A 266,813-nucleotide genomic window follows, 5' to 3' on the forward strand; every position below is an offset into this window, starting at 1 on the left:
AATAACAAAAGGATGTTACAGATGTAGGGGGAGCTCAAATTCTAGATGGTCAGGGAAAAATGGGACACCCTGACATACATACACACACATACATACACTTATATTTGGGTCTCCAGCGCAGCCGATGTAAATTCACCCGGATAGTTTGACAAGTATGTATGTTAGAAACAAGAAATGCGAAGAATTTCATATCATCGTTGACGCTTCAAAAACTTGTATCACAATTGAACTCTATATGTAACTGCAAAATCAGATGATATAGGCAGGCGGATCATATTATTGGCACTTTTGATTCACTTCGGCAGTGGGTTTTTTCGGAGGCTAGTTAGCTTATAGGTATTTGACCACAATATGCATCGTATTTCAGTGTTTCTGATTGCAAAGCTTCAGATAATTCGGCCGAGAAAAACCCTCCATGTCAAAGTGAATCATGGATGTGCCCAAGTAGCTCTGCACCCTATGCTTCCAAATCCTTTAAATCCAAATCGCCCTTATGCGAAATGTCTCACTTCGTCCTTGTATATTTATTTGCTGCATTTGCATCAGGCCTAGTGTAAATAATCAATACTGAGATATGTGCGCGCATTCGATAAGTTCATTTCTCAGCATTCGAAGCGCACTCGAATTCAATCTCAGGCCGTTTGTCTCCATTGGCTATCGCTCCTTTTGATCCTACCCTTTGAAATTCTCACGCCGCATTTGAATGCGCAAATCAACCGACAAAACCACTAAGTATCTGCAGTGCACTTAATGCTTGGAAGTTTATCCTACAGAGGTTGCACTTGCACCCTTGCGCCTGCACCAGATCGCTGATAAATCCAAAAACAGAATAACTCAACGAAACCGTTCGAGGTCGACTTGCGCAGGGCTGGGCTCATTGGGCAACCTTATGTCTTACGCACGCGAGTTCTAAGGAGTTTAGGCCGAGAACGACTATCACTAACCTACCAGAATAGTAGTTAGGATAATCTAAGCAACCTTTCGCTTCAAACGTCTCTCGCCCCGGTCTAGAAACCTACCTTCGTTAGGAATACCCAGTTGCCAATGGTAACGGTACCCTGCGCTCAAAGGTCCATTACCCGCGAGCTGCCCCCTCACGATTGACATTTTGCAAAGTTAACGCCTTCATTAGCATAGTTGTTAGATAATTTTAGCCAATTAATCATGCGAATTTTGAATTTTCAATCGACTCCCGGCGCGTTGTCGAACTCAGTCAGCCGTTTTGTTAGACAACCGCCCGGTCGATGATCAGCTGATGGCGTAAGTGCAAGACGAAAGGGCCTCATGTTGTCTGCTGGCAGAAAGGAATCCAGGTCACCTACCAGGGTTCTGAAGTCACTGCCACTGTCAGGTCTCGACATTCGCTTTCGCTTGCGTGCTGCTGGGCGGTGATAAAAAAAAAGCACACTGACTGCAGATGCATTTGCAACTTGTGCAGCGATAGGAGTAGGCCGGGACACGCCCTGCAAGAGCGCCAAACGCACCCCTGTTGCTGCTGCTGTTGCTCTGTGTTTTGCCTGCAAAATGCAATACGGAGTAGGCTTTGGTCGCAGCCTCTCACCTTGCACTTTTCAGTGAGTTATTAATCGGAAAAATGACAAAAGCCGCACGTGAAACAAAATCAAAGCAAATCTCAGGGCGCTTGGTTCGGCGGGAGACCCGGATGAAAATATTATTAAAATACAATAGATTTTATTGTAACAGAATCATGTTTTCCTACAGGTTTACCATATATTGAAACTTATTTTTTCATTATCAATCTGGCTTTATTCTTTTGTACCATTGAATTAATCGTAAATTGCGTTTGGGTCTTTAAAGATGAGCAAACCTTAAAATATTCGTGAAACGGTAGAAACATTCTAGAAATTGTCCAAACACTAAACAACAATTATGAACTTACAGTAAGCATAGTAAATGTTTCAACCTTGCTGAAACATTAAACAGTAAATAAATTACAAACTCTATTGTACAACATAGGATTTGTGTTGTTTGAATAGGTGTTAAACTATCAAACTGAATGTATTTTTTTTTCGGGGAAACACACTGATCCGGAGTGCAGTGGCCCTTTGCTGCTCCAACGAAACAAACTGCGATGCAAAACCACGCGCCGCACCGGTGCTGGAAATGTTTGTTGCATAACAACGGATCTGTCGTTTCAGATAACTTCGGGTGGACGAGAAAAAAAAACGAAAACGGCAACAAAATAAAGTGCAGAATCGAGTTGGGAGCACTCCGCAGGGAAAATATCGCATACTAGACACAGCTTTTGCGGTGCGGTGCGCTTGGACACGCGTTTCCATCTGTCAAGCGTAGACTTGACAGGGTGCAGTGTCTGTGGCGCTTAAGGCCACTAGTGGTGTGGCATTCATGTGCACATGAACATCCTTTTGCTAGGCAGGATATATTGTCACCTATGCCGGGTTATGCGGGACACATTTTATGTGGTCAATTTTTGGCCAACATACTGTCAAACATTCACAACTCGATATCTGAAGGGACCATCGACTCATGGATATATCGAGTAAAATGCGTTGATCACAATCATAGTAACCACACAATTTTATTTTAGTATGGTTCCATGAGTCGATATCGAGTCATGGAACATCGACTCATATAGGTTTCACTGTGGTTTTTGACTCAATGATTCTGCCACTTTAGCTTAAACGACCAAAATCGCAATCTGGAATCCCTGTCCCAGGTAGACCTGTGCGCTGCCGCGCCACGCCGCCGCCGCCGATCAATTTTACGTCACGCCGACGCCGATCAGCACTTCGCCGCCGATTTTGTGTTTTCACGCCGAAAAATTCGGCTCGTAAAATTTGATAACTTTATTTTGAAAAAATGCTCTACAAAATAATTCATTGTTGCTTAAGAAATTTCTATAAGGATTCTTACAGGAATTAGTCCAAGAATTCCTCTATGTATTTCTTTGGGAACTTCAGGAATTTATCTATCAACTCCATCTTGAAACCTTCCAGAGATTCTTCAGTGATTTATCCTGGAATACATACACGGATTTCTGCTTGAACTCCTTCAGAGTTTCCTGTATGAATTCTTTCAGATAATACCGTCGATGGGGGGATAATGGGTCTAGGGGGTTGTAGTAGATAAAAGGCCCATGGGAAATATAAAATAAAATAAAATGTAATGCAAACTTGTCTTTGTAGTTCTTAGCGTGTTTGACTTCCAACCGATCATTATAAGTTCCCCGGAAGAAAGAAAAAAAGCTATAGGAAAGGGGAAATGACAAACGGGAGAAATCTGGTTGGGCTAAATTGATCGTTCTTCTCGATGTCACAAAGAGCGTGCCTGGCCGAGTGAGAGAGAGCCGTACTCGGGTCGAGAACGAACGACGAGGTTGCGCTAGATGAATGCTTCGGATCGATCGGTTGCCTGGAGTGAGAGTGTGTGATGGGAAAACGAACGATGAGTCGATGCCGAACTGAGGGTTCGGTTCACCAAATGAAAAAGTTGAATGCGAAAGAGAGCGGGGAGATATTTCGGGGCGTTTGGCTTCGGGTAGCTAGCAGCGGGTGTGATAATGGGTGATGGAAAACGAACGATGGGTCGAGGCCGGACGGAGGGTTCGGCTCGACGAATGGAAAGGTTGAAGGCGAAAGAGATGGGGGATAGTTCGGGACGTTTGGCTTCGTGAGAGCGTAGGTAAGAATGAAAAAAAAAAGTCTTTCGATGAAAAGTCTCTCGGGAGAAGCAAAGAAGCGAACCGACCCGAAGCGGCTTCTGATTGATCTGAGTTCAGGTTCGCCGTTGCTGCGGCGGAACGGGTTCTTCATTCTGTTGACAGATGTATGTGCGATTGGACGCGTTTTGATAGTACAAAAACCTTGCTTCGGAGTCCCGAATTGTAGTTTGTTAATTTAACCGGAGATCTATAAGTGATTCGGAATAAAAAAAATGGCGAAACGTTACGACAGTGGCGCAGTGGACGCTCCCGTCCGGTAAGTAGTTGTTCTTTGGGGTAAGAGAAGAAATATCGAAAAACAAAGCGATTAGTGAAATCACGTTTGTCAAACAAAATGGCGGAACAGTCTTCCACCACGTGGAGTGGAATTGAAACTTTTTTTTTTTCAATTGTTGCCGGCTGGGGAACGGAGAAAAGTTTATCGAATTGAGGGAAGGAGTGAGAAAATTAAATTAATTACCAGGTATCAGAGCGGCTTGCAGCTTAGTTTTATTTTATTCAGTGGTTAAAAATGCAAAAAGGGAATGTGATATACGGACGGACAAGTGATAGAAAGGAAGACGATTGCTTTACATTTCCGAATGTTTCACGGTTAAGTTTCCATAAGTTTAAAATCATTGTAGCGAAAGAAACTGAAAAAAAAGTGAGATAAACAGTGTAAAATTAAAGCCAAAAATGGCTTATCGGATCTGTTAGTTTTGGTTTTTTAAACACGTGGTAAAGAAAGAAATAATGGAAGAAGCGAGAGGACTTCTTACCAAAGTAATGGAGCGAGAGGACTCCAACTGAAAAAAAAAGAGCGAGAGGTCTCTTGAAGTGGAAACAGAAATTATCGGACAAAGAAAAGGAGCCAAAAATGGCGTATCGGATCTGTTAGTTTCAATTTTTTAAACACGTGGTAAAGAAAGAAGTAATGGAAGAAGCGAGAGGACTTCTTACCAAAGTAATGGAGCGAGAGGACTCCAACTGAAAAAAAAAGAGCGAGAGGTCTCTTGAAGTGGAAACAGAAATTATCGGACAAAGAAAAGGAGCGAGAGGACTCCTAATGGAAATATGAAAGAGAGAAAACAAAAGTTCGTATGATAATAATAAGAATCAAAATAAGAAGCGCAGAAAACTCAAAAAAAAAACGTAATTTAAAAAAAAAATGAAGAAGAGGCGCAATGAACCAATGGTAAAGAATTTTTTTTCTGATTTTTTACAGGAAAATGAAAAAGAAGGAAGCGAAAATCGACATGATAATGAAAGAGTTGGCAGAAGAAAAGTCTGCTAGGGTGGAGTTGAGCAAACAGTTGGAGAAAGCAAATGAAACGATCATGGCATTGCAGACGAGTTTGAGAACCCCTCGGAGTGAAAGTGTCGATACCGTAGTGTTCTCAGGAAATGCGGGTCCTTCTAGCACTCAGCACAATGGAAATGAGTCTGGAGTTGAAATGTCACGATTCATGACGTCAGTGAATCAAATGTCTATTTCCTCCATTAACGTGCCTGAGTGCAAACCTTCTGTCGTGGGTGAGCAGATTGGACGGCGAGATTACGAAGCATGGATTGATCTACTGAAGGATTCGATGAAGTTGGCAGGAGTTGAGGACGAGCCGACTAAATTTATCATCCTTAAGGTGAAGTCTGGTCCAATGCTTTTGGACATCTTCAAGTCTACGAAGTCAACCCCGGAAGGACCCGACGAAGTGGAATTCCCGTATTCAAACGCTTTGTTCAGACTAAAGACATATTTCGGGTCAGCGTCGGATGTTATGCTGCAACGGCGTAAGCTAGCGCTGATGATCCAGGCACCGGAAGAATCGGACCTTGCGTTCATTATGAGAGCCGGCTCGATTGCCCGTCTCTGTGATTTCAGAGAAGGCAAAGAGTTCGAAGAAATCGTTAGCGCAGTAGCCACCCATGCGAGGAACAAAGATGTGCGGGTTGTCGCTTTAAAGATGTTGAACAAGCAAGGATCATTTACGGAACTGGTCGACGCGGTGCGCGAAATCGAGGCAGTGGCGATGAACGAACAATTCTACTGTTTGCGTCATAACAAGCCGGAAGAAGCAACGGTGGCAGCGGTTACTGCAGTCTTTCCCAAGGAAGGATCATCGCGTCGCAATTTGAACTATCGTACGACATCGCGTGGAAGATTTGGGCAGCATTCAGCGGGCCACTCCCGATTCCAAAATCGATCACTGGACACAAGAGGATATGGCAATTTTCGTGACAAGGCGGCTTACCGTTGTTTCAGATGTGACAGCGTGTACCACAAAGCTGAGACCTGTTTCGCAATCGATAAAGTTTGCCTGAAGTGTGGCCGTAAAGGCCATATTCAAAGAGCTTGTCGGGCGTCGTTCAAAACGGAAAATCATCGTCACCTGGTGAAAGAGGAGCCTACCGCAAAGCCTGCTGAGGTGGCAGCAATTGAGGTTGAAGCAACAGCGAAAGCAGAAGAGCAAATGGAAGAGAAAAACGTAGGTGTTGATGGTTTTCATTAAAGTAATTACGTTGATAACGATGATTTACGTTGGAAATCTTGAATTTTTCGTTTGTCAATAAAGTTGAATTCGATTGACATTTATCTAACTTGAATTTTGGCTTTTTTTCCATCAAGAATGCCCTAGTACATCAATGCTTTTAGCTTTGGAAGGAGTCTACTCATAAAATTTAATGAATGCTTGTCACATTCATTGATGTTTGAGTGGATACTGTTCCAAAGAGTATGGATTTAAAATTACGCAGAGAAATGGGCGCTAGCCACATCCATTTATCTTTGCATAGATTTTTCTATTGAATTTCTGCTAAATAAAATATGACAATGATTTTTGATGTAATTTTATATGGAATGGATTGTAGTTGTATTTAGATTGAATTTTCCTTGCATTTTAATTGGATTTAAATTGTAATGGGAACAAATTTGAATTTGATTTGGACTGATTGTGATGATTCAAGCATGCCCTAGTACATCAATGTTAAAAGCGATATATCTAATAAGATTTCCTTTCAATAATTTTTATAAATATTTTGTTACAGTTGCATATTGCAACGTTTACGGCAGCAAGAGCATCAATAGACGAAGGTATCGTAAAAGCAACAGTGGCAGGATTAGAATGTGAGTTCCTTATTGATTCCGGGGCACAAGTGAACACGATAACGGAGCATCAATTTGTCAAATTATGCACTGACGATAGATACAGGAAAGGTCTATTCAATAGGCAAACGAGTATCGATCGTCCTTTGAAGGCATATGCGACTGCTGGGGAGATACCTGTTCTATCCACATTTGAAGCCTTTTTGCATATTTCCGACAATCGACCAACTCTTCTCGAAAAATTTTATGTGGTCAAGGAGTGCAGATCATTGTTAGGCAGAGCCACAGCGACAAGATACAATGTTTTGTTGCTAGGATTACAAGTTCCGGTGAGCTCAGGAAAATATGTAGCGCACTCCTGGTATGAATCTAATGACATTTCGGCAGTGATGGTAGACGAAATCTTTCCAAAATTCAATATCCCTCCTGTACTCATTAGTTATGACAGGACGCGGCCTCCATGTCGCAACATATTCATGAACATTCCAATAGCTGTTAAGCCGATTGTCGAGAAAAGACTCCAGCAACTTCTCGCAGCGGGAATTATTGAGTATGTAACAGATGATATGGACAACTCGTTTTGCTCGTCAATTCTAGCAATCCCTAAAGGAAAGAACGATATAAGGCTAGTTATAGATCTTAGAGGTCCGAACAGTTATATTCAAAGATCTCCTTTTGCTATGCCTAGCTTGGAAAAAATATTAGCTGAGATAGACGGCGCACAGTGGTTCTCGACCATAGACCTGACTAACGCGTACTTCCACATCGAGCTTGATGAGAAATGTCGCCATCTCACTAACTTCTGTACCGAATTTGGGATGTTTCGCTGCGTCAGGCTACCCTTCGGTCTGTGTAACGCGCCGGATATTTTCCAGGACGTCCTGCAGAGGAAAATTCTCGGTGGCTGTCGCGGCGTCAAGAATTATTTAGACGATATCTTCGTTTTCGGAAAAACCCCCGAGGAACATGATGAAAATCTTAAAGAAGTGATGGCCCGCCTTCGAGATCACAATGTTAAAATTAATGAATCCAAATGTGTGTTCAAGAGCCAATCAGTTAAGTTTATTGGATTTAAGATCACTCCACAAGGGTGGCAAATTGAGGAGGAAAAGATGCGAGCTATTGAGGAATTCAGAACACCAGAAACTGTCGCAGAGGTTAAGAGTTTTTTGGGTTTGGTGACATTTGTTGACAAATTCGTACCACATCGAGCAACACGAACCGAAAAACTACGAGCTTTAGCAAATGCAGAAACCTTTTATTGGTCCGAGCTAGAAGAGCAAGAGTTCAGTGCATTCAAGAAGGAGGCTGTTAAAATGATTAAGACACTGGGATACTTTAACGCATTGGATAGGACGGAGATATTTGTCGACGCTTCAGCAGTTGGTCTCGGAGCTGTCTTAGTACAGTTCAATGACAAGGGAACACCAAGGATCATTGCCTGTGCGTCCAAAGCTTTGACAGCAACAGAGCAACGATACCCACAAACACACCGTGAAGCTCTGGCTGTAGTATGGGGTGTCGAGAGCTTTGCTTATTATTGGTCGAGCAAATCGTTCGTTATTAGAACTGATGCCGAAGCGAACCAGTTTATATTCGGGGGAAAGCACCGAATCGGTAAGCGAGCTATATCCCGCGCCGAAGCGTGGGCTCTGCGGTTACAGCCGTTTGATTTTTCTATTCAGCGGGTCCCAGGTGAATTGCTGGCTATTTCCAAATTTAATCATAAGGTTATAATGTATCTATATTCTATTCAGGGAAGCATAATGTGGCAGATGTACTCTCCAGGCTATTTAAGATGTCTAAGGAGGCTGAACCGTTTGAAGACAGTTGTGAGGACCATGTACTATTTGCTTTAGATACCGGAAGTATGGACATATCGCTGGGAGAGATAGAGAAGGCTGCTGAAACGGACGAAGAATTGAAACAAGTGGTAGAAGCTCTGGCGCTTGACTTGTGGCCTGCACATTTAAGGAAATACGAAGCTCAGAAGAAATATTTGCATAACATTGGGTTGTTGATTTGCAAAGATGATAAAATTGTTCTTCCTAGTTCCTTGCGCAGAAGAGCTATGAAATCGGCGCACGGGGGACACGTAGGAGAGGTTTCCATGAAAAGAATCATGCGTGAGTTCTTTTGGTGGCCGCGCATGGCTTCCGAAACGGAACAGTTTGTCAAAGATTGTCAAACGTGCTGTATGCTGTCTAGGAAAAATGCCCCCCTGCCAATATCTTCTCGTGACCTTCCCGAAGGCCCTTGGGAGATAGTTCAAACGGACTTCCTTTCAATTCCGGGTTATGGGTCAGGGGATTTCTTGACGGTAGTAGACACTTATTCTCGCTACCTCTCAGTGATTGAGATGAAGCGGAAAACGGCGGATGCAACTAATGCAGCACTTTGTGAGATCTTTAAGGTCTGGGGATGTCCACGCATTTTGCAGAGCGACAACGGCCCGCCATTCAACAGTACGACATTTTGTTCCTACTGGGAAAATAAAGGAGTGAAAGTCCGGAAGTCGATTCCTTTGAGCCCACAATCGAATGGGCTCATAGAACGTCAGAACCAGTCTTTAATCAAAGCTGTTTCTGCTTCAACGATAGATGGATCAAATTGGCGTAATAGTTTGGAAACATTTGTTCACAATCACAATACGCTGATTCCGCATGCGAGGTTGAGGGTCACGCCATTTGAGCTCCTAGTCGGATTCAAGTATCGTGGTCAATTCCCGAGTCTTTGGAATGAATTTCACCCTAAAGAATTAGATCGAGAAAACGTTCGGGAACTAGATGCGGAAGCTAAACTATACAGCAAACAATACGCAGATGCAGTACGGGGTGCAAAGGAGAGCAGTATTAAGGTCGGAGACGTTGTGCTTGTAAGCCAGCAGAAGAAATGTAAAAGCGACCCGACGTTTTCCTCGGAACGATTCACTGTAGTCACTCGAACTGGGGCTAAGATAGTTATTATGAGCAGTAATGGAGTACAATACGCTAGGAACGTCCAGGACGTAAAATTGGCTCCACCGGAAGAAAGTTTGAACTTGTCGGCCCACGAGTTGATCTCAGACGAAGATACTAGTAGAATAGTGCACAATTCAGGAAATCGACAGCAAGAGCTTCAGATATGTCTTCCTTCTGACAGTAACCAGGAATCGGAGAGGATCACACTTCGTGAGCGCGCCAAGTTAAAAAGACCGGTGCGACTAAATGATAACTTTGTGTATCGAATTTACCAGTAATACATTCTATAAGCAATTCCTACAAATACATATAAAAAGATGATTAGTAGAGTTTAAGGAATAAAGGATAACTTTGGAACAAATCAAACAAGATAGAGTAAGCTTGGAGTACAGCAGAGGGATATTGTAGTAGATAAAAGGCCCATGGGAAATATAAAATAAAATAAAATGTAATGCAAACTTGTCTTTGTAGTTCTTAGCGTGTTTGACTTCCAACCGATCATTATAAGGGCGATGACATATTGCAGGAGTAGAGAAGGGATAAAAGGAGAGAAGAGAAAAGAGTCAAAGCTCTCTCAATGCAAACTATATGGAAAACGCGCTTACCTGGTATACTGAAGGCGAAGTGAAGAGGTTCAAAGAGATCTGTGGAAATCATTTGCTGCTTCGACGCGCAAGAACGCTAGTGAACGCTAGAGGAATATGATATGACTGCGCTCGTTCTTGGCGTAAATGGAGCACGGATCAGAACGTTTGCTAGTAAATTAAATCCACAAATAGGGAATTTTATAATTAAATGAATTAACTTTTGTAACTTATCATAATTACAACTGATTTATTGATAAACTGTTACCGTGATGAATCAAAATCCGGACACTCTGGTGAAATTCAATCATTTCAATGTTAAATATCCTTCCTAGTGTGAGAATATTATTCCTACTATTAATGTCAACTATTGTTGACCATTGTAACATGAATCGACATCAAGTTAGTCTTGTAAATCATTAACAAAGACAAAATCAAAAGTCGGTTCCGCTCAGAAGAGCGTTTGCTTTCAAAATTAACGATAACCAAAGAAATTCTACTCAATGCGCCATCGCGTTTCGGCGATTCATCACGCGTTTGTTACGTGCTTATCATATGTGATTCATGTTCTGTAGTGATTTGTTTGTATTTTGTTTTGTTGTTTTGTCAATAGTTTCGAAGAAATTAATGAAATGCATGTAATTCTGTGCTAGAAAAAGACTGTCCGGATACTTATATGTGTGGTTTCGAATCCTGACACAGTGTGTTAGCATACAATTTTTCAAAGTTCAAAAAGAAATACAACATCATAATTGTTCGAAAACCTGGAAAACTCGTTGAATGTTGTACCGTTGTGATTTTAAATAGTATTAACTGAAAATGTTTGTAAATTATGTGTAATTATTGGGGGAACGATGCACATATCACAAGTATCTTTTGAAGACTTCAAAACCTACGTTCTATGATGTTTTTGTATAATCCAACAGAGGAACAACATTATTTTTACAAATCCATGAATATTTGTATCGTGACATCAAGGTATGTTTAATGGTTTTTATTTTTTTTTAAGAACAACTGCGATTTTTTGAATGTCCGGATTTTGATTCATGTGTGCGGATTTATGGACACGACATGATGCAGAATTAACTCAATTTTCATTAAATTCATTGTAAATTTAGTGAAAATTATCAAGTTCTAACCTAAAAGCTATCATCCCAAAGTAATGCATAATAAAATAACGATTAACCAATCGTATGCAAGCATTTGAATATGTGTATCATCTTAGGTGTTCGGGTTTTGATGCATCACAGTAATCAGTATTTTTGTTTTCTATATTATTTTATTGCTTTCTCCAGTTGATAACTACTTCAGAACATCTTTTATCATTAAATGTGGTGGAAGAATCCCTACTTGGTATTGTTGGTGAAAATGAAAAACTGTTTTCGATCGAAATGGCATTTGAATATAAACAAGAACAGGGGTGAATAATATTTTGCTTGTTCAGCACTAATCTCTCTTTTAATTATCTATATTTTTCAACATTTTTATTACAATCATGAATAATTATAATTCGTCAATCATATATTCCTTATTTCTATTTGTCTTGTTTCCTGTATACATTTTCCTCATGAATCGAGATAAAAAGATGTCGAAGAATGTGATCAATTGATCATGTAAGCTCAGGCTTTGATTTAAACTTTCATCAGTTTGAATATTCACTCTTGTATAATTTTCAGAGTACTCTTGGCTTTATGTGACTCCATTTTGCTGATTTGAAGAGCTGTTAGATGATTTGACAGCAAATAAACAGAAATACAGAATGATAATACTGACATCTAAATTAAAAAAAAAAAAAATCAGATGGATTTTCCATCGAAAATTGAAATTCAAGGTAAAAGCAATATTCTCCGTCCCAACCTCACCTATCTAAAATAATCTATCCAGCCCAATGTGAAACAAAACCAAAACAACGCCATTATGGGTTCCGGGCAATTCGATCGGATAAACCTTAAGTAACTGTTTGTAAAACGCCTCTAAAAACAGGAAATCTTCCTAGAGTTCTTGATTACGATTCAATATCAAGCACCAGTTCAATAAAATTTTGTGAAATATTGTGTGCAACACTATCATCCAAAGAATTGCTGTTCCATGACTCGATATTTCCATGAGTCGATGGTCCCTTCAATATCGACTCATGGAGGTTTCACTGTATCTAGATATTTTGTGCAACACTATGGCTTACGTAAAACAAACTTGCTCCTGGTGGATCACTTGTCAATGCGGTATATAAAAAATCGACAAGGCATGTTTGATAAAATCTCAAACTATATTACTTAGTACAGACAGAAAGCGAGGATGTGAAAGAGGAGCGTACGCGTTGAAGGTCTCTCCATGCATGTTGTATGAAAATCGCGCTTACCTGGCATACTGAAGCGATGCGAAGAGGGATGGAAAGTGTGGTCAAGCGTGAAAGCAGTTCGTGTGGTGCTTTGACGCGCGAAAACGCTTGAAGATAATTTGAACTATTATTGGCAGCACTAATATTGCGCGTGAATTTCGAACTGATGAAAACAGTTGGGAGTAAACTAAATTAACAAACACAAAAAAAAGTTCTTTTTTATATTTGAAAAAAAAAAAATGTGTGCTTTGTACCACTGAACTGATCTTATACAATAAAATTACCCAACTCAAAATTATCACTCGGCCATTCCGTAGAAAAAAAAAGAAAACCATGGTTTTCTGGTTGTGCACAATGTTCCTTGACTTATAAATAAGAGAGTCGATTTGTTATCAATCATTAAAACCATAGCTTTTACTTTAATAAAGCGGGAAATTGCTCTCAAATTTGATCGATTATTACCCGTTCGGAAAATCAATATTTACTTAAAAATTAACTGCAATTGGAACCATTCGTGATCTTGTTTATAATATCGATGATTCAAGTTTAGAAAAGATTCCCATAAACCATTTAAAGTACTCGTAGAAAAGGTATGCAATTAACATACTATTTCATTCCATAGATACAAACATGATATTATATCTATAACTAGTGTATTGTTTAAACTTCCAGTCGTCGCGCGGTTCACCACCGTCAAAACCACCACACTGCTGTTGTGGACGAAAAGCGAGTTTTTTTTTTCAAAAGTATTGTACAAAATACAACAGCGCGACGACTGAAGTGTTAAGTGAATTTTTCGTTCATAACAGTAGAAGTTTAATAATTTAATTTTGATTGGAAGAAGGCATTCAATTTCAAAATTCTCCAAAATTATAACTTTTTTTGAAAAAATATTCGGTAGGCTTGATAGATATCATTTTTTTAATTTCTTTATTAGTATCATTTCAAACATTACATTCATTTCTTCTGTGTGTTCTGTGTTATTAGACAACACTATCATCCTAATTCGGTAAAACAAATTTAAGATTTTATTAACAACATATTACATTTCATTTGCTGTAGCAGTTCAGATTTTTTACAGGTGAGTTGATTTCACCTGCTTATAAGAGAAAAAACACGTTTTCAATTTACTTAACTTAACTTAACCTAAAAATATAACGCATTAATCGATAGAAAAACAATAGAAGATTGTAACGTTTTTGCCTGAAATTATCAATTATTTTATTTGACATTTGTTCCAATATTTCAACATTGGATATTTTATGTAACACATTAGTACTATACAAGGGAGGAAGCCTCAGAATCATTTTCAAAATTTTATTTTGAATTCTCTGAAGAGCTTTTTTTCCTGGTTACAATCACAACAGCTAGTCCATATTGGTACAGCATACAACATGGTTGGCCTGAAAATTTGTTTGCATATCAAAAGCTTGTTCTTAAGACAAAGTTTTGATTTTCTATTAATAATGAGATAGAGACATTTTACATATTTGTTACATTTGACTTGAACGACCTCAATGTGATTTTTGAAAGTTAAATTCTTATCTTGCATGAGCCCTAGATACTAACCTTCATCTGACCAATTTATTGGAACCCCTCTCATCGTGACAACATGTCTACTTGAAGGTTTCAAATAAAGAGCTTTTGGTTTATGTGGGAATATTATTAGTTGAGTTTTGGAAGCATATGGAGAAATCTTCCATTTTTGCAAGTATGAAGAAAAAATATCCAAACTTTTTTGCAATCGACTACAGATGACACGCAGGCTTCGTCTTTTGACGGAGAGGCCTGTGTCATCCGCAAACAAAGATTTTTGACATTCCTGACTCTGGTAAGTCAGATGTAAAAATATTGTATAATATTGGTCCCAAAATGCTGCTTTGGGGAACACCAGCTCTTACAGGAAGTCTTTCAGACCTGAAGTTATGATAATTAACTTTAAATGTACGGTTTGACAGATAACTTTGAATTATTCTAACAATGTATGTTGGAAAATTAAAGTTTTTTAATTTTACGATCAAGCCTTCAGTGCCAAACACTGTCGAATGCTTTTTCTATATCTAGATAAGCAAGACCAGTAGAATAGCCTTCAGATTTGTTGGAACGAATCAAATTTGTTGCACGTAAAAGTTGATAAGTGGTCGAATGTCCATGGCGGAATCAGAACTGTTTATTGGCAAAAAATGAATGTTCGTTGATGTGGGCCATCATTCTGTTCAAAATGACTTTTTCAAAAAGTTTACTGATGGAGGAAAGCAAACTGATTGGACGATAGCTAGAAGCTTCTGCAGGATTTGTGTCTGGTTTCAAAATTGGTACAACCCTAGCATTTTTTCATTTGTCAGGAAAATATGCTAATTGGGTCCTAAAATTTTTAATAAAATCTTGTTTTTATTTAAAAAACCGAAAGAGCATGTAAATTCAACTATTTTAGCATTTTTTCCCGCTCAAATAACGGCTATAACATATTTAAACTTTAATTTAAAAATTGGGTCCATAAATGCACCTTGACACTTGAGATCATGTTTGACGTTCGCTTAGTCGACAAAAACACCACAGGGGTTTTAGTTCGACCACTAGGGTTGTTCCTATCTGACATTTCGGAAGGGACACGGAAAACAAAATACACCCAAAATTTGAGTTTAAGCCTAGGGGAGTAGCAAAATCTAAAAAAATGTTTTTTCGACTTAAACCAACGGAAAACATTAGAAAATTGAGTAAACATGTGTTTTTGGCCTAAACTTAAGCGTTTGGCACTAAAATCGGAACAGGGCTTTAGGACCCTATTGAAAACATTTGTTAAAAATATCAACTAAGAATGATAAGCTACTTTCGGGAAGTTTCTTGATGAGGATGTAAAAAATTCCATCATCGCCAGGAGCTTTCATATTTTTGAATTTTTTAATAATAGTTCTCATTTCTTCCAAATCAGTATCCCAGGAATTTTCGAAAACGTTCTCTTGATTGAGAATATTTTCGAAGTCCTGAGTAACTTGATTTTCTATTGGACTAGTAAGACCTTAATTAAAATTGTGCGCGCTTTCAAACTGCATAGCAGTTTTCTTCTTCCAATGCCGGTATTGGCTTCTGAGGTTTTTTTTTTAATTTTAGATAATTTCCAAAAATGCTTAGAGCCAAGGTACAATTGAGAAATTTTATTTTCAAAATTTTTGTTTCTTAATTGAGAAAAACTTTATAGATTTCTTATTTATTCTGTTATATTTTTCTCCAATTTTTATGTTGTTCCTCCCACGCATTTACGGATCACCCGCAGTGACGGATCACTTTGGCGTTCAACATCGAATAACTTGCCCAAAACATAAACGTTTACGTAAAACATATTTTTCCCATGTTATACTATTTGTCTTCTACCATTTGTAATGTTCAACCGCTAAATAACGGTGTATTTGACAAATGTTTATTTGGTACCACCCAGCTATCATTATATGGTTGTTTTCTGCAAGAAGTGCCGTCAGCATTCATAAGCTCCCACAGGTGGTAAAATTCAAATGTTATAGCATAAAACATGCTCGTTCGCTTCGATTCAGTATGAATTCGTCATTGGAAAACATTTTTCTTGATTGTTGATTCTAAATACCAAATATTAGCACTTCTAAATAGTGATCCATAATATGGACCAGGAAATGATTGTTTACTACGGTTATGGATCACATCCAAAGAATGTAGATTTCTTCGCACGCCATCGAGAAGCAGTCTTCCTGCTTGATGAGAAATGATTTTAACAAACTTGATACATTCTACAGAGTCGCCTTTACAGGCCTCTGTTGATGCGAATGGGACATGGGAAAGGAGAAGAAACCGAATAGAGCAGCCATGCGCTCTCTCTCTGGTTGCAGGCAGCATGCTGTTGCTGAAGCACAGAATCAATGAAAACAAGGAGCGCATTGAAACTCTTTCGAAACCTCTCCCAGTATGCCATACCATTTTTACCTCTTCTCTTCTCTTTTCGCCAACACTTCACTTCACTTCTCTTCTCTTTCAATATGTCATCGCCCTATGTCATCGCCCTAAGTTCCCCGGAAGAAAGAAAAAAAAGCTATAGGAAAGGGGAAATGACAAACGGGAGAAATCTGGTTGGGCTAAATTGATCGTTCTTCTCGATGTCACAAAGAGCGTGCCTGGCCGAGTGAGAGAGAGCCGTACTCGGGTCGAGAACGAACGACGAGGTTGCGCTAGATGAATGCTTCGGATCGATCGGTTGCCTGGAGTGAGAGTGTGTGATGGGAAAACGAACGATGAGTCGATGCCGAACTGAGGGTTCGGTTCACCAAATGAAAAAGTTGAATGCGAAAGAGAGCGGGGAGATATTTCGGGGCGTTTGGCTTCGGGTAGCTAGCAGCGGGTGTGATAATGGGTGATGGAAAACGAACGATGGGTCGAGGCCGGACGGAGGGTTCGGCTCGACGAATGGAAAGGTTGAAGGCGAAAGAGATGGGGGATAGTTCGGGACGTTTGGCTTCGTGAGAGCGTAGGTAAGAATGAAAAAAAAAAATCAGTGGGGGTTGTGTACAAGACACGACCGCATGACGTTAACTACGCCATGTAATTTGCTGCATTTGTATTATAGTCAAATGTCATAATTGCAATCTTCCTTTAGTTATAATCCAGAATGTAATGGTTTGTGAATTTAGAAAAGACATATGTTTGTAGTTTTGTTTCATTGTCTAATGCAATTTATCAATGCTTAATAACTCTTTTTGAAAAATTCGGTGGCCCTGAAAAGGGCCGTTTGAATGATTAACACTGTAGCACCGAAAGAATCGGTCGATGAAAGAAGAAACAAGAATAATAACTCTTGTTTTCCACCCGAATGTTGCGCGTGAAGGTCATGTCGACACAAGAACCGCTGAGATTGGTTGGCTTAGAGGGATCCGAAGCTAGTTTGAGTTTCAGGTACTTCTCCAAGAAATCCACAAACTCGATATTTTCCTGGTTGGTAAGATCGATGTTTAAATTTCCTGTCACGATCATTGGTCTGTCCTCCTTCTGATACTCGAATAAATTCCGCGTCATGAAGAACTTCTTTTGCTTCGTTGTGGTATTCGGCTCAATAAACACGCAAAACAGAATCGTTCGCTGGCCCATTATAGTTATCTCTACAGCGCAGATATCACCATAATGGTCTGAACGGCCCAGCTCCACATCATGACTGGTACAAACTTGGCGGATCGTGTGAGGTATGGCCAAGGTAGACGCAGAGTTGTTTTGATGTATTGCTACACCGGCAGCTCTAGCGTAATAACGCTTGGCCTTGGCGGCGCAGGTAAATCCTTTTACCTCTGAGGGGCTGCCAGTTTCGGACAAGGCCAAGATATCAGCCATCTTCATGATGGGATCAGCTGCTATGTCGGATGCATGCACCAAGAGGCTTCGAACGTTTAAGCTCATCACGCAGCAAGCGGATTTACTTTGCTCGATGGCTCCAACCACCTCCAACAAATCGATGACCTCTTGCGTGCTCGGTTCGTCTTCCATGATAATCACAACTTTACAATATACACACGGTATGAAAGATAAGTTCGGAATCTTTCGACTGCTTGGTATGTTGTTTTGATGTCTGTGTTTGGGAATGCATTACTACCTGAAATTAATCCAAAAGCAAGAATTGTGTACTGAGTGCACACAACATCTGGAAAGCATGAGCGTACAAAACATACGCATGTTAACGTTTCTGTTATACTTTAGTTTGGGTACTGGGACCGATTTTTGATTTTACCAAAAATCGTTAAAAGTGGTAATTGTGATATATTTAATAAGAAATATTACTCAAAACAACTCTTTAGTAAACACTTGGTGGCCCTGAAAAGGGCCGATTTTCTTGTTGTGGTGTTGATGGCTTGATGAAGATCGCTGATTACAATTAGGTATCATTTTCAAACGAAGCTGTTTATATTCAGACAAAGTAATGTCCAGCATCTTAGAGATTTTGGACCGATATGTTTGATGGATACCATAGATTGAACAATGCTCGAATGTTGTATCTGAAAGAGAAGAACAAAACAAAGTATAAGATATTTTTCAATATTTCGATCGAATCATATCTACCAAACCTCAAACTAAATTTTTGTGGTGATGATGGTGATCATGACTGCAAGGTTTTAACAGAAGCAGGCGGAGGATAATGATTGAGATTGGCACCATATTGTGCGTGCGCTAAAATGGTTGCGTTGAAATCGGAATTAATTATAAGAATTCGTCGTGTAAAGTAAGTTGTTGATGTTGTTCCATTTTTAAACCGGTGCGAAGCAGAATTCTCCCAGAGGAAGAAACAGTTTCAACGGTGTGTGCAATCCCTTGTCAATGTAGGCGCTAGAAGTGTAAAACGAAAGTCAGGCATTTTTCTATGGTTTGGTCGGATTATAATTACCTCACAGATGAGCCATGAATCACAGTCCGAGATATTGGGTGGCAAACTATCCCAGCATTTGGATGGAAGCATTGTTGGTTGTTGGCAAGAACAAGGCAGAGCTCTACCGGAGTAAGGCCGAGACCCATACTCAAACGGCAGAGATGCCCCGACTGCAGGAAAAATGATGGAGCTTTCGATGATGAGAGAACGTATCCAACAATCGCTGACTAACGATTGAGTCCGATCTACGTGCCGGGCTGCCAGCGTTGATATCGGAGCAAAGCAGAATTCTCCCAGAGGAAGAAACAGTTTCAACGGTGTGTGGAATCCTTTGTGGATGTAGGCGCTAGAAGTGTAAAACGAAATGAAGTCAGGCATTTTTTCATGGTTTGGTCAAATTATAATTACCTCACAGATGAGCCAGGAATCACAGTCCGAGATATCGGGTGGCAAACTATCCCAGCACTTGGATGGAAGCATTGTTGGTTGTTGGCAAGAACAAGGCAGAGCTCTACCGGAGTAAAGCCGAGACCCATACTCAAACGGCAGAGATGCCCCGACTGCAGGAAAAATGATGAAGCTACGATCTACGCGCCGGGCTGCCACGTTGATATCAGAGCAATGCAGATATCTCCCAGGAAAACTATCCCAACACTTGGATGGAAGCAGTTTGAACGAAAGCATTGTTGGTTGTTGGCAAGAACAAAGCAGAGCTCTACCGGAGCAAGGCCGAGACCCAAACTCAAATCGGTAGAGTTGCCCCGACTGCAGGAAAAATGATGAGAGAACAACACTGACTACCGCTGGATTGTCAGGCCAAGGACGAGAAATGCCGGTATCCTCTATCAGCAGCGATGTCCAGATCTCATGATCGTTGAATTACTCGTGTTGTGTGGACTCTTGAGGTTCTGAAATAAGTCAATTTCTTTGTTAGAGACTATATTGTCGGTCATTTAATACTATTGCAAAACTTACCACTAGGCAACGCAAGTACTGACAGTACAGGCCGGTGGTACGAGAAGTACGCACAGTAGCGTTTACTTTCCGCACTAATGTTGCGTGTGAATGTCAAGTCCAGGCAAGTTCCTCCGAGAGTTGTGGCTTCTGAGGGGTCCGTAGCTAACTCTAGGTGAAGATACTGTTTCATGAAGGCGATGAATTCAGTATTTTCTTCCTTCGACACATCTATGTTGAAATCACCGGTGACGACGATGGGCATGCACGATGTCGTGTACGTGAAGAGATTCCGCACGATGAAGAATTTCTTCTGTTTCGTGGTGGTGCTCGGTGAAATATACAACGAAATCAAGAGCGTTTGGGTACCCATAACCTGAATCTCCACGGCACAAACGTCTCCATACTCGTCTGCCAAACCAAGTTGTTCGTCATGGCTCGCACATAGTTTGTGAATAGCATGAGGAACTTCAATTGAAGACGATTCATTCCGTTTGTAGATTGCTACGCCTGCGGCTCTCGTGCTGGTCCGTTTTGATTGAGAGATGCAAGTAAACCCCTCTATTTCCGCCGAAGTTTCGTCATCCATCCATGTCTCACTCAGGGCAAGGTAATCGCCGGTCATCAGGACATGATCTGTGGCTACATCTCGAGAATGGGCGATCAAACTTTGAACGTTCGCAGACACCAACACAACTCCAGAGCCTCGGTTTGCAACGAATTCCAGCACTTTGTCACTGAGAGTTGTGAGGCGATGATTGGACAAGCGCTCCATTTCCGTTCGAAGTTCCTTCATCTTCGGCGAATCGCTTCCCTTGGCATGGTGGAACTTGAATTCGTTCTTGGGATTAGTCAAGTACAAACCATCCAAGGAAGACACTCTGGAGAGTCCAACATAAACCAGCTGCTGTTCTTGGCCTTTCTCGTACTGGAACACGATTTGTGGAAAGGTCCCTCCCTGCGATTTGTGCACAGTAAGAGCACATGCACTAACCACTGGAAATTGGACCCTCTTACACTTCATGTTTCCGAGAGCAATGTTTGCTGAGCGCCTTGCGATCGGTGTCCAATTTGGCTGCAATACACCTGGTCTGGAGTACACTAGAGGCCTAGATTTGATCCGCAACATCGCTCCGATTGCCTCGTTCTCAAACTTTAACCACAACCGGGTTGTTTGATGCTGCGGATCGTCTTCATTACTCTCCACGTACATGAGCTCCCCAATGGCGCCATTGACAATGCCGTCATCTACTTCGACGTTTGTGGTGATCATATACGGCATTCCAACAGTGAGACGCAGCAGATATGGCAAGCCACCAGCTTCCACAACGCTCATTTTGTGGAGCTTGTTCCTTGCACTTGCAAGCTGCTCGTCACTCCGGTAGCCACTAAATGCATCCTCAGCTAAACAATCCAGTCCATCGGTTCCCCTAAGTACCTCGTTATTGTACTGGTCTACGTCGACGTTGCGGTGGAAGAGACGTATGGCGTTGGGCACATTTTCTTTACACCATTCTGCCGTTCGAAAGCGACTTTCTATCAGCTGCGTTTCCTCATCTGAAATTCAAATAATGAATGAGGCAACATTTGTGTGAATGAAATATTTTGATATTACCTGACAACCGAGTACCATTTCCAATCCTTGTCAAAACAGTGGAAAACTGCTCGTCACTTTGCCTCATGACTCTGACAAGGGGGTAAAACTGGAGCGATTGCCAGAGAACTGCACCATGCATGGAATTTGCTGGCGGTTTCCAAGCAAACCTAGCATTTACTGGCGGAAGCTGACGGAAGTCTCCAACAAGGATGATGTCAATGCCACCGAACGCATCGTCAAATTCACCTCGAATGCCTTGCAGCCGTGCATGAATGGAATCCAGCACATTGGCACCGATCATGCTGCCCTCATCGACGATTATTGCCCGGACGTGAGCAAATGCATTGCGATACAGCTGAAGGGTCTCAAAACTCAGCTTGGCGTTGTTTCTGCGCGACATGGTCAAGCGGAAAGCAGAATGGACCGTTGTTCCACCAATCGCTACTGCTGCCTTCCCAGTCGAAGCACAAGCAACATATGCATTATTTTGTGCATTATGCGATTGACTGAACCGGTTGTATGTCTCCATCAGAACACGCAAAGTGAAGGTTTTGCCACTACCAGCCGGGCCAGTGAAGAAGATCTGCAACGGTTTGCGATTGCCATCGATACTGTGGATCGTGTGTATGACGTGCAGAATCAAAGCTCGCTGTTCAGGGTTCGTGGCGCGGACCATTTCGCAGTAAGCTTGCTTCCTCATGACATTGGTCCGCTGTTTGACAACAGCAGCTAATGCATGAGTTGGCAAATTCTGGATGTCATCGTCGTTGGGCTCCATGGTGATGGATCGGACACATTCGGCATTTTTCTCTGTAGCAGCATCTTGTTCTTGGTCAGCATTTGCACCATGCAATCGTAGATATTCCTCGACCGTATGCTCTAGGTTGAACTCACAGTCGTATTCTTTCCGCTTCTGCAGCAAATCGCCTTCGTGCTCATCATACAACTGCAGGAATTTGTTGCAATCGAGCACATCTAGCATCTCGCTGCGAAACGGAAGAAACAATAGAACCATCTCGCGTTTGTAGTCCTGAAGCTCGGTCATCGGGTACGCACGCCAACGCAGGATTCTTGCAGTAGTTCGACGATGATATGTATTTGCAGTTTTCTGCACTTTCGTGTAGTAAGCGGCAAAATCAGCCAGGCATACATCATCCAGTTCCTCACGTACTTCATATTTTTGAATGACATTCGATGTCCATATGTCAATCGAATCGTCGGTGATGCCTTCTTCATCCATCTGTTTAGTACGCTTCCGTGTCTTGGTTCGTTCGTGTGGCCACATAGTAGGGATGAATTCCACTTTTCTGCTGGCTTCTGACATTGGCTGGCGAAGAAGATACCAGGCAGCCTCTTGTGCAGACATCTCTACCGAATTCAGCATCTTGATGCTGACTTTCTTCAGCAGAGACTTGTGCTCTTGATCGGGAAACTCCTCTGCAAGCTTCACAAGATCACGGTGCAGACTGCTTATGCCACGGTTGGTTTTGTTTACGTACTCGACGACGTACGCAGCGCAAGAGAATTCCTCGAGAATGAACTGGAGATCCATATTCGACCGGAGGATGTTGGCGATCCACGGGTTGAATGGATTGGTCCACAACTCCATCATTGACCGTTTCGCCAGAACGGTAGGACGGGTTATTGACGCACGAATAATGTCCAGGTAGTAATCGTATGTGCAACTACATTCCTCGAGGTACTGCTCTAGTGTATCGAAGGCCTTCGTCTCCAGAACAGCATGAATCTCGATTGCTCGCTATCTCAGCTGTCCACAACGTCCGTCATCACCGGAGAGTGGCAACAAAATCCTGGTTTGATCCATGGGCCAATAAGGGATGTTGAATCGGCAGCTTTTGTCACCACGTTTGTAACACGTGAACGTGTGCTTGTGCACCTGGTTTGCATAGCAATCTGGTAAGTCCTCTGCGGCTACGGAACAGAGGCTATCAATCAAGCGAATCGTGGCAGGCATGTTCTCGGAAACCGCCTCACCTGGATCGCAATCCAGCCAAAGGAGAATATGAGCATGAGGACTGCCACGATGTTGGAACTCGATACGTTTAAAATACTCCACTACACGGTACTTTCCGAAAGGGCTATACCGAGATGACTGCAGTAATTGCATAATTACGTCAACAAGCTTGTTGAAGTAAATGCAGCATGTCACCGGATCCTCGTTCACCAAAGTCGCTCGCTGTAGTGCCGAAAGCTGCTGCATGACATCAGCCGGTTCACCTTGGACGTTTCCACCTGACAACTTCTGCAGTGTTTGCAGAAGAAGGGGCCATTTGGTTTCACTGGCGCTTAAAGTGAGAAACATCGTCGGTTTACCAAGCTGGCGAATCATTGCAAACAGGTCTCGTTTGCGCTGCTGCCAGTATTGCACCGAATTAGGAATCGACTTGAGGAAAGATAAATTCCTTTCGATGCACTGTTCCAGAAACTCTCTGTCGTTCAACATGGCGCGTGTAATGTTGGCCGTTGCCATACACTTGAACGTACACTGAAGTCCCTCTGAAACACGCAGCCGGAGTATTTTCATGGCCACGTACAGGACATGTTTCGGCGTCGATCACTGCGCCGCAGTTCGCTGGTGGCCATCATGAACGGTGTTACACGTACTTCAGGGTTGAACACTCTTGGGTGGCCCAAATAAATATCTGGAAACGACAGCTCCTCAGCGTGCTCATCATAAATGATCGATAATGGCACCCTGTTCTGCGCCGGGGCTATTTCCAGACATTTATCCTCGTTCCACAGAAGCGTCTGCTGTTGCCCAATCAGCATTTCAAGGTCGTTTTCGCCGTCCATGGTTTCGATGGCGTCATCATCGCGAATTTCGTTACCAATGGCTTGCAGGTTGTCCTCGCTGTATGTAATTCCGTATCGGTTATACAGCGGAGTCGTCCCCAGGTACTGCAGCCAGGCCTTAATGGTGTCCTTCTTAACGAATCCAGACAGATAACTGGATTTGTGGATCAGGTGTTTCTTGATTGAAACGTTAAAGGACCTGTCGTCATCCAACTGTCGCGGTAGTTCCTTCACCATCTTATCCACATCCACTGGAACATTGATCACCTGTCCGATGATGCCATAATTTCCTGAAACACACTTAAGGTTTGACAACAACTCTAAATAGAATAAGATACTATATTTACCTGCCGCAAAACGCAAGCGGCGAATCTGCATAAAAGGCAGTCGCGGAGAAATCAATCGCTCGGCAATCGGATCCAGTGGTGGAAGAGATGGGTTAGTTGGATAATTAGGATAACGAAATCCGTTAGAGACTGCCAGCGTTGGCACCTTTCCCTGTTTCAGGCTTGTGTGACATGTTAAACATGCCTGCAATCCTTCAGTGAAGGTGACCAACACACTGGCTTCAGCGGTGGTAACTGGCTTCAGATCGTTCTTAAACCACAACCTGTCACACACACCACACGGATGTCCAAAACGATTCTCCAAGAATCTTTTCCGAAACTCCCTTGTAGCTCCTTCCAGGTTCGGTTGGGCACCATTCGACTATTATCGGCAACCAAATTTCAAACGCCTAATACACAGTATTAATCTATCAACACACACCAATGAAAATATTCAGATGATTCTTTACCCTGTCAGCTTCCCGCTGACGAGATTTGCGAGACGGAACAAACAATTTTGCCAGAGATGTCATCAATTGAAATGAACACGCCTCAAAATGCAACTGATTTTGAGCTGCCGAACAGATTCGCCTGTAGCGCTTATGGGAAAGTTACCGAAGAGATTGAGGCTGCCGACAATAGTCACACTGACAAGAGATGTTCGCAGCGTTGTAAAAACGTTTCCAGAAATATTTTAACAAGTCTGTCGGTGTGAATCGATAGAGTATTGAGCAACGCATGAATGTAAACACATAATTTGGCTGTTGATGTCCGAGAAAATTACAAAAGAAGCGCGACATCGGCTTAGACCGCCGAGAATACGTAAGTTCCCCTACTCTGTCCTGGGAATCAGAGGAAATTTCCATTTCGAAAAGATCCTCAATCGGCAGAATTATCACTACGGATATATCGGTTCCAACGCAAAATTATATAACATCATATAATAAAATCAAGAAGCATGAACTACATTTTATCAAACTCGTACTCGTTTAAAGAAAATATTACAATAATATTTATATATATACATATATGCCAAGGTCGTATTTTCAGTTAACACAATCAGCAAGACTTCGGAAAAATAATTGCGTTTTTATATTATTGATAGTGACTGACATATCTGTAGAGAAAATGTTAAACTGTAGATAGAAATTGTGCCATAGAAAGCGCACAGTAACTCTAATAGAATTTCACAAGGTAGCTGATAATCTGGGAATTCATCAGTTTCACAAAATTTAATTTGTATGTTGGGAGCCAAAATTAAAGTAAAACTGCAATACTATACTATCAATGTTACGTGTGGAATTGTGTAAAATTAAAAATCCCAAATTTTAAACATAGTCTATACTTTTGTAATAGTATGTCATATGTTGTTTCTGACTGAACAGGGACTATACAGTCAATTCTCCCCTACTAGATGTTCCGTACCACGATATCGAGAGAACCATAGTAAAAGTTGGCTTTTATGGCTACCTCAATGGTCCCTTGGACTGAGTTGCACTGATTTTGTGTTCTGTAACTCGATGGTCCCTTCAATATCGACTGCAGATAGAGAAGACTTTTGTGTTATTTCAGAGAATTTGGTTTAGAATTTATGAATTATCATAATTTCAAATTAAGATTCCACTTAATAGATGTTTTGTACATCATAAGCTGATAATCGGGGTATTCAATAATTCCACTAAACTCAAATTGTTTGGTGGAAGAAGGTAAAATTACCGCTTATATAATTTCGCAATACATTTAGCGTTTGAAAACTATTGCAAGAATTAACTTCCCCAAATTTAAAAGATAAACAAAATCACGTACCTCGCGTTGAAGGCCCTTCGCCAGCGTCCCAACCACTGGTTGTAGACGCTTTACCTTTGGCCGCCTTCATTCTCTCCCGATAGCTCCGAGCCCGCTCTGCGTCGGTCCTTGGCTGCTTCGGTTGAGTTCCCGGCTGCTCATTCCCAGTACGCTTCCGGTAATTCTTCAGATACAGGGTGGCCAAATGCTGCGACATTTCTCAGATTCACTATTTCAAACTTGTTTTTGTAAAAATCTCCGGGAAACTCCAAAACAGAACAAACTCCAAATTGGAAATTAAAGAGGAATATTATCTTTATCAACACTTTGAAACATGAATGTGATGTCTGTGATAGGGAATTCTCCGAAAAGCACGATCAAATTTATTCGACTCCCTTGTAACGCATTTTGTATGAATATTTTTCGAATTTTGTATGAGCATTAACATCTTAAGGACACCCACCCACCGACCCCCCCTCAGCCTTATGTAATTTGTGACTCAGGCCTTATTTGGCATGCGTTGTACGCAAGGGCATTGGAACGAATGTATTAATAATCTATTTTTATCCAACTGATCGGGTTTTGCTATTAATTCTATCAGTGAGATAAATATTATTAAAATAGAGGTTATATCTACCCCATTGCTTCCTAAGTTGGTTTTGTATATACAGGGTATATGGGTATATGGGATGAATTTTTCATTATTTCTGTGCATAATAATTAGAAATTTGAGATTGCGATGTTGTATTGCGATATATTGATGAATTCGAAATTTTCTTTCTTCACAATGTGGCCATATTGACAACAATCAAAAATCCAAAATGCGCTTCATGTTTCCACATGCATGTTGTTCTTATCATGACTACCAAATTATAAATAAATATATTATCAGCAGTCACTACAGAGCCACTTCGAAGCTCTCTTATAGGGAAAGTGTACCAGTTATGGCCATAGTGGTTCCATATGTTTGACCACATGTGACATTTCGAAATATTTCTCATTTTCAATTTCTTTGAATGTTTTAACATCAAGATATATCTTGAATCTATCTGCTATAACACACTAAACTTTTCAAAATCAGAAGACATTACCCTATAAGTGGTTTACCAAATTGATTATTATTAGAATTAAGGAATACTGTTCGAAACAACTCTTTAATAGTAATGTAGGCCCTGAAAAGGGCCGTTTTTTTCTTGTCACGTTGTTAGACTTTTCCGTACGTGATAGTAACGAGGATGTTACTACCCCGTCGGAAAACCCTCCTGTCGATACTTACAAACTTCGTTTGCAAGAATTTCCTCCTCCTGCGTTGGCGTGCCTTCTTCTTGATCGTAGAAAGATTTCTACGATCAAAGGTCACGCGTTTCTTCGTGGCGACACCTCCTGGTTTCGTCATCTCGAGCGCTTCAAATGAGAATGATGGCAGACAGATGATGTCTGCATCTTTTATACTCCCAGAATATAGACTTAGGCTCCTCCCATTCTAGAATTTATCATAGACATTATGAAACAAGATTATTTTTTTTCGCTGCTGTGAAGAAGAAGAATTTGCATCTTGTGAGGGAAATTTTTATCTTGGCTTTGGCAATGATGGTGCATCACAACGGAAATTGGAAAACATGCGTTCAAATATTACGTAACGCAACAGGGGGAGGAAGAGGGTCTTTCGTAGTGTTAACATAAAAATTTAAAATCTTTCATTACATGGGGAAAGAAAGGGAACCAAAGCTAGAAAATTTTGCGTTACGTAATATTTGAATCATTCCTTAACAATAGAAAATATATTGCATCCCAACGGCACAGCAGCAGCGTCCTCGGAAACATCCTCAAATTGCCGTATTGTCAATTATTCGTAATAAATCAATTGTTGTATGCTGCTATGAGATGAATTATGAAATTAAAGCAAGTATGTGATAAAGACATTAGGGAATATTACACAATTAACTCTTTAAAACACATTTGTTGGCTCTGGAAAGGGCCGATTGAAATGTTGAATTTGCGTAACACGGACACATTTTGACGGCGCACTGGTTGCGTCCTCCTCGCCCGATGAAATTTACGGTGCGGATGACGATGTGCGCTTCAACAAGCGGCTTTGGTCGATTTTCTTCTGCCATCTCGAACAATCAGCTTGCCTCTGGTAGCGAGGAGCTGAGCAGGTTTGGAGGAGCTCTTACCAGCTCGAAAGCGAAAACAGAATGAAACCGAATTCAACGAAGAAGGGATGCTTTATACCCTTAGAATAGCAGGTGATGCTCCTCCTTTCAAATTCTTCGTTTTCTTATCTGGGAAATAGGCTATATGAAACTGATGTCTGGGTAAGGGAATTACAAGATTAGCATCATGCTGTTATTGCATCCCGACGGCACTGCAGCAGCGTCTTCGGAAACATCCTCAAATTGCCGTATTGTCAATTATTCGTAATAAATCAATTATTGTATGCTGCTATGAGATGAATTAAGAAATTATAGCAAGTATGTGGTAAACACATTAGGGAATATTACACAATTAACTCTTTAAAACACATTTGTTGGCTCCGGAAAGGGCCGATTGAATTGTTGAATTTGCGTAACACGGACACATTTTGGCGGCTTTGGTCGATTTTCTTCAGCCATCTCGAACAAATTAAGGAATATTACACAATCAACTCTTTAAAACACATTTGTTGGCTCTGGAAAGGGCCGATTGAAATGTTGAATTTGCGTAACACTGACACATTTTGACGGCGCACTGGTACAAATCCTCCTCGCCCGATGAGCTTTGCGGTGGCGATGACGATGTGCGCTTCAACAAGCGGCTTCAGTCGTGGCGGCGTGTTGTTGTTCCATTCGCGTTCCATTGAAAACTGAGCTGAGAATGCGAAAGGCACTCGAGACTTGCTCGCTGACCATGTTCACAGTCTGACGGCAAAAAGAAGAATGAGCGAAGAAGCAGGAATTGGTCTGCTTTTATAGTGCGAAGCGGAACGCAAAAGAAGCGTGGAAAACTGCTTGCACGTGATTGGTTGCGTAAGAAAGGGGTCGACATTTTCCAAATTTTCAATAGTTTATTGTTGATATTCAATAGTTTTCTCCATTCGAGAAAATTGCTGTATACATTTCCGACCGATTGGTGGGAAAATTTTTAAAATCTATAGATAAATGACTGAGTTATTAGCGTTCAAAATCTTTCAAAATTTCGTGACGGTCGCAAAATTTTAGATTTTCAATTGACACCCAGTATATTGCCGTAAGACGTAGTTAACGTCAAAAGTTATTTTTGGAGCAACAATTTTACAGATATGATAAAATCATTTTCTCCCAATATTTTTAAAGAAAAATGTTTTAAGTTTGATGGGAACTGATATGAGTAGGGAAAGTGTACCAGTTATGGACATAGTGGTTCCCTATTTGGACATTTGCGAAATTCGGATAGCTTTCACATTTTTAACTTTGTGAATGTTTCAACATCAAGATATATCTTCTATCTTACTGCTTAAACACAAAAAAACTTTTCAAAATGTTGATACATTCAAATTATCCCGTATGGCGAAATAGGGAACCACTATGGCCATAACTGGTACACCTACCCTAGTTTTTTTTTTTGGATTAAAGTACGTCCTGACGGAAGTTCTAATATAGTATTATAATTGAAAATAAATCACGCCATCATAGAGTAACTTAATTAGTCCTCAAGTCACATTTAACACACAATAGAAAAAACAATAGGGTCCTAAAGCCCTGTCCCAATTTTGGTGCCAAACGCTTAAGTTTAGTTCAAAAACATATGTTTACTCAATTTTCTAATGTTTTCCGATGGTTTAAGTCCAAAAAACATTTTTTTATTTTTTTTTTAATTTTGTCACACCCCTTGGTTTAAACTCAAATTTTGGGTGTATTTTGTTTTCCGTGTCCCTTCCGAAATGTCAGAAAGGAACAACCCCGGTGTTAAAAAGTTGAACCCCTGTGGCATTTTTGTCGACTAAGCGAACGTCAAACATGATCTCAAATGTCAAGGTTCATTTATGGATCCAATTTTTGAATTAAAGTTTTAATATGATATATCCGTTATTTGAGCGGGAAAAAATGCTAAAGCAGTTGCAGTAACATGCTCTTTCGTGATATTAAATGAAAACAAGATTTCATTAAACATTTTAGGACCCTATTGCTTTATTTTTAGAAGACCTTTCAAAGCACAATGACAATCATCGAAATTGGCAACACTACTGTAAAAAAAATCGATTATATTTTCCACATATTATTTTCATAATATGTTATTCTGAGATTACCAATTGAAATATTCGGAGAAAAACGTTTACAATTTGCTGTAGATCGATGAATATGCGTACATGATTTTAAAAGTATGAGACTTTTTAGTAAAATGACCATAAAGAGTAAAATTTATACTTAAGACTGCGTTTAAAACTCACGGATTTGCTCTCGTTTAAACAAATATAGTTTTTTTTAGTAATCTAAACTAGTTTTGAAAACGCTTTTTAGTTTTCTCTTTTGCTGGGAGTGAAAGGATGGTATATCAACAAATTTGGGCATAAATGGATAAATCACTAATGTTACCTAATGTCAGTGAATGGTGGAATATACCCAAGCAACACACATGTTATAATTGTGTATTATCAACTGATATATGACCAAAACAAGTCATATATGAGTTCATAATACTCAATTATAACATGTGTGTTACTAGGGATAGTTCCTTTTTTAAAGCTACACATTTAGTAGAATAGTAAAGGATACAATTTGTTCATAAAAATGAGGATTTTTGTTTTGCGAAAAATAGTGCTACGTGCTAAACTTTGACAGTCGGCTTTTCTAAAAAGTTTTTGGTAAAATTATTTAGCTCTTCAACCAAAAGCATTTTCTATAAGATCTTATATTTTCATAGCATTGTAGAATAATAGTTGAACGATGCACAGAAAACCGATTACAATTTTATCAATAAATAAAAAAGATATAGCATAAACAAAGTGTCCACTTTATAACATGAACAGTCCTTACCACTGATGTGTAGCGATGTCAGAAAAAAATAACATACAAATAAAATCTATGCAAATTACGAGATTTGTGAAAATCGTGATATTGCGACAGAAATTACTTCTGTAAAACTATTGTTCTACAAATAATAATTTATGCGGAAGAAATCGTAAAGAAATTTTCACAGTGAGCTCCATTTGAATTGATATTTTTTTTTAACTGCGTACTCCGACCAAAGAAAAAGACATATCTTGAGCATTGTTTGCAATAAATAGGCGATTACTTTTCTTTTCAGGTCCCTATTACTTGAATGATTCTATTTTGTTCTCTTACGAAAATTTTTGTTTGTTCGCCCTTTTTCCCCTTTTTTTTTAAACAAAACATGGCAGAAATGCTCTTCCGGATATTTCAATTTCCAAGCTTGTCATTGAAAAGCATTTATTTTTTACTCAAGTATGCTATAAATATAAAATTAAAGAGAATACAATGAAAAATAGTGAGGTGATATTTAAGATTTGTTCGCCACTGTATGCGTTTTTGACCCATTTTCAACCCAACAACGGTTTCTCATTGACAACAAAAAATTGTATCAGAAAAAATAAAACCTTTAAATATTGAAAGCTTGCATCTAATAATGCATTGAAATGCCCCTCGTCCGCTCCAAGCCGGAACGAGTTTCCTGTCATTTTCACACCACCACCCACCACCCATCGTAGATGGCTATGCGCTTCTGCTTTTCCACACCTCCTCGGGAAGCGTGTGAGAGAACGAGTGAACGACTCTCCTTTTGTTTACATAAACACGCTAGGAAAATTTATCGCTGAGCGTGTGGTTGTTTTATATCTAACAAGATTAGATTAAAATCTAAATGATGATTGAATCAACCGTATGAGGACTGGGTCATTAACAAAAAAAGGGATTTAGCGATGATTGGATGTCATTTCCTCAAGACTGTCAATTGAAATGCCATGCAATCAGCCTTAGACATAATTTTCTCTACCCACAATTAAGACATGCACCCCATAATCACATGCGCCGCCGATAGCGGAGAGCGTGCTTCCGAGAGAAAACTCGATAAAAAAAAGCACACGCACACCTAGGACAGGACGTGACAGCTCAACTAAGACTGCCCCGTTGTGTTTCAGTCGATAACCTTGACGATACAAAAGCCAGTGTTACCAGTATCATTTTTAAGCAAATCTTGTGAACAAATTCAAATATAAAGGCTCATAATTTGGTTGTTTCTTGTACGATTCTTTCATTTAGTGCAATGGAGGACGCTCTATTTAAAAACAAGTCAGGTTTTGATTCAAGACCGACGATATTTTAGAGAGAATTGACACAATTCCCATTATATTGGTCTCAATTAGGCATTTTTTATGTATTTTAACATTGTAGGAGTACATGCTTTGAACTTTACATCGAATATAAATAGATTGGCAATAAAAAGATTTTATTGAAAATTTCTAAATTTTAGATGAAAACTCTAACCGATGAACTAGCAACACGGCCGGACTAGCAAAAAAGTGCCCTGTTGCAATCAAACTCAACGATGTGAAAGTAGGCCTTTGCCAAAATGACCAATGAGAAGTGGTCTTTTTTGACAGGCAATTGGTTTCATTTTTGTACTTCGACCTGTCCGGTCTTGTCTTAGACGCACACCACCGCACGCCTCCGTATGATTTCGCGTGTATTTTTGACAGAATCAGCCGTCGTCGTCACAACAAAAACAACAAAGGAGCTCACGCAAAGGCCGCAGAAATTTTCCTTTCCACATTTTGTGGCTCGGAAAAAGTGAATTTAATCGGTTGTGTGTTCTTGAAACAGCGAAGTGAGTGGTTCTTGTATCGATTGCCGCGAGTGTGAAAAGTGTTATAGCCCGTTTGTATGGGAAGGGTCGGATAGAATATCCAGTTTCGCGTTAGAATAGTTCCCGGTAAGAAAACGGACCGTGTTTGTGTTCTTTCCGCCGTGGTTTCGTCGGTTCCGTCGAAACGTTTCGTGTTCGGTCGGGATCCCTCTTGCACTGTTCATCTTCATTCATCAGGCACCAGCTAGGACCGGTTCTGAGCCGGTCACCTTTCGTTGCTTCATCGTGGGAAAATCTCCCTCTTCCTCAATTCGGTAAGTAATTAGATGATTCCTAGAAAAAAAAAAACTGAAAATCATGGGCGGGTGGGAAATTCGTGTCACGGTCATTGGTCATGTCCAACTCCTAGCTAGCACCGCGGTCATCGATCTGAACTTGAAAGCCTCAACACGGCGACACCTTTTTTTTTTTGTGCGAACGTCAATTTCCCTAATTATTTCTCACGTCGCACTATGGGGCATTTTCTGAATCAACCTGGCCAAAAGTATTTCGATATGTGTTTTTGCAATTTTTATATGTAGTTAGTTGCGGAACAGGTTATGAACGAAATTTTGATGAATCCTATCTGACTTAAGGCGGCATCCATTTATTACGTAAAGTTTAGTATGCTGTTTCGCTCAAGAAAAGTAAAGACATTTCTTGACTGAATGGGTCAAGAAATTTCCCGCAGAAATGACATCTCTTCTCAGTTGCGTACTTCTATCAGAAAAATGTGATTTTCTGGGCCATTTCTGGGAATAATTTTCCACGCATCGAAATAGGCGATTCCTTTTCTTGTCAGTAGCAAACCAGGCTTAACGCTAAAATTTAAAAAAATGACCCACTCCCCCATCTTTCCCCGTAACGCTTATTGTATGAAAAATTGTTTTGTATGAGCCGTAACGCTTGAACCTACTCCCCCTCCTCCTAGAGCGTTACTTAATTTGTGGACAGCGCCTAAGACATTAAGGGTCCAAGTAAAAATGGAGCAAATGTCAAAAATGGAAAAGCAGTTTTTGTTTCGAGAAATAGAGAAATCAAAAAAAATAACAAACAGCCTTTTTGTTTTGCAAATGAAACAGCTGTGTGTTTTTATTTTTTCGATCTGTCGATTTCAACGGCAAAAACTGCTTTTTCAATTTTGACATTTGCTCAATTTTTACTTGGGCCTTAAGGCTGATCCATTGATGTAGGCAGCGAAAAATAAGGCAAAATTCATAACAGATAATATTATGTTCAAGGAATATAAACTTGATTAAGTTTTCTTCAGATGGATGTCAGAAATTTAACCTGGTGTGAATAAGTACAACAAAACCGAAAAGAAACAGGTATAAATGCTTTCCTTTATGTTGCTTAATTTTTTAAGAAATTTCGCATCGCACTTATTGCTTAAATTCTAAACAAAATGTTTCCAAGAAAACTTATTATGTTTTAAAAAAGAATTTAAGATGTTTTAAACAAGAAATTTCAAATAATATTTTAATTATTTCCAACTGATTTGTAACAAAATGTTTGTCACCCTTTGATATTTCTTGAAGAATTTTAGTATAATCAAATTCCTCAAGGAATGGCAATCGGTGGCTTCAGAACCTTTACTTTAAATATCTTGGATATTAGCCAAATAATATTGTGGAATTTCTTCACACTTTCAACGTGAATTCATCCATTAATGGATTCGGGAATATATGTTCCCTGATCCAACTGAAACAAAAAAAAGCTTTCAAAAGTTCAGTCTTCTCTCGCATTTTGTCCAAAAAATCATTAATTCTGTAAAATCTTGTATTTCGTCAAAAGCTCTACTAGGTATTCCTCTGTAAATTCCTTGAAATAGTTTACCCAACAAATTTTCAGGGATACTTTATTAACCTCCCTAAACTGGAATTGTAAAACATACTTTTTTTAACTGTAACTTTTTTATTAGATTAATTTTAGTAGTAGATATTTGGCTGGTGTTAGTATTTAATGTAGGGAGATGCGATGATTTCTCCAGTGGATACGAGTAACAGATCCTGAAAAAAGGTACAAGTGGTAGTCGAAACACGCGTATCTGCCAAAGATTAGCAATTGGGGTGGAATTAGTAGGTACAAGGTACTCAAATCTACTTTTTTGATACTCTATTGACATTCTGCTTAAAGGGTTAGAATACATTTAAAAGCAACTTTTTTGTTTTTCGATATTTTTTTACCAAATTTTGATAAACGAAGCAGGAACCCCATGGTTCCTGAGTTATTACGGAATCAAAATGGCTGTTTCAAAACAACCAATTGAAAAAAGTGGATTTGCAATGTAAAGTCAGCTACGTTTTAACAATTATTAGCTCTGTAACGATGGGGGACGGGTGTATAGAAGTCTGTCATAATCACTTAATGGTGCGGATCACAATTTACAGATGTTCCGGAGAGTCGGTACCGGGGCCATTTTTTTGTAAGCGATAAAACACTATCATGCGACACATCGAACTTCATAATTTTTCAAATGATTGCATTCCATGACTGAGTAGACTGGCCCTTAAACAAAAAAGTTGTAAAACTCAATGGGGCACCCCCTAGATATGAGCCTTAGGGTAAGAAAAACGCTCTCTCAAAATTTCAACTCAATTGGTTGCTGTGGAGTTTCGATTATTGATAGAAAAGGAATCACCCTCCACGCAATGCACGCACAACTTACCCAGGCAAGTGCCAGTTCACAAGTGCAGAATGAATGCAAGTGTGCAAGTGACAATTGCTCTTCACACAGGAAACCGACTGCTGTGATCAATTCTATTGCCATACTTCAACGCAATGGATTCTATATCTCACAGTTGTTTCACCAGCTGGCGCATTCGATTTGAAGTTTGTATGGGATATTCGTCTCAAATATATTGAAAATTGATCCTATGTCACTGTTTCGTTCCGTATACTAATTGTTCGCGTTCAAATAAGCCCAGAATGACAAATACACTAGTTGATACCCTAATGAACATAATTGCAAAAGTTTGTATCTGGATTTAATCTCATTTTCATTACTCTTTCAGTTGTTGAAAGTTAGGCTTAGATCAGCACTCCCGTACAGTCACGGTCATAGGTGGCTATGATGCGCTTAGTGGCTACCTCCAAGCTATGTTGAAGAAATACAAGCAGTGTTGCATGATATACTTCAGATAGTTAAAACACCAACTTTATTAATTTTGATCATGGTACAATCTTCTACAATATTCTTCGCTATTACATCAAGTAGCGTTTTTGACATTCTGGGTTCAATTGAACGCGATCATCAATTTTCCTGAACTAAACAGTACATGATGTGCTGTTGCTCATATGTTTGAGCTGAAAATCCCATATTAACTTCAATCCAAATGCGCCAGCTTATGGAACGACCAAATGAGCTGAATTTTTCAGAAAGGCTTCGTCTAACCCCAAGAAATAATCCTGGGGGGTGCCCAGTGGAATCATACTACTTTATTTTTCTCCCATACTGAGCTGGGCCAGTCTAATGACTGAGCTGCACAGTACAAAGCCCATTTGAAACCGGTTCCGGGATCAATAATTGAAAATCAGTAAACATTGTCATGTGACACATCAAGCTTTGTAATTTTTAGAGATCTTTAATTCTATAGGTGAACATTTTTTGACAATGTAGAACTCATTTGGCCACTATGTAATCATAATGGGATTTCGAAAGAACCTATTCTGGGACATAGCGTGTAAATACTTTCATACGACACATCAAATCACAGCGGCAATTCTGTTGTTCATTTGCGCAATACTGTAGACAAAAAGAAGATTGTTGAATGTAGGTTTCTATAAGGAAAAATTACTTAAGTTCGTTCATTTCGTTCTCTACAAGGCTGGAGTATGGAAGTTATCATGGTTTTTAAGTATCGATTTGTTAGATTTTGCTGTACCCTTCGTTAACGTACCGAAAGTAATTTGTGTGAAAAGGTGAATTTAGTGAAGTGTTTAAATCGATTTTTGTGTCTTTTGTGTGTTTCCAGTAAATTGCACGTCCTTCTGGTCGTTTTGACCGCGAATCTTCTACCGTTGTGATTATTCGTACAAAAAAGTAATTTTTAGACTTGCAATTTGTTTTCTTGACAATATGTTAATTTACGTCATTCGCGTTGGACTTTTCCAGCGCTTAGGCGCTTTTGTATCGTACGGTTGCAAGAATTTCGTCTAGTGGAGTTATTTGGGGTTTCCCACGGCGTCTCTGGGGCCATCAGCACAATTGATTTTGAACTCGGGCATCCACTAAAACCCGCCTTTAAGGTAGCTAAACGGAGGGATGTGAAGTTCGTCAACCCTTCGAACGAAGTACTCCGATGGTCACCAAAAACCGTCGTAAATTCGCCTTACCCTACGGAATCTCGAGCGCGATCCCCGTACGTAGCCAATAGTCGTACGCCGGATCTGACCTGATCTGAAGTAAGGGGACTTCATTTCATCGCATGCAGTCAGAGCCCCCAAAACAAAGCCGTACGACGGTACGTTGGCCTCGACCCTGAGAAGACGGTCATAACCCGGGAAGCCCGACAAACCGTCGATGCAGCTCTCGTAGAAGACCAAAATCGGAAGCCTTCCGTCCAGCCTCCGCAACGATAAATCGGCCATACTCCCCGAGCTCAATCCCTTCATCGCTGCCTCCATCACAGCAGCGTCAGCGGAGAAGCTACGTTCCCACCATTGCTCCGAGGAGCGAGCAGAAGCAACATCATCGAGTCATCGTCATCCAAAAATCCTGCGCAAGTGCGTGGAAACCTTTGTTCATGCCAATGATAGTTTCCCTTATCACCCGTTACCGTAATTGAGTCCAACTCGAATGAATTAAAAATTTCCGTAAATAAAGTGTAGTTGAAGTTTTGAAAGCTATTTGATTTATTTTTTGTTTCGGACAATTCTGAAAAAAATCACCCTTTGACGTACGTTTTGTTTTTTTTTTTTCGTTTTCTGGTAAGTTCGCCTTCAAGACTTCCAAACTCCATTTAGGTTCAGATCGGGTTAAACGGGTTTAAGGTGTTGAGGACAAAATATTTGTTTGTTGCAGGTAAATTTTTGGCGTGAGGGTAGAAGGTTCGTCAAGGTGAGTAGGAAGTTTATTAAAGCCGTTCACGAGTCCTCTGAGGTAAAGGATCTCTGGAACAGTCGGGCAAAGTTCAAAAACGACCGGTGGTCTCTCGGTTATTGGGAGTGGCGCTTAAGCCACCGAGTTTTTGCAGAAAAAATATTTTTGGGGAACTTTTAGATGAAAATGTTACCAGTATTACTGCAAGATAACTGGAAAAACATCCAAAGGATGCTCTTTGAAATACCTGGATGAATCGATTCTGAGAATTAGAAAACAAATTTGTACACGAAGTTAACTAAAAATTTATAAACGAATTGCTTCAGGAATCTCTTGAGGAACTCCAACAAATTATTTAAAAAAAAGTTATCCGTGTATTTGTTCAAGTATGACAGCAAGCAATATACTGGTTCGCGACTAAAAATGGGTGAACCAACGTGCAAAGTTCGATTTTTGACCAACTTCGCCGCGTCGCGAGTCATTTCGCTATAGTGCGCATCTATGCCCTCCGCCGTGTGCATTATGCGCACTGTTGAGAATCGAGTTGCGACGCGGCGAAGTTAGTCAAAAAATAAACTTCGCAAGTTGGTTCACCCATTTTTAGTCGCGGAGCAGTATACTTTTAAAAAGAGAAAGAGAAATTTCATCGCAAAAGATTTTGCTAAAAGTATTTCTGAAGGGGTTTTTTGTAATACAGTTAACTCTCCCTTACTCGATATTCCGTACCTCGATATCGAGATTGAGAACCATAGCAACAGTTGGGTTTCAAGGCTAACTCGATGGTCCCTTGGATCGCAGTTGCACTGGTTTTGTGTTCTGTAACTCGATGGTCCATTCAATATCGAGTTAGGGAGAGTTGACTGTAGTTATCCCAAACAAAGTCATGATGAGATTTATCAGCAGAAATCTCAATCAGAGCTGGGAAAAGTTCTGAAATTCACACTACAGTAGGCAAGCGTAGCAAATCACAGTCAGCGGAGCCAGTGAAACTCACGCGTATCGCTGCTGTAGGCAAAATGTCTTGAAAAATGTTCTATTTTCCGCATTTACAGCCTTCAATGACACTACTGATTTCGAAAATTCACGTACCCAACATAGGCGACTTGATGAGATTCACAATTTTGAACTACTGTGTTAGAAGAACCACGAGATTTTCGCAAAAACTCAAGCCTACTACTATTACCATTCCCTACCATAGCCTACTACTATTACCATTTCTCGATATCGAGTCATGGAACATCGACTCATGGAGGTATCATTGTACTAAAGTCAGTACTTGAAATCAGTGTTTCCAAACTTGATGGATGCAAAGATAGATCGTGCTTTCAATACACTTTTGACGTCGAATTAGTCAAGAGCGTGGAACTCTTTTTAGAACGTAGTAAACCACCTTTGGGGGAACATCAGAAGTCCATATTACGAGGACATGATTAAAGAATTGTTTGAAAATCATGCCAAAATAGGTAAACATTCTAAATACAAAATTTACTTCAGCTTTTGCTAATTACTATTTTTCATGCAATGCAGGTGGGAACATGTCTTTGAAGATTCAGTTTATACACTCGCACCTGGATTTTTTCCCGGAGAATCTTGGTGATGATAGTGACTAGCACGAAGAACTTTTTCACCAACAGATGAAAACCATGGAACGGCGTTATCGTTGCTGGCTTCTTTATCGCGAAATATAAAGTGAGCATCATAGACGTAGTGGTTCGAATCTCGATCATTTTAAAAGCATTTTATTTCAATAGAAACTGATGAAAATCTAAATACTAGCTACTATTTATAAACGTGAAATTATGTATACTTAACTGAAAATTCAAGATTGTTAAATTAAAGCGTAGCTTTCTTAAACAATTCTGTTTTTACATTATATATTCCATTTAGGGGTATTCGGGCGGTTTGACCAATGGGGTGAAATGAGCACTCCTTGAAAGCTGCATAAATTCTTCAAAAATAGTTATTTCACATGAGATAACATGCAATTCCAAAACTGACAAGGAAATGAAGCAATAAGCATGCTATAAATAAGTGTTCTAAACTCACACAAAAAGTAATAAATGAAGTTCGTAAAAACTTCCCATATTGCTAGAAATGGCTGTCATCATTGATGATGTTTGACTGTTAGAATTTTCTTTAAATTTTAATCTTTTTACACCGAATGTTTAAAAATACTAATAGCTTTCAAGTGTAGCGAAAAAAATAGTTCACCTTTTTAAATTAGATTATAACAGATATTTTCACAACCAAAATAGGGTGCTCACATCTCCCCATCGGTAAAAAATTCCGTCATAGCAAAGTTCTATTTAGTTTAAACCGCCTTTAACACAAAATGCGTTTTTAAAGATACAAACTCAAGAAAATGTACAATTTTGGTACTCATACAAGAATAACCATAACTTCTACAGTTTTCATCCGATTTTAACCGTCGATAAATCATTTTCTTTCATTTCCCACGGCGTCTCTGGGGCCATCAGCACAATTGATTTTGAACTCGGGCATCCACTAAAACCCGCCTTTAAGGTAGCTAAACGGAGGGATGTGAAGTTCGTCAACCCTTCGAACGAAGTACTCCGATGGTCACCAAAAACCGTCGTAAATTCGCCTTACCCTACGGAATCTCGAGCGCGATCCCCGTACGTAGCCAATAGTCGTACGCCGGATCTGACCTGATCTGAAGTAAGGGGACTTCATTTCATCGCATGCAGTCAGAGCCCCCAAAACAAAGCCGTACGACGGTACGTTGGCCTCGACCCTGAGAAGACGGTCATAACCCGGGAAGCCCGACAAACCGTCGATGCAGCTCTCGTAGAAGACCAAAATCGGAAGCCTTCCGTCCAGCCTCCGCAACGATAAATCGGCCATACTCCCCGAGCTCAATCCCTTCATCGCTGCCTCCATCACAGCAGCGTCAGCGGAGAAGCTACGTTCCCACCATTGCTCCGAGGAGCGAGCAGAAGCAACATCATCGAGTCATCGTCATCCAAAAATCCTGCGCAAGTGCGTGGAAACCTTTGTTCATGCCAATGATAGTTTCCCTTATCACCCGTTACCGTAATTGAGTCCAACTCGAATGAATTAAAAATTTCCGTAAATAAAGTGTAGTTGAAGTTTTGAAAGCTATTTGATTTATTTTTTGTTTCGGACAATTCTGAAAAAAATCACCCTTTGACGTACGTTTTGTTTTTTTTTTTCGTTTTCTGGTAAGTTCGCCTTCAAGACTTCCAAACTCCATTTAGGTTCAGATCGGGTTAAACGGGTTTAAGGTGTTGAGGACAAAATATTTGTTTGTTGCAGGTAAATTTTTGGCGTGAGGGTAGAAGGTTCGTCAAGGTGAGTAGGAAGTTTATTAAAGCCGTTCACGAGTCCTCTGAGGTAAAGGATCTCTGGAACAGTCGGGCAAAGTTCAAAAACGACCGGTGGTCTCTCGGTTATTGGGAGTGGCGCTTAAGCCACCGAGTTTTTGCAGAAAAAATATTTTTGGGGAACTTTTAGATGAAAATGTTACCAGTATTACTGCAAGATAACTGGAAAAACATCCAAAGGATGCTCTTTGAAATACCTGGATGAATCGATTCTGAGAATTAGAAAACAAATTTGTACACGAAGTTAACTAAAAATTTATAAACGAATTGCTTCAGGAATCTCTTGAGGAACTCCAACAAATTATTTAAAAAAAAGTTATCCGTGTATTTGTTCAAGTATGACAGCAAGCAATATACTGGTTCGCGACTAAAAATGGGTGAACCAACGTGCAAAGTTCGATTTTTGACCAACTTCGCCGCGTCGCGAGTCATTTCGCTATAGTGCGCATCTATGCCCTCCGCCGTGTGCATTATGCGCACTGTTGAGAATCGAGTTGCGACGCGGCGAAGTTAGTCAAAAAATAAACTTCGCAAGTTGGTTCACCCATTTTTAGTCGCGGAGCAGTATACTTTTAAAAAGAGAAAGAGAAATTTCATCGCAAAAGATTTTGCTAAAAGTATTTCTGAAGGGGTTTTTTGTAATACAGTTAACTCTCCCTTACTCGATATTCCGTACCTCGATATCGAGATTGAGAACCATAGCAACAGTTGGGTTTCAAGGCTAACTCGATGGTCCCTTGGATCGCAGTTGCACTGGTTTTGTGTTCTGTAACTCGATGGTCCATTCAATATCGAGTTAGGGAGAGTTGACTGTAGTTATCCCAAACAAAGTCATGATGAGATTTATCAGCAGAAATCTCAATCAGAGCTGGGAAAAGTTCTGAAATTCACACTACAGTAGGCAAGCGTAGCAAATCACAGTCAGCGGAGCCAGTGAAACTCACGCGTATCGCTGCTGTAGGCAAAATGTCTTGAAAAATGTTCTATTTTCCGCATTTACAGCCTTCAATGACACTACTGATTTCGAAAATTCACGTACCCAACATAGGCGACTTGATGAGATTCACAATTTTGAACTACTGTGTTAGAAGAACCACGAGATTTTCGCAAAAACTCAAGCCTACTACTATTACCATTCCCTACCATAGCCTACTACTATTACCATTTCTCGATATCGAGTCATGGAACATCGACTCATGGAGGTATCATTGTACTAAAGTCAGTACTTGAAATCAGTGTTTCCAAACTTGATGGATGCAAAGATAGATCGTGCTTTCAATACACTTTTGACGTCGAATTAGTCAAGAGCGTGGAACTCTTTTTAGAACGTAGTAAACCACCTTTGGGGGAACATCAGAAGTCCATATTACGAGGACATGATTAAAGAATTGTTTGAAAATCATGCCAAAATAGGTAAACATTCTAAATACAAAATTTACTTCAGCTTTTGCTAATTACTATTTTTCATGCAATGCAGGTGGGAACATGTCTTTGAAGATTCAGTTTATACACTCGCACCTGGATTTTTTCCCGGAGAATCTTGGTGATGATAGTGACTAGCACGAAGAACTTTTTCACCAACAGATGAAAACCATGGAACGGCGTTATCGTTGCTGGCTTCTTTATCGCGAAATATAAAGTGAGCATCATAGACGTAGTGGTTCGAATCTCGATCATTTTAAAAGCATTTTATTTCAATAGAAACTGATGAAAATCTAAATACTAGCTACTATTTATAAACGTGAAATTATGTATACTTAACTGAAAATTCAAGATTGTTAAATTAAAGCGTAGCTTTCTTAAACAATTCTGTTTTTACATTATATATTCCATTTAGGGGTATTCGGGCGGTTTGACCAATGGGGTGAAATGAGCACTCCTTGAAAGCTGCATAAATTCTTCAAAAATAGTTATTTCACATGAGATAACATGCAATTCCAAAACTGACAAGGAAATGAAGCAATAAGCATGCTATAAATAAGTGTTCTAAACTCACACAAAAAGTAATAAATGAAGTTCGTAAAAACTTCCCATATTGCTAGAAATGGCTGTCATCATTGATGATGTTTGACTGTTAGAATTTTCTTTAAATTTTAATCTTTTTACACCGAATGTTTAAAAATACTAATAGCTTTCAAGTGTAGCGAAAAAAATAGTTCACCTTTTTAAATTAGATTATAACAGATATTTTCACAACCAAAATAGGGTGCTCACATCTCCCCATCGGTAAAAAATTCCGTCATAGCAAAGTTCTATTTAGTTTAAACCGCCTTTAACACAAAATGCGTTTTTAAAGATACAAACTCAAGAAAATGTACAATTTTGGTACTCATACAAGAATAACCATAACTTCTACAGTTTTCATCCGATTTTAACCGTCGATAAATCATTTTCTTTCATTTCCCATATACTTTTGATGTAGCTTAAGTCAAAATTTTTAAATTTTTTTTTGCCTTAAATTGAAATTGACTTAAATTTTCTTACAGAAAAGCTTAAAAAATGATAAAATTGTCAACTATTATAATACTGCAAGTTTAACAGAAATTTAATAACTACCGAAAGCTAAACATTACATATATTTTGCAATTGGATTAAATGGACAAATTGATGTGAAGTTTTGCGAAAAAGTTACACGTCTTCTCAGTGAGAATCGAACTCACGACTCCCTGATCTCTAGTTAGGGCGCGTTACCCCTACGCCATAAGAAAACTCATGAACGCAGAAGTTAACCTTAATTCGATTTCAGCTCAATTATCACGTGGTCCTTATTCGCAAAGTGCACCTCTTTCGGAAGAATTAGATGCCCATCCATTCGGTAGTTGTTAAACTTCCACTCGGCTGGTTAGCCGTAAACCACGAATCATAATTAAAAACAAGTATTTATCGAGCAACGGACTCATGTTCCGTAACCGGTCGTTTGAGAACGTCGCGACCCATTGGAAGCCCACACAATTGAAACCTCAGCCAGCGCAGTTGCTGGCTAGTGTAGTGTGCTATTTCCATACCTAAAAAATAATGCGCTCTGGGGCTAGCCATTGGATGTATAGAGAAAGCGTTGTGTTTGGATGGGCATCTAATTCTTCCGAAAGAGATGCACTTTGCGAAAAAGGACCACGTGATTATTGAGCTGAAATCGGATTCAGGTTAACTTCTGCGTTCATGAGTTTTCTTATGGCGTAGTGGTAACGCGCCCTAACTAGAGATCAGGGAGTCGTGAGTTCGATTCTCACTGAGAAGACGTGTAACCTTTTCGAAAAACTTCACATCAATTTGTCCATTTAATCCAATTGCAAAATATATGTAATGTTTAGCTTTCGGTAGTTGCTAAACCACGATACATAATTAAAAACAAGTAGAAATTTAGTGTTCCGATGATCGTTTGTCGAATTAGCTTTCATTTCATGCTGAAAGGTTCAAAATTGGAGCCATGCATTTAAAAATATCAGCATTTTAGTAATAAAGGTTTTTATCAAAACTTAATATTACAAAATACGAGCGAATCTTGAAAACGGTTCCTCTTATAAAATAGACCTCATTTTTGTAATCAGCGTACAATTTTACATCAATAATGGAGGTCGAATGGGTAAAGTTCATTAAATTGTTACCGTTGAGATACGCTAACTTTGTTTATTATTTGCTAAGAATAGGTTTGTTAATTGGTTAGTATTTGTTAGTAGAGGTTATATTATATTGTGTAAATTGTTATCTTTCTGTTTGTTAAATGTTAGTAAAGTATTAGAAAATTAGGATATATAGGAACAAAATTTGTTAACACACTATCACCATACACTGAAGAAGTCTAAGACAACACACATAATATTGAGCCAAAAAGGGGAAAACGGGTTGCCACAGTTAAACCCACATCAAAAAGGGAAAATAAAGGATGAAAGGGATAGAGGGAAAAGGGACAGGCATCTGGGTCGAACTGAGCCAAGAGCAAAGCCTATTCAATTTAGAACTTCTAGACAACCAGTTCGCAGATTCAACCGTATACCCAGTGTTCGACGACTATACCCGAATCAGAACCCATTACTATAGGCTGATTTCGCCTGGTATTGACCACCCCCGGATCGTCGGCTTCCGAGTGGTATACTACAAGCCATCCAGAGTATTCAAGCGGCTTCAGGAGTCGTCTCAGAGACCCAGACCGTCGTGGAGAGCCCTCTGACACCCAGGACGTTTGGTGGACGCCCAAAGATACCAATATCCCCTCCGCAGCCATCGCCCAGCCGCCTTTCGTGGGCATCCGTGAGCTCGAAGAGCGTTCCGCTCGCCCCAGAAACCCGTTAGCCATCAAGCCCACCCCGAATTCAGCCCAGCAACCCCCAGGACAACCCTTACGTGCTCCATTTCCGGCCGGCCGCAACGTTCCACACGCCACACCCAGACACTACACACACCAGTAAGTTGAAAAAAATATAAAGTTAAAAGCCAAAGAAGGTGAGTTTTACTTGGGTTCTTGACCGACCCTAAGAGTCTCACCCCTAAGGTAGGTCCTTCCGACCCGCCAGCTAATAAAATCTGTTTTATTTTGTAAACTAGCGTCTTCAAGTCGAGCACTTGACACTGCAGAAGTATGTGAGACGTAGATGTAATAGGCCTATCTGTTAAGATAAGCAACATATTAGAGTTTAAGGCTCAAGAATCCATCATTGATGACTGAAGCAATCATCCAAAAAATTAAAAACCAATTTTTTCGTTCAAATTTATAACAATGCTTATGAAAATCTATCATCGCATTTCAAATAGTAAGTGTAATGCAATGATAGGTTTACTTGATCATTGCTTCGAGTTTGAGCAAAAAAAAAAACTGGGTTTGAAAATTTGTAAACCATCATCGTTTTTTTTTTTCCTCTTAAAGGTACCGTGATGAATCAAAATCCGGACGGTATCATTATCCGGACACTCGTATAATATTGATTAAATAATGGAAAAATATGTGTTAATTTGAATAATTTTATGCAGCACTTTAACCTTTAACATTGTTTATCATTTTACTAAAACTTGTGATCTAGTAACCATTGCCAAACAATTGAGAAAAATAAAAACAGAAAAGTTGCTCCAGTCAGACATTATTTCTTCGTGGTGCAAGTTAAGCGTCGGTTAAGCGTCGATAGAAGCTCCATCCAGTTCGAGTCGATAATATTGTGGTTGATTTAAATTATTTCAAAAGTGTTTTCATTATAAGTGCAAACGGGACTATTAATAAATTTGGGTTAAATGCTATTATTTAAGTGTTTAAATAGACTGTCCGGGATTAAAGACGAGTGGCTCGAAATCCGGACGAGATAAAATATTGCTGAATTTGGCATATGTGAATGAAAATTATGTAAGCATCTTGAAGAGAAAACTTGCAGCAAATATAGTTAAAGTGTGATGTGACCCCTCACTTCATTTTTCTCATAAAATAATATACTATTTATGTGATGCCGCAGTTCCAAACACAAGCGTCCAACAGGATACCTATGACTTCAATTGAGGTAATGAAAACACTAATTTACTTATATTTCACATATTTTTGAGCAACGTAGAGTGAATGAGTACATCTAAAACGTAACAATGCAAAGTAAAATTGGATTAAGCAACACTTATTACCTATTTTACGAAAATATTTCATGAAGTTTTTAATCTGTCCGGATTTTGATTCACAAGTGTCCGGATTTCAAGACAAGGCTTGTTCCAGATGTCCGGATTAAAGGACAATACAAGAGTTATTGATTTGACTATTTAAAAGATAAAATCTTCATTTTCAATCAAAAACTCCTTATCGTCACTTAGATATAATATGAATCTATATGTTGCAGCAAAGAACATTACTTAATTCTAGAGATAATCGATTAAAAATAGAGTTTGAACATTGTTCCCTGCTCAAGCGTCCGGGTATTGATGCAGCACGGTATTTGCTTTTTAAGAATTTTATTTTTTCTTCTGCAAAACTGAAGAGAAGTGTTAAAGTACATTTTGTGTTTTTCTTAAACATACTCTAATAATATATAAACATAATGTAGTGATCTACCCGGGGGGACGTAATGCCAGAGAGAAGAAGAAGAAGAAGGTTGACCATTTTGAATGCAACATCGAAAAAGTTGCAAATGTTTTGTTCAATACCGTTGATAGAATCTTGAATGCGCAATTTCTCCAAGCCATGATCTTAAGATAACTTTTCAAAATGACTTTTGACCATTCACCAAAAAACCCTTAGTGCGACGCCGGTGGGATGATGGCAATGGCCATCAAACGATCAAACCGCAACTCGGATAAGTCAAACTGGGGGCTATTTTTAGCTTCCCTTGTCCGGTCCGGTTGTTGTTTACTCTGCTATGTTGTTTGGGTTCGGTTCGGGAGAACCACGAACAAAAAAAGAAAAATGTTTCCCCACAGCTGCGAAGGTGCTTACGCACGTTCTGGCTGTCGTTTATCCGGTTCGATCGTTGCTTTCTGGTAATCGATAATGCGGTGACAGTTTTTTGAGTGATCCGTCGAGAAAGCGAAGCCACTGTCGTATCGATAACGTGTCGTCTAGTCTACGGATTTGTGCCATTCCAGAATGGGGGTTTTACACACAAAGCTGTAATATGTAGAATTTGCTAATTTAAACGATGGTTCGTAAATCAGAGAAAATCTCTCGTTGTCGCGTGTTATCTTATCTGACATCATGCCTTGGACGATGTTAGAAATTTGCTCCAGTATGTGCTGGTATTACAGGTTGAGTAATTGGTTGGATTTACCAATTGGAACAATGTACCTAGATGAGAACGTTTAAACAATGATATTTTTTTTTTTCATAATAAGTATTCTGCGGTCTCCCAAGAAGTAGCTGAAGCATTTTTGGATCCTTGAGCTTTGAAAAGGCTCTTCGCAATCATGATCATGAGCCTCTTCAAAAGCATTGTGAACCCTTTGAAGATTTGTCGATTGTCACTGGGATCTTACCTTATAATCATTCTGAAGTCTTCAAACAATCGATCTAGAGCACTGTTTCTCAACCTTGGTAACAGCGAAAAAACGACTCGCTGTGAGGTGTTTGTTTCAGCGTGCTTTTAACTTGGTCGGGCCAGAAGGACCAAAGTGGTCATTCATCAATAATTGAACTAGCAAAGTCACAGGTATTCAAAATCATGAAGATTGAGCCGTCGCATGCCTACTTTTGGTGCAGAAACTGGTCCCATATTACGGGTTTCCCTGTGGCCATTCCGGTGTTCCAAAAGGGCCAGAATAACCATCCATTCATTTTTTTGGCAAAATACATCCAAACATAAAAAAAATTTGTAGAGAATTGGACACAATTTATTTGGATTTGGGGTTCAAATCTGAGTAATTTCATCGAATTGTCCAGATTGGCCACCTCCCGGGACTACAGGAACCGGTTCCGCGTGGACCATACTTGACCGAATTTTTCAGGGAATGTGCGCCCGTAATTGGTTCTTTATTACAGAAAAAAATTATGCCAAAATATCCATGAACCGAATAGTGCCGATGTGAATTACAAATACAGAACTGCGATGGAAACTTACTTTTTGGATGTTCCGGGTTTCCGAAACCGGGTATGGATAACTAAGTGATTTGAGAATCTTTACTCACAGTCCACGTGAATACCTGTTCAACAATATGAGGACGGTTCAGATTACTTGTTTAGTTACGAAACTACAGGTCGTCAAAGTAAGGGTCTCTAAAGGGACTTTTTTCAGATGTAGCAGGTTCCCGGTGGCCACAGTGACCAAATCCGGATCTCCGGGAGGGTTTCCGAAACTAGACATGTGTGCCCTTCATTTAAGCCCAACAGAACTAAATTCGGTCAACATAGAGCTCATTCATTTATTTCATAACGCTGAAATTGGCCTTTTTGGACACCCACCCACCCCCTTGTAACGCTTTTTGTATGAATATTATTCAATTTTTGTATGGGCCGTAACATCGTAAGGACACCCACCCACCCCCTCTAGCGTTATGAAATTTGTGAATGGGCCCATATTGATTTTTGCGAGCTGTTTGAATTTTCGGGTCGAAAACGACCCTAAGTCACAATTTGTAACTTTTTTATGGAAGCTCCCCTAGGGGTCATTCAAAACTTTTGTTTCCGCAGAAACAAAATTTCCCACAAAAAAATAATTGTCAGAAAGTTTCAAATTGCTAGGTTATTGCAATCAAAAGTTACATTGATTTGAATTTTGAAATGGGTCGAAAAAGACCCAAGGTCCTTACTAAGGTTAAGGGTGGTCCTTTCGATTTTCTCACATTGGTGGACCCTTTCGTACGCCAGCTAGCTAAACAATTTGCGGAAAAGCCTTTGGTGTTAGGTGTTTCTTCGCGTGATATGTCTCATATTTCCCTTGAAACACATAGTAAACTTAGTGGCATCATAAAGAGAAAGGATATAGCTTTCATTTTGAGCTAAAAAAAATTTAGTGCGGCCATTTTGAACTTCGTTAGAAAAATCGTTTTTTCACCATTAGCGCACCGCTCATTTTGAATTCTGAGACCACCATTAAAAAGCTAAGAAAAAACTGAGTAAGATAGGCTACAAAAACTAGGTGAGCAATGGTATTTACCCTATGAAATGAATTGATTTTTTAAATCATGTTCTACGATTTTGACGTAAATGGCGAGTACAATCAACACAAACATCATATTTTGCAAAACAAAGAAACAAGTTTCCAGTCGTTGGTGTTTTATTCGAGTCGGGTGAAGAATAAGAGTATTATTTTGAGTGAAACAATCTGGTGGCCATCTTGGATTTTGACGCCATCTTGGTTTTAAGTAATAGAATGAATTGTTCATTGCTCCAGAGAAACCTTCAGGGTAAGGTACCTAGATCCGTAAATCTCATTCCATATTTAAGACATTTTTTTTCTTTCAACTCATGTTCATATTAAAAGGTATATGGCCAGATATTTCTCTATGTAACTGTGTCAATTATTACTTGTGGCATTGTGGTAAATATTAATGTACGCATTTTTTCCAGAATTTTATCAAAAAATATTTCAGATATTGGGTTAACATTTCCTTCAGGAGTAACCGTTGATTTCTTCAGGAAATGTTTTATAAATCGTTTGGTGGCCTTTTAATGGAAATCTTTTATGGATTTCGTTAAAAATATTATTAAAAATTTAAATTGAAACTTCAGAGATTACTACAGAGAATCAAACATTAACTTTTCCAGGTATTCTTGCTAAAATTCTTTCACAAGACTCTCATGAAAGCTCCAAACCTTCCTGGAATGTCGATTTGTTTCACGAGACTCCTCTTAAGATTCTTTCAGGAATTCCTCCAGAAAATGTTTGAGAAATTTCCCAAGAAAGTACTTAAAGTATATATTCAGGAATGTTTTCAGGGATGTCCCCTTTTCTATGGAATTGTTGGTTAAAGTCCTTTTAAACTCCAAAACTTATTTCTAAGATAAATCCTATAGCTGCATTTTCTGTAACAACATTCCAGAAAAATAAAATCAAACACAATCCCGCAAGAAATTGATGTATCAATAAACGAACTGGATGTAGCAATTCCTGAGATATAGTGGTGATAAATTCGTGATATGGATTACTGTGAAAATGATTGAAAAAAAAACTGAATCAATAAGACCAAGTCACTAAAAAAAAGATGCTATCAGCTCTGCAACATTAGTTAACACCAGTGGTTTTCAATCGATGAAGAATGCACCCTTAAGAGAAATTTAAGCATCATCTTCTTCAGATCTGGCTCTACTGATTATTAGCGCTTTCAGATCATTTGATAAGTCTTCCTAATAGACGTACAAATTGATTAAAAAGCGCTCATTTTTTATGTCGTTCACACAATTTGAACAAACATCTTTGCATTGAAAAGACAGAGAAACACAATTAAAAAGTTGATATTAGAGTTTTTTGAATTTCTAATTTTCTAAAATTTATTCAATAAAAATAATGTTCATGAAAAATAAGTGAAAACGCTTCGAAATATAACATAAGTTTTTTTTGTATGTGTGGTTTGAAGGCCTTCTTTAATGAATTTTTAATAATCTTAAATAAAGTATTCGTTTACTATTCATGTATTTTAGAGTATTTTTCACACTATGAATTGTTTTTTAAAACCTAAAAAAAACTGGAAATATCAAGGAATTTTATTCCTGGAAACGAGTAGACACCTTGTAAGTGTTTACTCTCAAGAGACTCATAAGCGCTCTGGAGTTTCTCCCCAGAAGTATCCTATAATATTCTTATCATTAGCATTCTGAGGTTCTTCCACAGAAAGTTTTTTTTAGCATTTTCCCAAAAAAAATACTGGTATTTTCGTTCCAGAAGTTTCAGAGGATAAAATAAAATTTTGAAAATGATTCTGAAGCTCCCTCCTTGGTATAGTACTAATGAGTTACGTAGAATAAATATTGCTCAACATTTTAATTCAAAGTTTCATCTAGTAATCCTTGAACAAACATTGGAACAAATGTCAAATAAAATGATTGATAATGTTCGACAAAAATCGTTGCAACATTATATTGCCACGATTAATGCATTATACATTAAGGTTGAGTTAGGTTAAAATAATTTAAAGGTTTTTTTTATCTTATATGCAGGTCAATTCAGCTCACCTATAAAAGTTCTTAACTGCTACGGTAAATACAATGTAATATGTTGTTAACGCCGAGAGGAATGCTTCTAAATTGTTAAAAGATTATGGAATACATACTTGCTAAATCTCCGAAAGAGTTACTGATACAATTTTAAATCAAATTAAACAGTTGTCCTCATAGACACTGTTGCTTGTTTCACGTTACTTTACTTACTGTGCAGGAAGTGTGGAGAAATAGGTCACTTCGGGAAAGACTGCAAGAATTGACCAAGGTGCTTGCTCTGCTCACCGAAAGAAGGAAACACACGGTGCTCCAATTACCGTTATTATCAAATAAAATATACCATTCAGACGGCAGTCAACAGTTGATTCCTAACGTTGTTCTGCACCTCTGGGCCGATTTTAAAAAAAATCCTTAGTCAGAATTTTGAGTTACGCCCTTTTGAAGTTTATATGATAGAAATCACTTAAAATATGCCATTTTGACTTGTTTAAACAAAGAGATTATACAAAAAAATGTACATGTTTTTAATTATGAATCGTGGTTTACGGCTAACCAGCCGAGTGGAAGTTTAACAACTACCGAAAAGCTAAACATTACATATAATTTGCAATTGAATTAGATGGACAAATTGATGTGAAGATTTGCGAAAAAGTTACACGTCTTCTCAGTGAGAATCGAACTCACGACTCCCCGATCTCTAGTTGGGGCGCGTTACTACTACGCCATGAGAGGACTCATGAACGCAGAAGTTAACCTGAATTCAATTTCAGCTCAATAATCACGTGGTCCTTTTTCGCAAAGTGCAACTCTTTCGGAAGAATTAGATGCGATTCAACAAAAACAGCAGTAATCTAGAAAAATAAATTACACTATTTATCATCTGTTCAATATACATTCAACTTCCTACTTATTCTTATGAAGGATGGAAGACATGATAAGATTGCTCATAGTTCTCTCTAGTTCTTAGTCAATTCTTCAAAAATGAATTATTCATAAAAAATATATAGAACAGATCATGACGAATTCTTGAAAGATTTTGTTTGCTGAATTGTTGAATAAATTCCAGCGAAATATTTGATTGAGTTTCAGCGCGATGAAACATTTTTCAAACATCTTCAATTTATCCTAAAAACTTTTGAGATTATCCGGCTTACTTCGGTGCAAAGAAAATAAAATCTACACATACCTATTCACAGAATTTTTACTGTTCATCCATTTGTTATCTATAAATTGAAAAGGCAAGCAGTTTGCAGGTCTATTTCTTCCTTTTTAATTTGCAAAGGATATTCATATTTTTAAATATGAATGATCACTAAAGATGATCTAATGAATGATCCTTAAGACAGGACTGGTAGTAAGTTTCTTTTTAAAATCTTGGTCTCTATTTTAATAGAAGTCTCCAAAAAGTCTTTATTTGCATGGAAGTTTTCTAAATTATTTTTTTAAAAAAAAGGTCTCTAAAGTATCTTTTTCATTATTATGCTTGGATTGAATCCTGATGCAAAATTGTATAGACCCGCCTTGGTAGAGAATAGACTTTGTTAATCATATTTGGGAGAAAGCGAGTAACTTCAACAACATCAAAAACATGATAGGTACATACCATGAACATACTCACGAAAAAGCTAAAAATATACTACCACTATGGTTATAAAAGATTTAATTGTAAAATTTTTCTTCAGTCAAGCAAACGACACCAAACTAGTCAGTAAAAACTTAAAAGTGATTTTGTTTATTAAAATCTAACGAGCAACATGAGTAGTCGCTTTCTCAACTGTTGCAGGCCGTTTGCAGAAAAAAAGTGTTCGAAAGAGCTACGAAATCTCACCGAAAGCACCATAGATAAACTGAAAGCGGCTGGTTATGCTCCAATGTCTACATTGAATACAAATTTACGCATTTGTACGTCCTGCCGTTTAAACGTTGACAAACGGGCAATCTGTACATCATCGGTGGATCAGGTTGCAGGAAGTTCGAAAACAACAACAACTGAGGAATTACTAGATGCACCGACAACAACTGAGGAGTTACCAGAAGTACCAAGTGCAGATAGTCTTGCCACGGTACGATCAGCGACATCTGTTTCAACAAATCAATCAGAAGATGAGTGCATCCAGAAGGTCAACATCGAACGCTTCAACGAAGGGATAGCTGGAATAAAAGTGACTCCGATAAAATGGACGAAGATGGGTTACGTCAATTATCCCGAGAAAAAATACCGTGAAATCAACGAAGCTGTACGAAGAAACCTCTTCAAATTAGGACCTGAGGATGTGGAAAATACAGACTACGATGAGGTAATTATGAATATGAAGGAAAGGTTCTCGAATCTAGCCACGACAAGGAAAGAAAAATTATTGATTTTGTCGATGCTGCCAAGCTCGTGGTCTATTCAAGACGCCATTGATGAGTTCAAAACCAATAGAAATACAGCAAAAGAGGCAAAACAATTCAAAAATAACTGTCTTGCAACCAAAAATGCTAGTTCGAGTACTTCATTAACAGATGAGACAAAAGAAAAAATAATTCAATATTTTGAAGACGATAAAGTAAGTAGAGCTATTCCTGGCCAAAAAGATTATGTATCTGTAAAAAAAGATGGAAAGCGTCAAGCAATCCAAAAACGATTAATGATGACTACTTTGAAAGAAGTGTATACACGCTTCAAGGAAATTAACGAAAATATTAATATTAATAAAATAAAAAATTAATATTAATATTTCCTCATTTGCAAGCCTTCGTCCAAGTTTCTATCCAATTCAGGAACACATAATGTTTGTGTGCACAACACACGAAAATATTAACCTAATCTTACATAGTTTGAAAAGAATCAATTTATCAAAGGATATTAAAAAGTTAACTGGTAGTCTTTTGTGTGAAAATACAACATCAAATTGCTATCTACGATCTTGTTCGGATTGTCCAGATTCTTCATCATTGGAAAATACTTTATTCGCTGAGTTTGAAGAAAATTATATTGATCAGTTATTATTTGAGCAATGGGTGACCACGGATAGGTGTGACCTAGAAACTATTGTAAAACCTGTAGATGAGTTTGTGTCATTTTTTTGCTTGAAATTAGAAAGTTTAATTCCTCACGACTTTATTAAAACAGAGCAATCCCGCTTTTTAAAAAATACGAAATAGTTATTTAGGCAACAAGTTGCAAAATGATGATTTTTCCAGCACGAGTTGTACATTTATCCAACGAGGCTCGCCGAGTTGGATAAATACAACGAGTGCTGAAAAAATCGAGTTTTGCAACGAGTTGCCTACAACATTTTTTGCTATTTCGAAAAATGCCATTTCAGCTGGATGAACTCTAAAAGCACAAACAAACATTTCAAGAGAACCCACATGGGCATACATCCATGCGTAGTATCAATTCAGTATTTTTCAATCACGTAGGCTGTGATTAAGTAGTACCTACCCATGAATGTCACAAGTTTTCACGCTCCCATTGAAATCAGGTAAGACAACACAAACAGTAGCTGACTACAAATGTTGGACTATTCGATTCCAAATCAGAATCACTTGGTCATTCATGGGAAGAGGGAGCGTCTGGCCAATGATCACGGTCCATACAAATTTTATAAATTTGTGTATGGACAAATGACCACGAGGGGGGAGGGGGTTGGCCAGGGATCCCAAAAAAAACTGATCACGTGGTTAATGGACAGCCCCTGTATGAATCAGATCGCACAACGGATCTAGAATCAAATGCAATTATGCTTATTTTGCGCGGCATGTGAGGCGAGACGAGTCGAATGTGGGACAATTGTCGACTCGCTCCCATTGGATTAACATTAGTCGCCTCACATCACCCGAGGTGAGAAGGACTCGTCTCGACTCACACGTCGCGCAAATAAGCACAAATGGCATGAAGAGACTGGGTTGTTCGGTTGATGCCTACCAAAACAGTACTGAAAAGTGCTACTTTTCAGCACCGAAAAGAGTGCTGAAAAGTAGCACTTTTCAGCATTGTTTTTTAAGTAGGAAAAGTAGGCCGTTATGTTGATCAACTTCTCAATGAAAAGTTGATTGATTTGCAACGGAATTGCAAAAAATACATTACAAGATGGTGAATTTTTAGTCATTTGTGATTTTTCTGAAAACTATAGCTTTGTATTGCAAGATGAAGTGCAGTCCCATCACTGGAACGTACAACAAGCTACAATTCATCCATTCGTTATTTATTTCAATGGAAGTACGCAAAATGAACATTTTAGTTTTATTGTAATTTCCGAAGATTTAAGACACGACTCAGTATCTGTAAATTTGTTCATTGCCAAAATGATTAACTTTTTACGCGTTGATAAGGATAAAGAAATCAGAAAGATATATTTCATGTCTGATGGAGCAGCATCGCAGTACAAAAACCGTAAGAATTTTTCGAGCCTATGTCAATTTAAATCAAAGTACGGAATTGATGCAGAATGGCATTTCTTTGCTACGTCACATGGCAAAGGTCCTTGTGATGCTATTGGAGGAACCATAAAGCGCATGGTCACAAGAGCAAGTTTAGCCAAAGAACGTGAGCATCCAATTAAAACTGCAAAAGAACTATTTGATTGGGCGAATCGCAGAAAAGAAGAAGATTTAACAAAATTATCATTTTGTTTTACTACTACTGAAGAGTACGAATTAACGGCATCAGAGCTCAACGAGCAATATAATAACGCGAAAACGATCCAAGGAACCCAAAAATTTCACTGTTTCATTCCATTGTCAGAAAATAAAATTAAAGCAAAACTATACTCGAACTGTACTGATAATGATGCAAAAGTGTTCGATATTGTAAAAAAATTGAATAACAATAAATAAATAAATAAGTATTAATAAAATGTTTTCATTTTATACTTCATCATTCTTACCAACTTCCTTTGTCGCTATCAATTTGCAACCACCCGGCAGTAATGCCATTCACAGTTACAAATCCAACCTTTCACAGATAAAAATATTTAAATTTCAATGTAGCGTAAACAGAAGAAGATAGTAAATGTAAACCAAATTCATTTATTATTACAGCATCACGTTTAATTTCTTATTAAAGATGCTTCAATGTTACATGATCCTGTAAATTTAAAGTGTATTCGATTGAAAAATAAGCGATTTGGCGTTAACATTTCAGTTTATCTTGATGCTCCAAATATGTGCATGAAAATAAACTGAAATTTACAACATATTTTTAGCTGTGTTGTCCCATCAATTCATCGTCATCCCTCCAATCACGACCCCGCCTAATTTGCTTTCCTCCCTCTTTACAGCCACCCCTTCATCAATCACCGTCCATAGCGGTCGAACCCTTTTCGACAGCCCATCCAGTCGTCCAGCAGCCGTAACTGTCGCCGAATCGACGTTACCGGGCTGGACCGCTCTCCAAACAACCGTACCGGTCTCCATTCCGTACTTCCGTTTTGGTGGCCATAATCGTCGGAACCTGTCGCTGTCATCAATCACCTGCGGCGGCGAAATCTTCGACCGAATGTTCTTCGACGGCGGAATGGAACTTCCCTCGCCGCTGGGAATGGACCCGGCCCTGGGGGGGAATCCCGGAGTCGATCCGCACGTGAAGAAGTACTACCGTAAGGCTGAGCACAGGTGAGTGACAATGCTCCTTTTTTCGGTTGATTAGGGTTTGCATTTGTCATCGGGTTTTTTTATTCGAAACGTGGATGGGAATAATAGGAAGTTTATGTTATCATTCCGTTGCAGACCACATTGGGTATTCATAACGCATTTTAAAATTTTGGTGAAAGGTGTCACCCTCATCACTGGTGTATCTCGCTACACAAATTCTGAATATCTTGTAGCTTCCTTTCTCAGAGAGAGTTTCACCTGTAGTCAATTGAAATCGAAATGGAGTCGAACCGAAATAGAATCGCAAAAAGAATCTAAGCTCAGCTATTTTCAATTCTCAACTTGTTATAAGCGATAATTCATGGTTCTTACTACGCTAAACGAAAACTTGTAAAGACTTCCAACTTTAAAATGATGGCTTTCATAAATTTTGCCTCCCGGAAGATCCTCAAGCGAATAAACATTGCAAACCGTAATTAATTTTAACTCCGTTTCGCTACAAATCACAACTTTCAAACAGGGAAGAGCGCACTCCATCTCGTCGTTTTGCCCTTTAAAGTGGTGGAAAATATCCATCGGTGGATAATCCGGTTTGCTCTAAGTGAAGATAAGAAGGATACACTCCGCAGTCGTTACTTACACCACCACTACCAAACTGGCAGCACGTAGTAGGCGGATGGGCGGTGGAATGTGGAAGGTAGAAGCGACCCTTCGGGAAAAGTTGAGCTCTTTCATCTTGATTGCATTACATCAACGACATCCATCCAAGTAGCCCAGCTTTGGCATTGGGGATGAGGGTACCCATACTGTATGGCAACCCATTTGACAAACCTCAGATGGCCTTGAATGGTAATTTACTAGCTTTTGACTGTTAAAGTTCTTTGGATCTCCGTACACGTGAATTTGGTTTTACAAATAAAAATGATAAAATCAGTTTTTAAATAAAAATGATAAAATCATTGTTTCATTGCGTTGTAGTTGAGCAACCTGAAATATTTCACCTGGAAACCACGTCGAGCTTTGTCAAACCGATTTCACGTTTGCAGGTTTCTTGGAACCTAAGAACGATAGTAGAAGATCCACCAAAAAAACACGACAAACTTTCACTTGAAGCAAAAACTGAAAGCAGAAAATGATGAACAGCTGTGCTGAGTACGGACCCTTGCTAATTAATTTGCAACTTTTGCCGGATTCCGTGCTCGGTTTATCGCCGGAACGGTGCTTAGCAATTAAATAGGCACAACGACAAACCCGAGTGGGTCACAATATTTTCCGAGAATGAATCTGCTGCAGGTTGGGGAAAAAGTTTTTGAATTAGCCATCGTAAATGAAGGGGATGGCAAAAAGAAAAAAAATCACTTTGAAAAAGGTAAACCTAAAGCATTCATCACATGGAAAGATAGGTATTACTTGGAATGGGTTGGTATAATCGTTAGGCTGAAAAGATAGCTCAACCTAAATAAATCTCGATTCAAATTTCAATCTTAATCTGTAAAACTCAAAAGAACAGCCATTTTTTAAAGAAAGAAAATTCTGAGATGAAAAAAATATGAACTAAAATGCCAATTATTACAAAACTATTATTTTAAAAATAGCTCATCCAACTTGTTATTCTAACAACCTTTTTGGCCTAAGAATACTTTCGACCAAAACAAAACTATGGCTTGAAACTTCCAGGCTCACCTTAGTAAGTAACAACCATTTCGTACAAACAATATTCGTCCTTATGGCATTCGGCCCAAAATGAAATCTATCGGCTTTCGGCGAAACAGCTTGTTCTCTGCCAACCAAATAAGTGTTTCAGTCTGTTTTTTTTTTCAGTATGTTGCTATATATTGAATCGAAAAAAGTAACCAAGTAGTTCTTTACCCCACTTGGATCTAAAATTTTTAATGAGGCAACAGTGGAATTTATTATTGAAATTTGTGATTTTACTAGGAATGTGAAAAGAAATTACTCCAGAATATCCTCTACGAATTTCTACAGTATTACCTTCAGGGATCTATCCAGGAATTCCTAAATGAAATCCTTCACAATTCGCTACACAGAAACTCATCCTGGGATTCCTTCAGCAATTCCTTTAATAATTCTTCCAATAATTTCACTAGGGATTACTCCACAAAACCCTACACGGATTCTTCCAGAAATTGTCTCAGCGCCTCTTCCAGAAGTTAACAACAAATATTTCTTCAGGAATTCCACATAGACTTCCGGCAGGAGTTCTCCAAATTTTACCAGGGATTCCTCAATATAACCCTCCAGAGATTCTCTCAGAACTTTCTCCTGATATTTGCATCATAAACTCCTCCAGAAATTTCTACAAAAAATCCAAACAAATTCCCTCATAAATTCTTCGGGAAAATCCTCCAGGAATTCCTTCAGCGCTGCATCCAGGGATCCCACCAGAGATTACTACATGAGGTATAATATTTCTTTAGAAAATCCACAAGGGATTCCACCAGGAATACTTCCAGCATATTTCAGAAAATCCCCCAAAGATTCCTCCTGAAATACGAATACCTTTAAGAAATTCCTCCTGAGATACCTCCAGAAATTCCTTTAGAGATTCCAGCAGAAATTTCTTCAGGGATCTTGCAAAAAATTTCCTTAAAACAATTCACCAGAAATAAACATAGGAGCTTTCGCCACAAATTCTTTAAAGAACTCACAAACAACTTACCAAAGGATTTCCTGTTTTGAAAAAATCGTCGAAAAATTCAGTCAACAATTTCTCCAAGTACTTCTTCAGAGATTTCTCGAGAAATTTCTTCACCAGAATTTTCTGCAGAAATTACGCCAGGAATTCCTTGGGAAGTGCTACCAAGAGTGACCATCAGAGATTCCTTTAGAACTTCTTCCAGATATGACACCAGAAATATATCCACAAATTCTACCAGGAATTCCCCAGGAAAATTTATGTCAGTGATTTCTTCAAAAATTCCTAAATAAAATCCTTTAAAGATTCCTTCAGTAAATTTTCCAGGGATTTCTTCAGAAATTTCTTCAGAAAATTATTCTTCTTACAGGAATCCTCCTCGAAAATTTTTAGGGGATTCCTTCAGAAAATATTCCAGGGATCCCTTTCTCGAGTATTTTATAATTATTCCTTCAGGAAATATTCCAGATTCCTCCAGAAATTTCTTCAGTGATTCATCCTGAATTTTCTGCAGAAATTGCGCTAGAAATTCCTAAAGAAGTTATCATCGGAGATTCCTCAGAAATTTATCTGAAAGTCCGTCCATAAAATTCCAGTTCTCCTCCAGAAATTCCTCCAGAGATTAACATTGGAGATTATTCCAGTAAATTATTCATAAATTGACTACAGAGCTTCTTCATAAATGAATACAGAGCTATTTTTAAAGAACTTTCCTTCAGATTTATTGACTTATTCCTCCAGAAACCCTTTCACGAATTCATTCTAAAATTACTCTGGGAATGTATCCAATGTAATCCAATGTAATCCAATGATTTCTTTCTCAGTTAGTCTGTACGCGTTAAAAGAAGCTGAAAGTGGATTGAGGCTGCTCAGTCGAGGATGATGGATCAATTGGTGAGGTCGTTTCATGCTTTTATTTCAAATCTGTAAGATATATATGAATGCACATTTAATCGTTTCAACGGTGAGGCGGAATTACGATTTTTCAATAATCTATGAGTGGTTCGTCACTGAGAGTGTCGGCATAAACTCTTATTTATAAGTTATATATGTTTTACATTTTATTTTTTCTTTCAAAACACACCTTTCCTTTATTTTTTACCTTTACTTTTGTAGTTTAGAAAGGACTTTGAATGGTTCGACACTATAAGTGTAGACTTTCAAAAGGTTCACTTGATTCAACAAACTTTCGCTTCAAGTGTCGACATTATTTTCTTCTGCATGGAAATTTATCATATCAATTGAATACATTATATATGAACATGTTTATATCTTACAAATAACCGTTTATTACGGTCTGATCGATTTTCAAAGTGAATCCTATGACCCAACGATCCTCCCCGCTAACAAACATTCCTCCCAGAAACCTTTGTGGAGATGCAGAGGAAATCACGGTTTTCAAATAGCAAATGTTACACACTAACATTCCTTTCCCCAATCCCATCCAACTGCAAGGACGTGGCCGGCGCCTTCATTGACCCTGTATAAAAAGAGGCACTTTATTATGTATACTGAATAAGATTATGGTCAATCCCAGCCGAACTTCTAGTTAATGCTTTGTGCATCTACACTGACTTCAGTCAATCATGGAATAGCAACCATTGATATGTGTAGTCAGACTAAGCTAAGCTAAACTTTTGGCGAACTACTTCTTCTCTTTCAACCAAATAACACTTTCAATTTATTGTCCTTTGTCGGCTTATAGCCTTTTCTGCAAAGTAACATTCGTACTAACGGTATTCTGTGCATGCCTTTTGCTATTACGACATTTGGGCCTAGACAGTATTTCGGCCTAATGACTCTTAGTTAGTGTTAGTACTTAACGTAGGGAGATAAGACAATTTCTTCACTAAATGCGAGTAGCTGACACTGAAGAGGGCTGCACGAAATACGCGTATCTGTCAAAAGTTAAAAAATAGAGTGGAATCAAAAGGTACAAAACTCTATTTTAATTATCTTCATAAGTCAAACTTACAAGTTCGAACAATAATCTTTCTGGCTCCAAATCATAATTATTTGTTTTGAAATTTGTGAGTATATTTGGCTCAGTGTAGAGCTCAAATTATTGCGTAAAAACTGCTATGCAAAATCGCGAAACATGAATTTAATCATACTCATTGAAAGCTTTGGGATAGTAGTGTGTGATCCTTTGACTGCGACGCTTGCTCCTGCGGGGGCGGGTGATGCGGTCAGGATCGAACGTGTTACGCGTAGAGTGCAGTGAAAAAGTGTATAGTATTTTACGGAAACCCCAGTGCGGCGACGGAGAAAAACTGCTTCACATCCTGGTAAAATCGTTCTTTATTATTGTTTACTTTACTCACTTATTACCAATTCAAACTAAATACGTGCCAGGGTCGAAAATAGAATTTTCGATTCGGGAAGTGTAAAAACATTGCATATATCCATTTGATATCTGGATGTTTTTATGCGGGGCTTACTGTAAATGAAAATGACCTCAGAATGTGTGTGTATTTACTGCCATTCTTGAAATGGGTCGTTGGAATTTCAGTAGAGCTATCACCTTTCATCTCCTGGGCTAAAATTGTCTGCAGATATAAAGATATCGAAGGGTATCATTAAATACATGCATACAATTTTCTTCCATAAAAGCACTGCCGGCCAGTGGGAGGTGGATTGTATCACACACACACACACACTCATTGAAAGCTTTGGGACGTGAACACATTCTATGAAATAGTTTTGGAATGTTTTTTTAGATTTTCCAAACAGTTTTGGAGTTTCTACAGCGATAATATATTACTGACGATGTCGGGTACGTGGGACGGAGTCGACGGAACGATTGGATCGCCGAGGAATGTAAGCAGATTTTGGAGGAGAAGAATGCAGCGCGGGCGATCATGCTGCAGCAAAGGAACCGGCGGAACGTGGAACGTTATAGACGGAAACGGCAACAGCAGACCCGCCTCTTTCAGGAGGAAAAAACGCCGCCTGGAGGAGACGGAGTGCGAGGAGATGGAACAGCTGTGCCGGTCTCAAGAAACACGTAAGTTCCATCACAAGCTCAACGCATCCTGCAACGGCTTTGTGCCGCGAGCCGAGATGTGCAGGGATAAGGATGGTAGCATTTTGACGGACGAGCGTGAGGTGATCGAAAGGTGGATGCAGCACTTCGACGAACGCGATGGCGCTGAGAGCACAGGCAATGAAGGACGGGACAATGGAACAAATGCCTTCGTCAGTGTTGCGACCGATGGAAACCAACCGGCCCCCACTATGAGGAAGGTTAAGGATGGCATTCACCAGCTCAAGAACAATAAAGCTGCTGATAAGGATGGTATCGGAGCTGAACTCATAAAGATGGGCCCCAAGAGGCTGGCCATTTGTCTGCATCGGCTGATAGCCACAATCTGGGAAACAGAACAGCTAGCGGAGGAGTGGAAGGTACGATTTTTACTAGATCCAGTCAATTTGTTTGCTTCGCGGATGATATGGACATTGTCGGCCGAACATTTGAAAAGGTGGCAGACCTGTACACCCGCCTGAAACGCGAGGCAAAGTTGGACTGCTAGTGAATGCTACCAAGACAAAGTACATGCTAGCTGGTGGGGCTGAGCGCGACAGGGCTCGCCTTGGTAGCAGTGTTACGATAGACGGGGATACGTTCTAGGCTGGGTCGATGAGTTCGTCTACCTTGGATCCTTGCTGACGGCTGACAATGACGTTAGCCGTGAAATAAGGAGGCGCATCATCAGTGGAAGTCGGGCCTACTATGGCCTCCACAAGAATCTACGGTCCAAAAAGATTAACACCCGCACCAAATGTATCATGTACAAAACACTCATAAAGCCGGTAGTCCTCTACGGGCATGAAACGTGGACGATGCTCGAGGAGGACTTGCAAGCACTTGGAGTCTTCGAACGTCGGGTGACCGACCGATTAAGGCAGCCTGCAACTCCAGCTGAGGTACAGAGGTTAGTTGTAGTAGAGCTACCTTTGTCTTTGACGACACTAGCGCACAGCGTATCTGTCCGCGGTCTCGAACACGGAAATAAGCAACACGAATATGTGGTGCTCCAGTCATCGTAGCAGAAAGGATCGTACCGCGGGAAAAAGCTCCGTGGTATTCGCACGTTGTTCAACTCCTTCAAACCCTGCAGCCACAGTTTCCAGCGTGTGAATAGATCTTCGGGTATTTTGTCGTCCCAGTCGCCTTTCGCTCTCCAGACAACTTACAACAGGATCTTCTCTTGAACTACAAGCGAGCCGTCTAGTCCCAGCGGATCGTAGATCTTCATCACGAAACTCAGCATCGCCCTCTTAGTCGGTGCGGTCTCGTTCTCCAGAACCTTTTGTAGGCATCTTCGCCTGGCAGCCACGATATGCCAAGCACCCGCTCGAATCCACTCTGGCTTTTCATCGCTAAACTTTTCACAGTAGCCGGGTTCACTTCTCCGATGGCTTCCAAAACCGATGACCAATTAGACACCCAGTTGCGTATGTGGAAACCTGCTTTCCGGTGGACTTCGGCAACTTGCAATGCTAACTCGACAGCTTCTTCTTCTGTGTCAACGCTATCAAGGTAGTCGTCGACATAATGCTTCTTCTTGATGGCCGCTGCTGCCTTTGGGTATTCTCGTTCATACTCCGTTGCATTGAGGTTTTCCACATACTATGACTGTGCAGGAGAACCCGTTGCTCCGAAGATTGCAACGTCGGATACCATGGTCACTAAAGGTTCACTCGGTGAGTTACGGTAGACGAACAAAAGCGCACTTCGATTCTCCTTCCGGATACCCTCTTGCAGGAACATTTCCTGAATGTCGCCGAAAAACGCCACTTCGCGTTCTCGAAATCTGAAGGCGACTTGCAGTCGCGCAGGCTGCTGATCAAATTCAGCCGTTTCATCCTTTTTCACTACGTGGACGTAGCCATTCAATGCGTAGTCGGTTACTCGTTTCCGAACGCTTCCTTTTCCAAACGCTTTTCGAGGCATCTAAATCGACGCTCTGCCATGGGACGACTGTTCGGAAACTCCATGGAATCTTCTCTCCAAAGGAGTCCGTTCTCGTACTTTCCACTCGCCGTTCACACCGTAGTCTTTTCGGGGATTCTACGTGCCCGTTGGTCCTCTCTTCCCTCCAACTTAGGAGCTACGGCAACTCCAAGGCTCTCAAGGAGGTACAAAATTTGTATGTGGTGTTCCTACTCTCCTATCCTGACTAGCGACATTTGGACAAGATGTTTCGGTCATTATATCGAAAATTTTGGGTAAATTTATTTGGCTCAGTTTGGGAACTACTTACCGGTGCCGTTGGTGGATTTGTACTCATGGCTAGACCTCGCTGGTTAGTTTCTGAGTAGTCGGATCAAATTCTGTTCACGCTGCTGTTGACGTGGGGCCTCTTCCAGCTCTTCAAGACGCCGCTGGTCACGGAAATGCAGACGTCGCATATCGAATACTTGGCGCTGCCACACTGCATATGGTCGAGGATTCCCGAGTACAATCGCGTTGTTGTTGGCCGAAAGGATGGTTCGCGAAATTGTCCTGAATCTCCGGACTGTCCCCGATAGAAATGCTGTCGATAGTGCGAGGGACTGATTCCGTCATTCCTGCTAGGGCTCGCTGGTGACCACTGACGGAGAATGCACGGACTTCCACGGGTGTTGACGATCCGACTGGCCACTAGACTGGGGTCGCCACCGGAGAATATCTGCTGCTTATTGAACCACTCTTCAACCTTTTTTCGGCTGCTTCCATGGTTCCGACTGCTTCGTCCACTCTTCACACTCACCACATCTTCATTCTGCTGGCACAGTAGCTCATGCTTCCGAGCCAAATACTCGTTCTCCCGCTCCAGCTTCTCGTTTATCGCCTTCTCAGCAACTTTTCGTTCCGCAACCGCTCTTCTTCCAGCTTCTCTCTTAAACATCTTTCGTCATCCAGCCTCTGGAGATCCCGGGTAATCTGCGCTCGCCGTGAGCTCGGGGGTGCCTCAATAGACGAAATCGCCGCAACAGAATGAGTCTTAAAGACACAAATATGATCAAAACACTCCAAAGAGCTTTAAAGACTCGAAAATGAACAAACCATTTAAGAGGGAGTCAAATTGAGTTCGAAAAATTTAATGAAATCAAAAGACTCAGCCAAACAAGTCTTAAAATAAATCAGGATCGATACAGTTAAAAAAAACTCAAAAATGACGAATAGAAAATGAAAAAGTTGAAAAAACTCAGAGAATAATATACTCAGAAGAATCGAGAGAGAACACCAAGATCCAAAGCAAGAGTGTTCAAAAGACTCAAATGAGACTGAAATACTCATAAAAAGCACGAAAGGGGACTCGAAAGAGGAAAAAAGATATACACTACCCGTCATTGAACCACCCAGTTGAAAAATGAATAACCCGTCAAAAAGTTTAGCATCAATTCAAAATAGGTATATTTATATAGCTTTATCTCGAGATCCTTATGATATGCGAAGAACCGACCTTCAGCAAAGTTGTTCAGCGGACCTAGGACATCTGGAAGGCAAAAAGTTTGGTTCGCAATTTTACTGCTAGGTGGCATTAGTGAGCATATAAAACTGAGCATTGTAAGGGTTTATGGACAAAAGGTCGAAAGACAAAACGTCGAAAGGACAAAAGATCGAAAATTATTTGCTTGGTGGGAAATGTTTCCTTCTTTGAGAATATATTTTCGACCTTTTGTCCCTTCATTTTTGTTCTTCGACCTTTTGTTCTTTCGACCTTTTGTCTTTCGGCCTTCTGTCCTTTCGACCTTTTGTCATAGATTCCATTGTAAGCATGTTCTATCTTGTGATCTACATGAGATAGAAAGATTGAGTCTTCTGCAAAGTTAGGCAAGGAGATCCGAAGAGCGAACAGTTTGGTTCGAAATTTTACCGATAGGTGGTGCTAGTGAGCATGTAAAGTTGAGCTTGCTCAACTAGTTCTCTTATGTGATCCACAACAGATAGAGTCGTCGGGAAAGTTGTTCAGAGTGTCATGAACATCCGGAAAGCAGATCTTTTAATTAAAACAATCCGGTTGGTGCCACTAGTAAGCAAATAAAATTTAGGATTTCAAGTGAATTATATCATCTGATCCAGATAAGATAGAAAATTGGAGTCTTAAATATTTAATTCTTTAAACCCGAATCGATGGGAAATGAAGTGAATCAGGACTGAATCAATCACTGGAATGTGAAGTGAATCAGTCCTGAAACTATTGAACCTCTGAATCTCTTTAATATGCGGTGAATTTGACATAGTTTGTTAAAAATTAAGTAGACCAATCCAGGATCTCTTGAAAATAAAGTGAATCAGTCTGAACATAAAGTTAACCAGGCCTGAATCATTAGAAAATGATGTGAATTAGTCCTAAACTGTTTGGAAGTCATGAATCACTGGAAAATACAGTTAAACAAACAATAATAACATAAACTCGAAATGAATCAGACCTGAATCACTTGAATACGCAATGAATCCGACACGAATCGCTTGGATGTGGAGAAAATCTAACATAAATCACTTGACTATAAAGTGAATCAGTCCTGAATCACTAAAATATGAAGTATGACAGACCTAAAACATTTGAATATAGCAAATCAGTCTCGATTATGAAGAGTTTTTGAAAAAAAAAATGAAGAGACTAAAACATAAATTAATTAAAGCGATAAAAAACCAAATTTAGTACATGTCGAGTCTTGTACACGACACTAAAGCCGGCCTTACAGGTCGAAATACGCGAATCTTTCAAAGGATACAAACTCTAGTGGAATTGAATGGTATAGTACTAAATTCGGTTTTTCATCTACTTCTGAATCACATGAAAATTTTTACGTGAATCAGATCTGAATTATTTGAATATCAAGTATTTCATACTTGATACAGGTGAATATGAAGTAATTCAGGCCTGTAATCCGACATGAATCACTGAAATATGAAGTGAATCAATCCTAAATCATTTTAATATGAAGTGAATCAGGGTTCCGGGTCATTTGGCCGAATGCCATTTGGCCGAATGCCGTTTGGCCGAACGCCATTTGGCCGAAAGGGTCATTTGGTCGAATGCCGTTTGGCTGAAACAGGAAATAATAGTGAATTACAGTTATCATATTATTGTAGTGAGTTTCAAAGCTGAATTTCAAAGAACTTATTCAGCTTATTTTTAAAGAAGGTTAATCATCATTGATATAAACTTAGTTGATTCTTTGATGTTAGTTCAGCAAACAGTCAGTGCTGAAAGAAGAACATCTTTAATGTAAACAAATATTCACTTCTCTGCTAGCGGTAATAGATGCCAGCAGAAGCTTTTGCCTTTTGTGTGTAGTCTTTTTTTGACAGCTACTAATACGGTTCACAAATTATTAGTCCTACTGCAGGACTGGATTGCTTCGATCCCTCGAATCGTATTAAGTAAATTATTTCATAATTAAAGTAACCTCAAATTTTGGCATCTTCTTTTCACAAAGGAGAAGCTGTGAGCTTTTTCCACGTAATTGTTCACCGAGTCAATCGGTTTACTGCTATATGCAAGTAATGGTGCAGAGCTCAGTTCACACGTTGCAATTTTGAAATTTGGGGTGAAACAGAAAGAACAGCCTATGATCAAAAGAAGGAAAAGGATTTATAGAAGGTAAAGTTCCCAATTAACATTTAAACTGAATTATTGTCAACAGTAACGAAACCAGTATAACTCAAAAGAATAGCCTATGCTTAAAAGAAGGAAAAACTTCTAATGAAATCATTATAAAACTGGAACCCTATCATACCGTTAATAGCCCAAAATGAAACTTGATGCAATGAGTGGAGTTCACAACTTAGTCCTAAATTAACGGGTCAATTTTATCATTCTCTTGGAGCACTTATATAGTGACAAGCATGACATCCCGTCACATCATTAAAGTCAATTAATTAGCTTATCAATTATTGAGCAACACCTAAGAATCTTACACATAAGTGTTGTAGTAATTTGATATATTTTGTTCGTGATTCGGCCAAATGGCGTTCGGCCAAACGGCATTCGGCCAAACGGCGTTCGGCCAAATGGCCGGACACCGTAAATCAGGTATGAATCACTTGAACATAATGTGAATCAAGCTTGAAACACTTGAAAATTAGGTGAAACAGACATGAACCACTTGAAGTCAATTGAAAATAAGGTGAATCAATCCTGAAGCACTTGAAAATATAGTGAATTAGACGTGAATCACTTGGATATGAAGTGAATCAGTCATGAGTCACATGGAGTGATTTATGTAATATGGAGAAAATCAAACCTGAATTACTTGATTGTGAAGTGAATCCAACCTGCAACACATGAATATAAAGATGATCAGACATTAATCACTAGGGTATGGAGTAAATCAACATGAATCACTTGAATATAAAGACTATCAATCCTGAATCACTTGGATATGTATAGTTTCTGACTTGAATAATTTGAATTTGATGTGCGTCAGGCATGAATCACTCGTACATGAAGTAAAACATACCAAAATCCTTAAAAGATGCATCTGATCTGAAAAACTTGAATATGCAACGGATCATACCTGAATAACTTGAACTTGATTTGATTCTGATCTTAATCACTTCAACTTCCAAATGCCAAAGGCTATCTGAACAACATTATGGACATTTTATCTTATTGAATAATGAGATTTAATAACAGTCAACCCTCTATAACTTGATGTTCCAAATCTCGACAAAGTGTTGGAGAACCAGAGTAAAAGTTGTTTTATTTTTGGCAACCTCGGAACTTAGTAACGTCAGTGACGTCCGTTTTTCTTTGGCTGTCTGGACAGATTTGTCGAATACTTGATCTTGCTATTTCATTAGTATTACAAAACTTTAAATTCTTCATCCAACATGTTCACTAAGGTTACCTAGTTACAAAATTACTAGCTAAACTGTTTGCTTCAGTATTATCTTGACCTTCTAACAACTTTGCCAACATCTTGAACATTCTTCCTTATCAAAATTATGCTATAGAACTTGTATGAAGCTAAAAATATATAAATTAATCCGTTGTTTTCCGGATGCTCTTGACTTTCTGAACAACTTTGCCAAAGACTCGAGCTTTCAATTTTAGCTGATTCCCAAAAAAGAATTTGTTTGATTTAATATACTTACTAGTGCTACCTAACGAAAAATTAAAAACTAAACGGTTTGCTTTTCGGATGTCCTTGATTTCTGAACAACTTTGCAGAAGACTCGAACTTTCTATCTCATATGGATCACGAGATAGAGCTTAAAATGCTCAATTTTACATGCTCACTAGCGCCACCTAGCGGCAAATTGGCGTACCAAACGATTAGCTTTTCGAATGTCCTTGCTCTGCTGAACAACTTTGCTGAAGACCGCTCCATTATAGATCATCAGCATCTGAAGATATAGCATAATGAATGTTCCTATTTTGAAGTGATGCTAAACTTTTCAGGGTGATTCAATAATCAGCTGAGTGTTGCAATACTTTTTTAAGCGATTCTGTATTTATGACGGGTAGAATTCAACAGATTTTCAAATGTCTCTTTTTAAATGTATTTTCAATCTTTGGAAATCTCTGTTTGAAGTACACAGCAGTTGTTAGATTACTTCTGAATGGATCATTAAAACAACCATGAGCGGTTCTACAGAAAATGACGACTTATTTCCCAAATTTCATTTTTATGTTTTTTGATTTTGATAAAATTTTGCACATGCTTTCTTTTTGTCCAAAAATGCCTTTTTGCATCATCGGTTCGCCATTTTGACTCTAGCCTTACTTTTGAGAAGGGCCTAAGAAAAAAATCCTTAATAATTTTCAAAAAATTATAACTTAGAAACGGTTTGTCCGATCAGTTTGGTGTCTTGCGCAAAGTTTTAGGTTATTGTTGGGACTATCTGGAAAAAATATATATACTGTAAAAAAATGTGGTAATTTTTTTTATTTCGAAAATAAAGCTTAAAAATCCATTTTCACAAAAATCGTCTTTTTGATTTTTTTTTATTTTTTTATACGTTAAAGTAGACAAAAAATGGAGTCTTTTGCACAGTGGGTCAAGATTGAGAAATCATGGACAAAAAAGTTATGGTTTTTTAAAAAAGGTGAATTTTTGACAATGGTCATAACTTTTTAATTGTTTTTCAACTCGATTTTATGAAACTGATGTGATGTGATGTGATATGAAGCCACCACCAGTGCAGGACTTGCCATGTCGTACGGTTCCTCTTAATAGCAAGATCAAGGAGCTGGACTATAAAATACTCTCTAATCGGTTGTATGAAGGGCCAAAATGGAGTGTGGACCCATAAGTACTTAGACCTATGCGCAATCCACTTCAGGGGTAGAGAATCTCCTTCCAACCGACTGATCATATTATATGATTCAGCAACTCGCAATACATATTAAGATTTCCGTCTGGTGGTTTGTAACAAAGTATTGCCTATAGGGTGCGTCGAATAATTTCAGACTGTTGGAAGACATCATCAATTATGTTCAAAATCCAAGAATTTCGGCCATAGAAGCGATCACCTCCTTGACTTGGGCCTGGTTTCCACGACTCCCTCATCCAGTCTGCAATTAGTCTGATACCCTCCCCCTCTACCCCCACTATGTTAAGTTCAACTCGATTTTATGAAAGTACGCAAAATTTACAACAAAGAAGGTATATGGGAAAATCAGGCTAACTTTTACCGTTTTAAAGATACAGCGATTTTAATACAACATTATAATATAATATTCAATTTTCAGTCATTTTCGAATGTTTTTCGAGGCTAATAAGCCTAGAAATTTGTCAATTGTCTGAAAGAGCAGATAATTTTTGACTAAAATGTTTGAAAAAATATTGATTTGGTAATTTTTCATGGTATGAGGCGAAATAAAAAATGTGCCCTGTAAAAATGATTTATTTATTTTTTTGACGAAACACAACTTCAACATTCAACATTGTGATATTTTGATATGTAATTATCAAGAAAATATGGAACAAAATGTTAAAAGGTAAAAAATAACGAATATAGAGCAATCAATACGTGAAATGCATTTATATCGATTTAAGATAATGAAATATTTCCATTCGAAAACAAAAACTTTATGAGTAGAGGAGTAACGTGCTCAGTTGTCCCACACAAATATACCTGATGTTTTCTTAAAGTATAGCACGTTGGTATATTTTTGTGGTCGGACAGCAACGTACCTAATAGTTGATGCAAGTACCCATGTTGGTATAAAAAAGAGCTGATGCAGCAAAGACACAAGCAAGTGATAATCAAGTGAAAAGTAAAATATAGCTTAGAACAATGAAGTATGAAATGAACACCATCAACAAAGGTTGTGTAAATGTGTTTTCAAAAAAGTGTTCAAAAAGTTACCGAAATCTCACGGAAAGTAATGTTGCCAAATTAGTTGAACTAGGATTTAAAATTTGCGGTTCGTGTCGTTTACAATTGGCCAAAAGAACAGCATTATCAAGCAGTGATGACTTATCAAGTAGTGAAGAGGAAGATGTTTGCATGGAAGAGGAAACAATAGACGCATCAGCATCAGCAACTTCAATACAGTCAACGGATTCCAATATGAATATTCCTAGTCAGGAGTCATCGGAAGCAACGTCAGCAACTTCAATAGAATCAACAAACTCCAACTTGAATGTTTCCAGTAAGGAGACATTAGAAGCAACGTCAGCAACATCGATTGAGACAACGGATTCCAACGTCCTGAATACATCCAAAAAGTGAATATCGATATTTTCAATGAGTCAATATCAAGTGTCGATATATCAGTAGAGAGCAACGGATTTTTCACAGCACTTTGATTTTAATTTGTTCATTTATTTAGTTCATACAGTCCACTTATTGAGTTCGTACAGTTCACTTAGGTTTTAGGTTATACACTACTTTAATTTATTTCAATCCACACTTATTTCTAATTAAATTCCGCTTAATTTTCTAGTTCACTTTATTTTAATCAATTCACTTTCTTATTCACTAGCTAATACAGTATTTGGTTCACTCTGGTACAGTAAGGGTTAACGCAATTTCCGACTCTTCAGGGCAGTAGTTGAAGTAAAACGAGGATGCGTTCACATGTGGGTATGTGCTTTTATACTCCAGCGGGAGGAAGAGGAAGTTTATTAACGAGAACGTACCCTTGTAGTTGTTTCGTTAAAAGCTACAGATCGTTAGACGACTGCTCGTTGCGGCGAAAGCTCGTTGCCATCGATGAACAAGGGACATTCGGATCGGATTATTGTTGATTCGACGGATAGGCGGAGCCACTATATTCGTATACGAAAAATCAAGTATACTCGTAGCGCCGATCGATAAGACAAAAATTAGTTCTACTAAATATGTCACAAAAAAATATCACGTGATAGTCAACAGCATTAGACAAAACATCTTTGCGCTAAATTGGATGAATATAGAACCGGCGAATTCTATGAAATAATTGAGCAGCTCAAAAACTATGATACAGATGTTGAATGGCATTTTTTTGCAACATCGCATGGCAAAGGGCCCTGCGATGCATTAGGGGGAACAATAAAACGCATGGCTACAAGGGCTAGTCTAGCTAAAGAACGTGAACATCCCATCAAAAATGCCAAGGAATTATTTGATTGGGCTCAAAAGCGAAAGGAGGAGCAACTAACACAAATTTTCTTTTCTTATACAACAGAGTATGAACATATCAAGGAGAATAAATAGAAATAAATAATAAATAAATAGAAGTTAGGCTATTTTCAAACTGTAATGATAGTAAAAAAATTGTAAACATTATGAAAAAGTAAGAAATCTGTATCAAAATAGGACGCTCCATCATTTTATAAGAACATGAAATAAAATGCTTTCAGAAAAAAAATTCTTTATTTTATCAACTCGAAAAACATCCGAAAACAAGCAGTTGTGAATTTTCAGTAAATTTTATTTTAAAATCGCTGTATCTCGGAAACGATAGCAATTAGCAAAATTTTCTCATATACCTTTTTTGTTGCAAATTTTGCGTACTTTCATAAAATCGGGTCGAGAAGCATTCAAAAAGTTTATTTAGACCATATTGAAAAATCAACCTTTTTAAAAAAATCATAACTTTTTTGACCATGATTTGTCCATCTTGACCCACTGTGCAAAAGACTCCATTTTTCGTCTACTTTAAAATATAAAAAAATAAAAAGAATCAAAAAAACGATTTTTAATAAAATGGATTTTTAAGCTTTATTTTCGAAATAAAACAAATTACAACATATTTTAACAGTGTATATTTTTTTCCAGATAGTTCCAACAATAACCTAAAACTTTGCGGAAGACACCAAACCAATCAGACAAATAGTTTCTGAGTTTTAATTTTTTGAAAATTGTTAAGGCTTTTTTTCTTAGGCCCTTCTTAAAAGTAACGCTAGGGTAAACATGGCGAACCGATGATGCAAATAAGCATTTTTGGGTATAAAGAAAGCATATGCCAAATTTCAGCCAAATAAAAAAATACAAAAGTAAACCGACATTCGAATTCAAATGAAACCGCTCCCATGAACCATGAACCGCTATGAAAAGCACAGATAGCGCCACCGTAGTCTTGTGTGTTTGACTTAATAGCGATGCTGTTTTGATGCGATGAGTGACGAAAGAGTTGCCTTAAATGATCCATTATCAGAGATGTTGAGTGAATCTTGTTCCGTTTTCCCATTCTGACGGAAATATGTATGTCAAGACAGAAACAAATACAGCAAATACTCGTAAAGATGCAAAATCATGCTTTAAAAACGTTTGCCACAGTACATCGTTATATGTACCACGTTTACGAGTGATATCATGCAATTGATCTCCGGATCGTTATCTGCTGCCCCAGACCAATTAGCAGAGCCTGCTCTGATCCAACCATGAGCAACTATCGTACCGCATTGCATTTGCATTATATGTCTCGTGAATCTCGATATTGGTTTGCCATCCATGTGTAGCTGGTGGCGATTATAAATACTATATACACGGAGAAATATTTTTACCTAATTTTTGAGTTTACTTTACCCAAAATTAAGTATATCGATTATAGTTTCAACCCAAAATCTCTCGGTTTTCTCTTTCTCCCACACGAATGTTGTCAAAAATAGAGAGAGCTGCATCTACCCAATGGGGGTACTTTGGCCCAATAAGCCAAATTTGGGTAAATGCAACTTTTCTTATGTTTGGGTCGAAAGAATTCAATTTTGCGTTAAATCAACCCAAAATTGAGTATAATTTTCTAATGGAATCAAAGCCAAACTACCTAGTGGGGACCTTGGAAACTTAGCCAAAATTGAGTTATTGGCCTCAACTACGGAATTGCGTTGAAACAACCCAAAATTGAGTTGAATTCCGTCTCCGTGTAGATACTATAGACTGTTAAACTGTGTTACCAAATGAACTACTGTCAATAAGTGTAGTCAAACGAACATGGCATCATGATTATAATACCGGTCATATGCCCGATACACTCTAAAAACACGTCAAAGCACACTAAAAATGTATTACTCAATCATATCTCCGCAAGTCTATGGCGTCTATAGTGTCTATCAAATAGCGGTGCATTTTCCCCATTCAGCAGCCGAGTCGATCACGGCTCATCGGGTGCGATTACGGATCCCGACGTTCACTGCTGCTTGTTATTGACATTTATTTGCTGATTGGAAAATACACGACAATCCCGTTTTGTTTTCCCGCACGCGTCGCCTCATGCTCTGATTCGTCCGCCGTCGTCGACGACGACGACTAAATATACAGACAGTGATGCGTCGCTAGATAGCACCAATCGGTGTCGATTTCCAGTCGACAGAGGTCGGGTTTCCAACTAGGAGGGAAACACCGTTCTTCGATTTGCTGTTGATTGTTTTTGTTTGTTTCGTTGATTTTACGCCCAAGCAACAGAGCGTCATCCAATATTGATAGGAAAACTATCACTAGCAGCCTCCAGTCAGTCGAGGCTTAATCGACTATTAGACCGAGGAGAGAGGGCAAGAAAATCATAACAACATCGTAAAAATGCAGGGATTTGTTGTTCTGCTGTTGGGAACGTACGACACGTGTTGTCCGACCGATTTATCAGCTGCTGACAAAACACAACTCGATTTAGCGCTGATAACGAAGGGAAAATAATGGCACAGGCGGTTAATTTTAAAACCGTCCAACTCGCTTTGAGAGTAAACGATATGTCATTATGTTGAATCGACAATGATATGGACAAAAATTCGAGCGGTGCAACGAAACCAAAGATAACATACCTAGGTGTTTGAAAACCGATCTGACAGGTTTTTGTTTTCCAAAGAGGCGTCTTATTTTGATGCGGTGCAGACAAACAAACTTATCGCGTAAATCGATGACTGATACGACTGCATCCGGGTTGGCCATGAGTTGGCGGTGCATTGAGATATGCATTATCAGTCGCTAAGCGACCAACGCGAAGAAGGCGTCCCAATTATACATTTTTAATTATTCAAGATGGCGATAAATTTGCCATCACTGGCTCCAATTTTGACTTTTCATGAATGACCTATCAATCATTGAACAAACATACGTTTCCAGAAGCCATAAATCACGCATTAGGTGCTAGTAATTCTCTTGTAATTGATTTTAATCTCGCCTCAAACTGTTTTGCATCGATGAATCGAAGCATAAACAAAGAACGGATTGTGCCACATTGTAGCTTGATGGCGAACAAACAAAGAGCGATGCATTGCGAATCAGTTTCATAGCTAATTAAATTTACTCCATATTAGTGGAGCAAGTCATGCATTTGATAATATGTAAACCGACCAATCAAACATCAATTATTTGAAGCCCGTGCAAACAAAGTAGTTGTAGTAGCGGTTTACACGTTATTGGATTTCAAAGCCGATGAAATATTTGGCAAATTCGATTACAACTAATTTTTGATTCGATATCGATTAGATTTCGATTCGATTGTGAATCATATCATTTTATATTGATTGAGCCACTTAGCTCATTTCTAATTGAACTGGTAAATGAGTCAATTTGACTCCCGAATTATGACTTGAATCTTAAATCAGGGTGTCTACTACCTGGAAAAACCTGGAAAACCTGGAATTATCAGGGAATTTTATTCAACCTGGAAAGTACCTGGAATTTTCAGGGAATTTTGATTACAATCAGGGAAAATATTTTAAGGCAGTAGTGCATGGTAGAATATTTTTGCGTCAAATTCCAAAACCACTATTTGCCTCTAAATTCTATTCTGTAAAAAAAGAAAAAATTCGGCTGCGCCGCTATCAAAACGCTACTTGAGCTATGAGCAATGAGGATCTTTTCGGATAAGATCCACCGGCTTATCAAAACATTAAATATCCGTAGGTATATTTGATCAGTAAATGATTCACGTATCTAAGGCTGATAGCAGGTTTCTCTTTAGAGACTTGGTCTCTATTTTTATGCAATTCTCATAAAAGTCTCTATATTTGATGAAAGGTCTCTAAGGTCTCAATTTTAACCAAAATGGTCTCGGAAAGATCTCATTTCTTGCTATCTTGCTATTTTGCTTGCAGTGAATCCTGACGCAAAATTCTACAGGGTCTCGAGAAGCATTCAAAAACTGTTACGATTCTATTCAACTAATTCTTCAAGAATTTCTTCACATATTCTAGAGAAAAAGTTTCAAGAATTATCTCAGTGGTTTCTCCAGATATGTCATCTAGAATGTGAGCCAGTTAAGCGTATCGTTAAGCGTATCGTGTCATGAGGTGTGGGTTTGATTCCCGCTGCAGCCATCGAAACTTTTCGTCAGGAATGTTTCTCGGCTTTGTGCCACTGGAGCATGCTTGTCCGTTGTCTAGTGTTAAGTTACAGTCTGTGCAGCTAAATGGCTGAAGACGATGTCCGTATCTTTTTAAAAAAGAATACTTTCAGGGAATAATACAGGTTTCTCTACAGAAATTCTTCAATTGTAGTTGAATCACCAATTCTTCCAGCAAGTTTTCAAAGGTTGCTTAAAGGAATGTTTCCAGAATGTGGTTCAGAAAATACTTGAGCATTTCAACTTTACTATCTCCAGTAATTTTCTCAGGGATTACTTTAGAAAAAAATAAACAAGGACTATTCTAGGACTTCCTTGAGATATTTTTTCAACAACTCTTCAACCGAATTCTTCAGCTGTTACTCTAATAGATCTTCCAAAGATTCGCGACAGAATTTCTTCTAAGATGACCCGCATGGGTTTTTTAAGTCCAGACTTTTTTTTTTCAAGAAACCCGACAAGAATTTCTACGTAATTTTTCCCATATTCACTCCAAAGTTCACATTGTTACAAAAATTCCTCGAGTAAATCTATTGGGAACATTTCAAATACGACGATGGCATTTCATCCAAGGATTACTGCAGTTCTTCCCTGCATTTCTCAATGAATGTGTAAAAAAAAATCCATGGAATTTCCAAAAGTTAATTCAAGGTTCCGAACCAATTATTACTACAGCTATTTTTCCAAGAAATCCTCCGATCATTCCTACACAATTTCATACAGATTTCTCTTTTTGATGAGTTCCTTCATAGGGATTCAATATTCATTTGTTTTACTTTTTTTTCAATTATCGTAGCAAATAATTAAAAAAAATCATGTTAAGTTTTGTCAAAAGTTCCTCTAGAAATCCTTATTCATCAAGAATGATGTGAGAACTAACACAAGTTTTATCACAGGCTACTCTAAGATTTTCTTTAGAAATTGTCAAGAAAAACTCCTTGAAGAATGCTTGGACAAATCTTTGAAGACTTCCTGAGAAATTTCTTAGTGCTACTGGAGGAATTTCCAAAGAAATCTTAGAAGCAACCTTTGGAGTAATTCCTGAAGGTATCCTTAGAAAAATTCCTAGAAATTCTGAAGGACAATTATGTAGGAAATCCTAATAAATCTCTGAAGGCATCTCTCGAGAAGTTTCTGGTTGAATATTCCAACATGTTTGAAACTGGAGCCTTGAAGGATGAAGAATTATCTGAAATTATATATGAAGTAATTCTTGATGGAATCTCTAAGAGAATTTTGTGGTTATTTTTGGAAAAATCCAAGTTGTATTTTGAGATATCCAAAACAAAAATTCTTGGAGGAATTCCTTAGGACGATCCTTGAAGTAATTTTATGAGAACTATGATTTGTTTTGAACTCCTGAAGAAAAATGCAAATCTCTCAAATTAAAATATCTATCTTTGGGCAATCACCTGAGATAATTTCCGATGAAATTTCTTGAGAAAATCATTGAAAATGCATACAGAAATACAAACAGTATTATTTGTCGTAATGAATCAAGGAATTAGAAAAAAAAAAATTTAGATGTATTGTCAGAGAAATATCAGGTCTGATTCCATAAAGAATCAAACTCGTTTTCCTATTTCCCTCTAGGTTTCGTTTCGTTTTTTGATTGCTGTTTAGTCTCTCTTTTCAAGCAAGAGGTTTCTGAATTTCCTATTTTCAAGACACTCAGACCCTACCAGTCCTGCTTCATGAACAATTTTCAAAATTATTAGAAAATATTTTTTATAGGTTGGGTTCTGAATTTTCGTCTCAATGATGCGAAATCTACGATTTTTCGCAAGTAAGGAGAATGCTTTTCCACTTCTTCACGTGAACATTTTTTTTGGCCACACTTATTTATCCTAGAATTACGATGAGAAATCCATTATCGTGAGAGTGAGTGAGAATTCGAAACCTTGAATATAGGAAAACCCGATTCCGGAAAAGTAATCTGGAATTTAAACATCCATCAATTTAAAATTTCTTAAGGATCATGATTCATTTGGAGCTCTTAAACGTTTTCGAATGAAATGCAAACAATTCATCATTTATATAACTTAGAAAACGAATCCTATTCTTGACATGTTTGATTTACTTCGACAGTGAGGTTTTTTGAAAAATACTGAGATCATTTTTGGCAACCATATGCGTCAAGTTGAAGTGCTTCTTATTGCAAAGTTTCAGACAATTCGGCCGAGATAAACCTCCCATGCCAAAGAGAATCATGACCCAAGTAGCTCTGCACCCTACCACATTTAAATGTTATATATGTCGGATTTGACAAACCGGGAGCTTGACAATCAGTGTTCTGAACACGATGATGGACAGAGCAAACGAAATAAATAATGATGGATAAAATACAATTCATTTGAACATAACGTAACCATTGATATTGTTGGCTCATTGCTTTACAATGTCAAGAAGAGTGAATACACTTTAGAACACTTTAAAAATTGCCATTAGTTTGTTTTGGTCTTATGAAATTAGAGTATTTCTCGAACCTGGAATTATTTTATAAAACCTGGAAATATCAGGGAATTTCATTTTGGTAAACGAGTAGACACCCTGATTGAATCTTAAATATATCAATTTGTTAAGTTATGTTCCTATGAGAAGGTGTTTGTTCCATCTAACAAACCCCTCTCGTCTGGGAAAAACAGTTCGGTCTCTGTTCAAAACACTGCAAATTAAAAATGAAATTCCTTGATACACAACACATTGTATATACACTCCTACACTTCATGCTGAACTACACTTTATAATATAAGGAACTGAATTAAATAGACTTGACCCGCACACCGCACCCAGTGTGCAACAAAATGCGCAAACCTGCAACACACCTAGCTGTCAAAGCGAAGCATAACAGCATAACCGCAGACAGACGTTCAAGTTAGACTCAGCCACTTGTGTAAAAACATGGCCGCCACAAATCGCCAAGTGGCAATAAGCTAACAGATGGCGTTAGTGGCGTATGCGTCCCGCCACCACCCCGATCACATTTCGTTGACAGCATGACACACAACCGCTCCCACAGCCGACGTACTCAACGCTAAAAACTATGCACTTTTTTTTTGCGCTGGGTGGGTGATGTTCCCTTTTGGATCTAATTTCTCATGTAAAAGTTAATTAAATACATTGTAATTTTTACCACAAGTTGGCATTTAATTTACTCACAGATTCATGCTAGTATAACACTAGGGCGGTTCAAAATTTAAAAATGTTTGAAAATCCAATCTCCCATATGTGCTTTACCATCCTTACCATAAAAATAGTGTTCTGTGAAATTTTCAGCTTTCCAGGTGGTGATTTAAAGGTGGCCCAAAGACAATGTAGGTTTATAAGGAAATTACTATGGAGAAATTTTTAGAAATGTTCCAAACACGCTGGTACTGTAATGTAAGTAGAAACTTATCATCCCATATTGAAAACTTAATCTTCAAACCTTAATGGAGGATGTTGCTGAAGAAACAAATCCCTTTTGAGCTAATTCTGTTAGGGATTTTTGTAGTTGTTTGCAGGGCTTCAATCTCATATTGAGCTAAATAATAGCAAACAAACTTATGAATATCTCTTCTGCTATTCATTGAATTGAGTTTATCTTTCGGCAAATTTCTTTATTATGATTTGAAGAATGAATTTTTGATATGGGATATTAAGTTTGTACTTACATTACAGTACTAGCGTGTTTGCAACATTTCTCAAATTTTCTCCATAGTAATTTCCATATAAACCTACATTGTCTTTGGGCCACCTTTAAATCACCACCTAGAAAGCTGAACATTTCACAGGACACTATTTTTATGGTAAGGATGGTAAGGAGCATATGGGAGATTGGATTCCTAAACATTTTTAAGTTTTGAACCGCCCTAGTATAACACCCTTGAATGATCGTTACTCGTGTAAAATAAATTGGCGTTAAAGTATCACAATTGTGTAAATCATTTTTAAAGTGATTGTTTTGATATTTTTGTTCAGTGGGTGGTGGACTGGGTGGTAAGCGAGACGATGAAGCCACGTGCTTTTTCGAGCTGTCACTGTACTGCAGCAATTTGCTCCCTAGGTGACACCACGGTAGAATTTACACAGGAATTTTGAATAAATTTGTTCCTGCTAAACGTCTGTCTGCGGCATAACCAAAATGTAAATAATAGCATAAGAAATAAAGTTAGTTGAATTCCGCTTTCCACCGTGTTTGAACGCAACGTTCCCGTTTTCGGTTTTTGTGGTGTCCGAAAGTACCAAGCGCGAGTTCAATTTACCTTCCACATAGTGCCGTGTGATTTGTGCGATTTCCAATGCCAAATTGAGCTGGAAAGTGAAAGAAACGGGGTTTCTGCGCTGGGAAGTATCCCACGATCTATTAGGAAGAAGAGTGGTGAAGAGAAGTGCTAAACAGTCTTAATTGGTTGGTTTGACTTTATTAACGAGATTTTTAGCCCTGGGCTAGTTCATCTCGGGACCAACGGCTTTACTTCCCTTCCGAAGGAAGTCGTCACTATAACTTTTTACGTCATAAGTGACTATGTCGGGGATGGGATTCGATCCCAGGTCCTCGGCGTGAGAGGCGAGTGTTCTAACCACTACATCTTATCATGCTAGCTGTCCTATTCAACAAAGGTCATCTAACAGGGATGTGCCTTGGTGGAATGACAAGCTGGCAGGATTGAGGAAGAAATCCAGGCGGTTGTTCAATAGAGCAAAGATCACTTTAGATTGGGTTGAATACAAAAAAGCCCTAACAGAATACAACAGAGAACTAAGGCACGCCAAACGTAAGGACTGGAGACGGGTATGTGAAATCATCAACAACGCTCCTGCAGCTGCAAGGCTGCACAAAGTCCTTTCAAAAGACCTTTCAAATGGTCTAGGTTGCCTTAAAAAAGAAGACGGCAGTTATACTGTCGACTCTTCTGAAACACTGGAAGTAATGATGAGAACTCATTTCCCTGAATCGATCCCACATTCGGATGAAGAACAGGTCTCAGATGAGGCAAGACATGTATGGTCGATAAATGCCTATCAGAAAGCTTGTGAAATCTTCACGCCTTCGAGGGTCGAATGGGCATTGAGTTCTTTTCAGCCTTTCAAATCTGCCGGGAAAGATGATATTTTCCCAGCCTTACTGCAACAAGGAAAAGAGACGCTTTGTCCGCTCTTAACCGAAATATTCAAAGCAAGTGTTGCGCTTTCATATATTCCAAAAGCGTGGCAAAAGGTTCGAGTTGTCTTCATTCCAAAAGCTGGAAGAAAGGATAAAACAACTCCCAAAGCCTTTAGACCTATAAGCCTTTCCTCTGTTCTTTTAAAGACAATGGAAAAAATAATTGATGACTTCATCAAGTCAACAAGTTTAATAGAAATGCCTCTTTGTAAATACCAATTTGCGTATCAATCAGGTAAATCTACCATTACGGCGCTGCAGTCGCTGGTAAATAAAATCGAGAAATCTCTTGAAGCCAAAGAAATAGCCGTGGTTGCTTTTCTCGATATTGAAGGAGCATTCGATAATGCATCCTATAGCTCTATGAGTTCAGCCATGGAAGCAAGGGGCTTGGATAAAAGTGTTATCGAATGGGTTATGACCATGCTCAAGAATCGCACAATTTCTGCTGATCTAGGAGGTGCACAAATATCTATAAGATCTACGAAGGGATGTCCTCAAGGAGGAGTGTTATCGCCCTTACTGTGGTCTCTTGTAGTAGACGAACTCCTTAGAAATTTAATAGATCAAGGTTTTGAGGTAATTGGATATGCCGACGATGTGGCCATCTTGGTTCGTGGAAAGTTTGATAACACGATTTCTGATCGGTTGCAAACTGCGTTAAACATTACTCTCAAATGGTGTAGGAAAGAGGGGTTAAACGTAAACCCTTCAAAAACTACTATCGTGCCTTTTACCAGAAGGAAAAAGGTAAAGCTTATACAGCCTTCTTTGAATGGAGTTCAAATTCAATTTTCGGAAGAAGTTAAACACCTTGGTGTTACTTTGGATAAGAAATTGAACTGGAACTCTCATCTGAGCAAGGTCATAAGTAAGGGTACTAATGCCCTATGGGTCTGCAATAAAGCCCTAGGAAAAACTTGGGGACTGCGACCTAATATGGTAAACTGGATTTATTCAGCAATAGTCCGACCAAAAATTAGTTATGCTTCACTGGTATGGTGGCCCAAGACAAATGAGGTAACCGCTCAGAAGAAGCTGGCTAAGTTGCAGAGACTTGCTTGTATATCAATGACAGGGGCAATGAAAAGTACACCATCGGTTGCCTTGGATGCCCTTCTTAATATACTGCCTTTGCATCAATTCATTAAACTGCAAGCTGCAAAAAATGCCTTGCAGTTTATTCGTTATAATAAAATACTAGATGGTGATTTGATTGGTCACATGAAAATCATCAAGGAATTCGATTTGAATTCAGATAACAAAACAATAGAAGATTGGATGACAACGAAGACCAACTATGATGTTCCCTTTAAAGTGGTTAAACCAAGCCGCTATACTTGGGATTCTGGTGGGCCAAGTTTACGTGCAGGTTCTATTGTGTTTTATACCGACGGGTCAAAGATGGGCGACAATACCGGAGCTGGAGTTTTCGGCCCTGGTATCAGCAAGGTAATCGCTATGGGGCGCAGTCCCACTGTGTTCCAAGCTGAAATACAAGCCATCATTGACTGTACAAATGTTTGTCTCAAAAGAAACTATAGGTTTGCAAAGATCTGTATTTTCTCAGACAGTCAAGCAGCTTTGAATGCTCTAAAGGCATTCACATGTAGATCAAAGTTAGTGTGGGAATGCATTCATTCTTTGAAGCAATTGGCCAGTAGGAACGAAGTTACATTGTACTGGGTGCCCGGCCATTGTGGAATTGAGGGGAATGAAATCGCCGACAATCTAGCAAGACAGGGTGCAGCTTCGAGCTTTGTCGGCCCTGAACCGTTCTGTGGTATTCCTGAGTGCACTCTCAGGATGAAACTGAAAAATTGGGAAATGTCCATGGTAGAATCCAATTGCAGGGCTGTTACAACAGGCGCGAATTTCGCGATTCTCGCGGATTTCGCGATTTTCGCGGATTTGTAGCGGATTTGGCCAGCTAAGCGCGAAAATCGCGGGTGGATAAAATTCTGTCGCGAAAATCGCGGATTACCCAAATCATGCGGCAAAAATTGTAGTTACATACCGTAAAGTACCCTAATTCAGCGCATTGCCTAATTCCGCGCATTTCATACAAAATTATTTACATATGGAAATACACATCAATACTGCAGCAACTTTTAACGCCATTTGATGCTACTTTGATTTAGAATAAGTTTGAATCACAAATAAAAGCAAATAGAGCAATTTTTCGCGGCGTAAAAAAATAATCAGTGGAGGCCCGTCTGAGTAGACGCCATTTTTTCAATTTCCTTAGCGTCCGTGCTAAGACTGTAGGACACAAACAAACGTGATTTCTATATTGAAAATGTTTCGTTATTTATGCAATATTCTATGAAACTACTTGCTACAGATGTGTTTCATGATGCTTCTATGAAATCTTATCAAATATTAGCATAATTATTGAGATTTATCCCAAAAAGTATTGCGCGGCATTAGGGCACGTCATTTTTCATAAGTCCCTAATTCCGCGCACTGCTATTTACAGAACAACAAACAAGAAAAACATGCTATATTGGTCTTCACAGCTGAATATTTATCTGAGGAAGTATTTTCATGCATAAATACGTTTCGCAAACAACCGGAATATCGTGAAAGCCCACATACAGGAAAACTAGCGGCCGTTCAGAAACCACGTGGTCATTCATGGTGGGAGGAAAAGTTTGTCCAAAACCAAGGTCCATAAACATTTGTTATTGCATGGACAGTGCAGAATACGAATATACAGACTTAAATTATTTTACAGGAATCCGTGAAATTCAACGTAAAACCAACAGCTGAAAAATTCGGTGAAATAAATTAACGGAGTACGGTACTTTTTTACAGTTTTCGGTAAAATTTTACCGCAATCCGTTTCGACGGAATTACGGTGTTTTATTTTACCGGACTGATCAGCTGTTGAGATTACGGTGAAATTCATGGATTACGGTAAAATAATTTAAGTGTGTAGAGGTAGTCGGGGCGATTTCGCCAAACTGCCTATTTTTTTGAAATTTCTTCTGGAATACCATGCAACCCCAAAGCTGACAAGGAAAAGGAAAAAATATCAACGTCTCCGCAGTCGCGAAACGTCCAAATGCTGAAAAATTGAAAAGTATTGTTTGAATACAAATAAACTGAATAAACTGTTATAAAATCCTCAGTGTTCGGAGCAGTTTTTCCAAAGCTGCTGATAAATCTAAACACAAGACTATAGTTATTTCAAATGTCTGCAACTTTTTCTGGCATAAAATTTCACTTCAAAGGCTTTTTATGTTTCGGTGTGATGTAATCGCAATTGCATATTTGCTGGGATGTTCATGTGAGGGTTTGCGCATGATTCATACAAACACAGAGGAATAAGTAAAAAACTCAGCAACGACAGAATAAGAAGACCGTCTTCGCGAGTCTCGTCTCAGGAAAAGACTATAACAAATGTTTATCCTTATTTCATGTGATAGTCAAAAAATTATAAAAAAGTCTACGTTACGGATCATACAAAACTTTACTTTTTTTCCATACAAAAAGTGTTGTGGACGGGGGTAGGGGGTTGAAAATGTTCAATTTCAGCGTTACGTAATGAATGGATGCTGCCTTATACAAAATAATGTTAATTTGATTGTTTTGCAAGTGCGCGGAATTAGGCATTCTTCTGCGCGGAATATGGAAAAGCGTTAAAAAAATGCGCGGAATTAGGCAATTTCAACAAGTGAACTATTTCAAAAAAATCACAATTGTAACGTGTGAATACAGTCTAGTTTATATTTTTGCCATAATCTAAAATAGATTTGCTAGCGATCCACCCATAAAGCTTTTTTGTTGATGCAATACTAATTTTTAATTAGGCATTTGAAATGTTTTATTCGTTAACTGCGCTGAATTACGGCACTTTACGGTACATACAGTCGTGATTTCATAATTAAAACAGAAAATCCAAGTCGTTTCCTTGAGAGCAGTAAAGTTCAGTTAGTATAATCTAGTAATCCTTTATAAGGATCACTAGTATAATCACTGATATCAAAAATACTGTTCAGGGCAATATAAAAAGCAGTAACATTTTATCAGTAAATCATTTAGACCACTCAACACATTTGACTTGGCTTTAAAATATTTGAAATCAGAAATGTGTCAAATTTACTGATTATCAATATAATATGTCAAAATATTAAACCGTCTAGGAATGCTAAATTTGTTCAGCTTGATTACAAAAATGCATTGCTTCAAAGTTTGTACGGATAATATGCGGACACTCTGGCTGAGTGTTGGCCCTGCAGGCATAATTGGTTACCCTATGAATTCTTAGGATCGATATAAAAGTTTAAAACAATAGATAGCTCCGTAGTCAAATTAGCAATTTTGTCAGTGAAGAATAAGTATTGTAAATCTAGAAGATACAAATTATTTGAAGTTAATGGAATGCAGCACTAAAAATTGTATGTATAATTAATGTAATATTTGATGTAAATATTACTAAATTAAACCTCTTGCAGTTTTGGCTGATCACGATAAAACCGATTTACGATCTGCATACTTAGCTTTACTAAAAAGTTAGCACCTGGTGAAATCGCTCAAAATAATAGTAGTTTTGTTTGGTAAATAAAAAATGAATCATTTATAAATTTGTAACTTTGGAGAAAACTGTTGAACACCGATGAGTGAAAAAAAAAATTTAAAAAGCACAATGCAGCTGATATCAAAACTACAACTCGTTTGTATATTTGGGTTCATTCACATATTTCATAACGCCGAAAATGACCATTTTTGACACCCACCCACCCCCTCGTAACACTTTTTGTATGAATGTTCTAAAAATTTCGTATGAACCGTTACACCGTGAGGACACCCACCCACCCCCTTCAGCGTTATGAAATTTGTGAATAAGCCCTTTTATGGGAATTTACTGAAAGAAGGGTGTATCATTATAATATGCAAAATAATCACACAAGGATAACCCACGAATTTCTACTCAAACGAACATGTCCTCCAGTCTGCGATTGCTGTGGGACTACGCTAGATGTCCGGCACCTTATACTAGAATGCAGAAAATACGACGAAGCTAGAAGGCAACACGGTATAGATCCAACCAGCCTTCGAGTTGCGCTTAGCTGTGACAGTGAAAATGAAGAAAAATTATTGAAGTTTTTGCGTGACACCAACATATACAAATATGTGTAATCGAGCAAAGAAATAGTGAAAAAAAGAAACCAATAGAAAACAGTGAGTGAAGAACAACAAAACATTAATTATGTGAAGCAAGGGGAACCATCAAGAAAGTGAAGAAGAACTAAGCAACAGACAAAAAGAGAAGAAATAAAGAACAGGTGGAAACAAAAAGAAGATATCAGTGAACAGAAATACAACAAAGCGAGTCATGCGAAGGAAGGAGAAACAACACAGTATCGAAGTTGGCAGAAACGACAGATAGACAACAGAACAAGAAAGCTAAGTTATATTTTATGATATTTTCTTTAGAGGTGAATGATCACGAGATGATTAAAACCTCGCTAATAAAATTAAAAAAAAAAAAAATTATAATATGCAAAATAATCATGAATAGGGGGATTTGGGACATAGTGGACACATTAGGCAAATGCTTATTTTAAGACCATAGAATGGCAATATGTTTCATAGTTACTCTCGGCTGGTTTCCAAGTTTTTAATTAGTAAAACGTTCTGCCATTCACGTCATAACATAAATGATTTGATATGTCAGAAAAACGAAATAGAAAATTGAGTCCAAACACAACTGATAAAAATGTATCCTGGCAAAATGAGCACTTTCGTGGAATTTAGTGAAAACTTAATTATTAATGGGTGTCAAACGACACGTAAAAGTCCTCCCCCTCTATTACATTAGCAAGATAAAAAATCTCTAGCTACAGTGACCCCACGCAGTTGAATCACCCACAATTTATGAATCAGCTGATTTCAAAAGACAAAATTATAATCAAACTTGTCACAAAACTTCACAGAATTATTTTTACACATAGTTTCTTATCAGTAAAAAAAATTCTGTGATGTTTTGTGACAAGGTTGATAATAATTTTGTCTTTTGAAGTCAGCTGGGGGCCCAGATAGCCGTAGCGGTAAACGCGCAGCTATTCAGCAAGATCAAGCTGAGGGTCGTGGGTTCGAATCCCACCGGTCGAGGATCTTTTCGGGTTGGAAATTTTCTCGACTTCCCAGGGCATAGAGTATCGTCGTACCTGCCACACGATATACGCATGCAAAAATGGTCATTGGCATAGTAAGCTCTCAGTTAATAACTGTGGAAGTGCTCATAAGAACACTAAGCTGAGAAGCAGGCTCTGTCCCAGTGGGGACGTAACGCCAGAAAGAAGAAGAAGAAGAAGAAGTCAGCTGATTCATAAATTGTGGGTTATTCAACTGCGTGGGGTGACTGTACTTCGCTCAAAAATTAAATTATTCCATCGCTTTGCTTATACACTAAATTGAAGCTGAGAAAAAATATAGCAGAATTTCAGAGGACAATTGAAGCAAATCATAAACTTTTATACCGTCAAAGAGTTCATATACAATACAGATTTCGTATAGTCTATAAAATTTTGATGAAGTATGTATATTTCCAGAGAATAGGGGGGTGTCCATTTCGCCCCGTGTGTTCATTATGCCCCTAGGTAGGGGTACCTGCGTTTGTTTTGTCACATCAGACCTTAGCCTGTCTCATTAGTGACTCACGCAAAATAAAAAAAAATGGAAGTGCATATAGCTTTCTGGGGAGTGGTACATTCTGGGGAATGAAATTCTGCGGAATGTTACATTCTGGGGAATGGTTCATTCTGGGGAACGGAATTCTGGTGAATGGTTTTCTGGGGAATGTTATAGAATCGTTTCACTGTCTTCATCTCAGAAAATCATCTTTTTTGCAACATTATTTTTTTAAACAAAATGATGGTGTTTGCCTATCCATGTATTACATGAAAAATAAAAATTACTGTATTGGCGATCTAATCTTATCAATGGCAATCTTTTCACTCTCGTTAACATCACCACTTAAAATATAGTGTAAAGTTAAATGAGAGAAAAAATTGAAATATAAATAGAAATTTAAGGTTTTGTTGTATGCTTCTAATTGACAATGTAAAATTACTGTGTGTTATTCTTTTTAAGTTATCATTAATAACTATATTTTGCATATCCTATTGTATGCAAAGATCACATCGAATTGTGTTAAGTATAGTTGCAAACTAGGCCCCTTCTCTGCTTGTAGAGACACTATCATTTATTAAATTGCACGATTTTTTATAAAAAATATATTGAAATGTTGATGATTTTTCGAGTGATATTGTTGAATACGATTTTCTCCATGAAAAACTCGGATTATTGGATTTTTTTTCGCTTTTTACCTTTTTTCCTGCCTAGTGGCGCAACTGAAGTGAATTTAATATACTTCATAATATAACTCTACCTTTAGTGTTGACAGAAATCCGTATACCAATTTGTCTTGCTCAATTGTAGATACTTTAAGTTAAAGCGAAACTAGTTTTTGGTCAAGCACGTTTACGCATTTTTTTATAATGAGTAGTAAATATGCCAATGAAACAGATTTTTTTTAGGCGCGGATTGAAGTTCCTAGGCGCGAATCGAATTTCTGAAATCGCGATTTTCGCGGATACGATTTTAAGGTTTTTGTAACAGCCCTGCAATTGGAACGCCACGGATACGTCCAAGCAAGCGAAAAGATTCATAAAACCCAGTCTAGCTAAAGCCCGGGCTATACTGAATCTTAATAAAGGAAATCTTAGGGTAATAACTGGCCTGATGACCGGTCACTGCCCAAGTAGGTATCATCTTAAAAATATAGGAAAAATACAATCCTCTGAGTGTCGTTTTTGTCAAGCTGAAGACGAAACTGCTGAGCATTTACTCTGCAACTGCGGAGCATTGCTTAATCAAAGAACGTTAACATTTGGAAAAGGGTTATTGGAGCCCTTGGAAATTTGGCAAGGTAGTCCTAATAGGGTAATAGACTTTATAAAACGAGTTGTGCCCAGTTGGGACAGTGTGACACATCAACCAATGTCTATCACATCTCAATTGTGAAAGGATATTTGATGAGCACCAAATAAAATATGGGTCATACCACAATATTCCTAAATAATGGAAGCAGTGGTTAAAAGGCTCTACAGATGAGGAAGGAAAAAAAAAAAACCACTACACCAGGTCCGTCCCCACAGTCTTAATTATTGAATCAAATCAAAAGGGAAATGTTTTCCCTGGAATCAATGCATGTTCAATTTTTCCTCATTGGTATGCAGTAATGTTGGGGTTGGTACCACTTGTACAATTCCATTCACTCACCGGGCGGTTCAAATAATTGGCTTTTGGAACCGGATCAATAAAGGTAAATTTAATTTAATTGCAAACACATTTGCCATGTGCTCTGGCTAGATTGCCTGAGGTGGTCACTTTGAGGCGAGGTTGAATAGGTTGGATAATGTCATCTAGGCACGTGGACCTGTTGACAAGGTAAATCATTTGTGAAAAGGTCAATAATGAGGTAACTATGAGGAGGTTCTTCATAGTAAGAAATGATTTTGACGAAGAATTGAGGAAGAAAACGGTACCGACGCCAGCTACGTCGTCTTTGAAACAAAAATAAACCAGCAAACTAAAGAAGATTTTGTGAGTCTTCCACAATATTAGAATCAAAAATTATTGCAAGGGTCCGTCAGAATTTCTTCCAATACTCTTTGACGTCCTTGGGCCGAAAGTTTCTTTAACAACGACATAAAAAAGTCTTTAACGAGATATTTCAGTAATTAGTTCAATAATTTTACATATAATTTATACTATTGTTTCCATGAATTTCTCCAAGCCGCCCTCCAAGAGCTTTTCTATTGTTTGTATTAACAGCCTTTGTCCAGATGAGAGCTTTCTTTGCCAAAGTTGCCATTTTCACATTCGTATATCGTGTGGCAGGTACGATGATGATACTTTATGCCCTGGGAAGTCAAAAAAAAATTCCATTACGAAAAGATCCCGTGGCCTTCCCTTCGCAAGAAAGGCGTTAAACATATTTTGAGTCAACCACGAAGAGCATCGAACAGAAACTTCCAGGTAAGCTACTGGATTTTTAGAGCTTTATCATCCACCTACAAATAAATCGATTGGAGTTAGGTCCGAGAAGCTATTGCCGATGAACTGCACGTCACGGAGATCAACAAGGTGTGAAAACTTGTCACGTGTTAGTACAGAGTGAAGCTGTTGCAGTTCAAATGGGTGTTCTGCATAAAGAAGGTCATGAAGCGCAGCTAGACGTCAAGGGATTCCCCCAAAAGCAGAGTGTAGACTACCATGAATTCGATGCTTCAGTGGCTAAAGTAACGACAATCCAGGTGTTCCTGGCAGTGGTTGTGCTGAGGCGACATGTCATACATCAGTAGACATCAAGACGGCATTTTTGCACGGGGAACCGAAAAACGACATCTTTATGGCAGTTCCAAACAGCTAGAAGATAGCTCCTGGGCTGGTTTGAAATCTTCTGAAAACCCTCTACAGTGTAAAGCAGAGCCTACGGTGCTGGAACGTGAAACTGAACGCAGGACTATTGTCGCTCGGACTCAAGAGATCGCAACATGATTATTGAGTCTACAAGAAGGGGCATGACGCGATCTACGTAGTCCTATACGCCGATACCCAAGAAACATTTTTGACTGAATAGAAGTTTATTCAGCGGATGTATGCTTGAAAGTGATCTGTTAAGCTATTATTCAGCAAAAATGTTGGTTGGGTAACCTCTTAATCATTGAAGCTAAAATCCAGACAGTCAAGGACGTCAAAAAAGGCTTTCCTACCATTTTGAGATGACTGACTGTAACGAAGCACAGCATTTACTTGGGATGAAGATCCCCATACGACTGGAAGAACGGGCAAATGGAGTTATCCCAAAATGCTAAGCTGTATCGTTCTCAGTTAGCTACTCGTAGCAAAGATCTAAGATACACAAGGCTGGTAGCGAGTCACTTTTTAGTGACTTGGTCACTTTTTTTGATGCCAGTCACTTTAAAGTCTCTATTTTGAAGCCATTTCAACTAAAGTCACTTTTTTCGTCTAAAAGTCACTTTTTTCAACTATTTTGAGCTAATTTTCGGGAGAAAATTTTGAATCGGCCTTCTTAATTTAGGCTAGGTTTTAAGTTAGCAGGGTGTCTACTACTTGAAAAATCTTGGAAAACCTGGAATTATCAGGGAATTTTATTCAACCTGGAAAAAACCTGGAATTATTGTAGGATTTCGGCTATGCGCAGGGAAAATACTTCGAACCAGTAATGGCAGAATGTGTCCTTTTTGTAACACAAAATTTCTTCAATCAAAAAAAATTTCTGTTGTAACTGACTATTCAGTCAATTCATTTTAAGTAATTTTTAATATTCCGAATAAAACTTGTTTCAATAAGGAAGTAGGACTTAGGATGTTAAAATGGGAAAGGCAAGTACGATTTCCAGTTCTAGTTGGGTATCTTTCATTAGCATATGAAATAAATAATATTTGTAGGAAAAGATTAAAGCTTACAACAGGTACGAAAAATGACATATTTTCAGGTAAGCAGATCTTTTTTAATACTATTGGATACTATTTAAATGCATATTTCTAAAAAGTGTTTATTTTTAGTTAAGGTCTCTAAAGACATAATCAATATGGTATCTAAAGTCACTTTTTTGCCTGACCCTCTCATTCCCATGGTAGCTCCAGACTTAATATGGTTCTCCAACTCGATATCGAGATACGAAATATCGAGTAAAGGAGAGTTAACTGTAGATTATGATTCTATACTTATCAGATTAATCTAAAAGTCAACTAATGTTTTGAATAGTAAAACTATTGGTAAGCAATCAGTTCACTATTGAGAAACATCCAACAAATTTTTGAACTGATTTTGCAAAAAATTGACCCTTTGAAATATTGTTTTTTGAATTACTTTTTATAAAAACGCTTTTTCATAAAGAAACTGTCGATTAAAGTCGTCGGAAATAGATGGTTAATCTGCTTGCAACCAAGTCTGGTGCAACATTCTAGAGGCTCCAGACAGACCTTCAGATACTATTACGTAACTATTTGTCCAGAGATACCTTCTGGAATACTTTCAAGAACTCCACCAGGAATGCCACCAGCAATTTTTCAATAGAAGCTTAGAGGAATTTCTACTTAATTTGGTACGCTACTACCTCCAGTATTTTGCACAGAGATTACTCTGAAGAAAAAATCTCATTATTTCTTCCAGATTACTGATTCTTTCACAGATTTCTTCAATCGCTACTTCTAGGATTATTCCCGCAGGCTCTACAGAAGTTTTTCCCAAAAGTTTAGTACAGAGTTTTCGAAAAAAAAATCGACATTTTTACAAGAAACCCTACAATAATTCCTACGCCTTTTTTCATTTAATCCAGGCCTTTTTATAAGGATTCTCTCAAAAATTCATCCATAATTACTCCCCGGAATTGCTCAAAACTTACTTAAGGTATTATTGGATAAAATCTTTTCCAAGAATTGCTCGATGAATTGCATCTGGGATTCCTCATTAGATTCCTCTAGAAATTTCTCCAGCATTTCTTCAAAATAGTATTACTGCGGCTCAAACACTTCACTGATATTTTTACAAATACAGTTTCCAAACCTCCATAGATTCTTTAAAATTTCATTCAAGCTTCTACACTAGTTAATACTACAGCAATTATTACAGTTATTGCTCCGACACGGTGTCTTTGTGGATGAACTTTATTACAAAAAAATAGGTAAGTCTGAAATTTCGAACTAAAAACAATTAGACTTTGCTCTTTCATTTGCGACCAAAATCAAAATAATCGGTCGGGGGGTCCAGAACATTTTTTTTATTTTGTGTGAAGTATTCATGGATATGTGTTTTTGTACCGACACACATTGCGTTGAACATAGATAAGGGACAAACTGCTAGATCAAACAATTTGAACACCTTGGCTTGGAAGGTAAAGTTGTTCTTGCTCAAAAGAGCTGTAATAAGCATATTAACATATGATATACGCATAATTGCAAAACTGTCTCAAACGTCATTTTAGTTATTGTTTACGAAAAACCTTGAAAATCGTACTTAAATTGGTCATAATGATGTAAGAAGTTATTAGGAAAAATTTTTAATAGGTGAAGATGCATCGATATCAAACCTCGAACTTTCAAGAGCTTGTTTGTAGATTTGTATCTTGAGAACCTGACAACCTTTTGCGTTGAACATTTTATTGATTAGTCGCCACCAGCGAGTGACCAGTGAGTTACCGGTTGTCTGCTTCTCGAGTCCTCCGATAATTTTGTAAGGCTTGTCACGCATGGCTTAACCCCCTCCCCCCTTGGAGCGTGACGTAATTTGTGCATGACCCCTAGATACAAAAGTGACTCATCCGCCTTTCAAACAACACAATTTCAGTTATTCGAATTAACTAGTGATAAACCTTGTTATAAGGCATGTAATATACTTGCCGCATGGTGCTGAAAAATACGCTAATTTGGATGGTATTTGAGATGTTTCAAATCTTATATTTTTTATGTTATTTTCTTAATGGCACAGTGCTTATGAAAAGATCAGAAAAAAAGATTATGAGGCTAAAATGAGTTTGGGATTTTTGTACTTGTTTGCAGTACTATAACTCCATATTAACCCATCTACCGGCAGCTTCATATTTTCAAAATATTCAAATCGCGATAACTTTTTTGTTTCTCAATATTTTTGAAAAAAATTTCCACAACTTCTCAAAAAACTCTCTTATTTTCAGAATCTGTATCGGTTTTGAGCATTGGTCATCTATAGTCGGAGATATTCCTTGGGGGACCGACGCATAGCCATAACTCTCGTAATTATCTTTTTTGGGGGACGGGCCTGGTGTAGTGGTTAGAACACACGCCTCTCACGCCTAGGACCTGGGATCGAATCCCATCCCCGAGATAGTCACAAAAAAAATAGTGACGACTTCCTTCGGAAGGGAAGTAAAGCCGTTGGTCCCGAGATGAACTAGCCCAGGGCTAAAAATCTTGTTAATAAAGATAGAAAAAAAATTATCTTTGGCTACAGATTTTTTCAAATATTCGGTTATTCGCTTTTCAAAACTGAACTTTGATGAAAGTCTACTGTGAAAAAATTAAACAAATCGGTGTAACTGTTTTTGAGCAATGAGCTTTTATACTTTTGGTACCACTCTAGCCGTAACGAGATCTTGAAAATTTCATAAAACATCATATTGGAATTTTATATGGGAAGTGTCGGTCCCCCAAGGAACACCGAAATATTTTTAAAACCAGTTGACCAATGGTCAATACCGACATAGATTCCAAAGGTAGAAGAGTTTTTTGAGAAGTTGTGAAAAAATTGTGGAAAAATATAGAGAAACAAAAAAGTTATCGCGATTCAAATATATTTTTGTGCTGAAAAAATGAAGCTGCCGGTAGAGCGGTTAAGCTAAATAATAGCAAACAAACTCATGAATACCTCTTCTGCTATCTGTCGAATTGAATTTCTCTCTTCAGCAAATTTCTTTATTATGGTTTCAAGAAAGAGCTTTTACAATGGGATAATGAGTTTGTACTTACATTACAGTACAAGCGTGTTTGGAACATGCCTCAAAACTTCTTCATACACGGGTAAAAATGCGGCACTCAAAACAAGGAGAAAAGGTCATGATTTTGGGAGGAAGGTGTATTTTCATGTTATGAAAATACACCATGACCAAAAGTCATGAAATCATGAATCTTTTTACCCTAACGCCAACTGTGCGTTACGTTTCCAAAGCGTAAATTCAAATCATCAAATCATAAAATATGTATGCTGGAACCATGAATTAAATTCATGAAAACATAAACATTATTCATGGAATTAAATACCTGTCATTTATGATTCCAGTTTTGGTGATGAAAAGTAGAAATTTGAGTCATGAAATCATGAAGCAGGATCATGAAATCATGAACTAACTTCATAAAAACATATATACGTCAATTATGATCCCAGTATATTTGTCATAGGTAAACAAATAACATGAAGATGGGTTTTGTGCCGGTAGTTTCGGAATAAACTGTGAGGAGAGTCAACTTAACGACTGCCACATCTTTGGCAGGAACGCGAACATCCGGTGGTTAGGTTTGCACGCATAATGTCATTTCAAACATCAATTGAATTGGCACATCGTTCCTGGTCTGCAAAATGCTGGTGGATTGTATTGGCGATGGAAAAATCCTAAACGACTCTGCGGGCGTGGAACATGGTAAAGATAATCCGGCTGCCGAAGGTTTGTGTGAGCTGCTCTATTGTAAGATGTGGAAAATGTATTACATCCGAGCATTTAAAATCGCCGACGAATTTGTCAAACAAAACCTTCGTCAATCATTGCCCGGTACTGAACAATTAGTGTGAAAGCTTACAAGTACATTTTCGCACATCTAATAGCACCGGCTGTTTAATTGGGTCATCGATATGATGGCAAAGTTCCGACGAGCATGGTATTCAAAACCACTTCCGCAAACAACATTTATTTATAATTTCACTGAAAAAAAAAACACTTTCGATCGCAAAAGACGTGTTGACTTAAATGAAAAAAGTGACAGTTGGATTTATGTAACGCCCTGAGCGCACAAATTCTCGATTAATAGCCATGGTTTCATGACTTATAGTCATGATATCATGAAACATAAAATTTTATGATTTCATGACTTTTTGTTCATGATTCCGGCAACGGATTTTTTTCCGTGTAGTAATTTCCATATAAACCTACATTGTCTTTGGGCCACCTTAAATCACCACCTAGAAAGCTGCGAATTTCACAGAACACTATTTTTATAGTAAGGATAGTAAGGAACATATGTGAGATTGAATTCTCAAACATTTTTTAATTTTGAACCGCCCTAATGTACATAAACACATAGATAGGCAAATTCAAACATATGTGCAAGTCTCTCGAAATCGAACAAAAAAAAATTACTCTGGACCCCCCGACCGATTATTTTGGTTTTAGCAGCAAATTAACGCGAAAAACCTAGACTTTATTGTGGAGAAGTTTCAGACTTACCTATTTTTTTGTAATAAACTTGTTCTACGAACCACACCGTGCCGACCATTGATGGATAAATATGTTTTTATTATCATAGCGATTTATCAAAAAGTATATTCATCAAGAATTCGAGAGATCTTTCAGTGATCCTCGTATAACTACACAAGTTTCATCAAAAATTACACTAGGTTTTTTTAGAAATTCCTCGCGGATTTTTCAAAATTTTTCACACGTTTCACGTTTTTTGATATTTCCCTGAAGACAACCCGACCAGTGGATTAAAAAAGGGTTAGTTATCGCATTTTCTCTAACAAAATATGTTATAATTTTGGCGGGTTGTAGTTAAAATAACAAAAAATAGAATATAATTTCTTCCACACTATACAAAATTGAAGCAAAATCTGTCATATAATTTAAGCAAAAATATTACACATTATGTTTCAAACAATAGGCCAGGAGAAGTGGATGAACTTGTCATTCATTTTTCTGTCAAATCTCATACAAAATCTACTTTTTCTTTGACAGAAATTCACTCTAGGTGAACCACTTCCCCTGGCCTATGTTGCTGAACAACGATCGGAAACGCGAGGCACGATGAATTTTCGTAGGCATCAAAACAGAATCTGCGAATAAACACAAACAATCGTTCGGGCGCTTCATTCGTTCGTGTTTCATTTTCGGATCGCTGTTTCTCCCGACGCTATCATCGGGTGATTTTCCATCGCTCGATAATGTGAACGGTACGATCCACACTGCCTACTCTTCGCGAAGAACAGGAAAATATTCATTTCGATCATCTTCATGTGGGCTTGCAACAATCACGCTAAACTTGCTCCGCTCAAAAATGAGTGCCAAGCGCACAAAATTGGCCTCTTTTCGTGCAGCACAGATTCTGTGCAAAGGGGCTGTTCACAGTTTTGTGCAAACGGTGGTAAACAAAACTGAATTAGTGAATTGCGCACAGAGGAGGAACACTTGGAATGCGGAATTCGTTTCCATTTGTGTTATGCTTCTGAAAACATAAAAAAAAACATTCCAATTTTAAAGATTTTCAGAAATTTTTTCATTTGAATGATCGAAGCGGAAGCAAATGGGGAAAAAACTTTCGCATTTGCGATCATCTTCCGGCTTTTCGCTAGAAAACATCTCAGATAAACTCCCCATCTTACCAACGGCCAACTGTTTGCTGCCACGCGGGATATCATTGACAGTTCCGTTTCCATCGATCCCGGACAGCCGAAGGCCAAAACGTCGGCAACTCACAGAATGAGTGCGACCTACTCAGAATTTTCACTCAGTCAGCCAGTTCTGCATTGGTTGCCTCATTCTGTGTAGCTTTAACACATGCGCTGTGTGGAGCTGGCTTAGCGTGGAGTGTTTGCTTGACTTTACGAGAAGAAGCAACCTTGCAATGAATCACGAGAATGAACAGCGCGTGGATAAATGAATCCTACGAGTGGAAAGGCTTCGCGAACCACTTATCGGTGTGTTCATTTTGCTTCTTCGGCGTTGCATCCGTTCGCTTTTTGCGGTGCTCTTCGTGACGCAAAAATGAAAAATGAATTTTGGCGAATGTTGGATCGCGAAGATGCGTCGATCATTGTTCACGAAGAAGATCCATCGCAACCCTGGTTTCAAATCAAATAAAAATATAACTTGTTTTGTTATATTCCATTACTGAATCATAACACAATTTGTTATTTTCTTTCCTATCATTTCCTATCAATTGTGGATTATTTCAGTTTTAAATTAAAATAGCTTTTGTTATTATAACTGATTTTGATTTAATTGTGTTATAATTTCCTCCATCAACTCAAAGTGCTTCTAACAAGAAATAAAAAAAAATATTTGTAACAAATCTTGATATAATTTTGTTGTTATCCACTGGTCGGGAATCCAGGGTGAGTAACTGGGAAAATTCTTTGAAGATTGGCATAAAGTCGTTTGGCATAATGGTCATTTGGGATAATGGCCGTTTGGCATAATGATTGACATAGAATAAATATCGGCATTTTTGAAGCTTTCATCGAGATCAAAACCACCGAGCCCATAGCAAAAGATTTTGGTAGGTTCTCAACAAGCGTGGCGTTCGTTCAGAGATGTTCCAAGCTATGAATGTCAAAAATTGTTGTGTCATCAGCGAGCATTACTAAATAAAACTCGTGACGGGTCTGGTGGAAGATCTTTTCGGAATAATAATTTTCTCTACATTCCAGAACATAGAATATCTTTGAGCTTGTTGCGATATACTTATTTGAAAATAGTAAATTGGTAAAGAAAGTTCGCAGTTATTAGTAAAGGAAACGCTCGTAGAATATTTCGCTGCAGATCAAGCTTTTTCCCAGTTTGGACGTAACACTTGATGAAAATTACTTGATAAAAGAAGGGAGAATTTATTTGCAAAATATTATAAGCTCTATTACTGCAGCATTATGCAAAAATAGCCTTTATACGAGAGCAGATTATTTTTCGTTTAAAATGTTTAGGGCTCTAACGCAAAAAAAATTTCTCACAGCATGAATAAAATGAACAACACATTTTTAAAAGAAAATATTTGAAGCAAAACTTTTCAACGATTCAATATAAATTTCAATTTTGGAAGTGTACGTCAAAAACACCGTGTATTATCGAAAGAAGGGAAAATTTGTGATTGAGATACTATATTTTTTCCAGCATATCTCGAAAGGAGAACATACGCTTGCACAAAAATATATGTTGAATATTGGCCGGTTCTAAAGTAATTATCATTAAAACAGCACGTCGTGCAAGAATTGATAAAACAGCAAAATATAAAAATGGTTAATGGTTAACATTTAGCTTTACTAAATAACAAAATTTAAAACAATATAAATATAAGGAACAGCCTATTTTTAAAAGAAGACAAAATTTATGATTGAACCAATAGAAGATTGGACGCCGAAAACTATTGCGAAATAATAAAACGAATACATCAACAATTGCGTCCAGAATCATCGAAGGGATTGTACTACTTTTCCCCGAATGTCAATTCCAAGAATGCCAGTTCCTTGAGTGACTTTTTTCTCCGAATGCTATTTCCCCAAATGACCGGTTTCCCCGAAAAGTGGTGCAGTTCAAATAGATGCTATAAAAGTCTTCAGTGGCTGGATAGTGAACGAGAAAGAATGATAAGCAATCAAAAGAAGGAGGTATTCTGTTATTCTCGGATATACACATGTTGGCTAAAATGCTGAGGACGGTAAAACTCGAAAGAACCGCCAACTAAATAAAGAAGGGTACATATTAGATGGCCAGTTCGTCCACCACCCTAAAATGTATAAAGTTACGGCATTTATGAGTACCACAATTTTATTCCAATAGCGGAACTCAAATGAAGAATTAATATTTGAAAGAAGCGTATCCTAACAAATTCTTGTCATCTTTTTTTTTCCTTTGCGTGTGTCACTGGTGTGACAGGCTAAGGCCAGGGTTGGCCCATCTCGCCATTCTTGTCATCTTAACAAATTCTTGGTTTCAGATTCATTATGCCAAACGACTATTATGCCAAAAGACCATTATGCCAAACGACGATTATGCCAAACGACTTTATGCCAAATGACCTACCACCGTGAATATCTTCCATTAAACTTACTCATGAAAAATTTCTTCCTTATTCGGCGTTTAAAGGGGCGGTTTAAGCAGTATTTCAATCAAATTCGATCTTCTGTCATCATTTTTTATTTGAAATATTGATTAGTGCATAAAAATGTTGACCTTATTAGGTAGAAGAGCTGGAATTTAAATGGAAACGTGAAATGACAAAAATTTCAATTTTACAAATGTTCCAAATTCTTATTAAAATTTACAATATAAAATACTTTGGTAACATAAAAGACACAAAATTTTTAAAAGATTGAAAATCTACTCAAAAAGGATTATTTATGTAAATATTAACTACCCTGTTTGAAAAAATTCTAGGCGATAGCTTGTAATTTTGGAAGTACAATAAAAATGTCCAAATATGGTACTCAACTAGACCTACTACCAGCAGAAGATCATATGGAAAATTCCCAATCATATAATTGATATTGATCGTAAATCAGTATACTAGAGTTGAAATAAAATTGATTACGGCTTGCTTTTCAAGTCACTTTTAGTCACTTTTTCAAGAATCGAAAGTCACTTTTTAGTCACTTATTTCTCAAATTTGATCACTAAAATCTCGCATAACTTATGATCTCGCCCTAAAAGCCATTGGTAACCATGTGTGTAGCTCGTTGTATCTGAGGATTTGAATGGATCCACACCTTATTTATCAACTCTATCGTGATGAAAGGATCATTCTCTACCTGCCAATGGTGTTGGCTTGGATGCTTATTCATTCATTTGCTCAGAAATAACGAGCTACACACGTGGTTACCAATGGCTTTTAGGGCGTTATCTCAGATTATGCGAGAAATAACTTTTTTCGGTACCAATTTTTGCTACCAGCCCTGAAGATACAGAACAGCTATCGGAGGAGTGGAAGAAGGGATTAATATATTCATTACACAAGAAGGGTGATATGTTAAAATGTGAGAACTTTCCAGCTATCTCTATTCATCGATCTCAAAGCGACCTATGATACTATCGACCGCGAAGAGACTGATCAAGGTAACGCTGGATAGTGTGAGGTTATCGGATGCGTTATCGGACTCGTTTGAAACACTTTAAGGACTTCGAGGTAGTTGAAGCAGAAAAGGTTGGATTGAAGGTAAATACGTCAAAGACGAAGTATCTGATGGCTCGAAGAACCTAGCGCGATAGAGCTCGCATTCGCAGCGGCGTTACGATCGACGGAGATGGGTTCGAGGTGGTGGATAGATTTGTGTACCTCTGATCACTGGTAACGCAATGGCAGCAGAAAAATTCGAAGACGTACATCTGGCGGAAGTCGTGCTTAGTACGGATTCCACAAGAGCTTGCGGTTCGGTAAACTTTACCTTCATACTAAGCGTATCATGTACAAGACGCTGATAAGACCGGTAGTCCTCTAAGAGTATTATACGTGGACAATGCACTGGTGGGCCATTGCAATGGTCGATAAGGACATGCTATCGCTGGGAATTTTTGAACGACGTGTGCTTAGAGCGATCCTTGGCGGAGTATATGAAAACGGCATAAGTATGGAGAAGAATGTCCTTGCGCTTGCAAAACTCTATGGTGAATTCTGCCGGCACAAGACGAATAGGGGTGTAAAGAGCTAGGTAGTTTGACCAAGTGGAGTATGATCTTGGAAATGTTGGACTATCGAAAAACTAGATGCAAGCAGCCATGGATCAAGTTTGTTCGTGTAACATTGAGGCGCAGGTCATGTCTTGAAGGATGTAAAGATTTGACTCGGAAGAAATGCGACACTTTGTTTTGGGAGTAACTTTTTATCGCATGGGTTTTGGGTAATACTAGTCTTGAGAGTGATGTGGGGTATGCGGAGCGGATGTTTGTTTTGGGGAAAACTGGCATGTGGTAGTGATTATATTTTGTGTGTTTTAGTGATGATAGTAATAGTGAAGAGTAGTGCTTCGTGAAGCCCAAGCAGGACGGTTCGGCACAATTGGGACACGCAAGAGATTCTGAGTGCCCGAACATATGCAGGCACTGTTTATAGCAACCATGTCCTGACAGAAACTGCGTCAGGTGGAAGTTCACTTCCCCATGGTTTCTTTTATAAAAATCTGACACATTGAGTGCTTCGTGAAGCCCAAGCAGGACAGTTCGGTTTTGCGTCGTCAGATAGGTTTTGCTCACGGTTTCGCGCGTGGTTTCGTTGCCGAAGAATCATTTTTTTTCTGTTTTGGAGCGTCTTGCTGGGTAGGCATTTGGGAAGGCACAAGCAAGATGGTTTGTTTTCGGGACGCCAAGAAGTTTTGCTGTCAGTGTCAGTTTGTGTTCAGTCGAGGATGGTTTACCAACTGGTGAGTTCGTTTCATGCTTGTGATAACACATTTTTTCTTGAAAACGTAACTTTTAAGTAATATTAAAACAAACTTTGTATGGTTCGTCACTAAGTGTCGGCATTATGCTTTTTTCTTATACAATTTCAATATACATATATTTTTCTATTTTTGACATTATTAAAAATTTTCTTTTGAATTGTTCGACATTGTGAATGTTGACGTATTTTTTAAAACTTCTGCCATATCGAGACAAAATGCACAGTAATACTCATATGTAATTTTCAAACTAACTATGTATAGTTCGTCGCTACAAGTGTCGGCATTTTTCCTGTTTCATATAATTTAAAATATATACATGTAATTTTCAGCTTTCGTCATTAATAAAAACATCTTTTGAATTGTTCGACATTATAGATGTTGACGTATTTTTTAAAATTTCTATCAAAAACTTCTCGAGACAAAAATACAAAACTAGCTTTAAATATAAGTCGTATATTTCCCCCTTGTCCATGGATCGCATCACCGACCAGAGGTGACTCCCAGATCTTTTCCTCCCTCACTAATAAACACCCTTTCCGTGGTGATTGTGGAGATGCAGAGGTATTCTCGGTCTCTAGAAGCAACAATCATTACACCCTAACATTCCTTCCCCATCCCAACTGACTGTAAGGACTTGGCCGGCGCCGTTATTGATCAATAATATTGGATCTGCTAAAATTGCACTTCGAGAGTAAGCGGAAACTCCCATCCCTTATTCATTTGGATCGTAGTGCAATTCTTACCAGTTCCGATCAATCACGGAGTAGCAACCATTGACATGTACAGTCAGTCTATGCTATGCTATGCTATGCATGGGTTTTGGGTAATACTAGTCTTGAGTGTTATGTTTAAGTATGCAAAATTCAAGTAGTTTTCAAAATGCATTCGAAACAAGAAGAGCTACGCCAACGAATCTTGGGCTAATCCTAGTCAATCGCACAGATGAATCGTCAAAAAGCATGGAATCCACCGTGTCCCGCGTTTAGAAGATGTTCCAGGGGACGAAGATCATCGAGCGGCGCGCTGGAAGCGGCCGACACCCGAAAACAGAATACGCGGAAGATAAGGCAGTACTTTAAGAATAACTCGAATCTTTCCACCCGAGATGTGGCCAAAAAGGTCAATTTGTTAAAGTGGTTCGTCCAGCAGACCATGAAGCGGACTGGGTTATGTTTTTTTTAAGGTTAGGAAGGCGCCAAACCGGACTGACAAGCAAAACACGGTGGCCAAATTGCGTGCGCGGAAGCTGTACCTTGAGTGGGTTGATCAAGCCAAGCTGTATCTTCATGGGCACCAAACAAATCCCCGGCCTCGAGTTTTTTGTCGGTACGTCCCACATGGAGGTTCCGGAAAAGTTCCGGAAGAGAAAATTGAACCAATGGGCCATGTCCTAATTTTAGTGCCAAACGATTGAGTTTAGGCCAAAAACACATGCTTACTCAATTTTCTAATGTTTTCCGTTGAATTAAGTCTAAAAAACATTTTTTTTTATGTTTTCTTAGATTTTGCCACACCCCTTGGCTTAAACTCAAATTTTGGGTGTATTTTGTTTTCCGTGTCCCTTCCGAAATGTCAGATAGGAACAACCTCAGTGTTAAAACTAAAACTCCTGTGGTGTTTTTGTCGACTAAGCGAACGTCAAACATGACCAAAAGAGTCAAGGTTCATTTATGGACCCAATTATTAAATTAAAGTCTAAACATGATATAGCCGTTATTTGAGCGGGAAAAAATGCCCAAGTAGTTGTAGTTGCAGTAACATGCTCTTTCGTGTTATTAAATAAAATCAAGATTTTATTAAAAATTTTGGAACCCAATTCGCGAAGAAATACCTGTTGTGGCAGGCGATCTGCGAGTGCGGAAGGTACAGCAAGCCGTTGGTTACAACCGGTACCGTAAACGGGCAAATTTATTGAGGAGAATGCTTGCACAAGCGCTTGCTGCCCTTCCTCCGCTCTCACCGTGGTCCTACGCTGTTCTGGCCGGATCTTGCTTCGTGCCATTACGCCAAGCCTGTAATGGATTGGTACGAAGCGAAGGGCGTTAATGTGATCCCGAAAGAGGCGAACCCGCCAAATGCACCAGAACTTCGATCTATTGAAAAGTTTTGGGCGATAACGAAGAAGAAGTTGAAGAAAAGCGGAAAAACATTCTAAACCTTTGAAGAAAAACTGGGAGACATTGTGTAAGAAAGATGGGCAAAGCCTCGCCCAAAATCTCATGAGCAGTGTTAAGTGAAATGTACGAGCATTTAGCATTTCTCTAATATATTGGAGATTTTCTTCAAAAAGTCATCAGATACGTTTTAGACAGTTCATAGAGTTTCTTCAGAATTCTTTCCATATATATTCCAGGATTTACTGCTTCGAGGAATTTCTCCAAAGAATCTCCCGTGAATTGAGATTCAAAAAATCGCTCCATAAAACCTTCCTGTGTTTTAAATGTTTTGATTTCTTAACATTTTTTTGGAGATATTTGTCGAAGAATTATAAAAATAAAACTCTGAGGAATTACCGTTTTGTCTCAAATTTCGAACAGACTCATATTCCGAACACTCGGTTTTTGTATGACGACTTTGTTGAAATGTTTCGCTGAAATATGTCACCAAATAACAAGGATATGGCAGTCAATTACAACTCAATTTTAACCTTTACTATACAATTTTTATCGCGGGAGTAGTGATGACTCTCGAGTTTGAGACTAGTAGAACAAGCTCAGATAAATTTATTTGCGAAATTATTCATTTAAATACGATTTATTCGTGCTGTTCGGAATTTAAATCAAGGTGTTCGGAATATGAGACAGAATAAGCACAGTGTTCGGCATTTGAATCAAAATGTTGTTCCATACTTTTACGTAAAAACAATACTAAAACTAATTAAATCAACTTTATTATTGGTACACCCAACAGCTAACAGTTAGGATTTGCGAAGAAATTAAAATTTACACAAATATTAGCCAATTTATGCCAATCAGATGTTCGGAATATGAGTCAAAACGGTACTAACAAAATTCTTGAAGTAATTATCATAAGAATTCCAGATTAGGGGCTGTCCATTAACCACGTGGTCATTTTTTTGTTATTCCAAACACTCCCTCCCTCCCTAATGGTCATTTGTCCACTTAAAATTTTTAAAATTTGTATGGACCGTGGTCATTGGCAAGACCCCCTCTCTCGATGAATGGCCACGTGGTTTATGGACGAACCCATACTTACTTGCAGGAAAATATTCAAAATGATCCATGATTAAATTTCATGAAGTATTCCTGACAATGCCATATGCATAAATAATGCCTGAGTTAAGCAAGGAACTTTTGAAATTTTCTGGAAAAAAATGGGAATTACTATGATTGTTGCTTTTAAAATGATTCTTTGTGGTAATTTTTAGTGGAAGTCAAAAGATTATGAGTGAGAACTTGTAGTGAATGAAATTGTAGATCAATACCTGAAAAAACTTGTAAATGTTTAAAGGTGTAATTATAAGTTGGATGGATTTTGAAACAAATAATTCTTTGTAAGAATTCATACCATAAAATTTTTTAGGAGAAAATGATCGACTCTTAAAATAATTCGCGAAGTGGTAATCCGGCTAAACCAGGACGCAATAAAAATAAAATACTTGACGGAATACTTGAACAATATCGCGAGAAATCCCCAGAATAATTGTAGAGGTGTACTTAGAGGAATTTCTAGTCAAAATCTCTGATTTTTTTAAAAGAAATATTTTAAACACATTTTCTTAAACAAAAAAAAAATTTCTATGAATTATTATACAAATACTTTCTGAATTGAGTCCCATTATGAATCCCCATAATGGGACTCAATTTAGAGATTCCTAAAATGATTTCTACAGAAATTTCTTCGGGAGTTCCTTATAGGAAGTTATCTGAGTATTACAGTGGGATTCCGTTTTTGGCATGCTCCGTTTTTGGCATGCTCCATATTTGGCACCCCCGATTTTGGCAACAAAATGGATCCGTTTTTGGCAACATTTTTGAAAACCATTAAAATTTGTAAATATCAGTTTATCTTTTGTGTTAGTAATTTGAAAAGCAAGTCAGCTTCACGCTTGTCGCATTAATCTGTATGAGTATCTCAACTAGAGTTCCAATTTATTTTTTCAGGCATTCACGCTGTATGACCAGCCCACTTGAGTATGCCGGTAGGTGATACACATTCTTCTTCGAATTTGGAAAAGCTCTTTTGAACAAAGCATAAGCATCGACACAAGAGCAACAAAAAGTCTATGAGTTTCTATCATAAATTTTGTCCCGCCTCATCAGCTCACTGTTCCTTTAGTTGTGGAATAACATGCATAGCGATCGTTAAAGCAGCCATAACAATAGAAACAAGCCAAACAAAAAGTCGGGTCTCTTGGCTTTTTGTAGAATTTCTATGGCAATACCTAAATAAATAAACGACTCACAGAATAGCTCTATACGCTGTTTCGCCACCATGACACATGTAAACACAGTTGAAACTACACTTTATTTTCAATAAGGTAATTAAAGCGTGCGATGGATACGATAGAGACTTTGTATAATGTTAGATATTTGAAAAAACGATCCAATGATGCTCAAGCTGGAGTAAAGTAAGTGTTCCCTTAGTTGTGGGTGTCCCTATAGTTGCGGTAGTGCCGTTTTCACTGATTGTATTGCATTAGCTACAGAACCGACACTGCCAATCGACGTATTGGCTTGTTGATACACAGAATAATTGAAAACAGCGTTCAAATTGCTTTAAAACTGATGAAATATCACTAAAATTGCTAAAACTGTTCTTGCTTGTACCAATAGTTGCGGTAAAGTGTTCCTATAGTGGAGGATCTCATAAGAAAACAACGTATACCGCAACTATAGGAACACAAATTAAAAATATACCGCAACTAAAGGAACAGTGTACCAATAGTGGAGGTATTATTTTTTACTGACATGCCGTGGATTACTGCAATGAAATCATTTTACTCATTAAGTCAATGGTTGTTACTTCCCGTTACAACATTAACATGTACATGAATTGCGCTTTTTAAATTTAGACGGTTAAATGAAGTTCAATCGTGCTTAGTACCTCCACTATTGGTATATCTACCCTATAATGCGTGCCATACCAAGATTTTAATAAGGAATGCGGGCCACATGGATCATAATGTTCCTAATGCTATCCTAGTGAATCCTAGTGAATGCTAAGTCTAGAAGTTTTCTAACTGTATTCTGGAGAATCCTTACGGGTTAATGAGCTTCTGGGAATTTTCAGTGAAATCTTGAAAATACTGAGCGAAGTCTGGGTATTCATATCGGACATTAAAGGTTTCTTGCGGGATCCTTAAGAGATTTAATTAGTTGCTTGAGACGCTGTGTAAAATCTGTCGATTCTTTGTAAATTCTTAAGGTCTCAGACGTCCTGTAAGTTTCTAGCACAATGCTGCAATTTTCTAGTTGAATTCTGAACATTTCTTGCTAAATCTTGAGGATTCTGAATGGGTTTCCAGCGGAATATGGAGTTTTTTTAGCATTTTCAGAAATATCGCAGCGGAATCTTAAATTTATGAGCAAAGTCCTTGAAATTCCTAGCAAGCTCTTGGGTAGACGTTAATTCCTATATGACTTCTAGGCAAGATCCAAACGATTTCTAGCGAGCTACTTCAGATTGTTAGCGGATTTCTGTGGATTATTAACGGACACATGTAGATTCTTATCGGGCTGTAAGGGTTTCATAGCGGGACCCTGAGAATATTGTGAGCGTCTGTCACAATTAACATGACAGGTCTATAAATTTATAGCATAGCCCTCTCCTATGAAAATCCGCTTCGAAATGGACCATTTGGAAGGTTGGCCATCGTTTGGATCCATAATTATGATGTGATGACCTCCAAATAATATTATTGAAATTGAAAAAAATGGGTTCCGATTTTGGCACGGCTCCGTTTTGGGCAACTGAAAATTTCGATTTTGTTGCCAAAAACGGAATCCCACTGTATTCTAAAATTCCATCGTGTACTTTATACAGGGATCTCTCTTAAATTCTCGCATAATCTGAGATAACGCCCTAAAATCCATTGGTAACCACGTGTGTAGCTCGTTATTTCTGAGCAAATGAATGAATAAGCATCCAAGCCAACACCATTGGCAGGTAGAGAATGATCCTTTCATCACGATAGAGTTGATAAATAAGGTTTGGATCCATTCAAATCCTCAGATACAACGAGCTACACACATGGTTACCAATGGCTTTTAGGGCGAGATCATAAGTTATGCGAGAATTGTTTTGTGCTGGATTCCGGGAATTTCTCTAGGAATTTCAACAAAAAATCCTTCAATGATTTCTACGAGAATTTGTATAGTAGTCTCTTCAGGGATTCCTCCAGGAATGAGTCCCTTCAGGAACTGCCCCAGGGATTCCTTCAGGACTTCCGCCAGAGATTTCTTAAGAATATATTTTGCTAAATCCTTAAAAAAAATCTTCAGGAAAGCCTCCATGGATTTCCATTTCGTAGGTGATACCACCAGGTTTTTGATTCCGTTAGGGATTCAATCGCCCATTAATTCCTTCAACGATTCCTTCCAGAATTCTTACTGAAATTTCAGGATTTCCTGAAGGTATTCCTCACGGAGTTACTCCAAGAATTCACATCCTTCGGAGATTTCCTGCATCGTGGTGCCGGCAGGCATTTTGCCCAAGGATTTTTCTAGTGATTTCTCCGAAAACACCTTAAAGTATTTTTTTCAGAATTTCTGCCTGAGATACCTCCTGAAAGATCTCCTGAATATATTCCTAGGATTTTTGCAGTAATTTAGTAATTCCTCCAGATAATATTGTTGGAATTCCTTCAAAGATTCATCCAGGATATTGTCCAGAGATTTCCTCCTCCAGGAATTCCTTAGGGATTTCCTCTTCCACGGATTCCTCCAGGAATTCTTCCAAGGATTCCTCAAGAATGTTTTAAGATCATGGAATTCCTCCAAGCATTGATCCTCGGATTCATACAGAAATTCTTCTAGATATTACTCCAGTTTTTCTAGTAACATGTCCAGGTTTTTTTTTGCCGAATCGCTTCCAGGGATTTCTTTATACATTCTTCCAAGGATTCCTTCAGAAGTTCCTATAGCAATTCCTCTCGGTTTTTTTTTTGTAATTTTGGGACCTTCTCCAATTGTTATCTATGGATTCTTCCTAAATTTTCTCCTAAATTTGCTCCAAAGATTCTTCTTAAAATTTCTCCAAGAATTCTTCCAGATTTTTCTCATCAAATGCTAAAGCTTTCCACTGAGATTCCTTCAGGATTTCCTCCACACATACCATCTGAAAATTCTCCAAGATACCAAACAGGAATACCTAACGGATTCTCTAGAGAACATCTTGGAGGAATTCCTGGGGGAGTTCTACAGGATTTTTCGGAATAATTCATGAAGGAATTCGTTAAGACATTCAAGAAGGAATTCCTAGTGAAACTTTTGATGGAATCCATGAAAGAAACTTTGGAGGAATTGCTGAAGGAACTCCTGGAGAAGTTCATCAAGGAACTCGTAGAGGAACTTTTGGAGCACCTTCTGAAGGAATTGCTTGGGAAATCATTGGAAGAACTCCTTTAAAAATCTCTGGGAAAATAACTTCAAGAATCTCTGGATAAATTCCTGAAAGAATTACTCTTGGAGGAATACCTGAAAGCCACTAATGGAAGAACTCCTGTAGGGATTTAAAACTGTACTGTAATTGTATTGTTATTTAGCAATATACTGTATTGCATTTCCAGTGTTCTGAATGATACTGTTTCAATACGTTTGTTGTTTTTTTTATCCGGGAACCTTCGTTTCCTAGAACCTAGAACAAGCTTGAACTATTCAAACTAGCCTCAGTTTGTTGAGAGATGTCACGTCTAGATCTTGACGGCTTGAACTGGAATGATCTCAAAATCCGACATGAACAGGTACCTAAGAAGGAAGGGGCCTTCCTTAGCCGAGTGGTTAGAGTCCGCGGCTACAAAGCAAAGCCATGCTGAAGGTGTCTGGGTTCGATTCCCAGTCGGTCCAGGGTCTTTTCGTAATGGAAATTTCCTTGACTTCCCTGGGCATAGCGTATCATCGCATACCTGCCACACGATATACGAATGCGAAAATGGCAACTTTGGCAAAGAAAGCTCTCAGTTAATAACTGTGTAAGTGCTCATAGGAACGAACACTAAGCTGAGAAGTCCCAGTAGGGACGTTAATGCCAAGGCGAAGAAGAAGGTACTTAAGAAATACACGATTTACTACAGTCAACTTGAACTAAATTCTTCAAAATTGAATTCTCGATTACTTTTTCAAATAGACGTAAGTAACTTTCATACGATTTTGAGAAAATTAATTAAGAAGAAACACAACCTGTCTTCCAAAACTGTTTAAAAATGAATTTCCTTGTCAACATTTTTTCGCCGTGTACATCGCTCAAATTTTGCATGCAATCAGCTCGCGTTAAATCACTAGGTAGTTCCTATCGTTTCTCATAAAAATTGTATGAAAAAAGATTAAACCGTTTCATTCAGTTACTTACGACGTTTTTGCACCAGTGTAAATCGACTCAAGTAGTGTTTTGTTTTGATTCGTGGTTAAGTCACTTTGTCTCTCCATACAGCGGAGCGGCGAAAGTAGTGGTTAGGTAGGGAAAGTTGAAAATCTCACTTTCGTCGTTTTGTAAATCCGGAGGGCAAACGTTCTAAAAGTAAAAAATCGACTTGGTTTAGAACAAAATGTGTAGAATTTCGTCTGCGAAACACGTAGAGCTTAGCTTAGCTTAGCTTAGACTGACTACACATATCAATGGTTGCTATTCCGTGATTGACCGAAGTCAGTGAAAATGCACAAAGAATCAACTAGAAGTTCGGCTAGGATTGGCCATAATCTTCTTCAGTGTGCATAATTCAGTGCCTCTATTTATACAGGGTCAATAACGGCGCCGGCCACGTCCTTGCAGTCAGATGGGATTGGGGGAAGGAATGTTAGTGTGTAACCTTTGCTATTTGGAGACCGTGTTTGCCTCTGCATCTCCACAAAGGTTACTGGGAAGGATGTCTGTTAATGGGGAGGATCGTTGGGTCAAAGGATTCACTTTGATAAGTGATTAGACCATGATAAATAGTTTTTTGTCAAATATACATATGCTTTTATGAAAATATAATATTTTCATTTGATATGAACAATTTCTATGTAAAGGAAAATTATGCTGACACTTGAGGGGACGAACCATTCAAAGTTTGTTGAACAAATATCTAAATGTAACATTCCTACAGCTGTCAGGACGAAAGCCTGTGTTATTATATTTTACTTATTTGAAAAGAAACAAAAACTCGATTGGCTGGAACATCATAGAACACTCTCATTCTTATGCCGACACTTACAGTGGCGAACCATCCAAAGTTTGTTGAATAAAGTGAACCTTTCGCAAGTCTACAATTGTAGTGTCGAACCATTCAAAGTTTTTTTTTATAATTACAAAAATAAATATAAAAAGAAAGGGGTGTTTTGAAAACAAAAAAATGTTAAACATAAATAATTCATGAATTAGAGTTTATGTCGACACTCACAGTGACGAACCATTCATAGTTTGTTGAAAAATCATATTTACGTCCTACTGTATCGATTAAATGTGCAGTCATACATATTTTATAGATTAGAAATAGTAGCATGAAACGAGCTCACCAATTGATCCGTCATCCTTGACTGAGCAGCAACAATCCACATTCAGCTTAACTCGTTTGCTCGGCTATATAAAAGCACTCAGAGAAAATAGGCGCACGACCCGAGAGGGAAAACAACTGACGACTGCTCGGGCTTTCTTGACGCACTGCCAAGGAGCAATCGTCAAGGTCGAAGATCAAACAGAACTAATCGATCGCGGAACTTTTTCACTTCACTCGACCGACACGCGATATGTTTGATCCTGCCCTCGTAACTCGCTCCCGCAGATCCAAGCGTCAAGGTCGAAAGATCAAACAGAACTCACTTTCGTCTGCGAAACACGTAGAATCGATAAAGTAAGTTTGTATACTTTTTTGACTTGAGTCTGTTTGAATAAGTTTTCGAGAATTGACTAAAATGTTTCTTCCAAGACGTAGTCCTACCTCAACAAGGGAAATTCCCCGATCAAAACATTATCATAACTTTCCACACCATGCGACGCCACGTATTTTCGTGTGTGCGTCGCACATGCATGACTCGTTCCATCGTAGCAAGCCAGACCCCATACCTACCGTGTCGAGTAAGAGAAACGACGTAGATTCCTTTGTTTACCACACATGCAAAACCAAAGCAAGCGCGCAAGCCGAAGGGAAACTGCGGCGAAGCCGTCCTTGGGCAACTTCCGATGGGTTGACCTTGTTCCTCGAAAATATCACGCATATACCCTTCGCACCCGGGAGGGTTGGTAATTCGATTCCTGAAAGGGAAACTATTCGATGTAGGGAGAGGTTCATGCTTCGGTGGCAACATCGAGTGCAGTGAATTTTCTTGAACTTTCCTGTTTATGTGTGATAAGCAGACCACCACCGATTGACTCCATTCGCGCCGCGAACGTCATCGTCGAAGTTGGCCAAGCGCGAAGCGAATTCAAAACAGCTGAGCCGAATGAGAACAGCCGCGTTTTCACGCTTCGACGGAGAGTGAGAGTGAGCGGCGCATCAGCCAAAAAGTGCATCATCGAAGAGTGCTTTGATGGGGAGTGCAGTTAGGCGAGCGCCCACTTGGATTGGATTAGGAGATTCACACACGTTGCATGATTACTGCGCGTCGTCGTCGCCTACTGACTGCCCCCGCGGCCTTTCGTTTTTGCTGAGTCAACTGCGCTCCGGCAAATCAGCTCTAAGCAACGCTGAAGAGCTTGCAGTCCATCAGTAACTCACCGACCGCGGAGAAGCTAACACAATACGCTGAGGAGGTGAATAATCTCGCGAGACTAGGTAGTTAGATCGATCGTAAAAAAGTCGTTTTGAAGAGAATTACTTGGTGCATCGCTACTTGCTCAGTAATAACCTTAGTAACAACGAGCACGGGAGCAACGGTTTTCCACAAGTGCGAAGAGTGACGCGTAATTTCGTGTTCTGCTTGTGTGAGTGCGTGCAGTTCAAAACGCGAAATTGGGTCAACAGTGCATGGTCTAGTGGTGTCTTTATCGTTCGTGCGTCGAATTCCTGAAGCCGTGAGTGAAGAGGGGGGCTTTGTTTACGCGACGCGTTCGATTTGGTGATCGGAAACCAGAAAACTGCATTCCATTCGTCGTCGTCGTCGTCGGAGATCGTGTTTCCGACCATGCCGGAGTTGTCGCAGGATCAGTTCGAAGCGAAGTTGCCGCATAAGCCTCCGGCAACTGCCGAAGAGCTTCGGCAGCGGGCCAATTCGGGAGGGGCTACCTCGTTGGAGGCGTCTCGCAAGCGACTGAATTCGCTCAAAGCTTCGAAGTCGACGGAGGAGGGAACGGCAGGCGGATCGCGTGGGCCTCGCAAGAGCAGTGTCACCTTCCAGGAGGACAAATCGGCGACGCCGAAGCAGCTGCATCACTATGATAGCTTCGTGCATGGGTACAAGCGCGAGATCAGTCACAGGTAGGTGGCGTTGGGTTGCTTGGATTGATAATCTCTCTAAGCTTTTTTTCTTGTAACACATAGTTATAAAGTTTGAAGAAATATTGCTAAAATAAAAGGATCTCAAAAGTCCCAGAGAATTTCTGTTCGCAATTCGGAAAACATCTGTTCGAAATTCAGATAATTTCTGTTCGAAATTCAAAGAATTTATGTTCGAAATTCAGAGAATTTACATTCGAAATTCGTAGAATTTTTGTTTGAAATTCTATTCGAAATTTGGAGAACTTCTGTTCGCAATTCAAAGAATTTCAATTCGAAGTTCGGAGAATTTCTATTCGAAATTCAGAGAACTTCTGTTCGAAATTCATTTCTGTTCGAAATTAATTCGATTTCTATTCGAAATTCAGAGATTTTATTTTCGAAAAGTCAGATAATTTCTTTCAGACATTCAGAGTATTTCCCATACGAAATTCAGAGAATTTCCTATTCGAAACTCGAAAGTCGAATATCGAAAGTCAGAGAATATCTTTTCGAAATTGAGAGAATTTCTGTTCGAAATTAAGAGAATTTCTATTTAAAATACAGAGAATATCTTTTCAAAGTTCAGATAATTTGTATGCGAAACTCTGAGAATTTCCTATCTAGATTCAGAGAATTTTTATTCGAAATTCAGAGAATTTTTGTTCGATGCTCAGATAATTTCTATTCGAAATTCAGAGAATATCTATTCGAAATTCAGAGAATTTCTATTTGAAATAAAGAGAATTTCCGTTATTATTCCAAAAATCAGAGAACTTCTATTCGAAATTCAGAGAATTTCTATTCATAATTCTGAGAATTTATGATCAAAATTCTGAGAATTTATGATCAAAATTCTTCGAATAGAAATTAACTGAATTTCGAATAGAAATTCTCGGAATTTCGAATAGAAATTCTCGGAATTTCTAATAGATATTCTCGGAATTTCGAACAGAAATTTTTTGAATATCGAACAGAAATTCTTTAAATTTCGAACAGAAATTCTTTAAATTTCGAACAGAAATCCTCTGAATTTCGAACAGAATTTTTGAATTTTGAACAGAAATTCTTTGAATTTCGAACAGAAATTCTCTGAATTTTGAACAGAAATTCTCAGAATTTCGAACAGAAATTCTCTGAATTTCGAACAGAAATTCTCTGAATTTCGAACAGAAATTCTCTGAATTTCGAACAGAAATTCTCTGAATTTCGAACAGAAATTCTCTGAATTTCGAACAGAAATTCTCTGAATTTTGAACAGAAATTTTCTGAATTTCGAACAGAATTCTTTGAATTTCGATTGATTCTCTAAATTTTGAGAAGAAATTCCTTGAATTTCGATAAGAAATCTGTATTTCGAACAGGAACAATGGCTGGTGTAATTCTAGAAAGAATCCATGAAAAAAATCTTGTTGGAATCCCTTGTGTAACTCCTGAGAAAGAATTAACAAAAAATCAAAAAAAAAATTCAGTGAAATCTACCAATTCCTTAAAAAAATCTAGAGCCAGTTAAAGAAATCCTAAGGAGGAATCCCTGTAAAAAATGCTGGAACCCTGGTGAATTTCTGGAAAAGTCTCAAGTGTACCCTTTTCGAAAATATCTTAAATGTTTCATGGTGAAATTTTTGAAGATATTCTCTGAAGGATTTACTGCATTCTCTGGACGAATTTTCGGAAAAATCAATAACCATTTCCTGATGAAATGTTTCTGAAGAAATTCGTTGAGAACTACTTGTGGGTCTTCTGAAGTAGTTCCTGAGCAAATCCAACAAAAAATCCCTAAAAGAATTCCTGGCAGAATCCCTAGAAAAGTTGCAGAATGAATTCCTGGAGGAATCCGTTGTGAAACTCCGAAGGAATCCCATGAAGAATTCTCAGAGGAATCCTTGAAAAAATTTCAAGGAATTGAATTCATATATCTGCCTAGGTGAAATCTTCGAAGGAATTACTGAAATGCCTGAATTATTTCGGGAAATCCCTGTAGGAGCTTTTGAAGAAAATCTGTGAGAATTCTTTGAAGAACTTGAGGTTTCTTTAGAGGAATTTCTGGGAAATATCTGAAATGTTTCTTGGATAAATATTTTATGGAAATCTATGGGGAAAGTACTGTAATCTCTGGAGAAGTTTTTGAAAATATCTCTGGCTTGTTGCCTGGGGAAAAGTTACTAGAGAAATTCGTTTAGAAATTTCTGAAGGAGCTCTTGGAGAAATCATTTTGAGAAATTCTTTAGAGCAATTACAAACTTGCAAGAGCAAGAGAAATTTCAGATGGAATTTTTTATGGAACTCTGGGGGAATTCTTGGAAAAATTTCTGGATGAGCCTCTAGTAGAACCCGTTGAGAAATTGCAGAAAGAATTCTTGGAGGAATCTTTGGTAGAATCCTGAAGGAATCTTTGTGAAAAATATCTGAATTATTTCTTGGTGGAATCTTTGAAAAAATTCTTCAAGAAAATACTGGAGTACCTTAAGAAGTTTTCAAAAATGTCTCTGTATTATTTCCTGTCTATATTTTCCTAAAGAAAATCCTTGAGGAACTCCTTAGGAAACTTCTGGAGAAATTCCTGAGGGAATCGATGTCCAAATCCTTAAAAAAAACTCAGCAGAATTCTCTTCAGGAATCCCTAGTGGAGTTCTTTGTGGAAGAAATTCCTGGAGGAATCCTAGTGAAAATCTGAAGCAATTCCAGGTGGAATTCTCGGATCTCTCCTGGAGAAATTTCTGGAAAATGTTTGAACTATGCCTTGGTGAACTCGTTGAAGGAACTACTGAAATACTTAGAACACTATTGAAAAAATCTGATTTTTTTCGTGGTGGATTTTGCCAATACAAGTTCCATGAGAAATAGTCGTGAAAAAATCCTCGAAGCAGTTTCTGGAAAAATAAGGCATTCTTTGGAGAAGCAGCAGGAGGAAGTCCCTGGATAAGTCCCTTTAAGAATTCTTGCAAGAACCTCTCGAGGAATCTGTGAAAGAATTTTTAGAGAGGCCTCTGAAATTTCTGAAAAATATTTGACATATTTCCTATAGAAGTTATTGAGGAAATCATTGAAGTAGTTACTGCATTTTGTGGATGAATTTTCGAAAAAAAAAATTCTGAACTATTGCCGGCATAATGTCTTTTCAGACATTTCCTGGCAAAACCTTGGAGAAATGCGTTTTTATTCTGATATGGTTTATATTTACTCTCTCAGTTATTTTTTATATGGTAGAAAAAAATACTGTACTCAACTGTGGACGTTAATATCATGAATGTACTTTAGAATACGAAAAAAAAACGCATTGCGTATGGAGTTAGATACATCGGAGATTTCGAGAAAATCCATTCTTAATTGTTAAAAAGCAGTAATCGCCGTATTTGCTATAACAGATCGCTTCAAAAATGTTTTTGATATGCTTCACCATCAGGCTGGAGAGCTGATGTTAAATTAATGACAAATTTATTTATAATGATCAAACTGCGATTCAGTATTGCCAACAAAAATTATCTGCATTTCGAACAGCAGTTCTCTGAATTTCGAATAGAAATTCTCTGAATTTAGAACAAAAAATCCTCGAATTCGAAATAACAGAAATTCTTCTAATTAAAAAACAAATCTCTGAATTACAAACAGAAATTCTCTGAATATCGAACATATATACTCTGAAGTCAGAAGTCAATCGAGAATAAGTCAAAAGTTCATAAGTCAGAAGTCAGAAATCTCAGAAGTCAGGAGTCAGAAATTAAAAGTTCAAAAATCAGAAATCAGAAGTCATAAGTCATAATAAGAAGTCAGAAGTTAGTAATCTGAAGTCGTAAGTCCGGAGTCAGAAGTCAGAAGTCAAAAGTTCAAAAGTCAGAAATCAGAAGTCAGAAGTCAAAAATCGTAAGTCAGAAGTTAGAAGTAAAAAATCAGAAATCAGAAGTCAGAAATTAGAATTCAGAAATCAGAAGTCATAAGTCAGAAGTCGGAAGTCTGAAATTGGAAGTCAGAAGTCAAAAGTCAAAAGTAAGAAGTCATATGTCAGTAATATGTCAGAAGTGAGAAGACGTATGTTAGAAATAAAAAAAAAAACAGATGTCAGAAGTTAGGAATCAGAAGTCTGGAGTCAGACTTGGCGTGCAAAAGTTTGGGTTCAGCCTCCAAAAACATACAAAAGTTTTAGGGCAAATATTTTCTGTTCGTAGCTATTTAGATAAAAACTTTTTTTTTTAAATTTTGAGTACTAAATTTTCACAAATGAAGAAATTTTGTTTACTAAATTCACAAATGAAGAAACATGGCTGATCTTCAGCCTTTTCAGTTATTCAGAATTAGAAGAATTTCTATTCGAAATTCTGACACTGACACGTTAATGCTTCCAGTGGGCATTTATGTCCTTTGAAGGAAGCACCACACTAGACAACGGACTAGCATGTAACGCCCAGTGGCACAGTCGGAAAACATTTCTCACGAAAAGTTTACCAGCCTGAGGCGGGAATCGAACCCACACTCCCTAGCACGATGCGGCTAAATGCCTGGTGACTCTAACCGCACGGCTACGAAGCCCACAATGCTATAAATATGCATCAAAATTCGAAGAATTTTCATTCGAAATTCAAAGATTTCGGGCTTCTCTGAAATCCAGAGCGAAATTGCTCCATCACATGAAGCTGTGTTACTTAATGATCTGGAATGTAGAATTGCTTCGTGATGTGGAGCAGAGTAGTTCTAAGTTTTTCTAAGACATTGAAAACTAACGATTTGTGCAATCATCATAAGCATTATCATTCGTGTCATTCAAGCCACTGCACTTTCCATCAAATAAGCCGACTTAACTAATTTAACATGAACAAGTATTATTCGTCAATATAAAAATACCATTGTAAGACGGTAAAACGCCTTATTCTCCTTGTGATGCTTTCTACCATATGTCAAACGTCACATTCGCACGGTTGATTGCCCCTCGATACTGAGTACAACCGACAAGGTTTGCTTTTACAGCTGTTTTTTTTTTTTTTAGCGGTGTTGTTCTTTATCAGTCAGCTGAGCGTGAATCTGTGGACTTGTGTTCGGTTGTCAGACGTTGTGAGATCATTCTGACAGATGACCATGATTTGTCGGTAGAGTAGTGTGATTCTTCTTACTATTGGATGTTCGGTTTAAACCATTTTATAACCATATAATGTATCAGTTCCGATAAAATGTACCAACATTTAATGGTCAGATTAATTTTTGTATTGCTGTATCTACTGTACATTTACAACCTTTTCTAATGGAACAATACAATGTATGGTTTCTGCACAGACAACCAGACGAAACAGCTTGAACAATTATCAATTCAAAACACGCGAAACATTAACGCCATTAATGCTAAAATATCGTGTCTGGTCAACCGGCAACTACGTTGCGGTAGTGTGCACACATCAAACTCTAACAAAACTGTACAGTTACGATGAAAAACCATGATACGTTTACATTACATCGAAAGATTTGAACACCATACAAATACCGTAGAACCTGTGGTTTATCTGGACCTTGTATCAGCATAAAGTACTTTCAATGCACGTGAGAATGTATCTCGTTGCGAAAAATTAAAACTAAAAACTTCATAAACCATTCGCTGTATGGTTTAAAACATTTCATCCTATGGTTTACAGTATCTCCCTTACTCTTTATTTTGTATCTCGATATCGAGTTAGAGAAGCATAGTAAAAATTGTTTTCCATGGCTAACTCGATGGTCCCATGGATAGTAGCTGATTTTGTGTTCTTTAACTCGATAACGATAACTGTACCATATCAGCAATAGTATATGTTTATGAGTAATGGTATATTTGATTATGATTCATAAATCAAATATTTTTATTATGATATTATTGCTAAGATGATAAAACATTTCATTGTTACAATGTAATTTATTAAACTATTTGTTTGGAACGTCAGGTCGATCAATGTACCTGACAGCTGAATATTTGCACCATACAGGCAATGGTAGTACAATGGTTTGCAACACCATCGTCGCTGCCGCGAATCCTTATCAAACTTTTGTGTATTACATGTTCCCCTGGATTCGTATCCCGTACCGTTACACTCCTGTGCCAACAACTTTCTGATCTTTTTTTCGAAAAACACGCGAAACCGGTTCACACGCTTCGTCAGAGAACCCTAAACGACATCAAGTCATGCACATAGAGTACCCTACCTAGTATAGTGAGAACTATTACCTGGCGGGATTCTGGCACGGGGATTACGTGATAAGATACACAGTGAAAGAGGTGTAAAATTTTCCACTTGACGAAATCCTTACCCCAATCAACCAGGCGTTAGGACAAATGTTGTGTGTAAAATGCAAATGAGACAATAATCGCCTACTGCTTGAGTTAAGATTCGATCGAATAGCGATCATCGGAAAACACTTTCTAAGCTTTTCATTTTTGTAACAGTTATAAAGTTGGATGAACTATTTATGAATTAGAAATGACCTAAAGGCAAGCTATTTCTATGCGAATCTAATATTGAGAATTGGTGAATTCACTGGTCTCTTTTGACCGTACTTGGAGCTTAATGGCTCAACGAGCCATAAGACTCTTTATTGCACTAGAAACACAGCACTCAAAAGAGCACTTTCTACTTCTGAAAAACACTTCGTCGTTGTTATTTTGTGCCATCTTCGGGAACTGTTTGTGTTATAGTCGTTGCAGTGAGCTACAATAGCTCATATATGAGCCACAATGGCTCACTTTCATAAAATTGAGTGAAACAAAACGCTCCAAAGGTGTATTTTGTGCTGGAAGGAACAATTAGTAGTAATATTCGCCTCTGAAAACAGTTCGTGTTGATTGTGGTCAGTTCGGAAAGTACGGCACAAACTTTCCTTACTCTGTTAGCTTGAGCGACAAAAAGCTGTCACAGAAATCTTCAACGCGATCTCCATAGTCAAGTTTTCACAAATATCTCTACAAATGTTTTCTCATAGTTATGTCTACTGAGATATCTACAAAAGTCTCAACCAACGTTTGCACAGAGGTCTCTATGAAAGTCTCCTTACGGTTTTACATAGAGGTCTCCACATCTAGTTTCGACAAAAGTCTCCACACAAATCCCTCTACAGATATCTACAGAGGCGGTCACAGAAGTCTCCTAGAACTCTCAACAGAAATCGTAATATGAATATCTAAAGATATCTGAGAATTTCCTTCGAAATTCTAAGAAAAATGTTGGCAAAGTTTGAAAATTTGTGTTTCGGAGATTCGGAGAGTTTTAGTTCGTAATTTGGAGAATCTCGGTTCCTAGTTTGGAGAATCTTAGTTCGAAATTCCAAAAACATCCAGTTCGAAGTTCGAACACTTTATGTTCCTAATTAGGAGAACTTCTGTTAAAAATTTGCAGCAATTTTTGGAATTTTAAAGCATTATTGTTCGTAATTTAGATAATTCTCGAAAACTTATTCAAACAGACTCAAGTCAAAAAAGCATACAAACTTACTTTATCGGTTCTACGTGTTTCGCAGACGAAATTCTACACATTTTGTTCTAAACCAACTCGATTTTTTACTTTTAGAACCACGGTGCTCCCCTGACCGTTATTATCAGAAAAAAATCTCCATCAAATCTTTGCTCACCAGTCGTTTTCTATAGCAAAGTTGCATGCCTGGGCAAAATTTTGAAAAAATCGTAGGGCCCGTTTTGCAGTTACGCCCTTTTGATTGTATAAGTCTACTAATTCAAAGGAAATCTGAAATATTTGAACGGATTTTCATTGACTGTGATTTTCAGAAGAAATATACCATCAAAATTTGGTTCAAAGTTGGTTTGTTTAGTTATTTGTAACCTCTTGGTGGAGTTTTGGATGAGAAAATAGGCAAAATTTGAAGTTACGCCCTTTTTAAGGTGCAACCATTCAAAACACTAATTTCAAATAGATTAATTAGGTATTCTAATACCGATAAGCATGTTCAAATAGTTTCAATGACATATTGCAACTACATGCCGCCAAATTCTTTCACAATTCATCAATTTCTCAAAGGCTCAAGCGCTGTAAGGCATTACGGAGCCATTTTTATGACATTATTATTATTCAAAAATTATTGTTATAGCCCAACTAGCCACCCCTTCGGCTGTTCCGGCTAACACTGTACTGCGCTAAAACTTGAACTTCAATCAGTTAGCAATGGACTATTGGCTAAACTATGGAACTCTAGACCACTGTCAATACTTTTGTGATCATTTTTAGCATACATTACTACATTTGGATTTTGCACAAATCTACAATTTTTCCTTTGGGTTTCCCGTTTTTTTTTTCGATTACACAAACCCATAAGAGCCCTGGATAAATACAATAGTGAAAGAAATGTATACATCAATTTACTTATTCTCAGGCTAACTCGCGAAGAGAAAGCATCAGTACTTGAAATACGCTTAAGAGAAGTAAGAAACATGTGTTATTATTTCATTGATTTTAAAATCATTACACTTGCAGAGCTTAATGTTACATATCTTCCTTATGTATCATAACACTCTTGAGAAGATTCCTTAACCTCTAACTTCATTTCCTGGAATTTCTCTATCCCGAGTTTCATTACACTGAACGCACTGTTACGGTGAATCCTATTGTCCCGAATATATTATTACCTTGATTACCTTATTACCTTGAACGAAATTATCCCGTGATAATGGAATTCGAAGTAATGCCATTCTTGGAACTGGAACTCACGGTGATGGTCTTCAGGTATTCGGGCTAATGGATCTCAAAGTTAAGGGATATATGTTTAGAAAGATGAGTATATTAAATATGATAAACATATAGCTTGTTTTATCGAAAATCTGTGAATTTCACCGTATTCTCAACAGCTGAACAGTTCGGTGAAATAAAACACCGTAATTTTTTCGAAATTTAACGGATTCCGGTGAATTTTTATCGAATACTGTAAAAATTTACCGTACTCCGTTAATTTATCGTACCGAACCTTTCAGCTGTTGAGATTTCACAGGAATCCGTAAAACAATTTAAATGTGTAAGAATCTACACAAAGTTTTTCAAACTGACAAAAACAAACATTTCATATTGAGCTCTGTAAATGCTACGATTTTGAATTCCATTAAACAAAATAATAACGGATGTTCTAAACTTTGCATTATGTTCTTCCATTTTGAATCGCCGTTGGTTTTATTTCATTCCATACACTGCTACCCATTACCAAAAACTTAACTCTTTAAGTACTTCTTGACGTTTGCTTAGAATTTGATATACAAGAAGTAGCAATCAGTAGCATTTTAAATAATCTGAATCGTGAGTACATTGGTTCACCAACCTTTCCAGAATATTTTGCTACAAAAACTAATTTGGTTACATGATGAAATTAGCTCCGTAATGCCTTAAAGCACTTGAGTCTATGGAAAATCAGTTGATAGTGAAAGACTTTTGTGGCATGTTAGTACAATGTGTCATTGAAAACATTTGAACATGCTCAACAGTATTAGAATGCCTAATTATTCTTTTTAAAATTAGTATTTTCAATGGTTACACCTTAAAAAGGGCGTAACTTCAAATTTCAAATTTCAAATGCCTATTTTCTTATTCAAAACTCCACCAAGAGATTACAAATAACTAAACAAACCAACCTTGAATCAAATTTTGATGGTATATTTCTTCTGATAATCACGGCCATTGAAAATCCGTTCAAATATCTCAGATTTCCTTTAATTTAGTAGACTTATACAATCAAAACGGCGTAACAGCAAAACGGGCCCTACGATTTTTTCAAAATTTTGCCCAGACATGCAACTTAGCCATAGAAAACGACTGATGAGCACAGATTTTATGGAGATTTTTTTCTGATAATAACGGTCAGGGGAGCACCGTGCGTACGTTTGCCCTCCGGATTTACAAAACGACGAAAGTGAGATTTTCAACTTTCCCTACCTAACCACTACTTTCGCCGCTCCGCTGTATGAAGAGACAAAGTGACTTAACCACGAATCAAACCAAAACACTACTTGAGTCAATTTTACACTGGTGCAAAAACGTCGAAAGTAACTGAATAAATAGGCTTATCATTTTGTTATAAAATTTTTGTGGGAAATACCAGGAAATCCCTAGTTTTTTTAATGCGAGCTGATTGTATGCAAAATTTAAGCAATGTACACGGCGAAAAAATGTCAAAAAGGTGATTCATTTTAAAACAGTTTTAGAAGACAGGTTGTGATTCTTCTGAATTAATTTTCTCAAAACCGTATGAAGGTAACTTACGTCGATTTGAAAAAGTAATCGAGAATTGATTTCAAATTCAAAAAAATCCAGTCACGAAATGACTTGAGAACGGATCAATGAAGTTTGAAAATTCTACCATAGTTATGTTCTTAAAGTGTTCCAACGTATTTGTGTACATAAAGAGCAAAGGAAATTGAACGGTAGGTGAACGAAACTGTAATTTTGTACGGAACGTTTTATGGCGGTTTTCAACAGCCTACTTGATGGCAAGACAAAGGTTGTCGGGACTACTAGTCTGTTATAGAACTTCTGTTCGGAATCCGAAGCATTTCTCTTGACAATTTGGAGGATTTTTTTTCTAAATTGGGAAGGTTTTTTTGAAAATTGGAAGCATTTCCATTCAAAATTCGAATATTTTCCTTGCGAAAAACAGAAATTCTCTTCGTTTTGAATGGAAGTTTTTCGTTTTTTGAATGGAAATGCTCCGAATTACGAATTGAAATTCTTCCAAAATTTTAAATTTTAGAGAATTTCCTGTAAAAGTTGAAGAATTCCATCAGGAATTTGGAAATTTTCTTTTCCACTGGAATCACAAAATTTCAAGAACTTCCTATTGAATACAAGGATTTTCCTTGAACCAATATTTATCGATTAGAATTCAGATAATTTCCTATTTGAAATTAATATAATTACAAGTGTGAAATTCGTTTTTGTGAATTTTGGGAAAAAAAATCAAACAAAACCCCCTAAAAAATTGATTTTCAATTCCAAGAATAGTATTTTCTTCAAACGAAAATTTACTAGTTTTGTTGACAAAGTTTTACGAGAAAACATGGAATAATTTGATTCTAAAGAATTAGCACAATGTTTAGAATAGAATTGTAAGAAATTTTAGACAAATTTCAAATTAGTGTAATAACCCTTTTTCCGTTCAAAATTCGAATATCTGAAGCAGCTGAAGAATATATGTTTCAAATTCGAATTTTCGTTCGGAATTCCTAATTCAGAGAGTTTCTGTTCTAAATTCTGAAAATCATTGTTCTAAACTCGGAGAATTCCTGCTCTAAATTTGGTAATATTTTGTTTGAAATTCGGAACAAAAATGTTTGGAATTCAGATAACTTCCAGTATGAAATTTGGATAATTTCTGTTAAAATGTTGGAGTTTTTTTAGAAGTAGGAGAAAAATTCAAACCAAAATCCCCAAAATTAAAAAAAAAAATATATGTTTTCAATTCCAATAACTGTCTATTGAATTCAAGTATTTTCCTCAAACGAAAATTTACAAGTTTTTTCGACAAAATTTTACGACAAAACATGGAACAATTTTAAAATGTTTATTTATTTATTTTTTAACTTGAAATTTTGAAAGAGGAAAAAGTCCCTTTGAGTGGTTTCCCACTGAAATCTTTCTCAAAAAGGCATAAAACCTCAAAAAACATCACAAAATAAACAATCTTACCAATAAAAGGCTCCTAAAAACTCGAAAGATTGTCAGCTAAATTATTCTTTTTCCGTTCAAAGTTTCGATAGCTGTTGCTTCAAATTAGAAGAATATGTATGAAAGAAAGATGTTTTAAATTTTTGTTGAATTTTTGTTCGGAATTCGTAATTCAGAGAGTTCCTGTTCTGAATTCAGAAAAATATTGTACTAAACTTGAAAAGTTCCTGTGCGAAATTCGGTAAATTTTTGTTTCGAATTCAGATAATTTCCAGTATGAAATTCGTTTATCCATAGAACCTATAATTTGTTGCATGATTGGAAGCAGAATTGTTTCATCAGTTGAGGCATAATTGCTTCGTGACTTGAAGAAAAGAATTACTTTTTGAATTTGAAGAGAGTTGCTTAACAATTTGGAAAAGACTTGCTCCACTGTTTGAAGCAGAGTTTTCACATGACATTTAGCAGTGTTAGCTGCATTGCTCCATGTTCAGAGCTGTAATATGTCAAATTTTGATGGAATAGTGATCCAATTACTCCATGATTCGGTGCGAAGATGTTATAGAACATTGACACTGGCATTCAAACATGACTTTTAACATAGTTTTTACATGAGTTTGGAGCTACATTGCTCCATTATTCAGCCGTCATATGCCAAAATTTGGAGCAATGTTGATCCATGGTTGGAGCATAATTGCTCTTCCAGTTGAGGCAGAATTCCAAAGTCGCTCATGCAGGATTTCTTGATGATTTGGAGCAAATGTGCTCCATAGAACCTCTGAACATAGTTATTTCGCCATTTGAAATTTTTGTTCTATGATTTAAGGCAGATATGCTTCGTGATTCAAAGAAGAATTGTTTCACTTATTGAAAGAGAGTTGAGCCGCCATTTGGGAAATAATTGCTCCGTGATTTGGTGCCGTGATCGATGATAAGAAGCAGAATTACTCCATAACTTGGAATTGATTACCAATCTACTCCAAATAATTGTTACTCATGAATTCTATAAAACTGACTCCCATTATTCCAAACTTCCACTACTCATGTTCAAGTAAAGTTCTCTCTATCCCAGTGAAAATCTGAGAAAAAAAATCAATGCTCGAACCTAACAAGGCACTACACCTCGCCTTAGTCCAGCTCCTCACTTGTTAAAAACTAGCTTCATCCATCACCTGCATCAGTGGAATGTGGAAAACAAAAAAAGCTGAAAATTGTTTCGTGTTGCATCGGAGCACCCATCCCATCCGTTGCGGGATTCCAGTAGCCCATGAAATCCACCTGTCAGTTAGAAGACCACTTTTGCAATACAGTCGTGCAAGTTCAAGGAAAGGACTGGCTAACAATCCATGGGTGTTTTTTGCAAAACTACTCAGACAGGAATTGTTAATTCTCAATCTGTAGTCACTGAAAACCCATAACAATTAAAATACTATTTGTGTAATGGTAATTAACAATAACAATTATTGGAAATCATTGGAAGATTGAACTTGTTTGAGCTTCATAGTGTTGGTCGATCACTATATAAAATTGCAAAATTATAAAAACTTGAAAAGTACCCTTTTCGATATGGTTACCATTGGATAACTATTTGTGCTATAATATTTTTTTATTTTGAAGCAACACTACCACATTGCGAATCAACTTAATTATCATTTTCATCCAGCTTCGGCATCTCTTCTTTAATAAAGTGCTACACATAACCAAACCATGTCCGCCACAAACACACATCAGTATTGGCTTGCTGCGATTTCGGTGCAAATCATTTTCACGTCCCTCGCAGCATGCTGTCGTAAAAAAAAAAAAAAAAAAAAACAACAGAATGCATCCCACCCTGTGGTGCATGGTGGTGCTGGTCCGTACACGTTTACCACCAAACAAGACGCTGCCTTGTTCCACGTCGTGAAATGAAATTTTACGCTCGAGGTGATTCGATTGTTTTATTCTTTGTTTGGGGATCCAGAAACTGTTGGTCTGCTGTTTTCCGCATAGATTGTTCGTTCTGGTGATGCTTAATGCAAATATAAGCTAGAAGTGGGTTTGCTGTATGCTGTTTGCATTCATTGAACGCATTTATTTGGTTTACCATATGTGGTATTGTCGAATGACGTTGCTAACTTATAGCTTATAGTAACCATAGAGAGAATGGTAAATCGGTATGTAGTCTATTTTGTCCAATGGTAAATCAATAGTAAAGTGTTTCAAACGTTGTTTAAATCGTGTAACGATTTGATACTATACATACAATCATCATTCAAGCGTTATTGTTCTTTTATATATGATTTCTTTAATTCTAGGAACAGAACAATTGTTCCAATCATAATTGAATTGTTCCAACAATTTTAAAGTCATTCTCTAAACCTATGAAACGACAAATGTAACGTCAACCGATCTAGAACCGTTCCTCTAGTTGTGAGCTCAAATCCAAAACTTACCACGTGTAAACTCTAAGCACCTGCGAAAACTTTCCCAAGAATTTAAATCGTGTTGCTGTTGCTGTCTCTATCTTCGAAGCCGCTAAGCAGTCGCCGATTAGTGTCTCATTTGCATCTAACACGCAAAGTTCCATCCCTGGGCACCATCTCGCCGCCAAGCAGTAGTGGCAAGATGGAATAAGGATTTCGCCAAGTGGAAAATTTTACACTCCTTTCGCGTTGTCTCTAGTCATGTAATCCTCGTTAGCTCTTTAGTTCCTTTGTTTATGGAATCGCGGCCCGGTAACAGTTCCTACTTGCTTTGTGGGGTTTTGTGGTGGAGGTTCATGTCCTGACGTCGTTTGTAATTTCGCGAAGCGTGTGAATCGGTTTTTACGTGTTTTTTTTTTCGAAAGAATTTCAAAGTTGCCAGCACGGAACAACGAACAGCGTAGGGAACAGCTTCAGATGAACATGCAATGCACAATACTTCGGAAGAGCTACGAGAAAGCGACAGTGTTGATCGATAACCATTGCTTAACTATTGTTTGTATGATTCACAAATTTACGCTAGGATGAATAACCTTGTCGTCAGTCAGGTGAATTAGTGAAGGTCCGTTTGATTGATGAGGTATCCTCGTTGGTGTAATGGTAAACATAATATTTAACCATTGTAACAATGGTAGGCTTATAATACTATACTTCAATTTACTGGAATACTCAATAGAATTCAAGCTAGGATAGACCGAAATCCTGAAAAATTAACGGCATAAATCTGTACGTTTCTGCTTTTAACCGGTGATGATGAAACCTTACATTGAAGATATACTTACTATTTCAGGTATAGTACACGTATAGTTCTCCTTTCGCGTCAACTCTTTAGTTCCACTGTTTATAGAATCGCTTTCGGTAACAGTTGCACTTGTTTTGTAGGGTTTTGTAGTACTTAGTAGTAGTAGAAGCGTCATGTCCTGACGTCGTTTAATGTTTCGCGGAGCGTATGAATTGTTTTGCGTGATTTTTTTAAATAATTTTACAGTTGTTAGAACAGAACGACGGACAGAGAGGAGGAAGCGTAGAAAATTGCTTCAGATGAACATGTAATGCACAAAACTTCGGAAGTTCTACGTGAAAGCAACTGTGTTAGTCGATAACCATTGCATAACTATTGCTTGTATGGTCCACAAATTGAGAAGTTGGTTGGTTTGACTTTATTAACGAGATTTTTAGCCCTAGGCTAGTTCATCTCGGGACCAACGGCTTTACTTCCCTTCCGAAGGAAGTCGTCACTATAACTTTTTACGTCATAAGTGACTATGTCGGGGATGGGATTCGATCCCAGGTCCTCGGCGTGAGAGGCGAGTGTTCTAACCACTACACCAGGTCCGTCCCCACAAATTGAGAAGTTTTAAAACTGCGTTCGATTAATTCGGCATTAGCACATAAGCTAGAATAAAACAGCATCCGAAAAAAAAAATAACGGCGTGAATCTACCAGATTCTGATCTTAACCAGTGATGATAAAACCATACATTGAAGATACATTTACCATTGCAGTTTCCAGCTTTTGTATAGTTCGCTTGGAAACTCAGCTTATCTTCTGCCTTTAACTGTCTTTCTGTCACATTTTTGCAACAATTCAATCCGCATGGCAAGCAGATAGAATTGTCTGTCAAATTACTCCGTACACCGTTTGGAATTCGCACACGAGTCATCCCATTCACGCCCAGCTGATTGATAAGAAGCAAATTTGGTAGAAAACAAATGGTGCCGGTGGTGCTAAAATTTATTTCGAATTTCGGGTGTGACCTTGCACTGTGAATCTGTCGGTTGTAGTCGGTATCATTTCTCCTGTCGCAATCATCCGTAAGAATGTGACATGGCAGAGGGTATCGCCCTGTGGGAATGTGGCGTCCGACGATCCCCATTTTTTTTTGTACATTGAGTAATGAGTAGGGGTATTTGAAAAAAAAAATTAATTTGTGGAGAAAGTACTGAAAAATTCCTGAGAAAACTCGCTTAGAAGATCTTGAAATAATTCTTAAAGAAATTTGAATACATTTCCGAACAAGTCACTGAATGTTGCCTGTGATAATTTCGATGGGATCCTAGGGAAATTTCAGGAGAAATCTTAACAGTACAAGTTCTTAGCGAACACTTAGAGAAATTTTAAAATATTTCCAGATCAATCTTGTGATAGTTTTTGTGAGCATCCTTACAGCATTCTTTCAGCAAGTTTCCATGAATTCGAATCCTGATATAATTCTCAAATTAGTTCTGGAAGAAACACCGAATGCGTTATGAAACGCTTTATTTCTGAAGAGGATTGCCGTAGTAATTTGTTACAGTAACCCTCATATTTTGACTGGAACTATTGAATAACTACTTAATTAATGGTAACTGTCAATAAGAACTCAATAAGAATTGGAGATAAGAAATAAGTCATTCAAATTCTTCCACACCAATAACTCAATGTTGCTCAGATATTTTTTAAATCAATAATTTTATGTTTTTTTTTAGCAAAATCATACATATTTTCAATGATAACCATTGGGAAACCATTGTAATGTCGATCTAATTTATTTTTTTAGCGTCAATTCGAAAAAAAGCATCCTAATTCCGAATTTTGAAGGAAAGTTTACCAAATATCTAATTTTGGGAAAAAAATCGATTCGAAAAAAAGTGCTCCTAACTTTGAATTGAATATGTCTGTATTTTGGACATGAATTCTTTGGATTTCCAAAATACAATTCTCCATGTTTCGAAAGAAGAATCTTTGAATTACGACAGAATATTTTTCATCTTGAACGTTATTTCTTTTCGAAAAAATTGTCGATTTTTTGTACGTATCTCCTATTATTTTTTGAAAAGCTTCTAGAGCGTATTCCCGTCGTTATGGGTTACAGTGACCTTCATTTTAAGACTGAAACGATTTTATTACTATTTGAACAATGGTAACTGTCAAAAATAACTATTGGAGGTAAGATATAAGTTACCCAAATTTCTTTCGCACAAATTACTAAATGTTGCTCAGACATTTATTAATTCAAATCATTTTATGAATTCTTGAACAAAATCATACAATTTACAAAATCAATACAATTCAATGATAACCATTTGAAAACCATTACTGCTGTTGGTCCAAATTATTTTCTTAGCGTCAATTCGAAAAAAATCATTCTAGTTCCGAATTTCTAAGAAAAGTTTTTCAAATATATAATTTTGGAAAAAAAATTCTATTCTATTCAAATCAGAAAAAGAAAACTAATGTCTATCAAATATTCTTTCCTTCGAAAAGAATTTCCTTCGAATTTTGAATCAAAAAAAAAAACCTTCCATTTTCCATCGGTAGTTCCTAGAATTTTGATTTCAAATTCCTCGCATTGAAGCACAAATGGAACTTTCATAAGAACTGAAATTTTCAGAGACAGATTCTACTAATTACGAACAGAACATTCTAGAATTTCTAGAAGAAAGTTCATAATTTTCAATTTCATTACAAATTCTTAAAATGTTGAACAGAAGCGCTGCAAAATCTGAACTAAATATGTCTGTGTTTTGGACATGAATTCTTTGTATTTCTAAACAACAATTCTTCAAGTTTCGAAAGGAGAACCTTTGAATTACGACAGAAATTTTTTCATCTGAAACGTTTTTTGTTTACGAAAAATTTGCCGATTTTTTTACGAATCTCTTACTATTTTTTGAAAAGCTGCTAGAGAGTATTCCCGGCGTTATGTGCTACAATAACCCTCATTTTTAGACTGAAACGATTTAATTACTATTTGAACAATGGTAACTGTCAAAGATAACTATTGGAGGTAAGATATAAGTTATCCAAATTCTTTCGCACAAATTACTCAATGTTGCTCAGACATTTTTTAATTCAAATCATTTTATGAATTCTTGAACATAATCATTCATATTTTCAATGATAACCATTTGAAAACCATTACTGCTGTTGGTCTAAATTATTTTCTTAGCGTCATTTCGAAAAAAAAGCATTCTAATTCCGAGTTTTGCATCGGAAATTCATAGAAATTTGATTTAAAATTCCTCGCTTTGAAGTACAAGCGGAAGTTTCATAGGAACAGAACATTCTCAAATTTCTAGAAGATTAATAATTTTTCATTTCATAAGAAATTCTTAAAAAGTTGAACAGAAGTGCTGCAAAATCTGAACTAAATATATCTTTGTTTTGGACATGAATTCTTTGGTTTTCTAAACAACAATTCTCAGATGAATCTTTGAATTACGACAGAAAGTTTTTCATGTTGAACTTTTTTTTTTCTTTTCGAAAAATTTGCCGATTTTTTTACGAATCTCCTACTATTTTTTTAAAAAGCTTCTAGAGAGTATTCCCATCGTTATGTGTTACAGTAACCCTCATTTTTAGACTGAAACGATTCAATTACTATTTGAACAATGGTAACTGGGGCCTTCCTTAGCCGAGTGGTTAGAGTCCTCGGCTACAAAGCAAAGCCATGCTGAAGGTGTCTGGGTTCGATTCCTGGTCGATCCAGGATCTTTTCGTAATGGAAATTTCCTTGATTTCCCTGGGCATCAAGTATCATCGTACCTGCCACACGATATACGAATGCGAAAATGACAACTTAGGCAAAGAAAGCTCTCAGTTAATAACTGTGGAAGTGCTCATAAGAACACTAAGCAGAGAAGCAGGCTCTGTCCCAGTGGGGACGATAATGCCAAGAAGAAGAAGAACTGTCAAAAATAACTATTGGAGGTAAGATATAAGTTATCCAAATTTTCTCGCACAAAGTACTTAATGTTCCTCAGACATTTTTAAATTCAAATCATTTTATGAATTTCTGAACCAAATCATTCATATTTTCAATGATAACTATTGGAAAACCATAACTGCTGTTGGTCTAAATTATTTTCTTAGCGTCAATTCGAGGAAAAGCATTCTAATCCCGGATTCCGAAGGAAAGTTTTTCAAATTTTGGAAAAAAAAATCTATTCTATTCCATTCAGGAACCATTTCGACCATAAATTTCTTCAAATTTTGAACAAAAAAGCCTTCTATTTTTTTCTTTGGAAGTTCTTCGAATTTTGATTTAAAATTCCTCGCATTTGAAACGCAAATGAAACTCGAACAGAAATTCTAAGAGACAGAGTCTACTAATTATGAACAGAGCATTCTCGAATTTCTAGCAGGAATTTCATAATTTCTTTGAATTTTAAATTCAAAAAAAAATTTTGAATTTAAACACAAATTCTCCGAATCTTGAATTAAGAACATAAATTGTTCAAAATTGGAACGGAAGTTCCCCAAATCGTGCACAGATATATTTCGGATAAAGAATGCCGTACGTAAATTCCACGAGTTTTGAACAGATTTTTTTCAATTCTTATTTAATTCGAATTTCGATGAAAAAATATTCGGATTTCAAAAAAAAGTCCTCGAATGTGAAACAAATACTTTGAAGTTTGAAGAAAGACATTTTATGAATTTCAAAAAAGATCAATTATCTGAATTTCGAGAGAAATTCTCCAAAAATCAAAAATTGAAATACTGAAACAATTTGTTTTGAAATTAAAAAAAAATGCAATTAGGAACAAAAAAAAAATCGTATCAAATTGTTCGAATTCATCAGGAACTTCTTCGAATTTATCAGGAAATTCTCCGAATCTTGAAATTTAGAACGAAATTGGAACAGAAGCTTCTCAAATCTTGCACAGAAATATATCGAATTTTCAACAAAGCATGCCAAACGAAAATTCCACAAGTTTGAATATATATAAATTATTGCGATTTTAAAAGAAAATCCTCGAATGTCAAATAAAATAAATTCTGAAGTTCAAAGGAAGAAATTTTCTAATTTTTAAAAGGGAGGGAATTGATTTTTCGAGATAAATTCTTTGAAATTGAAAACAAGTCGAAATACTGAAACAAAATTATTCGAAATAAAAAAAAACTTTGTAATTAGGAAAAAAAATCAATTTCGTATTCAATTGTTCGAATTTGTCTGGAGATTCTTCGAAAAGGTAAGGAAATTCTCCGAATCTCGAATTCAGAACAGAAACTCTTTGAAATTAAAATGGAAGTTTCTCAAATTTTGCATAGAAATGTATCGAATTTCGAACAAAGAATGCCAAACGGAAATTCCACGAGTTTTGAGCAGATTTTTTTTTTTAATTCTTCGAATTTCGAGGAAAAATTATACCGTTTTCAAAGTTCCTCGAATACCAAAGAAATTCTTTGAAGTTCGAAGAAAGAACTTTACTGAATTACAAAAGAGGTTGATTTTCTGAATTTCAAAAGAGATTATTAACTCTGCAAAAAACCAAAATCGAAGTACTGGAACATTTTTTTTTAATTTAAAAAAATCTTTGCGATTTGTAACAAAAAAAATAATTTCGTACCAAATTGTTCGAATTTATCATGGACTTCTTCGAATTCATCAGGAAATTCCTCGAAAAGATCAGGAAATTCTTGATAAGACTGTGGAAGCAACTGTGGAAAAAAAACATCCCGGTGCTGCTAAAATTTATTTAGAATTTCGGTTTCGGCCTTCTACTGTAAATCTAGACGGTGTCATTTCTCTTGGTACAATCAACCGACGTGTGACGTGTGACATGACAGAGAATCTCACACGGTACCCCGATTCCGAATTTCGAACAGAAAATCTCCGAATTTTAAACAGATTTTTTTTCCATATCGTACGTAATAGTTTGTAATGCACAAAACTTTGGAAATGATTTCAGAAACCGACTGTTTTGTTCGATAACCATTGAGCTACTATTTCTTGTATGGTGGATGAATTGCCGTTAGGTAGATTAACTTTATCGTCATGCGAATTAGCATTGTAGTAATAGTGGTTGTAATGGTAGCCTTATACTCAATTGCTGGAATAAAATGAAACATCTGGGAAAATAAATGGCGTGAATCTCTCAGATTCTCTTCTTAACCAGATAAGACCATACATTGAAGATACATTTACCATTGCATGTATAGTACAAGAATAGTTTCCTTTGAAACTCAGCCTAACTCTTTTTTTACTAGCCTTTTGTCACAATGATCTTTGAGCTGTTTAGTGGAATATCTATAAAGAAATGAAAACAATTTAGTACTATAACCATATAATCCTATTTCCCCGCGTATTTCGACCTTTTCTGTAAGGCCATCTTCATGAAATTTAGGAGAGAAATTCCCCTATGAGAATTTTAAACTAAAAGAGCTCAAAATTTTGAACAAATTTCAAAAAGAACATCTTTGAATATCGAGCACAATTTCTATAAGTTTCAAATGAAGAATATCCGATTTTCCATCAGATATTTGAAAAAAATGTTCGAGTTTCTAACAGTAAGTTTTGGGATTTCAAAAAAAAAACTATCAATTAAGAAGCAAATTTTCCAAATTTTCAAGTTAACAAGTTGGCTCTGAATATTTTATTAAATTTGATGGATTTATCAGGGAGTGTTTTGAATTTTGTAAGAAATTTTCCAATTTTAAGAAGTAATCCTCAGAATATCTGAAAACATTCGCACAATTTCGGAAGAAATTCAAGGATTTTGAAGAAGTCGTTTCGATATTCAAACCTATTTTTCCTGATTTTCGAATTTTGTTTCGATTTCCGATAATTTGGTTTAAATTTCCGAACTGAATTTGTCCTGATTTTCGAACACAAATGATTTTTAAAATAAATTTATTCTGATTTTAGAGAAAATAAGTTTCGCTTTTTGATTATAAATGGTTGCGTATTTGAAACAAAAAGTTTCGAAATTTGAAAACGAATTGTTTTGAAACTCGAATACAAGTGATAATACCTTGTAGAATGGCTTATAGAACTTCAAAGATTTCTTTTTCCGAATTCGAGAGTATTTGTATTTTTACTCAGAGATTGTTTCGAAAAATTCATTCGAATTGTCATTAAAATTCAAAAAACTTTCTTTCCACATTGCACAGTGGTCCAAGATCAGTTTTACGCGGAAAGATGCATTTTGAGCTTTAGAATGAAACATTAGACGAAAATGGTCTTCTACAAAGTTGTTTGTATTAGTAAGGCCCTTTGTTTGATGTTATTGAAAATTAGGGTGGACCACTTTTTTTAGACATGGTGTAACTAACTTTCTTATTTGTAGAAATTATATTATACATGCTTCAGCAAAGTTGTAGACCATTCAATTTCAAGCAACTTTGCCAAAAAAAGTTTTTTTGTATCTCTTAAATTGACCGATTTAAAGCTTTTTTCCTACGATGACATAGGGTGGTCCGACCAAAACTGGTTTTCTGGCTCTAGCGTTCTCAGTTCAAATATCTCATCAAAGTAGTCTATGAAACACTTTTAGAGCTTTGAAAAATGCGTAGTTTGATGACTGAAGAAACTCGCTATCGCCTTCCGTTTGGGAGTTATTGTCGTTTTTCTCACAAAAACATGCCTACTTTGATTGTAAATATCTATGATTGGGACAAACAAAAGAAATATCTTTTGACGGCATTCAAAAGACAAAACTTAATTGTATATAATATCAAAAAATTACAGATGTCTTATTTCTGTAACTCTAATAAAATTCCCTTAAAAACAAAGGATTTTTAGCAGAAAAACTTCAATAACTTTTGAACTTAAATAGATATCATCAATATTTTTGCATGAAAATTTGCGTTTTGTTAATTTCTAAAAGTCGTTCATAGACCACTTTGACTAGAAATCTAACATAAGAAAGATAGGGCTCTAAAACTATTTTGAAGATTTTCATAGTATGTATTTCTTTATTATTTTGAATTTTGAGCTTGAAAATTAAATTTTAGACAAAAATGATATTCTACAAAATTGTTTCTAAAAATGTAATCTTTCATACTGTGTCATTTAAAATTAGGGTGGTCCACAATATCACTTAAATAATATAATCAACTTTTTTATCTGTAAAAATAGTGGTATGTACTGTTAAACAAAGTAGTAGAACTTGAAATTTTGATCAACTTTGCCAAAAAAAGTTTTTCTGTAGCTCAAAATTTGACCAATCTAGAGCATTTTTCCCCAATCATCGCAGGGTGGTCCAACAAAAATAAGTTTTTCATTTCTAGTTTTTTAAATATTAACTTCTCGTCAAAGTTGTGAGTTGTGTTTGATCTTCCGACCTTGACGCTTGCTCCTGCGGGGGCCGGCGATGAGGGCAGGATCAGACATGTCGCGCGTCGATCGAGTAAAGTGAAAAAGTGCCGCTTTCGATTAGTTCTTTATGATCTTCCGACATTGACGCTTGCTCCTGGGCAGTGCTTCAAGAAAGCCCGAGTAGTCGTTAGTTGTTTTCCCTCACGGGTCGCGCGCCTATTTCCTCTGAGTGCTTTTATATAGCCGAGCAAACGAGTGAAGCTGAAAGAGGATTGTTGCTGCTCAATGATGACGGATCAATTGATGAGCTCGTTTCATGCTACTGTTCCTAATCTATAAAATATGTATGACTGTACCGTTAATCGTTACAACGGTGAGATGTAAATATGATGTTTCAAAAAAATATGAATGGTTCGTCACTGTGAGTGTCGACATAAACTCTGATTCATAAATTATTTATGCCTAAATATTTTTTTATTCAATACACCTTCTTCTTTTTACCTTTATTTTTGTAATTAAAAATAAAACTTTGAATGGTTCGACACTTCAAGTGTATACTTTCAAAAGGTTCACTTTATTCAACAAACTTTGAAAGATTCGTCACCTCAAGTGTCGGCATAATTTTTCTCTACATAGATATTGTTCATATCAAATGAAAATACATATTATATTTACATATAAGCATGTTTATATCTCACAAATAATTATTTATCATGGTCTAATCGCTTATCAAAGTGAATCCTGTGACCCAACGATCCTCCCCATTAACAAACATCCCTCCCAGTAACCTTTGTGGAGATGCAGAGGTAAACACGGTCTCCAAATAGCAAAAGTTACACACTAACATTCCTTCTCCCAATCCCACCTGACTGCAAGGACGTGGCCGGCGCCGTTATTGACCATGTATAAATAGAGGCACTGAATTATGCACACTGAAGAAGATTATGGCCAATCCCAGCCGAACTTCTAGTTGATTCTTTGTGCATTTTCACTGACTTCGGTCAATCACGGAATAGCAACCATTGATATGTGTAGTCAGTCTAAGCTAAGCTAAGCTAAGCTATTAACTTCTCGTCAAAGTTGTCTATGAACGACTTATAGAACTTAAGAAAACGCAAATTTTCATACAAAAAGATTGTTGATATCTATTCTAGTTTAAAAGTTATTAAAGTTTTTGTGATTAAAAGCATTTGTTTTTCAAGGCATTTTATTAGAGTTACAAAAATAACACATCTGTAATTTTTTGATATAATATACAATTTTATTTTGTCTATTGAATGCCGTCAAAAGATATTTTTTATGTTTGCCCCAATCAGAGATATTTACAATCAAAGTAGGCATATTGTTGTGAGAAAAACAACAATAACTCCCAAACGGAAGGAGATAGCGAGTTTCTTCAGTCATCAAATTACGCATTTTTCAAAGCTCTAAAAGTGTTTCATAGACTACTTTGATGAGATATTTGAATTGAAAACGCTAGAGCCAGAAAACCATATTTGGTCGGACCACCCTATGTCACCGTGGGAAAATAGCTCTAAATCGGTCAATTTAAAAGATACAAAAAAACTTTTTTTGGTAAAGTTGCTTGAAACTGAATGGTCTACAACTTTGCTGAAGCATGTATAATATAATTTCTACAAATAAGAAAGTTAGTTACACCATTTTTATGAAAACGTGGTCCACCCTAATTTTCAATAACACCAAACAAAAAGCCTTACTAATACAAACAACTTTGTAGAAGACCGTTTTCGTCTAATGTTTGATTCTAATGCTCTAAATGCATCTTTCCGCGTAAAACTGCTTTCTGAACCATAGTGCATTGAACGAAAATTTTGTTTCCAGATTCTAAAATTTTGTTATGTTCCAAAAGTCTAAAATCAAACAATTCTATATATCTACAGGTATTTAAAGTATAAGTTTTTCAGACATTCTGAACCCGTCTTCGGAATTAGAAAAGATATGAAAATTTTAATTGAGAAACCCTGAATAATTTTTAAAACAGATGATGCGTACTTAAAAATTGGTGAATGTATTTATTGCATTTTATTAAAAGTAATATCATGGTAAAAACTAAATGATATCTGATTTTTTTTCCTTGAACATCGAGGGGTTCTAAAGTTGTTGTATTTTTCAAAAATAAGAAAAATATTAGGTGATTTTTTTTTCGACATCTGTAAAAGGTGTTGCACAATTTGAAAAATTGTATTTTTATGATTTTTTTTTAAACTAGAAGAATCTTGGAATTTAATAAAAGAATGTTCAAGATTTTTAAAGAGTCTCTCCAGTTTTTTAAATTGATTAACGACAAAGAATTTTGGAAAGTTGATAAATATGCCTTGAAACCTGTAGAATTTATTTCCAAATTTGAAATATTTCTTCTTAAAATTTGATATTTTTTAATATTAAAAAAAGTCTTGTGTATTTGAAATTTAAAATTCTTATTTATTATTCTAATTTTGAAGATTTATAATCGAATGTATGTCTAGATCTAGATTTTTCTTAAATTCAAATTTTCATAAACAATTTTTTAAACTTTCTTCGTAATATCACCAAAACTTAAAGAACTTTCTTTAAAATTCAAATGTTGAATATTTTCTAAAACTCTGGTAGAAATCCTTAAAATATTCCTTCAATAATTTAAAGCTCTTTAAAATTTTAAAAATTCATGTCAAAGTTCAAAAAATTTAAGATTTATGAACTTGAACAAGTAACAACAGAACAGAAATATGGTTTCAAATTGCTTCAAATAAATGTAATGAACTTTTCCTTCGTAATATGATGGAATAGTAGTAGAAGAATCTTGTGTGAATTTATAAAATATATTCAAATCGATAAAAGGCAAAGATTTTTGAAAATTTGGCTTGAAGAATGTAGAATTGATTTCAAAATTTGAATGATTTCTTCCTTGAATTTGAAAACATTTTGAAATATCAGAAAATTTTCTTGCTTGTTTGAAATTCAAAATTCTTATTTCTAAATTTGAAGACAATTATGCATGTCTACGGCTAAATTTTCCCTAAATTCAAATTCTCATACGGAATTTTTAAAATTTCCTTCGTATCGTCATCAAAACTTAAAGAATTTTCTTAAAAATTAAAGAAAAATCAAATATTTGATATTTTTTTTTTCAAAATTCCGGTAGAAATACTTGAAAAATTCCTTCAAAATTTGATGAATATGTATCTTTGAAATTTTTAAAAATTATGTCAAAGTTAAAAAAATTAAGATTGATGAATTTGAACAAATTTTCAGAAATTTTTTTTTTTCAAATTCTTTCCAAAAAATGTGATGAATCTTTCGAAATTCAGAACTTCGTAGTATGATGGGAATTTTAAAGTAAAAAGTTTGTAAAACAGAAGCTTTTTTCTGAAATTTGTTGAATATTTCTCAGAGACTAAAAAATATCTAAGATTTTACAACCTCAATACAGAACCACTCAGATTGATTGTGACGTTTGCTCCTGTGGAAAGAAACGACAAACACTTGTTCGGCGTACAATGCTTTTATCGAGTAATACTGTGAATCCAGTTTGGCACATTAATTTCAAATTATATCTTCACCCTTTAACAAAACGAAACCTTTCCCATATATTCAAACTTCCCTTCCATCCCCAAATTGACCTGCATTCGAACGCGGTTCTATCCCGTTAGGCCGAATGTCGTTAGGCCGAAAGAGTCGTTAGGCCGAAAGAGTCGTTAGGCCGAAAGGGTCATTAGGCCGAAAATGGCCAATAGTTCTAATGAACTGTAAGGTCAAATCGGTGACTAACAGAGATAGGTCAGGACAATTTGCATTATCTAGAAGCCGCCGAATAAATTTTCAGGTCGAATGGATTGTCCGTTGTTAGTTCAGGTTAATCTGCAATACCTAGGAGCCCACAATATCCTCTGTGATGTATAACTAGAAAGAACAACCTTTGATTAAAAGAAGGAAGAAACACTGATGAATATGCTAGCCATTTTAACAAGTAGTAGTAAATGAAAAAAATGCGATTTCGGTCTAATGATCCTTTCGACCAAACGACTTGCGCCCGAAAAGAACTGTCTTGTAATGAGGGAGGATATGAATGGGTTATTCTGCTAGTTTTTACCTGACAGAGAGGAGACAGTTCATTGACAGCAGACATGTTTTCTAGGCTTCTTTTACTTAATTTTTCAATTCTTGGGTAGTGCACAACGGTCAGATGAACATATTTAGGTCAAAATCATAGTTAAGCACACAACTATATTTAGGTATTCTACTTTTAAAAATGTGAAATCATCGAAAAACACCTAGAAATTTTATTTACGTTTGCTTGAATTTTGACGCTTTCTCACGTTCTGTCCTCCGAATGTGTTGGTTTTCCAGTGACAGTTGGTGACAGGTTCTCTTGACTTTTGGGAGTTCACAATCTAAGCCAGCTGTCTCCTCTCTCTCAGGTTTTTACCAACTTCCATGACATGTTGGAGATATCATCGGACTATTTTACCCCCAAATCCCCCCTCTAAAGAGATGTACTTTCCCATCGAACCGGACAAGCGTAATTTTACACTGTTTATTGCGGAAACTGCTCGGTTAGCAGACGATGGCCGATCAGCTTATCTCCATGTCCCCGGTTGGTTGAACGCTTGATTGAATTCGTTATCAATTCGCTTCGGAATATTTGCACTGTCGTAACAGCAACAGCAGCACCATATCAGCACCCCTTAAAGCCGTTTAGTAGCGATGAACTTTGACTCGCACGTTTCCATCGATACAACGACTACCACCGGCCTTCTACGGTTACTAGCGATGATAAGGTCACGTAAGCTTATGTGGCCCTTCGGCTCGCAAGGCGACAAGACCTGCTGCGATTGTTGTGCGACCAGTTTCATTCAACAACAAACAAACTGTCAAACAAAAATATGATTACGTCGGTCGGTGTAACGTTACTTGCTTTGAGAGTTCGGGAAATAGAACCCCGCCTACCGGCAAGGTCAAACCGTTCACCAGGTTCACGGCTATTATTGTCGGAGCGGTGGGTAATCCAAGCCGTGCATGAAATTTGAAACACGAAACAGTTTTCAAATTCGATGGAAGCGACGACGTGACAAGTGGAATATGTTCATAGCCTAGTTAGTCAGGGAATGCTGTGTGCGATTTTCGATGTACGAAACGTCATTCGCGAACTCCACCATTCAGTGGGTGACCCCAATGAAAAAATGTTATCGAAAAATAAAAAAGTTTTATGGTAGCAATTCCATATTTTCTAACAGATTAATCATGAAATGAAATATAGTTTTCACAATTCACTTTCAAATTACTCTATTTCATTTACCATTGAATTAATTGTTGATAGCATTTTTGCAATGAAAGCGGGGTTATCTTGTATCTTTAAAATAGAATTTTGAATTATTTTTACCATACTAAGCTCAAACCAAAACAATACAATTTATGGTATTTTCATTGGATAGTCTCGAAGATATTTCTCGAACATAACAATAAATTGTATTGTTATTCTATTGTGTTCCCATACACAGAGCTGGTAGCGAGTCACTTTTTAGTGACTTGGTCACTAAAAAGTCACTATTTGTAACAAAAAGAAACTTAAGTCACATGGGGCGGAGAATTCAGTATAAAAATACAATCAATCTTTTGTATGAGACATAGTTTAATTAAGATTGCTTAATAAATAATCGATTTTATCATATTTTATAACATACTTGCAGTCTCCATACAAAATTCGTCGTTACGTATAGTATTACCAAATACTATACTGTTCCAAATCACCAAAAATCACCTTTTCAATAGCGGAAATATAACAAACTTCAATGTTTGGTATGCTTTAGCACCTTAGAACTAATATCTATACTATTATTAAACACATAAATTTTGCAAACAAGCTGGTAAACTTGCATGCAAGTTGACGTAAATCGCTAGATAATGCAAAATCAACAGCCAATATCTCAAAAACCAGACATGCAATGACATTTTTGAAAACGGGAATTACATTCAGCGACCTCAAATTTAGCGATCAGCGGTATTTTGATGCTTGATACAGAAACTTGTTCGGGTGTGTATTATTTTTGCAATAAGAACAATTGTGAATTTTCAGTAACAACTCAAATCATTCAACACTGAATAAATAATCGATAATAAATAACACTATTAGATGTATGGTGTTTAAACAAGCTTTTTTTTTGTTCGGATAGCAAAGCAGTTACGTCCGTATGAATGAACCGTGGAAATACTTTCAAATATCATCAGCAGAGCACCGGCAGATTCCGCGAAAGTTTTCTTACTGGTCGAGTTGTAATCGGACGGTGTTGTTAGCTTTTTGATAATTGTTACGTCGGTTGACGACGTCCGTTCCTCCTGAATGTATGGATTGCTACGATTTGCAGCACGATAAGCTCGTTGAGCTGGAAATAGGTGGAGATTTTCGCACGAGCTAACTAAGCTCACTTGACGAGTGAAATGGATTCACGTAGTACGAAGGCCATGGCCAACGCTGATAAGCGTAAACGGTTTTATTCACTTGAGCGGGTTATTTTCGGATGCAGTTTCAGTTTATTGACTTTCAGAATGACTGGAGATTACAGTAGGTATTAGTCAATCAAATTTCAATGATACGAATTTTGGTGAAAATTTCAATAATGCAATATTTTGAATTTCTATGTCTTCACATTTCGGTGGGAAGTTCCTCAAATTTCGATTAAAGGTTCCTTGACTCTACGAATTGCTATGAAAAATTCTACGAATTGCGACGAGAAATTCTCCGAATTACGGTGGGAACGAAGCTCTAAGACTTTATGAAATTCTAACGACTTTCCAAAATTCGAGCGGAAGCTTTCCAAGCTTCCAACGGTTTACTGTTGACAAGAAAAGTGATCGCCTATTTCGATGCGTAGAAAATGTCTTCCCAGAAATGGTCGAGAAAATCACATTTCTTTCTGATCGCAATATGCAGTTGAGAAGCAATATCATTTCAAATAGGGTGCTCTGTAGGAAATTTCTTGGCCTGTTCAGTCAAGAAATTGGTTTACTTTTCTTAAGCAAAACAGCATACTTAGCTTTAAAAAATGTTCGAAGCTGCTAGCGAATCCATATTAATCTTTTAGCGAAAGCTTTTAGTGAAAGACGATAAATTTTCTAGCGTAGCCTTTCATGCTTCCAAAGGAAGCAATACAATTTTTATTCTTTCAAATGAGACATTTCAACCTTTTATCGCATGATTTTACAAGCCTCTAGCGTTTACTCTCCAAGTGCAAGCTTTTCAAGGCTTAAGTACATGCTTCTTGCGGACACTTTTCAACCTTTTAAATAATAAAAAGTTTACAAACTTCTTGGGCAAGCTTTTCAAGATTTTAGCAAAAGCTTGGTGTAAAGGTGTAAGTGGATGCTTTCGAAGCTCTAGAATATTTCCAAGTTATACAATTTCTATCTAAAATCCCATTAAAATTTTAAAAGATATTTCCGTACAGAATTTTGGGAATTTGTCGTGAGATTTCGTTCCATGTGAGCGGTTCCACAGAAAATGACGACTTTTTTCCCAAATTTCATTTTTATATTTTTTGATTTGGATAAAATTTTGCACATGCTTTCTTTATGCCCAAAAATGCCTTTTTGCATCATCGGCTCGCCATTTTGACTCTAGCCTTACTTTTGAGAAGGGCCTAAGAAAAAAATCCTTAATAATTTTCAAAAAATTATAACATAGAAACGGTTTGTCCGATCAGTTTGGTACCTTCCGCAAAGTTTTAGGTTATTGTTGGGACTATCTGGAAAAAAATATACACTGTAAAAAAAATGTTGTAATTTTTTATATATCGAAAATAAAGCTTAAAAATCAATTTTCTCAAAAATCGTATTTTTGATTTTTTTTATTTTTTTTATATGTTAAAGTAGACAAAAAATGAAGTCTTTTGCACAGTGGGTCAAGATGGAGAAATCATGGACAAAAAAGTTATGATTTTTTTAAAAAAGGATGATTTTTCAATATGGTCTAAATAAACTTTTTGAATGCTTTTCGACCCGATTTTATGAAAGTACGCAAAAGTTTCAACTTTAAAGGTATATGAGAAAATTTTGCTAATTGCTACCGAAACATTTGAAAAGTTCATTATGACCATTTTCAACAAGTTCACCTTTTTTTTTTAAATCATAACTTTTTTGTCCATGATTTCTTCATCTTGACCCACTGTGCAAAAGACTTCATTTTTTGTCTACTTCAACATATAAAAAAAATAAAAAATATCAAAAATACGATTTTTGAGAAAATTGATTTTTAAGCTTTATTTTCGATATATAAAAAAATACATTTTTTTTTACAGTGTATATTTTTTTCCAGATAGTCCCAACAATAACCTAAAACTTTGCGGAAGACACCAAACTGATCGGACAAACCGTTTCTAAGTTATATTATAATGACCGAAAATTGAAAATTTTATCATAATTTTGTATTAAAATCGCTGTATCTTTAAAACGGTAAAAGTTAGCCTGATTTTTCCGTATACCTTTTTTGTTGTAAATTTTGCGTACTTTCATAAAATCGAGTTTAAAAATATTTAAAAAGTTTATTATGACCATCTTCAAAAATTCACCTTTTTTCAAAAAATCATAACTTTTTTGTCCATGATTTCTCCATCTTGACCCACTGTGCAAAAGACTCCATTTTGTGTCTACTTTAAAATATAAAAATATAAAAAAAATCAAGAAAACGATTTTTGTAAAAATGGATTTTTTAGCTTAATCTTCGAAATAAAAAAAAATCAATACATTTTTTTTTACTGTGTATATTTTTTCCAGATAGTTCCAACAATGACCTAAAACTTTGCGGAAGACACCAAACCGATCAGACAAATAGTTTCTGAGTTTTAATTTTTTGAAAATTGTTAAGGCTTTTTTTCTTAGGCCCTTCTCAAAAGTAACGCTAGGGTAAAAATGGCGAACCGATGATGCAAATAGGCATTTTTGGGTATAAAGAAAGCATATGCCAAATTTCAGCCAAATCAAAAAATACATAAGTAAACATTCGAATTCAAATGGAACCGCTCATGTCCCATAACAAATTTTAGATTTTTTCTCTTAGTAATTCATGAAATGTCTTCAGCAAAGTTGTTCAGCAGACTAAGGGCTATCCGTCAGTAAAAATCTTAATTGGGAATTTATCTGCTAGGTGGCGCTAGTTACAAATTTTCTTCAATCTTCTATATCTCAAGATCCTGATGAGCTAGAAGGTTGGTGTCTTCGGCGAAGTTGTTAAGCAGACCCAGAACTATCTGGCAGTAACAATCTTAATTGAGAATTTATCTGCTAGGTGGCGCTAGCTACAATTTTCTTTTTCAATCTTCTATATATCAAGATCCAAATGAGCTAGAAGGTTGATATCTTCGGCAAAACTGTTCATCAGACTAAGGCTATCTGGCAACAACAAAATTAGTTGAGAATTTCTCCGCAAGATGGCGCTATTTACAATTTTTCTTCAATCTTCTATATCTCAAGATCCTGATGAGCTAGAAGGTTGGTGTCTTCGGCAAAGTTGTTCAGTAGACCAAGAGCTATCCAGCTAAATTTTCTTCAATCTTCTATATCTCGAGATCCTGATGAGCTAGAAGGTTGGTGTCTTCGGCAAAGTTGTTCATCAGATCGAGGGCTATCTGGCAGCAACAAATCTAATTGGGGATTTATCCGCTAAGTGACGTTAGTAACAAATTATTTTCAATTTTATGTATCAAAAGTTAACAAGCAGATCAATGTTGGGTGGCTCCAGTTTATCTTCGGCAAAGTTGTTCACATCGTGACGAAAATTTTAAATTCTCATATTTTATGTTCGAGATTTTTGACGCTTGATTTGTAACTTACGCAGCTCAACAGCCACAATAGTAGCTAGTAACCTCTCCTATATTCTGAATTTGGTGATCCTAAATAGCTAAAAAATGATTTACTAAACAGTTCAGAGCCCCAGAGTCTGATAGTGATAAATTTCATTCAAATTTTGTTCCCTAGATGTCACTAGTGATATTTTCATAAAACTTATCTAATTTAACAACATGATAATCAGGAAGGTTGGTTTTTCGGCAAATAATATTGGATGGCTGAAATATACCTAATAGGGATCAAGTTGGTTTGAGTTTTAGTGGCGCTGCCGTATATTTTTTAAGAAGAATTTTATTCCAAGATCCTCGTGCGCTAAAATATCGGTAATTTAGCATTTTTTTTAAGCAACAAAAATCTTCCTTAAAACAATTCAACGGAAATGTTATAGACAACGGTTTAAATCAACTCAACTTGCTGCTCAACGCTAAGATTTAAAGTTAGTGCAATCTGAGTTCAAGTAAATGCTAAGGTAATAACAAATAATGTCACTGATAACAAAACTTGTTGATTTTTTTTTTTTTTGAGTTATTAAAAACTTCCATCAGTTATCGATATCGAAAACATTAATTTACTGGGATTGTGTGAAAAGTTATTTTTATGAATAATCAAACTGCAAGGTGATACCGGAAAAATCGATACTTAACGCCTAATGCAACCAATAAAACTGGATTACGCGATCGAAACGAACCCACTTAATTCTCACTGCCAGCAGCTGACTCGCACCTAAGGACTGTTCATTTTATAAAGTGGACACTTTCTGCATGCTGTATCTTTTTAATTAATCAATGAAATTTCAATCGGTTTTCTGTACATCGTTCGACTAGTATTGTACAATGTTGATGTAATAAAATTTCTCCATAATAATTAAATTTCACACGAATATAGAACAACGATTAGTACGGTCGATTTTTGGAGGTTATCAAAATCAGTGACTGTTAGAAATTGGCTGGAAAATTCGACAATTTATATTTTTTATTTTCAAAAAAGGCATGTTCTTCGAAAGCATCATCAATCAGAAGACTGATGGAAAAAATCAAGTTATTTTTGGAACAACAATTTTACAGATAAAATAATATCATTTTTCCCCTATATTTTTTAGAGAAAACTATTTTAAATTTGAAGGGAACTGATATGAGTAGAATTTTTTGGTTAAAAGTACGTCCTGACGGAAGTCCTAATATTGTAATAATATGAAAAATAACTTACGCCTTCATAGAGTTACTTATTTAGTCCCCACGTCACATTTAAAGCACAATAGAAACACAATTGCATTAATCTTTAAAAGATTTTTCAAAGTACATTGACAATCATTAAAATTGGCAACACTGCTGTAATAAAATTGACTTTATTTTCCACATATTATTTTCATAATATGTTATTCTGAGATTACCAATTGAAATATTCGGAGAAAACCATTAACAATTTCCTGTAGACCAATAAATATGCGCACACGATTTTAAAAGTATGAGACTTTTAAGTTAAACTACCATAAACAGTAAAATTTGCACTTACGACTGCGGTTTAAATGCACGATTTAGCTCTCGTTTGTACAAATATAGTTTCTTTAGTAAATCAGACTAGTTTTGAATACGCTTTTTACTTTTCTCCTTTGCTGGGAGTGAAGGGATGGTATATCAGCAAATATAGCCTTAAGTAGTTTAATCACTAGAGTTACCTAATGTCAGAGAATGGTGGAATATAATTGATTTAGTAGAATAATAAAGGATACTATATCTTTAGTAGAATAGTAAAGGATACAAACTTACAATTTGTTCATAAAAATTAGGATTTTTGTTTTGGGAAAAATAATGTTAAACTTTGAAGAACAGCTTTTCTTAGGAGTTTTTGGAAAAACTATTTAGCTCTTCAACCAAAAGCATTTTCTAAGATCTTATATTTTCATAGCATTTTAGAATAATAGGTCAACGATACACAGAAAACCGATTACGATTTTATCAATAAATAAAAAAGATATAGCAAAAACAAAGTGTCCACTTTATAAAATGAACAGTCCTTAGGCAAATCATCAACTACTGCTCTAGTCCAAATTATATTTACTACACAGAACCAATCGATGCACACTTCATTAGGCATGTTCAATTTTTATTCTCACATATATATGCAAATAAATTGAAAAGTTATATGGAAAATTTTGTATGGCAAAATTCGTCTGATAAATTATGAAAAATATATTCAGGAAAGTATTTTTTTGTACCGGTTGTACATAATGGAGAAAAACAAAATTCCTCACAAACGTCTATTTCAAACAAACGTTTTGATATTCGGGGATTGCTGCGAATCTAGGAGATGAATTTTTAATAAGATTTGCAGCTGCCCAAAAATCCTTGATCTGCTTAACAACTATGTCGAAGACACTAACCTTCTAGCTTATCAATATCTCGTGATATAGGAGATTGAAGAAAATTTGTTACTAGCGCAAGCTAGCGAATAATTTCCTAATCACTACCAGATAGCTCTTGATCTAATAAACGACTTTGCCGAAGACACCAACCTTCTAGCTTATCGGGATCTTGAGATATAGGAAATTGAAGAAAAAATTGTAACTGGCGCCACCTAGCGGAAAAATTCTTAACTTATTTCGTTATTGCCAGATAGCCCTTAGTCTGCTGAACAACTTTGCTGAAGACACCAAACTTTTAGCTCAACCGGATCTTGAGATATAGATGATTGAAGAAAAATTGTTACTAGCGCCACCTTGCGGAGAAATTCTCAACTAATTTTGTTATTGTCAGATAGCCCTTAGTCTTACACACATCTTTGCCCAAGACACCAACCTTCTAGCTCATCGGGATCTTGAAATATAGGAAATTGAAGAAAAATTGTAACTGTCGCCACCTAGCGGAGAAATTCTCAACTTATTTCGTTATTGCCAGATAGCCTTTAGTCTGCTGAACAACTTTGCTGGAGACACCAACCTTCTAGCTCATCAGGATCTTGAGATATAGATGATTGAAGAAAAATTGTAACTAGCGCCACCTAGCGGATAAATTCCCAATTAAGATTGTTACTGACGGATAGCCCTTAGTTTGCTGAACAACTTTGCCGAAGACACCAATCTTCTAGCTCATCTGGGTTTTGAGATATCGGTTGAATGGACGATGTGGCCAATTTTGGTACCCCAAGACAATCCGGAATAACTCCGGAACCACGTGGACCATATTCCCAAGTTTCCTGGACCATAAATTAGAAGAGTTTTTCGGGAAGTTCTGAAAATTTCAACAAAATTCTTCGAGAAACAAAAAAGTTATGCACATTTTGGTGTGTTTTTTGCATGTGAAAAGTATGTTGGCTGGATGAAGGTTAATGGAATAACTTTCAGTGAATCGTTAAAATCTCCTTGAGAAAATAAATAGAAACGTTTTCAAATCTTTAACGGTATTTCCTTCAAATTTCTTTTCGGTCACTTTCTGAAAAATGTTTGTTTAACCCTCTAATACTCAAATTTTCGATCTACATATAATTTTTCGTTTCATAATCGATCTAAACACGTTTTGGGCAATGATTTATTTTTATTCGCGGATTTATGAGTTTTTGTTTTTGATTTTAATTTTTTTTTATGAACATCCCTATCTTTCTTCATTTTTTCTTAAAGCCTCTTCTGGCTATTGATTTTTGACAATAATAAAAACTTAAGTTTTATAGGCACTTTTGAAAATATGATTTTTTTTTTCCTGGAACATGTTTTAATTTCCGTGTAACTAACCAAAAACTAGATCTGACATTATTTTAATACCACCAGCTTCTTTTTCTTTGACAGGTTGGTTGTAGAAAAATATAAAATGAACAATTTTTTTATTACACATTAAATGAGACCCACGCATTTGTAGGTTATAAAATAATTCAATTTTTCAAACATTTTTCAAAAATACAAAATTGTGGAAGCTCATTTTGATTTCCGAGCTACGAAATAATATAAAAAAAAAATCCAAAGTGTACCCCGTCTAACGGTGGGGTTGGGTATTAGATGGCTAAATCTGTTTTAGAGATTTTTGGGAATCTCGTCTCAAAACTAGTTTGAGCTTGTTTAAAAGATTGGTTGGAATTTTACTGAGCTTTTCCGGAATCTCCTCCGAAAATTCGTTGGAATCTTTTTTAGAGATTTGTTTTGAATCTCTATCAAAATTTGTTGGAATCTGGTTTAGAGATCCGTTTGGATCTGTTTCAAAGAATCGTCTCTCAAATTTCTTCGTGGATTTTTTGTTTAGAGATTTTTAGAAGTTACGTTGTATTAGTTATTCTTATCACTTTCAGAGATTTGTTGGTATTCATGGAGATTCATGGGAATCACCTTCAGGGTTTTGCTGTAATCCCTTTCAAGAATTTATTGAATTCCCTTTCAAAGACTTGTTGGAATCCCTTTCAGAGATGCGTTTGAATCCTTTGCAGGGATTGTATCCATTTCAGAATTTCGAAGCAATCTCGTTTTTGAGATGCTCTGGAATAAGAATCGTTGGAATTCCTATCAAGAATTCGTTTAAATGCTTTTCAAAGATTCTTCGGAATACCCAAAGGAGATTTGTCGGAACTTCCGCTCAAAGAATCATTGGTATCCCTTTACTCAAGGGTTCGTTGAAATCGTTTTCAGAGATTCGTTTGCATTAATTTTAGAGATTTGTAGATATCTTTTTCAGAAGTTATTTGACATCCCTCTCAGAGATTCGATTGAACCCCTTTCAGAGATCCATTCTTTCAAGGATTGCTTGGTATTCATTTCAGTCATTCGTTGGAATTCCTTTGTAACAAAAATAAAGAAATAAATAAACAATGAACAAAAAAACATTGACATTTGTAACGTTTCTTCTGCGTCTGGTGTATGGAACGTCACTCTTCGAGAGTGATGGGGCTGATTGTTTTTCAAACAGCTGGATTGCTATTAGTAAACAGCATATCAGTTGCCTGTCTTCATAGCTGATTTTTTTTTCTGGAATTATTATTACTATAGGGCCCACTAATATAATTTATTTGTGATGGATTTCACGCCAACTCGACACGCGATTGGCAGCACCTTTTCAGAATTCAATGAAACTTTCTGGATGTCAAAAGTATGTGAAATTAAGAATATTTTGTTTTTTCAAAATCGATCTATATTAACATTTGGAAAGGGTCAAAGTTTTTTTGACGTTAACTACGTCTTACGGCAATATACTGGGTGTCAATTGAAAATCTAAAATAATGCGACCGTCACGAAATTATGTAAGATTTTGAATACTATTAACTCAGCCATTTATCGGTAGGTTTTCAATATTTTCCCACCAATTGGTCGGAAATTTATACAACATTTTACTCCAATGAAGAAAACCTTTGATTTTTGACGATAGACTGTCGAAAATTGGGAAAATGTCGACCCCTTTCTTACGCAACCAAACCCACGATTCCTTTGGGTTGGCAAGTGCACTACAAAAGCAGACCGATTTCTGCTTCTTTGCGCATTCTTTTTTTGGCGTTAACTACGTCTTACGGCAATATACTGGGTGTCAATTGAAAATCTAAAATGTTGCGACATTATGACAATCGACAGAAATTCAAATGTAGAAAATCACTTGGCGTAGTTAACGTCAAGCGGTCGAGTCTTGTACACAACCCCCTCTGATTGTTTTATACTTTTTTTTTTTATAAACCCGTATAACTCAAAAACGGTAAGACCTACAAAAAAGTGTTGTATGGGGGACTGTCGTGAAATTTCCTGACGTTTTAGAAAAAAAATGAATAAATAAAAAACATTTTCTACACTGAAAAAAAAAATGATTCAAAACTTTAAAGTCGATTTAAAAAAAAAACGGCCACTACAGATTTTGATCATCCTTAAGCAAAAAGTTTTAACTACTCCCAATAAAACAAATATAATCTGTTTTGTGATTAAAACTCATTTATCACTTGAAAATATGATCATACTATACTATTTAAAGCGAAATAAAAATAAAATTAAAAAATCATTTTGGACTTAAAAAATTCGAAGTTAGAAAAACTTTTTTCCCTAAAATATGCCCAATTCGCAATGTATGGACGACTTTTAGTAAATTTAATTACGAAACTTTTTGCTTAAGGATGATCAAAATCTAAATGGCCGTTTTTTTTAAATCGACTTTAAAATTTTGAATATTTTTTTTTAGTGTAGAAAATGTGTTTTTATTTTTACAATATTTTTTTCTAAGACTTCAGGGAATTTCACGACAGTCCCAGATACAACACTTTTTTGTAGGTCTTACCGTTTTCGAGTTTTACGGGTTTACAAAAAAAGTAAAAAAAAAACTGACTTTTTCCAAATGTTAGTCTAGATCGATTTTGAAAAAACAAAGTATGTAAAGTATCTTAGTTTCACATAGTCTTCACACCCAGAAAGTTTCATTGAATTCTGAAGGGGTGCTGCCAATCCCTTTGTCGAGTTGGCGTGAAATCCGTCTTGTATGACATCACCATTACGATGTCAGGGGTCGAAAGGCATGATGCTGCATTAGACTATGCTTAAACGGTGTCAATTATGATGAAAATCATTCTCCCAAAATTTGAAGTGATTTGGAATAAATTTGGTTCTGCACACGTCATTTGAAGTTTATATGGAAATTAGTATGGAAAAGGCAAACCTTTTGTGTTCAGTCCTCTAACTGTTCATCATAATAATCTATTGAAAAGTGAACAAATACTTCTCATGTGAAAACTTCCCAGCTACAACTTTGCCGAAGACCACATTTTGATAGGGCTTAAGGATAATTTGTTATTATCATTCAATTACTTTCAGAGCAACACTGCTTTTCTGCTGTAGAACATAGTAGCCTGGATTACTTTGGTCTATTCTTCCCACCAGGAGCGCCACTGTTGCCGAACAGTTGGTGAAGCATGATGCACGCAAACCAACTTTATAATGATGAATAACAATTTATCCTAACTTCCAATCACAATGCGGTCTTCGGCAAAGTTGTAGCTAAAAAAGTTTTACATTAAAAGAATTTGTTTACTTTTCCATAAAATGTAATTTCAAAAAGATAGAGGACTGAACGCAAAAGGTGGTGTTTTCCATAGTAATCTCCATATAAACTCCAAATGGCTTGTGCACAGTCAAATTTCTTCCGAATCATTTCAAACTTTGGGAGGATGCTATTTACCATGATAAAAATCGTTTAAGCATAGGGGAGCCAGAATTTCAAAATTTGCATCACTCTAATGCTGCATTATCATATATCGGTACGTATAAATACAGCCCTGTTTTGATTGCCTGGTTTTCGGCTTTTCGACCATGATATACATTTGTAGGGTTCTATAATACCGCCCTAGTAGATTTTCATACATTTCTTAGCCCGTACATCTAATATAGACACATTTAACAGCTAACATTTATTGCAATAAAAATAATCGTAACACAACTAGGGTTTCGTTGGAATCCCTTTCATAGATTAGTCGAATCACCTTTCAGAGATTCATTGGAGAGGTCCTTCCAGGGATAGGTCCCTATCAGATTTGCAGGAATTCCTTCCTTCAGAGTTGTTGGAATCCTTTTCATATATTTGTTGGAACCATTCGAGGAGTTCGTTGTAATGATTTGCAAAAAATCCTCGGCACCACTTACGAATGATTTCTATGGTTCAATCGCCGCGAACTTGATTCTCCAAAGATTTGCTGGCATCCCTTTCAGAGATCAGTTGGTTTCAAGGATTCGTTGGCATCCCTTTCAGAGAATCACTCAGGGTGTCTACTACCTGAAGAAACCTGGAAAACCTGGAATTTTATTCAACCTGGAAAAACCGAATTTCGACTACACTCAGGGAAAATATTTCGAACCTTTAACGCTCAACGCTCCGTCGTCATCATCGAAACTTCAAAAGCAGTTTTTCTGTTCAAAACTAAAAATTATTCGATGAAAATTTGTTCACTGTGTTTCGGTTGGAGAATAGAATACAGTGAACAATTATTCCTGTAAATTTGGTTGATTTTGTACGAAAAAATTGCTTTTGAAAATTTTGAAATCAATGACGGATCTTGCCCCCTTAATACATGGTAGAATATGTCCTTTTTGTAACACAAAATCTCTTCACTACGCTACTTGAGATATTCAGTCATTTTATTTTTATTTGTTTTTTCTATTCATTCCGAATAAAACTTGTCTAAACAAGGAAGCAGGACTTAGGATTGCCAAAATGGTAAAGGCAAGTACGATTCCCAGTTCCAGTTAGGTTTCATGAGTATATGAAATGATTAATTTTGTAGGAGAAGATTAGAGATTACAACAGGTAGGAAAATAGTATATTTTCAGGTTTGCAGGTCCCTTTTTAAAGGATTGGTTACTATTACTTTAATGTATGTTTCTAAAAAGTGTCTATTTTTGGTTAAGGTCTCTAACGAAATTTTAATCAATAGTGGTCTATTAAGTCACTTTTCTTCCTTAACCGTTTCCATCGCCTATTTGTTATATAAAATATAAAAGGAAAACGGATTACCATGAGCACCTACACCAACTTATTCGAAGAAACACTCGGTTTGCAGGGAGTTTATTCGGATAGTTTAGCGTATAAACTTGGTTGCTGTGACAGTGACCTGGTGTTTACGTCAATTCATCAAACTCATTGATTGGACGGATAAAACGATGTATGCGCTTGCAGATGACAAAAGTAAGAAATTAATCAAAAAGGCTCCCCCAGTCAACTTTGGAATTTCAATCTTTTTCTAATGCACAGATCATTTGATCACAATTGTTGAAAGATTCAAGATTCTCAGCTAGAACATAAAAACACGTTTTCCCAGCAAAGATAGTGCTAGTGGTTACGTCGACCATGCAAATATGGGCAGTAGTTTGAATAGTTAAATTATTGATAAACAACCAATTCACTATTATAAAATCACAACAAAAATTAAACTGTTTTAGAAAAAAATAATTATTTGAAACGTTGTTTAATCAATTACTTTTTATGAAAACATTCACACAGTAGTCGATCAAAGTCGTTGGAAAGAGAGGGTTAATCTGCTTGCAGTGAATTCTGGTGCAGCATTCTAGTGGTACCAGGAAAACCTTCAGAGACTATTACGTAACTATTTCTCCAGACATTCCTTCTGGAATACTTTCAAGATACCCACCCGGGCTGCCGCCAACAATTTTTCAATGGATGCTTACAGGAATTTCGTCCACTGATTCCTTCACTGATTTCTTCAATTGTTACTTCTAGGATTCTTCCCACAGGTCCTACAAAAATTCTTCCTCAAAGGTTTATTCCAGAGTTTTCGAAAAAAAAATTGGGGTATGTAATGTCTGTTACATTACCACGGGGTTGACGTAGGACTACTATGGACACAACTTCGATCAATTCTGGGCCAGACTCTAACAACAGTGCAGTAGCTTTTTACAGATGATAGGATGTTCGATGATATATGATGATAGGTGCTGTGATTATAAGTATTCAATTACGTTATGGTTTTAAGGGAGATCTGTCATTTGGTTTGGAAGCTTTTTCAGAGTTTCGGATTTCAAAGATCAGAAAGCGAAGAAAAAGGCTAAGTAGGAAATAGGCTATATTAAATTGATGTCTTGGCAAGGGATGAACAAGATGAGCATTATGCTGTTATTACATCCTAACGACACTGCAGCAGCGTCCTCGTTGAATTCGAGGAACGCGGAAACATTTTGACAGCGCACTGATTGAAATCCTCCTCGCCTGATTTGGTTTGCGGTGGCGGCTTCTTCGGGGTCTTCTTCTTCGTGGCGGTCTTAAAAACTTGGTGGAGTTTTGCTTAGGAACTGCCTTCTTTTTCACCTCCTCCTTCTCGGATGCCATCCACAGCCACAGATTCCTGGGATTTCACTTCACTCTTGCCAATCTTGCCGACATTGCAGTTGTAGTTTCCGCCGATGTATTTCTCGATCACCTGCACGGAGGACTTCTTCTTATCGGCGGCAGCGGCGATGGCTTTGGCTTCGGACGGCATCTTCTCTTGGTCGGTCGACGGTCAGTTTGATTTAAGCGAAGCAAGACAAACGGGGGGGTCCTTCGCTATCGATGTCTGTGCCTGAGAAGCACGCCCGGTCAGAGCAAGCTGACCTGTTGCCTGCTGAGATGCGATCCAAGCGGAGAGTGAAAAGCAAATGGCGTCAACTTTTCTCTAGCACCCCTATTTATGGATTTGCTTGAAATCAAAACAGTTGCTCTTTCAAAACAGTTATATAACTATTTGGACAGCTATGTGGGATTCAGTAAGTAAATGACATGAACCTTTGATGTCTTTTTTTCGATTTAGGTACTAATGAAGGAATTTCGTTAAGCCAGCAAAAAGTTATAAACGTTTAAAATATTTCATGCCAACGTAACGCTCTTGGTTTAGAAAATCCAATTTCACTTTTGTAAAGAGAAGAAAGACGTAGTTTTACGTCAAAAATCGATATATAGAAAAAATAATATTTTTCAAATAAAATTTCCAGATCTCCATGGATTCTTCAAAACTTCATTCAAGGTTCTGCGCCAGTTAATACTACAGCAATTATTACAGTTATTGCTCCGATCATTTATAGATACTTTTTCTCATGGATTCTGTCCAAATTCCTTCAGAAAGCCTTGTAGGACATTATTCAGAACTTCGATTTTTTTTATTATAATAGCAATAAACCAAGAAATAAATTCGTCAAGAGTTCAGGAGTTCTTTCAAAGATCCTCATAAGAATTCATCACTACCGTGTACCCCCGCTAATTTGAACGGTACTTCATGCAAACCATCGGGGTTTATTTTTAATTTGAACTTCTAGTCACCCTACGTGCAACAGAAAATCGTTCTTATGGTTACCCCTTTGGCTGTTTGGTTTTGACTCTGCGTTCCGTTCCACCGCGTTCCATTTCGCTTTTCTCTGTTCCATGAGCAGAATGTCGTTTAAACCATTTTTAATCTGAACGATGTACAAATCAGCGGGGTACAAACTGAAAAGTGTTCAGATTAAATGTGGTCAAACCAACGGGGGTACCCGGTATAACTCATAGAAGTTTCATCAGAAATATCACCAGGACTTTCTTTAGAATTTCCCCGCGGATTTTTCAAAATTTTCCATAAAAAATCTTGATATTTCCTTGAAGACAACTCAGGATGAATAACAGAGAAAAATCTTTGAAGACTTCCTTGTGATTTTCAAAAAAAAAAAATGGAGTTAATCCTAGGAAAATCAATTGATAAATTAAAATTGGGACTTGAAAGATGTTTGAAACGATCTTTGAAGCAATTCCTTCTTCGCCATGATAAAGAACCAACCAATGTGATGATCTTTTGAACTAAAACCATGCCTCGTATAACGAAAACTGTAGAAAACCGTCCGTGGTAGATGAAGGAGTATAGTTTTAATGAAATAGCGAAGAAGAGCTTTCACTAATGCAGCACCATCAACGAACAGGTAGCGATAAAAATCGCCTAAAATTCGAAATCTGCTCTTGATAAGTGAAAGAATAAAATGTGTGAAAATCAGATTTTTATCTGCATTAGTCTCGAAACGGCAGTATATTAAAATCGTGCACATACTTTCTGGGACACCCTATATGACCGTTATCAGAGGGTCGTTAAAAGAATCGGTCGTAAAAAAAATCAGGATTATAATTAAGTTTTTGTTAAGTACAACATATAGATGTGGAAATACTGATCCGAGATGTTCGGAACAGTTGAAGCATTGATTGAGAACTTTCCAAAATGGCCATTCAAAATTTCATATTCTATTAATAAATGGCAACACTGCTCGATTGTTATCAAAACAGCCAATTATATGGGGGCGTTATATGTAAATACCAAAAAAAAATTAAAGATAACAATACTGAATGTTCACCAAAGATGAAGAAAGTGTTGCGTGTTATACAGTCGGCCGAAACACAAATGTTAATGTGGCTGGCAACACTGTTTAAGATGAATTAACTTTTGTTTAGCGGATATCTCAAGATCCTGACCACTTAGAAAGATGGCGTCTTGGACAGTAGTTTAAGCGCTAATATTACAAAAGCCATGAAATTCGAAATTTTGCCACTAGGCGGCGCTAGTGATCATTTCTTTGTTTTGCGGATATCTCAGGACCCTGACAACGTGAGAAGAAGACGTCTTCGACAAAGTTGTTTAGTAGCTCAAGCGCTATCGTTATAAAAGCCATGAAGTTCGTAATTTTGCCACTAGGCAGCGCTAGTGCGCATGAATTATCTTTTGTGATTATCTCAGGATCCTGGCCTCTTAGGAAGATGGCGTCTTCGGCAAAGTTGTTCAGTAGCTCAAGGACTATCATTATTCCATCCAAGAGGTTCAAGATTTTGCCAACATGCAGCACTAGTAGATTTGGAACTTGTTTCGAGATTTTGTTATCAGCCAGTGCTAGTACGCATGAGACTTTTGGTTTGGCAATATTTCGAATTTTATGGTTATATAATGATAGCGCTTGAGCTATTGGACAACTTTGCCGAATACGTCATCTTCCTAAGTTGTTAGCATCCTGAGATATCCTTAAAACAAAAGTTGCATGCTCACTAGCACCGCCTAGTGGCAAAAATTTGAATCTTATGGCTTTTCTAATGATAGCGCTTGGGCTACTGACCAATTTTGCTGAACATCATTACCCTTTATTTTGATTACTTTTTAAGATATTGATCATTCATAAAAACGGTCGTTAATCTGAATTTTGGTCGTAAAAAAGTGGTCGTAGAAAGAACCTTCGTAAAAAAGGTCGTAAAAAGAGGTTGGAGTGTATGCTGTTTACACATTTAAAACAAACAAACAATTTTTTTTTGTTATTGCAGTGAAAACATCTTTGAAATTTATCGTTAGATTTTTTGTTTGAGTGTTTCTATGCCAAACTACCTATGAGCAATTCTCCCTGAAACCAGGCCGCCATCGGCACCCATCGTTAGAATTCCAATTTTATGTCACTGATCGCTAGTTTTCGATAATACTTAAGGGTGGTCCTTTCGGTTTTCTCAAATTGGTGGACCCCTCGTACGCCAGCCTGCTAAACAGTTTGCGAAAAAGCCCATTTTTTGATAAATCATGGGTATTTCTTCACGTGATATGTCTCATATTTCCCTTGGAACACATAGCAAACTTAGTGGTATCGTATAGAGAAAGGATATAGATTTCATTTTAAGTTAAAAAAAATTTGGCGGCCATTTTGAATTTGGCCGCCATCTTGGATATGGTTAGAAAAATCGTTTTTTCACCATTGGCGCACCGCTAGTTTTCAATTCTGAGATCACCATCAGAAAGCTGAGGAAAAATTGGGTAAGATAGACTACAGAAACTAGGTGAGCAATGGTATTTACCCTATGAAATAAACGATTTTCTAAGTCATGTTCTACGATTTTGACGATTTTGACGCGATTGCAATCAATGCAAACATCATTTTTTGTACAACAATAAAACAAGTTTTCAATAGTTGGTGTATTGCTCGAGTGAGATGAAGGATAGGAGTATTATTTTGAGTGAAAAAATTGGCGGCCATCTTGGATTTTGACGCCATCTTGGTTTTAAGTAGTAGAATGAGTTTTCACCTTGACAGCACTCAACATGTTGAATATTAATGCTACCATTACACTTACTTTTCTTCTTGTTCTTCTTTTTCCTGTCGTTACGTCCCTACTGGAACAGAGCCAGCCCCTCAGCTTAACTAGCTTCAAAAACGAATGATCAAATAGGATTTTTTAACGCTTATTTGTTACCTGAATGATTGTTCTGCATATCTTGGAATTGGAAAATAGCATTACTTCTTTCATTTATTTGGTCTTAACCAGGGTTTCTCAACCGGTGGTCCGTGGACCCCTAGGGGGCCGCGACTACTTTTCAGGGGGTCCGTGAAGCCATTGAAAAATATGTGCCGTATTTCTTGATTGATGAATAAATGTAAAAAATCTCATACTAAGTTTGTTTCAGGAAAGCATTTGATGTATCAAAAGTTTTTGAAATATAACTGTTTTTTATAACTACGTATTTATTGATAATCTAATTTTGATGTCATTCTATCAATGATTGCACACGAGGATTAATTAATCTGCACGCAGTCGTTCTAATTCTATTCCTTAAACGTTGCTAAATGTTTCAACAGTGTGAGCTTGAAAATGAAACTGGGATCGTTTCTAGAGGTATCCATAGGAAATTTTTGAAATATTTGCTGCTTAATCCTTGTCGATGATGATTTCGCAAGTTTATTGATGAGTTCTTAGAAAAATTCATTCGTTCCCTGGTAGTTATCAACAGGATTAAAAAAAACAACGTTCACAATAGTGATCATTGGTAGATATCTGCGAAATTACTTGATGGATATGTGATAAGGTTTTCAGAGAGTTCTTGGAAAAAATTTTAACTAATTCATCCCACGGTAGATACTTTATTCCTGAGTAGCCAATCATAAAATTCCTTAAAATATTAATAGATACCCTGTTTAGCGAGGGCATTTTGAATTTCTGATTGATTCCTTGAGTAAATCTTGTGAAACTTTTCAGACAATCTTGTGAATCTCGAGACAATCTTCAATGAACTCCTGAGAATATCTCATTACTTATTTCCGGCACTTTTTATTTACTTTGGCAGACATTTTTTGAAGATTTCTTTAAAGCTAAAGGGCTCATATGTTGCAACAATATGTACCGTTTATGAATAAATCATACTGCAAAGTTTCAAACAATTTTACCGAGAAAACCCCCAATGTCAAAATAAATTATGAGGTTCCTAAAAACTATCTAAATGCTGTCAATGCGTAGATAAATTGCTGATCAATTTATAGTAAAAAAGTTATTGTTGATTCCGAAAATTGCTTTGCTTTGGAAATTTTAACAATGATTGACACACGAGCCATAATTTTACTCCTTTGATGCGCCCGCATTCACACAACACGCATTACTTTTAACGTTCATGGAAGGTAATGAGACACAAAAAACACACTATCCTCTGTTTGGTACCGATCACTGTGTGTCACCATGTGTAGCATTCGCTGACACTCTCTCATTCTGATCAAGAAACATAAGCGAATATGTTTCATTTGCTGTACAATGTTTGCGACTAAAAGGGTTTTATATGAACCAATAGATTACAATTCAGATGCTTGGGGTTGCATTACCCGAAAACATGCAAGTTATTACCAATTTCAAGCAAAATCTCTCGAATGGCTCGATATCGTTGTCGTCTTTGAGAGGTAATGCTTTTGAACTCTCTCTCGTCATGTACCATGAGAAGGATTGAATACCAGCATTCATAGGGCTCTTCGAATGCGATGTGTCACGAACTGTTATGATTCATGAACGGTTACACTCTCTGAATATAGGTCGATCGGCTAATTCTGGTCAATATTCAAACTCTGGTTGGTTCACAAAAAAACTTTAACTTATTAACGTTCAAAATCTTCCCCCAATTTATCACAAAGTGCATAAATCTCTACATTATTTACGGTGAATTTCGAACGTGTTTTTTTTTGTACTCCTTCCAGGTGACATGTACTTACGTCTGACAAATCATTGTGAGATCTCTGAGAGGTTTGCATGAACATTGATTTCAAAAGCATCCATTTTTAGGGGTCCGTAGGTTGTTTTTAGAACTTCAAAGGGGGTCGCAGCTTCTAAAAGGTTGAGAACCACTGGTCTTAACCATTGATAGAAATTAACAATCGGTTAAACAGCTGAGATAAGGTAGGAAAGAAATAATCTGATTGTTTTATTTTTTGCGGAGGCCTCAAAATTCAGCATGATGAGTGCTGAGATGGCAAAAAATCATTCAACTGCTAATATCTAAGATAGTGTCAAAATCCAAGATGGCCGCGAGATTTTCCAACCTCAAAATGATACACCTACGTTTCGGCATTACGTCCACATTAGAACAAAGCCTGCTTCTCATTTTCCAATTTCGCTATTTTCACATGCATGTTGGGCGGTAGTAAAAACAATACTTTATGGTTCAGAAAATCAAAGAATTTTTTTCCTAAAAATTTAAGATTTCCATTATAAGTAAATGCACGTTTGGCAATGTTTTACGTTAAAACTACAAGACTTACTAATGTCCCAACGCGTTATTTATGAACTTCATTCAATGACAAAAATGCATATGGAAAAAATTGTTTGTTTATTTCAATCAATGTTTTTGACAGTTTTCATTCATTGAATTTATTTATACATAATTCCTGAATTCAAAGGTATGTCGAAGAATTATTCTGGTATGAAAAATCGCATTATATAAGAAAATTCCTGTTTGATAACCTGTATTTATAACACAGCTAACAAAGCTGAGTATCAGGCTCGGTTCCGGTAGGGACGTAACGACAGGAAAATGAAGAATAAAAAGAAGAAGAATCAGAAGAAGAGTTTACGTAATTTTGGTAGCCTCTAAATTCGACATGCTGAGTGCTATCAAGGTGAAAAATTCATTCTACTACTTAAAATCAAGATGGCGTCAAAATCCAAGATGGCCGCCAGATTTTTCACTCAAAATAATGTTCTTATTCTTCTCTCGACTCGAATAAAATACCAACGATTGAAAAATTGTTTCTTTGTTGTACAAAAAATGATGTTTGCATTGATTGCACTCGCCGTATACGTCAAAATCGTAGAATATGGCTTAGAAAATCGTTCATTTCATAGGGTAAATACATTGCTCACCTAGTTTCTGTAGCCTATCTTACGCAATTTTTCCTCAGCTTTCTGATGGTGATCTCAGAATTGAAAACTAGCGGTGCGCTAATGGTGAAAAAACGATTTTTTTAACAAAATCCAAGATGGCGGCCAAATTCAAAATGGCTGCCTATTTTTTTTTAACTTCAAATGAAAGCTATATCCTTTCTCTATACGATGCCACTAAGTTTGCTATGTGTTCCAAGGGAAATATGAGACATATCACGTGAAGAAATACCCAAGATTTATCAAAAAATGGGCTTTTTCGCAAACTGTTTAGCTAGCTGGCGTGCGAGGGGTCCACCAATTTGAGAAAACCGAAAGGACCACCCTTAAGTTTTATCGAAAATTAGCGATCAGTGACATAAAATCGGAATTCCAACGATGGATGCCGATGGCGGCCTGGTTTCAGCGAGAATTGCTCCTATCTTTGAAAATAAATTTTTAGTTACCTAAATTTAACCATTTATTAATTTTGGAAAATCTATTAAACTTGAAATTATTTTTTAAAATCTGGAAAAAACCTGTAAATACAGTACTGACCCGATTTTGTCAGCCCCCGATTTTGTCTACCCCCGATTTTGTCAGCTTTTTGACCCGATTTTGTCATCCTATTTTAAATTTGTCAAAAAATTGTTATCATCATGTTTTACCACGTTTACATTAAAATTGATGATGATGTTTGATGTCATGCACGCATGGGCATAGCCAGAGAGGGCAATGGCAATGCCTTTTTTATTAAGTGTTAAAAATAGATATTACCAATATAAGGGAGGGGGGAGCCCCTGATAAAAAAAACTGGCTACGCCCATGTCCATCGCCCTCTTAAAGGTTCATGTAACCGTGCAACACGTCAAAATTTGAAAAACAGGAACAAAATAAAATGACCCGATTTTGTCAGGTTCCCCATTTTGTCAGCCTAAAATTCATCGAAGGGCTGACAAAATCGGGTCCTTACTGTATCAGGGGAATCCCTCTTGCTGTAAAAGAGTTGACACCCTGTCACTGGACGGGGCCCAGATAGCCGTAGCGGTAAATGCGCAGCTATTCAGCAAGGCCAAGCTGAGGGTCGTGGGTTCGAATCCCACCGGTCGAGGATCTTTTCGGGTTGGAAATTTTCTCGACTTCCCAGGGCATAGAGTATCTTCGTACCTGCCACACGATATACGCATGCAAAAATGGTCATTGGCATAGTAAGCTCTCAGTTAATAACTGTGGAAGTGCTCATAAGAACACTAAGCTGAGAAGCAGGCTCTGTCCCAGTGGGGACGTAACGCCAGAAAGAAGAAGAACCCTGTCACTAGAATTCTTTTCAGAGATACGTTGAGGAGCAAGATTGCATGGGTCGTTACACAGAAAATATCATGACTTCGATGACTTCGTTTGGTCAAAATGGTCATGCGATCAGATGAAATGTTGATAGGCTGACAATGAAATCGCGACTAATGATGCTGATGGTTTTTTTTTCAGTTTTGAATGAGAAAAACAATGACTGGAATTACTGGTGCCTATTTCCACAGTTACTTATTGAGATTTTTTTTGACAAAGTTTCCATTATTTCATTCGTATATAAATTGTCGCCAAATTCGTTTTTTTCTGGATTTTTTTTTTAAGTCTTGGAATTTCTGTTCAGCAAGTTCAATATGTATGAAAACTTCAGATAACTTAAAAGTTTCTCACGAAACGTTGAAAGCTTCAAATAGGCACGGGACATGAATGTCTTTATTTCATATTTGATAAAATAATCTGAGATTTGAGATTTCTTGTACCGCATTCTATAATTAGATTGAGTACCGTATTCTAAAATAAGATGAAAATGCTATAAAGTTTTTGATAGAAAACTCGAAGGATCAAGGTACCTACTCTACTCCATGTGAATGATTACATATCAGTATTTGAGACTATAATGTACTGTATAAACATTTTTATGACAGAACTTTCCCACGGTTTAATGTCTCATTAACGAATACTGGAATACACTCCCATATACGACTTGAGCCAATACTCAGCACGTATGTGGCGACAAATAATGGGTTTCTAATCATATGGAGCTTACAGCCTAACGAGCACTGCCAGAAGTCGATAAGTTCCTTTTAATTACGCGATCCTGACCCGGTGGCCAGAGAGAGATAATTGATGAAATCGATCGAAGTTGATTAGAGGCCAGCGCCCGGTCTTCTGCGACGACAGACGCCCTTTATTCCGGGACATCGAACATCGAGAGCGCTAATAAGGTGCACGTGTTTACCCCGTTTGAATTTGATGCTTCGTCAATTTAGCTGCTCGGGAGGAAATTGTTAAATGCTGATTGCGATGGTTCGGTGGTGCGAAAGATTCTTGAATTTGAATTTACAGTATGCAAAACGGGTTTCAAGTAGGTGTAATCTAAGGAAATTTTACAATATACAGAAATTATGTATTTTCTTGAAACATTCGACTAATGGTAACTTTCGACAAATACAGATTGCTTCGCTCTATGTTGTTCTAAAATCTTTTTAACTTGCAGCTTATCAGCAATACCATGGTGAAGGTCACGAATTCGAATCCCGTCGATCGAAGAACACTAAGCTGAAAAGCAGGCTCGGTTTTGATTGGGACGTTACGCAAAATAAGCATTTTTCCAGACAATGATCGGGTTTTTCATACATCACTAGTAGAAAAACCTCGCTGGTTGTACACAGCATCAGCGTGGTGCTGAACTATAAATCACTCAACAGCCAATCCGTTACTTCAATCGATTCAGTAGAACACACTGTTCAACATCCATCAAAATTACCACCCGAATCGCATCGCGAAGTGCTATTAGAAAAACACACGCGCGCCTCTTCCAATTGGATCGCGATGTTCTCACACCTAAAAATAAATTAAATTTCTCTAAAAGGAACGACTACACCGCCTATCATTAAAAACGACCGCAAAAGCGGAAATCGCGTTTTTGGCGTTGTGAAAAATTTGTCAATTAGGCATCGCATCAACGGAGATGCCTTCCGGCGCTCGATTAGGTTTTTATTCAGCTTGGATTAAAGCCAACAAAAGGCTGAAATGTGTTCTATGCGACGGTTGACTGGTTGCTAACGCGACGCCACTCGGAAAGAATCTCGCGGCTTTTTGCATGACATGCTATGCGTTCTGTTGGTATGTATGTTGTTTAGACTCGCCTACTGCGATATGGAAACACCGCGGCGGGATTTATGCCGTTTTGACCGTGGCAGTGAAAAGTCAGTGCGTCCTTCACGCGTCATGCGTTTATGTGTATGTATTTAAGCCATCTGTGGTGCGATGCTAGACCATTATCTCCTGTCTGTACAAATACGCACTTATCCAGTCTGTGGTGCGGTTCGACGAAGAAAGCGCGAATATACAGCTGAGGTCGTCATGTGATTTGATGGTTGAAATTTCCCACGGCAATTAACGGCAACCTAACGAGGTGAAGTTTCTTGGTGTAGGTGTAGGAAATGTTTCATTGGGTTGATTGAGTTACGCTTCGGAAATTTACTTTCCTAACAGAAGAATGTCTGGAAGTGATTCCTTTGAAAAAGTTATTGATTAATGAAACGTATAATAACTTTTTTAATTCCAAATTCAAAGATTTTTAATATTTGTATTTATTACATTCTAAACCTTATTAACAATACTCTTCTTCTCTGTTTCAGGTAAGAAATAATGAAACTTGGACGGGTGATGTTGTAAACAGGCGTGGCAAGTATCTAGATAATATCTATAAAATCCTTACAATCAAAATGATTGATAGAAATATGTTTTGATTATCAACTCAGCTTACATAAAAAAGAAAAAAGTATAAAACGAGCTCACCATGCTGCTCGAAGAGAGGAGACAATCCTATCAGGGTTCTCCTCTCGAAGAGAAAAAGCAATTCTTTCGGAATAATTCTTCTCTCGGTTAGAGGAATCAATCCTTTCATTATTCTTCTATTGAAGAGAAAAAGAAATCTGTTCAAGATTCTCCTCTCGATGAGAAACAGCAATCCTTTAAAGGTACTTCTCTCGTAGAGAGAAAACAATCCTTTAAGTATTCTCCTAACGAAGAGAATAAGCAATCCTATCAAGATTATCCTCTCGAAGAGGAAAGCAATCCTTTCAGGATTATCCTCTCGAAGAGAGGAAGCAATACTTTCACGATTCTACTCTCGAAGAGAAGAAAGAATATTCTCCTCTCGGAAAGAGAGAAATTCTTTCAGGATTCTACTCTCGAAAAGAGAGAAGAGTACTTTCGGGATTCTCCTCTTGAAAAGAGGCAGGAATACTTTCAGGATACTCCTCTCAAAGAGTGGAATCAATTCTGACAGAATTCTTCTCTCGAAGAGAGAAAGCACTCCTTTTAAGATTCTCTTCTAGAGGAGAGGAAGCAATTTTTACAGGATTCCTACCTCGGAAAGTGGAAGCAATTCTTTCAGGATTCTTCTCTTGAAGAGAGGAAACAATCCTTCAAGAGATCTTGTCTTGAAGAGAGGAAGCAATGCTTTCAGGATTCTTCTCTCGAAGAGAGGGTGAAATCCCTTGAAGATTCTCCTCTCGAAAAGAGAGAAGAATACTTTCGGGATTCTCCTCTCGAAAAAAAAGGAGGAATACTTTCTGGATTCTCCTCACGAAAAGAGAAAGAAATTCTTCTCTCGATTAGAGGAAACAATTCTTCCAGGATTCTTCTCTCAAAGAGAGGAAGCAATGCTTTCGAGAGGGCAATTCTTTCAGGATTCTTCTCTCGAAGAGAGGAAGCAGTACTTTCGGGATTCGCTTTTCGAAGAGAGGAAGCAATCCTAACAGGATTCTCCTTAAGAAGAGCAAAAATCCTTTCAGGATTCTTCTCTCGATTAAAGGAGGCAATCCTATCATTATTCTCCTCTTGAAGAGAAAAAGCAATCTTTTCAGGATTCTTCCCTCGATCAGAAACAGCAATCCTTTCAAGGTACTTCTCTCGTAAAGAGGAAACAATCCTTATGGATTCTCCTCTCGAAAAGAGGAAGCACTCCTCTTGGAATACTCTTCTCGAAGAAAGGAAGCAATACTTTAACGATTCTCCTCTCGAAGAGAGGGAAGAATATTTTCGGGATTCTTCTCTCGAAAAGAGGGAGGAATACTTTCAGGATTCTCCTCTTGAAGAGAGGAATCAATGCTGACAGGATTCTTCTCTCGAAGAGAGAAAGCACTCCTTTTCGGATACTCTTCTCGAGAAGAGTAAACATTTCTTTCAGGATTCTTATCTCGGAGAGAGGAAGCAATCCTTCCAGAATTCTTCTCCTGAAGAGAGGATGCAATCCTTTAAGAATTCTTGTCTTGAAGAGAGGAAGCAATTTTTTTCAGAATTCTCTCGAAGAGAGGGTGAAATCCTTTCAGCATTCTCTTCTTGAAAAGAGGGAAGATCCTTTCAGGATTCTTCTCTCAGGAGAGGAATCAATACTTACATGATTCTTCTCTCGACGAGAGGAAGCAATCCTTTCAAAATTCTTCTCTCAAATAGAGAAAGCACTCCTTTCAAGATTATTCTCTAGAGGAGAGGAAGCAATCATTTCAGGATTCTTATTTCGGAGAGAGGAAAGAATCCTCCCGAAGAGAGGAAGCAATCCTTTCAGAATTCTTGTCTTGAAGAGAGGAAGCATTTTCTTCAGGATTCTCCACTCGAAGAGAGGGTGATATCTTTTCAGGATTCCTTTTTCGAAAAAAAGGGAGGAATCTTTTCTGGATTCTCCTCTCGGATAAAGGGAGGAATCCTATGCAGGATTCTTCTCTCGAAGAGAGGAAGGAATAATTTCAGTATTCTTCTCTCAAAGAGAGGAAGGAATCCTTCCAGGAATCTCCTTTCTAAGCGAGAAAGGAATCCTTTCAAAATCCTCCTCTAGGTAGAGACGGAGGAATCCTTTCAGTTTTCTCTACTCGGTAGAGAGGGAGGAATCCCTTCAGGATTCTACTCACGGAAGAGAGGGAAGAATCCTTTCAGGATTCTCCTCTCGGTAGAGAGGAAGCAAACCGTTTAGAATTCTCCTATCGGTTGATAGGAAGGAATCTTTTCATGATTCTCCTCGCAGTAAAGAGAGAGAAATTCGTTCAGGATTCAAGAAGAGAGAGAGGAATCCCTTCAGGATTCTTCACTCAACAGAGAGGGAGGAATCCCTTCAGGATTCTCCTCTGGGAAACGATAATGGAATCTCTTCAGGATTCTGCTTTGGAAAGAATCTCCTCTCGGTAGACTGGATGGATTCTCTTCCCGGAAGAGAGGAAATTTTATTTCAGTAGAGAGGGAGGAATCACTTCAGGATTCTTCTTCCGGTTGAGAGGAAGGAATTCCTTCAGAATTCTTCGAATAAAGCCGACATTATTGTGTTATGCTTAACGATCAACGCTCCGTCATCGTAATCATCGGCATCATCGAAACTTTAAAAGCAGTTTTTCTGTTCGAAACTAAACATTACTCGATGAAAATGTGTTCACTGTTTTTCGGTTGGAGAACAGAATACAATGATCACATTTTCCTGTAAATTTTCTTGATTTTGAACGAAAAAACTGCTTTTGAAAATTTCGAAATCGATGACGGATCCTGCCCCCTTAATGGTATGGTATGTGGTGAAATAAGTCAAGGCAATGCATGAACTCTCCTGAGACGTTAAATCAATTCCCCCGAGATGGTAAAATAATTCCCCCGAGAGGGTATAGTAATTCCCCAGAGAGAGTAAAGCAATTCCCCCGAGGGGGTAAATTAATTCCCCCGAGAGGGTAAAGCAATTCCCCCGAGAGGGTAAAGCGATTTCCCCGAGAGGGTAAAGCAATTCCCCCGAGAGGGTATAGTAATTCCCCCGAGAGGGTAAAGCGAATTCCCCGAGAGGGTAAAGCAATTCCCCCGAGAGGGTATAGTAATTCCCCCGAGAGGGTAAAGCGATTTCCCCGAGAGGGTAAAGCAATTCCCCCGAGAGGGTAAAGCAATTCCCCTGAGAGGGTAAAGCGATTTCCCCGAGAGGGTAAAGCAATTCCCCCGAGATGGTGAAGCAATTCCCCGAGAGGGTAAAGCAATTCCCCCGAGAGGTTAAAGCGATTCCCTCGAGAGGATAAAGCAATTCCCCCGAGAGGGTAAAGCAATTCCCCCGAGAGGGTAAATCTAGTTGGAGTGACGAATATGGAATCAGAAGTGAGGAAAAACTAGTGAAGAATGAGGACTGAGAAATGAGGAGTGAGGAGTGAGGTGTGAAGAGTAAGGAGTGAGGAACAAGGAATAAGGGTGAATAATAAGAAGTTAGGAGTGAAGAATGAGGAATGAAGAGTGAGGAATGAAGAGTGAGGAATGAGTAGTAGAGAATGAGGAATGAGAAATGAGAAGTAAGGATTGAATGATGAGGATTGAGGAATATGGAATGAAGAGTGTGGAGTGAGGTATCAGAAGTAAGAAATGAGGAGTGAGGTGTGAAGGATGAGGAGTGAGGAATGAGGAGCTAGGAATATGGAGTGAGGAGTGTGCAGTCAAAAACGAGGAATGAGGAATGAAGAGTGAGAAGTTAGGAATGAGAGATGAGGAGTTGGGAATGAGGAATGAGGAGTGAAGAAGGAAGAATGAGGAATTAGGAGTGAAAAATGAGGAGTGATGTCTATAGAGTGAGAAGTGAGCAGTAAGTAATAAGGAATGAGAAATGAAGAATGAGGAGTATGGAGTGAAGAACGAGGAATGAGGGATGAAGAGTGGGAAGTGAGGAATGAGGAGTGAAGAATGAGAAATGAGGAGTGATGTCTGTAGATTGAGAAATTAGGAATGGGAAGTGAAGAATGAGGAGTGAAGAATGTGGAGTAAGGAATGAGGAATGAAGAGTAAGAAATGAGGTATGAAAGATGAGGGATGAGGAGCAAAAAATGAAGAATGAAGAGTGAAGAATGAGGAATAAAGAATAAAGAATTTGAAGTGAGAAGCGAGTAATGAGGAATGAGGAAAGATGATGTGGAAGATGATGATGGTGATGTTGAAATAAAATGTTCTAACATATTTGGAAAATATGTATGTTATCTTTCGTATGAAAGAACTCAAGGAAAGCAAGAGATGAATGAAGGATAATATGAATTTATTTTTTCATTGAACGATAATAGAAGAATTTCGAAAATTTCCCCTAAAATTCCTCTAGAACTTATCCAAGATTCCAAGATTTACTTTTTTAATTTGTCCAGGGATTCCTAAAGAGGATCTTCTAGTGCTTTATCCTGGAATATTTCCAGGGATTCTCTCAGGAATTTCTCCAAAATGCACTTCAAAGATATCTCGAGGAATTTTTTCCCAAGAGCATTTTGCAAGAAATAAAAGATATTTTCGAAAACTTTTCCGGGTATTACAGTAATTCTTTCATAGCTTTCTTCAAAGAACTCACCAAGAAATAATTGAAATAAAACTCACCCGGAATTCATCCAGAGAATGCTCCAGAAATTCTACCAAAGATTTATCCAGGGATTCATCATGCAAATGTCTCCAGGGATATCTCCTAGATTTCACCTAGACATAATTCAGATATTTTACAAAAATATTTCAACGGGTTCTTCCAGAGACTCCTCCGGAAATTTCTCCAAAGTTCCTCAGATATTCTCGAAAAGGGTACACCTAAAATATTTCAGATACTTCTCAGAGATTCCTCTAAAGAAACCTCCAGTAATTCTACCGAAGATTTCTGCAAAGAATTCTCAAAGGGATTCCTCCATAGATTTTCATCAGAAAATTTCCATAATAATTCAGGCATTTCTGTAATTCCTTCGAAGTCCTTACCTGGAAAGATATCTTCTTCTTCTTTCTGGCGTTACGTCCCAACTGGGACAAAGCCTGCTTCTCAGCTTAGTGTTCTTATGAGCACTTCCACAGTTATTAACTGAGAGCTTTCTATGCCAATTGACCATTTTTGCATGTGTATATTGTGTGGCAGGTACGATGATACTTTATGCCCTGGGAAGTCGAGAAAATTTCCAACCCGAAAAGATCCTCGACCGGTGGGATTCGAACCCACGACCCTCACAGCTTGGTCTTGCTGAATAGCTGCGCGTTTACCGCTACGGCTATCTGGGCCCCTACCTGGAAAGATATCTGAATACAATTTCTAGAAATTTCCTTCGAGGATTCCTGCAGAGTTCCACAAAAGATTCCTCCAGAAATTCTTTCTGTAATTTTTTCTAAGGGTTCCTCCAGAAATTCTTTCAGGAATTTGTCCTAGGATATTGCTTAGGAATTACTCCAGAAGCTCCTTCAGGGATTTCTCAACGAATTTCTTTTGGAACATTTCAACAGGAAATAATTCAATGATTTTCCGAAAACTCGTTCATAGAATACAGTAAAGCTTTTCGAGAATTTCTTCAAAAATTTCACCAAGAAATATTTCAAATATTGTCGAAAAGGATACAACCAGGACTTTTCCAGGAATTCTCCATGGTTTCTTCTAAGAAATCCCGAATGGGGTCCCCTTTGTACCAGCATTTTTTTCAGTTTTCAGTTATTAACTATGGCTTTATTTGTCAAAGTTGCCATTTTTGCACCGGGAATCAAATCCAGCTATCTTCAGCTTTGTAGCCGCGGACTCTAACCACTCGGCTGAGGAAGGCCCCTTTACCAAACCAGTGTCAATTTCAGCAATTCCACCAGTAATTTTACCAGGGAATTCTTAAGAAGTTACACCAGATATTCCTGCAGAAATTCTACCAGGTATTCCTCTAAACATTTCATCAGGGAGTCCATAATATATTTTCCAGGAAATTTCCCAAGGTTTACTTCAGTTATTCTTCTATGGTCCACCCATTCCACCTATAGAACGATTATATGAATTCCCTTCAGATTCTTCAAGAGATATCTTCAGGCATTATTCAATGAATTCTATCAGCATTTACTCCAAACAATCCTCCATAATTTCCTCCATATATTGTAGATTCCTTCAGAAAATGTTCCATGTGTTCTTCCGTGGACTTCTCAAGTTTTTCCTCCTGGGATTTTTTCCAGGAATCTGTCCAGTTTCTTCCAGGAAATCCATTAGGATTTCTTTAACAGGTTCTTAAACTACATACTAGATACCCGAGCAGACGCCCGTTTAATTGTGTATCTTTTTACCATATCACAGTCTCGGCTATTAATCTTAAATTACCGTTTAGAACCCGATTCCTTACGATCTTATTATTATAAAAGTAGATCAGGAGGAAAATGTAGGGATTGAGAAGGGTACTAGAGAAGATATGAACTAAACAGAAGGGCATATAGTTTGAGTAACAAGGAAAACCTAAATAGACGGGAAGAGACGTCGAATGACACGTCAGTCTTGTAAAGTGTTTCGAGCGATAAAGTTGCGCTGGAATCGCTCCTGTTGCATTTCGGCTGATTGAGCAATCAATTTTGCATTTGCCGGTTCCTCCCTCCGGACACTACACTCTTTATATAGAGAGGAATCCATACAAAATTCTCCTCTTGGTAAAGAGGTAGGAACCCCTTCAGGATTCTCCTCTCGGTGAAGAGGGAGGAATCCCTACAAGATTCTCCTCCCAGTAGAGAGAGAGAGGAATCCCTTCAGGATTCTCCTCTCAGAAGAGAGGGAGGAATTCCTTCAGGATTCTCCTCTCGGTGGAGGGGAAGTAACCCCTTCAGGATTCTTCTGTCGGTAGAAAGAGAGGAACCCCTTAAGGATTCTCCTCTTGGATGAGAGGAAGAAATAACTTTAGGATTCTCCTCTGGGAAGAGAAGAAGGAATCCATTCAGGATTCTCCTCTCGGTGAAGAGAGACAAATCCCTTAAGAATTCTCATCGAAAAAATACGAAGTCCTTTCATGATTCTCCTATCGATGAAAAAGAATTTCTGAATTCTTCTCTCGTTTGAGAAGAAGATCCCTTCAGGATTTCCTATTTGTGAAGAGGGAGAAATCCCTTCAGAATTTTCCTCTCGGTAAATATCCCTTCTGGATTTCCTCTTTGTGAAGAGAGAGGAATCCCTTCAGGATTTTACTCTCGGTAGAAAGGGAAGAATTCCTTCAGGATTCTCCTCTCGGTAGAGAGGGACCAATCCCTTCAGGATTTTCCTCGAAAAAAGAGAAGGAGGAATCTCTCCAGGATTCTCCTATCGAAGAGTGGAAGGACTTCTTTCAAAATTCTTCTCTCGTTAAAGAAGGAGGAATAACTTCAGGATTTCCTATCTATGGTGTCGTGGCACAGTTCTCCCACAAATCTCGTTTCAACATTTCTTGGGCTTCATCATAAAACAATATAATTTTCCGTCATAAATTAAACACTTTCTCAGCGTGACACAAAAAACCCGAAACCTCCATCCAAATTCTTTACCTACCAAAACATGCAGTCAGTAACGAAACCTTTTCCTTGTTTCCATAATCTTCTTAAAGTGCTTCCATATGCGCGCAATAAATTACACGCATATGCAAGACTCGAGTAGTTTACCAAACAACTGCCATTCTTGTTTAACCTACCTACTTCCTATTTTCTGTTAAACTCAAAACTTAGTTCTTAAGTGTCAAGTAAAATAAAATTCATTCCTATTCATATTCCTATACTTTCAGGATTTTCTTCTCGAAGAGAGGAATCAATACTGACAGGATTCTTCTCTCGAAGAGAGAAAGCACGCCTTTTAGGATTCTCCTCTCGAGGAGAGTAAGCAATTCTTTCAGGATTCTTATCTCGGAGAGAGGAAGCAATCATTTCAGAATTCTTCTCCCGTAGAGAGGAAGCAATGCTTTAAGAATTCATGTTTTGAAGAGAGGAAGCAATTCTTTCAGGAGTTTCCTCTCGAAGAGAGGGTGACATCCTTTCAGGATTCTCCTCTCGAATAAAGGAAGGAATCCTTTCAGGATTCTCCTTTTGGAAAGAGGGAGGAATCCATTCAGGATTCGTCTTTAGGAAAGAGGGAGGAATCCTTCATGATTCTCCTCTTGGTAGAGAGGCAGGAATCCTATTCAGGATTCTCCTCTCAGAAGAGAAGGGAGAATCTCTCCAGGATTCTGCTCTCGAAACAGAGGGAGGAATCCTATGCAGGACTCTCCTCTCGAAGAGAGGAAGGAATACTTCCAGGATTCTCCACTCAAAGAGAGAAAGGAATCCTTCCAGGAATCTCCTTTCTAAGCGAGAAAGAATCCTTTCAAGATTCTCCTTTAGGTAGAGACGGAGGAATCCCTTCAGGAATCTCCTCTCGGTAGAGAGGAAGGAATCCCTTCAGGAACAGAGGGAGGAATCGCTTCAGGAGGAGAACCTCTGAAAAAAGAGGGAGGATTTTTTTCAGGATTCTGTTCTGTTCTGATTCTGTTCAGGATTCTGTTCTCGGAAGAGAAGGAGGAATCCCTTCAGAAGTCTACTCTCGGAAGAGAGGGAAGAATCCTTAGCATTCTCCTCTTGGTAGAGATGAAGCAAATTGTTTAGAATTCTCCTATCGGTTGATAGGGAGGAATCTTCTCAGGATATTCCTCTCAGTAAAGAGAGAGGAATCCCTTCATGATTCTTCTCTGGGAAGAGAGAAAGGAATCTTTTCAAGATTTTCCTTTCAGTGGAAAGGAAGGAATCCCTTCAGGATTCCCTACACGGTAGAGAGGAAATATTCTTTCAGGATTCTCCTCTCGGTAGAGAGCGACGAATCACTTCAGGATACTCCTCCCGATAGAGAGGGAAAAATTCTTTCAGAATTCTCTCTTTCAACTGAGAGGGAGGAAATCCCTTAAGAATCCTCCTCTCTGTAGGGATTGAGAGGGTACTAGAGAAGATATAAACTAAACAACTTGGAACACAATCGCAAAACAGTATTGTGAGAATTCATCAAATAAAGCCGACTTTATTGTGTTATGCTTAATGGTATGGTATGTGGTGAAATACGTCAGGGCAATGCATGAACTCTCCTTAGAGGGTAAATCAATTCCCCCAAGAGGGTAAAGTGATTCCCCCGAGAGAGTAAAGCAATTCCCCGAGAGGGTAAAATAATTTTCCCGAGAGGGTAAAGTAATTCCCCCGAGAGGGCAAATCTATGAGAAGTGACGAATATGGAATGAGGAGCAAGAACTGAGAAGAAGAAGAGAGGAAGGAATCCCTTCAAAATTTTCTAGGAAAAAGCGGAGGAATCCCTTCAGGATTTTCCTTCCAGAAGAGAGAGGAAGCAGTTCGGGATTCTCCTCGGTAGAGAGGGAGTAATCCCTTCAGTATTCTTCTCTCGGTAGAAAGGAAAGAATCCCTTCAGGATTATCCTCTCTGTAAAGAGCGAGGAATCCCCTCAGAATTTTCCTCTCAGTATATAGGGAGGTATCCCTTCAGGATTCTCCTATCAGTGAATAGGGAGTAACCCCTTCAGGATTCTTCTCTTTGTAGAAAAGAAGGAATCTTTTTAGGATTCTCCTCTCGGTAGAGAGTGATAAATTCCTTCTGGATTCTTCTCTCGGAAGACAGGGAGCCTCTCGGAAGAGAGGGAGAAATAACAGCAGGATTCTCCTCTTGGAAGAGATGGATGAATCCCTTCAGGATTCTACTCTCGGTAGAGAAGGAGGAATCTCTTATGCATTCTTCAATAGGAGAGCGGAAAGAATTTAGTTCTAGGGGAACTGGGTGTAAAATGCGCCGTTGGGGTAAAACGCGCCACCCTTGTTTTGAACGAACGACGTGCTTTGGTACGCTGTTTTTCACCCGAGATGATGGAAAATGTATTAAAATGCTTCTCTAGATATATTTTTAAGTATTTTCCTGGCATAAATCGTGAAAAACTCGAAAAAACGTTTTTCGATGTTTTCGTTGTAATTTTGTGTTATTTTCTAGGCCATTTTTCAGGCCGATAAACAACAAAACTTTTGAAACTATCACCGAGAATCGACTTGTGCACTCCCATAGTTTGTATTGCATGCGAAAAAAGTGGTGAATTCAACCTTAAAAAGCGTATTGAAGGACTTAAACTTTAATCAACTCGTGGGGCAAAACGGCCACACCTATTTCATAACACCAAAACAGCCGTTTGAATTCAAATTCTAGCAAACGTAATGGAACGCTGTAGTTACGTGCCAATTCGAACCTTACAAATGCACATTTTTCGAATCAGCATGTATACTATAATCGAACAATAACATCTGATCAAACGCCCTAATATATGCAACGTATTTGCAAGCATGATTGCGCATGCGTGCGCACGAACGACTAACGCCGAGATCAGGTGGCGCGTTTTACCCCGCAAAAAATAAAAATGCAGATAAGCAAGCATTTTGTAAAAAATGATTTATTATCTCCAGAAAAAAGAAAATGGATGGCTGTTTCTACTATTTGGTAGAAAACATGTTTGTCTATGAGATAATGAATAAAAAATGGCTTCTAATAATGTTCTTCATAGCTAAATACGCTTCCTTCCTTAGAGGGCGCGTTTTACCCCCAGTTACCCTACGAGCAATTTCGCGATAAGATAAAATGATAGGCCATCAATTTCAAAAATCGAAAAACATTTGTCTTGATTTTTTTGTCAAATTGAAAGCTTAAGTTCAAATCTGTTCTTTTTCGAAACGAATTTAACTTCCCATAAACTGTCCCTATTCGCATAACTATCCCATGTTCATAGGAAATCGCATAGAACATGTGACAATTATGCGAATATGGGCAGTAAACCTCATGCGTCAAATAATACTAAACGGTTGGTACTTGTCCGATAGACAGCGACAACCCCCTCCGTTTCGGGTAGAGCGCCTACTACGCTAAGTGGCAAATTAATATATTTGACTACTGACCAAAACTCGCTCTACGTGAGCTAGCACACGGAAAAAAGTGCACAATTCAATCGGAGTCGATTTAGCACTGTGATTCGTTTTATCGCTCGAAATTTCCTACCAGTGCCACCGAACACGCGGCGACTGTTTAATGTAATTTTCCACTTTATAACTGTTTTTATTAATACATAATATGATTTATCAACTGGATGGGGTCTCGTCCACCCTGATCAGCCATCGACCGACCAGCTCAATGGAGACGAACATTTTGCATATTCCCTACTTCCGTCCCCATCTCTCGTTAGCCAGAAAAAAATCGCGGCCTACTGACGACGACGACGATGATGAACGGGTCCCGGGTCTAGTTTACCTCCGGCGACAGTGCCAACTAGACGCGCTTATAAATCACTTGCCCAGCGCCACTTCTGGCTTTAGTTCTGATAACCCGAGCAAAGCAATCGCCTTCGTCGGCTTGTTTTTGTCTTCGTCTTCGTCCCTATATTTGTCGTGTGCGCCTACTTTGTTTTTCGGGATCTTCTCAGTTTCCATTATCGTCACCATCGTCGTGCATCGGTTGGTTGCTTTGTTTTGGGGTGGCGTGGCGTGGCGCTCAGTAAACGACAAACAGCTGTTCTTCCAAGACAGAGAATTTCTTCTCCCTCCTCCATCGAGACAGTCAGTCAGTCAAGGTTGAGAGGAGTCAAGTGCATTCCGTGCGACCCGCGCAGTTCGCTTGTTGGCTTTTGTAAGGTCAAGGTTTTTCCCACGACGAGGGCCGACGGTCGATACGATTTAACACATCGCGTGGAAAATTCGTGGACTGCAGTACGATTTTGTTGTGCGAGGAATTTCAAGTGCGAAAAAGTGAAAGGTTGGGAATTTTCCGGCGAAACGCATCGTGACGTTGTGAGGGTTGCATAACTTCCGGATGTGAGTGCATTCGAGATGGAGCGTGAGGCGGATGGAAATATAGGGCAACGTCACAGTGTTTCAAATCGTCGATTTTACGATCTAAATGGAATAACTTGAAAGCTGTTGTTTCTAGATATTTGGTGTTTTTGAAGAACCTAAAAGGATATAAAAGGAGCTTAAGGTGATCAATCCATCTAAAAGTGCGATGAAAGAATTATTTTTTTACGAAAACTATAATATGATATTTTGTGTCCTCGGCAAAGTTCTAGAGTATGTGATTGTAATTTGTCAAAGACACGAAATTTCTATGTAGAGTAAGGTGGGGCAATAGTTCGACCTTAGTAAAATAATCAAGACCATCTAGTTCGGGATGTATAGGGTTATAGAACACAAAACCAGTTCGAATGCGATCCAAAGGTCCATCGAGGTAGCCATGAAAACCAACTTTTCCTAGAGGAACTTCCGGAAGAACTCTAAGAAATATTTCTAGAAGACCTCCCAACAAAACATCCGGGATAACACTTAGTGCAACATCCGGAGAAATTTCCAGAGAAGCTTCTACAGGAGATTCTGAAGGACTTGTAGAGGAACTTTCCGATGAACTCCTGCGGAATTTCCGGTTCAAATCCTAACGGGACTACTGGAACTACTCTAACGGAAACTTCTGGAGTAACTCCTAGTGGATTTCCAGAGGACCTCCTAGTGGAACTTCCGAAGTAAATCTTGGGGAAACTTGTGGAAGAACTTCTAGAGGATCTTCCGAAACACCCATAAGCAATCTTGCGGAGGAACATTGAGGATAACTTGCGAAGGAATTTCCAGGGGAACTCCAGAACTGGGGAAATTTCGGAATGAACTCTTAAGGGAAGTTCTGGAGGAACTCCTGGAAAAGAAACTTCCGAAAGAACTCCTTGGTAAACTTCTGGAGGAACTGAAAGTTAACTTCCGGATGAATCAAAGAAATTTTCGATGAAAATTCTGGAGGTGTTCCTAGATAACCTTCTATATGAACTCCTAGGAAAACTTCCTAGGGAATTCCGGAATAAATCTTAAACGTAATTTCTGATGATTTTTTACAGGAACTTCGCGAAGAACTTCTGCAAAATGAATAAAAGGAACTCCTACATGAACTCTTGCAGTATCTTCTGGAGAAACTCCTACAAGAACTTCCGGAGGAAATTCTACAGGAACATCCGCAAGAACTTCTACAAGACCTTCCGGATGAACTCGTCATAACCTTCAGGAGGAACTTCAAGGTGAATTTCTGGAAGGAATCCTAGAGGAACTTCCGGAAGAACTCCAAGAAAATTTTCTGGAAGACATTCCAAAAGATCTGCCGGAAGAACTCCTAGTGCAACATCCGCAGAAACATTCAGAGAAACTTCTGCAGGAGCTTCTGTAGGAACCCGTAGAGGAACTTTCGGATGAACTCCCAGCGGAATTTCCGATTGAAATCCTAACGGAACTTCTCTTAGGGAAACTTCTAGAGGATCTTCCGAAACACTCATAAGCAATCTTGCGGAGAAACAATTTCCAGGGGAACAACAGAACTGGGAAAACTTCTAAAGGAACTCTTTCCAGAATTAATTCTTACGGGAACTTTCGGAGAAACTCCTAGCGAAATTTACGGAGTAACTCGTCGAGAAGAAATTTCCGGAAGTACTCCTTGGTGAACTTCTGGAGTAACTCAAGGGTAACTCGTCGCGGAACTTAAAGAAATTTCCGATTAAACTTCCACAAGAACTTCTGGAGGTCCCTAGAGGAGCTTCCGGATGAATGCCGGAAGAAATCGTAGACGAGCTTTCTGATGAATTGCTACAGGAACTTCGGGAAAAATTTCTGCAGTAGGAAGAAAGGGAACTCCTCCATGAACTTCTGAAAGGAACTCTTACAGGAACTTCCGGGGAAACTCCTCAGGGAACTTCCGGAGGAAATTCTACAGAAACATACGGGAGAGCTTCAGGAGGAAATTTTACTAAACATTCTAGAAGAACTTCTATGCAAATTTCTGGAAGGAATCTTAGAGGAACTTCCGGAAGAACTCCAAGAAAAATTTCTAGAAGGCCTCCCAAAGGAACTTCCGGATGAACATCTAATCCAACTTCAGGAGAATCTTTCAGAGAAGCATGTACAGTAGCTTCTGAAGGAACCCGTAGACCAACATTCGGAGCAACTCCTAGTGGAATTTCCTGTTGAAATCCTAACGGAACTTCTAGCAGTACTCTTAGGGAAACTTCTGGAGGAACTACTAGCGGATTTCCGTAGGACCTCCTAGTAGAACTTCCTATGTAATTCTTGGGGAAACTTGTGGAAGAAATTCTAGAGGATCTTCCGAACAACTCTTAAGCAATCTTGCGGGGGAACATTCAGGGGAATTTATGGAGGAATTTGCAGCAGAACTTCTGAATTGAAGAAACTCTCGGAATGAACTCTCGGAAATTTCGGAATGAATGCTTGAAAGAACTTCTGGAGGAATTATTAGCGAAACTTTCGGAGTAACTCCTGAGAAGAAACTTTTGGAAGAACTCTTTGGTGAACTTCTGGAGGAATTCCCGAAGAAATCGTAGGTCGCTTCCGGAGGAACTCTTACAGGAACTTCCGGATGAACTCTTTCAAGAACTTCCAGAGAAACTCCTACGGGAACTTCTGAAGAAACTCCCACAGGAACTTCCGGAGGAAATTCTGCAGGAACTTCCAGAGAAACTTCTAGAAGAACTCCTAGTGCAACATCTGGAGAAACTTCCAGAGAAACTTCTACAGGTGCTTCTGAAGGAACCCGTAGAGGAACTTTCAGATGAACTCTTAGCGAAATTTTTGGTTGAAACCCTAACGGAACTTCTGGAAGTACTCTCTGGAAGAACTCCTAGTGAATTTCCGGAAGACCTCCAACTGGAACTTCCGAAGTCAATCCTGGGGAAACTTGTGGAAGAACTTCTAGAGGATCTTCCGAAACACTCATAAGCAATCTTGTGGTAGTACATGTTGGAGGAATTTACGGAGGAATTTCTGGAGGTGTTCCTAGAGGATCTTCTATAGGAACTCCTAGGGAAACTTGAGAATGAGCATGAGCATAGATGACCGTACAATTCGCAGTTGCTACTCCGTGATTGACCAGAACAATCGAAGTTGCACAGGGATTTTATGAATGGGGATTGGGATTAGCTTACCATTCTTCAATGTGCACAAATCGAGAGCTCCAATTTTAAAAGTCAATAACGGCGCCGGCCACGTCCTTACAGTCATCGGGGAAGGAAAGGAATATTAGTTAGACAACCGTTGTTACTAGAGACCGAGTATACCTCTGCATCTCCACAGTTGTCATGGAAAGGATAGTGGGATAAGATAAAGATCTGGGAGTCACCAATGGTTGGTGATGCGATCCATGATATAATCACGACTAATCGGATTCGCGACATAATTCGATGAACGCATTGTAGCCCGAACAAGTGTTCATCACTCGCCCACGCAAGAGCAAACGACTCGATCAATAGGTCAAACACTACTAACGATCCGCGGCGCTTTTCCATTTCACTACTCGACGTACGCTCGATATGTCTTATCCCGCCCTCGTCACCTGCCCCCGTAGGAGCCAGCGTCAAGGTCGAAATATCAAACAGAACTCTATAGGAACTCCTAGGGAAACTTCTGAAAGAACTCGTAGAGGAGCTTCCGGAGGAATTTCTTGAGGAACTTCAGGAAGAACTTTGACAGGAACTTCGGAGGCCTTCTAGAGGCCTTGCCGGAACTTACAAAATCCGGAGGTGGTTTTGGGATAAATTGTACAGTAACTTAAAAAAAACTCCTGGGGAACCTCCCTAAGATTATCTAGAGGAACTTCCAGAAGAACTTTGAGAGGAACTTCCAGAAGAAATCCTCAGAGAAACTTCCAGAAAAGTCCCTGGGGAACTTTCCTAGAAGGGGCTTCCGGAGGAATTCCTAGAAGAACTTCTGGAAGAATTTTGAAAGGAACTTTCAGAAGAAATTCTCAGAGAAACTTGTGGAAGAATCTCTAGAGGAATTGCCGAAAGAGCTCCAAGGGAAACCTCCAGAAAATTCCGGAGGAAGTTTTGCGATAAATTCTACAGTAATTTCCATATAAACTCCTGGGTAATCTCTCTGGGATCACCTAGAGGATCTTCCGGAGAAACCGCCGAAAGAAATCCGAGAAACTTCCGGATGAACTTTTGGAAAAGCTTCTAGAGGAATTTTCGGGTGAACTGCTACAGGAAATTTTCGAAGAACTCCTGTAATAACTTCCGAAGAAACTCCTGCAGGAACTTCCGGAGAAACTCCTACCCGAAGAACTCCTCGGGGACCTTAACAAAAATCCTAAAGAAACTTCCGGAGAGCTCCAAGAGAAACTTTCGAACAGCTTGTAGAAAAACTCCCGGAAAACTCCTAGTGGAACTTACGGAAGAACTTCTTGAAGAACTTCAAGATGAACCTCTAATGGAACTTCCGGAGGAAATATTAGAGGATCTTCTGAAATAAGTTGTAACGGAACTTACGGAAAAACTCCTAAAACTTCTAGTGCAAAGGACTTCCTACAGAAGCTTCTAGAGGAATTTTCGGATAAACTCCTAGAGGAACTTCTTGAGGAGCTCCTGAAAGGATTTCCGGAGGAACTACCTAAGGAGCCCTAGGTTAATTTTCGGAGGAATTACCAAAAGTTTGGGCATATTATTCTACATAAGTAGAAGAACACCTTACAACTGGAACCTAGAACATTGTTAGTATTTGAAGAACCATTTGTTTCGTCCTCAGTTTTGTAACCATGTGAGTACAACAGGTTCATCTAAAAACTTCCTGAAATAAATGCCTTCAATCTACTGATATGATAAGCAATCTTTTGATGGTATGGATAAGTACCAATGATCCTCCAAGGACTCAACGGCATACAGGCTTAAGGATCTACAAGCCTAAGCAGTTGCGTATTATTGATTATTAATAATGACATAGACTATTAACCCTTCATACAACTAAACGGAGTATTGAATTGATTTCTCCAAGAGCTCCAAGAGAAACTTTCGAACAGCTTCTAGAAGAACTCCCGGAAAACTCCTAGTGGAACTTACGGAAGAACTTCTTGAAGAACTTCAAGATGAACCTCTAATGGAACTTCCGGAGGAAATATTAAAGGATCTTCTGAAATAAGTTGTAACGGAACTTACCGAAAAACTCCTAAAACTTCTAGTGCACCGTCCAGAGATTCTTCCAAAGGAATTCCTACAGAAGCTTCTAGAGGAATTTTCCGATAAACTCCTAGAGGAACTTCTCGAGGAGCTCTTGAAAGCATTTCCGGAGGAACTACCTAAGGAGCCCTAGGTTAATTTTCGGAGGATTTACCAAGAGTTTGGGCATATTATTCTACATAAGTAGAAGAACACCTTACAACTGGAACCTAGAACAATGTTGGTATTTGAAGAATCATTTGTTTCGTCCTCAGTTTTGTAACCATGTGGGTACAACAGGTTCATCTAAAAACTTCCTGGAATAAATGCCTTCAATCTACTGATATGATAAGCAATCTTTTGATGGTATGAATAAGTAACAATGTTCTTGGTCCTCCAAGTACTCAACGGGATACAGGCTTAAGGATCTACAAGCCTAAACAGTTGCGTATTATTGATTAACCCTTCATACAACTAAACGGAATATTAAATTGATTTCTACGGATGTTCTTGGTCCTCCAAGGACTCCAATGAATATAGGCCTCAGGATCTAAGCGTAACCAATGGCCTATTGATAGGTTTTGATTATGACACAGACTTTTAGCCATTCACATGAGTAAACGGAGAATAGTTTCGATTCATACCGATGTTCTTGGTCCTACAAGGACTCCGTGGGGTACAGATCTTGAGCTCTACCTATACCGTGCTGCATTGAATTGCCGGACTCTGCCTAAGCAGTTGAATATTCATCGTTTTGAAGTATGGCATACAAACCTTACACCTTGGTATAAGTACACTGTCTTTTACGTAGATCCTATGATCTATGTTCCAGGATATTATTGGATGAAAAAAGTGCCCTCTGAACTTAACAATGTATTCAGCTTATTAACAAGAGTTTACTGGACGTGTACCGCTTATCAAACAATCAGTTGTTACGCTGGTAGACCTTGTAGATCTTATAGACTGTCTTTCCGCAAGTTCTTGGATGACTAAGAACTTCTGATGTATTCGTGAAGATTCTCAGTTATAACATTTCTGAGCATGTAACAAACTCAAAATTCTTCAATGTGTAACAAACTATGCTCGTTAATTTGAAGTATTATATATCAGGAATAATATGTTACAAAAATTCAACCGGTGTTAAACGGTTTCTCGCAGAGTTAGCTTAGGCCTCCAATATACTTATAAGTTTGTACCGGTGTCCGGCCATTTGGTCGAATGCTGTTTGGCCGAATGCCGTTTGGCCGAATGCCGTTTGGCCGAACGCCATTTGGCCGAACGGGTCATTTGGCCGAATGCCGTTTGGCCGAATTACGAACAAAAATATCTATTTTTTCAATACTGATGTGTAGCATTTATAAATGCGGCCAAATAACTGATCAACTAATTATTTTGTTGATCTTTGCGATGAGGCCGGATGTCATGTTAACAACGGTGTGTAAGGGTTTAAAGTTTTTTTATATTTTCATCAGAAATTTTCCCTTTTTTCAAACATAGCCTTTTCTTTATATTTGTACTAGTTTAATTATTATTGGCAATAATTTAGCTCATATTTTCAAAGGGATTTTTACCTTCTTTATATCATCGGCAGTTCTTTTTTGTTATAATGATATAACAATTATTTGCGTTACACTTACTTAAAATTTTTAAGAGATTTTTCCTTCTTTTGATCATATGCTGTTCTTTCATATTTGAATATTTTTCATAGTTATTGGAATTAAGTGTTATAACGTTCCTGAAGAGTTCTATTAAAAACATATAATTTTCAGCACAAGGGATAACTTAGGTGAGATGTCTTTTTTCACCAAGACTAATATTACAAAGTGTTAACTGAAATCTGCGCCGTTTATTGCGTATATCAGTAAACCGGACGACTCGGTAAATACTTACGTCAAATTAGCTTACTGTTTCCCTGCTGTGGAGAAGAAACCAAACTTGTGGTTGTTAAAAATTAATTAATTTACTTAGTACGATCAGAATGATTGAAGCAAACTGATGCTACAGAAGGACGAATAAGTCGTGAACCGTTTTAGTAACTGACAAAAGCTGCAATGCGAAAACCTGCTGCAGCTATGGTGGCAAAATGCTGGCAGTTATTTCCGCTAGAAAAGAAGTGAATAATTGCTTACATCTAGGATGTTCCTCTAAACTGTTCTTTGAAATTCAGCTTTAAAATTAATTACAAAATACATGCTAATTGTAGTTCACTATTTTTTTTTTCAAATTCGGCCAAACGGCATTCGTCCAAATGACATTCGGCCAAATGGCGTTCGGCCAAACGGCGTTCGGCCAAATGACCCGGAACCGTTTGTACCTCAAATCCTAAATACCATCAGTGCACCAGTTTCCGCTCATGTTCCAGTAGCCCGCTCACACTGAAAAAAGATAAGTTTACACAACGTAAATTTGAAAACTTTGGCCGCTATACAATTCAAATCGACAAATAGAATCATACTGTGGACATTTCTTTGTGTATTTACTCAAATTTCCTTACTTTTTGTACTCGTGAGCGGGCTACTGGAACATGAGCGGATACTGGTACGTTGACGGTAGTCAGCAAAAAAATATTTTGGATAATATTGCGAAATAGACCCTATGCAATTCACAGACCGTCAAAAATAATTGGGATGACATTGGGTTATTTCTTTTTGGATAATCTCGGTCATCCTGAAACTACCCTGAAGATATGGCCTTCAAGATCTAGATATTCTACTGTAAATTCTATTAACTCAACGCATGCAGACATCCGTTGATAGCCATAGTAGGGAGCCGGATCCTATTCTTGGCACTTTTGATTCACTAGGGCAGTGGGTTTTTGTGAAAGCTACAGAGTATTTTTAACCACCATATGCGTAGTACGGCAGCGCAGTAAGATGCAAAGTTTCAGACAATTCGGCCGAGAAAAACCCCCTAAGTCAAATTTAATCATGGAAGTGCCCAAGTGGTTTTGCACCCTATCTCGAAATAAAGCAAATAGACGCTTAATGAGCTAGTTAGCCATTTAGACTACTAAGGGGAACTTTAGTTTAGGGCTTGTTCATTATCAATACATTCACTCCGTGCAAAAGTTTGGGTTCATCCCCTTAAAAACATACAAAAGTGTTCTGTCCACAACTCTGTGATTACACATCCAACTGAAACTCTATGGCGCATTTCAATATCAATAACACTTACTATGAACCTGAGACGAGACTCGCGGAGACGGTCTTCTTTTTCTGCGATTGCTAAGTTTTTTTCTTATTCCACTCAGTATATCAATATTGCGCAAGCCGTTCAAGCTCTCACATGGTCATCTCAGCAAAACACTTTTGAGTTTGCATCACACCGAAGCATAAACGGCATTTTTAGTGAAATTTAATGCCATTTAATTCTTGTGTTTAGATTTATCAGCATCTTTGCAAAAACTGCTTCGCTGACTGAGGTTTTTTTTATAATAGTTTATTTTGAATACAATACTTTTCACTTTTTCAGCCATAAAAACGACGGGCTGAATTTGACGTTTCGTGACAGCGGAATCTGGGCTGCATATGACGTTGATATTTTTCCTCTTCGCGAGTCTCTCTCAGCTATGAACCATCTAGGGGCTTTCCTTAGCCGAGTGGTTAGAGTCCGCGGCTACAAAGCAAAGCCATGCTGAAGGTGTCTGGGTTCCAATCCCGGTCGGTCCAGGATCTTTTCGTAAAGGAAATTTCCTTGACTTCCCTGGGCATAGACATTGGCGTAGGAACAAGGGGGGCCAAGGGGGCCTGACCCCCTCCAGAATCATCCAGTAACACCCCCCCCCAGAATTTTTGATGATAAAAAAAAAACAATTTAACATGAAGCAAAATCTTCTGAATCAATATACATGACTCTTGTAATTGCCAAAAATCTCTTTAGTAGTTACTTTATTTAAGAGAAAATCTCGCTTGTCTTATACAGCATCAGCGTGGCGTTCTGGCTTCGGTGAAACGCGCGACAACCGAAAGCATAACCCCTCTACTAGCAGATTCATTTTGTACGGTAAAAATATTCAAATAGCGATAACTCTTTCGTTTCTCGATATTTTCGCACCATTCTTTTTTAAGTTCTCAAAAACTCTTCTAGTTTTAGAATCTGTGTTAACATTAATCATTGGTCATCTGGATCTGGAGGTATTCAAAAATTGCTTAAGGTCCGACGCGTAGCTATAACCCACGTAAATTTCTCAGGCTACAGTATTTTTATCGTATTCGGAGATTCACAGCTCGGCAGAACACTAGGAGGAAATTCCGGTTCCAACCCCTATCACTCGCTTATGTTGAATCCTAGACCATCACTCACTCACCCTCCTTCCCATCCATATATACTTTATCTATGAGGCGTCGGTGAGTCGCTGACCTCTTGCTAAGTAGATAACATATCATCATTATCCTTTCGTATCCCAGTAACGGAAAAGATGGGCGTGGCCAGCAATGGAAGTTCTCATGTCTTCTCAACTCTGAACTCTGATTGGATGGCTATTCACTCTAAAATAGCCCTTCATAAGCAATCGGAATACGATTGAGAAAGCAAAAACATGAAAGCTTTCAGTATGCGATTTATGAATTACTTCATTACTATGCAACGCAACGTATTCGGATACTCACTGTTCGGAACAATATATTAATTCCTTCAAAAAATCATTGACTCTATCATATCTAATACTGAGATACTTCGCTTAAAGTTCTAATAAAAATTCTTCTGCGAAAATGCTTTAAATAGTTTTCAAAAAAAATTTTTTTTAATTCTTCCGATATTTTGCTTTAAATTCTTAGATTATTCAAGAATTGAAAAAAAAAACAAAAAAAGTTTTCGAAGTTTCTCTTGCTTTCGAATCTTCAGAGGAAATTTGATAAAAACCCCCAGGAAAACTTTTGCTTTTGAAACTACCCAGACAACCAGAAGTCGCATAAAAGTTCACATAATAACTCGTTTATTCCTACAAATTACATCAAACCCACAAAACACGGTGGATAAAATCGTCAGATTGATGAGTTTCCTCGCATAGAAAGGTTTTTTTTTCTGAGTTCATTTGTACAATTTGTTTCGTCCCGTACACTCGTGCAAGGTAAATCGAATCAATCCGTAGCAGCTGTCAAATCAACATTTGTTATCATAAATTAAGTCGCATAAGATCACAGGTTAGTTCGGTAGAAAATTTATACACTCGCATTGTATGCTATTATTCATCACATAATAATTCTACGTACAAAAGTGGAGGCGATATGCGTGCATATATTATGTGATGAATAATAACATACAATGCGAGTGTATAAATATCCTACCGAACTGACCAGTGATTTTATGCGACTTAACTTATGATAACAAATGTTGATTTGACAGCTGCTACGGATTGATTCGACAATTTCGAAATCAAATTCCGGATAATCGAGTCTAAAATTCCGGATAATCGAATCCCGGATAATCGAAACCCCGGATAATCGAGTCCGACCTGTATTAAGATATTCATAAAGAAATTTGTATTGATCTTCCGTAAAACACTTCTCTAGAAATAATTCCACCAATTATTGTCAGAATCCATATTCTTGGTGTAAATTTTTGTGCGATACAAGGGCGGAATTTCTAAAGACTTTCTGGCTTTCTAGAAAACCAGAGGTCGAGGAAGGATAGATTTCAAATATAATTTCTAAGGAAGATTGTGATAGAACTACTTGAGAAATTTGTTTTATTTGTAAATTTATTGGAGAGGTAATCCTGTAATTTACCTCTAGAGAAAAGATCATAAATTATCTTTCATTGTATCATTGCCCATCTATTGTTCTACCTGCTTCTACATTTTTTTGTTTCTTCTTCCTTCACATGACGCTTTGAGGAACATTGAACATTGAAGCAACATTTTCAAAAATCTAAAAAAAAAGGTAAATTATAGAAGTTTCAGAAAATTTCAGATTGGTTTCTCATTTCTGAAAGTCCATAAGGAATTCCTCAACAAATTTTCAAAGTAATGCAAAAGTTTCCCCAAAGATTTAAATTTACCAAAATCAGACATTACGAATATATACCACAATCTTCGGAAATTTTCTTAAAAAAAATACCGACAATATTTTCGCGTTAATTTCTATGGTACTGAAAAATTATCGATAATAGAAAAAATTGTTTGGAACTTCTAAAGATAGGAAAAATAAGTTTTTTCTGTAGAATTTTGATGTACATTATATTCACCAAAGTATCATGAAACTTCTGAATTCATACAAAATATTATCTATGATTTCAGTAAAAATTACATCCGTTTCAACACTAATAATCTATTATTGTGAAAACTAAGAAAAAGAACAAGATTTTTTGTAGTAAATCCTGCAAGCACCATTTAAGCTTTTCTGTGAGGTACATTGTCAACAAGTTTCAGAAATTCTACTATTCAATTCCAGAATTTTATGACAAACCTAATTTTATTTATTGTAAGTGTTTCTCTAGAAATCTGATAGGTATGGAGTGATTCATAGAGGAATTTGTACAGCAATTCCTAAAAATATTGAGATATTCCTGGAGTAGTTTTTGAACCAAAAAAATGTTATTTATGAGAGAATCCTGAGATAACCATTCGAAAATAAATTGAGTTATTTCTCGAACCTGGAAGAATTCTTGATGTAACTTCTGCAGATTTTTTTTTGAGAAGTGAAAGTATAAATTGCAACAATTTAGTAATTATGATCAAAAAATCATTCAAAAAATTCCCTGAAGAATCGTTAGTGCAGTTTAAAGAAAAAAATGTCTTTGAAAATACTTTGATGAATATCTGGTAAACTTTTCGGGAGACAATAATATAATTCTCTTAGAAATCCCTGAACATATTACTAGTATTTTCGCGTACGAGTTTTAGAAAGATCAATTAAACGTATTCCGCTAGGAACTTTAGAGAATTGTTAAAATTCTTTAAACATTTCTTAGTTAGGAATTTTTGGAAAAATAAAATTTTCGAGAGAGTTTTGAAGAAATGAGGGATTTAGAAAAAAATCTAAAAAGAAATTATCTGTGAAAAAAAATGCAGATAGATCTGCGGAGAACTTCTTTGAGAAATCATGAATGCGATTTTCCCAATTGAATATTTTTTATTTGCTTATGATCTTTTTGTGGAATATTACGAGCAATTCTTAGAATAACTCCTGGAAGAATAATTTACTTTTTTTGTAGGAAGTTTGGATATTTTTGCTGCGATTTTTTTCAAACAATCCTGTAGAGAATCTTTAGGCAGAACATCAAAAGCAAAGTTGGAAAAACTGTTGGAGAACTCTCTAAATAATTCGTGGAATGAATCCTTGGTTGGTGATCTCGAAAACAATTTTGGTAAGAGTCCTACAATTTTTTGTACTATTTTTTTTTTGAAGAAATCCTCAGTAATTCCTGAAAATCCTAAACAAATTATCAATGAACAACTTGAGGATACTTTAAACTAACAAATGAGATTGATATGTAATATGTACGTAAAGGACCGTCTAGGAAAAATGATTAAAAGAATTTCTAAAGCATTGACTGACAGAACCCTTCAAAAGATTTTTAAGCAATTCGATAAAGATTTTTTGAGAAACTTTCTGGTGAGATCAGAAAGTCATAGCATGATTTTCCGTGGGAATCCCTGACGAACTCAGTGAAAACTGGTAAAGGAGTTTTTGAAGAAGGCACAGAAAAGTACGTACATAATTCATAAATTCCTGTAAGAGTTTTAGGAGGAATCTTTTCAAAGCACATGGTTGAATACCTGAAAAAATCGTGAAAGAATCACAAAGAACATTCTTGTCAGTTTTTTTCTTTTGCTAGAACTATTGAAGGATTTTCGACTGAAATGAATCTTTTCGATAGCGAAAATTGAAATTTACCATGACCCCACAGTTATGGATCAAATAGTGTGGAGTCCAACCTATAAAATTCAATAAAACGACATGGAAAGCGTAACATTGTAATTTATATGCACGAATTGAATCGTTTCAAATTGGAACTTCGGTTAGCAGACTGTTTTGAGTGCTATATTTACATAGGATTGCATAAAAATTAAAAATTGTATCGGTTTCTGAAAACCATATTATGGATCAATATTCATATTATGGATCAAATTGTGACATATTACGGATCAGTGCGCAAAATCAAGCGATTTTTAACTCAATGCATCTGTATTCCATGATTTGGCGAAAGTTATCAATATGTCATATATTACTGCAAAAAATAGTAGTGTTAGAGCTGGAAACAAGGGTAGAATGCCATTTTTGTTGTGATACTGCATTGTAGTTAGTGAGACATGTACTGTTTTCTCTCCACACCAAGTTTTCCACCCATTTTTGTCTGCTAAAAAATGAAATTTACAAACCTTGTTGTTTTATTAGTTTTATCCTTAGTGCTATTGTCTGAAAATGTCAAATCCAATGCTTAAAATGGCAGAAATCTACATTATTTGGAAGTGATCCATAACCGTGGTAAACAATCATTTCCTGGTCCATATTATGGATCACTAGTTAGAAGTGCTAATATTCGGTGTTTAGAATCAACAATCGAGAAAAATGGTTTCCAAAGATGAATTCACACTAAATCGAAACAAATGAGCATGTTGTATTGTATAACATTTGAATTTTACCACCTGTGGGGGCTTATGAATGCTGACGGCACTTCTTACAGAAAACGACCATATAATGGTAGCTGTGTGGTATCAACTGAACATTTGTCAAATACACCGTTATTTAGCGGTTGAATGTTGTGCTTAACATTACAAATGGTAGAAGACAAATAGTATAACATGGGAAAAATATGTTTTAGGTCAACGTTTATGTTTTAAGCGAGTTATCCGATGTTGAACGCCAAACTGATCCGTCACTGTGGGTGATCCGTAACTGTGTGGGCATGGTACAAATATCACTGATAACAATTACACTGAACAACAATACATTAACAAATAAATAAAATCAATGCAAATCTGTTGAAACTACGGAATTTGTGAAAATCTTGATTTTTATGACTTATGTAAACTAGTATTTGCTAGGGCCCCCTAGGCCCCCTCCAGGAAAAAAAATCCTAGCTACGCCAATGGGCATAGAGTATCATCGTACCTGCCACACGATATACGAATGCGAAAATGGCAACTTTGGCAAAGAAAGCTCTCAGTTAATAACTGTGGAAGTGTGCTCATAAGAACACTAAGCTGAGAAGCAGGCTCTGTCCCAGTGAGGACGTAAATGCCAAGAAGAAGAGAAGAAGAAGATGAACCATCAGAATTTGGTCCATAGTAAGTGTTTTATTTATTTTGTAACCTCTGGTCGGAGTTTTGAATGAGAAGATCGTTGAAGTTTTGAGTTACGCCCTTTTTGAAGTGTAACATTTAAAATCACTAATGTTTGAACAGATTAATTAGGCAGTTTTATATCGGTAAGCATGTTCAACTGTTTTTAATGACTCATTGCACTTACATGCCGTCGAAGTATTCCACAACTGACTGATTTTTCTTAGGCTCAAGCGATATAAGGCATTACGGAGCCAATTTCATCATGTAACCAAATTAGTTTTTATACAACAATATAGTTTGGTGAAGCAATGAACTCACGATTCAGATTATTTAACATGCAATTCATGTTGCATATCAAAGCGCAAGTTAAAGACACTGACACGTTAATGCTTCCAGTGGACGATTTGCTCTTTGAAGAAAGCACCGCACTCGACAACGGACAAGCATGCAACGCCCAATGGCACGGACGAAAAATGTTCCTGACGAACATTTTTTTGGACTGAACCGGGAATCGAACCCATACCCCTTGACTCGATGCGGCTAAATTCTTGGTAATACTAACCGCACGGACAAGAAGCCCACAAGTTTACGTCAAAGAATACATTCGGACTTGAGTTTTCGATTCGAAGCAATTTTCAATTCTATCAACTCCACTTCCAATTATTTTTTTAATGTTGACATTTCTTTGCAAACAAAACAGTGCTCTCGAAACTTTAACAAATTCGAATCCGTGATTATAGACGAACTCTTGATCCTTCTTTAAAACTTCTTAGAAGATAACAAACATCTTAAGGCAACGTTTTCGAAGTTATTCAATTTTGATCGTGAAACCCCCGATTTAAAACACTGTGCACTGTGAGAATATCGATCGGTGGTTGAAAGTAATTCTATCAAAGTGTGATTAAAACTTCAAAATCAATTTCGGAATCACATCTTTCCGGTTCCAGCCGCGCGCCCGTTCAACCGGAGAGGTCATGGAACAGGTTTGACCAATCGCCGCAATGTAAAATCAAAATTCGAGCCAAGGCCACAGTGCGCGCGTATCAATATACCTACTAAAATGGAACCACTCAAATACTCGTAAAGAATCATCGTCGTCGCCAGAACAAACAACTGAGCCGGGTGATAAACGTGTGTGCACCCCCCGCCCTGTGCGACAATAAATACCGCAGCGCAGATAAGGAGAGCAAATCAAATCACGACGCAACGATGCCTTCGCCATCGTTGGAAAACCATCAAAACAAAGACTGCAGCAGCAGTAGGGCAAACGGTCGCCGGACCATCAGCAGCAGTGGGGCACTGTCCTCGTCGTCGTCCTGCTCCAGCTTCGAGGATGACACCCTCTACGTGCACAATCGGCTTCCGGCACCGCAGGAGTGAGTATCGATGGGAGGACCTCCTCCCGAGTGGAAAGTTTGGATCGATTGAATTTCAGTTTATTGAGCTCGTTCCATACCATTCTTAGTACACCTTTGATGGAATAGAAGATGGTGAGCTCGTTTTATAGTACTGTTTTAACACTAAGATTGGGTGATGATTTTCGACAATAGTCTTTTATATTAGGGATTATTATAGAATTCTTATCTTGATAACAATCCTTTAGGAACATTATTCTCTAAAATAAGAATTCTATTTTCGAAGTTAGGAATAGAAAATTTTTTGGATTCTCTTCTCGACCAGGTGTGAATCTTTTTAGGATTATTAGCTCAAAAATAGAGAACATCTTTAAAGAATAATAACAGATACGAATGTAAGTCAATTGTTCAAAATGTCACATTGAAGTTGCGATGGATTACTAATGAAACAATAGAATAAAATGCTTCAAAAATGTCACAATGTGACCGGATGCATTACACTTTCCATTCGGGACTGTCGATTTTTATGCGAGAAGTTTATTATCAGTTTTACAGCCGTTTGATTGCCCAGCAGTGGGCGAGCAAGCACCCCGATGATGACGGGATAGCTGTAAATTCTGGATCCACGGATTGTAGGGATTGATTTTTGTGGCTTCTCCTCGCGTGATTTGATGTGATGGATTGTGACGCGCGAATAAAATGTTGCTTTATTGTTTTCACAGGGATCATCGTTCGCGTAAATGTCCGGAATGGGAATAGAGGAATGTGTTTGGACTTTCTATGGAATTTATGCGATGAGTTTCATCATCTAGTTATACGGTCTTAACCGTAATACTAACACCATGCGAGCCATACCAATTTTCAATCAAAACGTCAGTTGGATGCGTTCAGAAATTGAAGGCTTTCTGAACGCATGTGGCTAAGATCCTTAGAAAACTAAACAGTTGTCGGAACTGTCTGAATTCACTATATTCGATTTTTTTTTCGAAATCCGTTGAATTTCTCATGATTTTTTTAGCAACTTTTAGAATTCGTTCAAACGATTTCTGATAGATATTCAATAAATTTTCAAATTTAATTTATTGAATATCTATCAGAAATCGTTAACACGTTGAATTTTCTAAAGAGTTCGTTGATTTTCTTCAGAAAACACTTCAATTTCTCCTGAAATTCATTGATTCGTTTGATTTCTTCGAAAGTTCGTTGAATTGCTTTTAAAATTTATAAAATCTCTTTCAACATTATAAGAATTCTTCGAGGAACTTCAACACAAATTCAAGGAAGTTTCAAAAATTTCCCCAATATTTTTGTGAGGATTTTCGCTGGAAATCGAAGTATTTTCATCAAAATTAAAAAATTCTTCTACGATTTTTTTTCTGAAACTCGTAGATTTTTCTCCAAAATCTGAAGAATTCCTAAGAATTTTTGTCTAATTGAAAGAATTTCTGAATTTAGTAGAATTTTCTCCGTGATTCGAAGAATTATTACCAAAATTTGTAGAATTTTCTACGAAATTCGATGAATTTCCTTCGAAATTCGAAGAATTTCCTTTGGAAATCGAAAATTTCCTTTAGAATTTGAAGAATTACCTTTAAAATTCGAAGATTTCCTTCGGAAACCTCGAAATTCGAAGCGAATTTCCTTCGGAATTCGAAGGGAATTTTCTTCGGGATTCGAAGAAAGTCCTTCGAAATTCGAAGAGCAATGCCTTCAAAATTCGAAGAAAAATTCCTTCGAAATTCGTAGAGAATTTCCTTCGAAATCCGAAGAGAATTTCCTTCGAAAATTCTAAGAAAATTTCCTTCGATATCCTAAGGGAATTTCCATCGAGTTTTGAAGAGAATTTCCTTTGAAATTTGAAGAATTTCCTTCGAAATTTTAAGAGAAATTCCTTCGAAATTTGAAGGTAATTTTCTTCTTAATTCTAAGAAAATTTCTTTCTAATTTCTAAGAGAATTTCCATCGAGATTTGAAAAGAATTTCCTTCGAAATTCGAAGATAATTTTCTTCGAAATTCGAAGATAATTTTCTTCGAAATTCGAAGAGAATTTCCTTCCAAATTCGAAGAGAATTTCCTTCCAAATTCGAAGAGAATTTCCTTCGAAATTCGAAGAGAATTTCCTTCGAAATTCGAAGAGAATTTCCTTCGAAATTCGAAGACAATTTCCTTCGAAATCCGAAGAGATTTTCCTTCGAAATTCGAAAAGAAATTCTTTCAAGATTTAAAGGGAATTTCCTTCGAAATTTGAAGCGAATTTCCATCGAAATTCGAAGAGAATTTTCATCGAAATTCGAAGAGAATTTTCATCGAAATTCGAAAAGAATTTCCTTCGAAATTCGAGGAGAATTTCCTTCGAAATTCGAAGAGAATGTCCTTCGAAATCCGAAAAGAATTTCCTTCGAAATTCGAAGAGAATTTCCCTCGAAATTCGAAGAGAATTTCCCTCGAAATTCGAAGAGAATTTCCTTCGAAATTCGAAGAGAATTTCCCTCGAAATTCGAAGAATTTCCTTCGAAATTCGAAGAGAATTTCCTTCGAAATTCGAAGAGAATTTCCTTCGAAATTCGAAGAGAATTTCCCTCGAAATTCGAAGAGAATTTCCCTCGAAATTCGAAGAGAATTTCCTTCGAAATTCGAAGAGAATTTCCCTCGAAATTCGAAGAGAATTTCCTTCGAAATTCGAAGAGAATTTCCTTCGAAATTCGAAGAGAATTTCCTTCGAAATTCGAAGAGAATTTCCTTCGAAATTTGAAGCGAATTTCCATCGAGATTTGAAGAGAATTTCCTTCGCAATTCGAAGAGAATTTCCTTCGAAATCCGAAGAGAATTTCCTTCGAAATCCGAAGAAAATTTCCTTCGAAATTTGAAGAAAATTTCCTTCGAAATTTGAAGAGAATTTCGAGATTATAAAAGAATTTCCATCGATATTTGAAGCGAATTTCCTTCGAAATTCGAAGAGAATTTCCTTCGAAATCCGAAGAGAATTTCCTTCGAAATCCGAAGAAAATTTCCTTCGAAATTCTAAGAGAATTTCCATCGAGAATCGAAAAGAATTTCCTTCGAAATTCGAAGAGAATTTCCTTCAAAATTCGAAGAGAATTTCCTTCGAAATTTGAAGCGAATTTCCATCGAGATTTGAAGAGAATTTCCTTCGAAATTCGAAGAGAATTTCCTTCGAAATTCGAAGAGAATTTCCTTCGAAATTCGAAGAGAATTTCCTTCGAAATTCGAAGAGAATTTCCTTCGAAATCCGAAGAGATTTTCCTTCGAAATTCGAAAAGAATATTTAAAGGGAATTTCCTTCGAAATTTGAAGCGAATTTCCATCGAAATTCGAAGCGAATTTCCATCGAAATTCGAAGAGAATTTCCCTCGAAATTCGAAGAGAATTTCCTTCGAAATTCGAAGAGAATTTCCCTCGAAATTCGAAGAGAATTTCCTTCGAAATTCGAAGAGAATTTCATTCGAAATTCGAAGAGAATTTCCTTCGAAATTCGAAGAGAATTTCCTTCGAAATTCGAAGAGAATTTCCTTCGAAATTCGAAGAGAATTTCCCTCGAAATTCGAAGAGAATTTCCTTCGAAATTCGAAGAGAATTTCCTTCGAAATTCGAAAATAGTTTCCTTCTAAATTCGAAAATAATTTCCTTAAGAAATTCGAAGAGAATTTGCTTCGAAATTTGGAGAGAATTTCCTTCGAAATTCGAAGAGAATTTCCTTCGAAATTTGGAGAGAATTTCCTTCGAAATTCGAAGAGAACTCACTTCGAAATTCGAAAAGAAATTTCTTCGAAATTCGAAGAGAATTTCCACCGAAATTCGAAAAACTTCCTTCGAAATTCGGAAGAATTTCCTTCGAATTTCAAAAATAATTTCCTTCGAAATTCGAAGAGAATTTCATTCGAAATTCGTAGAGAATTTCATTTGAAATTCGGAGAGAATTTCCTTCGAAATTTGGAGAGAATTTCCTTCGAAATTCGAAGAGAATTTCCTTCGAAATTTGGAGAGAATTTCCTTCGAAATTCGAAGAGAATTTCCTTCGAAATTTGGAGAGAATTTCCTTCGAAATTCGAAGAGAACTCACTTCGAAATTCGAAAAGAAATTTCTTCGAAATTCGAAGAGAATTTCCACCGAAATTCGTAGAGAATTTCCTTCGAAATTCGAAGAGAATTTCCTTAGAAATTCGAAGAGAATTTCCTTCGAAATTCGAAGAGAATTTCCATGGAGATTTGAAGAGAATTTCCTTCGAAATTCGAAGAATTTCCTTCGAAACTCGATCGAAATTCTAAGAGAATTTCCATCGAGAATCGAAAAGAATTTCCTTCGAAATTCGAAGAGAATTTCCTTCAACATTTGAAGGGAAATTTCTTCGAAATTCGAAGCGACTTTCCATCGAAATTCGAAGAGAATTTCCTTCGAAATTCGAAGAGAATTTCCTTCGAAATTCGAAGAGAATTTCCTTCGAAATTCGAAGAGAATTTCCTTCGAAATTCGAAGAGAATTTCCTTCGAAATTCGAAGAGAATTTCCTTCGAAATTCGAAAATTTCCTTCGAAATTCGAAGAGAACTCACTTCGAAATTCGAAAAGAAATTTCTTCGAAATTCGAAGAGAATTTCCACCGAAATTCGTAGAGAATTTCCTTCGAAATTCGAAGAGAATTTCCTTAGAAATTCGAAGAGAATTTCCTTCGAAATTCTAAGAGAATTTCCATGGAGATTTGAAGAGAATTAACTTCTAAATTCGAAGAATTTCCTTCAAAACTCGATCGAAATTCTAAGAGAATTTCCATCGAGAATCGAAAAGAATTTCCTTCGAAATCCGAAGAGAATTTCCTTCGAAATTCGAAGAGAATTTCCTTCGAAATTCGAAGAGAATTTCCTTCGAAATTCGAAGAGAATTTCCTTCGAAATTCGAAGAGAATTTCCTTCGAAATTCGAAGAGAATTTCCTTCGAAATTCGAAGAGAATTTCCTTCGAAATTCGAAGAGAATTTCCTTCGAAATTCGAAGAGAATTTCCTTCGAAATTCGAAGAGAACTCACTTCGAAATTTGAAAAGAAATTTCTTCGAAATTCGAAGAGAATTTCCACCGAAATTCGTAGAGAATTTCCTTCGAAATTCGAAGAGAATTTCCTTAGAAATTCGAAGAGAATTTCCTTCGAAATTCTAAGAGAATTTCCATGGAGATTTGAAGAGAATTTCCTTCGAAATTCGAAGAATTTCCTTCGAAACTCGATCGAAATTCTAAGAGAATTTCCATCGAGAATCGAAAAGAATTTCCTTCGAAATTCGAAGAGAATTTCCTTCGAAATTCGAAGAGAATTTCCTTCGAAATTAGAAGAGAATTTCCTTCGAAATTCGAAGAGAATTTCCTTCGAAATTCGAAGAGAATTTCCTTCGAAATTCGAAGAGAACTCTCTTCGAAATTCGAAAAGAAATTTCTTCGAAATTCGAAGCGACTTTCCATCGAAATTCGAAGAGAATTTCCTTCGAAATTCGAAGAGAATTTCCTTCGAAATCCGAAGAGAATTTCCTTCGAAATTCGAAGATAATTTCCTTCGAAATTCGAAGAGAATATCCTTCGAAATTCGAAGAGAATTTCCTTCGAAGTTCGAAAAGACTTTCCTTCGAAAATCGAAGAGAATTTCCTTCGAATTTCGAAGAGAATTTTCTTTCGAAATTCGAAGAGAATTTCCTTCGAAATTCGAAGAGAATTTCCTTTGAAATTCGAAGAGAATTTCCTTCAAAATTCGAAGAGAATTTCCTTCGAAATTCGAAGAAAATTTCCTTCGAAATTCGAAGAGAATTTCCATCGAAATTCGAAGAGAATTTCCATCAAAATTCTAAGAGAATTTCCTTCGAAATTCGGAAGAATTTTCTTCGAAATTCGAAAACAATTTCCTTCGAAATTCGAAAACAATTTCCTTCGAAATTCGATGAGTATTTCCTTCGAAATTCGAAGAGAATTTTCTTTTTAATTCTTTTTCCTTCGAAATTCGAAAAACTTCCTTCGAAATTAGGAAGAATTTCCTTCGAAATTCTAAAACAATTTTCTTTGAAATTCGAAGAGTTTTCTTCGAAATTCGAAGAATTTTCTTCGAAATTAATTCTATAAATTTTAAATTTCTTACGAAATTCGAAGAATTTCCTACGAATTTCGAAGGAAATTCTCATCGAAATTCGAAGGAAATTCTCTTCGAAATAAAAAGGAAATTATCTACGAATTTCGATGGAAATTATTTTCGAATTTTGATGGAAATTCTCTTCGAATTTCGAAGGAAATTGTTTTCGAGTTTCGAAGGAAGTTTTTCGAATTTCGAAGGAATTCTCATCGAATTTCGAAAGAAATTCTCTTTGAATTTCGAATAAAATTCTTCCGAATTCCGAAGGAAGTTTTTCGAATTTAAAGGAAATTGTCTTCGAATTTCGAAGGAAATTCTCTTCTAATTAAAAAGGAAATTCTCTTCGAATTTCGAAGGAAATTCTCTTGGAATTCCGAAGGAAATACTTTTCGAATTTCGAAGGAAATTATTTTCAAATTTCAAAGGAACTTTTTTTCGAATTTCGAGGCAAATTCTCTTCAAATTTCGAAGGAAATTCTCTTTGAATTTTGAATGAAATTCTCTTCGATTTCCGAAGGAAATTCCCTTCGAATTTCGAAAGAAATTATCTTCTTATTTCGAAGGAAATGCTCTTCGAATTTCGAAGGAAATTCTTCGAGTTTCGAAGGAAATTCTCTTCGAATTTCGAAGGAAATTCTCAGAATTTCGAAGGAAATTTTTCGAATTTCGAAGAAAATTCTTTGAATTTCGAAGGGAATTGTTCGAATTTCGAAGAGAATTCTTGGAATTTCGAAGGAAATTCTTCGAATATCGTAGGAAATTATTTGAATTTCGAAGGAATTTTTTCGAATTTTTAAGGAATTTCTTTGAATTTCGAAGGAAATTCTTCATGCTTCAAAGTAAATTCTTCGAAGGAAATCCATCGAAACTCGAAAAAAATCTTCAAATCTCGAAGGAAATTTATCGAATTACGAAGGAAATTTCCGTCAAAAAAATTTTATTCCGGAATTCGAAGACAGTGTGACGAATTTTCTTCGAAATTTGAATAATCTTCTCTGAAGTTTAGTAATTTCTTCTGAAATTCGAAGAGTTGCCTCCGAAATTCGAAGATTTTTTTTTCAAAATTCGATTTTTTTCCGAAATTGTTTTTAAATTTTGAGAGTTCTTCGAAATTCAAATCCTGTGAAAATTTTAGAATTTACTCTGGATATTGAAAACTTCCTCTCAAATTCGATAAATTTCCATCAAAAATTAAAAAAATTCCTGCAAAATTCGAAATTTTGCCAAGTTTCAAAGAATTTCTTCTACAATGTGATGAATATCCGCCAAACCATTCACCGAACCTCATCCGTATTTCTTTTTCTCCTCCAACAGAATCTTCGTCAACCGGTCGCTCCACCTGGAGAACATCAAGTTCTATGGCTTCGACATGGACTACACCATTGCGGAGTACAAATCACCGCAGTACGAGCAGCTCGGCTTCAACCTGGTCAAGGAACGGCTCGTGACCCTCGGTTACCCGGTGGAGATCCTCCAGTTCGAGTACGACCCCTCGTTCCCGGTCCGTGGCCTGTGGTTCGACAGCCTGTACGGAAACCTGCTGAAGGTGGACGCCTACGGTAACATCCTGGTTTGCGTCCACGGTTTCGAGTTCTTGAAGCAGTAAGTTGTGCCGGGTGGGGGTTTTACCTTGGTGTAGATCTTTATTCTCGATTTCAGTTCCCAGGTGTACGAACTGTACCCGAACAAGTTCCTCCAGCTGGACGAAAGCCGAGTGTACGTACTTAATACGCTGTTCAACCTGCCGGAGACGTACCTGCTGGCCTGTTTGGTCGATTTCTTCACCAATTCTCCGCAGTACGCGGAACAGGTGGACAAAACCGGCGTCAAGTACGGCGAACTGTTCATGTCCTTCCGGTCGATCTTCCAGGACGTGCGAGGAGCTGTGGACTGGGTGCACATCTACGGTGACCTGAAGAAGAAGACTTTGGAGGTAAGTTCGGTGATGTACTCGCGGTGGTAACTTCGTAATCTTCGGGTTTCTCCGGCAGAATCTCGACGAATACGTCAAGAAGGATGAACGACTGCCGATGGTTCTGTCGCGAATCCGCGAGTCTGGCGCCAAGCTGTTCCTATTGACGAACAGTGACTACAAGTTCACCGATCGGATCATGACCTTCCTGTTCGACTTCCCGCACGGAGCGAAACCGGAGGAGCCGCATCGGGACTGGAAGACCTACTTCGACACGATCGTGGTGGACGCCCGGAAGCCGCTCTTCTTCGGCGAAGGAACCATCCTTCGGCAGGTGGACACAACTACGGGAGCACTGAGGGTGGGAACTCACATGGGACCGCTACAGGTCAATCAGGTCTACTCCGGTGGATCGTGCGACGTGTTCACCAAGCTGATCGGCGCCAAGGGTAAGGACGTCCTGTACGTGGGTGATCACATTTTCGGTGATATCCTGAAGAGTAAGAAGATTCGTGGCTGGCGTACGTTCCTGATCATCCCGGAACTGGTACAGGAGTTGCACGTGTGGACCGACAAGTGCCAGCTGTTTGCCGAACTGCAGCGATTGGACGTCAAGCTCGGCGATCTGTACAAAAACCTGGACTCGAGCGCCAAGGAAAAGCCGGACATCTCGTCGGTGCGGACATCCATCAGAGATGTGACGCACAAGATGGACTTGGCCTACGGTATGATGGGATCGCTGTTCCGGTCCGGCTCCCGGCAGACGTTCTTCTCTAGTCAGGTTAGTCCATCCAAATTCAATCCCAGAACTCCAATTACTCAACCTCCACCGGTTTTAGGTCGTCAGGTACGCCGATCTGTACGCCGCTACCATCCTGAACCTGATGTACTACCCGTTCTCGTACATGTTCCGAGCGCCGGCCATGCTGCTGCCGCACGAATCGACGGTCGCCCACGAGCAGCGGTTCACACTGGACGCGCCGATGATCCAGCGGACCCGATCGAAGAACCCCGGCACGCCGAACGATCAGCCGGCGGCGGCTGTCGGCGTCGGCGGTGTCGAGGAAGACTCCAAGGAAGTCAGTGTGAGTTTGGGTGGGATGGGATGTAAGGAATTTAATTATGTTTCTTGTTACTATTTTTCTCGAGCTGCATGGCAGCTTATTTATCAGTGCTGGACCCATTAACCTTCCGCGGATGTTAAGAAAAACAACTTAATAAGATACTGGGATCATTATGACCCAGAAATGTATACCCCTATAAATCAGCGAAATATCAACCGAATAATGAAATTTATGCCGCATTCGAAAGATATACTCCTCAAGAGATTCCCCTAAGGATTTCTCTAAGAAGATCTCTACAGAGATTTTTGCAGAATGTCAGAGGTTTCTCTAAGTAACATTTCTTCAAGGATTACTTAAAATATTTCCACAGTGAATTCTCCAGACATTCCGTTGGTAGTCCTCTCAAGATTCCTCTAGGATTTATTCCTAAGATTTCCTCCAGGGATCGCTCCAGGAATTCTATTACGAATTATTCCAGAGATTCTACCATTCAATTGGGGATTTTACAAGAAATTATTTTTTGAGTTCTTATAGGAATCGCTAGAGAAATTATTGCAAGAGCCCAACAAGGGATTCTCGAGGAAAGCTCTGGAGGAATTCCTTACAAAAATCCCAGGAACATCAAATATGCTTTTCAGTTACGCAGTCTTTATTTTTTTCAACGTTCTATTTATAATGAAGACTGCGTAGACGAAACTCATATTTCATTTATATATACAGTCAAATCTCTACCAGTTCATTCCTGAAACGATATCTACAGGAAACCATGAAAAGATTTTTCTGAAGCAATCCTTGGAGAAGTTCCTGAAGGAAAAGCTGGAGAAATCTCTGCAAGAATTCCTGTAAAGATTTGCGTAGAGAAATCTCTGTAGGAGTCTTTGGATAGACTCCTGTAGGCATCCATGAAGGACTCTTGGAGACATCTTTAGAGGAATCACTGGAGAACCCTTGGAAGTATCCCAGGAAGAATCGATATAGAAATTTTGCTGGTGGAATCGCTAGAGAAATCCCTGGAAAAACCCCTGTAGATTTTTACTGGATAAATCCCTGGAAGAATCCTTGTAGAAATATTTAAATGGAAAAATTTCTCGAAAAATCTAAGGAGAAATATCTAATGAAATCCATGAATACAGTATTGGACAGAACATTTGCAACTTTTTCAATTTTCCATACAAAATGACCAACTTTGGTAAGCTAGATCTCAGTTATGTATGGACCGATTCCAATGAAATTTTCACAGAACATCAGATATAATTTGAATTTTAGCATATATTTTTGAACAATTTTTCCAATTACGAGTTTATAAGTGATAACGGTTTAACTAAAGTGTAACTTTCGACGAAAAATTCAAAACTATTTATCTCAAAATCTGATAGCCCTACACAAAAACTGTCTTCAGCAAACTTGTTTATCTCGTTAACGTCTATTACTTTGCAGAAGATACCATGAAGCTATTTCTTCAATATGTTTAGTTATGTCAATTATAAAAAATCGTCCAAAATTCACTTTAGTCAAACTGTTACTGCTTTTAAACTTGTGATTGGAAAAAAATACTCAAAAATATATATTAAAATTCAAGTTAGGTCTGATGTTCTGCCAAAATTTCATTCAAATCGGTTCATAAATAACCGAGATATAGCTTACCAAAGTTGGTCGTTTTGTATGGAAAATCGAAAAAGTTGCAAATGTTTTGTCCAATACTGTATATTTTCAAAAAAAAATTATAGAGATTTTACTGGTGGATTATATGTAGAGATTTTTTTTAATGAAATCCATGGAGAAATTTTAAGCATAAGTTCTGATAATATTCTAGCAGGAATTAATGGGAGAATCTCTAGAGAAATTTCATGAAGAACTCTTGAGGGAATCCATGGAGTATTATTGGAGACCCAGTACGAATCCCTGGAGAAATTCTTGGGGAATCCCTGAAAGATTATTTTGAGAAATTCTTTAAGCATTTCATGTAATTTCCTTGAGGAATTCGTGAGTTTTGGAAGACCTGCAGAAATTTCTTGTGAAATCCTTGTAGAATTTCCTCGTAGAATCATCCCTGGAGGAATCCCGGAATTATATCTGAACGAATCTCGAGAGAACTGCTTGGGGATATCTTTGTATGTAACCGTGGAGGAATCCTCGGAAGAAATTCTGAAGATATCACTAGAGAAACATCTTTAGTAATCCTTGTAGAAATTGTTTTAAGTGTTACTCCTGGAGCAATTCCTGGAGAAAGCCTTGAAGATATCTGTGCAAGAATCCTTGTAGACACTATCCTGGAGGAATCCTTGCAAAAGTCTGTGGAAAATTTTATAGAGGAATACCAGAAGAAATTACTTAAAAAATCCCTGGAGAAATCTCCGGAGAAGTTTCGAAGTATTCCTGAAACGAATCCTGGAGGAATCCTTGGAAAAATTCCTGAAAGAATCCCAATAAAGATTTTTCTGGAGGAATCTATGAAGGAATCACTAAAGACATTTCTGCTGGAAACCTTTGCGAAATCTCTAAAGAAAATTTTATACATATTTTTTCTTGTAGGAATCCTTGTAAAAATTCCATGTCCATGGAGGAAGGTATTCCATGCATGGCGAACAAAAGTTCTTCCTGAAAGAATCTCTGGCAAAAGTCCTAGGGAACCCCAGAAGAAATCATTGTAGAGATTAAGGTAAAGAATAGCTTGGATTATTTTCTGGTAAAATCCTTGGAGGAATCTTCGAAAGATTTCCTGGAGAAATCTCTGGAGGAGTCTCTGGAGATATTTCGAGAGGATGAGGATAGAAGGGCATGGGTTTGTATTCCATCGGATGAGCTCTCGATAAATAACTGTAGAATCCATCATACAAATCATTTAAGGTTACTGGACTATCTCCTTTGAATAACTCCGATGTGAACTACGTCTTGAGATCCAGATGACTTTTTGGAGGAAATCCAGAAGGAAATACTGGTATAAAGTCATAAGATTCCTCCGGATCCAATTAAAAACTAAAGTGCACAGTTACTGCAACAACTTCTAAAGAAAACTAGAAGTTATTTTTTTTTTTTGCAACTTCATGGCGTTATCTGTATCTGAACTCTGGTTGGAATTTTAGAAGTGACTACATATCATAGAGCGCATTTCATATTATATACAATCGACTTTCCACAATTCGATATTCTATAACCCGATATACTCTATAACTCGATAGATTTTCTGATTCCTTCAAATTTCCATACATTGTTCTCTCCATAAGTCGATATTTCTGTAACTCGATATCTCCACAAGTTGATGTTAAGTGAGATGTGAATTTCTCTCCATAACTCGATATCTATTTTGATATTTTTCTTTTTTGGGGAAACGTGATCTAATTTTTGTTTGAAGGTGAATAAATACTTACAAGTTGTAATGGCATGAAAATGATAAAAACTATTGTCAGTAAAAATAACGTGTATTTCGAGCACTTCGAAAAATGTTTTCAAATAATAGTTTGTAAAATACTATCAACAAAATAATATTGCTTTCTATAGAAATGATAATAAAAATATTGGAAGTACAGAAATTTGTTCCTTCGATTTTGTGTCGGTATATTCTATTATTCGATAATTCTATAAGTCGATGGTCCCTTGAATACCGACTTATGGAGAGTGGACGGATCGTGTAGTTCATATCATATAAGAGCAATATAATGACGAGCGTCACGAGGAATTTACTACGCAGAATTAAAAAAAAAACTGAACAATTTTGCCGAAGATAAAACCTTCAAAAAAGAGTTCCTTCTGGAAATACATATAGACGCGCTTATTCTCTCGAACAATTTTACAGCAGACAGCATCCATCTATAAGTCGGGTCTCGGGTTTGAAGGCTAGAAATTTTTTTTCGAGTACGTCGGAATCGGGCTTGTAAAAATTCGGATTTAGGTGGACTTTGGTAAGAGTTATGGTAAGAGTAACAACCAGAAAGCTTCCTTATGCATCAGAAACGATGAATTTATCTATTTTTAAAACTCGGTTTTTTCTTACAAAAAATGTTTAGGTTTCGAGTCAGATTCGGATTTAAACAGCGGATTTTTTTTTTTCGGGTCAGGTCTGAGTACGGGTCGGGTACGGGTTAAAAAAAATAAAGTAAGTCGGGTACGGGTCGTGTTTGGGCTCAAAAAATGTGAAACCCTCTAATAATTAACCTCTACCGGAAATACAAATCGACGTCAAATCCACCGGGTGGTCGAATTCTAAACTGAACTGTAGCCCATGTGGAATACCTTATTCTTTTGTGAGACGGCCCCTAATATTGTGGTTGGTTCACAAACCTCCCACGCTGAAGACCTGGGATCAAATCACATACCCTTGATGGTCACTTTTGATCTCAAAACCGTTGGTCTCGAGATAAACTTGCTATGGGTTAAAAATCTCATTATAAGAGACAAAAAAATATCCTCTTGGGCAACTTTGCCAAAGACAGCATCCTTCTATATGCACGCAATCTCGAGTTATCGCATAACTAGCCCTTACCGGAAGTTCATACTGACACCAGCGCTACGCGGTAGTCAAGTTCTTAACTAAATTGTAACCAATGTGGAAGTCCTTATCCTCCTGAGTAACTTTGTGGAAGACAGCATCCTTTTAAATGACCCATAACGCGGGTACGTCACATTTTCGCGGTGCGTTTTGGAGAAAAGATATACCAGTGATCCCTAGTCCTGACTGCTTCAAACGAAGAGAACAGGATGTTCGAGTAATGAAAGTAATACTTATTAGTCCTTGTTACATTTTAAACCTTGTTGAAAGTGACAAGTCTCGGTTTTCCCAGTAGCCGAGAATGATCTGACAATGATCGAGACAAGGAAAAAAATGGAGTCGAATTGAACAATTTGTTTCATAATCCTTCATTCATTTGATTCTCTAGTTTGAAGAAGTAGGGACTATGATTCTGATGCACGGACAATATCTGTGTAATTTCTACCGGAAGTTCATATCGACGCTAGCGCCACGCGGTTGTCGAGTTCTGAACTAAATTGTATCCCATGTGGAAGTTCTTGGTCCCCGAAGCAAGTTTGCTGAAGACAGTATATTCCTATATGGCCTGCATCTTATAAAATTTGGTGATGACTGCAGATTGCTGGACTGAGTGTACTGAAATTCCACGTGGCCAACATGGTCCCCTTCGTAGCTGATTCCCGGTGGCCACTGGATCCGGAACCGGTATTCCAGGTAGTGATCAGAATCTTGAGGAGTATATCTTTCGAATGCGGCATAAATTTCATTATTCGGTTGATATTTCGCTGATTTATAGGGGTATACATTTCTGGGTCATAATGACCCCAGTATCTTATTAAGTTGTTTTTCTTAACATCCGCGGAAGGTTAAGATCACCACCTAAAATCACGGATTCGAAAAGCACTTACAACTAATATTCCTTGTGATTCTTCAACGGACTAATTCGTTGTATTCAACTATGTGCTTGTAAGCGATTCCTCTGAGAAGTCCCATGGGAATTCTCTTCATGAATTGTTTCCGTACTTTTTTCGTGGTTTATACAAGAACTCCTTTACCAGTTTTAAGTTCCCCCTGGAATTCCCACGGAACACCATTCCCAAGATTAGTTAATATTATTCAACAAATTTATCCTGAAGTTTCTTTAGGCTAGACCAGAACACCATAAAATTTCTGAAATAATTTCTTTTAAATTATTTAAAATAATCTAAGGCCAGAGAATGCTCTAGAAATTAGAAAATGCTCTTGATTCTTTTGAAAATTTCTCCAGGAAGGTTCTCTATGTACTTATTATATATAATTAAAATTTTTGAATTATAAATATCATCCAGTTGTTCATAATTAACTGAGGATTATCAATAAAAAATACATACATGACATCTAGGAGCCTCATCAAAATTGTCTTCAAGAACACCTAGCAAAGACTTTTGCACAAATTCTGCCGAGAGTTTGCCAGAAGATTTTCCAACCTTGTCTATGAGGATCTTCCTAAAGTTTTTCTTCAGCTTTCTTCAACAAAAGTTGTAGAAAATCTCTTGGAAATTCTTCAAGGATTGCTTGAAAAATTATCCAGGACTTCCTACAAAAACATTTAATGATTCTTCCAGATGTTATTCTAAGGATTTCACCTAATATTCCACAAGATTTCCACTAGCAATTGAACAGGAATAAGTTAAGAAAATGTTCTTAGCGATTTCTCAGAGAAGTTCTCCGAAGATCTATTTGTATTATCTAAGTGCTAAGAATTCTCTATAAATCAAAACTCTCTTGACAATAATAGCGGAATAAGTTCAACTGTTTTCAAAAACTCTGCTCTGATTACATACAATTTTACCGAGCAATTTGTTCAGGGATTTTCCCAGAGAATTATGCTATTGACCTGGGATTCTTCCGAAAAATTCAGAAGAGATTCATCCAAGTATTATTCCGAGTTTTTTTTTTTAACATCACTAGCGACTCTTCTAGGAATTTGTTCAAGAAGTGTTTCAACAGTTTTACTGAGGGTTTTTTTATCTTCTCGAAAAATTTATCCAGAAATTCCATCAGCCATTGTTTCAGGTTGTATAAATTACTTAATACATTTTTCTCAATTCCGGTATTGTTCCATAACTAACATATAGAAATCCATCCACTCTCCATTGTTGGTTAAAAAACCACTCCAGGAATACCTAAATAATTTTTTTTATGATTTCTGTACAAATAACTTAAGATGTCAAAACCTGGAATTATCAGGGAATTTTATTAAACCTGGAAAAAAAAATCTGGAATTATCAGGGAATTTCGTTAACAATCAGCGAAAATTCTTTGCGGCAGAATATGTTCATGATAAAGCATTTTCGCTTCAAACCCTTCATAAAAAATTCTGCTGCGCTGCTATCAAAACGCTCCTTGAACTGTTCAGTGACGATCTTTTCGGGCATGAAATTTTATCGACTTTCCAAAACATGATTGAATTTTATGAATATCTCTAATTATGATCAGTAATGAATTCACAAGTCTTTAGGCACGATTTTTAAAATAATTCGAAAATTGAAAAAATGGAAAACTGATTTTAGGAACGTACCGTGAGGGCCCCTAACTCTGCGCAGCTCCTAACTCTGCGCACTTTTACCTAAATCCACCAAAATCTGGTAAAATACCTAAATTTTTGTTCAAATTTTTTTTCATATGATGCTACAATACTAATAAAAAAGTACACAAAGAATTTTCTTGACAAATTTACGTTCATTACTTTGATAAAAAATAAAATAGCTTTAAAAATATTGAAAAACGTCCAAATTGACGGCCCTTTAGCAAAAATGCTAAGGGAGTACCTCATCACTCAAGTCATCAAAGCAAATTTAAGAGAATATATTTCAGATTTTTAGTACGTAGGCACTAGTTTATTTATCGAGCAATCATCACTGGTAAAGTGCAACTTATTTTCTCTTCATTTTCTTATTCTTCTTAAGTGCGCATAGTAAGGAACCATTTTTCATCTATGTTCCTTACTTTGCGCAGCAGTTATAAAATGTTATTTTCAACATACAATCAACCCTCCAGAGGTCGATATTGAAGGGAATCATCGACTTGTCGACACCATCGAGATATGGAATAGAAATGCTTTGGAAAATTGTTTGAAGGAACCATCATATTAAGGGAAGATTAAAAAATGACGTCCATCATATTTTAAGGATTTCTACACTCCGTCCCCTCAATCCTCTGTCGCGATTTTTGTCACTTTTTCGTAGACTCTTCCTCCCCTGAACGATGTACATAATTTTTGAATGCTCCCTAAACGTGCAATAAAATAATTTTGATTTTTTGTATAGTTTCATGAGTCAATATCGAGTAATGGAACATCAAGGTTTAATCGTATTTGCTATATAGAAACGCCAATAAAGTACTGTTATTGATCTGCAATAGAAATCGTTGATTTATTACGTCACGCTTATACAGAGCGGCGATACTTCTCGATTGAGTGATGAACAATACATTAAGAATGGATATACCTTTTCGCTTAACGAAGAATAGCGTATTTAATAGAAATGTTCGGGTTTCACATATAACAAACCAGAACCAGGTTCTTATTTATTCTCTTCAAACCCGGATCCGACCCGAATCCGAGACAATTATTTAATACCAAACCCGGACCCGAACCGAACCAAAGAAAATTTGGTTTTTGTATTTTCTAGGGAAAATACATAAACCGTCAAAGCTAATTTTCCTTTACACGCCAAAGGGTGAAGGCAAAAAAGACGTAGTTTGCACCCTTTTTGAATGTTGGTTTAGATTTTAGAAAACTAAGTTAATTACATGTTTTGGAAATCATATGATTTCGATTATTTTGAGAGTTGCACTTAATGGCATTGAGTAACAGTAATTATCAAGGATTGAATTATAGATAAAATTCACTTCACTTAGTAAACTTCTATGTTAGAGACATTCCACGCTCCACTGGGGACGTAAAGCCGTATAAAGCAAGAAAATTAATATTAATTCAGAGTTTAAATGCTAGTAATGCTTTTAGTAAAATACTTCAACTGTTATAAAGAATTTATCGAGTGCGCAGAGTTAGGAACCTAAATGCGCAGAATAAGGAGCATTACAAAAATGAGTGCGCAGAGTTAGGAACACGGACACCATTGAGAAAAATTAAAAATTTGCAATAAAAATCATTACTTAGTGAAACTTTTATATTTTAGCCTTATACATAAGATCAATAAGTATTTGCTCCCAAAATTTCATAGTAATGTGTTTTGTTTTCAATTAATTACAGTTGTTTGAAATTTGAAAAGCCTTAAGTGCGCAGAGTATGGGGCCTTCACGGTAATCTGGAATTCAAAAAACAAATAATTTATCAATTTCAGGGCTGGCTTGGCCTCCATTTTAATGAAAGTCTCTGTTTTCGATGAAACGTATCTTAAGTCTTTATTTTTTAACCAGAATGATCTCTAAAGTTTTCTTTTTTTTCCTTCTCTTGCTTGCAGTGAATTCTGATGCATAATTCTACAGGCTTTAGAGAAACCTGCAGAGACTGTTACTAGACTATTCAAATGATTCTTGAAAAAGAAATCATGTCAGATTTCTCGAGAAAAAGCTTCAGGAATAATCCTAGTGATTTCTCCAGAGATTTCACCTAGAATACTATCACTCCTACAGGAATCTTTCCAGAAATGTTTTTCTTTCTATCTTTATTAACGAGATTTCTAACCCTGGGCTAGTTCATCTCGGGACCAACGGCTTTACTTCCCTTCCGAAGGAAGTCGTCACTGAAATTTTTAGTGACTATCTCGGGGATGTGATTCGATCCCAGCTCCTCGGCATGAGAGGCGTGTGTTCTAACCCCTACACCAGGTCCGTCCCCACATTCCAGAAATTCTTCTAGAGATTCCTCTATCGATGTTTCCAGTGGTTTTTCAAAGGATATCTTGAGAAATTTCTGCAGAATTTGCTCCAGGAAATTCTAGAGCATTTCAACGTTACTATCTCTAGTAATTTGCTCACGGATTAGTTTGTTTTTTTTTATCCAAACACTATCTTAGGACTTCCGCCAAAATTTTTCTCATTATTCCTTCAACCGAATTTTCCAGTTATTCTATGAGATCTTCTAAAGATTTTTACAGAATTTCTTACAAAAAAACCAGTAAAGGTTAATTCACGAGTTTGTGAAAAAAAATCAGGGATATATTTTTTTTTCTTTTAAAGAAATCCGACAAGAATTTCTACGTTATATCCTCGGTAATTGTAAAGAATATTTCCAAAAATTCCTCGAGTGATTATTAAGAACTTTCTCTAATTCGACGCCGTGTTTCATCACTGATTTCCTCTACTTTTTTACTACTTCATCCAAGGTTTACAACTGCAGTTCTTCCAAAATAATGAATTATTTCTTAAATTAAAAAAAAAAACTCAGCGAATTTACAACAGTTGATTCAAGGTTCCACAAAAGTCAACACTGTAACATTTTTTCCACAAAATCCTCCGATAAGTCCTTTACATTTTTAAGCTATTCCATCCGATGTGCTGTTCCTTTAGAAAATCTTGCAAGATATCAACCAGAGTTTAGATTGATTCGTTTTTCTTTTCAATCATCCTAACAGCTCTTCTAAAATTTCCTCAAGGTTCTATGAGTCCTTCCAGTAACCCTTATTTATCAAAGGGGACTTAAGACCTTACACATGTTTCATCAGAGGTTAGTTTAAAATTTGCTTTAAAAATTTATCACCATTTTTTTGTGAACATTTTCTTTAAATTTGTGAAAAATTCGTTCACATTTTCATAAAGAAATGCCTAGGAAAATTCCTGGAAGAATACTTGGACAATTCTTGGAAGACTTCCTTGAGAAATCACAAAAATACTATAGAAATTCCTAAAGCAATCTCTATGTAATTCCCAGATATCATTAGAATAATTCCTAGTTAAAAATTTTAAGAAATTCTGAAGGACAATCTTATAAGAAATTCCTGTAGGCAACTTTGGAGAAATTTCTGGTTGAACTTGTGAAAAAGTTGTAAACGGGAGTCTTGGAAGATCTTCTTCTTCTTGGCATTAACGTCCTCACTTGGACAGAGCCTGCTTCCAGCTTAGTGTTCTTATGAGCATTTCCACAGTTATTAACTGAGAGCTTTTTTTGCTACACTTGCCATTTTCGCACTCGTATATCGTGTGGCAGGTACGAAGATACTCTATGCCCAAGGAAGTAAAGGAAATTTCTATTACAAGAAGATCCTGGGCCGACCGGAAATCGAACCCAGACACCTTCAGCATGGCTTTGCTTTGTAGCCGCGGACTCTAACCACTCGGCTAAGGGAGGCCCCCAGTCGTTGAAGATTTGCAAGATGCATACTTGTCCATTGAATGGCAGATTGTTGAGCACTGAGTAGCAAATTCCATCAATATCGGGAGAGGAATCTTTCTCTTGTTTGAAGGCCGTCTGAAGATCGTAAGCACATCTCCAAAGATCTCTAACCAAAGTCTGAGAATCCAATGTATCACAGTGATTTCTCCAAGATTCTTGCCTTATTTTTTCTTCACTAGCTATTTTTCCTCCTTGTATCCCTCGTATGAAGTTTTATGGACAAAAGGTCGAAAATTATATACTTGGTGCAAAATTATTCCTTCTTTGGAAACATATTTTCGACCTTTTGTCCCTTCTTGTTCGTTCTTCGACCTTTTGTCATAGATTCTAAGGGAACCATCTTCGGGTTGTTCTGAGTGCGTTTGGTTGGTGAAGATTGCGTGAGGCTTCCCAAACAATTTGAAAAAAGGTTTCATAGTCTACAACATCCATATTTGCATAGATTTCTTCTTCTACTCTATTTCTGAATGCATCCAAGTCCATTTTGCGATAATTAAATGACTGCTTAATCTCGGTGGTAAAAAAAAGTCCCGAAAGCAATTGGAAAATGAACGCTTCCGAATGCGTAGTCCAAAGTTCTCCATTCAAAAAGGAGACTTATGCCAGCTGATGCTAAAGTGATGTGAAGCACGATGAACATCAACCCGCGTGTAGCTGCCATTATTCAACACAACGAGGTTCAAATTTAATAAGGCAGAGTTAATGTGCTTGACGATCTTGGCGATGGTCACTCAAAGAGCAAGGTAACTAGAAGGAAGGTAGTTCAAAGTTCAACATTTTGATGAAATTGAAATGCCAGGTGACAGCTGGCGAGTTTGTTTTGGTTTGAAGTTGCTAACGTAAGACGTACCTCCAGACACTTGCATTTTACATCCTCTAAGACACTCGAAGAGAGGGGCCCAAATAGCCGTAGCGGTAAACGCGCAGCTATTCAGCAAGACCAAGCTGAGGGTCGTGGGTTCGAATCCCACCGGTCGAGGATCTTTTCGGGTTGGAAATTTTCTCGACTTCCCAGGGCATAGAGTATCTTCGTACCTGCCACACGATATACGCATGCAAAAATGGTCATTGGCATAGTAAGCTCTCAGTTAATAACTGTGGAAGTGCTCATAAGAACACTAAGCTGAGAAGCAGGCTCTGTCCCAGTGGGGACGTAACGCCAGAAAAGAAGAAGAAGACACTCGAAGAAAGTAAACGTTACTCAAAAATACGAGCGAAAATTTTCACTTTACCGTTCGGATTTGTTTTCTATGGTAAACTATCCCTGACAATCTCATAGAAACGGTACATACAAACATACTCTCCACCTAGCCATCTCGTCAGCTGTCATTTCCACCACCCCTGCAGCTGACTTCATCTCGCACCCTCTGATTGCTGAACCTCCCTTCAAGACATCTTGCCAAAAAGGATGTTACGCATTCCAATCGCCGCCTACGATGCAAGGTTGCGAAAGACCACCCAGAAACTCTTCCAATTCGGCTTGATTGACAGCTGCGTTTGGATGGATGTAAACTGATACCAAAACCACATACTACCAAGACTGCATGCTATTTGGCAGACCACCGCATCGATACTCTCGGGAGTAGTCAATGGAAACGATTTCGGTTGTATCTCTTTTCTTGTGGCAACTAGAACTCCTCGGGCACTACTCCGATGATCTTTCCTGAAGACATGACAACCTTCAATATCGAACTGCTTTTCAGCATCCAGGTGACTCTCAGAAATCAGCAATACTGATGCTTTCGTAGAATAAATTAGGTTGATTATGCTAGTCTTTTTAGGCTGTGAACCGTTTCGCCGATTCGTTTAACTTTTAGTTAAAATTTGAGAGCTTGATAGTTATTTCCCCTCACGTTAGAAATAACCCTGCTCTGGAGCACGGTTAAACTTGGCAGTTCGAAAGTTATTTTCTTTTCCCGTGAATTTGAGAATAACTAACCATCTGTCAACTTTGTTCTGAAATAACTACTCGACTGTCGAAGCTCAAATGGGTCGATCGCGAAGATCAATTCAACCATTTGAGGAGAAAATAACTAGGGTAAATGTTCCAATAGTGAAGGTATTAAGCACGGTTTAACTTCATTCAACCCCTCAAAATTCAAGTAGCGCAATGAATGTACATATTATTGTTGTAACGGGAAGTAACGCCCATTTATTTGATGAGAAAAATGATTTCATCGCAGTAACCATCGAGATGTCAGTGAAAAATAATACCTCCACTATTGGTACACTGTTCCTTTAGTTGAGGTAAAATTTTAATTTGTGTTCCTTTAGTTGCGGTATCCGTTGTTTTCTTATGGGATCCTCCATTATAGGAACACTTTAGCGCAACTATTAGTACAAGCGCGAAAAATTTCAGCAGTTTTAGTGGTTTTTCATGAATTTTTAAGCAATTTGAACGATGTTTTCAGCTATTTCGTGTATCAATAAGACAATACATCGATTGCCGGTGTCGGATCTGCAGCTAATTCAATCAAATCAATGGAAATTGCACTACCGCAACTATAGGAACACCCACAACTAATGGATCACTTACCCTATATAAATGTAAAATTTTAACTAAAAGTTAAACGAATTATTGGTGAAACGGTTCACATCCTATTCGATTTTTTTATTCAGAAGTCTTCCCAAACGAACGTCAAACACGTTGGGTTGGGGGATTAGGGACATAATGAACACACGGGGCGAAATGGACACCCCCTCAATATCTGAGAATATGCATACTTCATCAAAAGTTTATACACTGCATGAATTCTGTATTGCATTTGAAATGTTTGACGGTATAATAGTTTATATTTTGTTTCAATTGTCCTTTGAAATTGGATTTTAGGTTTGTTTCAGGGGTCTATTTTGTAATTCGAGCGAATTCACGTGACTCATCTGAAGTCATTGTCGATCAAAGTAAGCATGCATATTTCAGATGTCATCCGTCGACTCCCATAGTAATCCAGTCACATAGAGTGACAACTGTCGATAAACTCGAGTGACAGAGCCAAGCCGAGCAAAATTTTTGATCGACAGTGACTCCAGTCGAGTCGTTTTTGATCGACTCGACTTATAAAATAGGGTCCTCAGTTCCAAATTGGCATATAACCAAGGCCTTGAAAGAATTTAATTTTTGAACAAAGTATTTAACGAATTCAGAAAAGTTCTTTTTAGGTAATATGATTAAATCTCGCATACTCTGAGATAACGCCCTAAAAGCCATTGGTAGCCACGTGTGTAGCTCGTTGTTTCTGAGCAAATGAAAGAATAAGCATCCAAACCAACATCACGGACAGGTAGATAATGATCCTTTCTTCCCCATAGCGCTGAGAAATAACATGAAAATCCATTCAAATGCTCAGAAACAAAGAGCTACACACATGGTTACCAATGGCTTTTAGGGCGAGATCAGAAGTTATGCGAGAAATGAGAGTCCTTTTACTTATCGGAACGATTGACAGTCATTTAATATATTGAAATCACTAACTTTCACGCAAGTGTTCATTTCGCCCTGATAGGGCTCTGCACAAAACTCAAACTCTCTCTTTCACTCTTCCATAAATTGTGTAACAACAAGGCCAGTAAACGTAAAATCCCATACAAAATCAAAACAGAGCAGAGGCCTATACTTTTTTACCAGCCTTGGTAAATCCATTTTTCTATCTCGCTTTTCAGACATATGATGTGATTTTTAATACCATGAATGAATGAAACACGTCGTACTAACATCAAACTTGAAAACTAGCCGGGGGTAAATTAAAAACATTGCCATTTTATTGTCTAAAAACGAACATTTGCTTAACGTGTCCATTATGCCCTTAATTCCCCTACTGGTGTTTTCGTACTCGTTTCGAACCCTACACTGAGAACAGCGTTGCAGTTGAAAATACTATATTAGAGGGTTAAATTAAATACAATACGCCACTTGATTTGTGCAGACTAAATTTGCATTTATTTCAAATTTTTTGTGCATTTAATTTAACCATGGCACCGTTTCGACAGTAAAAAATACTATATTATGGTTAAAAACTTGCAGCCAGCTAGAATCGAACCGTGGATCTTGCGATTGTCAAGCGCGAACGCTTACCGCTCGGCTATCGATGCGGTTGGATTGAGAGGGACCAAAACGCAAATAAAAAGCGTTCTTGATAGCTCAATTGTCATTGGAATAGTAAAATTAAGAACTTGCTCATGGTTCTCATTACTTTAACGCTTGTTTTGCATTTTTTTTTCTTTCGTAGCAACGCTCAGTTTGCTAGTGCTATTTGAGTGTAGTAAGCCTTGCATTCGGCTTCAGTCAGTTCTTACGCACACTTATAATTTTCTACCTAAAGCTAGGTATGCTGTTCCGCTCAAGAAAAGTAAAAATTTCTGCTCAAGAAATGGTCAAGAAATTTTCTACAGTGTGCCCCATTTGAAATGACATTTGTTTTCAACTGCGTACTGCGATCAAAGAAAAATGCTTTTCTTGAGCATTTCTTGCAAGAAATTTCCCACGCAACGAGATAGGCGATTACTTTTCTGTTGAAGTGCATACTTCGCTTAAAGCCGGATTCGCTGCTGACAAGTAATTTCTTGGCCTATCTTGATGCATGAGAAATTCCTGCAAGGAATCGATCAAGGAAGCGCTTTTTTCTGATCGCAGTACGCAGTTGAAGAGAACTGTCAGTTCAAACGGTAGTCGCTGTAGAAAATTTCTGCAAGGAATCGTCGAGAAAATTCTTTAGCGATTCCTGTTCAGCAGCAAATCAGGCTTAAAGCAATAATCTGTGATCTGTGACGAGATTATCGTCACGAGAAGTATCATAAAGTTTAAGTTAAATTTTATCAGCGTGCATTTGAACTGCTTTCTTTCGGTTTGTTTTGTACTATGGCTACAGTCACCGCACAGTTATGGATAGCACACAGATATGGATCAGAGTTGGATTAAAACGGGAATATCTCATCAAATACAGGTGCAATTTCACAGAACACATTTTACCTACGTGAACCATAATTCTGTACAGCATCACAATCAATCATAATATGCTTAAGTATATTTTTTCCATTCGTAGGAAATAAAATGTCAACCGTCTTCCCAAAAGCGTTGATTCATAACTGTGGGGCATTGAAACTTATACCACAGTTATGAATCAAAGATAAGACAATTCCGAAAGAAACGCCAAAATGTATGCTTTCACTAACACATCATTCGTTTCCCTCGCAGATAAATTTCTGTAATAGTGTTTTGATCCATAATATGAGTCGATTTGATCCATAATATGGATCCTCCTCTCCCACTGATCCACATCTGTGGGGTGGACATGGTTTGGAATTTCTATTGAAATCGACACTTTTTGGTAAATAACTGCGAATATTGATGTGTATTCTCAAAAACAACTATATTCTGCAGTGCCAGGAAGGTAATCAAATTGATCACTTTTTCACAACTTTTTGTCATGATTTCCTTTGGAATTCGAAAATTTTAAAATTTGTTTCGGTAAAATCAGTTCTTTATTAATCTCTATCAGTTTATGCAATCGTTTTTTTTTATGAAATAAAATTTAACATTTCATAAAATTTGTTTGAATATCAAAAATTGAAAATGACACATTGGGGCGAAATTGATCACTATATAATAATGCATATTTTAGAATGTGAAATTACCCTACCTACTGAATTCGGGTCTCCTGAATCTGAAAATGATGTCAAAATTTTTACAACTCATGTATATCATTATTTTATTGCAATATTAAACTTTGTAAATCTGTATAATACGCCCAAATGTATGCAATTTATCTTGAGCTAAGCACGTTATACAACAATAAACGGTTTTACAAGCAAAAAACTGTTCTTGTACTGCTGTACAATTTCAGAAATGAGTTCAGCAGTTCACACTGAAGCTAACATAACATTTTTCACACTCAAAGTTTACATGCACGATAAGCACCAGCGGATTGATTAGTACCCACACTTCCAACAGTATTGCTAACACCTTCAAGAACTTAGAATATTTCTATACAAAACTGGCTTTAATAAAAACGAAATAGTTTAAAAACATCATTAGACATCTATAAACTAGAAAACATGGAATGTCTGTGATGGCAACGAAGTATTAACCCTCTAAAACCCAACCCCGCCTTTAGACGGGGTACACTTTGGAATTTTGTGTATTTTTTCGTAGCTCGGAAATTAAAATGATTTTATTTTTGGCCTTAACCTTGACTCATAACACGCATATAAGAAATGTTTTTTATGATTTTTGAAACTTTTTTGTATTATTGAAAATTGTTTGAAAAATTGTATTCTTATATAACCTTCAAATGCCTGGGATTCATTTAACGTGTATTATAAAAAAACGTACCTCTTATATTTTTCTACCATCAACCTATCACAGAAGAAGAGCCTGATGGTATTGAAATGATTCCAAATCTGTTTTTCCGTTAATTACACGGAAAATAAAAATGTTCCAGAAAAAAAATAAAAAATTCATATATGCAAAAGTATAGTAAAAACTCAAATTTTTATTATTGTCAAAAATCAGTTACCAGAAGAGGCTTCAAGAAAAAATTGAAAAGAATAGGGATGTTCAAAAATAAAAATAACAAAAATCAAAAACCAAATTCATAAATTTACGAAGAAAAATAAATCATTGCCCAAACCGTGTTTAGAATGATTTTAGATAACGAAAAATAATATTTAGATCGAAAACAAAAATTTGGGTATTGGAGGGTTAAGCATCCTTGAACGGAAATGCTATTTGGTACCGACCTGATCAAATTTGCCCTCGGATCACAGTACCGGACTTTCTTCAAACAGCTGCGAACGTAAGTTGTTCCACCACATTGCCGCTTGGATAGTGCGAGACAAAGCCATGTACCGTTTTGATTCATATTACGGACAGCTTCAAATTCCGGACACTCTACTTTGTATGGGAAACATTTCACGCGAAATGTTTCAATTTTTGCTGTTCAAAAGTTCTCAATTTCAAGGCTCGTTTTAGTAAACTTTTTCCATAAATATCTTTGAAAATTTATAATGCCCAACTACCTTAGATGTCTCTTTGGTGGTTTAACGATTTCGATTGATGATTTGACTGTTCCATTAATGATTATCATGAGCTGTCCGGAATTCGATTCAAAGTGTCCGGAATATGAGGCAAAAGTGAGAAAGCGTCCGGAATAAGAATCATGAAAAGGCCACACATTTTGATTTATTTAAAATTATTGAAGTTGTGGAAGCGTATTCTTCACCCACCGTTCGAAAGTAAAGGGCTTCCGACGCTCGATAGCGCTAAGGAATCATACAGAATGATTTGTTTTGTATGCTCTATGCTGGGTTATATTTCCCTGAGTCCTTAAGTGTCCGTAATATGAATCAAAACGGTACTCCGCCTCACAGGATTATAAGGCAACGGTGGGCTGCTTCTTCACGTTCCACGATATGGTTCCACCATACTGTGAACACGTAGCCTGTTGTCGGGTTCTCCTCCCGAATCGGCATCGCTTAAGCCAACCAGTTTGGCAGATACGCGACTCGAATACTCCAACATTTTCGTCGACCTTTCCCTTTGAGGCAACGAATTATCTTCTTGACCGCTTCCCAATGCTGTCGTCCTGGAGTGGCACTTAACTAGCTCACAGCATTCACCGCGTAGACAATATCCGGACGGGTCACCTGTGCTGCAAAAGTCAGATATCCCATGGCTTCCTTGAATAGGATTTTTTCATGTATTCGGCTTCTGCATGGTTTATTAGTCCCATCAATTTGCCCAAAACGTTGAATGATGTCCTCGATATACGATTCCTTGTCGAGCCACAGCTTTCCTTCCTTTCGCTTCCTCGTGATTCAGATTCCAAGCAATACTTGGCCTCTCCGAGATCCTTCATTTTAAAATGCTCGCTTAAATACGCCTCCAGTGTTCACCGCCAGCACCATGAGGTACCGCACTACGGTAGAATAGACTTCGTCGTAATCTAAGCCTAGCTTTTATTTGTGATTCAAACTTATTCTTAGTCAAAGTTGCCTCGAATAGCATTAAAAGTTGCTGAAATATTAATGTGTATTTCCATATATAAAAAAATTTGTATGAAATGCACGGAATTAGGCACTGCGCTGAATTAGGGCACTTTACGGTATATAATTTTCTGGGGAATGGTCCATTCTGGGGAATGGTTCATTCTGGGGAGTGAAATTCTGGGGAATGGTACATTCTGGGGAATGAGATTCTAGGGAATGGAATTCTGGGGAATGGGTTTCGGGGGAATGGTTTTCTGGGGAATACTTGGAGTAAAAGTCTCTTACTTGAATAGCATTTGAATCACCACAACATTTGGTCGGTGTTCAGAAAGACTGGATTAAAGGATATTTTGGCGTTCTGAAGATACGGTTAGGACTCCATCAATTCTGATTTTTCCGATGCTATTTTTATACAGATGCATAATCAAATAGATAAGTTCCATTATTATAGCAAATTGTGTTAATATTTTGATGTTTCGAATGCCTGGGAGACGCGTCTAGACGTTTCCCTGAAACCATAAAAAAATACGTGGTTTAGTCTGTCTGAACACCGACCATTTATAAGTTTTGTTTTGAATTGAGTTAGAAATCTTGAAAAGAAACTCTTGCCCACTCGAACTTTTACCCCACTTTACTCTATAAATAGAAAGCGTTGTGTTTGGATGGGCATATAATTCTTCCGAAAGAGGTGCGCTTTGCGAAAGAGGACCACGTGATTATTGAACTGAAATGGAATTCAGGTTAACTTTTGCGTCCTTTTTCGCAAATATTTCACATTAATTGGTCCATTTAATCCAATAGCAAAGTATATCTTCTTCTTCTTCTTCTTGGCATTAGGTCCGCACTGGGACAGAGCCTGCTTCTCAGCAGTGTTCTTATGAGCACTTCCACAGTTATTAACTGAGAGCATTCTTTGCCTAATTTGCGCCAATTTCGCATACGTATATCGTGTGGCAGGTACGATGATACTCTATGCCCCGGGAAGTCAAGGAAATTTCCATTGCGAAAAGATCCTGGACCGACCGGGAAGCGAACCCAGACACCTTCAGCATGGCTTCGCTTTGTAGCCGCGGACTCTAACCACTCGGCTAAGGAAGGCCCCTAAAAGTAAATATTGTAATCAGTGATTGATCCTTCTTTGAGTTATAGCCTGTTCTTTAGAGTTGTACTGTTGGAGTTAAAGTCGTGATTAATACGATTCGTTTATGCTGCTAAATTAAAATTGGACAGTAACTTCAGATGAGTAATCTTGTAAATTTGTATATCCTTGAATTACTTTTATGACATCTTGTCAATTAACAATTTCCAACAAAGATTTGGCTTTCTTTTAATTATCGGCTATTCTTTCAAAAGTTACACTTGTAGACATCATCTGATTTTATCGTCGGTTGTTTTTTTAGCTGATTTAACCCTTAAAGAATATCTGATGATTAAAAGAAGGATACATCTTTGATAACAAGAACATAAATTCAAATCAAAATCCAGTAGTATATTATGCTGAGATTAGCAGTTTTTAGACCAGTACCGTTGTTGTAGTATCATTCTGTAAATCATATTCTGAACCCTAGTTTCCCTAGAAAACTTCGTCCAACTAAGGAGACAAGAGAAGACGTGCTTAACTTCAACTTATTATTCCATAAAATATATGGTTATCATATATCGAATCCTCATTTTGGATTGTTTATGGTAATAAATTGTTATAGTTGTTATGATTCCCTCCCCTTGGTTATGCGACCTTGCCGCGATGGGAGGGCATAATCCATTAGCCCATATGATGGAAACCAAAGGCGTAACCTGTAGTGGTGGTATCACATTTTGGCACTTTTTGCTTAAAGCCGCGCCATAATTCATATGGCATAGACGCAATAATATCTCGGATGTGATCCAACGGACATTCTGCGTCATTGATAGAATTGATGCCCATTTCAAATAATTAATCTATTCGAAGTGGACATTAATACTATTGGTGACGTTCAGTTTGCCTTTTGCTAACCAGAATGATCCGTAGCCACTCTTACTATTAGCTAGCTAGATACATCGTTATCATATACGACGTAGGGAATACATAGGAACTCTTAGGAAAATGACTAGTAGATTCACTGAGTAGAAATAAGTGGCGACAATCTTATTTTAATATGGTTTTTACATTGCCATTATAAGAAATACCTCTTTTGTAACAGCGGTATAAATAATCTAATTCCAGCTTCATTTTCGCAAAATTTACAAGTAGAAAGTAGGCGTTGTGAAGCATTGCATTTGCCACCGAAAAGTGAATCATGTAGGAGACTGTGGAATAGAAGCCTAAGGTAACTTTACTTTTCAATATTCACTATAAAATGACTGTGGAAAGTAAGACGCTGAGATCGATCATTAGGGTACACTTGCTAGTTTCGAAAATTTGTTGAACAGACAAGGAAAGCGACTTTTTTCTTCAAGGATATATGAACGTAATGACCAATAAATACTTTTAACAACAACAAATTAAATTAACTAGAACTACTACTAAACAGTCTAATTTTGTTAAAACTTGACGACAATTGACATTTAAGACTCTAATCTAACGTAAAAGACAGGACCCGAGCAAAGTCTAACATCAAAATGAAAGCAAGTTGAAAACATATATTGTTTTCAGCATCAAGTTGATATCATAATTCGATATCAATTTATCAATGAAATATTCGATATCATATTTTGTTTTCGTTTTGCTATCATTTTAAATTTTTGTTTATATTTCTTTTTTATTTAATTATAAATTTATTCGTGCTACATGTTTAAATACTATGAGAATATAAAAATAAAGCATTTATCTAGTCGCAGCCACATTTCAACATCAATCAAAAATATGTATATCTCAATGAGTTCTCAATTTGCTCTCAATGATAGCAGAAACTGTTTTCAATTTGCTTTCACTGACAGCAAAAAGAAACTGTTTTCAATTTGATATCATGGGAACATTTTTCTGCTCTCAGTTTTGATATTTTAACCGTTAAAACGACCAAAATGACAACAAACTGAGTTATCAAAATCCGCGACATCACAACATCAAAATTAGTTTTCAATATGATCTCAAGCTTTGCTCGGGGAGTAATCAGAATAGCGCTTGAATGACAAATTATTCAAAACCATTTCGACTAAACAGTATTAGTAATGACACTACTACACTACTATTTCAAACAAATTCTGATGGAGCTGCTGATTTTCACAATGCTTCCTTTTCTCAGAAGCAAGGGAATATGGGTACTTTTCAAAAACTACCACGTCACAATACTAATAAAAAACAGTGTTCATGTGGGTGCCATTGCCTAGTCCGTCTGAGTATTGGTCCTGGTAGAGGGGAAACTTGGCAAAAGCCAGACCGTGGGTTCAGCCTTGACAAGTTAAGCTGTCAGGCAGCTCCAACTGAATACCATACAAAAAAAAAAAAAAATTGTTATAGTTGTTATAATTATAAATATTTACAACTGACTTTACTCACCAGAATGGCTTAACTATGTTTTTATATGGCTTAAACCAGTAAGCTTAGTTCAATGGAATGAATTTCAAAATCTAATTTTCAGTTTACTGTTGATGTTATGTTCGATAAAAGTTAATCTTTTAATGCTGAATATTATTTATTTACAGCTTGTTTTTCGACATTTACACTAAGTGACCAGCCCACTGAAATTTGCCATATTTATTTTTCTTACTCATATTACAGAGCTCGATGTTCTACATCGCGATATCTCTCCCTATGTCGATGATTTTTCGGTCCCTTCATTCTGCATACGTTTTCACTCTCCATATCTCGATATTCTCCTTATCTCGATGTGATTTTCATTCCCGATTTTCTCCCCGTGTCAAAGGTTACTAGACTAGATTTCAGGGATTTAAAACAACTTGTCAAGACGTAACAACGTCTGTTTGCTTTTAATTTTCCTGGTATCGGAGCGGTGAAGTCAGTTTAGCCTTTATTGAGAAACAGTGTACAAATATAATTTGCTTTTGCAAGTTGCGAGTTCCTAAGTTCGTTACGTAATCCTTAAAAGGTAATAATCGTAGCCAGAACGAGTGTTTTCAGTGTACGGGAGACATAACTGTCACACATCACACGTTTCCCAAGGCTCTTCGACAATTTCAACTACATTCCCATCAAGCACTGTCTCAGCCACAACACAACTGAACCTGCTTCTTTCTCTACATGCTACCATGTACGTTTGGGTAGAGTAAATGACATTATAAGCTTATCTTAGTTGTCCCTCTTCAAGATAGTGAAAGCCTGCTCAACTGCGCTGCGATCGATCCCAATAAATTCATAGCCTGAAAAATCAAATAATATATACAACATTTTCGAAACGATTTTGTTATAATTCACTCACTTTTGACTTGTGGCCACGTGTAGTCGTGTAGTCAAGTCAAACCTTTTACCATTGCACAGTGGTCCAGGAATCAGTTTTACGCGGAAAGATGCATTTTGAGCTTCAGAATGAAACATTAGACAAAAACGGTCTTCTACAAAGTTGTTTGTATTAGTTAAGCCCTTTGTTTGGTTTTATTGAAAATTAGGGTGGACCACATTTTCATAGAAATTGTGTAACTAACTTTCTTATTTGTAGAAATTATATTATACATGCTTCAGCAAAGTTGTATACCATTCAATTTCAAGCAACTTTGCCAAAAAAAGTTTTTTTGTATCTCTTGAATTGACCGATTTAGAGCTTTTTTCCTGCAGTGACATAGGGTGGTCCGAACAAAACTGGTTTTCTGGCTCTAGAGTTTTCAATTCAAATTTCTCATCAAAGTAGTCTATGAAACACTTTTAGAGCTTTGAAAAATGCGTAATTTGGTGAGTGAAGAAACTCGCTATCTCCTTCCGTTTAGGAGTTATTGTTGTTTTTCTCTCAAAAACATGCCTACTTTGATTGTGAATATCTCTGATTGGGGCAAACATAAAAAATATCTTTTGACGGCATTCAAAAGACAAAATAAAATTGTATATTATATCAAAAAATTACAGATGTGTTATTTTTGTAACTCTAATAAAATGCCTTGAAAAACAAAGGATTTTAAGCAGAAAAACTTTAATAACTTTTTAACTAAAATAGATATCATCAATATTTTTGCATGAAAATTTGCGTTTTATTAAGTTCTTCAAGTCGTTCATAGACCGCTTTGACGAGAAATCCGAAATAAGAAAGATAGGGCTCTAAAACTATTTTGAAGATTTTCATAGTATGTATTTTTTTATTATTTTGCATTTTGGGCATGAAAATGAAATTTTAGACAAAAATGATCTTCTACAAAATTGTTTCTAAAAATGTAAGCTAACATACTGTGTCATTTGAAACTAGGGTGGCCCACAATATCACACATATCATATAATCAACTTTTTTATTTGCAAAAATACTGGTATATGCTCTTAGGCAAAGCGGTAGAACTTGAAATTTTGATCAACTTTGCCAAAAAAAGTTTTTCTGTAGCTCAAAATTTGACCAATCTAGAGCATTTTTTCCTAATCATCGCAGGGTGGTCCAACAAAAATAAGTTTTTAAACGCTAGTTTTTTTAATATTATTTTCTCGTCAAAGTCATCTATGAACGACTTTTAGAACTTAACAAAACGCAAATTTTCATGCAAAAAGATTGTTGATATCTATTTTAGTTCAAAAGTTATTAAAGTTTTTGTGATAAAAAATAATTGATTTTCAAGACGTTTTATTCGAGTTACAAAAATAACACATCTGTATATTTTTGATATAATATACAATTTTATTTTGTCTTTTGAATGCCGTCAAAAGATTTTTTTTATGTTTGCCCCAATCAGAGATATTCACAATCAAAGTAGGCATGTTTTTGAGAGAAAAACAACAATAACTCCTAAACGGAAGGAGATAGCGAGTTTCTTCACTCACCAAATTACGCATTTTTCAAAGCTCTAAAAGTGTTTCATAGACTACTTTGATGAGAAATGTGAATTGAAAACTCTAGAGCCAGAAAACCAGTTTTTTTCGGACCACCCTATGCCACCGTAGGAAAAAAGCTTTAAATCGGTCAATTTAAGAGATACAAAAAAACTTTTTTTGGCAAAGTTGCTTGAAATTGAATGGTCTGCAACTTTGCTGAAGCATGTATAATATAATTTCTACAAATAAGAAAGTTAGTTACACAATTTCTATGAAAATGTGGTCCACCCTAATTTTCAATAAAACCAAACAAAGGGCTCAACTAATACAAACAACTTTGTAGAAGACCGTTTTTGTCTAATGTTTCATTCTAAAGCTCAAAATGCATCTTTCCGCGTAAAACTGATTCCTGGACCATAGTGCATTGATACCGGAGATCAAAGCATCCAGATCCGTCGGATTTTCACCGCCAGCAGATTTAGGATCTGCACGGAGGTCCCTGGAAGTTGAATCCTGCACCGACTTTGGTTGTCCAGAACTCTTTTTCTTAGTAGTAGTTTTCGCTGACTTCGATGCCTGCATAGCGCTTCGGGTTTTCGCATTGGACGTCTTCTGCTGAAAGTTTCAAGAGCATTGTCAATATCGAGCTTTGTTTGTAAAGATATATCTTATATAGGATATCGAAGATATGATTCGAATCATCCAACAACAGTGTACTTTTTTTTCACTTTGTGCACTAGCAGAAAGCTTAAAATAAGAAAATCAGGAACGTTTGCCTACTATTTCTCCAGTGAGTAGGGACACAAGTCGGCCATTGTGACGGCCATCTTTTGATTCCAAGATGTTTCACCTTAAGCAAGCGATCGTTAACTGAAAAATGAGAAGTGTTGGAGATTTTGCATTGGGAATTCCGGGCAACGAAAAACGTTGCCGTTCATATGCTTGGTACGAGCCTCGACGATTTGTTTGCGCGAAGGGCAATTCCAAAAGTGAGACTTATGATGGCCACCGCCATTTGCACATACAAACTTTGGGGTATCATCCTTCACAGGACAGACGAACTTAGCGTGAAAACAAATCATGCATTCAGCATCCATGCGACAATGTTTGGTATCATGACCTCACTTTTGGCACCGACTGCACTGAGTGGGGTTTTGTAAATTTCCTTCATGTTTCTGGAAATGTTACTATGTACCACGGACACCGAAAATAAGTCTTACTTTTTCTAAAGCTCCAATATTATTCTAAGCGCTCTTGTTAAAGTGAACTAAATAATAATCTTGAAAAAGCCCTTTCAGGAAAAATTCCAGATTGGATTCTCTTTTTCATAACGATTACTTGTAATGGGAAAAAAGTAAATCAAATTCCATGACAGGCGGCACTCTTTGTTTCCTCACTGAAATCAAAGAGCCTGGACTAGAGGCTGCTTCAATTTGATATTCGATATATTTGTCTGAAGCATCGAACTGTTTCAGATTCTGTTCGAATCTGTTTTAGATTTCTTCTCGGTTAAGATTCGTCTGTAATCTGTATTAAATTCTGTATGATTCTGTATAATGTTTCAAATCTATTCTGGATCATGTTCAAATCTATTTTAGATACTGTTTGAATGTGTTTCAAATTCTGCTCAAATCTGTTTCAAATTTTGTTTGAATATGTTTCAGATTCTGTTCGAATCTCTTTAAATTTTGAATAGATTCTGTTCCACATTATGTTCGAATGTATCACAAATAATTTAACAATCAGTTTCAGAGTCTGTTCGAATATCTGTATTCTAGTCGAAATTTTTCAGATTCTGCTCGATTATGTTTCAGGACTCTGGAACAGGAGAAGATTTTGTATAAGGTTCTGCTCAAATCTGTTTTAAATTAAAATTTGATTCAAATTTTGTTCGACTCTTATTCAGATTCTGTTTCAGATTTATATTTGTCATTTATATTTTTCTTAACAGGCATGCCTTTGTAGCTGTAGGTACATTACATTAGCAATTTGGCCCTTTTCTTGTAAAAAAAATCACTTAATCATCCCTTTCTTCTCCAATTTCTGTTTCATTCTCTTTTCAGACGTTGAAACCTGCAACTAACATCCGCAGCAAAGAACCCTACTCAAAACCACTTCTTCATCTCTATTTCCAGGCCATCACCGAAAAGGAGCTCAATTTGCTCTCGGTGAGCGGAAACGTCTCGGTGCCGCATACCCGGCCGGAAACGCCCCGCTCGGTGACCCACACGCACGATGAGGACTACTCGGACGAGGACAGCGACGATCAGAAGAAGAATGGCGGAAGGCGAGGCTCCTCGGCCGGTTCCGACAGAGAGTCCGACAAGAAGTAGATCGCTTCCGTCTTCTACCAAACATCTGTCTTTTGCTGAACTGCAACTTTTAGGTTAGGTTGTCCCTTCAAAGCCACTATAAACAACTGTTTCTTTGTTACTTTTAAGGAGATATATATATATTTAGTCACATTGTTGGACACAAAACTCAGTAGACTGCTCAAATTCGCAACGACCCCAAACCCGTGTTTCCTGTTCCATAAGCAATATTCGAATCCGAAACGTTCTGCACTAGCTGTTCTTTAAACACCGCAATCGATGCTTTTAGTTTGACGTGCGAAACCTCAAACTAGTTCCAAACTCTAACCAAAAAAAAAACGGTGTGACGTAGAGTGAAATTATTCGTTAAGTGTTTGTACAACTTAAGAATCAGTATCTCGTCTGTAATCTATGCTTCTCCAGAGCACTTTGTCTGATGCTTCCAATCAATACCCGCTAAGGAATTTAACTGTTTATATTTTAACCAAAAACAAAAAATCGAAAACTGAAACACTCTTAAACTAATCTAAGGAAAACGTACAAAAATTGTGAAAGAGTCATTGACGGAACAACCGAAGGGAAATGATTGCTTAGTTGGCGTGCGTCTTTGTTCTTCATCGGGATTTAGCGTGTAGCAATTTCCAAGCATTTTATTGGCCGTGTAACGTGAGATTTTACTAGGGTAAATGTAAGATATGTTATAGTTTTTTTTTTGTTTGTGTTAAACGCTGTAAACTTTCTACTAGAGAGGTAAACCAAACATGCATTATGCGCGAGTGCGTTGTAGAGGAACGAAACGCCAATTATTAGAGACTTCAAATGTCGTCAGAAGGGAACGAAATCATTCGCAAAACACTTATGAAAATGCAAAACACACACACACACAAGTTAATACATTGAACGAGGAAAAAATGCCTTCAATGATCGAGTAGGATCGAGTAGAAAAGAACAACCATTTGTGCGCAGTGTCGGGTAGAATTAGAAAACAAAAACGGTTATGATCACAGTGAAACAGTAGAGCAAAATGTTTCGTACAATTCACATTCAAAGAAAAAAAAAACGATATCTAAGCGACATTTTCGACAAATAGAGCGTTATAAGAGAGCATACGATGAGTACGGGAAAATCTGTTTAGTAGAACAAAAAGAAATTCCTACCATATTTTAGCAGAATCTGAAACTAAATCGAGCAGAACCTGGAACTTATTCGAGCAGAATCTGGAACATATTCGAGTAGAATATAAAACAGATTTGAGCAGTATCTAAAACAGTTTGGAACAGTTTTAGGCATAATCTGAACCAGATTCGAACAGAATATAAACCAGATTCAAAGAAGAATGTGGAACAGATTCGAACAGAATAATCTGAAACAGATTCTCGGACAGAATCTGAAACAGATTTGAACATAATCTGGAAAAGAATCGAACAGAATCTGGAACAGATTCATATAGAATCTAAAATGGATTCGAACAGAATGTGAACCAGATTCGAACAGAATCTGGTACATATTTGGACAGAATCTGGAACGGATTTGAACAGATCTGAGACAGGTTCGAATAAAATCTGGAACAGATTCGAACAAAATCTGGAACAGATTCAAACAGAATCTGAGACAGAATCGAACAGAATTTGAGACAGATTCGAACAAAATCTGAGACAGATTCGAACAGAATCTTAGACAGATTCGAACCGAATTTGAGTCAGATTCGAACATAATTTGAGATAGATTCGAACATATGTGTTTATTCTGCGCGGCGTATGAGGTGAGACGAGTCGAATGAGGTGATAATTGTCGACTCGCTCCCATTTGATTAGTCGTCTCACGTCACTCGAGGTGAGAGCGACTCACACGCCGCGCAGAATAAGCACAATAATCTAAGACAGATTCAAACAGAATCTGAGACAGATTCGAACAAAATCTTAGACAGATTCGAACAGAATCTGAAACAGATTCGAACAGAATCTGAGACAGATTCGAACAGAATCTGAGACAGATTCGAACAGAATTTGAGACGGATTCGAACATAATTTGAGACAGATCCGAAGAATCTGAGACAGATTTAAACACAAGCTGAGACAGATTCGAACATAATCAAGGACAGATTCGAACAGAATTTGAGACGGATTCGAACATAATTTGAGATAGATCCGAAGATTCTGAGACAGATTTGAACACAAGCTGAGACAAATTCGATCAGAATCTGAGACAGATTCGAACAGAATCTGAGACAGATTCGAACAGAATCGGAAACAGATTCGAACAGATGAGCTTATTCTACGATTGGCGTGAGGTGAGGATTGCCGGTCTCGTATAGCGAGGTGACAATTCTCGACTCGAGTGAAGTGACTCACCGTGTAAATCAAATGGAAAGTCACTTCACTCGAATCGAGAATTGTCACCTCGCTTTACGAGACCGACAATCCCCACCTCACGCCTCTCGTAGAATAAACCCAGGAATCTGGAAGAGATTTAAGCATTTAAACAGATTCGAACAGGATCTGAAACAGATTTGAGCATAATCTGGAAAATAATCGAACAGAATCTATAATAGATTCAAGCAGAGTCTAAAATGGATTCGAACAGAATGTGAATTAGATTCGAACAGGATCTGAACCAGATTCGAACAAAATCTGAATCAAATTCAAGGCAGAATCTGGAACAGTTTCGAACAGAATCTGAGACAGATTCACACAGAATCTGAGACAGATTGACACAGAATCTGAGACAGCTTCGAACAAAATCTGAGACAGACTCGAACAAAATCTGAGACAGATTTGAACAGAAACTGGAACAGATTCGAACAGAATCTGAGACAGAGTCGAACAGAATCTGAGAAAGATTTGAATAGAATCTAGAACAGATTCGAACAGAATCTGGCACAGATTTGACCAGAAACTGAACCAGATTCGAACAGGTTCGAGCAGAATCTGAAACAGATTCAAACAGAATCTGAGACAGATTCGAACAGAATCTGAGACAGATTCGAACAAAACCTGAGACAGATTCGAACAGAATCTGAGACAAATTCGGACATAATCTGAGACAGATTTTAACACAAGCTGAGATCAATTCGAACAGAATCTGAGACAGATTCGAACAGAATCTGAGACAGATTCGAACAGAATCTGAGACAGATTCGAACAGAATCTGAGACAGATTCGAACAGAATCTGAGACAGATTCGAACAGAATCTGAGACAGATTCGAACAGAATCTGAGACAGATTCGAACAGAATCTGAGACAGATTCGAACAGAATCTGAGACAGATTCGAACGGAATCTGAGACAGATTCGAACAGAATCTGGAACAGATTCGAACAGAATCTGGAACAGATTCAAAAAGAATCTGTAACAGAATCTAGAACAGATTCAAACAGACTCTGGAACAGATTCAAAAAAATCTGAAACAGATTCGAACAGAATTTGGAACAGAATCTGAACCTGATTCAAACAGAATCTGAACAAGATTCTAACATTATCTCGAACAGATTCAAACATTATATGGAACAGATTCGAGCAGAATCTGGAAAAGATTCGAACAGAATATGAAACAGATTCGACAAGAATCTGGAACAGATTCCACAAGAATCTGGAACAGATTCGAACAGAATCTGGAACAGATTCGAACAGAATCTGAGATAGATTCGAAAAGATTGAAAAAGAATCTGAACCTTATTCGAACAGAATCTGAAAGAGATTCGAACAGAATCTTAAACAGATTCGATCAGAATATGGAAAAGATTTCAACAGAATCTGGAACAGATTCGAACGGAATCTGAACTTGATTCGAAAAGTATCTGAACTTGATTCGGAAGCGGCAGTTCTGTGCAAGGAATTTCAAGTCTGCCAGGATTTGAGCAATAATCTGGACGAGAAAATTTGCCGTTCAACCGTATCTCGAGCTAGAAGATCTCCGGGGATCCGTCAAGTCAGTGCTGAAAGAAGATGGAACATACGAAGCCGTGGAACCTGCGAAGGACCGGAAAGCGAGAGCCAAGGTAGGTCTCCTCCTCGAACCGTCGAGGAGGTAAAAATGGTACAGGAAGTGTGGCAAAACCTGGAGCGGGCGTTTGAAAATTCCGGCCTAACCAGGTGGATCGGTCTACTTCACAAGCTGGTGAAAGCCGATCTGATGAGCAGTTCGTTGATATCCGAATACAGTGCACCCCCGCTAATTTGAACGGTACCTCATGCAAACCATCGGGGTTCATTTTTAATTTGAACTTCTAGTCACCCTAGAGTCGTGTTTCTGGTTACCTCTTTTAATGTTTTGTTTTGGTTCTGCGTTCCGTTCCACAGCGTTCCATTTCGCTTTACTCCGTTCCTTGAGGTAAATGACGTTTGAACCATTTTTAATCTGAACGATGTGCAAATTAGCGGGGTACAGATTGAAAAGTGTTCATCGGGGATACCCGGTACGTAAATCAGATAATTTCGAACTCAATGGAATCGGATTAAACATTTCGGAGGAATGGATTGTTTCCCTTTGCAGTCTGCCGGAGAAATATAGGCCGATGATCATAGCCCTGGAAATCACCGGCGACGCAATAAAGAGAATACGAATACTAATCCCAAAATTACACTACAAATCTCGTCAAACTACAGCACCTTCATGAACTTGTGCAAATTGTCGCGTTATCGATTAGATTCCATGCATTTCCTTCATATGAATGATTGTATTAATTTCAAGCGTCACTCTGAATGGATTTTTCTTTACATGCAGCATCAGTACTGCATGTTCGAAAGGCTTTTTATTCACACCAAAAGTGTAGTAAACTTTGTGGATTTCGTGTTTGAGTAGATGCTACATGTAGTAAGGTTCAACGCTTTTCTATTCATACCACCCATTGTCTCGTAGATGGGCTACATCTCGTCAGCATCAACATGATCCAGATAATTATGGATTTTTTTTACCATGACATATTCTGAAAGGAAGCGAGCACTGTCCTGTACAACTCTCCCGAAGACAGTACCCATCTAAATGGTCGAATCCGTCCCCAATAATAATAACTGACTTACACGGAACTAGCTGGAGATGGGAAAATTTTGTGGAAGGTTCTCAGCCATTATTGCATACAATTACAATCGGTCCTCTTAAAACACTTATCAACTGAGATATTGTAGTGGATAGTTTACCGTTTACACCGTGTTTGACCCTGTCGATAGTGAACATGTAAATTGCACCTCACTTCTCTATAATTATCCACGCACAATGCGTGGATGCTTCCAATATTTTGGTAATTCCAACCAGTGGTTCGAATGATTAGTAGCGGAACTTTGCCCGTATTAATGTCATGTACATTTGTCCTGATAGAGACCGATCAACATCATTAAACACGTGGATGTGCCCACGCGTTTGAAAATCTCATCTCAGGAAGCGTTGCATAGCTAAGTTGCTTCACCAACGCGGACAGAAATTTTCTAAGTCCGAACCGTAAACAACAAGGCCACGAAACGTCAAACACTTAGAAATTTTTACCTTAGCAACCGCGGCGTGCAGTCCCCTATAGTGGTTTTCACGCTCAATGGTATGGGTGCCCTAGTGTAGATGTATTTGTGAACCTTAGAGGAAAACAATATGCACTCTGTCTCGAAAAATCAGTGGGGGTTGTGTACAAGACACGACCGCATGACGTTAACTACGCCAAGTGATTTTCTGCATTTGAATTTAAGTCGATTGTCATAGTTGCAGCCTTCCTTTAGTTCAAACTAAATATCGTAACGGTCGCAACATTATAGATTTTCAATGGACACCCAGTATATTGCCGTAAGACGTAGTTAACGTCAAAATTTAACAACTTTCATTACGTGGGGAAAGAAGGGGAACCAAAGCTGGCAAATTTTGCGTTACGTAATATTTGAATCATTCTTTAACAATAGAAAATATATTGCATCCCAACGGCACAGCAGCAGCGTCCTCGGAAACATCCTCAAATTGCCGTATTGTCAATTATTCGTAATAAATCAATTATTGTATGCTGCTATGAGATGAATTAAGAAATTATAGCAAGTATGTGGTAAACACGTTAGGGAATATTACACAAATAACTCTTTAAAACACATTTATTGGCTCTGAAAAGGGCCGATTGAATTGTTGAATTTGCGTAACACGGACACATTTTGACGGCGCACTGGTTGCAATCCTCCTCGCCCGGTGAGATTTTCGGTGCTGATGACGATGTGCGCTTCAACAAGCGGCTTTGGTCGATTTTCTTCAGCCATCTCGAAAAAATTAAGGAATATTACACAATCAACTCTTTAAAACACATTTGTTGGCTCTGGAAAGGGCCGATTGAAATGTTGAATTTGCGTAACACGGACCCATTTTGACGGCGCACTGGTAGAAATCCTCCTCGCCCGATGAGGTTTGCGGTGGCGATGACGATGTGCGCTTCAACAAGCGGCTTCAGTCGTGGCGGCGTGTTGTTGTTCCATTCGCGTTCCATTGAAAACTGAGCTGAGAATGCGAAAGGCACTCGAGACTTGCTCGCCGACCATGTTCACAGTCTGACCAAAGACAAATCAAAGACCTCCATGTCCCTTGCAGTTGCCCAAAATTTTATGGCTCATAAGGTAATCTAGAATGCCGTGAAAAGTGTACTGCGATCTGTCAAACTTGGGTACCTTTTGCACTACCGAGGGACCAAATGTAGTACTAGAAGTGGTACCCAATCTGAGCCCGAGTGTGACGGACCTGGTCTGACGGCAAAAAGAAGAATGAGCGAAGAAGCAGGAATCGGTCTGGTTTTATAGTGCGAAGCGGAACGCAAAAGAAGTGTGGAAAACTGCTTGCACGTGATTGGTTGCGTAAGAAAGGGGTCGAAATTTTCCAAATTTTCAATAGTTTATTGTCGATATTCAATAGTTTTCTTCATTCGAGAAAATTGCTGTATACATTTCCGACCGATTGGTGGGAAAATTTTTAAAATCTATAGATAAATGACTGAGTTATTAGCGTTCAAAATCTTTCATAATTTCGTGACGGTCGCAAAATTTTAGATTTTCAATTGACACCCAGTATATTGCCGTAAGACGTAGTTAACGTCAAAACACCCAGAACCCGGGTATATTTTTTGCAAATTGGGTAATATTCCCATATGCATTTTGATGAGTCTGGAAAGCGTGTGCAAGTTTCTTTGAGGAAAACAAAGACAAACTGTGTATGACGAGCGTATGCTAGTCTACGTGTGTTCAAATGTCACTAAGCTCTATGGAAACGAAGCTGCTTCAAAAGATGCAAATTCCATCGTCGGATACGGCGTTTTTGTCGAAGGGTAAACGTAATCATGGCAACCCCAATCACGGCAACTACAGCAACCAAAACCATGGAAATCAATCGAAGCAATCCACATAATCGAAAATGGACCTATGTACATGTTCATTATTTGACGTTTTAGCGGTGCCGTGTTATTTATGTGGTCATGGAAAACAGTGAATTCGGCACCGCTCAAACGTCAAATTCGTGAACTCGTGCATCGGTCCATACCGAAATGTAAGAAGTGTCAAAACTTCGGGCACATTATAAAGGACTGCAGAAGCGCTTTCTGCATCGGCTTGTCTACTTTCGAATCCACCTGTGATGCTGACTGGTACTTCGATTCTGGGGCCACGACTCACATGACACGAAGCAAGGCTATGTTGCAGAATGTGATGTCGCGAACAAGGCTGCTATGACGATTGAGTGAACAGGAACCGCACTCAAGCACTCAAGTCCGTTTGCAAGGATCAAGAAAGCGAAATTTCCGTGAGCGATGTCAGCTACATTCCACAGCTGTTCGTGAACCTCCTCTCCGTCAACTAAATCGTAAGTAAAGGTTACACTATGATGTTCGACAACGCTGGCTGCAAGGTGTTAAACTCAACCTGTGACCTGGTGGCTACTGGGTGCCACGGAAACGGACTATTCAAGCTGGAACAACACGAGCGACAAAGTGTTGGCTTGTCCATCGGATGATTTCATGGACGTCTGGCATATGCGGATGGGCCACCTCAGCGAGGTGAATCTGAAAAAGCTAGCGAGCGGTCTGGTGAGTGGCATAAAATTTAATTTCAAATAGCGTGTGCGCCAAAGTGAAACAATCCCGACTATTATTTGGCAAGAAGGCTCCGGAGCAAAGCAATTGCTGGCTTTGGTTCACTCGTATATTTGCGGTCCGATGAAGGTACCGTCGCTAGGACGACAATTCACGCTCCATGATAGTATACTTCCTACGAAGGAAATGCGAAGATGCATCGAACCGACAACGGGCTGGAGTATACAAACAAAAAAATCGAGAACTACTTGGAGAAGTTAGGTATCCGGCATCAGCTAACGAATGACTACACCCCGCAGAAGCAGTTTCGATGGCGATGTACGATCGCCGACCCACGGTCATTGGATGACACCCGAAGAGCGTTGGAGCGGAAAGAAGCCGGATTTTGTCCAACATTCGGATCTTTGGAGCAAAGATGATGGTTAATGTCCCGTAACCGAAGTGAGTGGCGTAAGTGGGATGCAAAGGCCCTCGAATGTCGTCTAGACGGATTCGATAAAGACACGAAAGGCTATTGTGTATATGACCCGGCAACGAAGATTATATCCAGAAGTCGAGATATAACGTTCATCGACGTGTGCGACGCCCGCGGTTTCCCGGCTGCAACAAACAAGAGCAACAAATATTTGATCATCAAGCTAGACGTAGAAGAGGCGGTATCGATTCCAAACCCAGAAGAAGCTACCGGTTGAAGTCGAGGAGAGCTATTGGGATGAAGAAGAATTCAAAGATGCTGCAAGCAATATCAGTAGTTCTTCCACAGATACCGTGACTGACATCACCGTGCTCGCCAACAACAAACTTCAAATCCGCCTTCGTCATAGGTGTTGAGGTGCAGTGGTCAGGGGCACGAATTTCCAGGCAAGTATAGAGATTTTGCTATTTCGAGCGAAGGCTTGCCCTGTTCTCGTTTTCCCAGATTCTTGCAACTGATGACATTGAGTTCCGATGTGACGAGTGGCAAAGCAAGCGGTTCATCCCTGGGTCCTGAGCGCTCGAGCCAATTTATTGGTGTGGCCTCTCAGCAGCAGAGTGACGAACGAGCCACGATTCCCGACGACCCGACCATGCAAAGCTCACCGCGGATCTATTCAAAGCGCTCCGTTCCGTCTGTGGACTTCAATCGCCACGGGATGAGGACATCCGAGCCAGATTGATTTCGAAGCTGGAAGCCGACGAAACCGCAGTCAACGAACTAAAAGAAGCCACCAGCAAGGCTACCCTGCAGAATCTCGTGGAAGAATGCCACCGCATGGCCAACTTCAAGCAGGACACATTGATGGTGAAGAACAAAGAAGCACACAACGTCAACATTGTCTCTCGCAACCTGAGGAATCCTGTGAATAGCAAGAAAATACCCAAAACGCCATGTTGGAAGTGTGGTGACCAGCACTATGTTCGTGGTTGTCCGTTCGCTACGCACACCTGTTTCAGCAACAAACCCGCAGCTTCGAAACCATTTAAGCATTCGAAGCTCAAAGAAAACGTCAAGATGAGAAGCATCCACATGGATCGCAATATTGGAAGCAAGCAGAAGTTCATCCCGGTCGAGCTCAACGGTATAGCAGTCTAGCTTCAACACGACTCGGCGTCCGACATCACCATCATATCGAAAGATACTTGGATCAGTATCGGACAGCCACCCACTCAACCGATGGAAAATCTGCTATCACGGCTTCTGGTGGTAAGCTCAACCTTCTCGCCGAGTTCCAAGCCGATATCACCATCAAGAATGTTACCAAAACTAGTCGCATTTTCATCTCGGACATCGCAGAACTCAACATTCTTGAAATCGAGACTATGGATCTGTTTGATCTGTGATCCGTACCGATCATCAGCTTGGTCAACGCCGTGCACCATCGTTCCGACCATCATTCCTATCAGTACGTCAGTCAACTCGAGTAACACTTCCCGGAGGTATTCCAAAACACGTTGGGTAAGTGCACCAAAGCGCAAGTGAAGCTGTACCTGAAGCCTGACGCACATCCCGGGTAGAGGAGAATTGCAAAAGAATAAGAAAACTTACCATTAAAATAGAATGTTTGAATAGCAAAATTTGTTCTTTGTTTGTTTGAAATAAGAGATAAAATAGCAAAAATAATAACTAAGTTTGTATGGCATAAAAGCTAAATAATATCATATTTTGCCATTGTAATAACAAAATAATAGCAAAAATATAGGCAACCGTAAATAACAAAATATGTTATTATTTAGATATTGATAACAAAATAATAACTAAATAAGCTATTCTTGAGTAGATCAATAGTTCCTTGACTTCAATATCAAAATTTAGCATGATTGAAAAATAAACTTTTTACTTTCTTGCAAAAAACATTTGCTTTCTAAATCTTCAATGAATGTCATACGAATAGTAAAATGAGCTATTATGGCAAAATATGATGTTAGTTTGTTTTCATGAATTATTTAAATAAAGTTTTCAAATATCAAAATTATGACATATTTTACTGTGATGGCGATGTTTGTTATTCTTTAGATATTTCATGTTATTTTAGTATTTTTGCACAAATAACAAATTTTACTATGATAGCATATTTTGTTATTGACTAGTTATTACATGACTTTCAAGTATAACATACCAATGACAAATTTTGCTATGATTGTATGTTTTGCTATTGATGAGATATTTATGTCTTATATTAATAACATAATAATAGTTAAACTAGATAGGATTGCAAAATTTGTTCTTATTTTACCATTATTTTGTTATTCACCTCTACCCGGGATCTCGAAAAATGCCGTTTTGCACTCTCCCAGATCGAGTTCCTCAGCCACATAGAGTGGATAAGGATAGTGTTCGACCCGATCCATCGAAAACGGAAGCCATTACCATGATGCAGCCACCGAAAGATGTCCAGCAGCTCCGCTCTTAGCTCGGTGCTGTGAGTTACTACGGTCGGTTCGTCAAGCAGAGGAAGAAACTCCGGACACCCTTGGACAATCTGCTCAAAAAGGATACCCGTTGGGATTGGACCACCGATTGCCAACATTCCTTCGATCAGTTCAAGGCCGTTCTCCTCTCCGATCTGCTGCTTATTCACTATAACTCTTCCAAGGAGATCATCGTCGCAGCAGATGCATCGAAGATGAATTACGGCCAAGTGGAAAAGGAAGCATTGGCCTCGATCTTCGCGGTCACTCGTTTCCAAAAAATGCTCTACGTATGCCACTTTCTCCTACAGACCGACCATCAACGACTCCTCAAGGTTTTCGGTTCGAAGAAGGGGATTCCGGTATACACAGCAAACCGCTTGCAACGCTGGGCGTTGACACTCCTGCTGTTCGACTTCGACATCAAGCACGTTTCGACAACGAATTTCGGCTACGCAGATTTCCTGTCGCGACTGGTGTCAGCACAACGTAGACCAGATGAAGATTACGTGATAGCGGTCGTGCAAGTCGAATCCGAAGTAAAAGCAATAGCACCAGATGGTAGTGGCTGAAACGCGGAAAGATCCAGTTCTCCAGCAAGAGGTAAATTTTGTTCAAGAAGGTTGGCCGGCCCATGTGAAGCAAATAGAAGATCCTGACGTCAAGAAGTACTTCGCCAAACGAGATCGCACGCGATCGAATCGTCGTGCCACTTAAATTCTCGGAAAACGGCACACAATTCACCAGTGTGCAGTTTCAGCAGTCCAACGACGAAGCGGAGCGATTCGTCGATTCCCTCAAGCGTGGTCTCAAGAAGCTCAGTAAGGAGGAAGGCTCGCCTACACTAGAGCACTTGCAGACATTCCTTTCCGTGTATCGTTCAACATCAAACCGAAACACAACAGCAGCCGGTGCCTCCATTCCTAGTACAACCGGTACGTACTAAGCTGGACCTTTTGAAGAAGCCTGATCCTGTAGCCCTGGCAGTCAAGAACCACGAGCAGAATGCCCAGTTAAACCGTAGGCATGGAGCAGTCAAGTGCGACTTCAACGAAGATGATCTGGTGTACGATGAACATCATTCCCGGAACACCAAATCTTGGATGCCAGGTCGAGTCATCGAGCGGAAAGGTTCACTACACTCCGTTCGCTACATCGTGTCACTGGACACGAACACGAAATCGATGCTGGTCTAATCCTGATAGAGGAATCTCCTAGCGCAATAGCCAGACCGGCTGAAGCAGCACCACTGTCGGATGTTCCCGAAGCTCCTGTTTCCGCTGGCCTTTCGATGCCGGCCTCACTCGATGTTGATTGTCCTGATGAAGGTGCATCGGGAACAAATCTTGAGTAAACGATTGAAGACATGGGAGAAATCCAGTCCGCATCAGCGACCGCGCTAAGTGGAAAATTCCTGAGACGTTCCGCACGCGAATCAAGACTTCCCCGATGGCTCTCTTCTTACGACTTCTACTAAGAGGAGGAGATGAAGCAGGCATAGCCTAATCTGAAATTATCATAGTAGGCCGTGACTGTATATTAGAAATATAATTGTCATTAATTAGCCAACCATCAACCAAGCAAGTTTAACAAAACAATAGCTCGTACCAACATTGTCCTTTCCTTGGTGTTCGTTAATGTTTCTGAAACGCGTGTACTCTGGTTGACAGTTGCGTAAAAAGTGAAAGAGTGAAACATCTTCGCCTACTAGATCGTGTTGCCTAGTTGCGGTAGAGAGTAGACACATTAGAAATAGAGTGCTAATGTCACGAGTATTCACGTTGCAGTTAATCATTATTCTGCTCAGGTATTATGCGTTGCTACGCACAGATGTTACTTATAAATAATCTCAGACTTGGAAGCGATCAATCCTGAACACTTGGTAACGACTTTTGGCTTACGGCTACGGCTATAACAATTTGGAACAGATTTCGAACAGAATCTGGAACAGATTCGTACAGAATCTGAATAAGATTCGACCAGAATCTGAAAAAGATTGGACCAGAATCCGAATAATATTCAACCAGAATCTGAATAATATTCGACCAGAATCTGAACCAGATTCGAACAGATTTGAGACAGATTCAAACATCATTTGAGGTAGATTCGAACAGAATTTGAGACAAATTCTAACAGACTCAAACAGGATCTGAGGTAGATTCGAATAGAATCTGTTGAGGTTCGAGCAGCATCTGAAACAGATTCGAACAGATTCTGAGACAGATTCAAGCAGAGTCTATGACAGATTTGAGCAGAATCCGAAACAATTTCTAGCAGAATCCTTAACGAGTATAATCTAAAACAGATCCTGGCAGATTGTAAAACAGATTCGAGCAGAATCTAAAAATTATTCGAATATCGTAAAGTACCCATATTTCGCGCGCGCTCCTAATTTCACTCACTGACATTTTAAATATATTTCGTGAAATATTTTTTTGCTGGTCAGCATTTTGAATAATTCTACTTCAGTTATCGTTACATAACATGCATGGATTTCGATGATTGATTTTTATGAGGATTTCTTTTTAATTTGAACGAAAAATCTGGTTTTTCGTTCTTAATGATTGCTGATGTTTGAAGGATAGATTCTTGAGCTTTAAAGTCTGGTTAAGGTTATCTTCGAATCTGTTCAGTTTCTGTTATATTTTATTCCAGTATGTTTTAGATTCTGCTGGAAACTATTTCAATTGCCGTTAGGTTGTGTTTGAATGTGTTTTTGATTCTCCTCAAATCTGTTTCAAAGTTTGAACAGAATTCTGAAACAGATTTCTGGACAAACATTTGAAAAGGGCCCAAGAGGTCTTGAGCCTTTTTTTAGAAATGTTGCTGTTGAGCCCTTTTTAGCCCGCCCACGCAAACTAACACCACTATCAGAAAGATTGGTGTTAGCACTTCCTGATAGTGGTATTGGTGAGCGTGATCAAATTGAATTGGGCTCATCAGCGTCTTGCAAAGCCAATGTTTACCAATGTCGATGTGCCCTTTTGAAATGTTTGTCCAGATTTGAGAAGAATCCAAAACAAATTTAAGAAGAATCAGAAGCATATTCGAGCAAAATCTGAAACATTTTCGAAAAGAAAAAATATTGATTTGAATTTTAAACAGTTGTGAACATAATCTGGGACAGTTGTTGCATCCAACCCATTGGTAATTCATTAGAAATTCATCGAGGCGAAAATACTACAAAATGCTCCTGATCTCATAAAAAAAAAACCTATCATAAAACGCAAATGGAGATGCTCTTAAACGGCCTGCTTCGTTCACACACATCAATAAGCAATTTATGCTACCATCTCCGGCAAACGCACACATTTCCATGTCGTAGAAGTGTGCGGCTACTACGATGATATTGGTGCCACCGCACTATTTATGTTGCCGATCCCAGCTGGATAGAAATTGCATCACCTCTTCTTACTCTGGATCACACCACCCATCGCATCGATTCATCACCCGGAAGGAAAGGGGGTTGTGTGTTTTGCTCTGGGGACGGTTCATATATGACGTCCATCGTTTTTCGGGATTCCTAGACCCCCCCTCCCCCCTGTGTCACGCTTTTTCCAATACCTAATACACGCACTGTCACACTTTCATAGACCCCCCCCCCCTCCCCTAAATGATGGACGTCATTTTTGGATGACCCCCTGGTTGCTTTGATTCTGGTGCGGAAAAAGGATGAGACGAAGAGAAAGAAAACCACACCCTTCCCGCAGCACCGCCTGCAGCGTCGACCCAACCCAAAAGCGCACGATTTGCGAATCTGGAATTTTCCGGATGTTTCGGTTTGTTGCAGGCAGGGGTTAGCGATGTTTTGCTTTCGATGCCTATTTTCTACGCGCCGCGGCCACATTTGCAGCCAGGGTGCGGCGCTTGGGAGTGGGCGCGAGACAAGACGAAGACCATAATAGACCGGTGCTTTTGGTCGCGTATTTCTGTTTTCAAGGTCAACGCGCAGTTTTTTTTTCCGGCATCACTTTCGCTTGATGGCTTGCTTTGATTGTATGGTGTTATTGTTGTGCTTTGGGATTGTGTAATATTTTCGATTTACGACCGGCTTGGGAATCGATCTTGGATGATGGTGAAAACGAGGTGCTGATTAGATAGGGGCGAATTATTGGGGCCGGTTAAGGGGAGGAGAGGTCTGTTGTTTTGCAAACCGTGCCTTTTTGCAAAACAAACAAAAGCTGCAGCGCTTACTGTGACCAGAAGCGATGGGTGATTGGAATTTTCGTTATTGCGTATTTGCATCGACAGGAAGCCGGCTCCATGTTTTTAAGAAATGAGCCCGGCAAAATGTGATAATTGGAAAACCGTGCGGTGGTATCAGTGTGGCATAGGGAACCAACTGAAGCAGAGGTTCTCAGTGGAAGATTTTAGAGTCATGGAATCACGTGTTTCATAGCGCTTCCTTTTCGCCTAGATAAAGCGGTCATTCGGGATTGGGAAAAAACTGAAATTCATTATACAGTTCCCAAACAAAGCCAATCGCAGTCAGCGAAGCCAGTGAAACTCACGCCTACCGCTGCTGTAGGCAAAGAGCCTGGAAAATTGCAAAACACCCGTTGCTAAGGGCAACCCAAAATCACTGTAGAAAAATGTTTTCCCGCATTTAGAGCCTTCAGAGGAAAATAACCATCATCATTTTACAAATTTTCAAAACCAGTTTTTTTGCTCAAAATTGAATCAATGTTTATGAAAATCTATCATTGCATTACACTTAATATCTGTAATGCGATGATAGATTTTTATGAGGATTTCTTCAAATTTGAGCGAAAAAACTGGTTTTTAATTTTTGATGATAGCTGATGATTGAATGATGGATTCTTGAGCCTTCAATGACATTAACGAATTAGAAAATGCATGCACCCAACATAGACTACTTGTTGAGATTCACGTTTTTGAACTACATTACTGGGAAAGCCACGTTATTTTCGCGAAATTCAAGCCTACTACTATTACCATTCCCAGCACCGGTCATTATTACGGTAATAAAAGTTTTAATTTCATCAGCTTAGTTGTCTAAGTAGCTTAGCGGGATTTGGGGCAAGTGTGCCACCTTAAGCAAATTGTTCTCTAACTTTGTCTAAAGCTTAAAAACCCCCCCGCATAGAAAAACACAATTTGCGTAATGTTCTAAACAGTAAGTTTCTTCTATCTGATAGGGTTAGTGTATCACAAACGGTTGCTCTTATGTTGAACAATATGAAACCTCACTCTAGATACAGTAAAAAGCTATTTGAGTACAACTTACCAATTAGTGACAGTTTATTACAGAGTGTGGATATTGTAGAACCATTTGAGTATACAAACCCGTTAGAAATAGTAGCAATATTTAGCAACAGTTTCTCAAATGGTCCATTTTTATAAATCCCAAGATACATTCGTAAGCACGCACACATATTTATTTAACTATTTATAACTTGTTTTCAACTGTTCGGCAAACAGTTGTACTCATTGGTGTTTGTTAATGACGAAGTCAATGAAATGTATAAATGAACACACTAAAAAAACGTGGTCTCAATACAATGCATTGGATTTTCATATTACTTGACCGAAATATTAAAACAATATTAAAATGTTGTTTCTCTCCATAAAAATAAACAAAATATTTTCGGCAACAAAAAATACTTATTTTTTGTTGAGGTGTGATAAAAATCATTTAAAAATATATTTACTGTGAAACTCACACAACCGTTTGGATATTTTTTAGTGTGTATATATTCGCCTAATCAAAACAAATGAAAAAAAAAAGGTTCGAAAAATGTGAAAGGAAAATGTTTGTTTAACGTTGAAAGCAGTGAAAATATCGGACAAATCGAGACACTAACATTGCCGCTATTAAAATGGCGAAGTACCCCTCTTTCCAAAACTATGCAGGTAAGATTAGATAAACTTACTGCCTTGTATAGAATCAATGTGAACTTAACGATTCCTTCATTTTTCAGTTATCAACAAACGGTTTTCTGCAGATCCGGATGATGACCTCTTCGAATAAACACTGTCCCCCGCTTCGATTACCAGTATTTTCAGTTCGTTGCGGAACAGCTAAGGTATTCCCGGGAAAAGTGGATGCTGTTGAATCAGTCCGGTGGATGTCAAGGATTCAACCGATTCGAAATGGAACAACGGCCTCGAAATGGAAGTGATCATTCCGGTTCCAATACATCACATACTTGACCTGTTCTTTCCGGAGCAGTACATCTGTGTCTGGACATAATAGCAGCAGATATTAAGACAGCGAATTGATCGATCCGGATAACGTGTTTTGGTTTTCGAACTACCTTGTGATCGACTAAACGGAACACAGGACAGAAGAGGACTTCCAATAATTGAATAAGGAGTTATGCCGAGAAGGGGTTTTGTGATTTCTTACGCGCAATATCTTTGTTTTCATTCAAAAAAAAAAAAACCATCTTTGGGGGGGGGTCAGCCTTCAAGCGAAAAAGTAGTATTAATGTCGATAAAAAAAAACAAGTAGGAATTATAATTATTGATATCGCGCCCAAAGAATGCTTTGAAGTGTTACCGTGATGTGCTCTAGAAAATACATTCATTTATCCACATATATTTTATATATTACAATAAGTTGGTACGGAGTATAAGAATGCTTATCAGCATACGAGTCAGTTTAGGAACTGTTTTTGGAAGTACGCAGGTTTTATAAATACAGAACCGAGCACAGATAAAGTATTTAATCCATGAAAAAAGCTTATTCTCTCATATAGACGTCGAGAGAAAAAAAAAAGACAATTGTTTCCTCTAATATTAATGTTTGATAATCAGTATTATCAAACAGCAACTATTTTATATTTTAATTTTGAATTTAGGTCCCATTCATATATTTCATAACGCTGAAAGGGATAGATGGGTGTCCTTAAGATGTTACAGCTCATATAAAATTCGAAAAATATTTCTACAAAATGTGCAACGAGGGGATGGGTGGGTGTCAAAATTGGCTATTCTTGGCATTATGAAATTTGTTAATGAACACCCCCCCCCCCCCCACCGATTTAGGATACCATTTGAGGCAGAGTATTACAGTGCCTTCCCGATTTTGGCAACAACGGGCGAATTTTAAGTTGCCAAATTGGGGATGTTGCCAAATTCGGGAATTTTTGTTTACTTGTATTTTTTACCCTTATGAGTTCTGTAAGCCTTAAATAGGGCATGGGAATCTCTTGTCAATTATAAAACTAGCTTATTCAAGTTATAAGTTATAAAAAATAATGACCGTGCAAAGCATTATTAATGTGCATAATTCCAGAGCTAAAAGTCAATAAATCAATACAGCGCCAGCCATATCCTCGGGGTCATTAAGGAAGGGAAAACATATTTATTAGATAATCATCGTTACCATCTACACAGTTGTTATGGAACGGATATTGAGTTGGTTGACCTTCTACATACTTTTTACCCCACAACGTCTTCAATGATTTTTTAGAAGCTATTTGTATGAGTGGGCCATTTAAATCAATAATCGCAAAAGTGACCTTTATTCAAGAAATGGGCATTTTCTTAAAACTGTGAGAAAAGAAGAAAGAAATAAAATATGTTACTGTATTCTTACAAAGACGTAATTACAAAACAAAAGCGCTGGGTAGTACAAAACGGCATGATTTTTTTTTTGTAATTTATTTAACATCAAATATAAGTTCAATTTCTAGGCTTCAGTATAAAATTTGACCATAACTCAGTAGGTTAAAATTTGCTCCTTTAATTTATGTTTCTGATAAAGTAAAGCATTTCATAATGAATGATTGATTGCAGTCAAAAAAGCAAACATAAAAAATTACATCTCATGATCTGCGACTCGTAAGTTTGTAGAAAACACAATCAAGCTTCTTATAATTTTTAGTTGAAATGAGTTTCAATTGAGCTTGATATGTGTTTTACGTTGTGCTACTTTTTCCCGAATGTCGGTTCCCCAAATAACCTGTTTCCCCGAAAAGTTTTTAGTATTCATAATTGTCATTAATTGTTGCATTTTGATTGGCGATTCTTTCTAGTTTGGCTGTCCTCAGCATTTTTGGCAATATGTGTTTAGTCTAGAACGATCAAATATCTCCTTCTTTTGATTGGTTATCGGTCTGTCTAGTTCAGCACCCTGTCACTAAAAAACTATTCTTGTACCTCTGTGAACTGCATCACTTTAAGGGGAAACGGATCTTTCGGGGAAATGACATTCGAGGAAAGGTCATTCGGAGAAAAGTAGCACAATAATGTTGTACACCTACCTTATTAAATCCACGGAAATTTACAGGATCAAAACACTACTAGAAATTCAAATTACCTCGCTAGGAATTTACAGGACACTCTAGAAATCTTAAGAGTTTTTTTTTGTTTTCGTTTAGTATGATGTGGACACAATCTCCAATAACCAATTAAACATTCTCAGGATCCAAAAAAAAAAATCCACACGTTCGATCCATATTCTTTTCAACGTGCATCTGTCGTGTCGATTGGCAAAGTAAAATAACGTGTAAAATCTATGATTATGTTAAAGATTGACTTTGGTTCGACAGCAATAATTTTCACAAGATTTGAACGTGTTTTACAATGGCAATATCCATCACTAGTATAACTAGTTTGCCTATCATGACAAGGACTCACACTTGCCATTCACGCCTGACATGTTAAACAACATAATATTTTTGGAAAAACTGGGCGCTCGTAATGGGTGCCTGGAATCGGAAATTTTGATTTTGGATTGCCGATAGCGACTGGTTTTACACCATCGTTTGAAGTGTTTTACAATTAGTGAAAATTCACGTGTGAAACACGTTAATCGAGCTTGCAGGATCATGACCTATGAACCAGCCAAATTAGGATTTCATTTAACGCTTAACCATTTCAACAATGGGGTCTAAAGTTACATACACAGCCAATTCAGATTACCGACCTCAGTAAAATTTTACTGGGTTTTGGAACTACGGTTTTTTCGGTAATTTTTACGATTACCGAAAAAAACCCAGTAAACCAAAATATGTTTTGATTGATGGAAATTACTGACTTAGTCAGTAAAATTGTTAAGCGTTTTTACTGGCTTTCCAGTTTCCCATGCTTCATGCTTTGCTTCTCCGGATACTTTTTTTTTCAGAAATCAATACAAATTAAACCCCAATCGACATGGACATCGACATGCATTCTACGTAAGAATATATACCTACGGTATGCTCATATCTCAGTGGAAGTAATCGAAAAATATGTGACAAAATCATTATTTGATTGATTTACATACAAGAGGTAAACTCAATGATGCAGATGAATTTATCTCTTGTATGAAAACCAATCGAATTTACCAACGTAAGCAGTTAAATCGTGCTGAGCCTTTTTGGTTGCTTAAAATGGTTGAGTTTCTCACTAAATTTAGACTACTTACCACGAGAAAGCGCAAAATAGGTGCAGGAAAAGTTTGGTTGCCAAAGCCGTGTCTCCCGGCGCCGGACGATTTTACAGCAGGAGATTCTCATTTGACACTTTCCTTCATGCGCATCAGTTTGTTTTGATTTGATTTTGACGACAAGTCAGTAAAAAACATCAACTACTGAATAGTCGGTAATTGTTTTTACTGACTTTTCGGCCTGTTCGGTAATGTTGAAAAATTGCGTCTGAAAGCTACCGTAGTTCAGTAAAAAGTAAAAAATATTACTGAACGTCAGAAGCTGAAAGTTCGGTATTTTTTATGATTTACAATTCGTACCCAGTATTAAAAATTACCGAACAAGCAAATCGTGATTGAGTGTGTAAGTAAGAGCTTTGAATTATTTAAAAACCATTACTTGAAATCATTTTCATAGCAATCACTAGAAGGAATGATCCGCTTTCTATGTTGAGTACAAGATCACATGTTATCAAATGTCCATTTTTGAGCACGCCTGAAATAAAAGGCAAACATTATTATCGATTGATAATTTTAATGAGGCATTTATCATTGCGTTTGTTTCCAATTTTAATTACCCAGCGCAACAAAAATGACATTTTTGCGTGTCTCAAGGATTAAGTTATGTGTCTCTAGTAGATTTGGGGTTGCTGAATCTGATGCCGTTCTCAGAAATTTCCCAGCACGTCACAATTTTTAGCTACAGGCCGCCAAAGTTGTATAAAACATTGGTTTTATTGATGTTTACCTAAAATTTGAGGTATATTTTGTCAAACTTTTTTGTGATCTATTTAACCAAGCATGTAAAAGAGGATTTAAACTTTCGTTTTAGATATATTTTGGTTGAAATTTCACGATTAAATTGAGATTAAACCGATCTTTTTGAACATGCCATCAGTCTTCATACAAAGTTCTTCGTTTCTCTTATATGGCAAAATACAATACTTTTTATGAACCATCAAAAAATAACTTTTCCGTATCAAAAATGTTATGAACTTTGATGATAAGTATTGTTATACACATAAAGTTTGAATTCTGTGGCAAATTAAGTAAATAAATTGCCATACAAGCTGACAAACTTGCATGCAAGTTGGCTGAAATAGTGGCGCTAGTGAGCATAAAACATTTGTTTCGAAAATATCTCAGGAGCCTGATCACTTAGAAAGATGATGTCTTCGGCAGAGTTGTTCAGTAGCTCAAATTCTTTCTTTGTTCAATCCGTAAAGTTCGAGATTTTGCAAAATAATGATAGTCCCTGAGCTTCTGAACAACTTTGCCGAAGGTGCCTGTTTGAAAAGTCGAGATCCTGCAGTATCCACGAAACAAAATTTTTATGCTCACTAGCGCCGCCTGGTGGTAAAATACCCTATTTCTTGGCTCAAATAATGATATCCATTGAGCTACTGAACTATTTTGCCGAAGACACTATCTTTCTAAGTGGTCAGGCTCCTGAGATATCTGCAAACAAAAGTTTCATGCTCACTAGCGCCGCCTAGTGGCTTGAATCAACTAGCTCGAAAAATGATAGTCCTAAACTTACTAAACAATTTTGCCGAAGACGACATCCTTCTAAACAGTCAGGATCCTGAAATATCTACAAAACATAAGTAAAACTTCCATACCCACTAGTGCCACCTAGCGGTAAAATTCCGAATTAAATGAGGTACCATCAGATAGCGCTTCACCTCCAGAACAACTTTAATAAAGACCCCAAGTTTCTATTTTATCTGGATTTTAAGATATGACGATTTCAAACTGTGGTTTCCTCGAACCGTTCACAGTGCGTTCATTATTATGCGACTTCCATATACATTTGTTGTTTTTACCTTATTCTAAAGGGCCATACTGTAAATAAAAATTGTCGAGTATTGTCCTTAAGAAGATTCTTGAGGAATACATTTTGGTTTGGTGTCGATTGAAATCTTTGTTGCAAAATGATAGCATATAAATCACAACTGTTGTACAAAGTACAACAGCGCGACAGCCCGAAGGTTAAAAAGAAAATAATTTCAAAAAGTATTAGTTTTGGAGCTCCTCAAATATCATCCAAAATACCCTGATTTTCAACACTATGGGGCAAGTGTGCCACCCTTATGGGACAAGACGGCCATCGAATGAACATTCATGTAATTCTACTTGTAATGAAATTTTCATTATTTCCTGTTAATATTGCTAACAAAGCAGAGCCTAATTGACAATTTTAAAAATATTTTTAGGTTTACCGTCATGAGGGGATGCTTTATAACAAGGTTCATCACATGCGGAACTCTCTACTAGTCAATTCAAATAACTAAAATCGTTATTTTTGTCTCCATTCAATGCGATATATGAATTACTCTTTCATTATAGAGGATCTGTATAATATTACACTAGATCAGCACTAAATAAAGGTAAAATATTGATGAAAATAAGTAAAATAATTCTTAAAACGCCTAAAACCATGTTATTATCGAATATTTTGAGAAAAAATCACTGTGGGAGCAAAAATGTTCGCTATTCCTCTTCTACATTTCAAAAACCAATACTGGTGCCTCATTTTGGTCCATTATCATGATTTTGTTGATGATGTTTACATTTTTATGAATTTCACTCCAACCATTTTTGTTTACCAAATAGGTGGCACACTTGCCCCAAAAAGTATAGATTTCAACCAAAATGGATTTTGTATGTAAAACTAAATATTTTTTTCGTTCAAATGCCACAATTACTTACACATTTGTATAGCTTCACAATGTACAGTACGTTTGAAAAAAAATCGTTATTAATTTACCTCTCACCATGCTATTTAGAAACAACGAAATCTTATAAAAAAATCACTGAAATTTTATGGTTTTCACAAAAGTCGATGTACATACGTGAAAAATAGAGCAATTTGCGTCATATTTTGACCATTGCATTATAGACTATAAGGGAACATATTGTTAAGCTCAAATAAAAAATATAGTTTGTAGTTTTTACAAAAATGCGGGGTGGCACACTTGCCCCAAATTCCGCTAAGTACAAGGGGGAGGTCACTCTGCGCACTTCCCCAGTCAACTTTTCGGTTGGTATATTTTTTGCTATACATCGTTTTATATGGTATCAGAAGGCCGGCTCCAAAGGCACGTTCCCCACCAGTTGGGAGATTTGTGCCATCGCCATATTTGAGCCTATTTCATCATCTACCCGATGGGAGAGGAAAGGGAAGGGAAAGATGAGAGGAAATAGGAGTGGGGTCCCTTGAAGAGGGAAAATCGTATAAGCGAATTGAGAGCATGTAGCTCCATACCACAATGGGTTCGAACAGCGCCCTAAAAAGGACACTGCAAAACGCAAGAGCGTAAAGAGAGCCTATAGCTCATTACCACAGCGGGTTAAGAATAACAGAATGTCCTGAAGATTCAGGCTTCTGAATTCAGTTTCACTTAATAAGTGTTTACCAAGTAATTGGAATCGCATTTGCGCAAAAACTGGACAGTTACATATCAGGTGATACGAAGTTCCATAATCGGAGTTACAACTATCACACACAAATGAGTCAGCACGCTGAATATTTGCCATGTGATAGTTGAGTCGGCAGTGGCCTGTCAACGCTCTGACCAAGAGACTGCAATTCTGCTTTGACAGATTTGTTAAATACTTCGCCACCCTTGGAGATGGCTCAGTAATGTACAATTTTGTTTGACGACATGACTCCAAACTATTCCAATATTGCTTGTGCTGAGTTGCCGCCCAAGAATTTATCTGAAGCTTCACCCAGCACTTCAAAATTGGAATAGCCGGTTCAGGGCCAATGAAGTCATGCGATGCTCCATCGCGAGCTAGCTCATCAGCCAATTCATTTCCAGCGATGGAAGAATGGCCAGGTACCCATACAAGAGTTACAGAGTTGACTGAATTCAGTTCCTCAATTTGAGTTCGACATGCGATAACAAGCTTCGACCTTGAGTTGGCCGAAGCTAGAGCTTTTATAGCAGCTTGACTATCTGAACAGAAGTATATGACTTTACCCATTACGCGCTGTTGAAGTGCTGATTGCACTCCACACATAAGGGCAAATATTTCCGCCTGAAAAACGGTGCAGTTTCTACCAAGTGAGTAAAACTGATTCAGTCTTAGCTCACGAGAATATACTCCTGCACCAGCTCTACCTTCAAGAAGGGAGCCATCAGTGTAACATACTATATTGTTTGATATACTTCTTTCCAAATAGCCAGACGTCCACTCTTCCCGTGAAGGGAATTGTGTGATAAATGTCCTGTAAGGAAAGTGACAAGCAATTGTGAGATCACTTGGAGCAAGGACAATTTTGTCCCAATTCACCAAAAGTGGAAACAACGAAGTGTGTGTAGATCTACGATTCACTGGATTTTTCTCCAGTAGATCCAGTACCCATAAACGGTAAGAGCAAGAAAGTGCTTCTTGTTTAAGATATATGTGTAGTGGCGCAACGTCGAAAAGGGCCTCGAGCGCTGCTGTGGGAGTTGTAGAGAACGCACCAGACATCGCCATCAAGCACATCCTTTGGAGATGGCCCAATTTTGATTGGATTGTTCTCACTTCGCCCTTTTGCCACCACACAAGACATCCATATGCCAATATTGGTCGAACAACTGTTGTGTAAATCCAGTTGATATATTTGGGTTTGAGGCCCCAAGTTTTACCAAAGGTTCGCCGGCATTGACCGAAGGCCATGCAAGCTTTTTTGACTCTGAAATCAATGTGAGATGTCCATGAAAGTTTGGAATCTAAAATTACTCCGACATACTTTACTTGATCAGTCACATTAATCTCAGTGCCAAAAAGACGTAAAGGTCGAATTCCATCGCGGTTTCGTCTTTCCGTAAAAAGAACAATAGATGTTTTATTCGGGTTAACCGAAAGGCCATATTGGCGACACCAACTCTCGACTACCTGAAGAGCACTTTGCATCAGGTCGAATAGGGTGCTTATGCACATACCAACTATCAGAGCTAGATAGTCGTCGGCAAATCCATATGTTGGAAAACCGCTATTATTGAGTTGCCTCAATAGCGTATCTGCTACGAGATTCCACAAAAGTGGTGACAAGACTCCCCCTTGGGGGCATCCGCAAACACTCAATTTTCGAATCGCTGCTTGACGCAATGTTGAGAAGAGATGTCGGTTTTTGAGCATTTGATGAATCCAATTGGTAATCATTGTAGGTAGCCCATGGTTTCGTGCTGCTTCCAATATGGCATCGAAAGACACGTTATCAAAGGCACCCTCAATATCCAAGAAAACACCCAAGCAGGATTGCTTCTGAGCGAATGCTTTCTCGATATCGTATACAACTTTGTGTAAAAGAGTCACCGTGGACTTTCCAGATTGGTAAGCATGTTGATTCACATGAAGAGGCATGTTTGCCAAATAAACATCACGGATGTGATGATCGATAATGCGTTCCAGACATTTCAGAAGAAAAGAGGTCAGACTGATTGGTCTAAAACTCTTCGCTTCTTCATACGACGCACGGCCTCCTTTCGGGATAAACTTTACAGTAATATCACGCCAGGATCTGGGAATATACCCGGTAGCAAAACTGCTTACAAGTAGCTTTTTCAAAACATGTTTGATAAACTCAAACCCCTTTTGGAGCAGAACAGGATAAATCCCATCCGCTCCTGGAGATTTGAAAGGAGCAAAACTATTAAGTGCCCATTGAATCGATTCAGTAGTTACGATACTGCGAGCCGAGGCCAGAGACTCGTAACTACATGAAAAGACATTTGGTTCATCCGTAGATGCTATGTCCACACATCCGGGGAAGTGTGAATTGAATACACATTCTAAAACTTCTTCATCGGAAGAAGTAAAGTCACCATTAGGTAAGCGAATTTCGTTCACTTGGAAATCCTTAGATTTTGCAAGGATTTTGTTCAGCCGACTGACTTCACTCAAACTGGAAACATTTGTACAAAGGTTTTTCCAGCCGGATCGTTCAGCAGAACGAAGAGCCTTCTTGTAAGCCTTGCGAGCCGACTTGAACGACTCTGATCCATCTGAACGGCGTCTGTTCCAACTCCTTCTACATTGTTTCCTGAGTCTAGTCAGATCGGAATTCCACCATGGGGTCCCTCTTGTAGTCTTTACAGACCGCAGAGGACATGCTTCTTCAAAAGCTTCCATAATGTAGGATGTTGTAGTATCAACGGCATCATCCAGATCACTTGGATTTTCAATGGACGGAGAATATCCATGAAATTTGGTCGCAACCAATTCAATATAGAGTTCCCAGTTTGTTGATCGGGGATTCCTAAAACGCAAAGTCTGCGCAGTTACATTTGAATGTTCAAAGAAGATGTAGCGATGATCAGATAATGATTCCTCATCTGATACATGCCAATTCGTCAACTCGTGACTGATTCTATTCGAGCAGAGCGTTATGTCTAACACTTCTTCTCTATTAGAAACCATGAAGGTTGGGCGATTGCCTATGTTAAGTAATTCAAGGTCTGTACTACTTAAGTATTCCATCAGACTGGAGCCTCTCAAATTGATATCTGAGCTGCCCCAGATGATGTGATGAGCATTGGCATCACTGCCTACAATCAGCGGAAGGCCTTTTGTTACGCAGTGTACGACAACTCGTTTGAAGTCATCCGTTGGGGATGGTTCATCATGTGGTAAATATACCGAACAATAGACGTATTTTCTGTTGAGGTCAACAACAGAAACATCGATTGTGACAGCACATACATCTCTGGTCGTCAACTCAGAAATGAGTGTAGCAACGATTGCTTTATTTACGAGCACGCATGCGCGGGGCATGGAGCGCGAGTTTGCCATTTCAAGTTTGCTGAAAGTAGCAAAAACTGGGTCCACAAGGTTACCTAAATAGAAGTTTCCTCTACGAAAGTAGGGTTCTTGAACTAGCGCCACTTGGGCTGCACCATTTTGCATGAGTCTGCAAAGATTGATCGTTGCTGTTCTTTTATGCTGAAGATTGATCTGAGCTAACCTAACCGTAGCCACTACCCAAACTAGGCAGGATTAAGCTTTTTGCAATCTCAGCACGAAAAAGACCAGCAACGAAAAAACCAGATCGGTATCTATTTAAAGTCGCCAAAGGCGAAAGAGCACAGAATACACTGTGTAAAACGCATAATGCGAATCCATATAGGTGATAATTTAAATTAAATGTCAACATATTCATAATCCCACCCTTATTAAGCCTCAGGACAGAGACTGAAGAAGGGCAGCCGATTATCTCGGAGAAACACAAGGTCACCTGCACCATTGCTCCGGGTAGCACAGGAAGGACTCAATACTGTGGAGGGTGCCCTGGTACCCCACAGGCTCCGTTTGCGGTTAGGTTTTATTTAGACCCCCCTAACCATTCATTCTTAGGCACGGTACGCATCACACCATAAATTAGGGGTCACCTGTGAGGTGGACTTTTACCACCGGAACAGGCAGTCCGTAGTGTTAATTCTTAGCCAGTTGAAACAACCGCTACCGACACTACGCGGCTATCTAGGCTGCTCGGGAAAAGGAGGTTAATATTGATGATTAACTCCTGACGTGCCCAAGCAGCCGGAACTCTCTACTAGTCAATTCAAATAACTAAAATCGTTATTTTTGTCTCCATTCAATGCGATATATGAATTACTCTTTCATTATAGAGGATCTGTATAATATTACACTAGATCAGCACTAAATAAAGGTAAAATATTGATGAAAATAAGTAAAATAATTCTTAAAACGCCTAAAACCATGTTATTATCGAATATTTTGAGAAAAAATCACTGTGGGAGCAAAAATGTTCGCTATTCCTCTTCTACATTTCAAAAACCAATACTGGTGCCTCATTTTGGTCCATTATCATGATTTTGTTGATGATGTTTACATTTTTATGAATTTCACTCCAACCATTTTTGTTTACCAAATAGATGGCACACTTGCCCCAAAAAGTATAGATTTCAACCAAAATGGATTTTGTATGTAAAACTAAATATTTTTTTCGTTCAAATGCCACAATTACTTACACATTTGTATAGCTTCACAATGTACAGTACGTTTGAAAAAAAATCGTTATTAATTTACCTCTCACCATGCTATTTAGAAACAACGAAATCTTATAAAAAAATCACTGAAATTTTATGGTTTTCACAAAAGTCGATGTACATACGTGAAAAATAGAGCAATTTGCGTCATATTTTGACCATTGCATTATAGACTATAAGGGAACATATTGTTAAGCTCAAATAAAAAATATAGTTTGCAGTTTTTACAAAAATGCGGGGTGGCACACTTGCCCCTATGGCACACTTGCCCCAAATTCCGCTAAGTACAAGGGGGAGGTCACTCTACGCACTTCCCCAGTCAACATTTCGGTTGGTATATTTTTTGCTATACATCGTTTTATATGAATCAAATCACTCGTATAAAATGCATGAAAACGCTATATACTCACCAAAGTGGAGGCCATATACGCACTTCCCATGACTTTTTCAGACTTTCCATGGTCAGCAATACGATGCCACAAAATTCCGATAAAAATAAAAAATAAAGTTTCCAGTGAGGCTCGAACACCAGATCTTTGGATCCCTAAACCGGTACCATACCACAACACCACAGACCGCTTCTTGAATAAGGTGTGATTATTTGCCAACATGAGAGAAAGTTTTGTATACAGCACACACGCTTTGTTGTTCTTTGAAGCCCACCGCCAGAAGATACCTACCTTGGGTGGCAAATTTTGCTAAGTTATTGTGATTTCATTTGATGCTAATCTGCATTGATATATGACCTGTCAGTTTATACAACTTGATGCGATTCTAGATTATACTATTTACGGCATAGTTTGTTGTCAACAAAGTTTGTCGACAATGGATAGTAGTGGAGAATTATATACAATTTGTGTTAACATTTATTCGTTTTGATTTGACACATTGTGTGATTCTGATTTTTGACGTATGAATATGAGATTTTCGGCGCACTTCCTTATATGATGCGTGGTTCACTGGGTCATTCGGCACAGCTGTGCCTTCAGAGCGCCAAAGTGTGCCAAGCGTGCCAGACGTGCTATAATACTACACGCCATAAAAATCAATAAACTGAAATTATGAAAAGACGTTCCCAGCAAGCATTGACATATTCAATTTTCTTCTGGTTTGCCTCTCAAATTTTGCATTCATCCTCATTCAAATCCGCCGTTGGATCCAACTTTCGATCGAATGCGAAACGGTAAACAAGAATAGGAGTGATTACTTCCTTGTCATGGTTTTTTATGGTGCTGTAGTTTTCCAGGATACATTTTACTTAGTGCCCATTCACAAATTTCATAACGCTGAAGAGGGTGGGAGGAAGTCCTAACAATATTACGGCTCATACAAAAGCTGTAACATATTCATACAAAGAGTTTTAGCGTTATAAAGTATGTGAGTGTGCCCTTACATTGTCGCAAGGAAATCTAAAGAGAAACCAAGTCAAGTATATGCTAGATTTCAATGCAAAGGTATAGAAAACGGCCCACAGACAATACGGGAACCGCGGAGCATCAATGGTTACGAGATCGTGGTGGAAGGTCGTACGAAGAGTTGAGAGAACATCACAAAAAAGCATCACAACATCACAAAAAAACAATGCAGTAAATAACACGTATGTCATGTATTGATCACTAAGCAACAGTTTGGACACTCGGCGACGATCATATTTCCAAAAGATCCCCTACATTTTCTACCCATTTCCCCGTCTTTGGAAGTTGCTTTGATCTCTGACGCTTTCTTGTAATTTTTAATCTTGATTTTAATATTATTTATTATTCACTGTGAATTTAGTATAGGATATGAGCCAATGCCGAATGCTTCACCTTTAGATCGGTTATATTAACTCTGCTGGTTTGATGCCACGCTGTAGTTTGTTCTGAAATAAAAAATATAAATGTGAAATCATCAAATTATATAGTGTTAGAATGTTCATTCTGAACCCGAATCAAACTCGAAAATTTTGTGAGATCCGTATTTGGCAGATAGTAAACATCTCATAAATCTCAATTATTGCTGAGACGCAAAATTTCAGTTCACTGTGATTTTTATAGCAACCCACTTTGGTAAGGTGTGCCAATCAGTGCGCCGAAATGTGCCATAGCTGCGCAACCCGAGCAGAAGAAAATAACTACTGAATACAAAATTGAGGTATTCCATACCAGATAATTTCCAATACTTACAACCTGAATGAGGTATGAATGAGCCCTGCATAAGAGGTAAAATACCTCAAATAATACCTTCTGCATATTCTACAAATACCAAGCTGATACTTAGATCAGGTATTGTAATACCTAAATAATACTTGATGGATTTTCATATAAAAGTGAAATTTTTCAATACTAGTTCAATACCTCCAGCAGTCCTCAATAGCTGTCGAATACCAAAATGAAGTATTTTTAATTGTTTTAAACATTTTTTTCAAATACCATTATAATACCAAAATGAGGTATTGATAACTGAACAATACCTAATTCTGGTATGATACCAAAATATGGTATGCATAAGTTATTGGCGAGTTATTCTTTCCTCCTCGGGAAGGCACACTGTGTAGAGTGACCACCCCCTTGCTTAAGTACCATTATAAGAGTACAATTGAAATCCCGAAAAATCCTTTCCTTTCCTGTTGTATTGATGTATTCCCTAACCTTGAAACAACCCCAAAACATAGTTTTTAAGATAAATACAAATAATAAAATGTAAACAATGTAAAAATAAGAAAAGATTTCGTCTTTGTTATGACCTACGGCGCCCGAGCCTGCATAATAAACGATATTAAAGTTTTAATAAAATAAACCGTTTGATTTTGCCACGTTTCGATTTAGGCGACATGAAACTCCGGAACCATAAGGTGAATCGGTTTCATTTTGCGGCCCTTGCAAATTGAGAAAAATCTGGATCGAATGCCATTGATTTCAAAAAAAAAATAAGTCGGTAAATGCTGATTGAGGATTTGAAAATTCTTAAAAACAGACGTTGGATACGCAGAGGTGAAGAATGCTAAGCGGAATTTAGAATTTAGAAAACGAGCAACACTAAAAATCAACACCAAACACTAAAAAGAGCATAAATCAAGGTCTTATGGAGCATCAAATAAGTGTTCATTCGCTTATTTAGTTATTTCAGATGAAGATGCATCGAAGCCAAACCTTGAATTTTCAAGAGCCCAAATCTTGTAACCCACACAACTGTTGGCAAAGATTTGTGCTCTTGAAATTTTGAGGTTTGGCTTTGATGCATCTTCACCACGCTAAAAATTACCATTCTCGATACCCACCCACCTTTTCAGTGGTGAAGCTAGCATAAGCTCGCTGTACGTAAAATAATTTACTTCGGTATTTTCTACAGAATTTTCTTCGGAACTTCCTTCGAAATTGCTTATGGATTTTCCTCCATAGAAATTTTCTTTGGAATTTTTTTATTCGGAATTTCCATTAGAATTTCTTTTGGAATTTCCTTTGGCACCCCTTTTGGAATTAAATTTGGAGTTTCCTTCCATTTTTCCTTTGAAGTTTCCTTCGGAATTTTCTTTAGATTATATTTAGATTTAGATTTCCCTTTGGAATTTTCTTTAGAATTTTGTATGGAATTTTCTTCAGAATATTCTTTGGAATTTCTTCCGGAATTTTTTTTTGCAGCTGCCTTTGGAATTTCTTTTGGAATTTTCTTCAGAATTCTGTCAAATGCCCGCAGGGTTGCCGCAAACTTTGATTTTGAGTAACATATTCGAGCAGTTTGTATCATGATATTTAAAATATAACCTTCAAAAAATGATATTGGAGCTGTCAAAAAACTATGGAAGCAGCACGATACAGAAACATGATATTGACCCAATATCACGTAAACCACTTGTATCATGTATCAATTCCATTGAACTGGTGCGCCGTCGTCCAATTACATTCATGTAGTCGGCTATGGAATCACACAACGACAGATTGGGTGTTGCAATAGCATTTCGCCACTTTTACCATTAACGATAAGTGGCTACGTGGGAATTAATATCTGAAATATATCATAGAATAAGAATTTGCATATGTGAAGAAAACAGGTACAACAAAAGTTAAAGTCAATGAAATCCGCACACAGCCAGAGAGCTGGAATCAATATAATAAATAGTATTTATTAAGTTTATATTATTAGCAAGTAAGTAAATTCTAATTAAGTGTTTAAAGTGTTGCAATATAGTGTTTTGTACTATCACGGCAGAGACCGAGAAGATCCGGCAAAGCCGATGCCAACTGAGTTTGCTGATTTGGATGATAGGGCATAACTAGTGGTTGCACTGAAAATGTGTAAGATGATGTTGAGCACGATTCATGAATTTAGACTAATAAAATGTATATTCAGCTTTAGCTTATCCACCAATTACGGAGTCCGTTTGATTTGCTCAAAGAAGTTCAGCCCCCTACCAATCGCTCTACCCTTTGGTAACATCGGGTTTAATCAGCTTGTGAAGAAGCCCGACTCGTCTGGTCAGACCCGAATCCTCGAAATCTTTCTCCAGCTTGGACCACGTTTGTTGAGCTGTTTCCGCCTACCGAACGTGGACGTAGTTCACCGAGTCCAGCAACAAAATTATCTTCGTACGTGCCTTTCGATCCTTACCAGCATCCACCGCTTCGTAGGTACCGTCCTCGTTCCGTTCCGGTTTGACCGCGCTCCATAGGTCCTCAAGCTCCAGATACCCCAAGCAATCAAAAGTTCGGATATTGCTTAAGAGATGAAGTTACAATTTCACATTAAGTTCATAATAGATTTCGTAGAACTATCTAGCTGATTAAAAGGATACAAGTACAGGCGAACTTAATTCTCTACGAAGTATTTCTAATACTTATAAGAAACTTGAAAGTTCAAGAGAAGTTGTTATAATTCAACCATGAAGTTCCCAAGAAGCTGTAAGGTGCATTCAGTTGAACTTTCAGTACAAAGTACTGTTAAAATACCAACCGTACCTTTAAGCGACGTAAAAGTTCATAATAGATCTATATTATACTTCTTTTCAACTGCGATCTTGTTCTGACAAATATTTACGGCAACTTCAGAATGTTTACTTATTAAAGGTGTTCAATGTTGTAGTTGAGTTTTATTTGCAAATCTAAGCGAGTTTTCAATGGAGTTTTCAAAAACCAATTAAGAAGAGCGGATTGTTCTATTATAATTTTTAGGAAATCAAAGGCCTTTATCAACTAATTACGTGTTGAATGAAAGAAAAAATAACGGCATAAAAAGATAAAGGCATTTATCTACACCCAGAGAACATGAGGATCCCTTTCCGTTTCACCTTATATTTGTATTTCAACCAGAACTTTTTCGGGGAGCTGTTTACGTCGAGTATTTTTTCTGTTCTGCAATACTCTTCACATTTGGCCACATCAGAATATTTCCGCTTCTTTATTTCCGCAGTCACGACGCAGGTACGACCGATAGCTCATTGCAACCCCGTACAACAATATTTAGTATGTTCAGAAGGCACTGCACTAACGTACCAGTATTATTTTTGAATCGCAATTATTAAATTGATTCAATTTCTTCAGGAACGGCTCGCACACAGTTTTAAACAATGACAAAAAACAGCTGCAAAATCAAAACAAGTGTGAAACGTCAAACGGGACAAGTGTATGAGAAGTTACGCGTGAACTTTATACGAACTTTCAAGTGTGGATTTAGTTTGGCATGAACTAAAATCTACTTGAAAGTTTCTTTGAAGTTCGTG

General features: G+C 37.7%; 1 protein-coding gene and 1 long non-coding RNA gene across 4 annotated transcripts; both read left to right on the forward strand.

Annotated features, from left to right (window-relative positions):
- Positions 1-33,192: 33,192 nt before the first annotated feature.
- On the forward strand, positions 33,193-233,801 carry LOC5567111 (cytosolic purine 5'-nucleotidase). Of its 3 annotated transcripts, none has more exons than XM_021839127.1 (7): positions 33,193-33,604; positions 57,552-57,885; positions 204,179-204,466; positions 204,524-204,797; positions 204,856-205,557; positions 205,616-205,861; positions 232,639-233,801. In XM_021839127.1, exons 2-7 carry the CDS (start codon positions 57,770-57,772, stop codon positions 232,834-232,836), a joined length of 1,824 nt encoding a protein of 607 aa, XP_021694819.1. In that variant the 5' UTR covers positions 33,193-33,604; positions 57,552-57,769; the 3' UTR covers positions 232,837-233,801. The 3 variants fall into 3 exon arrangements, with proteins under 3 accessions (XP_021694819.1, XP_021694817.1, XP_021694818.1); XM_021839126.1 differs by lacking the exons at positions 33,193-33,604; positions 57,552-57,885 and adding exons at positions 180,441-181,010; positions 196,337-196,765; XM_021839125.1 differs by lacking the exons at positions 33,193-33,604; positions 57,552-57,885 and adding an exon at positions 115,034-115,883.
- Positions 233,802-249,440: 15,639 nt separating this feature from the next.
- On the forward strand, positions 249,441-250,507 carry LOC110674790. The gene is made up of 2 exons (XR_002499199.1): positions 249,441-249,610; positions 249,679-250,507. It is a non-coding gene; the product is annotated as an uncharacterized LOC110674790 (long non-coding RNA).
- The last annotated feature ends 16,306 nt before the right edge of the window (positions 250,508-266,813 follow it).

This window comes from Aedes aegypti, chromosome 1 (genome assembly GCF_002204515.2).
Source record: "Aedes aegypti strain LVP_AGWG chromosome 1, AaegL5.0 Primary Assembly, whole genome shotgun sequence".
Classification (NCBI taxonomy): Eukaryota; Metazoa; Arthropoda; class Insecta; order Diptera; family Culicidae; genus Aedes; species Aedes aegypti.

What these genes read in the sequence shown, in the direction of transcription:
- LOC5567111 (XM_021839125.1), top strand. Translation starts at nt 115,591, where the DNA reads ATGCCGGAGTTGTCGCAGGATCAGTTCGAAGCGAAGTTGCCGCATAAG. An exon ending in AAGCGCGAGATCAGTCACAG is followed by an intron (nt 115,884 to 204,178) that starts GTAGGTGGCGTT and finishes CTCCTCCAACAG; the next exon opens with AATCTTCGTCAACCGGTCGC. An exon ending in TGAAGAAGAAGACTTTGGAG is followed by an intron (nt 204,798 to 204,855) that starts GTAAGTTCGGTG and finishes TTTCTCCGGCAG; the next exon opens with AATCTCGACGAATACGTCAA.